This window comes from Meles meles, chromosome 4, assembly GCF_922984935.1.
Source record: "Meles meles chromosome 4, mMelMel3.1 paternal haplotype, whole genome shotgun sequence".
NCBI classification, from domain to species: Eukaryota; Metazoa; Chordata; class Mammalia; order Carnivora; family Mustelidae; genus Meles; species Meles meles.
The window spans coordinates 418,416-691,759 of record NC_060069.1 but is presented as its reverse complement, the minus strand read 5'-3'; positions in this window follow the sequence as shown (position 1 = coordinate 691,759).

Here is a 273,344-nt window from a genome sequence, read left to right as displayed (position 1 = left end):
CGGGCAGTTTTCCCCGAGCAGAGTGGATGGAGGCGCCGTGGCCGGGCGTCCGCCTCCGCCGTGGCGGGCGGCCGTGGTGCCCCTGGAGGGGGCTGGCCTCTGTGGGGAAACGGACTAGTCTCTCACTCCGCGGCTAGGACGAAGCCGCGAAAGGTGCCGTTGTCGCTGGGACGGTCGGGAGACTCGTGGCGCGGGACTCAGGGTTCCCCATGGGGAGGCCCCCAGGCTCAGGCCCCTGGCAACGGAAGGCTGAGCAAGCAGGCCAGGGCCCGGGCCCGGCTTTCGGGGCTGGCCCGGCCCCAGCTGCCGGCGCCAGGGAGGGGACCCCCGGAGGCTGAGGAGCGGGAGGCGTCGGCCTCCCCGGGGCACGCCTCCCGGAGCTCCTCCTGGAGGTGCCGGAACGCGACGACCCGCGATCCCGGACAGGGCCCCGGGGGGGGCCGCCCTGCCGCACTGTGGTGCCCGAAGTGTGTTCGCCGGGCGTTTTCCGGCCAATTCTCACGAGCGTTCTGCCCAAATCGGGATCGATTTGGGCAGAACGCTCGTGAGAATTGGCCGGCGTTGGGCAGCCCTGATCAGCGCCCAGTTCCGCGTGGAGCAGGGCCCTTTCTCGCTCGGGGCATGTCGCGGCTACCCGGAAAACGAGCCGCGACGATGGGGCGCGGCCGGCAGCCGCGGCGCCGGGGAGTTTTCCCCGAGCAGAGTGGATGGAGGCGCCGTGGCCGGGCGTCCGCCTCCGCCGTGGCGGGCGGCCGGGGCGCCCCTGGAGGGGGCTGGCCTCTGTGGGGAAACGGACTGGTCTCTCACTCCGCGGCTAGGACGAAGCCGAGAAAGGTGCCGTTGTGGCCGGGACGGTCGGGGGACTCGTGGCGCGGGACTCAGGGTTCCCCATGGGGAGGCCCCCAGGCTCAGGCCCCTGGCAACGGAAGGCTGAGCAAGCAGGCCCGGGCCCGGGCCCGGATTTCGGGGCTGGCCCGGCCCCAGCTGCCGGCGCCAGGGAGGGGACCCCCGGAGGCTGAGGAGCGGGAGGCGTCGGCCTCCCCGCGGCACGCCTCCCGGAGCTCCTCCTGGCGGTGCCGGAACGCGACGACACGCGATCCCGGACCGGGCCCCGGGGGGGGGCCGCCCTGCGGCCCTGTGGTGCCCGAAGTGTGTTCGCCGGCGTTTTCCGGCCAATTCTCACGAGCGTTCTGCCCAAATCGATCCCGATTTGGGCAGAACGCTCGTGAGAATTGGCCGGCGTTGGGCAGCCCTGGTCAGCGCCCAGTTCCGCGTGGAGCAGGGCCCTTTCTCGCTCGGGGCATGTCGCGGCCGCCCGGAAATCGAGCCGCGACGATGGGGCGCGGCCGGCAGCCGCGGCGCCGGGGAGTTTTCCCCGAGCAGAGTGGATGGAGGCGCCGTGGCCGGGCGTCCGCCTCCTCCGTGGCGGGCGGCCGGGGCGCCCCTGGAGGGGGCAGGCCTCTGTGGGGAAACGGACTGGTCTCTCACTCCGCGGCTAGGACGAAGCCGCGAAAGGTGCCGTTGTCGCCAGGACGGTCGGGGGACTCGTGGCGCGGGACTCAGGGTTCCCCATGGAGAGGCCCGCAGGCTCAGGCCCCTGGCAACGGAAGGCTGAGCAAGCAGGCCCGGGCCCGGGCCCGGCTTTCGGGGCTGGCCCGGCCCCTGCTGCCGGCGCCAGCGAGGGGACCCCCGGAGGCTGAGGAGCGGGAGGCGTCGGCCTCCCCGCGGCACGCCTCCCGGCGCTCCTCCTGGCGGTGCCGGAACGCGACGACACGCGATCCCGGACAGGGCCCCGGGGGGGGCCGCCCTGCGGCCCTGTGGTGCCCGAAGTGTGTTCGCCGGGCGTTTTCCGGCCAATTCTCACGAGCGTTCTGCAGAACGCTCGTGAGAATTGTCCGGCGTTGGGCAGCCCTGGTCAGCGCCCAGTTCCGCGTGGAGCAGGGCCCTTTCTCGCTCGGGGCATGTCGCGGCCACCCGGAAAATGAGCCGCGACGATGGGGCGCGGCCGGCAGCCGCGGCGCCGGGGATTTTTCCCCGAGCAGAGTGGATGGAGGCGCCGTGGCCGGGCGTCCGCCTCCGCCGTGGCTGGCGGCCGGGGCGCCCCTGGAGGGGGCTGGCCTCTGTGGGGAAACGGACTGGTCTCTCACTCCGCGGCTAGGACGAAGCCGCGAAAGGTGCCGTTGTGGCCGGGACGGTCGGGGGACTCGTGGCGCGGGACTCAGGGTTCCCCATGGGGAGGCGCCCAGGCTCAGGCCCCTGGCAACGGAAGGCTGAGCAAGCAGGCCCGGGCCCGGGCCCGGCTTTTGGGGCTGGCCCGGCCCAAGCTGCCGGCGCCAGGGAGGGGACCCCCGGAGGCTGAGGAGCGGGAGGCATCGGCCTCCCCGCGGCACGCCTCCCGGAGCTCCTCCTGGCGGTGCCGGAACGCGACGACACGCGGTCCCGGACAGGGCCCCGGGGGGGGCCGCCCTGCGGCCCTGTGGTGCCCGAAGTGTGTTCGCCGGGCGTTTTCCAGCCAATTCTCACGAGCGTTCTGCCCAAATCGATCCCGATTTGGGCAGAACGCTCGTGAGAATTGGCCGGCGTTGGGCAGCCCTGGTCAGCGCCCAGTTCCGCGTGGAGCAGGGCCCTTTCTCGCTCGGGGCATGTCGCGGCTACCCGGAAAACGAGCCGCGACGATGGGGCGCGGCCGGCAGCCGCGGCGCCGGGGAGTTTTCCCCGAGCAGAGTGGATGGAGGCGCCGTGGCCGGGCGTCCGCCTCCGCCGTGGCCGGCGGCCGGGTCGCCCCTGGAGGGGGCTGGCCTCTGTGGGGAAACGGACTGGTCTCTCACTCTGCGGCTAGGACGAAGCCGCGAAAGGTGCCGTTGTCGCCGGGACGGTCGGGGGACTCGTGGCGCGGGACTCAGTGTTCCCCATGCGGAGGCCCCCAGGCTCAGGCCCCTGGCAACGGAAGGCTGAGCAAGCAGGCCCGGGCCGGGCCCGGCTTTCGGGGCTGGCCCGGCCCCAGCTGCCGGCGCCAGGGAGGAGACCCCCGGAGGCTGAGGAGCGGGAGGCGTCGGCCTCCCCGCGGCACGCCTCCCGGAGCTCCTCCTGGCGGTGCCGGAACGCGACGACACGCGATCCCGGACAGGGCCCCGGGGGGGGCCGCCCTGCGGCCCTGTGGTGCCCGAAGTGTGTTCGCCGGGCGTTTTCCGGCCAGTTCTCACGAGCTTTCTGCCCAAATCGGGATCGATTTGGGCAGAACGCTCGTGAGAATTGGCCAGCGTTGGGCAGCCCTGGTCAGCGCCCTGTTCCGCGTGCAGCAGGGCCCTTTCTAGCTCGGGGCATGGCGCGGCCACCCGGAAAACGAGCCGCGACGATGGGGCGCGGCCAGCAGCCGCGGCGCCGGGCAGTTTTCCCCGAGCAGAGTGGATGGAGGCGCCGTGGCCGGGCGTCCGCCTCCGCCGTGGCGGGCGGCCGTGGTGCCCCTGGAGGGGGCTGGCCTCTGTGGGGAAACGGACTAGTCTCTCACTCCGCGGCTAGGACGAAGCTGCGAAAGGTGCCGTTGTCGCTGGGACGGTCGGGAGACTCGTGGCGCGGGACTCAGGGTTCCCCATGGGGAGGCCCCCAGGCTCAGGCCCCTGGCAACGGAAGGCTGAGCAAGCAGGCCAGGGCCCGGGCCCGGCTTTCGGGGCTGGCCCGGCCCCAGCTGCCGGCGCCAGGGAGGGGACCCCCGGAGGCTGAGGAGCGGGAGGCGTCGGCCTCCCCGGGGCACGCCTCCCGGAGCTCCTCCTGGAGGTGCCGGAACGCGACGACCCGCGATCCCGGACAGGGCCCCGGGGGGGGCCGCCCTGCCGCACTGTGGTGCCCGAAGTGTGTTCGCCGGGCGTTTTCCGGCCAATTCTCACGAGCGTTCTGCCCAAATCGGGATCGATTTGGGCAGAACGCTCGTGAGAATTGGCCGGCGTTGGGCAGCCCTGATCAGCGCCCAGTTCCGCGTGGAGCAGGGCCCTTTCTCGCTCGGGGCATGTCGCGGCCGCCCGGAAAACGAGCCGCGACGATGGGGCGCGGCCGGCAGCCGCGGCGCCGGGGAGTTTTCTCCGAGCAGAGTGGATGGAGGCGCCGTGGCCGGGCGTCCGCCTCCACCGTGGCGGGCGGCCGGGGCGCCCCTGGAGGGGGCTGGCCTCTGTGGGGAAACGGACTGGTCTCTCACTCCGCGGCTAGGACGAAGCCGCGAAAGATGCCGTTGTGGCCGGGACGGTCGGGGGACTCGTGGCGCGGGACTCAGGGTTCCCCATGGGGAGGCCCGCAGGCTCTGGCCCCTGGCAACGGAAGGCTGAGCAAGCAGACCCGGGCCCGGGCCCGGCTTTCGGGGCTGACCCGGCCCCAGCTGCCGGCGCCAGGGAAGGGACCCCCGGAGGCTGAGGAGCGGGAGGCGTCGGCCTCCCCGCGGCACGCCTCCCGGAGCTCCTCCTGGCGGTGCCGGAACGCGACGACACGCGATCCCGGACAGGGCCCCGGGGGGGGCCGCCCTGCGGCCCTGTGGTGCCCGAAGTGTGTTCGCCGGGCGTTTTCCGGCCAATTCTCACGAGCGTTCTGCCCAAATCGGGATCGATTTGGGCAGAACGCTCGTGAGAATTGGCCGGCGTTGGGCAGCCCTGGTCAGCGCCCAGTTCCGCGTGGAGCAGGGCCCTTTCTCGCTCGGGGCATGTCGCGGCTACCCGGAAAACGAGCCGCGACGATGGGGCGCGGCCGGCAGCCGCGGCGCCGGGGAGTTTTCCCCTAGCAGAGTGGATGGAGGCGCCGTGGCCGGGCGTCCGCCTCCGCCGTGGCGGGCGGCCGGGGCGCCCCTGGAGGGGGCTGGCCTCTGTGGGGAAACGGACTGGTCTCTCACTCCGCGGCTAGGACGAAGCCGAGAAAGGTGCCGTTGTGGCCGGGACGGTCGGGGGACTCGTGGCGCGGGACTCAGGGTTCCCCATGGGGAGGCCCCCAGGCTCAGGCCCCTGGCAACGGAAGGCTGAGCAAGCAGGCCCGGGCCCGGGCCCGGATTTCGGGGCTGGCCCGGCCCCAGCTGCCGGCGCCAGGGAGGGGACCCCCGGAGGCTGAGGAGCGGGAGGCGTCGGCCTCCCCGCGGCACGCCTCCCGGAGCTCCTCCTGGCGGTGCCGGAAAGCGACGACACGCGATCCCGGACCGGGCCCCGGGGGGGGCCGCCCTGCGGCCCTGTGGTGCCCGAAGTGTGTTCGCCGGGCGTTTTCCGGCCAATTCTCACGAGCGTTCTGCAGAACGCTCGTGAGAATTGTCCGGCGTTGGGCAGCCCTGGTCAGCGCCCAGTTCCGCGTGGAGCAGGGCCCTTTCTCGCTCGGGGCATGTCGCGGCCACCCGGAAAATGAGCCGCGACGATGGGGCGCGGCCGGCAGCCGCGGCGCCGGGGATTTTTCCCCGAGCAGAGTGGATGGAGGCGCCGTGGCCGGGCGTCCGCCTCCGCCGTGGCTGGCGGCCGGGGCGCCCCTGGAGGGGGCTGGCCTCTGTGGGGAAACGGACTGGTCTCTCACTCCGCGGCTAGGACGAAGCCGCGAAAGGTGCCGTTGTGGCCGGGACGGTCGGGGGACTCGTGGCGCGGGACTCAGGGTTCCCCATGGGGAGGCGCCCAGGCTCAGGCCCCTGGCAACGGAAGGCTGAGCAAGCAGGCCCGGGCCCGGGCCCGGCTTTTGGGGCTGGCCCGGCCCAAGCTGCCGGCGCCAGGGAGGGGACCCCCGGAGGCTGAGGAGCGGGAGGCATCGGCCTCCCCGCGGCACGCCTCCCGGAGCTCCTCCTGGCGGTGCCGGAACGCGACGACACGCGGTCCCGGACAGGGCCCCGGGGGGGGCCGCCCTGCGGCCCTGTGGTGCCCGAAGTGTGTTCGCCGGGCGTTTTCCAGCCAATTCTCACGAGCGTTCTGCCCAAATCGATCCCGATTTGGGCAGAACGCTCGTGAGAATTGGCCGGCGTTGGGCAGCCCTGGTCAGCGCCCAGTTCCGCGTGGAGCAGGGCCCTTTCTCGCTCGGGGCATGTCGCGGCTACCCGGAAAACGAGCCGCGACGATGGGGCGCGGCCGGCAGCCGCGGCGCCGGGGAGTTTTCCCCGAGCAGAGTGGATGGAGGCGCCGTGGCCGGGCGTCCGCCTCCGCCGTGGCCGGCGGCCGGGTCGCCCCTGGAGGGGGCTGGCCTCTGTGGGGAGACGGACTGGTCTCTCACTCTGCGGCTAGGACGAAGCCGCGAAAGGTGCCGTTGTCGCCGGGACGGTCGGGGGACTCGTGGCGCGGGACTCAGTGTTCCCCATGCGGAGGCCCCCAGGCTCAGGCCCCTGGCAACGGAAGGCTGAGCAAGCAGGCCCGGGCCGGGCCCGGCTTTCGGGGCTGGCCCGGCCCCAGCTGCCGGCGCCAGGGAGGAGACCCCCGGAGGCTGAGGAGCGGGAGGCGTCGGCCTCCCCGCGGCACGCCTCCCGGAGCTCCTCCTGGCGGTGCCGGAACGCGACGACACGCGATCCCGGACAGGGCCCCGGGGGGGGCCGCCCTGCGGCCCTGTGGTGCCCGAAGTGTGTTCGCCGGGCGTTTTCCGGCCAATTCTCACGAGCGTTCTGCAGAACGCTCGTGAGAATTGGCCGGCGTTGGGCAGCCCTGGTCAGCGCCCAGTTCCGCGTGGAGCAGGGCCCTTTCTCGCTCGGGGCATGTCGCGGCCACCCGGAAAATGAGCCGCGACGATGGGGCGCGGCCGGCAGCCGCGGCGCCGGGGATTTTTCCCCGAGCAGAGTGGATGGAGGCGCCGTGGCCGGGCGTCCGCCTCCGCCGTGGCTGGCGGCCGGGGCGCCCCTGGAGGGGGCTGGCCTCTGTGGGGAAACGGACTGGTCTCTCACTCCGCGGCTAGGACGAAGCCGCGAAAGGTGCCGTTGTGGCCGGGACGGTCGGGGGACTCGTGGCGCGGGACTCAGGGTTCCCCATGGGGAGGCGCCCAGGCTCAGGCCCCTGGCAACGGAAGGCTGAGCAAGCAGGCCCGGGCCCGGGCCCGGCTTTTGGGGCTGGCCCGGCCCAAGCTGCCGGCGCCAGGGAGGGGACCCCCGGAGGCTGAGGAGCGGGAGGCATCGGCCTCCCCGCGGCACGCCTCCCGGAGCTCCTCCTGGCGGTGCCGGAACGCGACGACACGCGGTCCCGGACAGGGCCCCGGGGGGGGGCCGCCCTGCGGCCCTGTGGTGCCCGAAGTGTGTTCGCCGGGCGTTTTCCAGCCAATTCTCACGAGCGTTCTGCCCAAATCGATCCCGATTTGGGCAGAACGCTCGTGAGAATTGGCCGGCGTTGGGCAGCCCTGGTCAGCGCCCAGTTCCGCGTGGAGCAGGGCCCTTTCTCGCTCGGGGCATGTCGCGGCTACCCGGAAAACGAGCCGCGACGATGGGGCGCGGCCGGCAGCCGCGGCGCCGGGGAGTTTTCCCCGAGCAGAGTGGATGGAGGCGCCGTGGCCGGGCGTCCGCCTCCGCCGTGGCCGGCGGCCGGGTCGCCCCTGGAGGGGGCTGGCCTCTGTGGGGAAACGGACTGGTCTCTCACTCTGCGGCTAGGACGAAGCCGCGAAAGGTGCCGTTGTCGCCGGGACGGTCGGGGGACTCGTGGCGCGGGACTCAGTGTTCCCCATGCGGAGGCCCCCAGGCTCAGGCCCCTGGCAACGGAAGGCTGAGCAAGCAGGCCCGGGCCGGGCCCGGCTTTCGGGGCTGGCCCGGCCCCAGCTGCCGGCGCCAGGGAGGAGACCCCCGGAGGCTGAGGAGCGGGAGGCGTCGGCCTCCCCGCGGCACGCCTCCCGGAGCTCCTCCTGGCGGTGCCGGAACGCGACGACACGCGATCCCGGACAGGGCCCCGGGGGGGGCCGCCCTGCGGCCCTGTGGTGCCCGAAGTGTGTTCGCCGGGCGTTTTCCGGCCAGTTCTCACGAGCTTTCTGCCCAAATCGGGATCGATTTGGGCAGAACGCTCGTGAGAATTGGCCAGCGTTGGGCAGCCCTGGTCAGCGCCCTGTTCCGCGTGCAGCAGGGCCCTTTCTAGCTCGGGGCATGGCGCGGCCACCCGGAAAACGAGCCGCGACGATGGGGCGCGGCCAGCAGCCGCGGCGCCGGGCAGTTTTCCCCGAGCAGAGTGGATGGAGGCGCCGTGGCCGGGCGTCCGCCTCCGCCGTGGCGGGCGGCCGTGGTGCCCCTGGAGGGGGCTGGCCTCTGTGGGGAAACGGACTAGTCTCTCACTCCGCGGCTAGGACGAAGCCGCGAAAGGTGCCGTTGTCGCTGGGACGGTCGGGAGACTCGTGGCGCGGGACTCAGGGTTCCCCATGGGGAGGCCCCCAGGCTCAGGCCCCTGGCAACGGAAGGCTGAGCAAGCAGGCCAGGGCCCGGGCCCGGCTTTCGGGGCTGGCCCGGCCCCAGCTGCCGGCGCCAGGGAGGGGACCCCCGGAGGCTGAGGAGCGGGAGGCGTCGGCCTCCCCGGGGCACGCCTCCCGGAGCTCCTCCTGGAGGTGCCGGAACGCGACGACCCGCGATCCCGGACAGGGCCCCGGGGGGGGCCGCCCTGCCGCACTGTGGTGCCCGAAGTGTGTTCGCCGGGCGTTTTCCGGCCAATTCTCACGAGCGTTCTGCCCAAATCGGGATCGATTTGGGCAGAACGCTCGTGAGAATTGGCCGGCGTTGGGCAGCCCTGATCAGCGCCCAGTTCCGCGTGGAGCAGGGCCCTTTCTCGCTCGGGGCATGTCGCGGCCGCCCGGAAAACGAGCCGCGACGATGGGGCGCGGCCGGCAGCCGCGGCGCCGGGGAGTTTTCTCCGAGCAGAGTGGATGGAGGCGCCGTGGCCGGGCGTCCGCCTCCACCGTGGCGGGCGGCCGGGGCGCCCCTGGAGGGGGCTGGCCTCTGTGGGGAAACGGACTGGTCTCTCACTCCGCGGCTAGGACGAAGCCGCGAAAGATGCCGTTGTGGCCGGGACGGTCGGGGGACTCGTGGCGCGGGACTCAGGGTTCCCCATGGGGAGGCCCGCAGGCTCTGGCCCCTGGCAACGGAAGGCTGAGCAAGCAGACCCGGGCCCGGGCCCGGCTTTCGGGGCTGGCCCGGCCCCAGCTGCCGGCGCCAGGGAAGGGACCCCCGGAGGCTGAGGAGCGGGAGGCGTCGGCCTCCCCGCGGCACGCCTCCCGGAGCTCCTCCTGGCGGTGCCGGAACGCGACGACACGCGATCCCGGACCGGGCCCCGGGGGGGGCCGCCCTGCGGCCCTGTGGTGCCCGAAGTGTGTTCGCCGGGCGTTTTCCGGCCAATTCTCACGAGCGTTCTGCAGAACGCTCGTGAGAATTGGCCGGCGTTGGGCAGCCCTGGTCAGCGCCCAGTTCCGCGTGGAGCAGGGCCCTTTCTCGCTCGGGGCATGTCGCGGCCACCCGGAAAATGAGCCGCGACGATGGGGCGCGGCCGGCAGCCGCGGCGCCGGGGATTTTTCCCCGAGCAGAGTGGATGGAGGCGCCGTGGCCGGGCGTCCGCCTCCGCCGTGGCTGGCGGCCGGGGCGCCCCTGGAGGGGGCTGGCCTCTGTGGGGAAACGGACTGGTCTCTCACTCCGCGGCTAGGACGAAGCCGCGAAAGGTGCCGTTGTGGCCGGGACGGTCGGGGGACTCGTGGCGCGGGACTCAGGGTTCCCCATGGGGAGGCGCCCAGGCTCAGGCCCCTGGCAACGGAAGGCTGAGCAAGCAGGCCCGGGCCCGGGCCCGGCTTTTGGGGCTGGCCCGGCCCAAGCTGCCGGCGCCAGGGAGGGGACCCCCGGAGGCTGAGGAGCGGGAGGCATCGGCCTCCCCGCGGCACGCCTCCCGGAGCTCCTCCTGGCGGTGCCGGAACGCGACGACACGCGGTCCCGGACAGGGCCCCGGGGGGGGCCGCCCTGCGGCCCTGTGGTGCCCGAAGTGTGTTCGCCGGGCGTTTTCCAGCCAATTCTCACGAGCGTTCTGCCCAAATCGATCCCGATTTGGGCAGAACGCTCGTGAGAATTGGCCGGCGTTGGGCAGCCCTGGTCAGCGCCCAGTTCCGCGTGGAGCAGGGCCCTTTCTCGCTCGGGGCATGTCGCGGCTACCCGGAAAACGAGCCGCGACGATGGGGCGCGGCCGGCAGCCGCGGCGCCGGGGAGTTTTCCCCGAGCAGAGTGGATGGAGGCGCCGTGGCCGGGCGTCCGCCTCCGCCGTGGCCGGCGGCCGGGTCGCCCCTGGAGGGGGCTGGCCTCTGTGGGGAAACGGACTGGTCTCTCACTCCGCGGCTAGGACGAAGCCGATAAAGGTGCCGTTGTGGCCGGGACGGTCGGGGGACTCGTGGCGCGGGACTCAGGGTTCCCCATGGGGAGGCCCCCAGGCTCAGGCCCCTGGCAACGGAAGGCTGAGCAAGCAGGCCCGGGCCCGGGCCCGGATTTCGGGGCTGGCCCGGCCCCAGCTGCCGGCGCCAGGGAGGGGACCCCCGGAGGCTGAGGAGCGGGAGGCGTCGGCCTCCCCGCGGCACGCCTCCCGGAGCTCCTCCTGGCGGTGCCGGAACGCGACGACACGCGATCCCGGACCGGGCCCCGGGGGGGGGCCGCCCTGCGGCCCTGTGGTGCCCGAAGTGTGTTCGCCGGGCGTTTTCCGGCCAATTCTCACGAGCGTTCTGCAGAACGCTCGTGAGAATTGGCCGGCGTTGGGCAGCCCTGGTCAGCGCCCAGTTCCGCGTGGAGCAGGGCCCTTTCTCGCTCGGGGCATGTCGCGGCCACCCGGAAAATGAGCCGCGACGATGGGGCGCGGCCGGCAGCCGCGGCGCCGGGGATTTTTCCCCGAGCCGAGTGGATGGAGGCGCCGTGGCCGGGCGTCCGCCTCCGCCGTGGCTGGCGGCCGGGGCGCCCCTGGAGGGGGCTGGCCTCTGTGGGGAAACGGACTGGTCTCTCACTCCGCGGCTAGGACGAAGCCGCGAAAGGTGCCGTTGTGGCCGGGACGGTCGGGGGACTCGTGGCGCGGGACTCAGGGTTCCCCATGGGGAGGCGCCCAGGCTCAGGCCCCTGGCAACGGAAGGCTGAGCAAGCAGGCCCGGGCCCGGGCCCGGCTTTTGGGGCTGGCCCGGCCCAAGCTGCCGGCGCCAGGGAGGGGACCCCCGGAGGCTGAGGAGCGGGAGGCATCGGCCTCCCCGCGGCACGCCTCCCGGAGCTCCTCCTGGCGGTGCCGGAACGCGACGACACGCGGTCCCGGACAGGGCCCCGGGGGGGGCCGCCCTGCGGCCCTGTGGTGCCCGAAGTGTGTTCGCCGGGCGTTTTCCAGCCAATTCTCACGAGCGTTCTGCCCAAATCGATCCCGATTTGGGCAGAACGCTCGTGAGAATTGGCCGGCGTTGGGCAGCCCTGGTCAGCGCCCAGTTCCGCGTGGAGCAGGGCCCTTTCTCGCTCGGGGCATGTCGCGGCTACCCGGAAAACGAGCCGCGACGATGGGGCGCGGCCGGCAGCCGCGGCGCCGGGGAGTTTTCCCCGAGCAGAGTGGATGGAGGCGCCGTGGCCGGGCGTCCGCCTCCGCCGTGGCCGGCGGCCGGGTCGCCCCTGGAGGGGGCTGGCCTCTGTGGGGAAACGGACTGGTCTCTCACTCTGCGGCTAGGACGAAGCCGCGAAAGGTGCCGTTGTCGCCGGGACGGTCGGGGGACTCGTGGCGCGGGACTCAGTGTTCCCCATGCGGAGGCCCCCAGGCTCAGGCCCCTGGCAACGGAAGGCTGAGCAAGCAGGCCCGGGCCGGGCCCGGCTTTCGGGGCTGGCCCGGCCCCAGCTGCCGGCGCCAGGGAGGAGACCCCCGGAGGCTGAGGAGCGGGAGGCGTCGGCCTCCCCGCGGCACGCCTCCCGGAGCTCCTCCTGGCGGTGCCGGAACGCGACGACACGCGATCCCGGACAGGGCCCCGGGGGGGGGCCGCCCTGCGGCCCTGTGGTGCCCGAAGTGTGTTCGCCGGGCGTTTTCCGGCCAATTCTCACGAGCGTTCTGCAGAACGCTCATGAGAATTGGCCGGCGTTGGGCAGCCCTGGTCAGCGCCCAGTTCCGCGTGGAGCAGGGCCCTTTCTCGCTCGGGGCATGTCGCGGCCACCCGGAAAATGAGCCGCGACGATGGGGCGCGGCCGGCAGCCGCGGCGCCGGGGATTTTTCCCCGAGCAGAGTGGATGGAGGCGCCGTGGCCGGGCGTCCGCCTCCGCCGTGGCTGGCGGCCGGGGCGCCCCTGGAGGGGGCTGGCCTCTGTGGGGAAACGGACTGGTCTCTCACTCCGCGGCTAGGACGAAGCCGCGAAAGGTGCCGTTGTGGCCGGGACGGTCGGGGGACTCGTGGCGCGGGACTCAGGGTTCCCCATGGGGAGGCGCCCAGGCTCAGGCCCCTGGCAACGGAAGGCTGAGCAAGCAGGCCCGGGCCCGGGCCCGGCTTTTGGGGCTGGCCCGGCCCAAGCTGCCGGCGCCAGGGAGGGGACCCCCGGAGGCTGAGGAGCGGGAGGCATCGGCCTCCCCGCGGCACGCCTCCCGGAGCTCCTCCTGGCGGTGCCGGAACGCGACGACACGCGGTCCCGGACAGGGCCCCGGGGGGGGCCGCCCTGCGGCCCTGTGGTGCCCGAAGTGTGTTCGCCGGGCGTTTTCCAGCCAATTCTCACGAGCGTTCTGCCCAAATCGATCCCGATTTGGGCAGAACGCTCGTGAGAATTGGCCGGCGTTGGGCAGCCCTGGTCAGCGCCCAGTTCCGCGTGGAGCAGGGCCCTTTCTCGCTCGGGGCATGTCGCGGCTACCCGGAAAACGAGCCGCGACGATGGGGCGCGGCCGGCAGCCGCGGCGCCGGGGAGTTTTCCCCGAGCAGAGTGGATGGAGGCGCCGTGGCCGGGCGTCCGCCTCCGCCGTGGCCGGCGGCCGGGTCGCCCCTGGAGGGGGCTGGCCTCTGTGGGGAAACGGACTGGTCTCTCACTCTGCGGCTAGGACGAAGCCGCGAAAGGTGCCGTTGTCGCCGGGACGGTCGGGGGACTCGTGGCGCGGGACTCAGTGTTCCCCATGCGGAGGCCCCCAGGCTCAGGCCCCTGGCAACGGAAGGCTGAGCAAGCAGGCCCGGGCCGGGCCCGGCTTTCGGGGCTGGCCCGGCCCCAGCTGCCGGCGCCAGGGAGGAGACCCCCGGAGGCTGAGGAGCGGGAGGCGTCGGCCTCCCCGCGGCACGCCTCCCGGAGCTCCTCCTGGCGGTGCCGGAACGCGACGACACGCGATCCCGGACAGGGCCCCGGGGGGGGCCGCCCTGCGGCCCTGTGGTGCCCGAAGTGTGTTCGCCGGGCGTTTTCCGGCCAGTTCTCACGAGCTTTCTGCCCAAATCGGGATCGATTTGGGCAGAACGCTCGTGAGAATTGGCCAGCGTTGGGCAGCCCTGGTCAGCGCCCTGTTCCGCGTGCAGCAGGGCCCTTTCTAGCTCGGGGCATGGCGCGGCCACCCGGAAAACGAGCCGCGACGATGGGGCGCGGCCAGCAGCCGCGGCGCCGGGCAGTTTTCCCCGAGCAGAGTGGATGGAGGCGCCGTGGCCGGGCGTCCGCCTCCGCCGTGGCGGCCGGCCGTGGTGCCCCTGGAGGGGGCTGGCCTCTGTGGGGAAACGGACTAGTCTCTCACTCCGCGGCTAGGACGAAGCTGCGAAAGGTGCCGTTGTCGCTGGGACGGTCGGGAGACTCGTGGCGCGGGACTCAGGGTTCCCCATGGGGAGGCCCCCAGGCTCAGGCCCCTGGCAACGGAAGGCTGAGCAAGCAGGCCAGGGCCCGGGCCCTGCTTTCGGGGCTGGCCCGGCCCCAGCTGCCGGCGCCAGGGAGGGGACCCCCGGAGGCTGAGGAGCGGGAGGCGTCGGCCTCCCCGGGGCACGCCTCCCGGAGCTCCTCCTGGAGGTGCCGGAACGCGACGACCCGCGATCCCGGACAGGGCCCCGGGGGGGGGCCGCCCTGCCGCACTGTGGTGCCCGAAGTGTGTTCGCCGGGCGTTTTCCGGCCAATTCTCACGAGCGTTCTGCCCAAATCGGGATCGATTTGGGCAGAACGCTCGTGAGAATTGGCCGGCGTTGGGCAGCCCTGATCAGCGCCCAGTTCCGCGTGGAGCAGGGCCCTTTCTCGCTCGGGGCATGTCGCGGCCGCCCGGAAAACGAGCCGCGACGATGGGGCGCGGCCGGCAGCCGCGGCGCCGGGGAGTTTTCTCCGAGCAGAGTGGATGGAGGCGCCGTGGCCGGGCGTCCGCCTCCACCGTGGCGGGCGGCCGGGGCGCCCCTGGAGGGGGCTGGCCTCTGTGGGGAAACGGACTGGTCTCTCACTCCGCGGCTAGGACGAAGCCGCGAAAGATGCCGTTGTGGCCGGGACGGTCGGGGGACTCGTGGCGCGGGACTCAGGGTTCCCCATGGGGAGGCCCGCAGGCTCTGGCCCCTGGCAACGGAAGGCTGAGCAAGCAGACCCGGGCCCGGGCCCGGCTTTCGGGGCTGGCCCGGCCCCAGCTGCCGGCGCCAGGGAAGGGACCCCCGGAGGCTGAGGAGCGGGAGGCGTCGGCCTCCCCGCGGCACGCCTCCCGGAGCTCCTCCTGGCGGTGCCGGAACGCGACGACACGCGATCCCGGACAGGGCCCCGGGGGGGGCCGCCCTGCGGCCCTGTGGTGCCCGAAGTGTGTTCGCCGGGCGTTTTCCGGCCAATTCTCACGAGCGTTCTGCCCAAATCGGGATCGATTTGGGCAGAACGCTCGTGAGAATTGGCCGGCGTTGGGCAGCCCTGGTCAGCGCCCAGTTCCGCGTGGAGCAGGGCCCTTTCTCGCTCGGGGCATGTCGCGGCTACCCGGAAAACGAGCCGCGACGATGGGGCGCGGCCGGCAGCCGCGGCGCCGGGGAGTTTTCCCCAAGCAGAGTGGATGGAGGCGCCGTGGCCGGGCGTCCGCCTCCGCCGTGGCGGGCGGCCGGGGCGCCCCTGGAGGGGGCTGGCCTCTGTGGGGAAACGGACTGGTCTCTCACTCCGCGGCTAGGACGAAGCCGAGAAAGGTGCCGTTGTGGCCGGGACGGTCGGGGGACTCGTGGCGCGGGACTCAGGGTTCCCCATGGGGAGGCCCCCAGGCTCAGGCCCCTGGCAACGGAAGGCTGAGCAAGCAGGCCCGGGCCCGGGCCCGGATTTCGGGGCTGGCCCGGCCCCAGCTGCCGGCGCCAGGGAGGGGACCCCCGGAGGCTGAGGAGCGGGAGGCGTCGGCCTCCCCGCGGCACGCCTCCCGGAGCTCCTCCTGGCGGTGCCGGAACGCGACGACACGCGATCCCGGACCGGGCCCCGGGGGGGGCCGCCCTGCGGCCCTGTGGTGCCCGAAGTGTGTTCGCCGGGCGTTTTCCGGCCAATTCTCACGAGCGTTCTGCAGAACGCTCGTGAGAATTGGCCGGCGTTGGGCAGCCCTGGTCAGCGCCCAGTTCCGCGTGGAGCAGGGCCCTTTCTCGCTCGGGGCATGTCGCGGCCACCCGGAAAATGAGCCGCGACGATGGGGCGCGGCCGGCAGCCGCGGCGCCGGGGATTTTTCCCCGAGCAGAGTGGATGGAGGCGCCGTGGCCGGGCGTCCGCCTCCGCCGTGGCTGGCGGCCGGGGCGCCCCTGGAGGGGGCTGGCCTCTGTGGGGAAACGGACTGGTCTCTCACTCCGCGGCTAGGACGAAGCCGCGAAAGGTGCCGTTGTGGCCGGGACGGTCGGGGGACTCGTGGCGCGGGACTCAGGGTTCCCCATGGGGAGGCGCCCAGGCTCAGGCCCCTGGCAACGGAAGGCTGAGCAAGCAGGCCCGGGCCCGGGCCCGGCTTTTGGGGCTGGCCCGGCCCAAGCTGCCGGCGCCAGGGAGGGGACCCCCGGAGGCTGAGGAGCGGGAGGCATCGGCCTCCCCGCGGCACGCCTCCCGGAGCTCCTCCTGGCGGTGCCGGAACGCGACGACACGCGGTCCCGGACAGGGCCCCGGGGGGGGCCGCCCTGCGGCCCTGTGGTGCCCGAAGTGTGTTCGCCGGGCGTTTTCCAGCCAATTCTCACGAGCGTTCTGCCCAAATCGATCCCGATTTGGGCAGAACGCTCGTGAGAATTGGCCGGCGTTGGGCAGCCCTGGTCAGCGCCCAGTTCCGCGTGGAGCAGGGCCCTTTCTCGCTCGGGGCATGTCGCGGCTACCCGGAAAACGAGCCGCGACGATGGGGCGCGGCCGGCAGCCGCGGCGCCGGGGAGTTTTCCCCGAGCAGAGTGGATGGAGGCGCCGTGGCCGGGCGTCCGCCTCCGCCGTGGCCGGCGGCCGGGTCGCCCCTGGAGGGGGCTGGCCTCTGTGGGGAAACGGACTGGTCTCTCACTCTGCGGCTAGGACGAAGCCGCGAAAGGTGCCGTTGTCGCCGGGACGGTCGGGGGACTCGTGGCGCGGGACTCAGTGTTCCCCATGCGGAGGCCCCCAGGCTCAGGCCCCTGGCAACGGAAGGCTGAGCAAGCAGGCCCGGGCCGGGCCCGGCTTTCGGGGCTGGCCCGGCCCCAGCTGCCGGCGCCAGGGAGGAGACCCCCGGAGGCTGAGGAGCGGGAGGCGTCGGCCTCCCCGCGGCACGCCTCCCGGAGCTCCTCCTGGCGGTGCCGGAACGCGACGACACGCGATCCCGGACAGGGCCCCGGGGGGGGCCGCCCTGCGGCCCTGTGGTGCCCGAAGTGTGTTCGCCGGGCGTTTTCCGGCCAGTTCTCACGAGCTTTCTGCCCAAATCGGGATCGATTTGGGCAGAACGCTCGTGAGAATTGGCCAGCGTTGGGCAGCCCTGGTCAGCGCCCTGTTCCGCGTGCAGCAGGGCCCTTTCTAGCTCGGGGCATGGCGCGGCCACCCGGAAAACGAGCCGCGACGATGGGGCGCGGCCAGCAGCCGCGGCGCCGGGCAGTTTTCCCCGAGCAGAGTGGATGGAGGCGCCGTGGCCGGGCGTCCGCCTCCGCCGTGGCGGGCGGCCGTGGTGCCCCTGGAGGGGGCTGGCCTCTGTGGGGAAACGGACTAGTCTCTCACTCCGCGGCTAGGACGAAGCTGCGAAAGGTGCCGTTGTCGCTGGGACGGTCGGGAGACTCGTGGCGCGGGACTCAGGGTTCCCCATGGGGAGGCCCCCAGGCTCAGGCCCCTGGCAACGGAAGGCTGAGCAAGCAGGCCAGGGCCCGGGCCCGGCTTTCGGGGCTGGCCCGGCCCCAGCTGCCGGCGCCAGGGAGGGGACCCCCGGAGGCTGAGGAGCGGGAGGCGTCGGCCTCCCCGGGGCACGCCTCCCGGAGCTCCTCCTGGAGGTGCCGGAACGCGACGACCCGCGATCCCGGACAGGGCCCCGGGGGGGGCCGCCCTGCCGCACTGTGGTGCCCGAAGTGTGTTCGCCGGGCGTTTTCCGGCCAATTCTCACGAGCGTTCTGCCCAAATCGGGATCGATTTGGGCAGAACGCTCGTGAGAATTGGCCGGCGTTGGGCAGCCCTGATCAGCGCCCAGTTCCGCGTGGAGCAGGGCCCTTTCTCGCTCGGGGCATGTCGCGGCCGCCCGGAAAACGAGCCGCGACGATGGGGCGCGGCCGGCAGCCGCGGCGCCGGGGAGTTTTCTCCGAGCAGAGTGGATGGAGGCGCCGTGGCCGGGCGTCCGCCTCCGCCGTGGCGGGCGGCCGGGGCGCCCCTGGAGGGGGCTGGCCTCTGTGGGGAAACGGACTGGTCTCTCACTCCGCGGCTAGGACGAAGCCGCGAAAGATGCCGTTGTGGCCGGGACGGTCGGGGGACTCGTGGCGCGGGACTCAGGGTTCCCCATGGGGAGGCCCGCAGGCTCTGGCCCCTGGCAACGGAAGGCTGAGCAAGCAGACCCGGGCCCGGGCCCGGCTTTCGGGGCTGGCCCGGCCCCAGCTGCCGGCGCCAGGGAAGGGACCCCCGGAGGCTGAGGAGCGGGAGGCGTCGGCCTCCCCGCGGCACGCCTCCCGGAGCTCCTCCTGGCGGTGCCGGAACGCGACGACACGCGATCCCGGACAGGGCCCCGGGGGGGGCCGCCCTGCGGCCCTGTGGTGCCCGAAGTGTGTTCGCCGGGCGTTTTCCGGCCAATTCTCACGAGCGTTCTGCCCAAATCGGGATCGATTTGGGCAGAACGCTCGTGAGAATTGGCCGGCGTTGGGCAGCCCTGGTCAGCGCCCAGTTCCGCGTGGAGCAGGGCCCTTTCTCGCTCGGGGCATGTCGCGGCTACCCGGAAAACGAGCCGCGACGATGGGGCGCGGCCGGCAGCCGCGGCGCCGGGGAGTTTTCCCCGAGCAGAGTGGATGGAGGCGCCGTGGCCGGGCGTCCGCCTCCGCCGTGGCGGGCGGCCAGGGCGCCCCTGGAGGGGGCTGGCCTCTGTGGGGAAACGGACTGGTCTCTCACTCCGCGGCTAGGACGAAGCCGAGAAAGGTGCCGTTGTGGCCGGGACGGTCGGGGGACTCGTGGCGCGGGACTCAGGGTTCCCCATGGGGAGGCCCCCAGGCTCAGGCCCCTGGCAACGGAAGGCTGAGCAAGCAGGCCCGGGCCCGGGCCCGGATTTCGGGGCTGGCCCGGCCCCAGCTGCCGGCGCCAGGGAGGGGACCCCCGGAGGCTGAGGAGCGGGAGGCGTCGGCCTCCCCGCGGCACGCCTCCCGGAGCTCCTCCTGGCGGTGCCGGAACGCGACGACACGCGATCCCGGACCGGGCCCCGGGGGGGGCCGCCCTGCGGCCCTGTGGTGCCCGAAGTGTGTTCGCCGGGCGTTTTCCGGCCAATTCTCACGAGCGTTCTGCAGAACGCTCGTGAGAATTGGCCGGCGTTGGGCAGCCCTGGTCAGCGCCCAGTTCCGCGTGGAGCAGGGCCCTTTCTCGCTCGGGGCATGTCGCGGCCACCCGGAAAATGAGCCGCGACGATGGGGCGCGGCCGGCAGCCGCGGCGCCGGGGATTTTTCCCCGAGCAGAGTGGATGGAGGCGCCGTGGCCGGGCGTCCGCCTCCGCCGTGGCTGGCGGCCGGGGCGCCCCTGGAGGGGGCTGGCCTCTGTGGGGAAACGGACTGGTCTCTCACTCCGCGGCTAGGACGAAGCCGCGAAAGGTGCCGTTGTGGCCGGGACGGTCGGGGGACTCGTGGCGCGGGACTCAGGGTTCCCCATGGGGAGGCGCCCAGGCTCAGGCCCCTGGCAACGGAAGGCTGAGCAAGCAGGCCCGGGCCCGGGCCCGGCTTTTGGGGCTGGCCCGGCCCAAGCTGCCGGCGCCAGGGAGGGGACCCCCGGAGGCTGAGGAGCGGGAGGCATCGGCCTCCCCGCGGCACGCCTCCCGGAGCTCCTCCTGGCGGTGCCGGAACGCGACGACACGCGGTCCCGGACAGGGCCCCGGGGGGGGCCGCCCTGCGGCCCTGTGGTGCCCGAAGTGTGTTCGCCGGGCGTTTTCCAGCCAATTCTCACGAGCGTTCTGCCCAAATCGATCCCGATTTGGGCAGAACGCTCGTGAGAATTGGCCGGCGTTGGGCAGCCCTGGTCAGCGCCCAGTTCCGCGTGGAGCAGGGCCCTTTCTCGCTCGGGGCATGTCGCGGCTACCCGGAAAACGAGCCGCGACGATGGGGCGCGGCCGGCAGCCGCGGCGCCGGGGAGTTTTCCCCGAGCAGAGTGGATGGAGGCGCCGTGGCCGGGCGTCCGCCTCCGCCGTGGCCGGCGGCCGGGTCGCCCCTGGAGGGGGCTGGCCTCTGTGGGGAAACGGACTGGTCTCTCACTCTGCGGCTAGGACGAAGCCGCGAAAGGTGCCGTTGTCGCCGGGACGGTCGGGGGACTCGTGGCGCGGGACTCAGTGTTCCCCATGCGGAGGCCCCCAGGCTCAGGCCCCTGGCAACGGAAGGCTGAGCAAGCAGGCCCGGGCCGGGCCCGGCTTTCGGGGCTGGCCCGGCCCCAGCTGCCGGCGCCAGGGAGGAGACCCCCGGAGGCTGAGGAGCGGGAGGCGTCGGCCTCCCCGCGGCACGCCTCCCGGAGCTCCTCCTGGCGGTGCCGGAACGCGACGACACGCGATCCCGGACAGGGCCCCGGGGGGGGCCGCCCTGCGGCCCTGTGGTGCCCGAAGTGTGTTCGCCGGGCGTTTTCCGGCCAGTTCTCACGAGCTTTCTGCCCAAATCGGGATCGATTTGGGCAGAACGCTCGTGAGAATTGGCCAGCGTTGGGCAGCCCTGGTCAGCGCCCTGTTCCGCGTGCAGCAGGGCCCTTTCTAGCTCGGGGCATGGCGCGGCCACCCGGAAAACGAGCCGCGACGATGGGGCGCGGCCAGCAGCCGCGGCGCCGGGCAGTTTTCCCCGAGCAGAGTGGATGGAGGCGCCGTGGCCGGGCGTCCGCCTCCGCCGTGGCGGGCGGCCGTGGTGCCCCTGGAGGGGGCTGGCCTCTGTGGGGAAACGGACTAGTCTCTCACTCCGCGGCTAGGACGAAGCTGCGAAAGGTGCCGTTGTCGCTGGGACGGTCGGGAGACTCGTGGCGCGGGACTCAGGGTTCCCCATGGGGAGGCCCCCAGGCTCAGGCCCCTGGCAACGGAAGGCTGAGCAAGCAGGCCAGGGCCCGGGCCCGGCTTTCGGGGCTGGCCCGGCCCCAGCTGCCGGCGCCAGGGAGGGGACCCCCGGAGGCTGAGGAGCGGGAGGCGTCGGCCTCCCCGGGGCACGCCTCCCGGAGCTCCTCCTGGAGGTGCCGGAACGCGACGACCCGCGATCCCAGACAGGGCCCCGGGGGGGGCCGCCCTGCCGCACTGTGGTGCCCGAAGTGTGTTCGCCGGGCGTTTTTCGGCCAATTCTCACGAGCGTTCTGCCCAAATCGGGATCGATTTGGGCAGAACGCTCGTGAGAATTGGCCGGCGTTGGGCAGCCCTGATCAGCGCCCAGTTCCGCGTGGAGCAGGGCCCTTTCTCGCTCGGGGCATGTCGCGGCCGCCCGGAAAACGAGCCGCGACGATGGGGCGCGGCCGGCAGCCGCGGCGCCGGGGAGTTTTCTCCGAGCAGAGTGGATGGAGGCGCCGTGGCCGGGCGTCCGCCTCCGCCGTGGCGGGCGGCCGGGGCGCCCCTGGAGGGGGCTGGCCTCTGTGGGGAAACGGACTGGTCTCTCACTCCGCGGCTAGGACGAAGCCGCGAAAGATGCCGTTGTGGTCGGGACGGTCGGGGGACTCGTGGCGCGGGACTCAGGGTTCCCCATGGGGAGGCCCGCAGGCTCTGGCCCCTGGCAACGGAAGGCTGAGCAAGCAGACCCGGGCCCGGGCCCGGCTTTCGGGGCTGGCCCGGCCCCAGCTGCCGGCGCCAGGGAAGGGACCCCCGGAGGCTGAGGAGCGGGAGGCGTCGGCCTCCCCGCGGCACGCCTCCCGGAGCTCCTCCTGGCGGTGCCGGAACGCGACGACACGCGATCCCGGACAGGGCCCCGGGGGGGGCCGCCCTGCGGCCCTGTGGTGCCCGAAGTGTGTTCGCCGGGCGTTTTCCGGCCAATTCTCACGAGCGTTCTGCCCAAATCGGGATCGATTTGGGCAGAACGCTCGTGAGAATTGGCCGGCGTTGGGCAGCCCTGGTCAGCGCCCAGTTCCGCGTGGAGCAGGGCCCTTTCTCGCTCGGGGCATGTCGCGGCTACCCGGAAAACGAGCCGCGACGATGGGGCGCGGCCGGCAGCCGCGGCGCCGGGGAGTTTTCCCCGAGCAGAGTGGATGGAGGCGCCGTGGCCGGGCGTCCGCCTCCTCCGTGGCGGGCGGCCGGGGCGCCCCTGGAGGGGGCAGGCCTCTGTGGGGAAACGGACTTGTCTCTCACTCCGCGGCTAGGACGAAGCCGCGAAAGGTGCCGTTGTCGCCAGGACGGTCGGGGGACTCGTGGCGCGGGACTCAGGGTTCCCCATGAGGAGGCCCCCAGGCTCAGGCCCCTGGCAACGGAAGGCTGAGCAAGCAGGCCCGGGCCCGGGCCCGGCTTTCGGGTATGGCCCGGCCCCAGCTCCCGGCGCCAGGGAGGGGACCCCCGGAGGCTGAGGAGCGGGAGGCGTCGGCCTCCCCGCGGCACGCCTCCCGGAGCTCCTCCTGGCGGTGCCGGAACGCGACGACACGCGATCCCGGACAGGGCCCCGGGGGGGGCCGCCCTGCGGCCCTGTGGTGCCCGAAGTGTGTTCGCCGGGCGTTTTCCGGCCAATTCTCACGAGCCTTCTGCCCAAATCGGGATCGATTTGGGCAGAACGCTCGTGAAAATTGGCCGGCGTTGGGCAGCCCTGGTCAGCGCCCAGTTCCGCGTGGAGCAGGGCCCTTTCTCGCTCGGGGCATGTAGCGGCCGCCCGGAAAACGAGCCATGACGATGGGGCGCGGCCGGCAGTCGCGGCGCCGGGGAGTTTTCCCCGAGCAGAGTGGATGGAGGCGCCGTGGCCGGGCGTCTGCTTCCGCCGTGGCGGGCGACCGGGGCGCCCCTGGAGGTGGCTGGCCTCTGTGGGGAAACGGACTGGTCTCTCACTCCGCGGCTAGGACGAAGCCGCGAAAGGTGCCGTTGTCGCCGGGACGATCGTGGGACTCGTGGCGCGGGACTCAGGGTTCCCCATGGGGAGGCCCCCAGGCTCAGGCCCCTGGCAACGGAAGGCTGAGCAAGCAGGCCCGGGCCCGGGCCCGGCTTTCGGGGCTGGCCCGGCCCCAGCTGCCGGCGCCAGGGAGGGGACCCCCGGAGGCTGAGGAGCGGGAGGCGTCGGCCTCCCCGCGGCACGCCTCCCGGAGCTCCTCCTGGCGGTGCCGGAACGCGACGACACGCGATCCCGAACCGGGCCCCGGGGGGGGGCCGCCCTGCGGCCCTGTGGTGCCCGAAGTGTGTTCGCCGGCGTTTTCCGGCCAATTCTCACGAGCGTTCTGCCCAAATCGATCCCGATTTGGGCAGAACGCTCGTGAGAATTGGCCGGCGTTGGGCAGCCCTGGTCAGCGCCCAGTTCCGCGTGGAGCAGGGCCCTTTCTCGCTCGGGGCATGTCGCGGCCGCCCGGAAAACGAGCCGCGACGATGGGGCGCGGCCGGCAGCCGCGGCGCCGGGGAGTTTTCCCCGAGCAGAGTGGATGGAGGCGCCGTGGCCGGGCGTCCGCCTCGGCCGTGGCGGGCGGCCGGGGCGCCCCTGGAGGGGGCTGGCCTCTGTGGGGAAACGGACTGGTCTCTCACTCCGCGGCTAGGACGAAGCCGCGAAAAGTGCCGTTGTCGCCGGGACGGTCGGGGGACTCGTGGCGCGGGACTCAGGGTTCCCCATGGGGAGGCCCGCAGGCTCAGGCCCCTGGCAACGGAAGGCTGAGCAAGCAGTCCCGGGCCCGGGCCCGGCTTTCGGGGCTGGCCCGGCCCCAGCTGCCGGCGCCAGGGAGGGGACCCCCGGAGGCTGAGGAGCGGGAGGCGTCGGCCTCCCCGGGGCACGCCTCCCGGAGCTCCTCCTGGAGGTGCCGGACCGCGACGACCCGCGATCCCGGACAGGGCCCCGGGGGGGGCCGCCCTGCGGCCCTGTGGTGCCCGAAGTGTGTTCGCCGGGCGTTTTCCGGCCAATTCTCACGAGCGTTCTGCCCAAATCGGGATCGATTTGGGCAGAACGCTCGTGAGAATTGGCCAGCGTTGGGCAGCCCTGGTCAGCGCCCAGTTCCGCGTGCAGCAGGGCCCTTTCTAGCTCGGGGCATGGCGCGGCCACCCGGAAAACGAGCCGCGACGATGGGGCGCGGCCGGCAGCAGCGGCGCCGGTGATTTTTCCCCGAGCAGAGTGGATGGAGGCGCCTTGGCCTGGCGTCCGCCTCCGCCGTGGCGGGCGGCCGGGGCGCCCCTGGAGGGGGCTGGCCTCTGTGGGGAAACGGACTGGTCTCTCACTCCGCGGCTAGGACGAAGCCGCGAAAGGTGCCGTTGTCGCCGGGACGGTCGGGGGACTCGTGGCGCGGGACTCAGGGTTCCCCATGGGGAGGCCCCCAGGCTCAGGCCCCTGGCAACGGAAGGCTGAGCAAGCAGGCCCGGGCCCGGGCCCGGCTTTCGGGGCTGGCCCGGCCCCAGCTGCCGGCGCCAGGGAGGGGACCCCCGGAGGCTGAGGAGCGGGAGGCGTCGGCCTCCCCGGGGCACGCCTCCCGGAGCTCCTCCTGGAGGTGCCGGAACGCGACGACCCGCGATCCCGGACAGGGCCCCGGGGGGGGCCGCCCTGCGGCCCTGTGGTGCCCAAAGTCTGTTCGCCGGGCGTTTTCCGGCCAATTCTCACGAGCGTTCTGCCCAAATCGGGATCGATTTGGGCAGAACGCTCGTGAGAATTGGCCGGCGTTGGGCAGCCCTGGTCAGCGCCCAGTTCCGCGTGCAGCAGGGCCCTTTCTCGCTCGGGGCATGGCGCGGCCACCCAGAAAACGAGCCGCGATGATGGGGCGCGGCCGGCAGCCGCGGCGCCAGGCAGTTTTCCCCGAGCAGAGTGGATGGAGGCGCCGTGGCCGGGCGTCCGCCTCCGCCGTGGCGGGCGGCCGTGGTGCCCCTGGAGGGGGCTGGCCTCTGTGGGGAAACGGACTAGTCTCTCACTCCGCGGCTAGGACGAAGCCGCGAAAGGTGCCGTTGTCGCTGGACGGTCGGGAGACTCGTGGCGCGGGACTCAGGGTTCCCCATGGGGAGGTCCCCAGGCTCAGGCCCCTGGCAACGGAAGGCTGAGCAAGCAGGCCCGGGCCCGGGCCCGGCTTTCGGGGCTGGCCCGGCCCCAGCTGCCGGCGCCAGGGAGGGGACCCCCGGAGGCTGAGGAGCGGGAGGCGTCGGCCTCCCCGGGGCACGCCTCCCGGAGCTCTTCCTGGAGGTGCCGGAACGCGACGACCCGCGATCCCGGCCAGGGCCCCGGGGGGGGCCGCCCTGCCGCCCTGTGGTGCCCGAAGTGTGTTCGCCGGGCGTTTTCCGGCCAATTCTCACGAGCGTTCTGCCCAAATCGGGATCGATTTGGGCAGAACGCTCGTGAGAATTGGCCGGCGTTGGGCAGCCCTGGTCAGCGCCCAGTTCCGCGTGCAGCAGGGCCCTTTCTCGCTCGGGGCATGGCGCGGCCACCCAGAAAACGAGCCGCGACGATGGGGCGCGGCCGGCAGCCGCGAGGCCGGGTAGTTTTCCCCGAGCAGAGTGGATGGAGGCGCCGTGGCCGGGCGTCCGCCTCCGCCGTGGCGGGCGGCCGGGGCGCCCCTGGAGGGGGCTGGCCTCTGTGGGGAAACGGACTGGTCTCTCACTCCGCGGCTAGGACGAAGCCGCGAAAGGTGCCGTTGTCGCCGGGACGGTCGGGGGACTCGTGGCGCGGGACTCAGGGTTCCCCATGGGGAGGCCCCCAGGCTCAGGCCCCTGGCAACGGAAGGCTGAGCAAGCAGGCCCGGGCCCGGGCCCGGCTTTCGGCCTGGCCCGGCCCCAGCTGCCGGCGCCAGGGAGGGGACCCCCGGAGGCTGAGGAGCGGGAGGCGTCGGCCTCCCCGGGGCACGCGTCCCGGAGCTCCTCCTGGCGGTGCCGGAACGCGACGACCCGCGATCCCGGACAGGGCCCCGGGGGGGGCCGCACTGCGGCCCAGTGGTGCCCGAAGTGTGTTCGCCGGGCGTTTTCCGGCCAATTCTCACGAGCGTTCTGCCCAAATCGGGATCGATTTGGGCAGAACGCTCGTGAGAATTGGCCGGCGTTGGGCAGCCCTGGTCAGCGCCCAGTTCCGCGTGCAGCAGGGCCCTTCTCGCTCGGGGCATGGCGCGGCCACCCGGAAAACGAGCCGCGACGATGGGGCGTGGCCGGCAGCCGCAGCACCGGGGAGTATTCCCCGAGCAGAGTGGATGAGGCGCCGTGGCCTGGCGTCCGCCTCCGCCGTGGTTGGCGGCCGGGGCGCCCCTGGAGGGGGCTGGCCTCTGTGGGGAAACGGACTGGTCTCTCACTGCGCGGCTAGGACGAAGCCGCGAAAGGTGCCGTTGTCGCCGGGACGGTCGGGGGACTCGTGGCTCGGGACTCAGGGTTCCCCATGGGGAGGCCCCCAGGCTCAGGCCCCTGGCAACGGAAGGCTGAGCAAACAGGCCCGGGCCAGGGCCCGGCTTTCGGGGCTGGCCCGGCCCCAGCTGCCGGCGCCAGGGAGGGGACCCCCGGAGGCTGAGGACCGGGAGGCGTCGGCCTCCTCGGGGCACGCCTCCCGGAGCTCCTACTGGAGGTTGCGGACCGCGACGACCCGCGATCCCGGACAGGGCCCCGGGGGGGGGGCCGCCCTGCGGCCCTGTGGTGCCCGAAGTGTGTTCGCCGGGCGTTTTCCGGCCAATTCTCACGAGCGTTCTGCCCAAATCGGGATCGATTTGGGCAGAACGCTCGTGAGAATTGGCCGGCGTTGGGCAGCCCTGGTCAACGCCCAGTTCCGCGTGCAGCAGAGCCCTACTCGCTCGGGGCATGGCGCGGCCACCCAGAAAACGAGCCGCGACGATGGGAAGCGGCCGGCAGCCGCGGCGCCGGGCAGTTTTCCCCAAGCAAAGTGGATGGAGGCGCCGTGGCTGGGCGTCCGCCTCCGCCGTGGTGGGCGGCCGGGGTGCCCCTGGAGGGGGCTGGACTCTGTGGGGAAACGGACTGGTCTCTCACTCCGCGGCAAGGACGAAGCCACGAAAGGTGCCGTTGTCGCCGGGACGGTCGGGGGACTCGTGGCGCGGGACTCAGGGTTCCCCATGGGGATGCCCGTAAGGTCAGGCCCCTGGCAACGGAAGGCTGAGCAAGCAGGACCGGGCCCGGACCCGGCTTTCGGGGCTGGCCCGGCCCCAGCTGCCGGCGCCAGGGAGGGGACCCCCGGAGGCTGAGGAGCGGGAGGCATCGGCCTCCCCGCGGCACGCCTCCCGGAGCTCCTCCTGGCGGTGCCGGAACGCGACGACACGCGGTCCCGGACAGGGCCCCGGGGGGGGCCGCCCTGCGGCCCTGTGGTGCCCGAAGTGTGTTCGCCGGGCGTTTTCCAGCCAATTCTCACGAGCGTTCTGCCCAAATCGATCCCGATTTGGGCAGAACGCTCGTGAGAATTGGCCGGCGTTGGGCAGCCCTGGTCAGCGCCCAGTTCCGCGTGGAGCAGGGCCCTTTCTCGCTCGGGGCATGTCGCGGCTACCCGGAAAACGAGCCGCGACGATGGGGCGCGGCCGGCAGCCGCGGCGCCGGGGAGTTTTCCCCGAGCAGAGTGGATGGAGGCGCCGTGGCCGGGCGTCCGCCTCCGCCGTGGCCGGCGGCCGGGTCGCCCCTGGAGGGGGCTGGCCTCTGTGGGGAAACGGACTGGTCTCTCACTCTGCGGCTAGGACGAAGCTGCGAAAGGTGCCGTTGTCGCTGGGACGGTCGGGAGACTCGTGGCGCGGGACTCAGGGTTCCCCATGGGGAGGCCCCCAGGCTCAGGCCCCTGGCAACGGAAGGCTGAGCAAGCAGGCCAGGGCCCGGGCCCGGCTTTCGGGGCTGGCCCGGCCCCAGCTGCCGGCGCCAGGGAGGGGACCCCCGGAGGCTGAGGAGCGGGAGGCGTCGGCCTCCCCGGGGCACGCCTCCCGGAGCTCCTCCTGGAGGTGCCGGAACGCGACGACCCGCGATCCAGGACAGGGCCCCGGGGGGGGCCGCCCTGCCGCACTGTGGTGCCCGAAGTGTGTTCGCCGGGCGTTTTCCGGCCAATTCTCACGAGCGTTCTGCCCAAATCGGGATCGATTTGGGCAGAACGCTCGTGAGAATTGGCCGGCGTTGGGCAGCCCTGATCAGCGCCCAGTTCCGCGTGGAGTTTTCTCCGAGCAGAGTGGATGGAGGCGCCGTGGCCGGGCGTCCGCCTCCGCCGTGGCGGGCGGCCGGGGCGCCCCTGGAGGGGCCTGGCCTCTGTGGGGAAACGGACTGGTCTCTCACTCCGCGGCTAGGACGAAGCCGCGAAAGATGCCGTTGTGGCCGGGACGGTCGGGGGACTCGTGGCGCGGGACTCAGGGTTCCCCATGGGGAGGCCCGCAGTCTCTGGCCCCTGGCAACGGAAGGCTGAGCAAGCAGACCCGGGCCCGGGCCCGGCTTTTGGGGCTGGCCCGGCCCCAGCTGCCGGCGCCAGGGAAGGGACCCCCGGAGGCTGAGGAGCGGGAGGCGTCGGCCTCCCCGCGGCACGCCTCCCGGAGCTCCTCCTGGCGCTGCCGGAACGCGACGACACGCGATCCCGGACAGGGCCCCGGGGGGGGCCGCCCTGCGGCCCTGTGGTGCCCGAAGTGTGTTCGCCGGGCGTTTTCCGGCCAATTCTCACGAGCGTTCTGCCCAAATCGGGATCGATTTGGGCAGAACGCTCGTGAGAATTGGCCGGCGTTGGGCAGCCCTGGTCAGCGCCCAGTTCCGCGTGGAGCAGGGCCCTTTCTCGCTCGGGGCATGTCGCGGCTACCCGGAAAACGAGCCGCGACGATGGGGCGCGGCCGGCAGCCGCGGCGCCGGGGAGTTTTCCCCGAGCAGAGTGGATGGAGGCGCCGTGGCCGGGCGTCCGCCTCCGCCGTGGCGGGCGGCCGGGGCGCCCCTGGAGGGGGCTGGCCTCTGTGGGGAAACGGACTGGTCTCTCACTCCGCGGCTAGGACGAAGCCGAGAAAGGTGCCGTTGTGGCCGGGACGGTCGGGGGACTCGTGGCGCGGGACTCAGGGTTCCCCATGGGGAGGCCCCCAGGCTCAGGCCCCTGGCAACGGAAGGCTGAGCAAGCAGGCCCGGGCCCGGGCCCGGATTTCGGGGCTGGCCCGGCCCCAGCTGCCGGCGCCAGGGAGGGGACCCCCGGAGGCTGAGGAGCGGGAGGCGTCGGCCTCCCCGCGGCACGCCTCCCGGAGCTCCTCCTGGCGGTGCCGGAACGCGACGACACCCGATCCCGGACCGGGCCCCGGGGGGGGCCGCCCTGCGGCCCTGTGGTGCCCGAAGTGTGTTCGCCGGGCGTTTTCCGGCCAATTCTCACGAGCGTTCTGCAGAACGCTCGTGAGAATTGGCCGGCGTTGGGCAGCCCTGGTCAGCGCCCAGTTCCGCGTGGAGCAGGGCCTTTTCTCGCTCGGGGCATGTCGCGGCCACCCGGAAAATGAGCCGCGACGATGGGGCGCGGCCGGCAGCCGCGGCGCCGAGGATTTTTCCCCGAGCAGAGTGGATGGAGGCGCCGTGGCCGGGCGTCCGCCTCCGCCGTGGCTGGCGGCCGGGGCGCCCCTGGAGGGGGCTGGCCTCTGTGGGGAAACGGACTGGTCTCTCACTCCGCGGCTAGGACGAAGCCGCGAAAGGTGCCGTTGTGGCCGGGACGGTCGGGGGACTCGTGGCGCGGGACTCAGGGTTCCCCATGGGGAGGCGCCCAGGCTCAGGCCCCTGGCAACGGAAGGCTGAGCAAGCAGGCCCGGGCCCGGGCCCGGCTTTTGGGGCTGGCCCGGCCCAAGCTGCCGGCGCCAGGGAGGGGACCCCCGGAGGCTGAGGAGCGGGAGGCATCGGCCTCCCCGCGGCACGCCTCCCGGAGCTCCTCCTGGCGGTGCCGGAACGCGACGACACGCGGTCCCGGACAGGGCCCCGGGGGGGGCCGCCCTGCGGCCCTGTGGTGCCCGAAGTGTGTTCGCCGGGCGTTTTCCAGCCAATTCTCACGAGCGTTCTGCCCAAATCGATCCCGATTTGGGCAGAACGCTCGTGAGAATTGGCCGGCGTTGGGCAGCCCTGGTCAGCGCCCAGTTCCGCGTGGAGCAGGGCCCTTTCTCGCTCGGGGCATGTCGCGGCTACCCGGAAAACGAGCCGCGACGATGGGGCGCGGCCGGCAGCCGCGGCGCCGGGGAGTTTTCCCCGAGCAGAGTGGATGGAGGCGCCGTGGCCGGGCGTCCGCCTCCGCCGTGGCCGGCGGCCGGGTCGCCCCTGGAGGGGGCTGGCCTCTGTGGGGAAACGGACTGGTCTCTCACTCTGCGGCTAGGACGAAGCCGCGAAAGGTGCCGTTGTCGCCGGGACGGTCGGGGGACTCGTGGCGCGGTACTCAGTGTTCCCCATGCGGAGGCCCCCAGGCTCAGGCCCCTGGCAACGGAAGGCTGAGCAAGCAGGCCCGGGCCGGGCCCGGCTTTCGGGGCTGGCCCGGCCCCAGCTGCCGGCGCCAGGGAGGAGACCCCCGGAGGCTGAGGAGCGGGAGGCGTCGGCCTCCCCGCGGCACGCCTCCCGGAGCTCCTCCTGGCGGTGCCGGAACGCGACGACACGCGATCCCGGACAGGGCCCCGGGGGGGGCCGCCCTGCGGCCCTGTGGTGCCCGAAGTGTGTTCGCCGGGCGTTTTCCGGCCAGTTCTCACGAGCTTTCTGCCCAAATCGGGATCGATTTGGGCAGAACGCTCGTGAGAATTGGCCAGCGTTGGGCAGCCCTGGTCAGCGCCCTGTTCCGCGTGCAGCAGGGCCCTTTCTAGCTCGGGGCATGGCGCGGCCACCCGGAAAACGAACCGCGACGATGGGGCGCGGCCAGCAGCCGCGGCGCCGGGCAGTTTTCCCCGAGCAGAGTGGATGGAGGCGCCGTGGCCGGGCGTCCGCCTCCGCCGTGGCGGGCGGCCGGGGCGCCCCTGGAGGGGGCTGGCCTCTGTGGGGAAACGGACTGGTCTCTCACTCCGCGGCTAGGACGAAGCCGAGAAAGGTGCCGTTGTGGCCGGGACGGTCGGGGGACTCGTGGCGCGGGACTCAGGGTTCCCCATGGGGAGGCCCCCAGGCTCAGGCCCCTGGCAACGGAAGGCTGAGCAAGGAGGCCCGGGCCCGGGCCCGGATTTCGGGGCTGGCCCGGCCCCAGCTGCCGGCGCCAGGGAGGGGACCCCCGGAGGCTGAGGAGCGGGAGGCGTCGGCCTCCCCGCGGCACGCCTCCCGGAGCTCCTCCTGGCGGTGCCGGAACGCGACGACACGCGATCCCGGACCGGGCCCCGGGGGGGGGCCGCCCTGCGGCCCTGTGGTGCCCTAAGTGTGTTCGCCGGCGTTTTCCGGCCAATTCTCACGAGCGTTCTGCCCAAATCGATCCCGATTTGGGCAGAACGCTCGTGAGAATTGGCCGGCGTTGGGCAGCCCTGGTCAGCGCCCAGTTCCGCGTGGAGCAGGGCCCTTTCTCGCTCGGGGCATGTCGCGGCCGCCCGGAAAACGAGCCGCGACGATGGGGCGCGGCCGGCAGCCGCGGCGCCGGGGAGTTTTCCCCGAGCAGAGTGGATGGAGGCGCCGTGGCCGGGCGTCCGCCTCCTCCGTGGCGGGCGGCCGGGGCGCCCCTGGAGGGGGCAGGCCTCTGTGGGGAAACGGACTGGTCTCTCACTCCGCGTCTAGGACGAAGCCGCGAAAGGTGCCGTTGTCGCCAGGACGGTCGGGGGACTCGTGGCGCGGGACTCAGGGTTCCCCATGGAGAGGCCCGCAGGCTCAGGCCCCTGGCAACGGAAGGCTGAGCAAGCAGGCCCGGGCCCGGGCCCGGCTTTCGGGGCTGTCCCGGCCCCTGCTGCCGGCGCCAGCGAGGGGACCCCCGGAGGCTGAGGAGCGGGAGGCGTCGGCCTCCCCGCGGCACGCCTCCCGGAGCTCCTCCTGGCGGTGCCGGAACGCGACGACACGCGATCCCGGACAGGGCCCCGGGGGTGGCCGCCCTGCGGCCCTGTGGTGCCCGAAGTGTGTTCGCCGGGCGTTTTCCGGCCAATTCTCACGAGCGTTCTGCAGAACGCTCGTGAGAATTGGCCGGCGTTGGGCAGCCCTGGTCAGCGCCCAGTTCCGCGTGGAGCAGGGCCCTTTCTCGCTCGGGGCATGTCGCGGCCACCCGGAAAATGAGCCGCGACGATGGGGCGCGGCCGGCAGCCGTGGCGCCGGGGATTTTTCCCCGAGCAGAGTGGATGGAGGCGCCGTGGCCGGGCGTCCGCCTCCGCCGTGGCTGGCGGCCGGGGCGCCCCTGGAGGGGGCTGGCCTCTGTGGGGAAACGGACTGGTCTCTCACTCCGCGGCTAGGACGAAGCCGCGAAAGGTGCCGTTGTGGCCGGGACGGTCGGGGGACTCGTGGCGCGGGACTCAGGGTTCCCCATGGGGAGGCGCCCAGGCTCAGGCCCCTGGCAACGGAAGGCTGAGCAAGCAGGCCCGGGCCCGGGCCCGGCTTTTGGGGCTGGCCCGGCCCAAGCTGCCGGCGCCAGGGAGGGGACCCCCGGAGGCTGAGGAGCGGGAGGCATCGGCCTCCCCGCGGCACGCCTCCCGGAGCTCCTCCTGGCGGTGCCGGAACGCGACGACACGCGGTCCCGGACAGGGCCCCGGGGGGGGCCGCCCTGCGGCCCTGTGGTGCCCGAAGTGTGTTCGCCGGGCGTTTTCCAGCCAATTCTCACGAGCGTTCTGCCCAAATCGATCCCGATTTGGGCAGAACGCTCGTGAGAATTGGCCGGCGTTGGGCAGCCCTGGTCAGCGCCCAGTTCCGCGTGGAGCAGGGCCCTTTCTCGCTCGGGGCATGTCGCGGCTACCCGGAAAACGAGCCGCGACGATGGGGCGCGGCCGGCAGCCGCGGCGCCGGGGAGTTTTCCCCGAGCAGAGTGGATGGAGGCGCCGTGGCCGGGCGTCCGCCTCCGCCGTGGCCGGCGGCCGGGTCGCCCCTGGAGGGGGCTGGCCTCTGTGGGGAAACGGACTGGTCTCTCACTCTGCGGCTAGGACGAAGCCGCGAAAGGTGCCGTTGTCGCCGGGACGGTCGGGGGACTCGTGGCGCGGGACTCAGTGTTCCCCATGCGGAGGCCCCCAGGCTCAGGCCCCTGGCAACGGAAGGCTGAGCAAGCAGGCCCGGGCCGGGCCCGGCTTTCGGGGCTGGCCCGGCCCCAGCTGCCGGCGCCAGGGAGGAGACCCCCGGAGGCTGAGGAGCGGGAGGCGTCGGCCTCCCCGCGGCACGCCTCCCGGAGCTCCTCCTGGCGGTGCCTGAACGCGACGACACGCGATCCCGGACAGGGCCCCGGGGGGGGCCGCCCTGCGGCCCTGTGGTGCCCGAAGTGTGTTCGCCGGGCGTTTTCCGGCCAGTTCTCACGAGCTTTCTGCCCAAATCGGGATCGATTTGGGCAGAACGCTCGTGAGAATTGGCCAGCGTTGGGCAGCCCTGGTCAGCGCCCTGTTCCGCGTGCAGCAGGGCCCTTTCTAGCTCGGGGCATGGCGCGGCCACCCGGAAAACGAGCCGCGACGATGGGGCGCGGCCAGCAGCCGCGGCGCCGGGCAGTTTTCCCCGAGCAGAGTGGATGGAGGCGCCGTGGCCGGGCGTCCGCCTCCGCCGTGGCGGGCGGCCGTGGTGCCCCTGGAGGGGGCTGGCCTCTGTGGGGAAACGGACTAGTCTCTCACTCCGCGGCTAGGACGAAGCTGCGAAAGGTGCCGTTGTCGCTGGGACGGTCGGGAGACTCGTGGCGCGGGACTCAGGGTTCCCCATGGGGAGGCCCCCAGGCTCAGGCCCCTGGCAACGGAAGGCTGAGCAAGCAGGCCAGGGCCCGGGCCCGGCTTTCGGGGCTGGCCCGGCCCCAGCTGCCGGCGCCAGGGAGGGGACCCCCGGAGGCTGAGGAGCGGGAGGCGTCGGCCTCCCCGGGGCACGCCTCCCGGAGCTCCTCCTGGAGGTGCCGGAACGCGACGACCCGCGATCCCGGACAGGGCCCCGGGGGGGGCCGCCCTGCCGCACTGTGGTGCCCGAAGTGTGTTCGCCGGGCGTTTTCCGGCCAATTCTCACGAGCGTTCTGCCCAAATCGGGATCGATTTGGGCAGAACGCTCGTGAGAATTGGCCGGCGTTGGGCAGCCCTGATCAGCGCCCAGTTCCGCGTGGAGCAGGGCCCTTTCTCGCTCGGGGCATGTCGCGGCCGCCCGGAAAATGAGCCGCGACGATGGGGCGCGGCCGGCAGCCGCGGCGCCGGGGAGTTTTCTCCGAGCAGAGTGGATGGAGGCGCCGTGGCCGGGCGTCCGCCTCCGCCGTGGCGGGCGGCCGGGGCGCCCCTGGAGGGGGCTGGCCTCTGTGGGGAAACGGACTGGTCTCTCACTCCGCGGCTAGGACGAAGCCGCGAAAGATGCCGTTGTGGCCGGGACGGTCGGGGGACTCGTGGCGCGGGACTCAGTGTTCCCCATGGGGAGGCCCGCAGGCTCTGGCCCCTGGCAACGGAAGGCTGAGCAAGCAGACCCGGGCCCGGGCCCGGCTTTCGGGGCTGGCCCGGCCCCAGCTGCCGGCGCCAGGGAAGGGACCCCCGGAGGCTGAGGCGCGGGAGGCGTCGGCCTCCCCGCGGCACGCCTCCCGGAGCTCCTCCTGGCGGTGCCGGAACGCGACGACACGCGATCCCGGACAGGGCCCCGGGGGGGGCCGCCCTGCGGCCCTGTGGTGCCCGAAGTGTGTTCGCCGGGCGTTTTCCGGCCAATTCTCACGAGCGTTCTGCCCAAATCGGGATCGATTTGGGCAGAACGCTCGTGAGAATTGGCCGGCGTTGGGCAGCCCTGGTCAGCGCCCAGTTCCGCGTGGAGCAGGGCCCTTTCTCGCTCGGGGCATGTCGCGGCTACCCGGAAAACGAGCCGCGACGATGGGGCGCGGCCGGCAGCCGCGGCGCCGGGGAGTTTTCCCCGAGCAGAGTGGATGGAGGCGCCGTGGCCGGGCGTCCGCCTCCGCCGTGGCGGGCGGCCGGGGCGCCCCTGGAGGGGGCTGGCCTCTGTGGGGAAACGGACTGGTCTCTCACTCCGCGGCTAGGACGAAGCCGAGAAAGGTGCCGTTGTGGCCGGGACGGTCGGGGGACTCGTGGCGCGGGACTCAGGGTTCCCCATGGGGAGGCCCCCAGGCTCAGGCCCCTGGCAACGGAAGGCTGAGCAAGCAGGCCCGGGCCCGGGCCCGGATTTCGGGGCTGGCCCGGCCCCAGCTGCCGGCGCCAGGGAGGGGACCCCCGGAGGCTGAGGAGCGGGAGGCGTCGGCCTCCCCGCGGCACGCCTCCCGGAGCTCCTCCTGGCGGTGCCGGAACGCGACGACACGCGATCCCGGACCAGGCCCCGGGGGGGGGCCGCCCTGCGGCCCTGTGGTGCCCGAAGTGTGTTCGCCGGCGTTTTCCGGCCAATTCTCACGAGCGTTCTGCCCAAATCGATCCCGATTTGGGCAGAACGCTCGTGAGAATTGGCCGGCGTTGGGCAGCCCTGGTCAGCGCCCAGTTCCGCGTGGAGCAGGGCCCTTTCTCGCTCGGGGCATGTCGCGGCCGCCCGGAAAACGAGCCGCGACGATGGGGCGCGGCCGGCAGCTGCGGCGCCGGGGAGTTTTCCCCGAGCAGAGTGGATGGAGGCGCCGTGGCCGGGCGTCCGCCTCCTCCGTGGCGGGCGGCCGGGGCGCCCCTGTAGGGGGCAGGCCTCTGTGGGGAAACGGACTGGTCTCTCACTCCGCGGCTAGGACGAAGCCGCGAAAGGTGCCGTTGTCGCCAGGACGGTCGGGGGACTCGTGGCGCGGGACTCAGGGTTCCCCATGGAGAGGCCCGCAGGCTCAGGCCCCTGGCAACGGAAGGCTGAGCAAGCAGGACCGGGCCCGGGCCCGGCTTTCGGGGCTGGCCCGGCCCCTGCTGCCGGCGCCAGCGAGGGGACCCCCGGAGGCTGAGGAGCGGGAGGCGTCGGCCTCCCCGCGGCACGCCTCCCGGCGCTCCTCCTGGCGGTGCCGGAACGCGACGACACGCGATCCCGGACAGGGCCCCGGGGGGGGCCGCCCTGCGGCCCTGTGGTGCCCGAAGTGTGTTCGCCGGGCGTTTTCCGGCCAATTCTCACGAGCGTTCTGCAGAACGCTCGTGAGAATTGGCCGGCGTTGGGCAGCCCTGGTCAGCGCCCAGTTCCGCGTGGAGCAGGGCCCTTTCTCGCTCGGGGCATGTCGCGGCCACCCGGAAAATGAGCCGCGACGATGGGGCGCGGCCGGCAGCCGCGGCGCCGGGGATTTTTCCCCGAGCAGAGTGGATGGAGGCGCCGTGGCCGGGCGTCCGCCTCCGCCGTGGCTGGCGGCCGGGGCGCCCCTGGAGGGGGCTGGCCTCTGTGGGGAAACGGACTGGTCTCTCACTCCGCGGCTAGGACGAAGCCGCGAAAGGTGCCGTTGTGGCCGGGACGGTCGGGGGACTCGTGGCGCGGGACTCAGGGTTCCCCATGGGGAGGCGCCCAGGCTCAGGCCCCTGGCAACGGAAGGCTGAGCAAGCAGGCCCGGGCCCGGGCCCGGCTTTTGGGGCTGGCCCGGCCCAAGCTGCCGGCGCCAGGGAGGGGACCCCCGGAGGCTGAGGAGCGGGAGGCATCGGCCTCCCCGCGGCACGCCTCCCGGAGCTCCTCCTGGCGGTGCCGGAACGCGACGACACGCGGTCCCGGACAGGGCCCCGGGGGGGGCCGCCCTGCGGCCCTGTGGTGCCCGAAGTGTGTTCGCCGGGCGTTTTCCAGCCAATTCTCACGAGCGTTCTGCCCAAATCGATCCCGATTTGGGCAGAACGCTCGTGAGAATTGGCCGGCGTTGGGCAGCCCTGGTCAGCGCCCAGTTCCGCGTGGAGCAGGGCCCTTTCTCGCTCGGGGCATGTCGCGGCTACCCGCAAAACGAGCCGCGACGATGGGGCGCGGCCGGCAGCCGCGGCGCCGGGGAGTTTTCCCCGAGCAGAGTGGATGGAGGCGCCGTGGCCGGGCGTCCGCCTCCGACGTGGCCGGCGGCCGGGTCGCCCCTGGAGGGGGCTGGCCTCTGTGGGGAAACGGACTGGTCTCTCACTCTGCGGCTAGGACGAAGCCGCGAAAGGTGCCGTTGTCGCCGGGACGGTCGGGGGACTCGTGGCGCGGGACTCAGTGTTCCCCATGCGGAGGCCCCCAGGCTCAGGCCCCTGGCAACGGAAGGCTGAGCAAGCAGGCCCGGGCCGGGCCCGGCTTTCGGGGCTGGCCCGGCCCCAGCTGCCGGCGCCAGGGAGGAGACCCCCGGAGGCTGAGGAGCGGGAGGCGTCGGCCTCCCCGCGGCACGCCTCCCGGAGCTCCTCCTGGCGGTGCCGGAACGCGACGACACGCGATCCCGGACAGGGCCCCGGGGGGGGCCGCCCTGCGGCCCTGTGGTGCCCGAAGTGTGTTCGCCGGGCGTTTTCCGGCCAGTTCTCACGAGCTTTCTGCCCAAATCGGGATCGATTTGGGCAGAACGCTCGTGAGAATTGGCCAGCGTTGGGCAGCCCTGGTCAGCGCCCTGTTCCGCGTGCAGCAGGGCCCTTTCTAGCTCGGGGCATGGCGCGGCCACCCGGAAAACGAGCCGCGACGATGGGGCGCGGCCAGCAGCCGCGGCGCCGGGCAGTTTTCCCCGAGCAGAGTGGATGGAGGCGCCGTGGCCGGGCGTCCGCCTCCGCCGTGGCGGGCGGCCGTGGTGCCCCTGGAGGGGGCTGGCCTCTGTGGGGAAACGGACTAGTCTCTCACTCCGCGGCTAGGACGAAGCTGCGAAAGGTGCCGTTGTCGCTGGGACGGTCGGGAGACTCGTGGCGCGGGACTCAGGGTTCCCCATGGGGAGGCCCCCAGGCTCAGGCCCCTGGCAACGGAAGGCTGAGCAAGCAGGCCAGGGCCCGGGCCCGGCTTTCGGGGCTGGCCCGGCCCCAGCTGCCGGCGCCAGGGAGGGGACCCCCGGAGGCTGAGGAGCGGGAGGCGTCGGCCTCCCCGGGGCACGCCTCCCGGAGCTCCTCCTGGAGGTGCCGGAACGCGACGACCCGCGATCCCGGACAGGGCCCCGGGGGGGGCCGCCCTGCCGCACTGTGGTGCCCGAAGTGTGTTCGCCGGGCGTTTTCCGGCCAATTCTCACGAGCGTTCTGCCCAAATCGGGATCGATTTGGGCAGAACGCTCGTGAGAATTGGCCGGCGTTGGGCAGCCCTGATCAGCGCCCAGTTCCGCGTGGAGCAGGGCCCTTTCTCGCTCGGGGCATGTCGCGGCCGCCCGGAAAACGAGCCGCGACGATGGGGCGCGGCCGGCAGCCGCGGCGCCGGGGAGTTTTCTCCGAGCAGAGTGGATGGAGGCGCCGTGGCCGGGCGTCCGCCTCCACCGTGGCGGGCGGCCGGGGCGCCCCTGGAGGGGGCTGGCCTCTGTGGGGAAACGGACTGGTCTCTCACTCCGCGGCTAGGACGAAGCCGCGAAAGATGCCGTTGTGGCCGGGACGGTCGGGGGACTCGTGGCGCGGGACTCAGGGTTCCCCATGGGGAGGCCCGCAGGCTCTGGCCCCTGGCAACGGAAGGCTGAGCAAGCAGACCCGGGCCCGGGCCCGGCTTTCGGGGCTGGCCCGGCCCCAGCTGCCGGCGCCAGGGAAGGGACCCCCGGAGGCTGAGGAGCGGGAGGCGTCGGCCTCCCCGCGGCACGCCTCCCGGAGCTCCTCCTGGCGGTGCCGGAACGCGACGACACGCGATCCCGGACAGGGCCCCGGGGGGGGCCGCCCTGCGGCCCTGTGGTGCCCGAAGTGTGTTCGCCGGGCGTTTTCCGGCCAATTCTCACGAGCGTTCTGCCCAAATCGGGATCGATTTGGGCAGAACGCTCGTGAGAATTGGCCGGCGTTGGGCAGCCCTGGTCAGCGCCCAGTTCCGCGTGGAGCAGGGCCCTTTCTCGCTCGGGGCATGTCGCGGCTACCCGGAAAACGAGCCGCGACGATGGGGCGCGGCCGGCAGCCGCGGCGCCGGGGAGTTTTCCCCGAGCAGAGTGGATGGAGGCGCCGTGGCCGGGCGTCCGCCTCCGCCGTGGCGGGCGGCCGGGGCGCCCCTGGAGGGGGCTGGCCTCTGTGGGGAAACGGACTGGTCTCTCACTCCGCGGCTAGGACGAAGCCGAGAAAGGTGCCGTTGTGGCCGGGACGGTCGGGGGACTCGTGGCGCGGGACTCAGGGTTCCCCATGGGGAGGCCCCCAGGCTCAGGCCCCTGGCAACGGAAGGCTGAGCAAGCAGGCCCGGGCCCGGGCCCGGATTTCGGGGCTGGCCCGGCCCCAGCTGCCGGCGCCAGGGAGGGGACCCCCGGAGGCTGAGGAGCGGGAGGCGTCGGCCTCCCCGCGGCACGCCTCCCGGAGCTCCTCCTGGCGGTGCCGGAACGCGACGACACGCGATCCCGGACCGGGCCCCGGGGGGGCCGCCCTGCGGCCCTGTGGTGCCCGAAGTGTGTTCGCCGGGCGTTTTCCGGCCAATTCTCACGAGCGTTCTGCAGAACGCTCGTGAGAATTGGCCGGCGTTGGGCAGCCCTGGTCAGCGCCCAGTTCCGCGTGGAGCAGGGCCCTTTCTCGCTCGGGGCATGTCGCGGCCACCCGGAAAATGAGCCGCGACGATGGGGCGCGGCCGGCAGCCGCGGCGCCGGGGATTTTTCCCCGAGCAGAGTGGATGGAGGCGCCGTGGCCGGGCGTCCGCCTCCGCCGTGGCTGGCGGCCGGGGCGCCCCTGGAGGGGGCTGGCCTCTGTGGGGAAACGGACTGGTCTCTCACTCCGCGGCTAGGACGAAGCCGCGAAAGGTGCCGTTGTGGCCGGGACGGTCGGGGGACTCGTGGCGCGGGACTCAGGGTTCCCCATGGGGAGGCGCCCAGGCTCAGGCCCCTGGCAACGGAAGGCTGAGCAAGCAGGCCCGGGCCCGGGCCCGGCTTTTGGGGCTGGCCCGGCCCAAGCTGCCGGCGCCAGGGAGGGGACCCCCGGAGGCTGAGGAGCGGGAGGCATCGGCCTCCCCGCGGCACGCCTCCCGGAGCTCCTCCTGGCGGTGCCGGAACGCGACGACACGCGGTCCCGGACAGGGCCCCGGGGGGGGCCGCCCTGCGGCCCTGTGGTGCCCGAAGTGTGTTCGCCGGGCGTTTTCCAGCCAATTCTCACGAGCGTTCTGCCCAAATCGATCCCGATTTGGGCAGAACGCTCGTGAGAATTGGCCGGCGTTGGGCAGCCCTGGTCAGCGCCCAGTTCCGCGTGGAGCAGGGCCCTTTCTCGCTCGGGGCATGTCGCGGCTACCCGGAAAACGAGCCGCGATGATGGGGCGCGGCCGGCAGCCGCGGCGCCGGGGAGTTTTCCCCGAGCAGAGTGGATGGAGGCGCCGTGGCCGGGCGTCCGCCTCCGCCGTGGCCGGCGGCCGGGTCGCCCCTGGAGGGGGCTGGCCTCTGTGGGGAAACGGACTGGTCTCTCACTCTGCGGCTAGGACGAAGCCGCGAAAGGTGCCGTTGTCGCCGGGACGGTCGGGGGACTCGTGGCGCGGGACTCAGTGTTCCCCATGCGGAGGCCCCCAGGCTCAGGCCCCTGGCAACGGAAGGCTGAGCAAGCAGGCCCGGGCCGGGCCCGGCTTTCGGGGCTGGCCCGGCCCCAGCTGCCGGCGCCAGGGAGGAGACCCCCGGAGGCTGAGGAGCGGGAGGCGTCGGCCTCCCCGCGGCACGCCTCCCGGAGCTCCTCCTGGCGGTGCCGGAACGCGACGACACGCGATCCCGGACAGGGCCCCGGGGGGGGCCGCCCTGCGGCCCTGTGGTGCCCGAAGTGTGTTCGCCGGGCGTTTTCCGGCCAATTCTCACGAGCGTTCTGCAGAACGCTCGTGAGAATTGGCCGGCGTTGGGCAGCCCTGGTCAGCGCCCAGTTCCGCGTGGAGCAGGGCCCTTTCTCGCTCGGGGCATGTCGCGGCCACCCGGAAAATGAGCCGCGACGATGGGGCGCGGCCGGCAGCCGCGGCGCCGGGGATTTTTCCCCGAGCAGAGTGGATGGAGGCGCCGTGGCCGGGCGTCCGCCTCCGCCGTGGCTGGCGGCCGGGGCGCCCCTGGAGGGGGCTGGCCTCTGTGGGGAAACGGACTGGTCTCTCACTCCGCGGCTAGGACGAAGCCGCGAAAGGTGCCGTTGTGGCCGGGACGGTCGGGGGACTCGTGGCGCGGGACTCAGGGTTCCCCATGGGGAGGCGCCCAGGCTCAGGCCCCTGGCAACGGAAGGCTGAGCAAGCAGGCCCGGGCCCGGGCCCGGCTTTTGGGGCTGGCCCGGCCCAAGCTGCCGGCGCCAGGGAGGGGACCCCCGGAGGCTGAGGAGCGGGAGGCATCGGCCTCCCCGCGGCACGCCTCCCGGAGCTCCTCCTGGCGGTGCCGGAACGCGACGACACGCGGTCCCGGACAGGGCCCCGGGGGGGGCCGCCCTGCGGCCCTGTGGTGCCCGAAGTGTGTTCGCCGGGCGTTTTCCAGCCAATTCTCACGAGCGTTCTGCCCAAATCGATCCCGATTTGGGCAGAACGCTCGTGAGAATTGGCCGGCGTTGGGCAGCCCTGGTCAGCGCCCAGTTCCGCGTGGAGCAGGGCCCTTTCTCGCTCGGGGCATGTCGCGGCTACCCGGAAAACGAGCCGCGACGATGGGGCGCGGCCGGCAGCCGCGGCGCCGGGGAGTTTTCCCCGAGCAGAGTGGATGGAGGCGCCGTGGCCGGGCGTCCGCCTCCGCCGTGGCCGGCGGCCGGGTCGCCCCTGGAGGGGGCTGGCCTCTGTGGGGAAACGGACTGGTCTCTCACTCTGCGGCTAGGACGAAGCCGCGAAAGGTGCCGTTGTCGCCGGGACGGTCGGGGGACTCGTGGCGCGGGACTCAGTGTTCCCCATGCGGAGGCCCCCAGGCTCAGGCCCCTGGCAACGGAAGGCTGAGCAAGCAGGCCCGGGCCGGGCCCGGCTTTCGGGGCTGGCCCGGCCCCAGCTGCCGGCGCCAGGGAGGAGACCCCCGGAGGCTGAGGAGCGGGAGGCGTCGGCCTCCCCGCGGCACGCCTCCCGGAGCTCCTCCTGGCGGTGCCGGAACGCGACGACACGCGATCCCGGACAGGGCCCCGGGGGGGGCCGCCCTGCGGCCCTGTGGTGCCCGAAGTGTGTTCGCCGGGCGTTTTCCGGCCAGTTCTCACGAGCTTTCTGCCCAAATCGGGATCGATTTGGGCAGAACGCTCGTGAGAATTGGCCAGCGTTGGGCAGCCCTGGTCAGCGCCCTGTTCCGCGTGCAGCAGGGCCCTTTCTAGCTCGGGGCATGGCGCGGCCACCCGGAAAACGAGCCGCGACGATGGGGCGCGGCCAGCAGCCGCGGCGCCGGGCAGTTTTCCCCGAGCAGAGTGGATGGAGGCGCCGTGGCCGGGCGTCCGCCTCCGCCGTGGCGGGCGGCCGTGGTGCCCCTGGAGGGGGCTGGCCTCTGTGGGGAAACGGACTAGTCTCTCACTCCGCGGCTAGGACGAAGCTGCGAAAGGTGCCGTTGTCGCTGGGACGGTCGGGAGACTCGTGGCGCGGGACTCAGGGTTCCCCATGGGGAGGCCCCCAGGCTCAGGCCCCTGGCAACGGAAGGCTGAGCAAGCAGGCCAGGGCCCGGGCCCGGCTTTCGGGGCTGGCCCGGCCCCAGCTGCCGGCGCCAGGGAGGGGACCCCCGGAGGCTGAGGAGCGGGAGGCGTCGGCCTCCCCGCGGCACGCCTCCCGGAGCTCCTCCTGGCGGTGCCGGAACGCGACGACACGCGATCCCGGACCGGGCCCCGGGGGGGGCCGCCCTGCGGCCCTGTGGTGCCCGAAGTGTGTTCGCCGGGCGTTTTCCGGCCAATTCTCACGAGCGTTCTGCAGAACGCTCGTGAGAATTGGCCGGCGTTGGGCAGCCCTGGTCAGCGCCCAGTTCCGCGTGGAGCAGGGCCCTTTCTCGCTCGGGGCATGTCGAGGCCACCCGGAAAATGAGCCGCGACGATGGGGCGCGGCCGGCAGCCGCGGCGCCGGGGATTTTTCCCCGAGCAGAGTGGATGGAGGCGCCGTGGCCGGGCGTCCGCCTCCGCCGTGGCTGGCGGCCGGGGCGCCCCTGGAGGGGGCTGGCCTCTGTGGGGAAACGGACTGGTCTCTCACTCCGCGGCTAGGACGAAGCCGCGAAAGGTGCCGTTGTGGCCGGGACGGTCGGGGGACTCGTGGCGCGGGACTCAGGGTTCCCCATGGGGAGGCGCCCAGGCTCAGGCCCCTGGCAACGGAAGGCTGAGCAAGCAGGCCCGGGCCCGGGCCCGGCTTTTGGGGCTGGCCCGGCCCAAGCTGCCGGCGCCAGGGAGGGGACCCCCGGAGGCTGAGGAGCGGGAGGCATCGGCCTCCCCGCGGCACGCCTCCCGGAGCTCCTCCTGGCGGTGCCGGAACGCGACGACACGCGGTCCCGGACAGGGCCCCGGGGGGGGCCGCCCTGCGGCCCTGTGGTGCCCGAAGTGTGTTCGCCGGGCGTTTTCCGGCCAATTCTCACGAGCGTTCTGCCCAAATCGATCCCGATTTGGGCAGAACGCTCGTGAGAATTGGCCGGCGTTGGGCAGCCCTGGTCAGCGCCCAGTTACGCGTGGAGCAGGGCCCTTTCTCGCTCGGGGCATGTCGCGGCTACCCGGAAAACGAGCCGCGACGATGGGGCGCGGCCGGCAGCCGCGGCGCCGGGGAGTTTTCCCCGAGCAGAGTGGATGGAGGCGCCGTGGCCGGGCGTCGGCCTCCGCCGTGGCCGGCGGCCGGGTCGCCCCTGGAGGGGGCTGGCCTCTGTGGGGAAACGGACTGGTCTCTCACTCTGCGGCTAGGACGAAGCCGCGAAAGGTGCCGTTGTCGCCGGGACGGTCGGGGGACTCGTGGCGCGGGACTCAGTGTTCCCCATGCGGAGGCCCCCAGGCTCAGGCCCCTGGCAATGGAAGGCTGAGCAAGCAGGCCCGGGCCGGGCCCGGCTTTCGGGTCTGGCCCGGCCCCAGCTGCCGACACCAGGGAGGAGACCCCCGGAGGCTGAGGAGCGGGAGGCGTCGGCCTCCCCGCGGCACGCCTCCCGGAGCTCCTCCTGGCGGTGCCGGAACGCGACGACACGCGATCCCGGACAGGGCCCCGGGGGGGGCCGCCCTGCGGCCCTGTGGTGCCCGAAGTGTGTTCGCCGGGCGTTTTCCGGCCAGTTCTCACGAGCTTTCTGCCCAAATCGGGATCGATTTGGGCAGAACGCTCGTGAGAATTGGCCAGCGTTGGGCAGCCCTGGTCAGCGCCCTGTTCCGCGTGCAGCAGGGCCCTTTCTAGCTCGGGGCATGGCGCGGCCACCCGGAAAACGAGCCGCGACGATGGGGCGCGGCCAGCAGCCGCGGCGCCGGGCAGTTTTCCCCGAGCAGAGTGGATGGAGGCGCCGTGGCCGGGCGTCCGCCTCCGCCGTGGCGGGCGGCCGTGGTGCCCCTGGAGGGGGCTGGCCTCTGTGGGGAAACGGACTAGTCTCTCACTCCGCGGCTAGGACGAAGCTGCGAAAGGTTCCGTTGTCGCTGGGACGGTCGGGAGACTCGTGGCGCGGGACTCAGGGTTCCCCATGGGGAGGCCCACAGGCTCAGGCCCCTGGCAACGGAAGGCTGAGCAAGCAGGCCAGGGCCCGGGCCCGGCTTTCGGGGCTGGCCCGGCCCCAGCTGCCGGCGCCAGGGAGGGGACCCCCGGAGGCTGAGGAGCGGGAGGCGTCGGCCTCCCCGGGGCACGCCTCCCGGAGCTCCTCCTGGAGGTGCCGGAACGCGACGACCCGCGATCCCGGACAGGGCCCCGGGGGGGGCCGCCCTGCCGCACTGTGGTGCCCGAAGTGTGTTCGCCGGGCGTTTTCCGGCCAATTCTCACGAGCGTTCTGCCCAAATCGGGATCGATTTGGGCAGAACGCTCGTGAGAATTGGCCGGCGTTGGGCAGCCCTGATCAGCGCCCAGTTCCGCGTGGAGCAGGGCCCTTTCTCGCTCGGGGCATGTCGCGGCCGCCCGGAAAACGAGCCGCGACGATGGGGCGCGGCCGGCAGCCGCGGCGCCGGGGAGTTTTCTCCGAGCAGAGTGGATGGAGGCGCCGTGGCCGGGCGTCCGCCTCCGCCGTGGCGGGCGGCCGGGGCGCCCCTGGAGGGGGCTGGCCTCTGTGGGGAAACGGACTGGTCTCTCACTCCGCGGCTAGGACGAAGCCGCGAAAGATGCCGTTGTGGCCGGGACGGTCGGGGGACTCGTGGCGCGGGACTCAGGGTTCCCCATGGGGAGGCCCGCAGGCTCTGGCCCCTGGCAACGGAAGGCTGAGCAAGCAGACCCGGGCCCGGGCCCGGCTTTCGGGGCTGGCCCGGCCCCAGCTGCCGGCGCCAGGGAAGGGACCCCCGGAGGCTGAGGAGCGGGAGGCGTCGGCCTCCCCGCGGCACGCCTCCCGGAGCTCCTCCTGGCGGTGCCGGAACGCGACGACACGCGATCCCGGACAGGGCCCCGGGGGGGGCCGCTCTGCGGCCCTGTGGTGCCCGAAGTGTGTTCGCCGGGCGTTTTCCGGCCAATTCTCACGAGCGTTCTGCCCAAATCGGGATCGATTTGGGCAGAACGCTCGTGAGAATTGGCCGGCGTTGGGCAGCCCTGGTCAGCGCCCAGTTCCGCGTGGAGCAGGGCCCTTTCTCGCTCGGGGCATGTCGCGGCTACCCGGAAAACGAGCCGCGACGATGGGGCGCGGCCGGCAGCCGCGGCGCCGGGAGTTTTCCCCGAGCAGAGTGGATGGAGGCGCCGTGGCCGGGCGTCCGCCTCCGCCGTGGCGGGCGGCCGGGGCGCCCCTGGAGGGGGCTGGCCTCTGTGGGGAAACGGACTGGTCTCTCACTCCGCGGCTAGGACGAAGCCGAGAAAGGTGCCGTTGTGGCCGGGACGGTCGGGGGACTCGTGGCGCGGGACTCAGGGTTCCCCATGGGGAGGCCCCCAGGCTCAGGCCCCTGGCAACGGAAGGCTGAGCAAGCAGGCCCGGGCCCGGGCCCGGATTTCGGGGCTGGCCCGGCCCCAGCTGCCGGCGCCAGGGAAGGGACCCCCGGAGGCTGAGGAGCGGGAGGCGTCGGCCTCCCCACGGCACGCCTCCCGGAGCTCCTCCTGGCGGTGCCGGAACGCGACGACACGCGATCCCGGACCGGGCCCCGGGGGGGGGCCGCCCTGCGGCCCTGTGGTGCCCGAAGTGTGTTCGCCGGCGTTTTCCGGCCAATTCTCACGAGCGTTCTGCCCAAATCGATCCCGATTTGGGCAGAACGCTCGTGAGAATTGGCCGGCGTTGGGCAGCCCTGGTCAGCGCCCAGTTCCGCGTGGAGCAGGGCCCTTTCTCGCTCGGGGCATGTCGCGGCCGCCCGGAAAACGAGCCGCGACGATGGGGCGCGGCCGGCAGCCGCGGCGCCGGGGAGTTTTCCCCGAGCAGAGTGGATGGAGGCGCCGTGGCCGGGCGTCCGCCTCCTCCGTGGCGGGCGGCCGGGGCGCCCCTGGAGGGGGCAGGCCTCTGTGGGGAAACGGACTTGTCTCTCACTCCGCGGCTAGGACGAAGCCGCGAAAGGTGCCGTTGTCGCCAGGACGGTCGGGGGACTCGTGGCGCGGGACTCAGGGTTCCCCATGGAGAGGCCCGCAGGCTCAGGCCCCTGGCAACGGAAGGCTGAGCAAGCAGGCCCGGGCCCGGGCCCGGCTTTCGGGGCTGGCCCGGCCCCTGCTGCCGGCGCCAGCGAGGGGACCCCCGGAGGCTGAGGAGCGGGAGGCTTCGGCCTCCCCGCGGCACGCCTCCCGGAGCTCCTCCTGGCGGTGCCGGAACGCGACGACACGCGATCCCGGACAGGGCCCCGGGGGGGGCCGCCCTGCGGCCCTGTGGTGCCCGAAGTGTGTTCGCCGGGCGTTTTCCGGCCAATTCTCACGAGCGTTCTGCAGAACGCTCGTGAGAATTGGCCGGCGTTGGGCAGCCCTGGTCAGCGCCCAGTTCCGCGTGGAGCAGGGCCCTTTCTCGCTCGGGGCATGTCGCGGCCACCCGGAAAATGAGCCGCGACGATGGGGCGCGGCCGGCAGCCGCGGCGCTGGGGATTTTTCCCCGAGCAGAGTGGATGGAGGCGCCGTGGCCGGGCGTCCGCCTCCGCCGTGGCTGGCGGCCGGGGCGCCCCTGGAGGGGGCTGGCCTCTGTGGGGAAACGGACTGGTCTCTCACTCCGCGGCTAGGACGAAGCCGCGAAAGGTGCCGTTGTGGCCGGGACGGTCGGGGGACTCGTGGCGCGGGACTCAGGGTTCCCCATGGGGAGGCGCCCAGGCTCAGGCCCCTGGCAACGGAAGGCTGAGCAAGCAGGCCCGGGCCCGGGCCCGGCTTTTGGGGCTGGCCCGGCCCAAGCTGCCGGCGCCAGGGAGGGGACCCCCGGAGGCTGAGGAGCGGGAGGCATCGGCCTCCCCGCGGCACGCCTCCCGGAGCTCCTCCTGGCGGTGCCGGAACGCGACGACACGCGGTCCCGGACAGGGCCCCGGGGGGGGCCGCCCTGCGGCCCTGTGGTGCCCGAAGTGTGTTCGCCGGGCGTTTTCCAGCCAATTCTCACGAGCGTTCTGCCCAAATCGATCCCGATTTGGGCAGAACGCTCGTGAGAATTGGCCGGCGTTGGGCAGCCCTGGTCAGCGCCCAGTTCCGCGTGGAGCAGGGCCCTTTCTCGCTCGGGGCATGTCGCGGCTACCCGGAAAACGAGCCGCGACGATGGGGCGCGGCCGGCAGCCGCGGCGCCGGGGAGTTTTCCCCGAGCAGAGTGGATGGAGGCGCCGTGGCCGGGCGTCCGCCTCCGCCGTGGCCGGCGGCCGGGTCGCCCCTGGAGGGGGCTGGCCTCTGTGGGGAAACGGACTGGTCTCTCACTCTGCGGCTAGGACGAAGCCGCGAAAGGTGCCGTTGTCGCCGGGACGGTCGGGGGACTCGTGGCGCGGGACTCAGTGTTCCCCATGCGGAGGCCCCCAGGCTCAGGCCCCTGGCAACGGAAGGCTGAGCAAGCAGGCCCGGGCCGGGCCCGGCTTTCGGGGCTGGCCCGGCCCCAGCTGCCGGCGCCAGGGAGGAGACCCCCGGAGGCTGAGGAGCGGGAGGCGTCGGCCTCCCCGCGGCACGCCTCCCGGAGCTCCTCCTGGCGGTGCCGGAACGCGACGACACGCGATCCCGGACAGGGCCCCGGGGGGGGCCGCCCTGCGGCCCTGTGGTGCCCGAAGTGTGTTCGCCGGGCGTTTTCCGGCCAGTTCTCACGAGCTTTCTGCCCAAATCGGGATCGATTTGGGCAGAACGCTCGTGAGAATTGGCCAGCGTTGGGCAGCCCTGGTCAGCGCCCTGTTCCGCGTGCAGCAGGGCCCTTTCTAGCTCGGGGCATGGCGCGGCCACCCGGAAAACGAGCCGCGACGATGGGGCGCGGCCAGCAGCCGCGGCGCCGGGCAGTTTTCCCCCGAGCAGAGTGGATGGAGGCGCCGTGGCCGGGCGTCCGCCTCCGCCGTGGCGGGCGGCCGTGGTGCCCCTGGAGGGGGCTGGCCTCTGTGGGGAAACGGACTAGTCTCTCACTCCGCGGCTAGGACGAAGCTGCGAAAGGTGCCGTTGTCGCTGGGACGGTCGGGAGACTCGTGGCGCGGGACTCAGGGTTCCCCATGGGGAGGCCCCCAGGCTCAGGCCCCTGGCAACGGAAGGCTGAGCAAGCAGGCCAGGGCCCGGGCCCGGCTTTCGGGGCTGGCCCGGCCCCAGCTGCCGGCGCCAGGGAGGGGACCCCCGGAGGCTGAGGAGCGGGAGGCGTCGGCCTCCCCGGGGCACGCCTCCCGGAGCTCCTCCTGGAGGTGCCGGAACGCGACGACCCGCGATCCCGGACAGGGCCCCGGGGGGGGCCGCCCTGCCGCACTGTGGTGCCCGAAGTGTGTTCGCCGGGCGTTTTCCGGCCAATTCTCACGAGCGTTCTGCCCAAATCGGGATCGATTTGGGCAGAACGCTCGTGAGAATTGGCCGGCGTTGGGCAGCCCTGATCAGCGCCCAGTTCCGCGTGGAGCAGGGCCCTTTCTCGCTCGGGGCATGTCGCGGCCGCCCGGAAAACGAGCCGCGACGATGGGGCGCGGCCGGCAGCCGCGGCGCCGGGGAGTTTTCTCCGAGCAGAGTGGATGGAGGCGCCGTGGCCGGGCGTCCGCCTCCGCCGTGGCGGGCGGCCGGGGCGCCCCTGGAGGGGGCTGGCCTCTGTGGGGAAACGGACTGGTCTCTCACTCCGCGGCTAGGACGAAGCCGCGAAAGATGCCGTTGTGGCCGGGACGGTCGGGGGACTCGTGGCGCGGGACTCAGGGTTCCCCATGGGGAGGCCCGCAGGCTCTGGCCCCTGGCAACGGAAGGCTGAGCAAGCAGACCCGGGCCCGGGCCCGGCTTTCGGGGCTGGCCCGGCCCCAGCTGCCGGCGCCAGGGAAGGGACCCCCGGAGGCTGAGGAGCGGGAGGCGTCGGCCTCCCCGCGGCACGCCTCCCGGAGCTCCTCCTGGCGGTGCCGGAACGCGACGACACGCGATCCCGGACAGGGCCCCGGGGGGGGCCGCCCTGCGGCCCTGTGGTGCCCGAAGTGTGTTCGCCGGGCGTTTTCCGGCCAATTCTCACGAGCGTTCTGCCCAAATCGGGATCGATTTGGGCAGAACGCTCGTGAGAATTGGCCGGCGTTGGGCAGCCCTGGTCAGCGCCCAGTTCCGCGTGGAGCAGGGCCCTTTCTCGCTCGGGGCATGTCGCGGCTACCCGGAAAACGAGCCGCGACGATGGGGCGCGGCCGGCAGCCGCGGCGCCGGGGAGTTTTCCCCGAGCAGAGTGGATGGAGGCGCCGTGGCCGGGCGTCCGCCTCCGCCGTGGCGGGCGGCCGGGGCGCCCCTGGAGGGGGCTGGCCTCTGTGGGGAAACGGACTGGTCTCTCACTCCGCGGTTAGGACGAAGCCGAGAAAGGTGCCGTTGTGGCCGGGACGGTCGGGGGACTCGTGGCGCGGGACTCAGGGTTCCCCATGGGGAGGCCCCCAGGCTCAGGCCCCTGGCAACGGAAGGCTGAGCAAGCAGGCCCGGGCCCGGGCCCGGATTTCGGGGCTGGCCCGGCCCCAGCTGCCGGCGCCAGGGAGGGGACCCCCGGAGGCTGAGGAGCGGGAGGCGTCGGCCTCCCCGCGGCACGCCTCCCGGAGCTCCTCCTGGCGGTGCCGGAACGCGACGACACGCCATCCCGGACCGGGCCCCGGGGGGGGCCGCCCTGCGGCCCTGTGGTGCCCGAAGTGTGTTCGCCGGGCGTTTTCCGGCCAATTCTCACGAGCGTTCTGCAGAACGCTCGTGAGAATTGGCCGGCGTTGGGCAGCCCTGGTCAGCGCCCAGTTCCGCGTGGAGCAGGGCCCTTTCTCGCTCGGGGCATGTCGCGGCCACCCGGAAAATGAGCCGCGACGATGGGGCGCGGCCGGCAGCCGCGGCGCCGGGGATTTTTCCCCGAGCAGAGTGGATGGAGGCGCCGTGGCCGGGCGTCCGCCTCCGCCGTGGCTGGCGGCCGGGGCGCCCCTGGAGGGGGCTGGCCTCTGTGGGGAAACGGACTGGTCTCTCACTCCGCGGCTAGGACGAAGCCGCGAAAGGTGCCGTTGTGGCCGGGACGGTCGGGGGACTCGTGGCGCGGGACTCAGGGTTCCCCATGGGGAGGCGCCCAGGCTCAGGCCCCTGGCAACGGAAGGCTGAGCAAGCAGGCCCGGGCCCGGGCCCGGCTTTTGGGGCTGGCCCGGCCCAAGCTGCCGGCGCCAGGGAGGGGACCCCCGGAGGCTGAGGAGCGGGAGGCATCGGCCTCCCCGCGGCACGCCTCCCGGAGCTCCTCCTGGCGGTGCCGGAACGCGACGACACGCGGTCCCGGACAGGGCCCCGGGGGGGGCCGCCCTGCGGCCCTGTGGTGCCCGAAGTGTGTTCGCCGGGCGTTTTCCAGCCAATTCTCACGAGCGTTCTGCCCAAATCGATCCCGATTTGGGCAGAACGCTCGTGAGAATTGGCCGGCGTTGGGCAGCCCTGGTCAGCGCCCAGTTCCGCGTGGAGCAGGGCCCTTTCTCGCTCGGGGCATGTCGCGGCTACCCGGAAAACGAGCCGCGACGATGGGGCGCGGCCGGCAGCCGCGGCGCCGGGGAGTTTTCCCCGAGCAGAGTGGATGGAGGCGCCGTGGCCGGGCGTCCGCCTCCGCCGTGGCCGGCGGCCGGGTCGCCCCTGGAGGGGGCTGGCCTCTGTGGGGAAACGGACTGGTCTCTCACTCTGCGGCTAGGACGAAGCCGCGAAAGGTGCCGTTGTCGCCGGGACGGTCGGGGGACTCGTGGCGCGGGACTCAGTGTTCCCCATGCGGAGGCCCCCAGGCTCAGGCCCCTGGCAACGGAAGGCTGAGCAAGCAGGCCCGGGCCGGGCCCGGCTTTCGGGGCTGGCCCGGCCCCAGCTGCCGGCGCCAGGGAGGAGACCCCCGGAGGCTGAGGAGCGGGAGGCGTCGGCCTCCCCGCGGCACGCCTCCCGGAGCTCCTCCTGGCGGTGCCGGAACGCGACGACACGCGATCCCGGACAGGGCCCCGGGGGGGGCCGCCCTGCGGCCCTGTGGTGCCCGAAGTGTGTTCGCCGGGCGTTTTCCGGCCAGTTCTCACGAGCTTTCTGCCCAAATCGGGATCGATTTGGGCAGAACGCTCGTGAGAATTGGCCAGCGTTGGGCAGCCCTGGTCAGCGCCCTGTTCCGCGTGCAGCAGGGCCCTTTCTAGCTCGGGGCATGGCGCGGCCACCCGGAAAACGAGCCGCGACGATGGGGCGCGGCCAGCAGCCGCGGCGCCGGGCAGTTTTCCCCGAGCAGAGTGGATGGAGGCGCCGTGGCCGGGCGTCCGCCTCCGCCGTGGCGGGCGGCCGTGGTGCCCCTGGAGGGGGCTGGCCTCTGTGGGGAAACGGACTAGTCTCTCACTCCGCGGCTAGGACGAAGCTGCGAAAGGTGCCGTTGTCGCTGGGACGGTCGGGAGACTCGTGGCGCGGGACTCAGGGTTCCCCATGGGGAGGCCCCCAGGCTCAGGCCCCTGGCAACGGAAGGCTGAGCAAGCAGGCCAGGGCCCGGGCCCGGCTTTCGGGGCTGGCCCGGCCCCAGCTGCCGGCGCCAGGGAGGGGACCCCCGGAGGCTGAGGAGCGGGAGGCGTCGGCCTCCCCGGGGCACGCCTCCCGGAGCTCCTCCTGGAGGTGCCGGAACGCGACGACCCGCGATCCCGGACAGGGCCCCGGGGGGGGCCGCCCTGCCGCACTGTGGTGCCCGAAGTGTGTTCGCCGGGCGTTTTCCGGCCAATTCTCACGAGCGTTCTGCCCAAATCGGGATCGATTTGGGCAGAACGCTCGTGAGAATTGGCCGGCGTTGGGCAGCCCTGATCAGCGCCCAGTTCCGCGTGGAGCAGGGCCCTTTCTCGCTCGGGGCATGTCACGGCCGCCCGGAAAACGATCCGCGACGATGGGGCGCGGCCGGCAGCCGCGGCGCCGGGGAGTTTTCTCCGAGCAGAGTGGATGGAGGCGCCGTGGCCGGGCGTCCGCCTCCGCCGTGGCGGGCGGCCGGGGCGCCCCTGGAGGGGGCTGGCCTCTGTGGGGAAACGGACTGGTCTCTCACTCCGCGGCTAGGACGAAGCCGCGAAAGATGCCGTTGTGGCCGGGATGGTCGGGGGACTCGTGGCGCGGGACTCAGGGTTCCCCATGGGGAGGCCCGCAGGCTCTGGCCCCTGGCAACGGAAGGCTGAGCAAGCAGACCCGGGCCCGGGCCCGGCTTTCGGGGCTGGCCCGGCCCCAGCTGCCGGCGCCAGGGAAGGGACCCCCGGAGGCTGAGGAGCGGGAGGCGTCGGCCTCCCCGCGGCACGCCTCCCGGAGCTCCTCCTGGCGGTGCCGGAACGCGACGACACGCGATCCCGGACAGGGCCCCGGGGGGGGCCGCCCTGCGGCCCTGTGGTGCCCGAAGTGTGTTCGCCGGGCGTTTTCCGGCCAATTCTCACGAGCGTTCTGCAGAACGCTCGTGAGAATTGGCCGGCGTTGGGCAGCCCTGGTCAGCGCCCAGTTCCGCGTGGAGCAGGGCCCTTTCTCGCTCGGGGCATGTCGCGGCCACCCGGAAAATGAGCCGCGACGATGGGGCGCGGCCGGCAGCCGCGGCGCCGGGGATTTTTCCCCGAGCAGAGTGGATGGAGGTTCCGTGGCCGGGCGTCCGCCTCCGCCGTGGCTGGCGGCCGGGGCGCCCCTGGAGGGGGCTGGCCTCTGTGGGGAAACGGACTGGTCTCTCACTCCGCGGCTAGGACGAAGCCGCGAAAGGTGCCGTTGTGGCCGGGACGGTCGGGGGACTCGTGGCGCGGGACTCAGGGTTCCCCATGGGGAGGCGCCCAGGCTCAGGCCCCTGGCAACGGAAGGCTGAGCAAGCAGGCCCGGGCCCGGGCCCGGCTTTTGGGGCTGGCCCGGCCCAAGCTGCCGGCGCCAGGGAGGGGACCCCCGGAGGCTGAGGAGCGGGAGGCGTCGGCCTCCCCGCGGCACGCCTCCCGGAGCTCCTCCTGGCGGTGCCGGAACGCGACGACACGCGGTCCCGGACAGGGCCCCGGGGGGGGCCGCCCTGCGGCCCTGTGGTGCCCGAAGTGTGTTCGCCGGGCGTTTTCCAGCCAATTCTCACGAGCGTTCTGCCCAAATCGATCCCGATTTGGGCAGAACGCTCGTGAGAATTGGCCGGCGTTGGGCAGCCCTGGTCAGCGCCCAGTTCCGCGTGGAGCAGGGCCCTTTCTCGCTCGGGGCATGTCGCGGCTACCCGGAAAACGAGCCGCGACGATGGGGCGCGGCCGGCAGCCGCGGCGCCGGGGTGTTTTCCCCGAGCAGAGTGGATGGAGGCGCCGTGGCCGGGCGTCCGCCTCCGCCGTGGCCGGCGGCCGGGTCGCCCCTGGAGGGGGCTGGCCTCTGTGGGGAAACGGACTGGTCTCTCACTCTGCGGCTAGGACGAAGCCGCGAAAGGTGCCGTTGTCGCCGGGACGGTCGGGGGACTCGTGGCGCGGGACTCAGTGTTCCCCATGCGGAGGCCCCCAGGCTCAGGCCCCTGGCAACGGAAGGCTGAGCAAGCAGGCCCGGGCCGGGCCCGGCTTTCGGGGCTGGCCCGGCCCCAGCTGCCGGCGCCAGGGAGGAGACCCCCGGAGGCTGAGGAGCGGGAGGCGTCGGCCTCCCCGCGGCACGCCTCCCGGAGCTCCTCCTGGCGGTGCCGGAACGCGACGACACGCGATCCCGGACAGGGCCCCGGGGGGGGCCGCCCTGCGGCCCTGTGGTGCCCGAAGTGTGTTCGCCGGGCGTTTTCCGGCCAATTCTCACGAGCGTTCTGCACAAATCGGGATCGATTTGGGCAGAACGCTCGTGAGAATTGGCCGGCGTTGGGCAGCCCTGGTCAGCGCCCAGTTCCGCGTGGAACAGGGCCCTTTCTCCCTCGGGGCATGTCGCGGCCACCCGGAAAACGAGCCGCGACGATGGGGCGCGGCCGGCAGCCGCGGCGCCGGGGAGTTTTCCCCGAGCAGAGTGGATGGAGGCGCCGTGGCCGGGCGTCCGCCTCCGCCGTGGCTGGCGGCCGGGGCGCCTCTGGAGGGGGCTGGCCTCTGTGGGGAAACGGACTGGTCTCTCACTCCGCGGCTAGGACGAAGCCGTGAATGGTGCCGTTGTGGCCGGGACGGTCGGGGGACTCGTGGCGCGGGACTCAGGGTTCCCCATGGGGAGGCCCCCAGGCTCAGGCCCCTGGCAACGGAAGGCTGAGCAAGCAGGCCCGGGCCCGGGCCCGGCTTTCGGGGCTGGCCCGGCCCCAGCTGCCGGCGCCAGGGAGGGGACCCCCGGAGGCTGAGGAGCGGGAGGCGTCGGCCTCCCCGCGGCAAGCCTCCCGGAGCTCCTCCTGGCGGTGCCGGAACGCGACGACACGCGATCCCGGACCGGGCCCCGGGGGGGGGCCGCCCTGCGGCCCTGTGGTGCCCGAAGTGTGTTCGCCGGCGTTTTCCGGCCAATTCTCACGAGCGTTCTGCCCAAATCGATCCCGATTTGGGCAGAACGCTCGTGAGAATTGGCCGGCGTTGGGCAGCCCTGGTCAGCGCCCAGTTCCGCGTGGAGCAGGGCCCTTTCTCGCTCGGGGCATGTCGCGGCCGCCCGGAAAACGAGCCGCGACGATGGGGCGCGGCCGGCAGCCGCGGCGCCGGGGAGTTTTCCCCGAGCAGAGTGGATGGAGGCGCCGTGGCCGGGCGTCCGCCTCCGCCGTGGCCGGCGGCCGGGTCGCCCCTGGAGGGGGCTGGCCTCTGTGGGGAAACGGACTGGTCTCTCACTCTGCGGCTAGGACGAAGCCGCGAAAGGTGCCGTTGTCGCCGGGACGGTCGGGGGACTCGTGGCGCGGGACTCAGTGTTCCCCATGCGGAGGCCCCCAGGCTCAGGCCCCTGGCAACGGAAGGCTGAGCAAGCAGGCCCGGGCCGGGCCCGGCTTTCGGGGCTGGCCCGGCCCCAGCTGCCGGCGCCAGGGAGGAGACCCCCGGAGGCTGAGGAGCGGGAGGCGTCGGCCTCCCCACGGCACGCCTCCCGGAGCTCCTCCTGGCGGTGCCGGAACGCGACGACACGCGATCCCGGACAGGGCCCCGGGGGGGGCCGCCCTGCGGCCCTGTGGTGCCCGAAGTGTGTTCGCCGGGCGTTTTCCGGCCAGTTCTCACGAGCTTTCTGCCCAAATCGGGATCGATTTGGGCAGAACGCTCGTGAGAATTGGCCAGCGTTGGGCAGCCCTGGTCAGCGCCCTGTTCCGCGTGCAGCAGGGCCCTTTCTAGCTCGGGGCATGGCGCGGCCACCCGGAAAACGAGCCGCGACGATGGGGCGCGGCCAGCAGCCGCGGCGCCGGGCAGTTTTCCCCGAGCAGAGTGGATGGAGGCGCCGTGGCCGGGCGTCCGCCTCCGCCGTGGCGGGCGGCCGTGGTGCCCCTGGAGGGGGCTGGCCTCTGTGGGGAAACGGACTAGTCTCTCACTCCGCGGCTAGGACGAAGCTGCGAAAGGTGCCGTTGTCGCTGGGACGGTCGGGAGACTCGTGGCGCGGGACTCAGGGTTCCCCATGGGGAGGCCCCCAGGCTCAGGCCCCTGGCAACGGAAGGCTGAGCAAGCAGGCCAGGGCCCGGGCCCGGCTTTCGGGGCTGGCCCGGCCCCAGCTGCCGGCGCCAGGGAGGGGACCCCCGGAGGCTGAGGAGCGGGAGGCGTCGGCCTCCCCGGGGCACGCCTCCCGGAGCTCCTCCTGGAGGTGCCGGAACGCGACGACCCGCGATCCCGGACAGGGCCCCGGGGGGGGCCGCCCTGCCGCACTGTGGTGCCCGAAGTGTGTTCGCCGGGCGTTTTCCGGCCAATTCTCACGAGCGTTCTGCCCAAATCGGGATCGATTTGGGCAGAACGCTCGTGAGAATTGGCCGGCGTTGGGCAGCCCTGATCAGCGCCCAGTTCCGCGTGGAGCAGGGCCCTTTCTCGCTCGGGGCATGTCGCGGCCGCCCGGAAAACGAGCCGCGACGATGGGGCGCGGCCGGCAGCCGCGGCGCCGGGGAATTTTCTCCGAGCAGAGTGGATGGAGGCGCCGTGGCCGGGCGTCCGCCTCCGCCGTGGCGGGCGGCCGGGGCGCCCCTGGAGGGGGCTGGCCTCTGTGGGGAAACGGACTGGTCTCTCACTCCGCGGCTAGGACGAAGCCGCGAAAGATGCCGTTGTGGCCGGGACGGTCGGGGGACTCGTGGCGCGGGACTCAGGGTTCCCCATGGGGAGGCCCGCAGGCTCTGGCCCCTGGCAACGGAAGGCTGAGCAAGCAGACCCGGGCCCGGGCCCGGCTTTCGGGGCTGGCCCGGCCCCAGCTGCCGGCGCCAGGGAAGGGACCCCCGGAGGCTGAGGAGCGGGAGGCGTCGGCCTCCCCGCGGCACGCCTCCCGGAGCTCCTCCTGGCGGTGCCGGAACGCGACGACACGCGATCCCGGACAGGGCCCCGGGGGGGGCCGCCCTGCGGCCCTGTGGTGCCCGAAGTGTGTTCGCCGGGCGTTTTCCGGCCAATTCTCACGAGCGTTCTGCCCAAATCGGGATCGATTTGGGCAGAACGCTCGTGAGAATTGGCCGGCGTTGGGCAGCCCTGGTCAGCGCCCAGTTCCGCGTGGAGCAGGGCCCTTTCTCGCTCGGGGCATGTCGCGGCTACCCGGAAAACGAGCCGCGACGATGGGGCGCGGCCGGCAGCCGCGGCGCCGGGGAGTTTTCCCCGAGCAGAGTGGATGGAGGCGCCGTGGCCGGGCGTCCGCCTCCGCCGTGGCTGGCGGCCGGGGCGCCCCTGGAGGGGGCTGGCCTCTGTGGGGAAACGGACTGGTCTCTCACTCCGCGGCTAGGACGAAGCCGCGAAAGGTGCCGTTGTGGCCGGGACGGTCGGGGGACTCGTGGCGCGGGACTCAGGGTTCCCCATGGGGAGGCGCCCAGGCTCAGGCCCCTGGCAACGGAAGGCTGAGCAAGCAGGCCCGGGCCCGGGCCCGGCTTTTGGGGCTGGCCCGGCCCAAGCTGCCGGCGCCAGGGAGGGGACCCCCGGAGGCTGAGGAGCGGGAGGCATCGGCCTCCCCGCGGCACGCCTCCCGGAGCTCCTCCTGGCGGTGCCGGAACGCGACGACACGCGGTCCCGGACAGGGCCCCGGGGGGGGCCGCCCTGCGGCCCTGTGGTGCCCGAAGTGTGTTCGCCGGGCGTTTTCCAGCCAATTCTCACGAGCGTTCTGCCCAAATCGATCCCGATTTGGGCAGAACGCTCGTGAGAATTGGCCGGCGTTGGGCAGCCCTGGTCAGCGCCCAGTTCCGCGTGGAGCAGGGCCCTTTCTCGCTCGGGGCATGTCGCGGCTACCCGGAAAACGAGCCGCGACGATGGGGCGCGGCCGGCAGCCGCGGCGCCGGGGAGTTTTCCCCGAGCAGAGTGGATGGAGGCGCCGTGGCCGGGCGTCCGCCTCCGCCGTGGCCGGCGGCCGGGTCGCCCCTGGAGGGGGCTGGCCTCTGTGGGGAAACGGACTGGTCTCTCACTCTGCGGCTAGGACGAAGCCGCGAAAGGTGCCGTTGTCGCCGGGACGGTCGGGGGACTCGTGGCGCGGGACTCAGTGTTCCCCATGCGGAGGCCCCCAGGCTCAGGCCCCTGGCAACGGAAGGCTGAGCAAGCAGGCCCGGGCCGGGCCCGGCTTTCGGGGCTGGCCCGGCCCCAGCTGCCGGCGCCAGGGAGGAGACCCCCGGAGGCTGAGGAGCGGGAGGCGTCGGCCTCCCCGCGGCACGCCTCCCGGAGCTCCTCCTGGCGGTGCCGGAACGCGACGACACGCGATCCCGGACAGGGCCCCGGGGGGGGCCGCCCTGCGGCCCTGTGGTGCCCGAAGTGTGTTCGCCGGGCGTTTTCCGGCCAGTTCTCACGAGCTTTCTGCCCAAATCGGGATCGATTTGGGCAGAACGCTCGTGAGAATTGGCCAGCGTTGGGCAGCCCTGGTCAGCGCCCTGTTCCGCGTGCAGCAGGGCCCTTTCTAGCTCGGGGCATGGCGCGGCCACCCGGAAAACGAGCCGCGACGATGGGGCGCGGCCAGCAGCCGCGGCGCCGGGCAGTTTTCCCCGAGCAGAGTGGATGGAGGCGCCGTGGCCGGGCGTCCGCCTCCGCCGTGGCGGGCGGCCGTGGTGCCCCTGGAGGGGGCTGGCCTCTGTGGGGAAACGGACTAGTCTCTCACTCCGCGGCTAGGACGAAGCTGCGAAAGGTGCCGTTGTCGCTGGGACGGTCGGGAGACTCGTGGCGCTGACTCAGGGTTCCCCATGGGGAGGCCCCCAGGCTCAGGCCCCTGGCAACGGAAGGCTGAGCAAGCAGGCCAGGGCCCGGGCCCGGCTTTCGGGGCTGGCCCGGCCCCAGCTGCCGGCGCCAGGGAGGGGACCCCCGGAGGCTGAGGAGCGGGAGGCGTCGGCCTCCCCGGGGCACGCCTCCCGGAGCTCCTCCTGGAGGTGCCGGAACGCGACGACCCGCGATCCCGGACAGGGCCCCGGGGGGGGCCGCCCTGCCGCACTGTGGTGCCCGAAGTGTGTTCGCCGGGCGTTTTCCGGCCAATTCTCACGAGCGTTCTGCCCAAATCGGGATCGATTTGGGCAGAACGCTCGTGAGAATTGGCCGGCGTTGGGCAGCCCTGATCAGCGCCCAGTTCCGCGTGGAGCAGGGCCCTTTCTCGCTCGGGGCATGTCGCGGCCGCCCGGAAAACGAGCCGCGACGATGGGGCGCGGCCGGCAGCCGCGGCGCCGGGGAGTTTTCTCCGAGCAGAGTGGATGGAGGCGCCGTGGCCGGGCGTCCGCCTCCGCCGTGGCGGGCGGCCGGGGCGCCCCTGGAGGGGGCTGGCCTCTGTGGGGAAACGGACTGGTCTCTCACTCCGCGGCTAGGACGAAGCCGCGAAAGATGCCGTTGTGGCCGGGACGGTCGGGGGACTCGTGGCGCGGGACTCAGGGTTCCCCATGGGGAGGCCCGCAGGCTCTGGCCCCTGGCAACGGAAGGCTGAGCAAGCAGACCCGGGCCCGGGCCCGGCTTTCGGGGCTGGCCCGGCCCCAGCTGCCGGCGCCAGGGAAGGGACCCCCGGAGGCTGAGGAGCGGGAGGCGTCGGCCTCCCCACGGCACGCCTCCCGGAGCTCCTCCTGGCGGTGCCGGAACGCGACGACACGCGATCCCGGACAGGGCCCCGGGGGGGGCCGCCCTGCGGCCCTGTGGTGCCCGAAGTGTGTTCGCCGGGCGTTTTCCGGCCAATTCTCACGAGCGTTCTGCCCAAATCGGGATCGATTTGGGCAGAACGCTCGTGAGAATTGGCCGGCGTTGGGCAGCCCTGGTCAGCGCCCAGTTCCGCGTGGAGCAGGGCCCTTTCTCGCTCGGGGCATGTCGCGGCCGCCCGGAAAACGAGCCGCGACGATGGGGCGCGGCCGGCAGCCGCGGCGCCGGGGAGTTTTCCCCGAGCAGAGTGGATGGAGGCGCCGTGGCCGGGCGTCCGCCTCCTCCGTGGCGGGCGGCCGGGGCGCCCCTGGAGGGGGCAGGCCTCTGTGGGGAAACGGACTGGTCTCTCACTCCGCGGCTAGGACGAAGCCGCGAAAGGTGCCGTTGTCGCCAGGACGGTCGGGGGACTCGTGGCGCGGGACTCAGTGTTCCCCATGGAGAGGCCCGCAGGCTCAGGCCCCTGGCAACGGAAGGCTGAGCAAGCAGGCCCGGGCCCGGGCCCGGCTTTCGGGGCTGGCCCGGCCCCTGCTGCCGGCGCCAGCGAGGGGACCCCCGGAGGCTGAGGAGCGGGAGGCGTCGGCCTCCCCGCGGCACGCCTCCCGGAGCTCCTCCTGGCGGTGCCGGAACGCGACGACACGCGATCCCGGACAGGGCCCCGGGGGGGGCCGCCCTGCGGCCCTGTGGTGCCCGAAGTGTGTTCGCCGGGCGTTTTCCGGCCAATTCTCACGAGCGTTCTGCAGAACGCTCGTGAGAATTGGCCGGCGTTGGGCAGCCCTGGTCAGCGCCCAGTTCCGCGTGGAGCAGGGCCCTTTCTCGCTCGGGGCATGTCGCGGCCACCCGGAAAATGAGCCGCGACGATGGGGCGCGGCCGGCAGCCGCGGCGCCGGGGATTTTTCCCCGAGCAGAGTGGATGGAGGTTCCGTGGCCGGGCGTCCGCCTCCGCCGTGGCTGGCGGCCGGGGCGCCCCTGGAGGGGGCTGGCCTCTGTGGGGAAACGGACTGGTCTCTCACTCCGCGGCTAGGACGAAGCCGCGAAAGGTGCCGTTGTGGCCGGGACGGTCGGGGGACTCGTGGCGCGGGACTCAGGGTTCCCCATGGGGAGGCGCCCAGGCTCAGGCCCCTGGCAACGGAAGGCTGAGCAAGCAGGCCCGGGCCCGGGCCCGGCTTTTGGGGCTGGCCCGGCCCAAGCTGCCGGCGCCAGGGAGGGGACCCCCGGAGGCTGAGGAGCGGGAGGCATCGGCCTCCCCGCGGCACGCCTCCCGGAGCTCCTCCTGGCGGTGCCGGAACGCGACGACACGCGGTCCCGGACAGGGCCCCGGGGGGGGCCGCCCTGCGGCCCTGTGGTGCCCGAAGTGTGTTCGCCGGGCGTTTTCCAGCCAATTCTCACGAGCGTTCTGCCCAAATCGATCCCGAATTGGGCAGAACGCTCGTGAGAATTGGCCGGCGTTGGGCAGCCCTGGTCAGCGCCCAGTTCCGCGTGGAGCAGGGCCCTTTCTCGCTCGGGGCATGTCGCGGCTACCCGGAAAACGAGCCGCGACGATGGGGCGCGGCCGGCAGCCGCGGCGCCGGGGTGTTTTCCCCGAGCAGAGTGGATGGAGGCGCCGTGGCCGGGCGTCCGCCTCCGCCGTGGCCGGCGGCCGGGTCGCCCCTGGAGGGGGCTGGCCTCTGTGGGGAAACGGACTGGTCTCTCACTCTGCGGCTAGGACGAAGCCGCGAAAGGTGCCGTTGTCGCCGGGACGGTCGGGGGACTCGTGGCGCGGGACTCAGTGTTCCCCATGCGGAGGCCCCCAGGCTCAGGCCCCTGGCAACGGAAGGCTGAGCAAGCAGGCCCGGGCCGGGCCCGGCTTTCGGGGCTGGCCCGGCCCCAGCTGCCGGCGCCAGGGAGGAGACCCCCGGAGGCTGAGGAGCGGGAGGCGTCGGCCTCCCCGCGGCACGCCTCCCGGAGCTCCTCCTGGCGGTGCCGGAACGCGACGACACGCGATCCCGGACAGGGCCCCGGGGGGGGCCGCCCTGCGGCCCTGTGGTGCCCGAAGTGTGTTCGCCGGGCGTTTTCCGGCCAATTCTCACGAGCGTTCTGCACAAATCGGGATCGATTTGGGCAGAACGCTCGTGAGAATTGGCCGGCGTTGGGCAGCCCTGGTCAGCGCCCAGTTCCGCGTGGAACAGGGCCCTTTCTCCCTCGGGGCATGTCGCGGCCACCCGGAAAAAGAGCCGCGACGATGGGGCGCGGCCGGCAGCCGCGGCGCCGGGGAGTTTTCCCCGAGCAGAGTGGATGGAGGCGCCGTGGCCGGGCGTCCGCCTCCGCCGTGGCTGGCGGCCGGGGCGCCTCTGGAGGGGGCTGGCCTCTGTGGGGAAACGGACTGGTCTCTCACTCCGCGGCTAGGACGAAGCCGCGAAAGGTGCCGTTGTGGCCGGGACGGTCGGGGGACTCGTGGCGCGGGACTCAGGGTTCCCCATGGGGAGGCCCCCAGGCTCAGGCCCCTGGCAACGGAAGGCTGAGCAAGCAGGCCCGGGCCCGGGCCCGGCTTTCGGGGCTGGCCCGGCCCCAGCTGCCGGCGCCAGGGAGGGGACCCCCGGAGGCTGAGGAGCGGGAGGCGTCGGCCTCCCCGCGGCAAGCCTCCCGGAGCTCCTCCTGGCGGTGCCGGAACGCGACGACACGCGGTCCCGGACAGGGCCCCGAGCGGGGCCGCCCTGCGGCCCTGTGGTGCCCGAAGTGTGTTCGCCGGGCGTTTTCCGGCCAATTCTCACGAGCGTTCTGCCCAAATCGGGATCGATTTGGGCAGAACGCTCGTGAGAATTGGCCGGCGTTGGGCAGCCCTGATCAGCGCCCAGTTCCGCGTGGAGCAGGGCCCTTTCTCGCTCGGGGCATGTCGCGGCCGCCCGGAAAACGAGCCGCGACGATGGGGCGCGGCCGGCAGCCGCGGCGCCGGGGAGTTTTCTCCGAGCAGAGTGGATGGAGGCGCCGTGGCCGGGCGTCCGCCTCCGCCGTGGCGGGCGGCCGGGGCGCCCCTTGAGGGGGCTGGCCTCTGTGGGGAAACGGACTGGTCTCTCACTTCGCGGCTAGGACGAAGCCGTGAAAGATGCCGTTGTGGCCGGGACAGTCGGGGGACTCGTGGCGTGGGACACAGGGTTCCCCATGAGGAGGCCCCCAGGCTCAGGCCCCTGGCAACGGAAGGCTGAGCAAGCAGGCCCGGGCCGGGGCCCGGCTTTCGGGGATGGCGCGGCCCCAGCTGCCGGCGCCAGGGATGGGACCCCCGGAGGCTGAGGAGCGGGAGGCGTCGGCCTCCCCGCGGCACGCCTCCCGGAGCTCCTCCTGGCGGTGCCGGAACGCGACGACACGCGATCCCGGACAGGGCCCCGGGGGGGGCCGCCCTGCGGCCCTGTGGTGCCCGAAGTGTGTTCGCCGGGCGTTTTCCGGCCAATTCTCACGAGCGTTCTGCCCAAATCGTGCAGAACGCTCGTGAGAATTGGCCTGCGTTGGGCAGCCCTGGTCAGCGCCCAGTTCCGCATGGGGCAGGGCCCTTTCTCTCTCGGGGTATGTCGCGGCCACCCGGAAAATGAGCCGCGACGATGGGGCGCGGCCGGCAGCCGCGGCGCCGGGGAGTTTTCCCCGAGCAGAGTGGATGGAGGCGCCGTGGCCGGGCGTCCGCCTCCGCCGTGGCGGGCGGCCGGGGCGCCCCTGGAGGGGGCTGGCCTCTGTGGGGAAACGGACTGGTCTCTCACTCCGCGGCTAGGACGAAGCCGCGAAAGATGCCGTTGTGGCCGGGACGGTCGGAGGACTCGTGGGGCGGGACTCAGGGTTCCCCATGAGGAGGCCCCCAGGCTCAGGCCCCTGGCAACGGAAGGCTGAGCAAGCAGGCCCGGGCCCGGGCCCGGCTTTCGGGGATGGCCCGGCCCCAGCTCCCGGCGCCAGGGAGGGGACCCCCGGAGGCTGAGGAGCGGGAGGCGTCGGCCTCCCCGCGGCACGCCTCCCGGAGCTCCTCCTGGCGGTGCCGGAACGCGACGACACGCGATCCCGGACAGGGCCCCGGGGGGGGCCGCCCTGCGGCCCTGTGGTGCCCGATGTGTGTTCGCCGGGCGTTTTCCGGCCAATTCTCACGAGCCTTCTGCCCAAATCGGGATCGATTTGGGCAGAACGCTCGTGAAAATTGGCCGGCGTTGGGCAGCCCTGGTCAGCGCCCAGTTCCGCGTGGAGCAGGGCCCTTTCTCGCTCGGGGCATGTCGCGGCCGCCCGGAAAACGAGCCGCGACGATGGGGCGCGGCCGGCAGCCGCGGCGCCGGGGAGTTTTCTCCGAGCAGAGTGGATGGAGGCGCCGTGGCCGGGCGTCCGCCTCCGCCGTGGCGGGCGGCCGGGGCGCCCCTGGAGGGGGCTGGCCTCTGTGGGGAAACGGACTGGTCTCTCACTCCGCGGCTAGGACGAAGCCGCGAAAGGTGCCGTTGTCGCCGGGACGATCGTGGGACTCGTGGCGCGGGACTCAGGGTTCCCCATGGGGAGGCCCCCAGGCTCAGGCCCCTGGCAACGGAAGGCTGAGCAAGCAGGCCCGGGCCCGGGCCCGGCTTTCGGGGCTGGCCCGGCCCCAGCTGCCGGCGCCAGGGAGGGGACCCCCGGAGGCTGAGGAGCGGGAGGCGTCGGCCTCCCCGCGGCAAGCCTCCCGGAGCTCCTCCTGGCGGTGCCGGAACGCGACGACACGCGGTCCCGGACAGGGCCCCGAGGGGGGCCGCCCTGCGGCCCTGTGGTGCCCGAAGTGTGTTCGCCGGGCGTTTTCCGGCCAATTCTCACGAGCGTTCTGCCCAAATCGGGATCGATTTGGGCAGAACGCTCGTGAGAATTGGCCGGCTTTGGGCAGCCCTGATCAGCGCCCAGTTCCGCGTGGAGCAGGGCCCTTTCTCGCTCGGGGCATGTCGCGGCCGCCCGGAAAACGAGCCGCGACGATGGGGCGCGGCCGGCAGCCGCGGCGCCGGGGAGTTTTCTCCGAGCAGAGTGGATGGAGGCGCCGTGGCCGGGCGTCCGCCTCCGCCGTGGCGGGCGGCCGGGGCGCCCCTGGAGGGGGCTGGCCTCTGTGGGGAAACGGACTGGTCTCTCACTCCGCGGCTAGGACGAAGCCGCGAAAGATGCCGTTGTGGCCGGGACGGTCGGGGGACTCGTGGCGCGGGACTCAGGGTTCCCCATGGGGAGGCCCGCAGGCTCAGGCCCCTGGCAACGGTAGGCTGAGCAAGCAGACCCGGGCCCGGGCCCGGCTTTCGGGGCTGGCCCGGCCCCAGCTGCCGGCGCCAGGGAAGGGACCCCCGGAGGCTGAGGAGCGGGAGGCGTCGGCCTCCCCGCGGCACGCCTCCCGGAGTTCCTCCTGGCGGTGCCGGAACGCGACGACACGCGATCCCGGACAGGGCCCCGGGGGGGGCCGCCCTGCGGCCCTGTGGTGCCCGAAGTGTGTTCGCCGGGCGTTTTCCGGCCAATTCTCACGAGCGTTCTGCAGAACGCTCGTGAGAATTGGCCGGCGTTGGGCAGCCCTGGTCAGCGCCCAGTTCCGCGTGGAGCAGGGCCCTTTCTCGCTCGGGGCATGTCGCGGCCACCCGGAAAATGAGCCGCGACGATGGGGCGCGGCCGGCAGCCGCGGCGCCGGGGATTTTTCCCCGAGCAGAGTGGATGGAGGCGCCGTGGCCGGGCGTCCGCCTCCGCCGTGGCCGGCGGCCGGGTCGCCCCTGGAGGGGGCTGGCCTCTGTGGGGAAACGGACTGGTCTCTCACTCTGCGGCTAGGACGAAGCCGCGAAAGGTGCCGTTGTCGCCGGGACGGTCGGGGGACTCGTGGCGCGGGACTCAGTGTTCCCCATGCGGAGGCCCCCAGGCTCAGGCCCCTGGCAACGGAAGGCTGAGCAAGCAGGCCCGGGCCCGGGCCCGGCTTTCGGGGCTGGCCCGGCCCCAGCTGCCGGCGCCAGGGAGGAGACCCCCGGAGGCTGAGGAGCGGGAGGCGTCGGCCTCCCCGCGGCACGCCTCCCGGAGCTCCTCCTGGCGGTGCCGGAACGCGACGACACGCGATCCCGGACAGGGCCCCGGGGGGGGCCGCCCTGCGGCCCTGTGGTGCCCGAAGTGTGTTCGCCGGCCGTTTTCCGGCCAATTCTCACGAGCGTTCTGCCCAAATCGGGATCGATTTGGGCAGAACGCTCGTGAGAATTGGCCGGCGTTGGGCAGCCCTGGTCAGCGCCCAGTTCCGCGTGGAGCAGGGCCCTTTCTCGCTCGGGGCATGTCGCGGCCGCCCGGAAAACGAGCCGCGACGATGGGGCGCGGCCGGCAGCCGCGGCGCCGGGGAGTTTTCCCCGAGCAGAGTGGATGGAGGCGCCGTGGCCGGGCGTCCGCCTCGGCCGTGGCGGGCGGCCGGGGCGCCCCTGGAGGGGGCTGGCCTCTGTGGGGAAACGGACTGGTCTCTCACTCCGCGGCTAGGACGAAGCCGCGAAAGGTGCCGTTGTCGCCGGGACGGTCGGGGGACTCGTGGCGCGGGACTCAGGGTTCCCCATGGGGAGGCCCGCAGGCTCAGGCCCCTGGCAACGGAAGGCTGAGCAAGCAGTCCCGGGCCCGGGCCCGACTTTCGGGGCTGGCCCGGCCCCAGCTGCCGGCGCCAGGGAGGGGACCCCCGGAGGCTGAGGAGCGGGAGGCGTCGGCCTCCCCGGGGCACGCCTCCCGGAGCTCCTCCTGGAGGTGCCGGACCGCGACGACCCGCGATCCCGGACAGGGCCCCGGGGGGGGCCGCCCTGCGGCCCTGTGGTGCCCGAAGTGTGTTCGCCGGGCGTTTTCCGGCCAATTCTCACGAGCTTTCTGCCCAAATCGGGATCGATTTGGGCAGAACGCTCGTGAGAATTGGCCAGCGTTGGGCAGCCCTGGTCAGCGCCCAGTTCCGCGTGCAGCAGGGCCCTTTCTAGCTCGGGGCATGGCGCGGCCACCCGGAAAACGAGCCGCGACGATGGGGCGCGGCCGGCAGCAGCGGCGCCGGTGAGTTTTCCCCGAGCAGAGTGGATGGAGGCGCCTTGGCCTGGCGTCCGCCTCCGCCGTGGCGGGCGGCCGGGGCGCCCCTGGAGGGGACTGGCCTCTGTGGGGAAACGGACTGGTCTCTCTCTCCGCGGCTAGGACGAAGCCGCGAAAGGTGCCGTTGTCGCCGGGACGGTCGGGGGACTCGTGGCGCGGGACTCAGGGTTCCCCATGGGGAGGCCCCCAGGCTCAGGCCCCTGGCAACGGAAGGCTGAGCAAGCAGGCCCGGGCCCGGGCCCGGCTTTCGGGGCTGGCCCGGCCCCAGCTGCCGGCGCCAGGGAGGGGACCCCCGGAGGCTGAGGAGCGGGAGGCGTCGGCCTCCCCGGGGCACGCCTCCCGGAGCTCTTCCTGGAGGTGCCGGAACGCGACGACCCGCGATCCCGGACAGGGCCCCGGGGGGGGCCGCCCTGCGGCCCTGTGGTGCCCAAAGTCTGTTCGCCGGGCGTTTTCCGGCCAATTCTCACGAGCGTTCTGCCCAAATCGGGATCGATTTGGGCAGAACGCTCGTGAGAATTGGCCGGCGTTGGGCAGCCCTGGTCAGCGCCCAGTTCCGCGTGCAGCAGGGCCCTTTCTCGCTCGGGGCATGGCGCGGCCACCCAGAAAACGAGCCGCGACGATGGGGCGCGGCCGGCAGCCGCGGCGCCGGGCAGTTTTCCCCGAGCAGAGTGGATGGAGGCGCCGTGGCCGGGCGTCCGCCTCCGCCGTGGCGGGCGGCCGTGGTGCCCCTGGAGGGGGCTGGCCTCTGTGGGGAAACGGACTAGTCTCTCACTCCGCGGCTAGGACGAAGCCGCGAAAGGTGCCGTTGTCGCTGGGACGGTCGGGAGACTCGTGGCGCGGGACTCAGGGTTCCCCATGGGGAGGCCCCCAGGCTCAGGCCCCTGGCAACGGAAGGCTGAGCAAGCAGGCCCGGGCCCGGGCCCGGCTTTCGGGCTGGCCCGGCCCCAGCTGCCGGCGCCAGGGAGGGGACCCCCGGAGGCTGAGGAGCGGGAGGCGTCGGCCTCCCCGGGGCACGCCTCCCGGAGCTCTTCCTGGAGGTGCCGGAACGCGACGACCCGCGATCCCGGACAGGGCCCCGGGGGGGGCCGCCCTGCCGCCCTGTGGTGCCCGAAGTGTGTTCGCCGGGCGTTTTCCGGCCAATTCTCACGAGCGTTCTGCCCAAATCGGGATCGATTTGGGCAGAACGCTCGTGAGAATTGGCCGGCGTTGGGCAGCCCTGGTCAGCGCCCAGTTCCGCGTGCAGCAGGGCCCTTTCTCGCTCGGGGCATGGCGCGGCCACCCAGAAAACGAGCCGCGACGATGGGGCGCGGCCGGCAGCCGCGGCGCCGGGCAGTTTTCCCCGAGCAGAGTGGATGGAGGCGCCGTGGCCGGGCGTCCGCCTCCGCCGTGGCGGGCGGCCGGGGCGCCCCTGGAGGGGGCTGGCCTCTGTGGGGAAACGGACTGGTCTCTCACTCCGCGGCTATGACGAAGCCGCGAAAGGTGCCGTTGTCGCCGGGACGGTCGGGGGACTCGTGGCGCGGGACTAAGGGTTCCCCATGGTGAGGCCCCCAGGCTCAGGCCCCTGGCAACGGAAGGCTGAGCAAGCAGGCCCGGGCCCGGGCCCGGCTTTCGGCCTGGCCCGGCCCCAGCTGCCGGCGCCAGGGAGGGGACCCCCGGAGGCTGAGGAGCGGGAGGCGTCGGCCTCCCCGGGGCACGCGTCCCGGAGCTCCTCCTGGCGGTGCCGGAACGCGACGACCCGCGATCCCGGACAGGGCCCCGGGGGGGGCCGCACTGCGGCCCAGTGGTGCCCGAAGTGTGTTCGCCGGGCGTTTTCCGGCCAATTCTCACGAGCGTTCTGCCCAAATCGGGATCGATTTGGGCAGAACGCTCGTGAGAATTGGCCGGCGTTGGGCAGCCCTGGTCAGCGCCCAGTTCCGCGTGCAGCAGGGCCCTTCTCGCTCGGGGCATGGCGCGGCCACCGGGAAAACGAGCCGCGACGATGGGGCGTGGCCGGCAGCCGCAGCGCCGGGGAGTATTCCCCGAGCAGAGTGGATGAGGCGCCGTGGCCTGGCGTCCGCCTCCGCCGTGGTTGGCGGCCGGGGCGCCCCTGGAGGGGGCTGGCCTCTGTGGGGAAACGGACTGGTCTCTCACTGCGCGGCTAGGACGAAGCCGCGAAAGGTGCCGTTGTCGCCGGGACGGTCGGGGGACTTGTGGCTCGGGACTCAGGGTTCCCCATGGGGAGGCCCCCAGGCTCAGGCCCCTGGCAACGGAAGGCTGAGCAAGCAGGCCCGGGCCAGGGCCCGGCTTTCGGGGCTGGCCCGGCCCCAGCTGCCGGCGCCAGGGAGGGGACCCCCGGAGGCTGAGGACCGGGAGGCGTCGGCCTCCTCGGGGCACGCCTCCCGGAGCTCCTACTGGAGGTGCCGGACCGTGACGACCCGCGAATCCGGACAGGGCCCCGGGGGGGGCGCCCTGCGGCCCTGTGGTGCCCGAAGTGTGTTCGCCGGGCGTTTTCCGGCCAATTCTCACGAGCGTTCTGCCCAAATCGGGATCGATTTGGGCAGAACGCTCGTGAGAATTGGCCGGCGTTGGGCAGCCCTGGTCAGCGCCCAGTTCCGCGTGCAGCAGAGCCCTACTCGCTCGGGGCATGGCGCGGCCACCCAGAAAACGAGCCGCGACGATGGGAAGCGGCCGGCAGCCGCGGCGCCGGGCAGTTTTCCCCAAGCAAAGTGGATGGAGGCGCCGTGGCCGGGCGTCCGCCTCCGCCGTGGTGGGCGGCCGGGGTGCCCCTCGAGGGGGCTGGACTCTGTGGGGAAACGGACTGGTCTCTCACTCCGCGGCAAGGACGAAGCCACGAAAGGTGCCGTTGTCGCCGGGACGGTCGGGGGACTCGTGGCGCGGGACTCAGGGTTCCCCATGGGGATGCCCGTAAGGTCAGGCCCCTGGCAACGGAAGGCTGAGCAAGCAGGCCCGGGCCCGGACCCGGCTTTCGGGGCTGGCCCGGCCCCAGCTGCCGGTGCCAGGGAGGGGACCCCCGGAGGCTGAGGAGCGGGAGGCGTCGGCCTCCCCGGGGCACGCCTCCCGGAGCTCCTCCTGGCGGTGCCGGTACGCGACGACAGGCGATCCCGGACAGGGCCCCTGGGGGGGCCGCCCTGCGGCCCTGTGGTGCCCGAAGTGTGTTCGCCGGGCGTTTTCCAGCCAATTCTCACGAGCGTTCTGCCCAAATCGGGATCGATTTGGGCAGAACGCTCGTGAGAATTGGCCGGCGTTGGGCAGCCCTGGTCAGCGCCCAGTTCCGCGTGCAGCAGGGCCCTTCTCGCTCGGGGCATGGCGCGGCCACCCGGAAAACGAGCCGCGACGATGGGGCGCGGCCGGCAGCCGCGGCGCCGGGGAGTTTTCCCCCGAGCAGAGTGGATGGAGGCGCCGTGGCCGGGCGTCCGCCTCCGCCGTGGCGGGCGGCCGGGGCGCCCCTGGAGGGGGCTGGCGTCTGTGGGGAAACGGACTGGTCTCTCACTCCGCGGCTAGGACGAAGCCGCGAAAGGTGCCGTTGTCGCCGGGACGGACGGGGGACTCGTGGCGCGGGACTCAGGTTTCCCCATGGGGAGGCCCCCAGGCTCAGGCCCCTGGCAACGGAAGGCTGAGCAAGCAGGCCCGGGCCCGGGCCCAGGTTTCGGGGCTGGCCCGGCCCCAGCTGCCGGCGCCAGGGAGGGGACACCCGGAGGCTGAGGAGCGGGAGGCGTCGGCCTCCCCGGGGCACGTCTCCCGGAGCTCCTCCTGGAGGTGCCGGAACGCGACGACCCGCGATCCCGGACAGGGCCACGGGGGGGGCCGCCCTGCGGCCCTGTGGTGCCCGAAGTGTGTTCGCCGGGCGTTTTCCGGCCAGTTCTCACGAGCTTTCTGCCCAAATCGGGATCGATTTGGGCAGAACGCTCGTGAGAATTGGCCAGCGTTGGGCAGCCCTGGTCAGCGCCCTGTTCCGCGTGCAGCAGGGCCCTTTCTAGCTCGGGGCATGGCGCGGCCACCCGGAAAACGAGCCGCGACGATGGGGCGCGGCCGGCAGCCGCGGCGCCGGGGAGTTTTCCCCGAGCAGAGTGGATGGAGGCGCCGTGGCCGGGCGTCCGCCTCCGCCGTGGCGGGCGGCCGGGGCGCCCCTGGAGGGGGCTGGCCTCTGTGGGGAAACGGACTGGTCTCTCACTCCGCGGCTAGGACGAAGCCGCGAAAGATGCCGTTGTGGCCGGGACGGTCGGGGGACTCGTGGCGCGGGACTCAGGGTTCCCCATGAGGAGGCCCCCAGGCTCAGGCCCCTGGCAACGGAAGGCTGAGCAAGCAGGCCCGGGCCCGGGCCCGGCTTTCGGGGATGGCCCGGCCCCAGCTCCCGGCGCCAGGGAGGGGACCCCCGGAGGCTGAGGAGCGGGAGGCGTCGGACTCCCCGCGGCACGCCTCCCGGAGCTCCTCCTGGCGGTGCCGGAACGCGACGACACGCGATCCCGGACAGGGCCCCGGGGGGGGCCGCCCTGCGGCCCTGTGGTGCCCGAAGTGTGTTCGCCGGGCGTTTTCCGGCCAATTCTCACGAGCCTTCTGCCCAAATCGGGATCGATTTGGGCAGAACGCTCGTGAAAATTGGCCGGCGTTGGGCAGCCCTGGTCAGCGCCCAGTTCCGCGTGGAGCAGGGCCCTTTCTCGCTCGGGGCATGTCGCGGCCGCCCGGAAAACGAGCCATGACGATGGGGCGCGGCCGGCAGTCGCGGCGCCGGGGAGTTTTCCCCGAGCAGAGTGGATGGAGGCGCCGTGGCCGGGCGTCTGCTTCCGCCGTGGCGGGCGACCGGGGCGCCCCTGGAGGTGGCTGGCCTCTGTGGGGAAACGGACTGGTCTCTCACTCTGCGGCTAGGACGAAGCCGCGAAAGGTGCCGTTGTCGCCGGGACGATCGTGGGACTCGTGGCGCGGGACTCAGGGTTCCCCATGGGGAGGCCCCCAGGCTCAGGCCCCTGGCAACGGAAGGCTGAGCAAGCAGGCCCGGGCCCGGGCCCGGCTTTCGGGGCTGGCCCGGCCCCAGCTGCCGGCGCCAGGGAGGGGACCCCCGGAGGCTGAGGAGCGGGAGGCGTCGGCCTCCCCGCGGCAAGCCTCCCGGAGCTCCTCCTGGCGGTGCCGGAACGCGACGACACGCGGTCCCGGACAGGGCCCCGAGGGGGGCCGCCCTGCGGCCCTGTGGTGCCCGAAGTGTGTTCGCCGGGCGTTTTCCGGCCAATTCTCACGAGCGTTCTGCCCTAATCGGGATCGATTTGGGCAGAACGCTCGTGAGAATTGGCCGGCGTTGGGCAGCCCTGATCAGCGCCCAGTTCCGCGTGGAGCAGGGCCCTTTCTCGCTCGGGGCATGTCGCGGCCGCCCGGAAAACGAGCCGCGACGATGGGGCGCGGCCGGCAGCCGCGGCGCCGGGGAGTTTTCTCCGAGCAGAGTGGATGGAGGCGCCGTGGCCGGGCGTCCTCCTCCGCCGTGGCGGGCGGCCGGGGCGCCCCTGGAGGGGGCTGGCCTCTGTGGGGAAACGGACTGGTCTCTCACTCCGCGGCTAGGACGAAGCCGCGAAAGATGCCGTTGTGGCCGGGACGGTCGGGGGACTCGTGGCCCGGGACTCAGGGTTCCCCATGGGGAGGCCCGCAGGCTCAGGCCCCTGGCAACGGAAGGCTGAGCAAGCAGACCCGGGCCCGGGCCCGGCTTTCGGGGCTGGCCCGGCCCCAGCTGCCGGCGCCAGGGAAGGGACCCCCGGAGGCTGAGGAGCGGGAGGCGTCGGCCTCCCCGCGGCACGCCTCCCGGAGCTCCTCCTAGCGGTGCCGGAACGCGACGACACGCGATCCCGGACAGGGCCCCGGGGGGGGCCGCCCTGCGGCCCTGTGGTGCCCGAAGTGTGTTCGCCGGGCGTTTTCCGGCCAATTCTCACGAGCGTTCTGCCCAAATCGGGATCGATTTGGGCAGAACGCTCGTGAGAATTGGCCGGCGTTGGGCAGCCCTGGTCAGCGCCCAGTTCCGCGTGGAGCAGGGCCCTTTCTCGCTCGGGGCATGTCGCGGCTACCCGGAAAACGAGCCGCGACGATGGGGCGCGGCCGGCAGCCGCGGCGCCGGGGAGTTTTCCCCGAGCAGAGTGGATGGAGGCGCCGTGGCCGGGCGTCCGCCTCCGCCGTGGCGGGCGGCCGGGGCGCCCCTGGAGGGGGCTGGCCTCTGTGGGGAAACGGACTGGTCTCTCACTCCGCGGCTAGGACGAAGCCGAGAAAGGTGCCGTTGTGGCCGGGACGGTCGGGGGACTCGTGGCGCGGGACTCAGGGTTCCCCATGGGGAGGCCCCCAGGCTCAGGCCCCTGGCAACGGAAGGCTGAGCAAGCAGGCCCGGGCCCGGGCCCGGATTTCGGGGCTGGCCCGGCCCCAGCTGCCGGCGCCAGGGAGGGGACCCCCGGAGGCTGAGGAGCGGGAGGCGTCGGCCTCCCCGCGGCACGCCTCCCGGAGCTCCTCCTGGCGGTGCCGGAACGCGACGACACGCGATCCCGGACCGGGCCCCGGGGGGGGGCCGCCCTGCGGCCCTGTGGTGCCCGAAGTGTGTTCGCCGGCGTTTTCCGGCCAATTCTCACGAGCGTTCTGCCCAAATCGATCCCGATTTGGGCAGAACGCTCGTGAGAATTGGCCGGCGTTGGGCAGCCCTGGTCAGCGCCCAGTTCCGCGTGGAGCAGGGCCCTTTCTCGCTCGGGGCATGTCGCGGCCGCCCGGAAAACGAGCCGCGACGATGGGGCGCGGCCGGCAGCCGCGGCGCCGGGGAGTTTTCCCCGAGCAGAGTGGATGGAGGCGCCCTGGCCGGGCGTCCGCCTCCTCCGTGGCGGGCGGCCGGGGCGCCCCTGGAGGGGGCAGGCCTCTGTGGGGAAACGGACTGGTCTCTCACTCCGCGGCTAGGACGAAGCCGCGAAAGGTGCCGTTGTCGCCAGGACGGTCGGGGGACTCGTGGCGCGGGACTCAGGGTTCCCCATGGAGAGGCGCGCAGGCTCAGGCCCCTGGCAACGGAAGGCTGAGCAAGCAGGCCCGGGCCCGGGCCCGGCTTTCGGGGCTGGCCCGGCCCCTGCTGCCGGCGCCAGCGAGGGGACCCCCGGAGGCTGAGGAGCGGGAGGCGTCGGCCTCCCCGCGGCACGCCTCCCGGAGCTCCTCCTGGCGGTGCCGGAACGCGACGACACGCGATCCCGGACAGGGCCCCGGGGGGGGCCGCCCTGCGGCCCTGTGGTGCCCGAAGTGTGTTCGCCGGGCGTTTTCCGGCCAATTCTCACGAGCGTTCTGCAGAACGCTCGTGAGAATTGGCCGGCGTTGGGCAGCCCTGGTCAGCGCCCAGTTCCGCGTGGAGCAGGGCCCTTTCTCGCTCGGGGCATGTCGCGGCTACCCGGAAAACGAGCCGCGACGATGGGGTGCGGCCGGCAGCCGCGGCGCCGGGGAGTTTTCCCCGAGCAGAGTGGATGGAGGCGCCGTGGCCGGGCGTCCGCCTCCGCCGTGGCCGGCGGCCGGGTCGCCCCTGGAGGGGGCTGGCCTCTGTGGGGAAACGGACTGGTCTCTCACTCTGCGGCTAGGACGAAGCCGCGAAAGGTGCCGTTGTCGCCGGGACGGTCGGGGGACTCGTGGCGCGGGACTCAGTGTTCCCCATGCGGAGGCCCCCAGGCTCAGGCCCCTGGCAACGGAAGGCTGAGCAAGCAGGCCCGGGCCCGGGCCCGGCTTTCGGGGCTGGCCCGGCCCCAGCTGCCGGCGCCAGGGAGGAGACCCCCGGAGGCTGAGGAGCGGGAGGCGTCGGCCTCCCCGCGGCACGCCTCCCGGAGCTCCTCCTGGCGGTGCCGGAACGCGACGACACGCGATCCCGGACAGGGCCCCGGGGGTGCCGCCCTGCGGCCCTGTGGTGCCCGAAGTGTGTTCGCCGGGCGTTTTCCGGCCAATTCTCACGAGCGTTCTGCCCAAATCGGGATCGATTTGGGCAGAACGCTCGTGAGAATTGGCCGGCGTTGGGCAGCCCTGGTCAGCGCCCAGTTCCGCGTGGAGCAGGGCCCTTTCTCGCTCGGGGCATATCGCGGCCACACGGAAAACGAGCCGCGACGATGGGGCGCGGCCGGCAGCCGCGGCGCCGGGGAGTTTTCCCCGAGCAGAGTGGATGGAGGCGCCGTGGCCGGGCGTCCGCCTCTGCCGTGGCGGGCGGCCGGGGCGTCCCTGGAGGGGGCTGGCCTCTGTGGGGAAACGGACTGGTCTCTCGCTCCGCGGCTAGGACGAAGCCGCGAAAGGTGCCGTTGTCGCCGGGACGGTCGGGGGACTCGTGGCGCGGGACTCAGGGTTCCCCATGGGGAGGCCCCCAGGCTCAGGCCCCTGGCAACGGAAGGCTGAGCAAGCAGGCCCGGGCCCGGGCCCGGCTTTCGGGGCTGGCCCGGCCCCAGCTCCCGGCGCCAGGGAGGGGACCCCCAGAGGCTGAGGAGTGGGAGGCGTCGGCCTCCCAGCGGCACGCCTCCCGGAGCTCCTCCTGGCGGTGCTGGAACGCGACGACACGCGATCCCGGACAGGGCCCCGGGGGGGGCCGCCCTGCGGCCCTGTGGTGCCCGAAGTGTGTTCGCCGGGCGTTTTCCGGCCAATTCTCACGAGCGTTCTGCCCAAATCGGGATCGATTTGGGCAGAACGCTCGTGAGAATTGGCCGGCGTTGGGCAGCCCTGGTCAGCGCCCAGTTCCGCGTGGAGCAGGGCCCTTTCTCGCTCGGGGCATGTCGCGGCCACCCGGAAAACGAGCCGCGACGATGGGGCGCGGCCGGCAGCCGCGGCGCCGGGGAGTTTTCCCCGAGCAGAGTGGATGGAGGCGCCGTGGCCGGGCGTCCGCCTCGGCCGTGGCGGGCGGCCGGGGCGCCCCTGGAGGGGGCTGGCCTCTGTGGGGAAACGGACTGGTCTCTCACTCCGCGGCTAGGACGAAGCCTCGAAAGGTGCCCTTGTCGCCGGGACGGTCGGGGGACTCGTGGCGCGGGACTCAGGGTTCCCCATGGGGAGGCCCGCAGGCTCAGGCCCCTGGCAACGGAAGGCTGAGCAAGCAGGCCCGGGCCCGGGCCCGGCTTTCGGGGCTGGCCCGGCCCCAGCTGCCGGCGCCAGGGAGGGGACCCCCGGAGGCTGAGGAGCGGGAGGCGTCGGCCTCCCCGGGGCACGCCTCCCGGAGCTCCTCCTGGAGGTGCCGGACCGCGACGACCCGCGATCCCGGACAGGGCCCCGGGGGGGGCCGCCCTGCGGCCCTGTGGTGCCCGAAGTGTGTTCGCCGGGCGTTTTCCGGCCAATTCTCACGAGCTTTCTGCCCAAATCGGGATCGATTTGGGCAGAACGCTCGTGAGAATTGGCCAGCGTTGGGCAGCCCTGGTCAGCGCCCAGTTCCGCGTGCAGCAGGGCCCTTTCTAGCTCGGGGCATGGCGCGGCCACCCGGAAAACGAGCCGCGACGATGGGGCGCGGCCGGCAGCAGCGGCGCCGGTGAGTTTTCCCCGAGCAGAGTGGATGGAGGCGCCTTGGCCTGGCGTCCGCCTCCGCCGTGGCGGGCGGCCGGGGCGCCCCTGGAGGGGGCTGGCCTCTGTGGGGAAACGGACTGGTCTCTCACTCCGCGGCTAGGACGAAGCCGCGAAAGGTGCCGTTGTCGCCGGGATGGTCGGGGGACTCGTGGCGCGGGACTCAGGGTTCCCCATGGGGAGGCCCCCAGGCTCAGGCCCCTGGCAACGGAAGGCTGAGCAAGCAGGCCCGGGCCCGGGCCCGGCTTTCGGGGCTGGCCCGGCCCCAGCTGCCGGCGCCAGGGAGGGGACCCCCGGAGGCTGAGGAGCGGGAGGCGTCGGCCTCCCCGGGGCACGCCTCCCGGAGCTCCTCCTGGAGGTGCCGGAACGCGACGACCCGCGATCCCGGACAGGGCCCCGGGGGGGGCCGCCCTGCGGCCCTGTGGTGCCCAAAGTCTGTTCGCCGGGCGTTTTCCGGCCAATTCTCACGAGCGTTCTGCCCAAATCGGGATCGATTTGGGCAGAACGCTCGTGAGAATTGGCCGGCGTTGGGCAGCCCTGGTCAGCGCCCAGTTCCGCGTGCAGCAGGGCCCTTTCTCGCTCGGGGCATGGCGCGGCCACCCAGAAAACGAGCCGCGACGATGGGGCGCGGCCGGCAGCCGCGGCGCCGGGCAGTTTTCCCCGAGCAGAGTGGATGGAGGCGCCGTGGCCGGGCGTCCGCCTCCGCCGTGGCGGGCGGCCGTGGTGCCCCTGGAGGGGGCTGGCCTCTGTGGGGAAACGGACTAGTCTCTCACTCCGCGGCTAGGACGAAGCCGCGAAAGGTGCCGTTGTCGCTGGGACGGTCGGGAGACTCGTGGCGCGGGACTCAGGGTTCCCCATGGGGAGGCCCCCAGGCTCAGGCCCCTGGCAACGGAAGGCTGAGCAAGCAGGCCCGGGCCCGGGCCCGGCTTTCGGGGCTGGCCCGGCCCCAGCTGCCGGCGCCAGGGAGGGGACCCCCGGAGGCTGAGGAGCGGGAGGCGTCGGCCTCCACGGGGCACGCCTCCCGGAGCTCTTCCTGGAGGTGCCGGAACGCGACGACCCGCGATCCCGGACAGGGCCCCGGGGGGGGCCGCCCTGCCGCCCTGTGGTGCCCGAAGTGTGTTCGCCGGGCGTTTTCCGGCCAATTCTCACGAGCGTTCTGCCCAAATCGGGATCGATTTGGGCAGAACGCTCGTGAGAATTGGCCGGCGTTGGGCAGCCCTGGTCAGCGCCCAGTTCCGCGTGCAGCAGGGCCCTTTCTCGCTCGGGGCATGGCGCGGCCACCCAGAAAACGAGCCGCGACGATGGGGCGCGGCCGGCAGCCGCGAGGCCGGGCAGTTTTCCCCGAGCAGAGTGGATGGAGGCGCCGTGGCCGGGCGTCCGCCTCCGCCGTGGCGGGCGGCCGGGGCGCCCCTGGAGGGGGCTGGCCTCTGTGGGGAAACGGACTGGTCTCTCGCTCCGCGGCTAGGACGAAGCCGCGAAAGGTGCCGTTGTCGCCGGGACGGTCGGGGGACTCGTGGTGCGGGACTCAGGGTTCCCCATGGGCAGGCCCCCAGGCTCAGGCCCCTGGCAACGGAAGGCTGAGCAAGCAGGCCCGGGCCCGGGCCCGGCTTTCGGGGCTGGCCCGGCCCCAGCTGCCGGCGCCAGGGAGGGGACCCCCGGAGGCTGAGGAGCGGGAGGCGTCGGCCTCCCCGCGGCACGCCTCCCGGAGCTCCTCCTGGCGGTGCCGGAACGCGACGACACGCGATCCCGGACAGGGCCCCGTGGGGGGCCGCCCTGCGGCCCTGTGGTGCCCGAAGTGTTTTCGCCGGGCCTTTTCCGGCCAATTCTCACGAGCCTTCTGCCCAAATCGGGATCGATTTGGGCAGAACGCTCGTGAGAATTGGCCGGCGTTGGGCAGCCCTGGTCAGCGCCCAGTAACGCGTGGAGCAGGGCCCTTTCTCGCTCGGGGCATGTCGCGGCCACCCGGAAAACGAGCCGCGACGATGGGGCGCGGCCGGCAGCCGCGGCGCCGGGGAGTTTTCCCCGAGCAGAGTGGATGGAGGCGCCGTGGCCGGGCGTCCGCCTCCGCCGTGGCGGGCGGCCGGGGCGCCCCTGGAGGGGGCTGGCCTCTGTGGGGAAACGGACTGGTCTCTCGCTCCGCGGCTAGGACGAAGCCGCGAAAGGTGCCATTGTCGCCGGGACGGTCGGGGGACTCGTGGCGCGGGACTCAGGGTTCCCCATGGGGAGGCCCCCAGGCTCAGGCCCCTGGCAACGGAAGGCTGAGCAAACAGGCCCGGGCCCGGGCCCGGCTTTCGGGGCTAGCCCGGCCCCAGCTGCCGGCGCCAGGGAGGGGACCCCCGGAGGCTGAGGAGCGGGAGGCGTCGGCCTCCCCGCGGCACGCCTCCCGGAGCTCTTCCTGGCGGTGCCGGAACGCGACGACACGCGATCCCGGACAGGGCCCCGGGGGGGGGCCGCCCTGCGGCCCTGTGGTGCCCGAAGTGTGTTCGCCGGGCGTTTTCCGGCCAATTCTCACGAGCGTTCTGCCCAAATCGGGATCGATGTGGGCAAACGCTCGTGAGAATTGGCCGGCGTTGGGCAGCCCTGGTCAGCGCCCAGTTCCGCGTGGAGCAGGGCCCTTTCTCGCTCGGGGCATGTCGCGGCCACCCGGAAAACGAGCCGCGACGATGGGGCGCGGCCGGCAGCCGCGGCGCCGGGGAGTTTTCCCCGAGCAGAGTGGATGGAGGCGCCATGGCCGGGCGTCAGCCTCTGCCGTGGCGGGCGGCCGGGGCGACCCTGGAGGGGGATGGCCTCTGTGGGGAAACGGACTGGTCTCTCGCTCCGCGGCTAGGACGAAGCCGCGAAAGGTGCCGTTGTCGCCGGGACGTTCTGGGGACTCGTGGCGCGTGGCTCAGGGTTCCCCATGGGGAGGCCCCCAGGCTCAGGCCCCTGGCCACGGAAGGCTGAGCAAGCAGGCCCGGGCCCGGGCCCGGCTTTCGGGGCTGGCCCTGCCCCAGCTCCCGGCGCCAGGGAGGGGACCCCCGTAGGCTGAGTAGCGGGAGGCGTCGGCCTCCCCGCGGCACGCCTCCCGGAGCTCCTCCTGGCGGTGCCGGAACGCGACGACACGCGATCCCGGACAGGGCCCCGGGGGGGGCCGCCCTGCGGCCCTGTGGTGCCCGAAGTGTGTTCGCCGGGCGTTTTCCGGCCACTTCTCACGAGCGTTCTGCCCAAATCGGGATCGAATTGGGGAGAACGCTCGTGAGAATTGGCCGGCGTTGGGCAGCCCTGGTCAGCGCCCAGTTCCGCGTGGAGCAGGGCGTTTTCTCGCTCGGGGCATGTCGCGGCCACCCGGAAAACGAGCCACGAAGATGGGGCACGGCCGGCAGCCGCGGCGCCGGGGAGTTTTCCCCGAGCAGAGTGGATGGAGGTGCCGTGGCCGGGCGTCCGCCTCCGCCGTTGCGGGGGGCCGGGGCGCCCCTGGAGGGGGCTGGCCTCTGTGGGGAAACGGACTGGTCTCTCACTCCGCGGCTAGGACGAAGCCGCGAAAGGTGCCGTTGTGGCCGGGACGGTCGGGGGACTCGTGGCGCGGGACTCAGGGTTCCCCATGGGGAGGCCCCCAGGCTCAGGCCCCTGGCAACGGAAGGCTGAGCAAGCAGGCCCGGGCCCGGGCCCGGCTTTCGGGTCTGGCCCGGCCCCAGCTGCCGGCGCCAGGGAGGGGACCCCCGGAGGCTGAGGAGCGGGAGGCGTCGGCCTCCCCGCGGCACGCCTCCCGGAGCTCCTCCTGGCGGTGCCGGAACGCGACGACACGCGATCCCGGACAGGGCCCCGGGGGGGGCCGCCCTGCGGCCCTGTGGTGCCCGAAGTGTGTTCGCCGGGCGTTTTCCGGCCAATTCTCACGAGCGTTCTGCACAAATCGATCCCGATTTGGGCAGAACGCTCGTGAGAATTGGCCGGCGTTGGGCAGCCCTAGTCAGCGCCCAGTTCCGCGTGGAGCAGGGCCCTTTCTCGCTCGGGGTATGTCGCGGCCGCCCGGAAAACGAGCCGCGACGATGGGGCGCGGCCGGCAGCCGAGGCGCCGGGGAGTTTTCCCAGAGCAGAGGGGATGGAGGCGCCGTGGCCGGGCGTCCGCCTCGGCCGTGGCGGGCGGCCGGGGCGCCCCTGGAGGGGGCTGGCCTCTGTGGGGAAACGGACTGGTCTCTCACTCCGCGGCTAGGACGAAGCCGAGAAAGGTGCCGTTGTCGCCGGGACGGTCGGGGGACTCGTGGCGCGGGACTCAGGGTTCCCCATGGGGAGGCCCGCAGGCTCAGGCCCCTGGAAACGGAAGGCTGAGCAAGCAGGCCCGGGCCCGGACCCGGCTTTCGGGGCTGGCCAGGCCCCAGCTGCCGGCGCCAGGGAGGGGACCCCCGGAGGCTGAGGAGCGGGAGGCGTCGGCCTCCCCGCGGCACGCCTCCCGGAGCTCCTCCTGGCGGTGCCGGAACGCGACGACACGCGATCCCGGACAGGGCTCCGGGGGGGGGGCCGCCCTGTGGCCCTGTGGTGCCCGGAGTGTGTTCGCCGGGCGTTTTCCGGCCAATTCTCACGAGCATTCTCGCTCGTGAGAATTGGCCGGCGTTGGGCTGCCCTGGTCAGCGCCCAGTTCCGCGTGGAGCAGGGCCCTTTCTCGCTCGGGGCATGTCGCGGCCGCCCGGAAAACTAGCCGCGACGATGGGGCGCGGCCGGCAGCCGCGGCGCCGGGGAGTTTTCCCCGAGCAGAGTGGATGGAGGCGCCGTGGCCGGGCGTCCGCCTCCGCCGTGGCGGGCGGCCGGGGCGCCCCTGGAGGGGGCTGGCCTCTGTGGGGAAACGGACTGGTCTCTCACTCCGCGGCTAGGACGAAGCCGCGAAAGGTGCCGTTGTCGCTGGGACGGTCGGGGGACTCGTGGCGCGGGACTCAGGGTTCCCCATGCGGAGGCCCCCAGGCTCAGGCCCCTGGCAACGGAAGGCTGAGCAAGCAGACCCGGGCCCAGGCCCGGCTTTGGGGGCTGGCCCGGCCCCAGCTGCCGGCGCCAGGGAGGGGACCCCCGGAGGCTGAGGAGCGGGAGGCGTCGGCCTCCCCGCGGCATGCCTCTCGGATCTCCTCCTGGCGGTGCCGGAACGCGACGACACGCGATCCCGGACAGGGCCCCGGGGGGGGCCGCCCTGCGGCCCTGTGGTGCCCGAAGTGTGTTCGCCGGGCGTTTTCCGGCCAATTCTCACGAGCGTTCTGCCCAAATCGGGATCGATTTGGGCAGAACGCTCGTGAGAATTGGCCGGCGTTGGGCAGCCCTGGTCAGCGCCCAGTTCCGCGTGGAGCAGGGCCCTTTCTCGCTCGGGGCATGTCGCGGCCGCCCGGAAAACGAGCCGCGACGATGGGGCGTGGCCGGTAGCCGCGGCGCTGGGGAGTTTTCCCCTAGCAGAGTGGATGGAGGCGCCGTGGCCGGGCGTCCGACTCCGCCGTGGCGGGCGTCCGGGGCGCCCCTGGAGGGGGCTGGCCTCTGTGGGGAAACGGACTGGTCTCTCACTCCGCGGCTAGGACGAAGCCGCGAAAGGTGCCGTTGTTGCCGGGGCGGTCGGGGGACTCGTGGCGCGGGACTCAGGGTTCCCCATGGGGAGGCCCGCAGGCTCAGGCTCCTGGCAACGGAAGGCTGAGCAAGCAGTCCCGGGCCCGGGCCCGGCTTTCGGGGCTGGCCCGGCCCCAACTGCCGGCGCCAGGGATGGGACCCCCAGAGGCTGAGGAGCGGGAGGCGTCGGCCTCCCCGCGGCACGCCTCCCGGAGCTCCTCCTGGCGGTGCCGGAACGCGACGACACGCGATCCCGGACAGGGCCCCGGGGGGGCCGCCCTGCGGCCCTGTGGTGCCCGAAGTGTGTTCGCCGGGCGTTTTCCGGCCAATTCTCACGAGCGTTCTGCCCAAATCGGGATCGATTTGGGCAGAACGCTCGTGAGAATTGGCCGGCGTTGGGCAGCCCTGGTCAGCGCCCAGTTCCGCGTGGAGCAGGGCCCTTTCTCGCTCGGGGCATGTCGCGGCCACCCGGAAAACGAGCCGCGACGATGGGGCGCGGCCGGCAGCCGCGGCGCCGGGGAGTTTTCCCCGAGCAGAGTGGATGGAGGCGCCGTGGCCGGGCGTCCGCCTCCGCCGTGGCGGGCGGACGGGGCGCCCCTGGAGGGGGCTGGCCTCTGTGGGGAAACGGACTGGTCTCTCACTCCGCGGCTAGGACGAAGCCGCGAAAGGTGCCGTTGTCGCCGGGACGGTCGGGGGACTCGTGGCGCGGGACTCAGAGTTCCCCATGCGGAGGCCCCCAGGCTCAGGCCCCTGGCAACGTAAGGCTGAGCAAGCAGACCCGGGCCCGGGCCCGGCTTTCGGGGCTGGCCCGGCCCCAGCTGCCGGCGCCAGGGAGGGGACCCCCGGAGGCTGAGGAGCGGGAGGCGTCGGCCTCCCCGCGGCATGCCTCTCGGATCTCCTCCTGGCGGTGCCGGAACGCGACGACACGCGATCCCGGACAGGGCCCCGGGGGGGGCCGCCCTGCGGCCCTGTGGTGCCCGAAGTGTGTTCGCCGGGCGTTTTCCGGCCAATTCTCACGAGCGTTCTGCCCAAATCGGGCAGAACGCTCGTGAGAATTGGCCGGCGTTGGGCAGCCCTGGTCAGTGCCCAGTTCCGCGTGGGGCAGGGCCCTTTCGCGCTCGGGGCATGTCGCGGCCACCCGGAAAACGAGCCGCGACGATGGGGCGGGGCCGGCAGCCGCGGCGCCGGGGAGTTTTCCCCGAGCAGAGTGGATGGAGGCGCCGTGGCCGGGCGTCTGCTTCCGCCGTGGCGGGCGGCCGGGGCGCCCCTGGAAGGGGCTGGCCTCTGTGGGGAAACGGACTGGTCTCTCACTCCGCGGATAGGACGAAGCCGCAAAAGGTGCCGTTGTGGCCGGGACGGTCGGGGGACTCGTGGCGCGGGACTCAGGGTTCCCCATGGGGAGGCCCCCAGGCTCAGGCCCCTGGCAACGGAAGGCTGAGCAAGCAGGCCCGGGCCCGGGCCCGGCTTTCGGGGATGGCCCGGCCCCAGCTGCCGGCGCCAGGGAGGGGACCCCCGGAGGCTGAGGAGCGGGAGGCGTCGGCCTCCCCGCGGCATGCCTCCCGGAGCTCCTCCTGGCGGTGCCGGAACGCGACGACACGCGATCCCGGACAGGGCCCCGAGGGGGGCCGCCCTGCGGCCCTGTGGTGCCCGAAGTGTGTTCGCCGGGCGTTTTCCGGCCAATTCTCACGAGCCTTCTGCCCAAATCGGGATCGATTTGGGCAGAACGCTCGTGAAAATTGCCCGGCGTTTGGCAGCCCTGGTCAGCGTCCAGTTCCGCGTGGAGCAGGGCCCTTTCTCGCTCGGGGCATGTCGCGGCCGCCCGGAAATCGTGCCATGACGATGGGGCGCGGCCGGCAGCCGCGGCGCCGGGGAGTTTTCCCCGAGCAGAGTGGATGGAGGCGCCGTGGCCGGGCGTCCGCCTCCGCCGTGGCGGGCGGCCGGGGCGCCCCTGGAGGGGGCTGGCCTCTGTGGGGAAACGGACTGGTCTCTCAATCCGCGGCTAGGACGAAGCCGCGAAAGGTGCCGCTGTTGCCGGGACGGTCGGGGGACTCGTGGCGCGGGACTCAGGGTTCCCCATGGGGAGGCCCCCAGGCTCAGGCCCCTGGCAACGGAAGGCTGAGCAAGCAGGCCCGGGCCCGGGCCCGGTTTTCGGGGCTGGCCCGGCCCCAGCTGCCGGCGCCAGGGAGGGGACCCCCCGGAGGCTGAGGAGCGGGAGGCGTCGGCCTCCCCGCGGCACGCCTCCCGGAGCTCCTCCTGGCGGTGCCGGAACGCGACGACACGCGATCCCGGACACGGCCCCGGGGAGGGCCGCCCTGCGGTCCTGTGGTGCCCGAAGTGTGTTCGCCGGGCGTTTTCCGGCAAATTCTCACGAGCGTTCTGCCTAAATCGATCCCGATTTGGGCAGAAATCTCGTGAGAATTGGCCGGCGTTGGGCAGCCCTGGTCAGCGCCCAGTTCCGCGTGGAGCAGGGCCCTTTCTCGCTCGGGGCATGTCGCGGCTACCCGGAAAACGAGCCGCGACGATGGGGCGCGGCCGGCAGCCGCGGCGCCGGGGAGTTTTCCCCGAGCAGAGTGGATGGAGGCGCCGTGGCCGGGCGTCCGCCTCCGCCGTGGCGGGCGGCCGGGTCGCCCCTGGAGGGGGCTGGCCTCTGTGGGGAAACGGACTGGTCTCTCACTCTGCGGCTAGGACGAAGCCGCGAATGGTGCCGTTGTCGCCGGGACGGTCGGGGGACTCGTGGCGCGGGACTCAGTGTTCCCCATGCGGAGGCCCCCAGGCTCAGGCCCCTGGCAACGGAAGGCTGAGCAAGCAGGCCCGGGCCCGGGCCCGGCTTTCGGGGCTGGCCCGGCCCCAGCTGCCGGCGCCAGGGAGGAGACCCCCGGAGGCTGAGGAGCGGGAGGCGTCGGCCTCCCCGCGGCACGTCTCCCGGAGCTCCTCCTGGCGGTGCCGGAACGCGACAACACGCGATCCCGGACAGGGCCCCGGGGGGGGCCGCCCTGCGGCCCTGTGGTGCCCGAAGTGTGTTCGCCGGGCGTTTTCCGGCCAATTCTCACGAGCGTTCTGCCCAAATCGGGATCGATTTGGGCAGAACGCTCTTGAGAATTGGCCAGCGTTGGGCAGCCCTGGTCAGCGCCCAGTTCCGCGTGGAGCAGGGCCCTTTCTCGCTCGGGGCATGTCGCGGCCGCCCGGAAAACGAGCCGCGACGATGGGGCGCGGCCGGCAGCCGCGGCGCCGGGGAGTTTTCTCCGAGCAGAGTGGATGGAGGCGCCGTGGCCGGGCGTCCGCCTCCGCCGTGGCGGGCGGCCGGGGCGCCCCTTGAGGGGGCTGGCCTCTGTGGGGAAACGGACTGGTCTCTCACTTCGCGGCTAGGACGAAGCCGTGAAAGATGCCGTTGTGGCCGGGACGGTCGGGGGACTCGTGGCGCGGGACTCAGGGTTCCCCATGAGGAGGCCCCCAGGCTCAGGCCCCTGGCAACGGAAGGCTGAGCAAGCAGGCCCGGGCCCGGGCCCGGCTTTCGGGGATGGCGCGGCCCCAGCTGCCGGCGCCAGGGATGGGACCCCCGGAGGCTGAGGAGCGGGAGGCGTCGGCCTCCCCGCGGCACGCCTCCCGGAGCTCCTCCTGGCGGTGCCGGAACGCGACGACACGCGATCCAGGACAGGGCCCCGGGGGGGGCCGCCCTGCGGCCCTGTGGTGCCCGAAGTGTGTTCGCCGGGCGTTTTCCGGCCAATTCTCACGAGCGTTCTGCCCAAATCGGGCAGAACGCTCGTGAGAATTGGCCGGCGTTGGGCAGCCCTGGTCAGCGCCCAGTTCCGCATGGGGCAGGGCCCTTTCTCTCTCGGGGTATGTCGCGGCCACCCGGAAAACGAGCCGCGACGATGGGGCGCGGCCGGCAGCCGCGGCGCCGGGGAGTTTTCCCCGAGCAGAGTGGATGGAGGCGCCGTGGCCGGGCGTCCGCCTCCGCCGTGGCGGGCGGCCGGGGCGCCCCTGGAGGGGGCTGGCCTCTGTGGGGAAACGGACTGGTCTCTCACTCCGCGGCTAGGACGAAGCCGCGAAAGGTGCCGTTGTCGCCGGGACGGTCGGGGGACTCGTGGCGCGGGACTCAGGGTTCCCCATGGGGAGGCCCCCAGGCTCAGGCCCCTGGCAACGGAAGGCTGAGCAAGCAGGCCCGGGCCCGGGCCCGGCTTTCGGGGCTGGCCCGGCCCCAGCTGCCGGCGCCAGGGAGGGGACCCCCGGAGGCTGAGGAGCGGGAGGCGTCGGCCTCCCCGGGGCACGCCTCCCGGAGCTCCTCCTGGAGGTGCCGGAACGCGACGACCCGCGATCCCGGACAGGGCCCCGGGGGAGGCCGCCCTGCGGCCCTGTGGTGCCCAAAGTCTGTTCGCCGGGCGTTTTCCGGCCAATTCTCACGAGCGTTCTGCCCAAATCGGGATCGATTTGGGCAGAACGCTCGTGAGAATTGGCCGGCGTTGGGCAGCCCTGGTCAGCGCCCAGTTCCGCGTGCAGCAGGGCCCTTTCTCGCTCGGGGCATGGCGCGGCCACCCAGAAAACGAGCCGCGACGATGGGGCGCGGCCGGCAGCCGCGGCGCCGGGCAGTTTTCCCCGAGCAGAGTGGATGGAGGCGCCGTGGCCGGGCGTCCGCCTCCGCCGTGGCGGGCGGCCGTGGTGCCCCTGGAGGGGGCTGGCCTCTGTGGGGAAACGGACTAGTCTCTCACTCCGCGGCTAGGACGAAGCCGCGAAAGGTGCCGTTGTCGCTGGGACGGTCGGGAGACTCGTGGCGCGGGACTCAGGGTTCCCCATGGGGAGGCCCCCAGGCTCAGGCCCCTGGCAACGGAAGGCTGAGCAAGCAGGCCCGGGCCCGGGCCCGGATTTCGGGGCTGGCCCGGCCCCAGCTGCCGGCGCCAGGGAGGGGACCCCCGGAGGCTGAGGAGCGGGAGGCGTCGGCCTCCCCGGGGCACGCCTCCCGGAGCTCCTCCTGGAGGTGCCGGAACGCGACGACCCGCGATCCCGGACAGGGCCCCGGGGGGGGCCGCCCTGCCGCCCTGTGGTGCCCGAAGTGTGTTCGCCGGGCGTTTTCCGGCCAATTCTCACGAGCGTTCTGCCCAAATCGGGATCGATTTGGGCAGAACGCTCGTGAGAATTGGCCGGCGTTGGGCAGCCCTGGTCAGCGCCCAGTTCCGCGTGCAGCAGGGCCCTTTCTCGCTCGGGGCATGGCGCGGCCACCCAGAAAACGAGCCGCGACGATGGGGCGCGGCCGGCAGCCGCGAGGCCGGGCAGTTTTCCCCGAGCAGAGTGGATGGAGGCGCCGTGGCCGGGCGTCCGCCTCCGCCGTGGCGGGCGGCCGGGGCGCCCCTGGAGGGGGCTGGCCTCTGTGGGGAAACGGACTGGTCTCTCATTCCGCGGCTAGGACGAAGCCGCGAAAGGTGCCGTTGTCGCCGGGACGGTCGGGGGACTCGTGGCGCGGGACTCAGGGTTCCCCATGGGGAGGCCCCCAGGCTCAGGCCCCTGGCAACGGAAGGCTGAGCAAGCAGGCCCGGGCCCGGGCCCGGCTTTCGGCCTGGCCCGGCCCCAGCTGCCGGCGCCAGGGAGGGGACCCCCGGAGGCTGAGGAGCGGGAGGCGTCGGCCTCCCCGGGGCACGCGTCCCGGAGCTCCTCCTGGCGGTGCCGGAACGCGACGACCCGCGATCCCGGACAGGGCCCCGGGGGGGGCCGCACTGCGGCCCAGTGGTGCCCGAAGTGTGTTCGCCGGGCGTTTTCCGGCCAATTCTCACGAGCGTTCTGCCCAAATCGGGATAGATTTGGGCAGAACGCTCGTGAGAATTGGCCGGCGTTCGGCAGCCCTGGTCAGCGCCCAGTTCCGCGTGCAGCAGGGCCCTTCTCGCTCGGGGCATGGCGCGGCCACCCGGAAAACGAGCCGCGACGATGGGGCGTGGCCGGCAGCCGCAGCGCCGGGGAGTATTCCCCGAGCAGAGTGGATGAGGCGCCGTGGCCTGGCGTCCGCCTCCGCCGTGGTTGGCGGCCGGGGCGCCCCTGGAGGGGGCTGGCCTCTGTGGGGAAACGGACTGGTCTCTCACTCCGCGGCTAGGACGAAGCCGCGAAAGGTGCCGTTGTCGCCGGGACGGTCGGGGGACTCGTGGCGCGGGACTCAGGGTTCCCCATGGGGAGGCCCCCAGGCTCAGGCCCCTGGCAACGGAAGGCTGAGCAAGCAGGCCCGGGCCAGGGCCCGGCTTTCGGGGCTGGCCCGGCCCCAGCTGCCGGCGCCAGGGAGGGGACCCCCGGAGGCTGAGGAGCGGGAGGCGTCGGCCTCCTCGGGGCACGCCTCCCGGAGCTCCTACTGGAGGTGCCGGACCGCGACGACCCGCGATCCCGGACAGGGCCCCGGGGGGGGCCGCCCTGCGGCCCTGTGGTGCCGAAGTGTGTTCGCCGGGCGTTTTCCGGCCAATTCTCACGAGCGTTCTGCCCAAATCGGGATCGATTTGGGCAGAACGCTCGTGAGAATTGGCCGGCGTTGGGCAGCCCTGGTCAGCGCCCAGTTCCGCGTGCAGCAGAGCCCTTTCTCGCTCGGGGCATGGCGCGGCCACCCAGAAAACGAGCCGCGACGATGGGAAGCGGCCGGCAGCCGCGGCGCCGGGCAGTTTTCCCCAAGCAAAGTGGATGGAGGCGCCGTGGCCGGGCGTCTGCCTCCGCCGTGGTGGGCGGCCGGGGTGCCCCTGGAGGGGGCTGGACTCTGTGGGGAAACGGACTGGTCTCTCACTCCGCGGCAAGGACGAAGCCACGAAAGGTGCCGTTGTCGCCGGGACGGTCGGGGGACTCGTGGCGCGGGACTCAGGGTTCCCCATGGGGATGCCCGTAAGGTCAGGCCCCTGGCAACGGAAGGCTGAGCAAGCAGGCCCGGGCCCGGACCCGGCTTTCGGGGCTGGCCCGGCCCCAGCTGCCGGCGCCAGGGAGGGGACCCCCGGAGGCTGAGGAGCGGGAGGCGTCGGCCTCCCCGGGGCACGCCTCCCGGAGCTCCTCCTGGCGGTGCCGGAACGCGACGACAGGCGATCCCGGACAGGGCCCCTGGGGGGGCCGCCCTGCGGCCCTGTGGTGCCCGAAGTGTGTTCGCCGGGCGTTTTCCCGCCAATTCTCACGAGCGTTCTGCCCAAATCGGGATCGATTTGGGCAGAACGCTCGTGAGAATTGGCCGGCGTTGGGCAGCCCTGGTCAGCGCCCAGTTCCCCGTGCAGCAGGGCCCTTCTCGCTCGGGGCATGGCGCGGCCACCCGGAAAACGAGCCGCGACGATGGGGCGCGGTCGGCAGCCGCGGCGCCGGGGAGTTTTCCCCGAGCAGAGTGGATGGAGGCGCCGTGGCCGGGCGTCCGCCTCCGCCGTGGCTGGCGGCCGGGGCGCCCCTGGAGGGGGCTGGCGTCTGTGGGGAAACGGACTGGTCTCTCACTCCGCGGCTAGGACGAAGCCGCGAAAGGTGCCGTTGTCGCCGGGACGGACGGGGGACTCGTGGCGCGGGACTCAGGTTTCCCCATGGGGAGGCCCCCATGCTCAGGCCCCTGGCAACGGAAGGCTGAGCAAGCAGGCCCGGGCCCGGGCCCGGCTTTCGGGGCTGGCCCGGCCCCAGCTGCCGGCGCCAGGGAGGGGACCCCCGGAGGCTGAGGAGCGGGAGGCGTCGGCCTCCCCGGGGCACGTCTCCCGGAGCTCCTCCTGGAGGTGCCGGAACGCAACGACCCGCGATCCCGGACAGGGCCCCGGGGGGGGCCGCCCTGCGGCCCTGTGGTGCCCGAAGTGTGTTCGCCGGGCGTTTTCCGGCCAGTTCTCACGAGCTTTCTGCCCAAATCGGGATCGATTTGGGCAGAACGCTCGTGAGAATTGGCCAGCGTTGGGCAGCCCTGGTCAGCGCCCTGTTCCGCGTGCAGCAGGGCCCTTTCTAGCTCGGGGCATGGCGCGGCCACCCGGAAAACGAGCCGCGACGATGGGGCGCGGCCGGCAGCAGCGGCGCCGGGGAGTTTTCCCCGAGCAGAGTGGATGGAGGCGCCTTGGCCTGGCGTCCGCCTCCGCCGTGGCGGGCGGCCGGGGCGCCCCTGGAGGGGGCTGGCCTCTGTGGGGAAACGGACTGGTCTCTCACTCCGCGGCTAGGACGAAGCCGCGAAAGGTGCCGTTGTCGCCGGGACGGTCGGGGGACTCGTGGCGCGGGACTCAGTGTTCCCCATGGGGAGGCCCCCAGGCTCAGGCCCCTGGCAACGGAAGGCTGAGCAAGCAGGCCCGGGCCCGGGCCCGGCTTTCGGGGCTGGCCCGGCCCCAGATGCCGGCGCCAGGGAGGGGACCCCCGGCGGCTGAGGAGCGGGAGGCGTCGGCCTCCCCGGGGCACGCCTCCCGGAGCTCCTCCTGGAGGTGCCGGAACGCGACGACCCGCGATCCCGGAGAGGGCCCCGGGGGGGGCCGCCCTGCCGCCCTGTGGTGCCCGAAGTGTGTTCGCCGGGCGTTTTCCGGCCAATTCTCACGAGCGTTCTGCCAAAATCGGGATCGATTTGGGCAGAACGCTCGTGAGAATTGGCCGGCGTTGGGCAGCCCTGGTCAGCGCCCAGTTCCGCGTGCAGCAGGGCCCTTTCTCGCTCGGGGCATGGCGCGGCCACCCAGAAAACGAGCCGCGACGATGGGGCGCGGCCGGCAGCCACGAGGCCGGGCAGTTTTCCCCGAGCAGAGTGGATGGAGGCGCCGTGGCCGGGCGTCCGCCTCCGCCGTGGCGGGCGGCCGGGGCGCCCCTGGAGGGGGCTGGCCTTTGTGGGGAAACGGACTGGTCTCTCACCGCGGCAAGGACGAAGCCGCGAAAGGTGCCGTTGTCGCCGGGACGGTCGGGGGACTCGTGGCGCGGGACTCAGGGTTCCCCATGGGGAGGCCCCCAGGCTCAGGCCCCTGGCAATGGAAGGCTGAGCAAGCAGGCCCGGGCCAGGGCCCGGCTTTCGGGGCTGGCCCGGCCCCAGCTGCCGGCGCCAGGGAGGGGACCCCCGGAGGCTGAGGAGCGGGAGGCGTCGGCCTCCTCGGGGCACGCCTCCCGGAGCTCCTCCTGGAGGTGCCGGACCGCGACGGCTCGCGATCCCGGACAGGGCCCCGGGGGGGGCCGTCCTGCGGCCCTGTGGTGCCCGAAGTGTGTTCGCCGAGCGTTTTCCGGCCAATTGTCACGAGCGTTCTGCCCAAATCGGGATCGATTTGGGCAGAACGCTCGTGAGAATTGGCCGGCGTTGGGCAGCCCTGGTCAGCGCCCAGTTCCGCGTGCAGCAGAGCCCTTTCTCGCTCGGGGCATGGCGCGGCCACCCAGAAAACGAGCCGCGACGATGGGAAGCGGCCGGCAGCCGCGGCGCCGGGTAGTTTTCCCCAAGCAAAGTGGATGGAGGCGCCGTGGCCGGGCGCCAGCCTCCGCCGTGGCGGGCGGCCTGGGCGCCCTTGGAGGGGGCTGGCCTCTGTGGGGAAACGGACTGGTCTCTCACTCCGCGGCAAGGACAAAGCCGCGAAAGGTGCCGTTGTCGCCGGGACGGTCGGGAGACTCGTGGCGCGGGACTCAGGGTTCCCCATGGGGATGCCCGTAAGGTCAGGCCCCTGGCAACGGAAGGCTGAGCAAGCAGGCCCGGGCCCGGGCCCGGCTTTCGGGGCTGGCCCGGCCCCAGCTGCCGGTGCCAGGGAGGGGACCCCCGGAGGCTGAGGAGCGGGAGGCGTCGGCCTCCCCGGGGCACGCCTCCCGGAGCTCCTCCTGGCGGTGCCGGAACGCGACGACAGGCGAACCCGGACAGGGCCCCGGGGGGGGCCGCCCTGCGGCCCTGTGGTGCCCGAAGTTTGTTCGCCGGGCGTTTTCCGGCCAATTCTCACGAGCGTTCTGCCAACGCTCGTGAGAATTGGCCGGCGTTGGGCAGCCCTGGTCAGCGCCCAGTTCCGCGTGCAGCAGGGCCCTTCTCGCTCGGGGCATGGCGCGGTCACCCGGAAAACGAGCCGCGACGATGGGGCGCGGCCGGCCGCCGCGGCGCCGGGGAGTTTTCCCCGAGCAGAGTGGATGGAGGCGCCGTGGCCGGGCATCAGCCTCCGCCGTGGCGGGCGGCCGGGGCGCCCCTGGAGGGGGCTGGCCTCTGTGGGGAAACGGACTGGTCTCTCACTCCGCGGCTAGGACGAAGCCGCGAAAGGTGCCGTTGTCGCCGGGACGGTCGGGGGACTCGTGGCGCGGGACTCAGGGTTCCCCATGGGGAGGCCCACAGGCTCAGGCCCCTGGCAACGGAAGGCGGAGCAAGCAGGCCCGGGCCCGGGCCCGGCTTTCGGGGCTGGCCCGGCCCCAGATGCCGGCGCCAGGGAGGGGACCCCCGGAGGCTGAGGAGCGGGAGGCGTCGGCCTCCCCGGGGCACGCCTCCCGGAGCTCCTCCTGGCGGTGCCGGAACGCGACGACCCGCGATCCCGGACAGGGCCCCGGGGGGGGCCGCCCTGCGGCCCTGTGGTGCCCGAAGTGTGTTCGCCGGGCGTTTTCCGGCCAATTCTCACGAGCGTTCTGCCCAAATCGGGATCGATTTGGGCAGAACGCTCGTGAGAATTGGCCGGCGTTGGGCAGCCCTGGTCAGCGCCCAGTTCCGCGTGCAGCAGGGCCCTTCTCGCTCGGGGCATGGCGCGGCCACCCGGAAAACGAGCCGGGACGATGGGGCGTGGCCGGCAGCCGCGGCGCCGGGGAGTATTCCCCGAGCAGAGTGGATGAGGCGCCGTGGCCTGGCGTCCGCCTCCGCCGTGGGTGGCGGCCGGGGCGCCCCTGGAGGGGGCTGGCCTCCGTGGGGAAACGGACTGGTCTCTCACTCCGCGGCTAGGACGAAGCCGCGAAAGGTGCCGTTGTCGCCGGGACGGTCGGGGGACTCGTGGCGCGGGACTCAGGGTTCCCCATGGGGAGGCCCCCAGGCTCAGGCCCCTGGCAACGGAAGGCTGAGCAAGCAGGCCCGGGCCAGGGCCCGGCTTTCGGGGCTGGCCCGGCCCCAGCTGCCGGCGCCAGGGAGGGGACCCCCGGAGGCTGAGGAGCGGGAGGCGTCGGCCTCCTCGGGGCACGCCTCCCGGAGCTCCTCCTGGAGGTGCCGGACCGCGACGACCCGCGATCCCGGACAGGGCCCCGGGGGGGGCCGCCCTGCGGCCCTGTGGTGCCCGAAGTGTGTTCGCCGAGCGTTTTCCGGCCAATTGTCACGAGCGTTCTGCCCAAATCGGGATCGATTTGGGCAGAACGCTCGTGAGAATTGGCCGGCGTTGGGCAGCCCTGGTCAGCGCCCAGTTCCGCGTGCAGCAGGGCCCTTCTCGCTCGGGGCATGGCGCGGCCACCCGGAAAACGAGCCACGACGATGGGGCGCGGCCGGCAGCCGCGGCGCCGGGGAGTTTTCCCCAAGCAGAATGGATGGAGGCGCCGTGGCCGGGCGTCCGCCTCCGCCGTGGCGGGCGGCCGGGGTGCCCCTGGAGGGGGCTGGACTCTGTGGGGAAACGGACTGGTCTCTCACTCCGCGGCTAGGACGAAGCCGCGAAGGTGCCGTTGTCGCCGGGACGGTCGGGGGACTCGTGGCGCGGGACTCAGGGTTCCCCATGGGGAGGCCCCCAGGCTCAGGACCCTGGCAACGGAAGGCTGAGCAAGCAGGCCAGGGCCCGGGCCCGGCTTTCGGGGCTGGCCCGGCCGCAGCTGCCGGCTCCAGGGACGGGACCCCCGGAGGCTGAGGAGCGGGAGGCGTCGGCCTCCCCGGGGCACGCCTCCCGGAGCTCCTCCTGGAGGTGCCGGACCGCGACGACCCGCGATCCCGGACAGGGCCCCGGGGGGGGCCGCCCTGCGGCCCTGTGGTGCCCGAAGTGTGTTCGCTGAGCGTTTTCCGGCCAATTGTCACGAGCGTTCTGCCCAAATCGGGATCGAGTTGGGCAGAACGCTCGTGAGAATTGGCCGGCGTTGGGCAGCCCTGGTCAGCGCCCAGTTCCGCGTGCAGCAGAGCCCTTTCTCGCTCGGGGCATGGCGCGGCCAACCAGAAAACGAGCCGCGACGATGGGAAGCGGCCGGCAGCCGCGGCGCCGGGTAGTTTTCCCCAAGCAAAGTGGATGGAGGCGCCGTGGCCGGGCGTCCGCCTCCGCCGTGGCGGGCGGCCTGGGCGCCCTTGGAGGGGGCTGGCCTCTGTGGGGAAACGGACTGGTCTCTCACTCCGCGGCAAGGACAAAGCCGCGAAAGGTGCCGTTGTCGCCGGGACGGTCGGGGGACTCGTGGCGCGGGACTCAGGATTCCCCATGGGGATGCCCGTAAGGTCAGGCCCCTGGCAACGGAAGGCTGAGCAAGCAGGCCCGGGCCCGGGCCCGGCTTTCGGGGCTGGCTCGGCCCCAGCTGCCGGCGCCAGGGAGGGGACCCCCGGAGGCTGAGGAGCGGGAGGCGTCGGCCTCCCCCGGGCACGCCTCCCGGAGCTCCTCCTGGCGGTGCCGGAACGCGACGACAGGCGAACCCGGACAGGGCCCCGGGGGGGGCCGCCCTGCGGCCCTGTGGTGCCCGAAGTTTGTTCGCCGGGCGTTTTCCGGCCAATTCTCACGAGCGTTCTGCCAACGCTCGTGAGAATTGGCCGGCGTTGGGCAGCCCTGGTCAGCGCCCAGTTCCGCGTGCAGCAGGGCCCTTCTCGCTCGGGGCATGGCGCGGCCACCCGGAAAACGAGCCGCGACGATGGGGCGCGGCCGGCCGCCGCGGCGCCGGGGAGTTTTCCCCGAGCAGAGTGGATGGAGGCGCCGTGGCCGGGCATCAGCCTCCGCCGTGGCGGGCGGCCGGGGCGCCCCTGGAGGGGGCTGGCCTCTGTGGGGAAACGGACTGTTCTCTCACTCCGCGGCTAGGACGAAGCCGCGAAAGGTGCCGTTGTCGCCGGGAAGGTCGGGGGACTCGTGGCGCGGGACTCAGGGTTCCCCATGGGGAGGCCCCCAGGCTCAGGCCCCTGGCAACGGAAGGCGGAGCAAGCAGGCCCGGGCCCGGGCCCGGCTTTCGGGGCTGGCCCGGCCCCAGATGCCGGCGCCAGGGAGGGGACCCCCGGAGGCTGAGGAGCGGGAGGTTTCGGCCTCCCCGGGGCACGCCTCCCGGAGCTCCTCCTGGCGGTGCCGGAACGCGACGACCCGCGATCCCGGACAGGGCTCCCGGGGGGGCCGCCCTGCGGCCCTGTGGTGCCCGAAGTGTGTTCGCCGGGCGTTTTCCGGCCAATTCTCACGAGCGTTCTGCCCAAATCGGGATCGATTTGGGCAGAACGCTCGTGAGAATTTGCCGGCGTTGGGTAGCCCTGGTCAGCGCCCAGTTCCGCGTGCAGCAGGGCCCTTTCTCGCTCGGGGCATGGCGCGGCCACCCGGAAAACGAGCCGCGACGATGGGGCGCGGCCGGCAGCAGCGGCGCCGGGGAGTTTTCCCCGAGCAGAGTGGATGGAGGCGCCGTGGCCGGGCGTCCGCCTCCGCCGTGGCGGGCGGCCGGGGCGCCCCTGGAGGGGGCTGGCCTCTGTGGGGAAACGGACTGGTCTCTCACTCCGCGGCTAGGACGAAGCCACGAAAGGTGCCGTTGTCGCCGGGACGGTCGGGGGACTCGTGGCGCGGGACTCAGGGTTCCCCATGGGGAGGCCCCCAGGCTCAGGCCCCTGGCAACGGAAGGCTGAGCAAGCAGGCCAGGGCCCGGGCCCGGCTTTCGGGGCTGGCCCGGCCCCAGCTGCCGGCGCCAGGGAGGGGACCCCCGGAGGCTGAGGAGCGGGAGGCGTCGGCCTCCCTGGGGCACGCCTCCCAGAGCTCCTCCTGGAGGTGCCGGACCGCGACGACCCGCGATCCCGGAGAGGGCCACGGGGGGGCCGCCCTGCGGCCCTGTGGTGCCCGAAGTGTGTTCGCCGGGCGTTTTCCGGCCAATTCTCACGAGCGTTCTGCCCAAATCGGGATCGATTTGGGCAGAACGCTCGTGAGAATTGGCCGGCGTTGGGCAGCCCTGGTCAGCGCCCAGTTCCGCGTGCAGCAGGGCCCTTCTCGCTCGGGGCATGGCGCGGCCACCCGGAAAACGAGCCGCGACGATGGGGCGCGGCCGGCAGCCGCGGCGCCGGGGAGATTTCCCCGAGCAGAATGGATGGAGGCGCCGTGGCCGGGCGTCCGCCTCCGCCGTGGCGGGCGGCCGGGGCGCCCCTGGAGGGGGCTGGCCTCTGTGGGGAAACGGACTGGTCTCTCACTCCGCGGCTAGGACGAAGCCGCGAAAGGTGCCGTTGTCGCCGGGACGGTCGGGGGACTCGTGGCGCGGGACTCAGGGTTCCCCATGGGGAGGCCCCCAGGCTAAGGCCCATGGCAACGGAAGGCGGAGCAAGCAGGCCCGGGCCCGGGCCCGGCTTTCGGGGCTGGCCCGGCCCCAGATGCCGGCGCCAGGGAGGGGACCCCCGGAGGCTGAGGAGCGGAGGCGTCGGCCTCCCCGGGGCACGCCTCCCGGAGCTCCTCCTGGCGGTGCCGGAACGCGACGACCCGCCATCCCGGACAGGGCTCCGGGGGGGGCCGCCCTGCGGCCCTGTGGTACCCGAAGTGTGTTCGCCGGGCGTTTTCCGGCCAATTCTCACGAGCGTTCTGCCCAAATTGGGATCGATTTGGGCAGAACGCTCGTGAGAATTGGCCGGCGTTGGGCAGCCCTGGTCAGCGCCCAGTTCCGCGTGCAGCAGGGCCATTTCTCGCTCGGGGCATGGCGCGGCCACCCGGAAAACGAGCCGCGACGATGGGGCGCGGCCGGCAGCAGCGGCGCCGGGGAGTTTTCCCCGAGCAGAGTGGATGGAGGCGCCGTGGCCGGGCGTCCGCCTCCGCCGTGGCGGGAGGCCGAGGCGCCCCTGGAGGGGGCTGGCCTCTGTGGGGAAACGGACTGGTCTCTCAATCCGCGGCTAGGACGAAGCCACGAAAGGTGCCGTTGTAGCTGGGACGGTCGGGGGACTCGTGGCGCGGGACTCAGGGTTCCCCATGGGGAGGCCCCCAGGCTCAGGCCCCTGGCAACAGAAGGCTGAGCAAGTAGGCCCGGGCCCGGGCCCGGCTTTCGGGGCTGGTCCGGCCCCAGCTGCCGGCGCCAGGGAGGGGACCCCCGGAGGCTGAGGTGCGGGAGCCGTCAGCCTCCCCGGGGCACGCCTCCCGGAGCTCCTCCTGGCGGTGCCGGAACGCGACGACCCGCGATCCCGGACAGGGCCCCGGGGGGGGCCGCCCTGCGGCCCTGTGGTGCCCGAAGTGTATTCGCCGGGCGTTTTTCGGCCAATTCTCACGAGCGTTCTGCCCAAATCGGGATCGATTTGGGCAGAACGCTCGTGAGAATTGGCCGGCGTTGGGCAGCCCTGGTCAGCGCCCAGTTCCGCGTGCAGCAGGGCCCTTTCTCGCTCGGGGCATGGCGCGGTCACCCGGAAAACGAGCCGCGACGATGGGGCGCGGCCGGCCGCCGCGGCGCCGGGGAGTTTTCCCCGAGCAGAGTGGATGGAGGCGCCGTGGCGGGGCGTCCGCCTCCGCCGCGGCGGGCGGCCGGGGCGCCCCTGGAGGGGGCTGGCCTCTGTGGGGAAACGGATTGGTCTCTCAATCCGCGGCTAGGACGAAGCCGCGAAAGGTGCCGTTGTCGCCGGGACGGTCGGGGGACTCGTGGCGCGGGACTCAGGGTTCCCCATGGGGAGGCCCCCAGGCTCAGGCCCCTGGCAACGGAAGGCTGAGCAAGCAGGCCCGGGCCCGGGCCCGGCTTTCCGGGCTGGTCCGGCCCCAGCTGCCGGCGCCAGGGAGGGGACCCCCGGAGGCTGAGGAGCGGGAGGCGTCGGCCTCCCCGTGGCACGCCTCCCGGAGCTCCTCCTGGCGGTGCCGGAACGCGACGACCCACGATCCCGGACAGGGCCCCGGGGGGGCCGCCCTGCGGCCCTGTGGTGCCCGAAGTGTGTTCGCCGGGCGTTTTCCGGCCAATTCTCACGAGCGTTCTGCCCAAATCGGGATCGATTTGGGCAGAACGCTCGTGAGAATTGGCCGGCGTTGGGCAGCCCTGGTCAGCGCCCAGTTACGCGTGCAGCAGGGCCCTTCTCGCTCGGGGCATGGCGCGGCCACCCGGAAAACGAGCCACGACGATGGGGCGCGGCCGGCAGCCGCGGCGCCGGGGAGTTTTCCCCAAGCAGAATGGATGGAGGCGCCGTGGCTGGGCGTCCGCCTCCGCCGTGGCGGGCGGCCGGGGCGCCCCTGGAGGGGGCTGGCCTCTGTGGGGAAACGGACTGGTCTCTCACTCCGCGGCTAGGACGAAGCCGCGAAGGTGCCGTTGTCGCCGGGACGGTCGGGGGACTCGTGGCGCGGGACTCAGGGTTCCCCATGGGGATGCCCGTAAGGTCAGGCCCCTGGCAACGGAAGGCTGAGCAAGCAGGCCAGGGCCCGGGCCCGGCTTTCGGGGCTGGCCCGGCCCCCGCTGCCGGCGCCAGGGAGGGGACCCCCGGAGGCTGAGGATCGGGAGGCGTCGGCCTTCCCGGGGCACGCCTCCTGGAGCTCCTCCTGGCGGTGCCGGAACGCGACGACCCGCGATCCCGGACAGGGCCCCGGGGGGGGCCGCCCTGCGGCCCTGTGGTGCCCGAAGTGTGTTCGCCGGGCATTTTCCAGCCAATTCTCACGAGCGTTCTGCCCATCGATTTGGGCAGAACGCTCGTGAGAATTGGCCGGGGTTGGGCAGCCCTGGTCAGCGCCCAGTTCCGCGTGGAGCAGGGCCCTTTCTCGCTCGGGGCATGGCGCGGCCACCCGGAAAACGAGCCGCGACGATGTGGCGCGGCCGGCAGCCGCGGCGCCGGGGAGTTTTCTCCAAGCAGAGTGGATGGAGGCGCCGTGGCCGGGCGTCCGCCTCCGCCGTGGCGGGCGGCCGGGGTGCCCCTGGAGGGGGCTGGCCTCTGTGGGGAAACGGACTAGTCTCTCACTCCGCGGCTAGGACGAAGCCGCGAAAGGTGCCGTTGTCGCCGGGACGGTCGGGGGACTCGTGGCGCGGAACTCACGGTTCCCCATGGGGAGGCCCCCAGGCTCAGGCCCCTGGCAACGGAAGGCTGAGCAAGCAGGCCAGGGCCCGGGCCCGGCTTTCGGGGCTGGCCCGGCCCCAGCTGCCGGCGCCAGGGATGGGACCCCCGGAGGCTGAGGAGCGGGAGGCGTCGGCCTCCCCGGGGCACGCCTCCCGGAGCTCCTCCTGGAGGTGCCGGAACGCGACGACCCGCGATCCCGGACAGGGCCCCGGGGGGGGCCGCCCTGCGGCCCTGTGGTGCCCGAAGTGTGCTCGCCGGGCGTTTTCGTCCAATTCTCACGAGCGATCTGCCCAAATCGGGATCGATTTGGGCAGAACGCTCTTGAGAATTGGCCGGCGTTGGGCAGCCCTGGTCAGCGCCCAGTTCCGCGTGCAGCAGGGCCCTTTCTCGCTCGGGGCATGGCGCGGTCACCCGGAAAACGAGCCGCGACGATGGGGCGCGGCCCGCAGCCGCGGCGCAGGGGAGTTTTCCCCGAGCAGAGTGGATGGAGGCGCCGTGGCGGGGCGTCCGCCTCCGCCGTGGCGGGCGGCCGGGGCGCCCCTTGAGGGGGCTGGCCTCTGTGGGGAAACGGACTGGTCTCTCAATCCGCGGCTAGGACGAAGCCGCGAAAGGTGCCGTTGTCGCCGGGACGGTCGGGGGACTCGTGGCGCGGGACTCAGGGCTCCCCATGCGGAGGCCACCAGGCTCAGGCCCCTGGCAACGGAAGGCTGAGCAAGCAGGCCAGGGCCAGGGCCCGGCTTTCGGGGCTGGCCCGGCCCCGGCTGCCGGCGCCAGGGAGGGGACCCCCGGAGGCTGAGGAGCGGGAGGCGTCGGCCTCCCCGGGGCACGCCTCCCGGAGCTCCTCCTGGCGGTGCCGGAACGCGACGACCCACGATCCCGGACAGGGCCCCGGGGGGGGCCGCCCTGCGGCCCTGTGGTGCCCGAAGTGTGTTCGCCGGGCGTTTTCCGGCCAATTCTCACGAGCGTTCTGCCCAAATCGGGATCGATTTGGGCAGAACGCTCGTGAGAATTGGCCGGCGTTGGGCAGCCCTGGTCAGCGCCCAGTTCCGCGTGCAGCAGGGCCCTTCTCGCTCGGGGCATGGCGCGGCCTCCCGGAAAACGAGCCGTGACGATGGGTCGCGGCCGGCAGCCGCGGCGCCGGGGAGTTTTCCCCGAGCAGAATGGATGGAGGCGCCGTGGCCGGGCGTCCGCCTCCGCCGTGGCGGGCGGCCGGGGCGCCCCTGGAGGGGGCTGGCCTCTGTGGGGAAACGGACTAGTCTCTCACTCCGCGGCTAGGACGAAGCCAAGAAAGGTGCCGTTGTCGCCGGGACGGTCGGGGGACTCGTGGCCTGGGACTCAGGGTTCCCCATGGGGAGGCCCCCAGGCTCAGGCCCCTGGCAACGGAAGGCTGAGCAAGCAGGTCAGGGCCCGGGCCCGGCTTTCGGTGCTGGCCCGGCCCCCCTGCCGGCGCCAGGGAAGGGACCCCCAGAGGCTGAGGAGCGGGAGGCGACGGCCTCCCCGGGGCACGCCTCCCGGAGCTCCTCCTGGAGGTGCCGGAACGGGACGACCCGCGATCCCGGACAGGGCCCCGGGGGGGGCCGCCCTGCGGCCCTGTGGTGCCCGAAGTGTGTTCGCCGGGCGTTTTCCGGCCTATGTTCACGAGCGTTCGGCCCAAATCGGGATTGATTTGGGCAGAACGCTCGTGAGAATTGGCCGGCGTTGGGCAGCCCTGGTCAGCGCCCAGTTCCGCGTGCAGCAGGGCCCTTCTCGCTCGGGGCATGGCGCGGCCACCCGGAAAACGAGCCGCGACGATGGGGCGCGGCCGGCAGCCGCGGCGCCGGGGAGTTTTCCCCGAGCAGAATGGATGGAGGCGCCGTGGCCGGGCGTCCGCCTCCGCCGTGGCGGGCGGCCGGTGCGCCCCTGGAGGGGGCTGGCCTCTGTGGGGAAACGGACTGGTCTCTCACTCCGCGGCTAGGACGAAGCCGCGAAAGGTGCCGTTGTCGCCGGGACGGTCGGGGGACTCGTGGCGCGGGACTCAGGGTTCCCCATGGGGAGGCCCCCAGGCTCAGGCCCATGGCAACGGAAGGCGGAGCAAGCAGGCCCGGGCCCGGGCCCGGCTTTCGGGGCTGGCCCGGCCCCAGATGCCGGCGCCAGGGAGGGGACCCCCGGAGGCTGAGGAGCGGAGGCGTCGGCCTCCCCGGGGCACGCCTCCCGGATCTCCTCCTGGCGGTGCCGGAACGCGACGACCCGCCATCCCGGACAGGGCTCCGGGGGGGGCCGCCCTGCGGCCCTGTGGTACCCGAAGTGTGTTCGCCGGGCGTTTTCCGGCCAATTCTCACGAGCGTTCTGCCCAAATTGGGATCGATTTGGGCAGAACGCTCGTGAGAATTGGCCGGCGTTGGGCAGCCCTGGTCAGCGCCCAGTTCCGCGTGCAGCAGGGCCATTTCTCGCTAGGGGCATGGCGCGGCCACCCGGAAAACGAGCCGCGACGATGGGGCGCGGCCGGCAGCAGCGGCGCCGGGGAGTTTTCCCCGAGCAGAGTGGATGGAGGCGCCGTGGCGGGGCGTCCGCCTCCGCCGCGGCGGGCGGCCGGGGCGCCCCTGGAGGGGGCTGGCCTCTGTGGGGAAACGGATTGGTCTCTCAATCCGCGGCTAGGACGAAGCCGCGAAAGGTGCCGTTGTCGCCGGGACGGTCGGGGGACTCGTGGCGCGGGACTCAGGGTTCCCCATGGGGAGGCCCCCAGGCTCAGGCCCCTGGCAACGGAAGGCTGAGCAGGCAGGCCCGGGCCCGGGCCCGGCTTTCCGGGCTGGTCCGGCCCCAGCTGCCGGCGCCAGGGAGGGGACCCCCGGAGGCTGAGGAGCGGGAGGCGTCGGCCTCCCCGTGGCACGCCTCCCGGAGCTCCTCCTGGCGGTGCCGGAACGCGACGACCCACGATCCCGGACAGGGCCCCGGGGGGGGCCGCCCTGCGGCCCTGTGGTGCCCGAAGTGTGTTCGCCGGGCGTTTTCCGGCCAATTCTCACGAGCGTTCTGCCCAAATCGGGATCGATTTGGGCAGAACGCTCGTGAGAATTGGCCGGCGTTGGGCAGCCCTGGTCAGCGCCCAGTTCCGCGTGCAGCAGGGCCCTTCTCGCTCGGGGCATGGCGCGGCCACCCGGAAAACGAGCCACGACGATGGGGCGCGGCCGGCAGCCGCGGCGCCGGGGAGTTTTCCCCAAGCAGAATGGATGGAGGCGCCGTGGCCGGGCGTCCGCCTCCGCCGTGGCGGGCGGCCGGGGCGCCCCTGGAGGGGGCTGGCCTCTGTGGGGAAACGGACTGGTCTCTCACTCCGCGGCTAGGACGAAGCCGCGAAGGTGCCGTTGTCGCCGGGACGGTCGGGGGACTCGTGGCGCGGGACTCAGGGTTCCCCATGGGGATGCCCGTAAGGTCAGGCCCCTGGCAACGGAAGGCTGAGCAAGCAGGCCAGGGCCCGGGCCCGGCTTTCGGGGCTGGCCCGGCCCCCGCTGCCGGCGCCAGGGAGGGGACCCCCGGAGGCTGAGGATCGGGAGGCGTCGGCCTTCCCGGGGCACGCCTCCTGGAGCTCCTCCTGGCGGTGCCGGAACGCGACGACCCGCGATCCCGGACAGGGCCCCGGGGGGGGCCGCCCTGCGGCCCTGTGGTGCCCGAAGTGTGTTCGCCGGGCATTTTCCGGCCAATTCTCACGAGCGTTCTGCCCATCGATTTGGGCAGAACGCTCGTGAGAATTGGCCGTGGTTGGGCAGCCCTGGTCAGCGCCCAGTTCCGCGTGGAGCAGGGCCCTTTCTCGCTCGGGGCATGGCGCGGCCACCCGGAAAACGAGCCGCGACGATGTGGCGCGGCCGGCAGCCGCGGCGCCGGGGAGTTTTCTCCAAGCAGAGTGGATGGAGGCGCCGTGGCCGGGCGTCCGCCTCCGCCGTGGCGGGCGGCCGGGGTGCCCCTGGAGGGGGCTGGCCTCTGTGGGGAAACGGACTAGTCTCTCACTCCGCGGCTAGGACGAAGCCGCGAAAGGTGCCGTTGTCGCCGGGACGGTCGGGGGACTCGTGGCGCGGAACTCACGGTTCCCCATGGGGAGGCCCCCAGGCTCAGGCCCCTGGCAACGGAAGGCTGAGCAAGCAGGCCAGGGCCCGGGCCCGGCTTTCGGGGCTGGCCCGGCCCCAGCTGCCGGCGCCAGGGATGGGACCCCCGGAGGCTGAGGAGCGGGAGGCGTCGGCCTCCCCGGGGCACGCCTCCCGGAGCTCCTCCTGGAGGTGCCGGAACGCGACGACCCGCGATCCCGGACAGGGCCCCGGGGGGGGCCGCCCTGCGGCCCTGTGGTGCCCGAAGTGTGCTCGCCGGGCGTTTTCGGCCAATTCTCACGAGCGTTCTGCCCAAATCGGGATCGATTTGGGCAGAACGCTCGTGAGAATTGGCCGGCGTTGGGCAGCCCTGGTCAGCGCCCAGTTCCGCGTGCAGCAGGGCCCTTTCTCGCTCGGGGCATGGCGCGGTCACCCGGAAAACGAGCCGCGACGATGGGGCGCGGCCGGCAGCCGCGGCGCCGGGGAGTTTTCCCCGAGCAGAGTGGATGGAGGCGCCGTGGCGGGGCGTCCGCCTCCGCCGTGGCGGGCGGCCGGGGCGCCCCTTGAGGGGGCTGGCCTCTGTGGGGAAACGGACTGGTCTCTCAATCCGCGGCTAGGACGAAGCCGCGAAAGGTGCCGTTGTCGCCGGGACGGTCGGGGGACTCGTGGCGCGGGACTCAGGGTTCCCCATGGGGAGGCCCCCAGGCTCAGGCCCCTGGCAACGGAAGGCTGAGCAAGCAGGCCCGGGCCCGGGCCCGGGTTTCGGGGCTGGTCCGGCCCCAGCTGCCTGCGCCAGGGAGGGGACCCCCGGAGGCTGAGGAGCGGGAGGCGTCGGCCTCCCCGTGGCATGCCTCCCGGAGCTCCTCCTGGCGGTGCCGGAACGCGACGACCCACGATCCCGGACAGGGCCCCGGGGGGGGCCGCCCTGCGGCCCTGTGGTGCCCGAAGTGTGTTCGCCGGGTGTTTTCCGGCCAATTCTCACGAGGGTTCTGCCCAAATCGGGATCGATTTGGGCAGAACGCTCGTGAGAATTGGCCGGCGTTGGGCAGCCCTGGTCAGCGCCCAGTTCCGGGTGCAGCAGGGCCCTTTTCGCTCGGGGCATGGCGCGGCCACCCGGAAAACGAGCCGTGACGATGGGTCGCGGCCGGCAGCCGCGGCACCGGGGGGTTTTCCCCGAGCAGACTGGAAGGAGGCGCCGTGGCCGGGCGTCCGCCTCCGCCGTGGCGGGCGGTCGGGGTGCCCCTGGAGGGGGCTGGCCTCTGTGGGGAAACGGACTAGTCTCTCACTCCGCGGCTAGGACGAAGCCGCGAAAGGTGCCGTTGTCGCTGGGACGGTCGGGGGACTCGTGGCGCGGGACTCAGGGCTCCCCATGCGGAGGCCACCAGGCTCAGGCCCCTGGCAACGGAAGGCTGAGCAAGCAGGCCAGGGCCCGGGCCCGGCTTTCGGGGCTGGCCCGGCCCCGGCTGTCGGCGCCAGGGAGGGGACCCCCGGAGGCTGAGGAGCGGGAGGCGTCGGCCTCCCCGGGGCACGCCTCCCGGAGCTCCTCCTGGCGGTGCCGGAACGCGACGACCCACGATCCCGGACAGGGCCCCGGGGGGGGGCCGCCCTGCGGCCCTGTGGTGCCCGAAGTGTGTTCGCCGGGCGTTTTCCGGCCAATTCTCACGAGCGTTCTGCCCAAATCGGGATCGATTTGGGCAGAACGCTCGTGAGAATTGGCCGGCGTTGGGCAGCCCTGGTCAGCGCCCAGTTCCGCGTGCAGCAGGGCCCTTCTCGCTCGGGGCATGTCGCGGCCTCCCGGAAAACGAGCCGTGACGATGGGTCGCGGCCGGCAGCCGCGGCGCCGGGGAGTTTTCCCCGAGCAGAATGGATGGAGGCGCCGTGGCCGGGCGTCCGCCTCCGCCGTGGCGGGCGGCCGGGGCGCCCCTGGAGGGGGCTGGCCTCTGTGGGGAAACGGACTAGTCTCTCACTCCGCGGCTAGGACGAAGCCAAGAAAGGTGCCGTTGTCGCCGGGACGGTCGGGGGACTCGTGGCCTGGGACTCAGGGTTCCCCATGGGGAGGCCCCCAGGCTCAGGCCCCTGGCAACCGAAGGCTGAGCAAGCAGGTCAGGGCCCGGGCCCGGCTTTCGGTGCTGGCCCGGCCCCCCTGCCGGCGCCAGGGAGGGGACCCCCAGAGGCTGAGGAGCGGGAGGCGTCGGCCTCCCCGGGGCACGCCTCCCGGAGCTCCTCCTGGAGGTGCCGGAACGCGACGACCCGCGATCCCGGACAGGGCCCCGGGGGGGGCCGGCCTGCGGGCCTGTGGTGCCCGAAGTGTGCTAGCCGGGCGTTTTCGGCCAATTCTCACGAGCGTTCTGCCCAAATCGGGATCGATTTGGGCAGAACGCTCGTGAGAATTGGCCGGCGTTGGGCAGCCCTGGTCAGCGCCCAGTTCCGCGTGCAGCAGGGCCCTTTCTCGCTCGGGGCATGGCGGGGCCACCCAGAAAACGAGCCGCGACGATGGGGCGCGGCCGGCAGCCGCGGCGCCGGGGAGTTTTCCCCGAGCAGAGTGGATGGAGGCGCCGTGGCCGGGCGTCCGCCTCCGCCGTGGCGGGCGGCCGGGGCGCCCCTGGAGGGGGCTGGCCTCTGTGGGGAAACGGACTGGTCTCTCACTCCGCGGCTAGGACGAAGCCGCGAAAGGTGCCGTTGTCGCCGGGACGGTCGGGGGACTCGTGGCGCGGGACTCAGTTTCCCCATGGGGAGGCCCCCAGGCTCAGGCCCCTGGCAACGGAAGGCGGAGCAAGCAGGCCCGGGCCCGGGCCCGGCTTTCGGGGCTGGCCCGGCCCCAGATGCCGGCGCCAGGGAGGGGACCCTCGGAGGCTGAGGAGCGGGAGGCGTCGGCCTCCCCGTGGCATGCCTCCCGGTGCTCCTCCTGGCGGTGCCGGAACGCGACGACCCACGATCCCGGACAGGGCCCCGGGGGGGGCCGCCCTGCGGCCCTGTGGTGCCCGAAGTGTGTTCGCCGGGAGTTTTCCGGCCAATTCTCACGAGGGTTCTGCCCAAATCGGGATCGATTTGGGCAGAACGCTCGTGAGAATTGGCCGGCGTTGGGCAGCCCTGGTCAGCGCCCAGTTCCGCGTGCAGCAGGGCCCTTTTCGCTCGGGGCATGGCGCGACCACCCGGAAAACGAGCCGTGACGATGGGTCGCGGCCGGCAGCCGCGGCACCGGGGGGTTTTCCCCGAGCAGAGTGGAAGGAGGCGCCGTGGCCGGGCGTCCGCCTCCGCCGTGGCGGGCGGTCGGGGTGCCCCTGGAGGGGGCTGGCCTCTGTGGGGAAACGGACTAGTCTCTCACTCCGCGGCTAGGACGAAGCCGCGAAAGGTGCCGTTGTCGCTGGGACGGTCGGGGGACTCGTGGCGCGGGACTCAGGGCTCCCCATGCGGAGGCCACCAGGCTCAGGCCCCTGGCAACGGAAGGCTGAGCAAGCAGGCCAGGGCCCGGGCCCGGCTTTCGGGGCTGGCCCGGCCCCGGCTGCCGGCGCCAGGGAGGGGACCCCCGGAGGCTGAGGAGCGGGAGGCGTCGGCCTCCCCGGGGCACGCCTCCCGGAGCTCCTCCTGGTGGTGCCGGAACGCGACGACCCACGATCCCGGACAGGGCCCCGGGGGGGGCCGCCCTGCGGCCCTGTGGTGCCCGAAGTGTGTTCGCCGGGCGTTTTCCGGCCAATTCTCACGAGCGTTCTGCCCAAATCGGGATCGATTTGGGCAGAACGCTCGTGAGAATTGGCCGGCGTTGGGCAGCCCTGGTCAGCGCCCAGTTCCGCGTGCAGCAGGGCCCTTCTCGCTCGGGGCATGTCGCGGCCTCCCGGAAAACGAGCCGTGACGATGGGTCGCGGCCGGCAGCCGCGGCGCCGGGGAGTTTTCCCTGAGCAGAATGGATGGAGGCGCCGTGGCCGGGCGTCCGCCTCCGCCGTGGCGGGCGGCCGGGGCGCCCTTGGAGGGGGCTGGCCTCTGTGGGGAAACGGACTGGTCTCTCACTCCGCGGCTAGGACGAAGCCGCGAAAGGTGCCGTTGTCGCCGGGACGGTCGGGGGACTCGTGGCCTGGGACTCAGGGTTTCCCATGGGGAGGCCCCCAGGCTCAGGCCCCTGGCAACCGAAGGCTGAGCAAGCAGGTCAGGGCCCGGGCCCGGCTTTCGGTGCTGGCCCGGCCCCCCTGCCGGCGCCAGGGAGGGGACCCCCAGAGGCTGAGGAGCGGGAGGCGTCGGCCTCCCCGGGGCACGCCTCCCGGAGCTCCTCCTGGAGGTGCCGGAACGCGACGACCCGCGATCCCGGACAGGGCCCCGGGGGGGGCCGGCCTGCGGGCCTGTGGTGCCCGAAGTGTGCTAGCCGGGCGTTTTCGGCCAATTCTCACGAGCGTTCTGCCCAAATCGGGATCGATTTGGGCAGAACGCTCGTGAGAATTGGCCGGCGTTGGGCAGCCCTGGTCAGCGCCCAGTTCCGCGTGCAGCAGGGCCCTTTCTCGCTCGGGGCATGGCGGGGCCACCCAGAAAACGAGCCGCGACGATGGGGCGCGGCCGGCAGCCGCGGCGCCGGGGAGTTTTCCCCGAGCAGAGTGGATGGAGGCGCCGTGGCCGGGCGTCCGCCTCCGCCGTGGCGGGCGGCCGGGGCGCCCCTGGAGGGGGCTGGCCTCTGTGGGGAAACGGACTGGTCTCTCACTCCGCGGCTAGGACGAAGCCGCGAAAGGTGCCGTTGTCGCCGGGACGGTCGGGGGACTCGTGGCGCGGGACTCAGTTTCCCCATGGGGAGGCCCCCAGGCTCAGGCCCCTGGCAACGGAAGGCGGAGCAAGCAGGCCCGGGCCCGGGCCCGGCTTTCGGGGCTGGCCCGGCCCCAGATGCCGGCGCCAGGGAGGGGACCCCCGGAGGCTGAGGAGCGGAGGCGTCGGCCTCCCCGGGGCACGCCTCCCGGATCTCCTCCTGGCGGTGCCGGAACGCGACGACCCGCCATCCCGGACAGGGCTCCGGGGGGGGCCGCCCTGCGGCCCTGTGGTACCCGAAGTGTGTTCGCCGGGCGTTTTCCGGCCAATTCTCACGAGCGTTCTGCCCAAATTGGGATCGATTTGGGCAGAACGCTCGTGAGAATTGGCCGGCGTTGGGCAGCCCTGGTCAGCGCCCAGTTCCGCGTGCAGCAGGGCCATTTCTCGCTCGGGGCATGGCGCGGCCACCCGGAAAACGAGCCGCGACGATGGGGCGCGGCCGGCAGCAGCGGCGCCGGGGAGTTTTCCCCCGAGCAGAGTGGATGGAGGCGCCGTGGCGGGGCGTCCGCCTCCGCCGCGGCGGGCGGCCGGGGCGCCCCTGGAGGGGGCTGGCCTCTGTGGGGAAACGGATTGGTCTCTCAATCCGCGGCTAGGACGAAGCCGCGAAAGGTGCCGTTGTCGCCGGGACGGTCGGGGGACTCGTGGCGCGGGACTCAGGGTTCCCCATGGGGAGGCCCCCAGGCTCAGGCCCCTGGCAACGGAAGGCTGAGCAGGCAGGCCCGGGCCCGGGCCCGGCTTTCCGGGCTGGTCCGGCCCCAGCTGCCGGCGCCAGGGAGGGGACCCCCGGAGGCTGAGGAGCGGGAGGCGTCGGCCTCCCCGTGGCACGCCTCCCGGAGCTCCTCCTGGCGGTGCCGGAACGCGACGACCCACGATCCCGGACAGGGCCCCGGGGGGGGCCGCCCTGCGGCCCTGTGGTGCCCGAAGTGTGTTCGCCGGGCGTTTTCCGGCCAATTCTCACGAGCGTTCTGCCCAAATCGGGATCGATTTGGGCAGAACGCTCGTGAGAATTGGCCGGCGTTGGGCAGCCCTGGTCAGCGCCCAGTTCCGCGTGCAGCAGGGCCCTTCTCGCTCGGGGCATGGCGCGGCCACCCGGAAAACGAGCCACGACGATGGGGCGCGGCCGGCAGCCGCGGCGCCGGGGAGTTTTCCCCAAGCAGAATGGATGGAGGCGCCGTGGCCGGGCGTCCGCCTCCGCCGTGGCGGGCGGCCGGGGCGCCCCTGGAGGGGGCTGGCCTCTGTGGGGAAACGGACTGGTCTCTCACTCCGCGGCTAGGACGAAGCCGCGAAGGTGCCGTTGTCGCCGGGACGGTCGGGGGACTCGTGGCGCGGGACTCAGGGTTCCCCATGGGGATGCCCGTAAGGTCAGGCCCCTGGCAACGGAAGGCTGAGCAAGCAGGCCAGGGCCCGGGCCCGGCTTTCGGGGCTGGCCCGGCCCCCGCTGCCGGCGCCAGGGAGGGGACCCCCGGAGGCTGAGGATCGGGAGGCGTCGGCCTTCCCGGGGCACGCCTCCTGGAGCTCCTCCTGGCGGTGCCGGAACGCGACGACCCGCGATCCCGGACAGGGCCCCGGGGGGGGGCCGCCCTGCGGCCCTGTGGTGCCCGAAGTGTGTTCGCCGGGCATTTTCCGGCCAATTCTCACGAGCGTTCTGCCCATCGATTTGGGCAGAACGCTCGTGAGAATTGGCCGTGGTTGGGCAGCCCTGGTCAGCGCCCAGTTCCGCGTGGAGCAGGGCCCTTTCTCGCTCGGGGCATGGCGCGGCCACCCGGAAAACGAGCCGCGACGATGTGGCGCGGCCGGCAGCCGCGGCGCCGGGGAGTTTTCTCCAAGCAGAGTGGATGGAGGCGCCGTGGCCGGGCGTCCGCCTCCGCCGTGGCGGGCGGCCGGGGTGCCACTGGAGGGGGCTGGCCTCTGTGGGGAAACGGACTAGTCTCTCACTCCGCGGCTAGGACGAAGCCGCGAAAGGTGCCGTTGTCGCCGGGACGGTCGGGGGACTCGTGGCGCGGAACTCACGGTTCCCCATGGGGAGGCCCCCAGGCTCAGGCCCCTGGCAACGGAAGGCTGAGCAAGCAGGCCAGGGCCCGGGCCCGGCTTTCGGGGCTGGCCCGGCCCCAGCTGCCGGCGCCAGGGATGGGACCCCCGGAGGCTGAGGAGCGGGAGGCGTCGGCCTCCCCGGGGCACGCCTCCCGGAGCTCCTCCTGGAGGTGCCGGAACGCGACGACCCGCGATCCCGGACAGGGCCCCGGGGGGGGCCGCCCTGCGGCCCTGTGGTGCCCGAAGTGTGCTCGCCGGGCGTTTTCGGCCAATTCTCACGAGCGTTCTGCCCAAATCGGGATCGATTTGGGCAGAACGCTCGTGAGAATTGGCCGGCGTTGGGCAGCCCTGGTCAGCGCCCAGTTCCGCGTGCAGCAGGGCCCTTTCTCGCTCGGGGCATGGCGCGGTCACCCGGAAAACGAGCCGCGACGATGGGGCGCGGCCGGCAGCCGCGGCGCCGGGGAGTTTTCCCCGAGCAGAGTGGATGGAGGCGCCGTGGCGGGGCGTCCGCCTCCGCCGTGGCGGGCGGCCGGGGCGCCCCTTGAGGGGGCTGGCCTCTGTGGGGAAACGGACTGGTCTCTCAATCCGCGGCTAGGACGAAGCCGCGAAAGGTGCCGTTGTCGCCGGGACGGTCGGGGGACTCGTGGCGCGGGACTCAGGGTTCCCCATGGGGAGGCCCCCAGGCTCAGGCCCCTGGCAACGGAAGGCTGAGCAAGCAGGCCCGGGCCCGGGCCCGGCTTTCCGGGCTGGTCCGGCCCCAGCTGCCTGCGCCAGGGAGGGGACCCCCGGAGGCTGAGGAGCGGGAGGCGTCGGCCTCCCCGTGGCATGCCTCCCGGAGCTCCTCCTGGCGGTGCCGGAACGCGACGACCCACGATCCCGGACAGGGCCCCGGGGGGGGCCGCCCTGCGGCCCTGTGGTGCCCGAAGTGTGTTCGCCGGGTGTTTTCCGGCCAATTCTCACGAGGGTTCTGCCCAAATCGGGATCGATTTGGGCAGAACGCTCGTGAGAATTGGCCGGCGTTGGGCAGCCCTGGTCAGCGCCCAGTTCCGCGTGCAGCAGGGCCCTTTTCGCTCGGGGCATGGCGCGACCACCCGGAAAACGAGCCGTGACGATGGGTCGCGGCCGGCAGCCGCGGCACCGGGGGGTTTTCCCCGAGCAGAGTGGAAGGAGGCGCCGTGGCCGGGCGTCCGCCTCCGCCGTGGCGGGCGGTCGGGGTGCCCCTGGAGGGGGCTGGCCTCTGTGGGGAAACGGACTAGTCTCTCACTCCGCGGCTAGGACGAAGCCGCGAAAGGTGCCGTTGTCGCTGGGACGGTCGGGGGACTCGTGGCGCGGGACTCAGGGCTCCCCATGCGGAGGCCACCAGGCTCAGGCCCCTGGCAACGGAAGGCTGAGCAAGCAGGCCAGGGCCCGGGCCCGGCTTTCGGGGCTGGCCCGGCCCCGGCTGCCGGCGCCAGGGAGGGGACCCCCGGAGGCTGAGGAGCGGGAGGCGTCGGCCTTCCCGGGGCACGCCTCCCGGAGCTCCTCCTGGCGGTGCCGGAACGCGACGACCCACGATCCCGGACAGGGCCCCGGGGGGGGCCGCCCTGCGGCCCTGTGGTGCCCGAAGTGTGTTCGCCGGGCGTTTTCCGGCCAATTCTCACGAGCGTTCTGCCCAAATCGGGATCGATTTGGGCAGAACGCTCGTGAGAATTGGCCGGCGTTGGGCAGCCCTGGTCAGCGCCCAGTTCCGCGTGCAGCAGGGCCCTTCTCGCTCGGGGCATGTCGCGGCCTCCCGGAAAACGAGCCGTGACGATGGGTCGCGGCCGGCAGCCGCGGCGCCGGGGAGTTTTCCCCGAGCAGAATGGATGGAGGCGCCGTGGCCGGGCGTCCGCCTCCGCCGTGGCGGGCGGCCGGGGCGCCCCTGGAGGGGGCTGGCCTCTGTGGGGAAACGGACTAGTCTCTCACTCCGCGGCTAGGACGAAGCCAAGAAAGGTGCCGTTGTCGCCGGGACGGTCGGGGGACTCGTGGCCTGGGACTCAGGGTTCCCCATGGGGAGGCCCCCAGGCTCAGGCCCCTGGCAACCGAAGGCTGAGCAAGCAGGTCAGGGCCCGGGCCCGGCTTTCGGTGCTGGCCCGGCCCCCCTGCCGGCGCCAGGGAGGGGACCCCCAGAGGCTGAGGAGCGGGAGGCGTCGGCCTCCCCGGGGCACGCCTCCCGGAGCTCCTCCTGGAGGTGCCGGAACGCGACGACCCGCGATCCCGGACAGGGCCCCGGGGGGGGCCGGCCTGCGGGCCTGTGGTGCCCGAAGTGTGCTCGCCGGGCGTTTTCGGCCAATTCTCACGAGCGTTCTGCCCAAATCGGGATCGATTTGGGCAGAACGCTCGTGAGAATTGGCCGGCGTTGGGCAGCCCTGGTCAGCGCCCAGTTCCGCGTGCAGCAGGGCCCTTTCTCGCTCGGGGCATGGCTGGGCCACCCAGAAAACGAGCCGCGAGGATGGGGCGCGGCCGGCAGCCGCGGCGCCGGGGAGTTTTCCCCGAGCAGAGTGGATGGAGGCGCCGTGGCCGGGCGTCAGCCTCCGCCGTGGCGGGCGGCCGGGGCGCCCCTGGAGGGGGCTGGCCTCTGTGGGGAAACGGACTGGTCTCTCACTCCGCGGCTAGGACGAAGCCGCGAAAGGTGCCGTTGTCGCCGGGACGGTCGGGGGACTCGTGGCGCGGGACTCAGTTTCCCCATGGGGAGGCCCCCAGGCTCAGGCCCCTGGCAACGGAAGGCGGAGCAAGCAGGCCCGGGCCCGGGCCCGGCTTTCGGGGCTGGCCCGGCCCCAGATGCCGGCGCCAGGGAGGGGACCCTCGGAGGCTGAGGAGCGGGAGGCGTCGGCCTCCCTGGGGCACGCCTCCCGGAGCTCCTCCTGGAAGTGCCGGACCGCGACGACCCGCGATCCCGGACAGGGCCCCGGGGGGGGCCGCCCTGCGGCCCTGTGGTGACCGAGGTGTGTTCGCCGGGCGTTTTCCGGCCAATTCTCACGAGCGTTCTGCCCAAATCGGGATCGATTTGGGCAGAACGCTCGTGAGAATTGGCCGGCGTTGGGCAGCCCTGGTCAGCGCCCAGTTCCGCGTGCAGCAGGGCCCTTCTCGCTCGGGGCATGGCGCGGCCACCCGGAAAACGAGCCGCGACGATGGGGCGCGGCCGGCAGTCGCGGCGCCGGGGAGTTTTCCCCGAGCAGAATGGATGGAGGCGCCGTGGCCGGGCGTCCGCCTCCGCCGTGGCGGGCGGCCGGGGCGCCCTTGGAGGGGGCTGGCCTCTGTGGGGAAACGGACTGGTCTCTCACTCCGCGGCTAGGACGAAGCCGCGAAAGGTGCCGTTGTCGCCGGGACGGTCGGGGGACTCGTGGCGCGGGACTCATGGTTCCCCATGGGGAGGCCCCCAGGCTCAGGCCCCTGGCAACGGAAGGCGGAGCAAGCAGGCCCGGGCCCGGGCCCGGCTTTCGGGGCTGGCCCGGCCCCAGCTGCCGGCGCCAGGGAGGGGACCCCCGGAGGCTGAGGAGCGGGAGGCGTCGGCCTCCCCGGGGCACGCCTCCCGGAGCTCCTCCTGGCGGTGCCGGAACGCGACGACCCGCGATCCCGGACAGGGCTCCGGGGGGGGCCGCCCTGCGGCCCTGTGGTGCCCGAAGTGTGTTCGCCGGGCGTTTTCCGGCCAATTCTCACGAGCGTTCTGCCCAAATCGGGATCGATTTGGGCAGAACGCTCGTGAGAATTGGCCGGCGTTGGGCAGCCCTGGTCAGCGCCCAGTTCCGCATGCAGCAGGGCCATTTCTCGCTCGGGGCATGGCGCGGCCACCCGGAAAACGAGCCGCGACGATGGGGCGCGGCCGGCAGCAGCGGCGCCGGGGAGTTTTCCCCGAGCAGAGTGGATGGAGGCGCCGTGGCGGGGCGTCCGCCTCCGCCGTGGCGGGCGGCCGGGGCGCCCCTGGAGGGGGCTGGCCTCTGTGGGGAAACGGACTGGTCTCTCAATCCGCGGCTAGGACGAAGCCGCGAAAGGTGCCGTTGTCGCCGGGACGGTCGGGGGACTCGTGGCGCGGGACTCAGGGTTCCCCATGGGGAGGCCCCCAGGCTCAGGCCCCTGGCAACCGAAGGCTGAGCAAGCAGGCCCGGGCCCGGGCCCGGCTTTCCGGGCTGGTCCGGCCCCAGCTGCCGGCGCCAGGGAGGGGACCCCCGGAGGCTGAGGTGCGGGAGGCGTCGGCCTCCCCGTGGCACGCCTCCCGGAGCTCCTCCTGGCGGTGCCGGAACGCGACGACCCACGATCCCGGACAGGGCCCCGGGGGGGGCCGCCCTGCGGCCCTGTGGTGCCCGAAGTGTGTTCGCCGGGCGTTTTCCGGCCAATTCTCACGAGCGTTCTGCCCAAATCGGGATCGATTTGGGCAGAACGCTCGTGAGAATTGGCCGGCGTTGGGCAGCCCTGGTCAGCGCCCAGTACCGCGTGCAGCAGGGCCCTTCTCGCTCGGGGCATGGCGCGGCCACCCAGAAAACGAGCCACGACGATGGGGCGCGGCCGGCAGCCGCGGCGCCGGGGAGTTTTCCCCAAGCAGAATGGATGGAGGCGCCGTGGCCGGGCGTCCGCCTCCGCCGTGGCGGGCGGCCGGGGTGCCCCTGGAGGGGGCTGGCCTCTGTGGGGAAACGGACTGGTCTCTCACTCCGCGGCTAGGACGAAGCCGCGAAGGTGCCGTTGTCGCCGGGACGGTCGGGGGACTCGTGGCGCGGGACTCAGGGTTCCCCATGGGGAGGCCCCCAGGCTCAGGCCCCTGGCAACGGAAGGCTGAGCAAGCAGGCCAGGGCCCGGGCCCGGCTTTTGGGGCTGGCCCGGCCCCAGCTGCCGGCGCCAGGGACGGGACCCCCGGAGGCTGAGGAGCGGGAGGCGTCGGCCTCCCCGGGGCACGCCTCCCGGAGCTCCTCCTGGCGGTGCCGGACCGCGACGACCCACGATCCCGGACAGGGCGCCGGGGGGGGCCGCCCTGCGGCCCTGTGGTGCCCGAAGTGTGTTCGCCGGGCGTTTTCCGGCCAATTCTCACGAGCGTTCTGCCCAAATCGGGATCGATTTGGGCAGAACGCTCGTGAGAATTGGCCGGCGTTGGGCAGCCCTGGTCAGCGCCCAGTTCCGCGTGCAGCAGAGCCCTTTCTCGCTCGGGGCATGGCGCGGCAACCCAGAAAACGAGCCGCGACGATGGGAAGCGGCCGGCAGCCGCGGCGCCGGGTAGTTTTCCCCAAGCAAAGTGGATGGAGGCGACGTGGCCGGGCGTCCGCCTCCGCCGTGGCGGGCGGCCTGGGCGCCCTTGGAGGGGGCTGGCCTCTGTGGGGAAACGGACTGGTCTCTCACTCCGCGGCAAGGACAAAGCCGCGAAAGGTGCCGTTGTCGCCGGGACTGTCGGGGGACTCGTGGCGCGGGACTCAGGGTTCCCCATGGGGATGCCCGTAAGGTCAGGCCCCTGGCAACGGAAGGCTGAGCAAGCAGGCCCGGGCCCGGGCCCGGCTTTCGGGGCTGGCCCGGCCCCAGCTGCCGGCGCCAGGGAGGGGACCCCCGGAGGCTGAGGAGCGGGAGGCGTCGGCCTCCCCGGGGCACGCCTCCCGGAGCTCCTCCTGGCGGTGCCGGAACGCGACGACAGGCGAACCCGGACAGGGCCCCGGGGGGGCCGCCCTGCGGCCCTGTGGTGCCCGAAGTGTGTTCGCCGGGCGTTTTCCGGCGAATTCTCACGAGCGTTCTGCCAACGCTCGTGAGAATTGGCCGGCGTTGGGCAGCCCTGGTCAGCGCCCAGTTCCGCGAGCAGCAGGGCCCTTCTCGCTCGGGGCATGGCGCGGCCACCCGGAAAACGAGCCGCGACGATGGGGCGCCGCCGGCAGCCGCGGCGCCGGGGAGTTTTCCCCGAGCAGAGTGGATGGAGGCGCCGTGGCCGGGCGTCCGCCTCCGCCGTGGCGGGCGGCCGGGGCGCCCCTGGAGGGGGCTGGCCTCTGTGGGGAAACGGACTGGTCTCTCACTCCGCGGCTAGGACGAAGCCGCGAAAGGTGCCGTTGTCGCCGGGACGGTCGGGGGACTCGTGGCGCGGGACTCAGGCTTCCCCATGGGGATGCCCCCGGCTCAGGCCCCTGGCAACGGAAGGCTGAACAAGCAGGCCCGGGCCCGGGCCCGTCTTTCGGGGCTGGCCCGGCCCCAGCTGCCGGCGCCAGGGAGGGGACCCCCGGAGGCTGAGGAGCGGGAGGCGTCGGCCTCCCCGGGGCACACCTCCCGGAGCTCCTCCTGGCGGTGCCGGAACGCGACGACCCGCGATCCCGGACAGGGCCCCGGGGGGGGCCGCCCTGCGGCCCTGTGATGCCCGAAGTGTGTTCGCCGGGCGATTTCCGGCCAATTCTCACGAGCGTTCTGCCGAAATCGGGATCGATTTGGGCAGAACGCTCGTGAGAATTGGCCGGCGTTGGGCAGCCCTGGTCAGCGCCCAGTTCCGCGTGCAGCAGGGCCCTTCTCGCTCGGGGCATGGCGCGGCCACGCGGAAAACGAGCCGTGACGATGGGTCGCGGCCGGCAGCCGCGGCGCCGGGGGGTTTTCCCCGAGCAGAGTGGATGGAGGCGCCGTGGCCGGGCGTCCGCCTCCGCCGTGGCGGGCGGCCTGGGCGCCCTTGGAGGGGGCTGGCCTCTGTGGGGAAACGGACTGGTCTCTCACTCCGCGGCAAGGACAAAGCCGCGAAAGGTGCCGTTGTCGCCGGGACGGTCGGGGGACTCGTGGCGCGGGACTCAGAGTTCCCCATGGGGATGCCCGTAAGGTCAGGCCCCTGGCAATGGAAGGCTGAGCAAGCAGGCCCGGGCCCGGGCCCGGCTTTCGGGGCTGGCCCGGCCCCAGCTGCCGGCGCCAGGGAGGGGACCCCCGGAGGCTGAGGAGCGGGAGGCGTCGGCCTCCCCGGGGCACGCCTCCCGGAGCTCCTCCTGGCGGTGCCGGAACGCGACGACAGGCGAACCCGGACATGGCCCCGGGGGGGGCCGCCCTGCGGCCCTGTGGTGCCCGAAGTTTGTTCGCCGGGCGTTTTCCGGCGAATTCTCACGAGCGTTCTGCCAACGCTCGTGAGAATTGGCCGGCGTTGGGCAGCCCTGGTCAGCGCCCAGTTCCGCGTGCAGCAGGGCCCTTCTCGCTCGGGGCATGGCGCGGCCACCCGGAAAACGAGCCGCGACGATGGGGCGCCGCCGGCAGCCGCGGCGCCGGGGAGTTTTCCCCGAGCAGAGTGGATGGAGGCGCCGTGGCCGGGCGTCCGCCTCCGCCGTGGCGGGCGGCCGGGTCGCCCCTGGAGGGGGCTGGCCTCTGTGGGGAAACGGACTGGTCTCTCACTCCGCGGCTAGGACGAAGCCGCGAAACGTGCCGTTGTCGCAGGGAAGGTCGGGGGACTCGTGGCGCGGGACTCAGGGTTCCCCATGGGGAGGCCCCCAGGCTCAGGCCCCTGGCAACGGAAGGCGGAGCAAGCAGGCCCGGGCCCGGGCCCGGCTTTCGGGGCTGGCCCGGCCCCAGATGCCGGCGCCAGGGAGGGGACCCCCGGAGGCTGAGGAGCGGGAGGTTTCGGCCTCCCCGGGGCACGCCTCCCGGAGCTCCTCCTGGCGGTGCCGGAACGCGACGACCCGCGATCCCGGACAGGGCTCCCGGGGGGGCCGCCCTGCGGCCCTGTGGTGCCCGAAGTGTGTTCGCCGGGCGTTTTCCGGCCAATTCTCACGAGCGTTCTGCCCAAATCGGGATCGATTTGGGCAGAACGCTCGTGAGAATTGGCCGGCGTTGGGTAGCCCTGGTCAGCGCCCAGTTCCGCGTGCAGCAGGGCCCTTTCTCGCTCGGGGCATGGCGCGGCCACCCGGAAAACGAGCCGCGACGATGGGGCGCGGCCGGCAGCAGCGGCGCCGGGGAGTTTTCCCCGAGCAGAGTGGATGGAGGCGCCGTGGCCGGGCGTCCGCCTCCGCCGTGGCGGGCGGCCGGGGCGCCCCTGGAGGGGGCTGGCCTCTGTGGGGAAACGGACTGGTCTCTCACTCCGCGGCTAGGACGAAGCCACGAAAGGTGCCGTTGTCGCCGGGACGGTCGGGGGACTCGTGGCGCGGTACTCAGTGTTCCCCATGGGGAGGCCCCCAGGCTCAGGCCCCTGGCAACGGAAGGCTGAGCAAGCAGGCCAGGGCCCGGGCCCGGCTTTCGGGGCTGGCCCGGCCCCAGCTGCCGGCGCCAGGGAGGGGACCCCCGGAGGCTGAGGAGCGGGAGGCGTCGGCCTCCCTGGGGCACGCCTCCCAGAGCTCCTCCTGGAGGTGCCGGACCGCGACGACCCGCGATCCCGGACAGGGCCCCGGGGGGGCCGCCCTGCGGCCCTGTGGTGCCCGAAGTGTGTTCGCCGGGCGTTTTCCGGCCAATTCTCACGAGCGTTCTGCCCAAATCGGGATCGATTTGGGCAGAACGCTCGTGAGAATTGGCCGGCGTTGGGCAGCCCTGGTCAGCGCCCAGTTCCGCGTGCAGCAGGGCCCTTCTCGCTCGGGGCATGGCGCGGCCACCCGGAAAACGAGCCGCGACGATGGGGCGCGGCCGGCAGCCGCGGCGCCGGGGAGTTTTCCCCGAGCAGAATGGATGGAGGCGCCGTGGCAGGGCGTCCGCCTCCGCCGTGGCGGGCGGCCGGGGCGCCCCTGGAGGGGGCTGGCCTCTGTGGGGAAACGGACTGGTCTCTCACTCCGCGGCTAGGACGAAGCCGCGAAAGGTGCCGTTGTCGCCGGGACGGTCGGGGGACTCGTGGCGCGGGACTCAGGGTTCCCCATGGGGAGGCCCCCAGGCTCAGGCCCCTGGCAACAGAAGGCTGAGCAAGTAGGCCCGGGCCCGGGCCCGGCTTTCGGGGCCGGTCCGGCCCCAGCTGCCGGCGCCAGGGAGGGGACCCCCGGAGGCTGAGGTGCGGGAGGCGTCAGCCTCCCCGGGGCACGCCTCCCGGAGCTCCTCCTGGCGGTGCCGGAACGCGACGACCCGCGATCCCGGACAGGGCCCCGGGGGGGGCCGCCCTGCGGCCCTGTGGTGCCCGAAGTGTGTTCGCCGGGCGTTTTTTGGCCAATTCTCACGAGCGTTCTGCCCAAATCGGGATCGATTTGGGCAGAACGCTCGTGAGAATTGGCCGGCGTTGGGCAGCCCTGGTCAGCGCCCAGTTCCGCGTGCAGCAGGGCCCTTTCTCGCTCGGGGCATGGCGCGGTCACCCGGAAAACGAGCCGTGACGATGGGGCGCGGCCGGCAGCCGCGGCGCCGGGGAGTTTTCCCCGAGCAGAGTGGATGGAGGCGCCGTGGCGGGGCGTCCGCCTCCGCCGCGGCGGGCGGCCGGGGCGCCCCTGGAGGGGGCTGGCCTCTGTGGGGAAACGGATTGGTCTCTCAATCCGCGGCTAGGACGAAGCCGCGAAAGGTGCCGTTGTCGCCGGGACGGTCGGGGGACTCGTGGCGCGGGACTCAGGGTTCCCCATGGGGAGGCCCCCAGGCTCAGGCCCCTGGCAACGGAAGGCTGAGCAAGCAGGCCCGGGCCCGGGCCCGGCTTTCCGGGCTGGTCCGGCCCCAGCTGCCGGCGCCAGGGAGGGGACCCCCGGAGGCTGAGGAGCGGGAGGCGTCGGCCTCCCCGTGGCACGCCTCCCGGAGCTCCTCCTGTCAGTGCCGGAACGCGACGACACGCGATCCCGGACAGGGCGCCGGGGGGGGCCGACCTGCGGCCCTGTGGTGCCCGAAGTGTGTTCGCCGGGCGTTTTCCGGCCAATTCTCACGAGCGTTCTGCCCAAATCGGGATCGATTTGGGCAGAACGCTCGTGAGAATTGGCCGGCGTTGGGCAGCCCTGGTCAGCGCCCAGTTCCGCGTGCAGCAGGGCCCTTCTCGCTCGGGGCATGGCGCGGCCACCCGGAAAACGAGCCACGACGATGGGGCGCGGCCGGCAGCCGCGGCGCCGGGGAGTTTTCCCCAAGCAGAATGGATGGAGGTGCCGTGGCCGGGCGTCCGCCTCCGCCGTGGCGGGCGGCCGGGGCGCCCCTGGAGGGGGCTGGCCTCTGTGGGGAAACGGACTGGTCTCTCACTCCGCGGCTAGGACGAAGCCGCGAAGGTGCCGTTGTCGCCGGGACGGTCGGGGGACTCGTGGCGCGGGACTCAGGGTTCCCCATGGGGATGCCCGTAAGGTCAGGCCCCTGGCAACGGAAGGCTGAGCAAGCAGGCCAGGGCCCGGGCCCGGCTTTCGGGGCTGGCCCGGCCCCCGCTGCCGGCGCCAGGGAGGGGACCCCCGGAGGCTGAGGATCGGGAGGCGTCGGTCTTCCCGGGGCACGCCTCCTGGAGCTCCTCCTGGCGGTGCCGGAACGCGACGACCCGCGATCCCGGACAGGGCCCCGGGGGGGGCCGCCCTGCGGCCCTGTGGTGCCCGAAGTGTGTTCGCCGGGCATTTTCCGGCCAATTCTCACGAGCGTTCTGCCCATCGATTTGGGCAGAACGCTCGTGAGAATTGGCCGGGGTTGGGCAGCCCTGGTCAGCGCCCAGTTCCGCGTGGAGCAGGGCCCTTTCTCGCTCGGGGCATGGCGCGGCCACCCGGAAAACGAGCCGCGACGATGTGGCGCGGCCGGCAGCCGCGGCGCCGGGGAGTTTTCTCCAAGCAGAGTGGATGGAGGCGCCGTGGCCGGGCGTCCGCCTCCGCCGTGGCGGGCGGCCGGGGCGCCCCTGGAGGGGGCTGGCCTCTGTGGGGAAACGGACTGGTCTCTCACTCCGCGGCTAGGACGAAGCCGCGAAAGGTGCCGTTGTCGCCGGGACGGTTGGGGGACTCGTGGCGCGGGACTCAGGGTTCCCCATGGGGAGGCCCCCAGGCTCAGGCCCATGGCAACGGAAGGCGGAGCAAGCAGGCCCGGGCCCGGGCCCGGCTTTCGGGGCTGGCCCGGCCCCAGATGCCGGCGCCAGGGAGGGGACCCCCGGAGGCTGAGGAGCGGAGGCGTCGGCCTCCCCGGGGCACGCCTCCCGGAGCTCCTCCTGGCGGTGCCGGAACGCGACGACCCGCCATCCCGGACAGGGCTCCGGGGGGGGCCGCCCTGCGGCCCTGTGGTACCCGAAGTGTGTTCGCCGGGCGTTTTCCGGCCAATTATCACGAGCGTTCTGCCCAAATTGGGATCGATTTGGGCAGAACGCTCGTGAGAATTGGCCGGCGTTGGGCAGCCCTGGTCAGCGCCCAGTTCCGCGTGCAGCAGGGCCATTTCTCGCTCGGGGCATGGCGCGGCCACCCGGAAAACGAGCCGCGACGATGGGGCGCGGCCGGCAGCAGCGGCGCCGGGGAGTTTTCCCCGAGCAGAGTGGATGGAGGCGCCGAGGCCGGGCGTCCGCCTCTGCCGTGGCGGGAGGCCGAGGCGCCCCTGGAGGGGGCTGGCCTCTGTGGGGAAACGGACTGGTCTCTCAATCCGCGGCTAGGACGAAGCCGCGAAAGGTGCCGTTGTCGCCGGGACGGTCGGGGGACTCGTGGCGCGGGACTCAGGGTTCCCCATGGGGAGGCCCCCAGGCTCAGGCCCCTGGCAACGGAAGGCTGAGCAAGCAGGCCCGGGCCCGGGCCCGGCTTTCGGGGCTGGCCCGGCCCCAGCTGCCGGCGCCAGGGAGGGGACCCCCGGAGGCTGAGGAGCGGGAGGCGTCGGCCTCCCCGGGGCACGCCTCCCGGAGCTCCTCCTGGCGGTGCCGGAACGCGACGACAGGCGAACCCGGACATGGCCCCGGGGGGGGCCGCCCTGCGGCCCTGTGGTGCCCGAAGTTTGTTCGCCGGGCGTTTTCCGACGAATTCTCACGAGCGTTCTGCCAACGCTCGTGAGAATTGGCCGGCGTTGGGCAGCCCTGGTCAGCGCCCAGTTCCGCGTGCAGCAGGGCCCTTCTCGCTCGGGGCATGGCGCGGCCACCCGGAAAACGAGCCGCGACGATGGGGCGCCGCCGGCAGCCGCGGCGCCGGGGAGTTTTCCCCGAGCAGAGTGGATGGAGGCGCCGTGGCCGGGCGTCCGCCTCCGCCGTGGCGGGCGGCCTGGGCGCCCTTGGAGGGGGCTGGCCTCTGTGGGGAAACGGACTGGTCTCTCACTCCGCGGCAAGGACAAAGCCGCGAAAGGTGCCGTTGTCGCCGGGACGGTCGGGGGACTCGTGGCGCGGGACTCAGAGTTCCCCATGGGGATGCCCGTAAGGTCAGGCCCCTGGCAATGGAAGGCTGAGCAAGCAGGCCCGGGCCCGGGCCCGGCTTTCGGGGCTGGCCCGGCCCCAGCTGCCGGCGCCAGGGAGGGGACCCCCGGAGGCTGAGGAGCGGGAGGCGTCGGCCTCCCCGGGGCACGCCTCCCGGAGCTCCTCCTGGCGGTGCCGGAACGCGACGACAGGCGAACCCGGACATGGCCCCGGGGGGGGCCGCCCTGCGGCCCTGTGGTGCCCGAAGTTTGTTCGCCGGGCGTTTTCCGGCGAATTCTCACGAGCGTTCTGCCAACGCTCGTGAGAATTGGCCGGCGTTGGGCAGCCCTGGTCAGCGCCCAGTTCCGCGTGCAGCAGGGCCCTTCTCGCTCGGGGCATGGCGCGGCCACCCGGAAAACGAGCCGCGACGATGGGGCGCCGCCGGCAGCCGCGGCGCCGGGGAGTTTTCCCCGAGCAGAGTGGATGGAGGCGCCGTGGCCGGGCGTCCGCCTCCGCCGTGGCGGGCGGCCGGGTCGCCCCTGGAGGGGGCTGGCCTCTGTGGGGAAACGGACTGGTCTCTCACTCCGCGGCTAGGACGAAGCCGCGAAACGTGCCGTTGTCGCCGGGAAGGTCGGGGGACTCGTGGCGCGGGACTCAGGGTTCCCCATGGGGAGGCCCCCAGGCTCAGGCCCCTGGCAACGGAAGGCGGAGCAAGCAGGCCCGGGCCCGGGCCCGGCTTTCGGGGCTGGCCCGGCCCCAGATGCCGGCGCCAGGGAGGGGACCCCCGGAGGCTGAGGAGCGGGAGGTTTCGGCCTCCCCGGGGCACGCCTCCCGGAGCTCCTCCTGGCGGTGCCGGAACGCGACGACACGCGGTCCCGGACAGGGCCCCGGGGGGGGCCGCCCTGCGGCCCTGTGGTGCCCGAAGTGTGTTCGCCGGGCGTTTTCCGGCCAATTCTCACGAGCGTTCTGCCCAAATCGGGATCGATTTGGGCAGAACGCTCGTGAGAATTGGCCGGCGTTGGGCAGCCCTGGTCAGCGCCCAGTTCCGCGTGCAGCAGGGCCCTTCTCGCTCGGGGCATGGCGCGGCCACCCGGAAAACGAGCCGCGACGATGGGGCGCGGCCGGCAGCCGCGGCGCCGGGGAGTTTTCCCCGAGCAGAATGGATGGAGGCGCCGTGGCAGGGCGTCAGCCTCCGCCGTGGCGGGCGGCCGGGGCGCCCCTGGAGGGGGCTGGCCTCTGTGGGGAAACGGACTGGTCTCTCACTCCGCGGCTAGGACGAAGCCGCGAAAGGTGCCGTTGTCGCCGGGACGGTCGGGGGACTCGTGGCGCGGGACTCAGGGTTCCCCATGGGGAGGCCCCCAGGCTCAGGCCCCTGGCAACAGAAGGCTGAGCAAGTAGGCCCGGGCCCGGGCCCGGCTTTCGGGGCCGGTCCGGCCCCAGCTGCCGGCGCCAGGGAGGGGACCCCCGGAGGCTGAGGTGCGGGAGGCGTCAGCCTCCCCGGGGCACGCCTCCCGGAGCTCCTCCTGGCGGTGCCGGAACGCGACGACCCGCGATCCCGGACAGGGCCCCGGGGGGGGCCGCCCTGCGGCCCTGTGGTGCCCGAAGTGTGTTCGCCGGGCGTTTTTTGGCCAATTCTCACGAGCGTTCTGCCCAAATCGGGATCGATTTGGGCAGAACGCTCGTGAGAATTGGCCGGCGTTGGGCAGCCCTGGTCAGCGCCCAGTTCCGCGTGCAGCAGGGCCCTTTCTCGCTCGGGGCATGGCGCGGTCACCCGGAAAACGAGCCGTGACGATGGGGCGCGGCCGGCAGCCGCGGCGCCGGGGAGTTTTCCCCGAGCAGAGTGGATGGAGGCGCCGTGGCGGGGCGTCCGCCTCCGCCGCGGCGGGCGGCCGGGGCGCCCCTGGAGGGGGCTGGCCTCTGTGGGGAAACGGATTGGTCTCTCAATCCGCGGCTAGGACGAAGCCGCGAAAGGTGCCGTTGTCGCCGGGACGGTCGGGGGACTCGTGGCGCGGGACTCAGGGTTCCCCATGGGGAGGCCCCCAGGCTCAGGCCCCTGGCAACGGAAGGCTGAGCAAGCAGGCCCGGGCCCGGGCCCGGCTTTCCGGGCTGGTCCGGCCCCAGCTGCCGGCGCCAGGGAGGGGACCCCCGGAGGCTGAGGAGCGGGAGGCGTCGGCCTCCCCGTGGCACGCCTCCCGGAGCTCCTCCTGTCAGTGCCGGAACGCGACGACACGCGATCCCGGACAGGGCGCCGGGGGGGGCCGACCTGCGGCCCTGTGGTGCCCGAAGTGTGTTCGCCGGGCGTTTTCCGGCCAATTCTCACGAGCGTTCTGCCCAAATCGGGATCGATTTGGGCAGAACGCTCGTGAGAATTGGCCGGCGTTGGGCAGCCCTGGTCAGCGCCCAGTTCCGCGTGCAGCAGGGCCCTTCTCGCTCGGGGCATGGCGCGGCCACCCGGAAAACGAGCCACGACGATGGGGCGCGGCCGGCAGCCGCGGCGCCGGGGAGTTTTCCCCAAGCAGAATGGATGGAGGTGCCGTGGCCGGGCGTCCGCCTCCGCCGTGGCGGGCGGCCGGGGCGCCCCTGGAGGGGGCTGGCCTCTGTGGGGAAACGGACTGGTCTCTCACTCCGCGGCTAGGACGAAGCCGCGAAGGTGCCGTTGTCGCCGGGACGGTCGGGGGACTCGTGGCGCGGGACTCAGGGTTCCCCATGGGGATGCCCGTAAGGTCAGGCCCCTGGCAACGGAAGGCTGAGCAAGCAGGCCAGGGCCCGGGCCCGGCTTTCGGGGCTGGCCCGGCCCCCGCTGCCGGCGCCAGGGAGGGGACCCCCGGAGGCTGAGGATCGGGAGGCGTCGGTCTTCCCGGGGCACGCCTCCTGGAGCTCCTCCTGGCGGTGCCGGAACGCGACGACCCGCGATCCCGGACAGGGCCCCGGGGGGGGCCGCCCTGCGGCCCTGTGGTGCCCGAAGTGTGTTCGCCGGGCATTTTCCGGCCAATTCTCACGAGCGTTCTGCCCATCGATTTGGGCAGAACGCTCGTGAGAATTGGCCGGGGTTGGGCAGCCCTGGTCAGCGCCCAGTTCCGCGTGGAGCAGGGCCCTTTCTCGCTCGGGGCATGGCGCGGCCACCCGGAAAACGAGCCGCGACGATGTGGCGCGGCCGGCAGCCGCGGCGCCGGGGAGTTTTCTCCAAGCAGAGTGGATGGAGGCGCCGTGGCCGGGCGTCCGCCTCCGCCGTGGCGGGCGGCCGGGGCGCCCCTGGAGGGGGCTGGCCTCTGTGGGGAAACGGACTGGTCTCTCACTCCGCGGCTAGGACGAAGCCGCGAAAGGTGCCGTTGTCGCCGGGACGGTTGGGGGACTCGTGGCGCGGGACTCAGGGTTCCCCATGGGGAGGCCCCCAGGCTCAGGCCCATGGCAACGGAAGGCGGAGCAAGCAGGCCTGGGCCCGGGCCCGGCTTTCGGGGCTGGCCCGGCCCCAGATGCCGGCGCCAGGGAGGGGACCCCCGGAGGCTGAGGAGCGGAGGCGTCGGCCTCCCCGGGGCACGCCTCCCGGAGCTCCTCCTGGCGGTGCCGGAACGCGACGACCCGCCATCCCGGACAGGGCTCCGGGGGGGGCCGCCCTGCGGCCCTGTGGTACCCGAAGTGTGTTCGCCGGGCGTTTTCCGGCCAATTATCACGAGCGTTCTGCCCAAATTGGGATCGATTTGGGCAGAACGCTCGTGAGAATTGGCCGGCGTTGGGCAGCCCTGGTCAGCGCCCAGTTCCGCGTGCAGCAGGGCCATTTCTCGCTCGGGGCATGGCGCGGCCACCCGGAAAACGAGCCGCGACGATGGGGCGCGGCCGGCAGCAGCGGCGCCGGGGAGTTTTCCCCGAGCAGAGTGGATGGAGGCGCCGTGGCCGGGCGTCCGCCTCTGCCGTGGCGGGAGGCCGAGGCGCCCCTGGAGGGGGCTGGCCTCTGTGGGGAAACGGACTGGTCTCTCAATCCGCGGCTAGGACGAAGCCGCGAAAGGTGCCGTTGTCGCCGGGACGGTCGGGGGACTCGTGGCGCGGGACTCAGGGTTCCCCATGGGGAGGCCCCCAGGCTCAGGCCCCTGGCAACGGAAGGCTGAGCAAGCAGGCCCGGGCCCGGGCCCGGCTTTCGGGGCTGGCCCGGCCCCAGCTGCCGGCGCCAGGGAGGGGACCCCCGGAGGCTGAGGAGCGGGAGGCGTCGGCCTCCCCGGGGCACGCCTCCCGGAGCTCCTCCTGGCGGTGCCGGAACGCGACGACAGGCGAACCCGGACATGGCCCCGGGGGGGGCCGCCCTGCGGCCCTGTGGTGCCCGAAGTTTGTTCGCCGGGCGTTTTCCGACGAATTCTCACGAGCGTTCTGCCAACGCTCGTGAGAATTGGCCGGCGTTGGGCAGCCCTGGTCAGCGCCCAGTTCCGCGTGCAGCAGGGCCCTTCTCGCTCGGGGCATGGCGCGGCCACCCGGAAAACGAGCCGCGACGATGGGGCGCCGCCGGCAGCCGCGGCGCCGGGGAGTTTTCCCCGAGCAGAGTGGATGGAGGCGCCGTGGCCGGGCGTCCACCTCCGCCGTGGCGGGCGGCCGGGGCGCCCCTGGAGGGGGCTGGCCTCTGTGGGGAAACGGACTGGTCTCTCACTCCGCGGCTAGGACAAAGCTGCGAAAGGTGCCGTTGTCGCCGGGACGGTCGGGGGACTCGTGGCGCGGGACTCAGGGTTCCCCATGGGGAGGCCCCCAGGCTCAGGCCCCTGGCAACGGAAGGCTGAGCAAGCAGGCCCGGGCCCGGGCCCGGCTTTCGGGGCTGGCCCGGCCCCAGCTGCCGGCGCCAGGGACGGGACCCCAGGAGCCTGAGGAGCGGGAGGCGTCGGCCTCCCCGGGGCACGCCTCCCGGAGCTCCTCCTGGCGGTGCCGGAACGCGACGACAGGCGAACCCGGACAGGGCCCCGGGGGGGGCCGCCCTGCGGCCCTGTGGTGCCCGAAGTGTGTTCGCCGGGCGTTTTCCGGCCAATTCTCACGAGCGTTCTGCCCAAATCGGGATCGATTTGGGCAGAACGCTCGTGAGAATTGGCCGGCGTTGGGCAGCCCTGGTCAGCGCCCAGTTCCGCGTGCAGCAGGGCCCTTCTCGCTCGGGGCATGGCGCGGCCACCCGGAAAACGAGCCGCGACGATGGGGCGCGGCCGGCAGCCGCGGCGCCGGGGAGTTTTCCCCGAGCAGAGTGGATGGAGGCGCCGTGGCCGGGCGTCCGCCTCCGCCGTGGCGGGCGGCCGGGGCGCCCATGGAGGGGGCTGGCCTCAGTGGGGAAACGGACTGGTCTCTCACCGCGGCAAGGACGAAGCCGCAAAAGGTGCCGTTGTCGCCGGGACGGTCGGGGGACTCGTGGCGCGGGACTCAGGCTTCCCCATGGGGATGCCCCCAGGCTCAGGCCCCTGGCAACGGAAGGCTGAACAAGCAGGCCCGGGCCCGGGCCCGTCTTTCGGGGCTGGCCCGGCCGCAGCTGCCGGCGCCAGGGAGGGGACCCCCGGAGGCTGAGGAGCGGGAGGCGTCGGCCTCCCCGGGGCACACCTCCCGGAGCTCCTCCTGGCGGTGCCAGAACGAGACGACCCGCGATCCCGGACAGGGCCCCGGGGGGGGCCGCCCTGCGGCCCTGTGGTGCCCGAAGTGTGTTCGCCGGGCGATTTCCGGCCAATTCTCACGAGCGTTCTGCCGAAATCGGGATCGATTTGGGCAGAACGCTCGTGAGAATTGGCCGGCGTTGGGCAGCCCTGGTCAGCGCCCAGTTCCGCGTGCAGCAGGGCCCTTCTCGCTCGGGGCATGGCGCGGCCACGCGGAAAACGATCCGTGACGATGGGTCGCGGCCGGCAGCCGCGGCGCCGGGGGGTTTTCCCCGAGCAGAGTGGATGGAGGCGCCGTGGCCGGGCGTCCGCCTCCGCCGTGGCGGGCGGTCGGGGTGCCCCTGGAGGGGGCTGGCCTCTGTGGGGAAACGGACTAGTCTCTCACTCCGCGGCTAGGACGAAGCCGCGAAAGGTGCCGTTGTCGCTGGGACGGTCGGGGGACTCGTGGCGCGGGACTCAGGGCTCCCCATGGGGAGGCCACCAGGCTCAGGCCCCTGGCAACGGAAGGCTGAGCAAGCAGGCCAGGGCCCGGGCCCGGCTTTCGGGGCTGGCCCGGCCCCGGCTGCCGGCGCCAGGGAGGGGACCCCCGGAGGCTGAGGAGCGGGAGGCGTCGGCCTCCCCGGGGCATGCCTCCCGGAGCTCCTCCTGGAGGTGCCGGAACGCGACGACCCGCGATCCCGGACAGGGCCCCGGGGGGGGCCGCCCTGCCGCCCTGTGGTGCCCGAAGTGTGTTCGCCGGGCTTTTTCCGGCCAATTATCACGAGCGTTCTGCCCAAATCGGGATCGATTTGGGCAGAACGCTCGTGAGAATTGGCCGGCGTTGGGCAGCCCTGGTCAGCGCCCAGTTCCGCGTGCAGCAGAGCCCTTTCTCGCTCGGGGCATGGCGCGGCCACCCGGAAAACGAGCCGCGACGATGGGGCGCGGCCGGTAGCCGCGGCGCCGGGGGGTTTTCCCCGAGCAGAGTGGATGGAGGCGCCGTGGCCGGGCGTCCGCCTCCGCCGTGGCGGGCGGCCGGGGCGCCCCTGGAGGGGGCTGGCCTCTGTGGGGAAACGGACTGGTCTCTCACTCCGCGGCTAGGATGAAGCCGCGAAAGGTGCCGTTGTCGCCGGGACGGTCGGGGGACTCGTGGCGCGGGACTCAGGGTTCCCCATGGGGAGGCCCCCAGGCTCAGGCCCCTGGCAACGGAAGGCTGAGCAAGCAGGCCAGGGCCCGGGCCCGGCTTTCGGGGCTGGCCCGGCCCCAGCTGCCGGCGCCAGGGACGGGACCCCCGGAGGCTGAGGAGCGGGAGGCGTCGGCCTCCCCGGGGCACGCCTCCCGGAGCTCCTCCTGGCGGTGCCGGAACGCGACGACAGGCGAACCCGGACAGGGCCCCGGGGGGGGCCGCCCTGCGGCCCTGTGGTGCCCGAAGTGTGTTCGCCGGGCGTTTTCCGGCCAATTCTCACGAGCGTTCTGCCCAGATCGGGATCGATTTGGGCAGAACGCTCGTGAGAATTGGCCGGCGTTGGGCAGCCCTGGTCAGCGCCCAGTTCCGCGTGCAGCAGGGCCCTTCTCGCTCGGGGCATGGCGCGGCCACCCGGAAAACGAGCCGCGACGATGGGGCGCCGCCGGCAGCCGCGGCGCAGGGGAGTTTTCCCCGAGCAGAGTGGATGGAGGCGCCGTGGCCGGGCGTCCGCCTCCGCCGTGGCGGGCGGCCGGGGCGCCCCTGGAGGGGGCTGGTCTCTGTGGGGAAACGGACTGGTCTCTCACTCCGCGGCTAGGACGAAGCCGCGAAAGGTGCCGTTGTCGCCGGGACGGTCGGGGGACTCGTGGCGCGGGACTCAGGGTTCCCCATGGGGATGCCCCCAGGCTCAGGCCCCTGGCAACGGAAGGCTGAGCAAGCAGGCCCGGACCCGGGCCCGTCTTTCGGGGCTGGCCCGGCCCCAGCTGCCGGCACCAGGGCGGGGACCCCCGAAGGCTGAGGAGCGGGAGGCGTCGGCCTCCCCGGGGCACGCCTCCCGGAGCTCCTCCTGGCGGTGCCGGAACGCGACGACCCGCGATCCCGGACAGGGCCCCGGGGGGGGCCGCCCTGCGGCCCTGTGGTGCCCGAAGTGTGTTCGCCGGGCGTTTTCCGGCCAATTCTCACGAGCGTTCTGCCCAAATCGGGATCGATTTGGGCAGAACGCTCGTGAGAATTGGCCGGCGTTGGGCAGCCCTGGTCAGCGCCCAGTTCCGCGTGCAGCAGGGCCCTTCTCGCTCGGGGCATGGCGCGGCCACCCGGAAAACGAGCCGCGACGATGGGGCGCGGCCGGCAGCCGCTGCGCCGGGGAGTTTTCCCCGAGCAGAGTGGATGGAGGCGCCGTGGCCGGGCGTCCGCCTCCGCCGTGGCGGGCGGCCGGGGCGCCCCTGGAGGGGGCTGGCCTCTGTGGGGAAACGGACTGGTCTCTCACTCCGCGGCTAGGACGAAGCCGCGAAAGGTGCCGTTGTCGCCGGGACGGTCGGGGGACTCGTGGCGCGGGACTCAGGGTTCCCCATGGGGAGGACCCCAGGCTCAGGCCCCTGGCAACGGAAGGCTGAGCAAGCAGGCCCGGGCCCGGGCCCGGCTTTCCGGGCTGGTCCGGCCCCAGCTGCCGGCGCCAGGGAGGGGACCCCCGGAGGCTGAGGAGCGGGAGGCGTCGGCCTCCCCAGGGCACGCCTCCCGGAGCTCCTCCTGGAGGTGCCGGAACGCGACGACCCGCGATCCCGGACAGGGCCCCGGGGGGGGCCGCCCTGCGGCCCTGTGGTGCCCGAAGTGTGTTCGCCGGGCGTTTTCCGGCCAAGTCTCACGAGCGTTCTGCCCAAATCGGGATCGATTTGGGCAGAACGCTCGTGAGACTTGGCCGGCGTTGGGCAGCCCTGGTCAGCGCCCAGTTCCGCGTGCAGCAGGGCCCTTCTCGCTCGGGGCATGGCGCGGCCACCGGAAAAGGAGCCACGACGATGGGGCGCGACCGGCAGCCTCGGCGCCGGGGAGTTTTCCCCGAGCAGAGTGGATGGAGGCGCCGTGGCCGGGCGTCCGCCTCCGCCGTGGCGGGCGGCCGGGGCGCCCCTGGAGGGGGCTGGCCTCTGTGGGGAAACGGACTAGTCTCTCACTCCGTGGCTAGAACGAAGCCGCGAAAGGTGCCGTTGTCGCCGGGACGGTCGGGGTATTCGTGGCGCGGGACTCAGGGTTCCCCATGGGGAGGCCCCCAGGCGCAGGCCCCTGGCAACGGAAGGCTGAGCAAGCAGGCCCGTGCCCGGCTTTCGGGGCTGGCCCGACCCCAGCTCCCAGCGCCAGGGAGGGGACCCCCGGAGGCTGAGGAGCGGGAGGCGTCGGCCTCCCCGCGGCACGCCTCCCGGAGCTCCTCCTGGCGGTGCCGGAACGCGACGACACGCGATCCCGGACAGGGCCCCGTGGGGGGCCGCCCTGCGGCCCTGTGGTGCCCGAAGTGTTTTCGCCGGGCCTTTTCCGGCCAATTCTCACGAGCGTTCTGCCCAAATCGGGATCGATTTGGGCAGAACGCTCGTGAGAATTGGCCGGCGTTGGGCAGCCCTGGTCAGCGCCCAGTAACGCGTGGAGCAGGGCCCTTTCTCGCTCGGGGCATGTCGCGGCCACCCGGAAAACGAGCCGCGACGATGGGGCGCGGCCGGCAGCCGCGGCGCCGGGGAGTTTTCCCCGAGCAGAGTGGATGGAGGCGCCGTGGCCGGGCGTCCGCCTCCGCCGTGGCGGGCGGCCGGGGCGCCCCTGGAGGGGGCTGGCCTCTGTGGGGAAACGGACTGGTCTCTCGCTCCGCTGTTAGGACGAAGCCGCGAAAGGTGCCGTTGTCGCCGGGACGGTCGGGGGACTCGTGGCGCGGGACTCAGGGTTCCCCATGGGCAGGCCCCCAGGCTCAGGCCCCTGGCAACGGAAGGCTGAGCAAGCAGGCCCGGGCCCGGGCCCGGCTTTCGAGGCTGGCCCGGCCCCAGCTCCCGGCACCAGGGAGGGGACCCCCGGAGGCTGAGGAGCGGGAGACGTCAGCCTCCCCGCGGCACGCCTCCCGGAGCTCCTCCTGGCGGTGCCGGAACGCGACGACACGCGATCCCGGACAGGTCCCCGGGGGGGGCCGCCCTGCGGCCCTGTGGTGCCCGAAGTGTGTTCGCCGGGCGTTTTCCGGCCAATTCTCACGAGCGTTCTGCCCAAATCGGGATCGATTTGGGCAGAACGCTCGTGAGAATTGGCCGGCGTTGGGCAGCCCTGGTCAGCGCCCAGTTCCGCGTGGAGCAGGGCGTTTTCTCGCTCGGGGCATGTCGCGGCCACCCGGAAAACGAGCCACGATGATGGGGCACGGCCGGCAGCCGCGGCGCCGGGGAGTTTTCCCCGAGCAGAGTGGATGGAGGCGCCGTGGCCGGGCGTCCGCCTCGGCCGTGGCGGGCGGCCGGGGCGCCTCTGGAGGGGGCTGGCCTCTGTGGGGAAACGGACTGGTCTCTCACTCCGCGGCTAGGACGAAGCCGAGAAAGGTGCCGTTGTCGCCGGTACGGCCGGGGGACTCGTGGCGCGGGACTCAGGTTTCCCCATGGGGAGGCCCGCAGGCTCAGGCCCCTGGCAACGGAAGGCTGAGCAAGCATGCCCGGGCCCGGACCCGGCTTTCGGGGCTGGCCCGGCCCCAGCTGCCGGCGCCAGGGAGGGGAACCCCGGAGGCTGAGGAGCGGGAGGCGTCGGCCTCCCCGCGGCACGCCTCCCGGAGCTCCTCCTGGCGGTGCCGGAACGCGACGACACGCGATCCCGGACAGGGCCCCGGGGGGGCCGCTCTGCGGCCCTGTGGTGCCCGAAGTGTGTTTGCCGGGCGTTTTCCGGCCAATTCTCACGAGCGTTCTGCCCAAATCGGGATCGATTTGGGCAGAACGCTCGTGAGAATTGGCCGGCGTTGGGCAGCCCTGGTCAGCGCCCAGTTCCGCGTGGAGCAGGGCCCTTTCTCGCTCGGGGCATGTCGCGGCCACCCGGAAAACGAGCCGCGACAATGGGGCGCGGCCGGCAGCCGCGGCGCCGGGGAGTTTTCCCCGAGCAGAGTGGATGGAGGCGCCGTGGCCGGGCGTCCGCCTCCGCCGTTGCGGGGGGCCGGGGCGCCCCTGGAGGGGGCTGGCCTCTGTGGGGAAACGGACTGGTCTCTCACTCCGCGGCTAGGACGAAGCCGCGAAAGGTGCCGTTGTGGCCGGGACGGTCGGGGGACTCGTGGCGCGGGACTCAGGGTTCCCCATGGGGAGGCCCCCAGGCTCAGGCCCCTGGCAACGGAAGGCTGAGCAAGCAGGCCCGGGCCCGGGCCCGGCTTTCGGGGCTGGCCCGGCCCCAGCTGCCGGCGCCAGGGAGGGGACCCCCGGAGGCTGAGGAGCGGGAGGCGTCGGCCTCCCCGCGGCACGCCTCCCGGAGCTCCTCCTGGCGGTGCCGGAACGCGACGACACGCGATCCCGGACAGGGCCCCGGGGGGGTCCGCCCTGCGGCCCTGTGGTGCCCGAAGTGTGTTCGCCGGGCGTTTTCCGGCCAATTCTCACGAGCGTTCTGCACAAATCGATCCCGATTTGGGCAGAACGCTCGTGAGAATTGGCCGGCGTTGGGCAGCCCTAGTCAGCGCCCAGTTCCGCGTGGAGCAGGGCCCTTTCTCGCTCGGGGTATGTCGCGGCCGCCCGGAAAACGAGCCGCGACGATGGGGCGCGGCCGGCAGCCGAGGCGCCGGGGAGTTTTCCCCGAGCAGAGTGGATGGAGGCGCCGTGGCCGGGCGTCCGCCTCTGCCGTGGCGGGCGGCCGGGGCGCCCCTGGAGGGGGCTGGCCTCTGTGGGGAAACGGACTGGTCTCTCGCTCCGCGGCTAGGACGAAGCCGCGAAAGGTGCCGTTGTCGCCGGGACGGTCGGGGGACTCGTGGTGCGGGACTCAGGGTTCCCCATGGGCAGGCCCCCAGGCTCAGGCCCCTGGCAACGGAAGGCTGAGCAAGCAGGCCCGGGCCCGGGCCCGGCTTTCGGGGCTGGCCCGGCCCCAGCTGCCGGCGCCAGGGAGGGGACCCCCGGAGGCTGAGGAGCGGGAGGCGTCGGCCTCCCCGCGGCACGCCTCCCGGAGCTCCTCCTGGCGGTGCCGGAACGCGACGACACGCGATCCCGGACAGGGCCCCGTGGGGGGCCGCCCTGCGGCCCTGTGGTGCCCGAAGTGTTTTCGCCGGGCCTTTTCCGGCCAATTCTCACGAGCGTTCTGCCCAAATCGGGATCGATTTGGGCAGAACGCTCGTGAGAATTGGCCGGCGTTGGGCAGCCCTGGTCAGCGCCCAGTAACGCGTGGAGCAGGGCCCTTTCTCGCTCGGGGCATGTCGCGGCCACCCGGAAAACGAGCCGCGACGATGGGGCGCGGCCGGCAGCCGCGGCGCCGGGGAGTTTTCCCCGAGCAGAGTGGATGGAGGCGCCGTGGCCGGGCGTCCGCCTCCGCCGTGGCGGGCGGCCGGGGCGCCCCTGGAGGGGGCTGGCCTCTGTGGGGAAACGGACTGGTCTCTCGCTCCGCTGTTAGGACGAAGCCGCGAAAGGTGCCGTTGTCGCCGGGACGGTCGGGGGACTCGTGGCGCGGGACTCAGGGTTCCCCATGGGCAGGCCCCCAGGCTCAGGCCCCTGGCAACGGAAGGCTGAGCAAGCAGGCCCGGGCCCGGGCCCGGCTTTCGAGGCTGGCCCGGCCCCAGCTCCCGGCACCAGGGAGGGGACCCCCGGAGGCTGAGGAGCGGGAGACGTCAGCCTCCCCGCGGCACGCCTCCCGGAGCTCCTCCTGGCGGTGCCGGAACGCGACGACACGCGATCCCGGACAGGTCCCCGGGGGGGGCCGCCCTGCGGCCCTGTGGTGCCCGAAGTGTGTTCGCCGGGCGTTTTCCGGCCAATTCTCACGAGCGTTCTGCCCAAATCGGGATCGATTTGGGCAGAACGCTCGTGAGAATTGGCCGGCGTTGGGCAGCCCTGGTCAGCGCCCAGTTCCGCGTGGAGCAGGGCGTTTTCTCGCTCGGGGCATGTCGCGGCCACCCGGAAAACGAGCCACGATGATGGGGCACGGCCGGCAGCCGCGGCGCCGGGGAGTTTTCCCCGAGCAGAGTGGATGGAGGCGCCGTGGCCGGGCGTCCGCCTCGGCCGTGGCGGGCGGCCGGGGCGCCTCTGGAGGGGGCTGGCCTCTGTGGGGAAACGGACTGGTCTCTCACTCCGCGGCTAGGACGAAGCCGAGAAAGGTGCCGTTGTCGCCGGTACGGCCGGGGGACTCGTGGCGCGGGACTCAGGTTTCCCCATGGGGAGGCCCGCAGGCTCAGGCCCCTGGCAACGGAAGGCTGAGCAAGCATGCCCGGGCCCGGACCCGGCTTTCGGGGCTGGCCCGGCCCCAGCTGCCGGCGCCAGGGAGGGGAACCCCGGAGGCTGAGGAGCGGGAGGCGTCGGCCTCCCCGCGGCACGCCTCCCGGAGCTCCTCCTGGCGGTGCCGGAACGCGACGACACGCGATCCCGGACAGGGCCCCGGGGGGGCCGCTCTGCGGCCCTGTGGTGCCCGAAGTGTGTTTGCCGGGCGTTTTCCGGCCAATTCTCACGAGCGTTCTGCCCAAATCGGGATCGATTTGGGCAGAACGCTCGTGAGAATTGGCCGGCGTTGGGCAGCCCTGGTCAGCGCCCAGTTCCGCGTGGAGCAGGGCCCTTTCTCGCTCGGGGCATGTCGCGGCCACCCGGAAAACGAGCCGCGACAATGGGGCGCGGCCGGCAGCCGCGGCGCCGGGGAGTTTTCCCCGAGCAGAGTGGATGGAGGCGCCGTGGCCGGGCGTCCGCCTCCGCCGTTGCGGGGGGCCGGGGCGCCCCTGGAGGGGGCTGGCCTCTGTGGGGAAACGGACTGGTCTCTCACTCCGCGGCTAGGACGAAGCCGCGAAAGGTGCCGTTGTGGCCGGGACGGTCGGGGGACTCGTGGCGCGGGACTCAGGGTTCCCCATGGGGAGGCCCCCAGGCTCAGGCCCCTGGCAACGGAAGGCTGAGCAAGCAGGCCCGGGCCCGGGCCCGGCTTTCGGGGCTGGCCCGGCCCCAGCTGCCGGCGCCAGGGAGGGGACCCCCGGAGGCTGAGGAGCGGGAGGCGTCGGCCTCCCCGCGGCACGCCTCCCGGAGCTCCTCCTGGCGGTGCCGGAACGCGACGACACGCGATCCCGGACAGGGCCCCGGGGGGGTCCGCCCTGCGGCCCTGTGGTGCCCGAAGTGTGTTCGCCGGGCGTTTTCCGGCCAATTCTCACGAGCGTTCTGCACAAATCGATCCCGATTTGGGCAGAAATCTCGTGAGAATTGGCCGGCGTTGGGCAGCCCTAGTCAGCGCCCAGTTCCGCGTGGAGCAGGGCCCTTTCTCGCTCGGGGTATGTCGCGGCCGCCCGGAAAACGAGCCGCGACGATGGGGCGCGGCCGGCAGCCGAGGCGCCGGGGAGTTTTCCCCGAGCAGAGTGGATGGAGGCGCCGTGGCCGGGCGTCCGCCTCGGCCGTGGCGGGCGGCCGGGGCGCCCCTGGAGGGGGCTGGCCTCTGTGGGGAAACGGACTGGTCTCTCACTCCGCGGCTAGGACGAAGCCGAGAAAGGTGCCGTTGTCGCCGGGACGGTCGGGGGACTCGTGGCGCGGGACTCAGGGTTCCCCATGGGGAGGCCCGCAGGCTCAGGCCCCTGGCAACGGAAGGCTGAGCAAGCAGGCCCGGGCCCGGACCCGGCTTTCGGGGCTGGCCAGGCCCCAGCTGCCGGCGCCAGGGAGGGGACCCCCGGAAGCTGAGGAGCGGGAGGCGTCGGCCTCCCCGCGGCACGCCTCCCGGAGCTCCTCCTGGCGGTGCCGGAACGCGACGACACGCGATCCCGGACAGGGCCCCGGGGGGGGGCCGCCCTGTGGCCCTGTGGTGCCAGGAGTGTGTTCGCCGGGCGTTTTCCGGCCAATTCTCACGAGCATTCTCGCTCGTGAGAATTGGCCGGCGTTGGGCAGCCCTGGTCAGCGCCCAGTTCCGCGTGGAGCAGGGCCCTTTCTCGCTCGGGGCATGTCGCGGCCACCCGGAAAACGAGCCGCGACGATGGGGCGCGGCCGGCAGCCGCGGCGCCGGGGAGTTTTCCCCGAGCAGAGTGGATGGAGGCGCCGTGGCCGGGCGTCCGCCTCCGCCGTGGCGGGCGGCCGGGGCGCCCCTGGAGGGGGCTGGCCTCTGTGGGGAAACGGACTGGTCTCTCACTCCGCGGCTAGGACGAAGCCGCGAAAGGTGCCGTTGTCGCCGGGACGGTCGGGGGACTCGTGGCACGGGACTCAGTGTTCCCCATGCGGAGGCCCCCAGGCTCAGGCCCCTGGCAACGTAAGGCTGAGCAAGCAGACCCGGGCCCGGGCCCGGCTTTCGGGGCTGGCCCGGCCCCAGCTGCCGGCGCCAGGGAGGGGACCCCCGGAGGCTGAGGAGCGGGAGGCGTCGGCCTCCCCGCGGCATGCCTCTCGGATCTCCTCCTGGCGGTGCCGGAACGCGACGACACGCGATCCCGGACAGGGCCCCGGGGAGGGCCGCCCTGCGGCCCTGTGGTGCCTGAAGTGTGTTCGCCGGGCGTTTTCCGGCCAATTCTCACGAGCGTTCTGCCCAAATCGGGCAGAACGCTCGTGAGAATTGGCCGGCGTTGGGCAGCCCTGGTCAGTGCCCAGTTCCGCGTGGGGCAGGGCCCTTTCGCGCTCGGGGCATGTCGCGGCCACCCGGAAAACGAGCCGCGACGATGGGGCGCGGCCGGCAGCCGCGGCGCCGGGGAGTTTTCCCCGAGCAGAGTGGATGGAGGCGCCGTGGCCGGGCGTCCGCCTCCGCCGTGGCGGGCGGCCGGGGCGCCCCTGGAGGGGGCTGGCCTCTGTGGGGAAACGGACTGGTCTCTCACTCCGCGGCTAGGACGAAGCCGCAAAAGGTGCCGTTGTGGCCGGGACGGTCGGGGGACTCGTGGCGCGGGACTCAGGGTTCCCCATGGGGAGGCCCCCAGGCTCAGGCCCCTGGCAACGGAAGGCTGAGCAAGCAGGCCCGGGCCCGGGCCCGGCTTTCGGGGATGGCCCGGCCCCAGCTGCCGGCGCCAGGGAGGGGACCCCCGGAGGCTGAGGAGCGGGAGGCGTCGGCCTCCCCACGGCATGCCTCCCGGAGCTCCTCCTGGCGGTGCCGGAACGCGACGACACGCGATCCCGGACAGGGCCCCGGGGGGGGCCGCCCTGCGGCCCTGTGGTGCCCGAAGTGTGTTTGCCGGGCGTTTTCCGGCCAATTCTCACGAGCCTTCTGCCCAAATCGGGATCGATTTGGGCAGAACGCTCGTGAAAATTGCCGGCGTTTGGCAACCCTGGTCAGCGTCCAGTTCCGCGTGGAGCAGGGCCCTTTCTCGCTCGGGGCATGTCGCGGCCGCCCGGAAATCGTGCCATGACGATGGGGCGCGGCCGGCAGTCGCGGCGCCGGGGAGTTTTCCCCGAGCAGAGTGGATGGAGGCGCCGTGGCCGGGCGTCTGCTTCCGCCATGGCGGGCGGCCGGGGCGCCCCTGGAGGTGGCTGGCCTCTGTGGGGAAACGGACTGGTCTCTCACTCCGCGGCTAGGACGAAGCCGCGAAAGGTGCCGTTGTGGCCGGGACGGTCGGGGGACTCGTGGCGCGGGACTCAGGGTTCCCCATGGGGAGGCCCCCAGGCTCAGGCCCCTGGCAACGGAAGGCTGAGCAAGCAGGCCCGGGCCCGGGCCCGGCTTTCGGGGCTGGCCCGGCCCCAGCTGCCGGCGCCAGGGAGGGGACCCCCGGAGGCTGAGGAGCGGGAGGGGTCGGCCTCCCCGCGGCAAGCCTCCCTGAGCTCCTCCTGGCGGAGCCGGAACGCGACGACACGCGGTCCCGGACAGGGCCCCGAGGGGGGCCGCCCTGCGGCCCTGTGGTGACCGAAGTGTGTTCGCCGGGCGTTTTCCGGCCAATTCTCACGAGCCTTCTGCCCAAATCGGGATCGATTTGGGCAGAACGCTCGTGAGAATTGGCCGGCGTTGGGCAGCCCTGATCAGCGCCCAGTTCCGCGTGGAGCAGGGCCCTTTCTCGCTCGGGGCATGTCGCGGCCGCCCGGAAAACCAGCCGCGACGATGGGGCGCGGCCGGCAGCCGCGGCGCCGGGGAGTTTTCTCCGAGCAGAGTGGATGGAGGCGCCGTGGCCGGGCGTCCGCCTCCGCCGTGGCGGGCGGCCGGGGCGCCCCTGGACGGGGCTGGCCTCTGTGGGGAAACGGACTGGTCTCTCACTCCGCGGCTAGGACGACGCCGCGAAAGATGCCGTTGTGGCCGGGACGGTCGGGGGACTCGTGGCGCGGGACTCAGGGTTCCCCATGAGGAGGCCCCCAGGCTCAGGCCCCTGGCAACGGAAGGCTGAGCAAGCAGGCCTGGGCCCGGGCCCGGCTTTCAGGGATGGCCCGGCCCCAGCTGCCGGCGCCAGGGAGGGGACCCCCGGAGGCTGAGGAGCGGGAGGCGTCGGCCTCCCCGCGGCATGCCTCCCGGAGCTCCTCCTGGCGGTGCCGGAACGCGACGACACGCGATCCCGGACAGGGCCCCGGGGGGGCCGCCCTGCGGCCCTGTGGTGCCCGAAGTGTGTTCGCCGGGCGTTTTCCGGCCAATTCTCACGAGCGTTCTGCCCAAATCGGGCAGAACGCTCGTGAGAATTGGCCGGCGTTGGGCAGCCCTGGTCAGCGCCCAGTTCCGCGTGGGGCAGGGCCCTTTCTCGCTCGGGGCATGTCGCGGCCACCCGGAAAACGAGCCGCGACGATGGGGCGCGGCCGGCAGCCGCGGCGCCGGGGAGTTTTCCCCGAGTAGAGTGGATGGAGGCGCTGTGGCCGGGCGTCCGCCTCCGCCGTGGCGGGCGGCCGGGGCGCCCCTGGAGGGGGCTGGCCTCTGTGGGGAAAAGGACTGGTCTCTCACTCCGCGGCTAGGACGAAGCCGCAAAAGGTGCCGTTGTGGCCGGGACGGTCGGGGGACTCGTGGCGCGGGACTCAGGGTTCCCAATGGGGAGGCCCCCAGGCTCAGGCCCCTGGCAACGGAAGGCTGAGTAAGCAGGCCCGGGCCCGGGCCCGGCTTTCGGGGCTGGCCCGGCCCCAGCTGCCGGCGCCAGGGAGGGGACCCTCGGAGGCTGAGGAGCGGGAGGCGTCGGCCTCCCCGCGGCACGCCTCCCGGAGCTCCTCCTGGCGGTGCCGGAACGCGACGACACGCGATCCCGGACAGGGACCCGGGGGGGGCCGCCCTGCGGCCCTGTGGTGCCCGAAGTGTGTTCGCCGGGCGTTTTCCGGCCAATTCTCACGAGCGTTCTGCCCAAATCGATCCCGATTTGGGCAGAACGCTCGTGAGAATTGGCCGGCGTTGGGCAGCCCTGGTCAGCGCCCAGTTCCGCGTGGAGCAGGGCCCTTTCTCGCTCGGGGCATGGCGCGGCCACCCGGAAAACGAGCCGCGACGATGGGGCGCGGCCGGCAGCCGCGGCGCCGGGGAGTTTTCCCCGAGCAGAGTGGATGGAGGCGCCGTGGCCGGGCGTCCGCCTCCGCCGTGGCGGGCGGCCGGGGCGCCCCTGGAGGGCGCTGGCCTCTGTGGGGAAACGGACTGGTCTCTCACTCCGCGGCTAGGACCAAGCCGCGAAAGGTGCCGTTGTCGCCGGGACGGTCGGGGGACTCGTGGCGCGGGACTCAGGGTTCCCCATGGGGAGGCCCCCAGGCTCAGGCCCCTGGCAACGGAAGGCTGAGCAAGCAGGCCCGGGCCCGGGCCCGGCTTTCGGGGCTGGCCCGGCCCCAGCTGCCGGCGCCAGGGAGGGGACCCCCGGAGGCTGAGGAGCGGGAGGCGTCGGCCTCCCCGCGGCATGCCTCCCGGAGCTCCTCCTGGCGGTGCCGGAACGCGACGACACGCGATCCCGGACAGGGCCCCGGGGGGGGGCCGCCCTGCGGCCATGTGGTGCCCGAAGTGTGTTCGCCGGGCGTTTTCCGGCCAATTCTCACGAGCGTTCTGCCCAAATCGATCCCGATTTGGGCAGAACGCTCGTGAGAATTGGCCGGCGTTGGGCAGTCCTGATTAGCGCCCAGTTCCGCGTGGGGCAGGGCTCTTTCTCGCTCGGGGCATGTCGCGGCCACCCGGAAAACGAGCCGCGACGATGGGGCGCGTCCGGCAGCCGCGGCGCCGGGGAGTTTTCCCCGAGCAGAGTGGATGGAGGCGCCGTGGCCGGGCGTCCGCCTCCGCCGTGGCGGGCGGCCGGGGCGCCCCTGGAGGGGGCTGGCCTCTGTGGGGAAACGGACTGGTCTCTCAATCCGCGGCTAGGACGAAGCCGCGAAAGGTGCCGTTGTTGCCGGGACGGTCGGGGGACTCGTGGCGCGGGACTCAGGGTTCCCCATGGGGAGGCCACCAGGCTCAGGCCCCTGGCAACGGAAGGCTGAGCAAACAGGCCCGGGCCCGGGCCCGGCTTTCGGGGCTGGCCCGGCCCCAGCTGCCGGCGCCAGGGAGGGGACCCCCGGAGGCTGAGGAGCGGGAGGCATCGGCCTCCCCGCGGCACGCCTCCCGGAGCTCCTCCTGGCGGTGCCGGTACGCGACGACACGCGATCCCGGACAGGGCCCCGGGGGGGGCCGCCCTGCGGCCCTGTGGTGCCCGAAGTGTGTTCGCCGGGCGTTTTCCGGCCAATTCTCACGAGCGTTCTGCCCAAATCGGGATCGATTTGGGCAGAACGCTCGTGAGAATTGGCCGGCGTTGGGCAGCCCCGATCAGCGCCCAGTTCCGCGTGGAGCAGGGCCCTTTCACGCTCGGGGCATGTCGCGGCCGCCCGGAAAACGAGCCGCGACGATGGGGCGCGGCCGGCAGCCGCGGCGCCGGGGAGTTTTCCCCGAGCAGAGTGGATGGAGGCGCCGTGGCCGGGCGTCCGCCTCGGCCGTGGCGGGCGGCCGGGGCGCCCCTGGAGGGGGCGGGCCTCTGTGGGGAAACGGACTGGTCTCTCACTCCGCGGCTAGGACGACGCCACGAAAGGTGCCGTTGTCGCCGGGACGGTCGGGGGACTCGTGGCGCGGGACTCAGGGTTCCCCATGGGGAGGCCCGCAGGCTCAGGCCCCTGGCAACGGAAGGCTGAGCAAGCAGTCCCGGGCCCGGGCCCGGCTTTCGGGGCTGGCCCGGCCCCAGCTGCCGTCACCAGGGAGGGGACCCCCGGAGGCTGAGGAGCGGGAGGCGTCGGCCTCCCCGCGGCACGCCTCCCGGAGCTCCTCCTGGCGGTGCCGGAACGCGACGACACGCGATCCCGGACAGGGCCACGGGGGGGGCCGCCCTGCGGCCCTGTGGTGCCCGAAGTGTGTTCGCCGGGCGTTTTCCGGCCAATTCTCACGAGCGTTCTGCACAAATCGATCCCGATTTGGGCAGAACGCTCGTGAGAATTGGCCGGCGTTGGCCAGCCCTAGTCAGCGCCCAGTTCCGCGTGGAGCAGGGCCCTTTCTCGCTCGGGGTATGTCGCGGCCGCCCGGAAAACGAGCCGCGACGATGGGGCGCGGCCAGCAGCCGCGGCGCCGGGGAGTTTTCCCCGAGCAGAGTGGATGGAGGCGCCGTGGCCGGGCGTCGGCCTCGGCCGTGGCGGGCGGCCGGGGCGCCCCTGGAGGGGGCTGGCCTCTGTGGGCAAACGGACTGGTCTCTCACTCCGCGGCTAGGACGAAGCCGCGAAAGGTGCCGTTGTGGCCGGGACGGTCGGGGGACTCGTGGCGCGGGACTCAGGGTTCCCCATGGGGAGGCCCCCAGGCTCAGGCCCCTGGCAACGGAAGGCTGAGTAAGCAGGCCCGGGCCCGGGCCCGGTTTTCGGGGCTGGCCCGGCCCCAGCTGCCGGCGCCAGGGAGGGGACCCCCGGAGGCTGAGGAGCGGGAGGCGTCGGCCTCCCCGCGGCACGCCTCCCGGAGCTCCTCCTGGCGGTGCCGGAACGCGACGACACGCGATCCCGGACAGGGCCCCGGGGGGGGCCGCCCTGCGGCCCTGTGGTGCCCGAAGTGTGTTCGCCGGGCGTTTTCCGGCCAATTCTCACGAGCGTTCTGCAGAACGCTCGTGAGAATTGGCCGGCGTTGGGCAGCCCTGGTCAGCGCCCAGTTCCGCGTGGAGCAGGGCCCTTTCTCGCTCGGGGCATGTCGCGGCCGCCCGGAAAACGAGCCATGACGATGGGGCGCGGCCGGCAGTCGCGGCGCCGTGGAGTTTTCCCCGAGCAGAGTGGATGGAGGCGCCGTGGCCGGGCGTCGGCTTCCGCCGTGGCGGGCGGCCGGGGCGCCCCTGGAGGGGGCTGGCCTCTGTGGGGAAACGGACTGGTCTCTCACTCCGCGGCTAGGACGAAGCCGCGAAAGGTGCCGTTGTCGCCGGGACGGTCGGGGGACTCGTGGCGCGGGACTCAGGGTTCCCCATGGGGAGGCCCGCAGGCTCAGGCCCCTGGCAACGGAAGGCTGAGCAAGCAGTCCCGGGCCCGGGCCCGGCTTTCGGGGCTGGCCCGGCCCCAGCTGCCGTCGCCAGGGAGGGGACCCCCGGAGGCTGAGGAGCGGGAGGCGTCGGCCTCCCCGCGGCACGCCTCCCGGAGCTCCTCCTGGCGGTGCCGGAACGCGACGACACGCGATCCCGGACAGGGCCACGGGGGGGGCCGCCCTGCGGCCCTGTGGTGCCCGAAGTGTGTTCGCCGGGCGTTTTCCGGCCAATTCTCACGAGCGTTCTGCACAAATCGATCCCGATTTGGGCAGAACGCTCGTGAGAATTGGCCGGCGTTGGCCAGCCCTAGTCAGCGCCCAGTTCCGCGTGGAGCAGGGCCCTTTCTCGCTCGGGGTATGTCGCGGCCGCCCGGAAAACGAGCCGCGACGATGGGGCGCGGCCAGCAGCCGCGGCGCCGGGGAGTTTTCCCCGAGCAGAGTGGATGGAGGCGCCGTGGCCGGGCGTCGGCCTCGGCCGTGGCGGGCGGCCGGGGCGCCCCTGGAGGGGGCTGGCCTCTGTGGGCAAACGGACTGGTCTCTCACTCCGCGGCTAGGACGAAGCCGCGAAAGGTGCCGTTGTGGCCGGGACGGTCGGGGGACTCGTGGCGCGGGACTCAGGGTACCCCATGGGGAGGCCCCCAGGCTCAGGCCCCTGGCAACGGAAGGCTGAGTAAGCAGGCCCGGGCCCGGGCCCGGTTTTCGGGGCTGGCCCGGCCCCAGCTGCCGGCGCCAGGGAGGGGACCCCCGGAGGCTGAGGAGCGGGAGGCGTCGGCCTCCCCGCGGCACGCCTCCCGGAGCTCCTCCTGGCGGTGCCGGAACGCGACGACACGCGATCCCGGACAGGGCCCCGGGGGGGGCCGCCCTGCGGCCCTGTGGTGCCCGAAGTGTGTTCGCCGGGCGTTTTCCGGCCAATTCTCACGAGCGTTCTGCAGAACGCTCGTGAGAATTGGCCGGCGTTGGGCAGCCCTGGTCAGCGCCCAGTTCCGCGTGGAGCAGGGCCCTTTCTCGCTCGGGGCATGTCGCGGCCGCCCGGAAAACGAGCCATGACGATGGGGCGCGGCCGGCAGTCGCGGCGCCGTGGAGTTTTCCCCGAGCAGAGTGGATGGAGGCGCCGTGGCCGGGCGTCGGCTTCCGCCGTGGCGGGCGGCCGGGGCGCCCCTGGAGGGGGCTGGCCTCTGTGGGGAAACGGACTGGTCTCTCACTCCGCGGCTAGGATGAAGCCGCGAAAGGTGCCGTTGTCGCCGGGACGGTCGGGGGACTCGTGGCGCGGGACTCAGGGTTCCCCATGGGGAGGCCCCCTGGCTCAGGCCCCTGGCAACGGAAGGCTGAGCAAGCAGACCCGGGCCCGGGCCCGGCTTTCGGGGCTGGCCCGGCCCCAGCTGCCGGCGCCAGGGAGGGGACCCTCGGAGGCTGAGGAGCGGGAGGCGTCGGCCTCCCCGCGGCACGCCTCACGGAGCTCCTCCTGGCGGTGCCGGAACGCGACGACACGCGATCCCGGACAGGGCCCCGGGGGGGGCCGCCCTGCGGCCCTGTTGTGCCCGAAGTGTGTTCGCCGGGCGTTTTCCGGCCAATTATCACGAGCGTTCTGCCCAAATCGGGATCGATTTGGGCAGAACGCTCGTGAGAATTGGCCGGCGTTGGGCAGCCCTGATCAGCGCCCAGTTCCGCGTTGAGCAGGGCCCTTTCTCGCTCGGGGCATGTCGCGGCCGCCCGGAAAACGAGCCGCGACGATGGGGCGCGGCCGGCAGCCGCGGCGCCGGGGAGTTTTCCCCGATCAGAGTGGATGGAGGCGCCGTGGCCGGGCGTCCGCCTCGGCCGTGGCGGGCGGCCGGGGCGCCCCTGGAGGGGGCGGGCCTCTGTGGGGAAACGGACTGGTCTCTCACTCCGCGGCTAGGACGAAGCCGCGAAAGGTGCCGTTGTCGCCGGGACGGTCGGGGGACTCGTGGCGCGGGACTCAGGGTTCCCCATGGGGAGGCCCGCAGGCTCAGGCCCCTGGCAACGGAAGGCTGAGCAAGCAGTCCCGGGCCCGGGCCCGGCTTTCGGGGCTGGCCCGGCCCCAGCTGCCGGCGCCAGGGAGGGGACCCCCGGAGGCTGAGGAGCGGGAGGCGTCGGCCTCCCCGCGGCACGACTCCCGGAGCTCCTCCTGGCGGTGCCGGAACGCGACGACACGCGATCCCGGACAGGGCCCCGGGGGGGGCCGCCCTGCGGCCCTGTCGTGCCCGAAGTGTGTTCGCCGGGCTTTTTCCGGCCAATTCTCACGAGCGTTCTGCCCAAATCGGGATCGATTTGGGCAGAACGCTCGTGAGAATTGGCCGGCGTTGGGCAGCCCTGGTCAGCGCCCAGTTCCGCGTGGAGCAGGGCCCTTTCTCGATCGGGGCATGTCGCGGCCACCCGGAAAACGAGCCGCGACGATGGGGCGCGGCCGGCAGCCGCGGCGCCGGGGAGATTTCCCCGAGCAGAGTGTATGGAGGCGCCGTGGCCGGGCGTCCGCCTCCGCCGTGGCGGGCGGCCGGGGCGCCCCTGGAGGGGGCTGGCCTCTGTGGGGAAACGGACTGGTCTCTCACTCCGCGGCTAGGACGAAGCCGCGAAAGGTGCCGTTGTGGCCGGGACGGTCGGGGGACTCGTGGCGCGGGACTCAGGGATCCCCATGGGGAGGCCCCAGGCTCAGGCCCCTGGCAACGGAAGGCTGAGCAAGCAGGCCCGGGCCCGGGCCCGGCTTTCGGGGCTGGCCCGGCCCCAGCTGCCGGCGCCAGGGAGGGGACCCCCGGAGGCTGAGGAGCGGGAGGCGTCGGCCTCCCCGCGGCACGCCTCCCGGAGCTCCTCCTGGCGGTGCCGGAACGCGACGACACGCGATCCCGGACAGGGCCCCGGGGGGGGCCGCCCTGCGGCCCTGTGGTGCCCGAAGTGTGTTCGCCGGGCGTTTTCCGGCCAATTCTCACGAGCGTTCTGCCCAAATCGGGATCGATTTGGGCAGAAAGCTCGTGAGAATTGGCCGGCGTTGGGCAGCCCTGATCAGCGCCCAGTTCCGCGTGGAGCAGGGCCCTTTCTCGCTCGGGGCATGTCCGGCCGCCCGGAAAACGATCCGCGACGATGGGGCGCGGCCGGCAGCCGCGGCGCCGGGGAGTTTTCCCCGAGCAGAGTGGATGGAGGCGCCGTGGCCGGGCGTCCGCCTCCGCCGTGGCGGGCGGCCGGGGCGCCCCTGGAGGGGGCTGGCCTCTGTGGGGAAACGGACTGGTCTCTCACTCTGCGGCTAGGACGAAGCCGCGAAAGGTGCCGTTGTCGCCGGGACGGTCGGGGGACTCGTGGCGCGGGACTCAGTGTTCCCCATGCGGAGGCCCCCAGGCTCAGGCCCCTGGCAACGGAAGGCTGAGCAAGCAGGCCCGGGCCCGGGCCCGGCTTTCGGGGCTGGCCCGGCCCCAGCTGCCGGCGCCAGGGAGGAGACCCCCGGAGGCTGAGGAGCGGGAGGCGTCGGCCTCCCCGCGGCACGCCTCCCGGAGCTCCTCCTGGCGGTGCTGGAACGCGACGACACGCGATCCCGGACAGGGCCCCGGGGGGTGCCGCCCTGCGGCCCTGTGGTGCCCGAAGTGTGTTCGCCGGGCGTTTTCCGGCCAATTCTCACGAACGTTCTGCCCAAATCGATCCCGATTTGGGCAGAACGCTCGTGAGAATTGGCCGGCGTTGGGCAGCCCTGGTCAGCGCCCAGTTCCGCGTGGAGCAGGGCCCTTTCTCGCTCGGGGCATGTCGCGGCCGCCCGGAAAACGAGCCGCGACGATGGGGCGCGGCCGGCAGCCGCGGCGCCGGGGAGTTTTCCCCGAGCAGAGTGGATGGAGGCGCCGTGGCCGGGCGTCCGCCTCCGCCGTGGCGGGCGGCCGGGGCGCCCCTGGAGGGGGCTGGCCTTGTGGGGAAACGGACTGGTCTCTCACTCCGCGGCTAGAGCGAAGCCGCGAAAGGTGCCGTTGTCGCCGGGACGGTCGGGGGACTCGTGGCGCGGGACTCAGGGTTCCCCATGCGGAGGCCCCCAGGCTCAGGCCCCTGGCAACGGAAGGCTGAGCAAGCAGACCCGGGCCCAGGCCCGGCTTTGGGGGCTGGCCCGGCCCCAGCTGCCGGCGCCAGGGAGGGGACCCCCGGAGGCTGAGGAGCGGGAGGCGTCGGCCTCCCCGCGGCATGCCTCTCGGATCTCCTCCTGGGGGTGCCGGAACGCGACGACACGCGATCCCGGACAGGGCCCCGGGGGGGGCCGCCCTGCGGCCCTGTGGTGTCCGAAGTGTGTTCGCCGGGCGTTTTCCGGCCAATTCTCACGAGCGTTCTGCCCAAATCGGGATCGATTTGGGCAGAACGCTCGTGAGAATTGGCCGGCGTTGGGCAGCCCTGGTCAGCGCCCAGTTCCGCGTGGAGCAGGGCCCTTTCTCGCTCGGGGCATGTCGCGGCCGCCCGGAAAACGAGCCGCGACGATGGGGCGTGGCCGGTAGCCGCGGCGCTGGGGAGTTTTCCCCTAGCAGAGTGGATGGAGGCGCCGTGGCCGGGCGTCCGCCTCCGCCGTGGCGGGCGTCCGGGGCGCCCCTGGAGGGGGCTGGCCTCTGTGGGGAAACGGACTGGTCTCTCACTCCGCGGCTAGGACGAAGCCGCGAAAGGTGCCGTTGTTGCCGGGACGGTCGGGGGACTCGTGGCGCGGGACTCAGGGTTCCCCATGGGGAGGCCCGCAGGCTCAGGCTCCTGGCAACGGAAGGCTGAGCAAGCAGTCCCGGGCCCGGGCCCGGCTTTCGGGGCTGGCCCGGCCCCAACTGCCGGCGCCAGGGAGGGGACCCCCAGAGGCTGAGGAGCGGGAGGCGTCGGCCTCCCCGCGGCACGCCTCCCGGAGCTCCTCCTGGCGGTGCCGGAACGCGACGACACGCGATCCCGGACAGGGCCCCGGGGGGGGCCGCCCTGCGGCCCTGTGGTGACCGAAGTGTGTTCGCCGGGCGTTTTCCGGCCAATTCTCACGAGCGTTCTGCCCAAATCGGGATCGATTTGGGCAGAACGCTCGTGAGAATTGGCCGGCGTTGGGCAGCCCTGGTCAGCGCCCAGTTCCGCGTGGAGCAGGGCCCTTTCTCGCTCGGGGCATGTCGCGGCCACCCGGAAAACGAGCCGCGACGATGGGGCGCGGCCGGCAGCCGCGGCGCCGGGGAGTTTTCCCCGAGCAGAGTGGATGGAGGCGCCGTGGCCGGGCGTCCGCCTCCGCCGTGGCGGGCGGCCGGGGTGCCCCTGGAGGGGGCTGGCCTCTGTGGGGAAACGGACTGGTCTCTCACTCCGCGGCTAGGACGAAGCCGCGAAAGGTGCCGTTGTCGCCGGGACGGTCGGGGGACTCGTGGCACGGGACTCAGTGTTCCCCATGCGGAGGCCCCCAGGCTCAGGCCCCTGGCAACGTAAGGCTGAGCAAGCAGACCCGGGCCCGGGCCCGGCTTTCGGGGCTGGCCCGGCCCCAGCTGCCGGCGCCAGGGAGGGGACCCCCGGAGGCTGAGGAGCGGGAGGCGTCGGCCTCCCCGCGGCATGCCTCTCGGATCTCCTCCTGGCGGTGCCGGAACGCGACGACACGCGATCCCGGACAGGGCCCCGGGGAGGGCCGCCCTGCGGCCCTGTGGTGCCTGAAGTGTGTTCGCCGGGCGTTTTCCGGCCAATTCTCACGAGCGTTCTGCCCAAATCGGGCAGAACGCTCGTGAGAATTGGCCGGCGTTGGGCAGCCCTGGTCAGTGCCCAGTTCCGCGTGGGGCAGGGCCCTTTCGCGCTCGGGGCATGTCGCGGCCACCCGGAAAACGAGCCGCGACGATGGGGCGCGGCCGGCAGCCGCGGCGCCGGGGAGTTTTCCCCGAGCAGAGTGGATGGAGGCGCCGTGGCCGGGCGTCCGCCTCCGCCGTGGCGGGCGGCCGGGGCGCCCCTGGAGGGGGCTGGCCTCTGTGGGGAAACGGACTGGTCTCTCACTCCGCGGCTAGGACGAAGCCGCGAAAGATGCCGTTGTGGCCGGGACGGTCGGGGGACTCGTGGCGCGGGACTCAGGGTTCCCCATGAGGAGGCCCCCAGGCTCAGGCACCTGGCAACGGAAGGCTGAGCAAGCAGGCCCGGGCCCGGGCCCGGCTTTCGGGGATGGCCCGGCCCCAGCTGCCGGCGCCAGGGAGGGAACCCCCGGAGGCTGAGGAGCGGGAGGCGTCGGCCTCCCCGCGGCATGACTCCCGGAGCTCCTCCTGGCGGTGCCGGAACGCGACGACACGCGATCCCGGACAGGGCCCCGGGGGGGGGCCGCCCTGCGGCCCTGTGGTGCCCGAAGTGTGTTCGCCGGGCGTTTTCCGGCCAATTCTCACGAGCGTTCTGCCCAAATCGGGCAGAACGCTCGTGAGAATTGGCCGGCGTTGGGCAGCCCTGGTCAGTGCCCAGTTCCGCGTGGAGCAGGGCGCTTTCTCGCTCGGGGCATGTCGCGGCCGCCCGGAAAACGAGCCATGACGATGGGGCGCGGCCGGCAGTCGCGGCGCCGTGGAGTTTTCCCCGAGCAGAGTGGATGGAGGCGCCGTGGCCGGGCGTCTTCTTCCGCCGTGGCGGGCGGCCGGGGCGCCCCTGGAAAGGGCTGGCCTCTGTGGGGAAACGGACTGGTCTCTCACTCCGCGGCTAGGACGAAGCCGCAAAAGGTGCCGTTGTGGCCGGGACGGTCGGGGGACTCGTGGCGCGGGACTCAGGGTTCCCCATGGGGAGGCCCCCAGGCTCAGGCCCCTGGCAACGGAAGGCTGAGCAAGCAGGCCCGGGCCCGGGCCCGGCTTTCGGGGATGGCCCGGCCCCAGCTGCCGGCGCCAGGGAGGGGACCCCCGGAGGCTGAGGAGCGGGAGGCGTCGGCCTCCCCGCGGCATGCCTCCCGGAGCTCCTCCTGGCGGTGCCGGAACGCGACGACACGCGATCCCGGACAGGGCCCCGGGGGGGGCCGCCCTGCGGCCCTGTGGTGCCCGAAGTGTGTTTGCCGGGCGTTTTCCGGCCAATTCTCACGAGCCTTCTGCCCAAATCGGGATCGATTTGGGCAGAACGCTCGTGAAAATTGCCCGGCGTTTGGCAACCCTGGTCAGCGTCCAGTTCCGCGTGGAGCAGGGCCCTTTCTCGCTCGGGGCATGTCGCGGCCGCCCGGAAATCGTGCCATGACGATGGGGCGCGGCCGGCAGTCGCGGCGCCGGGGAGTTTTCCCCGAGCAGAGTGGATGGAGGCGCCGTGGCCGGGCGTCTGCTTCCGCCATGGCGGGCGGCCGGGGCGCCCCTGGAGGTGGCTGGCCTCTGTGGGGAAACGGACTGGTCTCTCACTCCGCGGCTAGGACGAAGCCGCGAAAGGTGCCGTTGTGGCCGGGACGGTCGGGGGACTCGTGGCGCGGGACTCAGGGTTCCCCATGGGGAGGCCCCCAGGCTCAGGCCCCTGGCAACGGAAGGCTGAGCAAGCAGGCCCGGGCCCGGGCCCGGCTTTCGGGGCTGGCCCGGCCCCAGCTGCCGGCGCCAGGGAGGGGACCCCCGGAGGCTGAGGAGCGGGAGGGGTCGGCCTCCCCGCGGCAAGCCTCCCGGAGCTCCTCCTGGCGTAGCCGGAACGCGACGACACGCGGTCCCGGACAGGGCCCCGAGGGGGGCCGCCCTGCGGCCCTGTGGTGCCCGAAGTGTGTTCGCCGGGCGTTTTCCGGCCAATTCTCACGAGCGTTCTGCCCAAATCGGGATCGATTTGGGCAGAACGCTCGTGAGAATTGGCCGGCGTTGGGCAGCCCTGATCAGCGCCCAGTTCCGCGTGGAGCAGGGCCCTTTCTCGCTCGGGGCATGTCGCGGCCGCCCGGAAAACCAGCCGCGACGATGGGGCGCGGCCGGCATCCGCGGCGCCGGGGAGTTTTCTCCGAGCAGAGTGGATGGAGGCGCCGTGGCCGGGCGTCCGCCTCCGCCGTGGCGGGCGGCCGGGGCGCCCCTGGACGGGGCTGGCCTCTGTGGGGAAACGGACTGGTCTCTCACTCCGCGGCTAGGACGACGCCGCGAAAGATGCCGTTGTGTCCGGGACGGTCGGGGGACTCGTGGCGCGGGACTCAGGGTTCCCCATGAGGAGGCCCCCAGGCTCAGGCCCCTGGCAACGGAAGGCTGAGCAAGCAGGCCTGGGCCCGGGCCCGGCTTTCAGGGATGGCCCGGCCCCAGCTGCCGGCGCCAGGGAGGGGACCCCCGGAGGCTGAGGAGCGGGAGGCGTCGGCCTCCCCGCGGCATGCCTCCCGGAGCTCCTCCTGGCGGTGCCGGAACGCGACGACACGCGATCCCGGACAGGGCCCCGGGGGGGCCGCCCTGCGGCCCTGTGGTGCCCGAAGTGTGTTCGCCGGGCGTTTTCCGGCCAATTCTCACGAGCGTTCTGCCCAAATCGGGCAGAACGCTCGTGAGAATTGGCCGGCGTTGGGCAGCCCTGGTCAGCGCCCAGTTCCGCGTGGGGCAGGGCCCTTTCTCGCTCGGGGCATGTCGCGGCCACCCGGAAAACGAGCCGCGACGATGGGGCGCGGCGGGCAGCCGCGGCGCCGGGGAGTTTTCCCCGAGTAGAGTGGATGGAAGCGCTGTGGCCGGGCGTCCGCCTCCGCCGTGGCGGGCGGCCGGGGCGCCCCTGGAGGGGGCTGGCCTCTGTGGGGAAAAGGACTGGTCTCTCACTCCGCGGCTAGGACGAAGCCGCAAAATGTGCCGTTGTGGCCGGGACGGTCGGGGGACTCGTGGCGCGGGACTCAGGGTTCCCCATGGGGAGGCCCCCAGGCTCAGGCCCCTGGCAACCGAAGGCTGAGTAAGCAGGCCCGGGCCCGGGCCCAGCTTTCGGGGCTGGCCTGGCCCCAGCTGCCGGCGCCAGGGAGGGGACCCTCGGAGGCTGAGGAGCGGGAGGCGTCGGCCTCCCCGCGGCACGCCTCCCGGAGCTCCTCCTGGCGGTGCCGGAACGCGACGACACGCGATCCCGGACAGGGACCCGGGGGGGGCCGCCCTGCGGCCCTGTGGTGCCCGAAGTGTGTTCGCCGGGCGTTTTCCGGCCAATTCTCACGAGCGTTCTGCCCAAATCGATCCCGATTTGGGCAGAACGCTCGTGAGAATTGGCCGGCGTTGGGCAGCCCTGGTCAGCGCCCAGTTCCGCGTGGAGCAGGGCCCTTTCTCGCTCGGGGCATGTCGCGGCCGCCCAGAAAACGAGCCGCGACGATGGGGCGCGGCCGGCAGCCGCGGCGCCGGGGAGTTTTCCCCGAGCAGAGTGGATGGAGGCGCCGTGGCCGGGCGTCCGCCTCCGCCGTGGCGGGCGGCCGGGGCGCCCCTGGAGGGCGCTGGCCTCTGTGGGGAAACGGACTGGTCTCTCACTCCGCGGCTAGGACGAAGCCGCGAAAAGTGACGTTGTCGCCGGGACGGTCGGGGTACTCGTGGCGCGGGACTCAGGGTTCCCCATGGGGAGGCCCCCAGGCTCAGGCCCCTGGCAACGGAAGGCTGAGCAAGCAGGCCCGGGCCCGGGCCCGGTTTTCGGGGCTGGCCCGGCCCCAGCTGCCGGCGCAAGGGAGGGGACCCCCGGAGGCTGAGGAGCGGGAGGCGTCGGCCTCCCCGCGGCACGCCTCCCGGAGCTCCTCCTGGCGGTGCCGGAACGCGACGACACGCGATCCCGGACAGGGACCCGGGGGGGGCCGCCCTGCGGCCCTGTGGTGCCCGAAGTGTGTTCGCCGGGCGTTTTCCGGCCAATTCTCACGAGCCTTCTGCCCAAATCGGGATCGATTTGGGCAGAACGCTCGTGAAAATTGGCCGGCGTTGGGCAGCCCTTGTCAGCGCCCAGTTCCGCGTGGAGCAGGGCCCTTTCTCGCTCGGGGCATGTCGCGGCCGCCCGGAAAACGAGCCATGACGATGGGGCGCGACCGGCAGTCGCGGCGCCGTGGAGTTTTCCCCGAGCAGAGTGGATGGAGGCGCCGTGGCCGGGCGTCTGCTTCCGCCGTGGCGGGCGGCCGGGGCGCACCTGGAGGGGGCTGGCCTCTGTGGGGAAACGGACTGGTCTCTCACTCCGCGGCTAGGACGAAGCCGCAAAAGGTGCCGTTGTGGCCGGGACGGTCGGGGGACTCGTGGCGCGGGACTCAGGGTTCCCCATGGGGAGGCCCCCAGGCTCAGGCCCCTGGCAACGGAAGGCTGAGCAAGCAGGCCCGGGCCCGGGCCCGGCTTTCGTGGCTGGCCCGGCCCCAGCTGCCGGCGCCAGGGAGGGGACCCCCGGAGGCTGAGGAGCGGGAGGCATCGGCCTCCCCGCGGCACGCCTCCCGGAGCTCCTCCTGGCGGTGCCGGAACGCGACGACACGCGGTCCCGGACAGGGCCCCGGGGGGGGCCGCCCTGCGGCCCTGTGGTGCCCGAAGTGTGTTCGCCGGGCGTTTTCCGGCCAATTCTCACGAGCGTTCTGCCCAAATCGATCCCGATTTGGGCAGAACGCTCGTGAGAATTGGCCGGCGTTGGGCAGCCCTGGTCAGCGCCCAGTTCCGCGTGGAGCAGGGCCCTTTCTCGCTCGGGGCATGTCGCGGCCGCCCGGAAAACGAGCCGCGACGATGGGGCGCGGCCGGCAGCCGCGGCGCCGGGGAGTTTTCCCCGAGCAGAGTGGATGGAGGCGCCGTGGCCGGGCGTCCCCCTCTGCCGTGGCGGGCGGCCGGGGCGCCCCTGGAGGGGGCTGGCCTCTGTGGGGAAACGGACTGGTCTCTGACTCCGCGGCTAGGACGAAGCCGCGAAAGGTGCCGTTGTCGCCGGGACGGTCGGGGGACTCGTGGCGCGGGACTCAGGGTTCCCCATGGGGAGGCCCCCAGGCTCAGGCCCCTGGCAACGGAAGGCTGAGCAAGCAGGCACGGGCCCGGGCCCGGTTTTCGGGGCTGGCCCGGCCCCAGCTGCCGGCGCCAGGGAGGGGACCCCCGGAGGCTGAGGAGCGGGAGGCGTCGGCCTCCCCGCGGCACGCCTCCCGGAGCTCCTCCTGGCGGTGCCGGAACGCGACGACACGCGATCCTGGACAGGGCCCCGGGGGGGGCCGCCCTGCGGCCCTGTGGTGCCCGAAGTGTGTTCGCCGGGCGTTTTCCGGCCAATTCTCACGAGCCTTCTCCCAAATCGGGATCGATTTGGGCAGAACGCTCGTGAAAATTGGCCGGCGTTGGGCAGCCCTGGTCAGCGCCCAGTTCCGCGTGGAGCAGGGCCCTTTCTCGCTCGGGGCATGTCGCGGCCGCCCGGAAAACGAGCCATGACGATGGGGCGCGGCCGGCAGTCGCGGCGCCGTGGAGTTTTCCCCGAGCAGAGTGGATGGAGGCGCCGTGGCCGGGCGTCTGCTTCCGCCGTGGCGGGCGGCCGGGGCGCCCCTGGAGGGGGCTGGCCTCTGTGGGGAAACGGACTGGTCTCTCACTCCGCGGCTAGGACGAAGCCGCGAAAGGTGCCGTTGTGGCCGGGACGGTCGGGGGACTCGTGGCGCGGGACTCAGGGTTCCCCATGGGGAGGCCCCCAGGCTCAGGCCCCTGGCAACGGAAGGCTGAGCAAACAGGCCCGGGCCCGGGCCCGGCTTTCGGGGCTGGCCCGGCCCCAGCTGCCGGCGCCAGAGAGGGGACCCCCGGAGGCTGAGGAGCGGGAGGCATCGGCCTCCCCGCGGCACGCCTCCCGGAGCTCCTCCTGGCGGTGCCGGTACGCGACGACACGCGATCCCGGACAGGGCCCCGGGGGGGGCCGCCCTGCGGCCCTGTGGTGCCCGAAGTGTGTTCGCCGGGCGTTTTCCGGCCAATTCTCACGAGCGTTCTGCCCAAATCGGGATCGATTTGGGCAGAACGCTCGTGAGAATTGGCCGGCGTTGGGCAGCCCCGATCAGCGCCCAGTTCCGCGTGGAGCAGGGCCCTTTCACGCTCGGGGCATGTCGCGGCCGCCCGGAAAACGAGCCGCGACGATGGGGCGCGGCCGGCAGCCGCGGCGCCGGGGAGTTTTCCCCGAGCAGAGTGGATGGAGGCGCCGTGGCCGGGCGTCCGCCTCGGCCGTGGCGGGCGGCCGGGGCGCCCCTGGAGGGGGCGGGCCTCTGTGGGGAAACGGACTGGTCTCTCACTCCGCGGCTAGGACGACGCCACGAAAGGTGCCGTTGTCGCCGGGACGGTCGGGGGACTCGTGGCGCGGGACTCAGGGTTCCCCATGGGGAGGCCCGCAGGCTCAGGCCCCTGGCAACGGAAGGCTGAGCAAGCAGTCCCGGGCCCGGGCCCGGCTTTCGGGGCTGGCCCGGCCCCAGCTGCCGTCGCCAGGGAGGGGACCCCCGGAGGCTGAGGAGCGGGAGGCGTCGGCCTCCCCGCGGCACGCCTCCCGGAGCTCCTCCTGGCGGTGCCGGAACGCGACGACACGCGATCCCGGACAGGGCCACGGGGGGGGCCGCCCTGCGGCCCTGTGGTGCCCGAAGTGTGTTCGCCGGGCGTTTTCCGGCCAATTCTCACGAGCGTTCTGCACAAATCGATCCCGATTTGGGCAGAACGCTCGTGAGAATTGGCCGGCGTTGGCCAGCCCTAGTCAGCGCCCAGTTCCGCGTGGAGCAGGGCCCTTTCTCGCTCGGGGTATGTCGCGGCCGCCCGGAAAACGAGCCGCGACGATGGGGCGCGGCCAGCAGCCGCGGCGCCGGGGAGTTTTCCCCGAGCAGAGTGGATGGAGGCGCCGTGGCCGGGCGTCGGCCTCGGCCGTGGCGGGCGGCCGGGGCGCCCCTGGAGGGGGCTGGCCTCTGTGGGCAAACGGACTGGTCTCTCACTCCGCGGCTAGGACGAAGCCGCGAAAGGTGCCGTTGTGGCCGGGACGGTCGGGGGACTCGTGGCGCGGGACTCAGGGTTCCCCATGGGGAGGCCCCCAGGCTCAGGCCCCTGGCAACGGAAGGCTGAGTAAGCAGGCCCGGGCCCGGGCCCGGTTTTCGGGGCTGGCCCGGCCCCAGCTGCCGGCGCCAGGGAGGGGACCCCCGGAGGCTGAGGAGCGGGAGGCGTCGGCCTCCCCGCGGCACGCCTCCCGGAGCTCCTCCTGGCGGTGCCGGAACGCGACGACACGCGATCCCGGACAGGGCCCCGGGGGGGGCCGCCCTGCGGCCCTGTGGTGCCCGAAGTGTGTTCGCCGGGCGTTTTCCGGCCAATTCTCACGAGCGTTCTGCAGAACGCTCGTGAGAATTGGCCGGCGTTGGGCAGCCCTGGTCAGCGCCCAGTTCCGCGTGGAGCAGGGCCCTTTCTCGCTCGGGGCATGTCGCGGCCGCCCGGAAAACGAGCCATGACGATGGGGCGCGGCCGGCAGTCGCGGCGCCGTGGAGTTTTCCCCGAGCAGAGTGGATGGAGGCGCCGTGGCCGGGCGTCGGCTTCCGCCGTGGCGGGCGGCCGGGGCGCCCCTGGAGGGGGCTGGCCTCTGTGGGGAAACGGACTGGTCTCTAACTCCGCGGCTAGGACGAAGCCGCGAAAGGTGCCGTTGTCGCCGGGACGGTCGGGGGACTCGTGGCGCGGGACTCAGGGTTCCCCATGGGGAGGCCCGCAGGCTCAGGCCCCTGGCAACGGAAGGCTGAGCAAGCAGTCCCGGGCCCGGGCCCGGCTTTCGGGGCTGGCCCGGCCCCAGCTGCCGTCGCCAGGGAGGGGACCCCCGGAGGCTGAGGAGCGGGAGGCGTCGGCCTCCCCGCGGCACGCCTCCCGGAGCTCCTCCTGGCGGTGCCGGAACGCGACGACACGCGATCCCGGACAGGGCCACGGGGGGGGCCGCCCTGCGGCCCTGTGGTGCCCGAAGTGTGTTCGCCGGGCGTTTTCCGGCCAATTCTCACGAGCGTTCTGCACAAATCGATCCCGATTTGGGCAGAACGCTCGTGAGAATTGGCCGGCGTTGGGCAGCCCTGGTCAGCGTCCAGTTCCGCGTGGAGCAGGGCCCTTTCTCGCTCGGGGCATGTCACGGCCGCCCGGAAAACGTGCCATGACGATGGGGCGCGGCCGGCAGTCGCGGCGCCGGGGAGTTTTCACCGAGCAGAGTGGATGGAGGCGCCGTGGCCGGGCGACCGCCTCCGCCGTGGCGGGCGGCCGGGGCGCCCCTGGAGGGGGCTGGCCTCTGTGGGGAAACGGACTGGTCTCTCACTCCGCGGCTAGAACGAAGCCGCGAAAGGTGCCGTTGTGGCCGGGACGGTCGGGGGACTCGTGGCGCGGGACTCAGGGTTCCCCATGGGGAGGCCCCCAGGCTCAGGCCCCTGGCAAAGGAAGGCTGAGCAAGCAGGCCCAGGCTGGCCCGGCCCCAGCTGCCGGCGCCAGGGAGGGGACCCTCGGAGGCTGAGGAACGGGAGGCGTCGGCCTCCCCGCGGCACGCCTCCCGGAGCTCCACCTGGCGGTGCCGGAACGCGACGACACGCGATCCCGGACAGGGCCCCGGGGGGGGCCGCCCTGCGGCCCTGTGGTGCCCGAATTGTGTTCGCCGGGCGTTTTCCGGCCAATTCTCACGAGCGTTCTGCCCAAATCGGGATCGATTTGGGCAGAACGCTCGTGAGAATTGGCCGGCGTTGGGCAGCCCTGGTCAGCGCCCAGTTCCGCGTGGAGCAGGGCCCTTTCTCGCTCGGGGCATGTCGCGGCCACCCGGAAAACGAGCCGCGACGATGGGGCGCGGCCGGCAGCCGCGGCGCCGGGGAGTTTTCCCCGAGCAGAGTGGATGGAGGCGCCGTGGCCGGGCGTCCGCCTCCGCCGTGGCGGGCGGCCGGGGCGCCCCTGGAGGGGGCTGGCCTCTGTGGGGAAACGGACTGGTCTCTCACTCCGCGGCTAGGACGAAGCCGCGAAAGGTGCCGTTGTCGCCGGGACGGTCGGGGGACTCGTGGCGCGGGACTCAGGGTTCCCCATGGGGAGGCCCCCAGGCTCAGGCCCCTGGCAACGGAAGGCTGAGCAAGCAGGCCCGGGCCCGGGCTCGGCTTTCGGGGCTGGCCCGGCCCCAGCTGCCGGCGCCAGGGAGGGGAACCCCGGAGGCTGAGGAGCGGGAGGCGTCGGCCTCCCCGCGGCCCGCCTCCCGGAGATCCTCCTGGCGGTGCCGGAACGCGACGACACGCGATCCCGGACAGGGCCCCGGGGGGGGCCGCCCTGCGGCCCTGTGGTGCCCGAAGTGTGTTCGCCGGGCGTTTTCCGGCCAATTCTCCCGAGCGTTCTGCACAAATCGATCCCGATTTGGGCAGAACGCTCGTGAGAATTGGCCGGCGTTGGGCAGCCCTGGTCAGCGCCCAGTTCCGCGTGGAGCAGGGCCCTTTCTCGCTCGGGGCATGGCGCGGCCGCCCGGAAAACGAGCCGCGACGATGGGGCGCGGCCGGCAGCCGCGGCGCCGGGGAGTTTTCCCCGAGCAGAGTGGATGGAGGCGCCGTGGCCGGGCGTCCCCCTCCGCCGTGGCGGGCGGCCGGGGCGCCCCTGGAGGGGCTAGCCTCTGTGGGGAAACGGACTGGTCTCTCACTCCGCGGCTAGGATGAAGCCGCGAAAGGTGCCGTTGTGGCCGGGACGGTCGGGGGACTCGTGGCGCGGGACTCAGGGTTCCCCATGGGGAGGCCCCCAGGCTCAGGCCCCTGGCAACGGAAGGCTGAGTAAGCAGGCCCGGGCCCGGGCCCGGTTTTCAGGGCTGGCCCGGCCCCAGCTGCTGGCGCCAGGGAGGGGACCCCCGGAGGCTGAGGAGCGGGAGGCGTCGGCCTCCCCGCGGCACGCCTCCCGGAGCTCCTCCTGGCGGTGCAGGAACGCGACGACACGCGATCCCGGACAGGGCCCCGGGGGGGACCGCCCTGCGGCCCTGTGGTGCCCGAAGTGTGTACGCCGGGCGTTTTCAGGCCAATTCTCACGAGCCTTCTGCCCAAATCGGGATCGATTTGGGCAGAACGCTCGTGAGAATAGGCCGGCGTTGGGCAGCCCTGGTCAGCGCCCAGTTCCGCGTGGAGCAGGGCCCTTTCTCGCTCGGGGCATGTCGCGGCCACCCGGAAAACGAGCCGCGACGATGGGGCGCGGCCGGCAGCCGCGGCGCCGGGGAGTCTTCCCCGAGCAGAGTGGATGGAGGCGCCGTGGCCGGGCGTCCCCCTCTGCCGTGGCGGGCGGCCGGGGCGCCCCTGGAGGGGCTGGCCTCTGTGGGGAAACGGACTGGTCTCTCACTCCGCGGCTAGGATGAAGCCGCGAAAGGTGCCGTTGTGGCCGGGACGGTCGGGGGACTCGTGGCGCGGGACTCAGGGTTCCCCATGGGGAGGCCCCCAGGCTCAGGCCCCTGGCAACGGAAGGCTGAGCAAGCAGGCCCGGGCCCGGGCCCGGTTTTCGGGGCTGGCCCGGCCCCAGCTGCCGGCGCCAGGGAGGGGACCCCCGGAGGCTGAGGAGCGGGAGGCGTCGGCCTCCCCGCGGCACGCCTCCCGGAGCTCCTCCTGGCGGTGCCGGAACGCGACGACACGCGATCCCGGACAGGGCCCCGGGGGGGGCCGCCCTGCGGCCCTGTGGTGCCCGAAGTGTGTTCGCCGGGCGTTTTCCGGCCAATTCTCACGAGCGTTCTGCCCAAATCGGGCAGAACGCTCGTGAGAATTGGCCGGCGTTGGGCAGCCCTGGTCAGCGCCCAGTTCCGCATGGGGCAGGGCCCTTTCTCGCTCGGGGTATGTCGCGGCCACCCGGAAAACGAGCCGCGACGATGGGGCGCGGCCGGCAGACGCGGCGCCGGGGAGTTTTCCCCGAGCAGAGTGGATGGAGGCGCCGTGGCCGGGCGTCCGCCTCCGCCGTGGCGGGCGGCCGGGGCGCCCCTGGAGGGGGCTGGCCTCTGTGGGGAAACGGACTGGTCTCTCACTCCGCGGCTAGGACGAAGCCGCGAAAGATGCCGTTGTGGCCGGGACGGTCGGGGGACTCGTGGCGCGGGACTCAGGGTTCCCCATGAGGAGGCCCCCAGGCTCAGGCCCCTGGCAACGGAAGGCTGAGCAAGCAGGCCCGGGCCCGGGCCCGGCTTTCGGGGATGGCCCGGCCCCAGCTCCCGGCGCCAGGGAGGGGACCCCCGGAGGCTGAGGAGCGGGAGGCGTCGGCCTCCCCGCGGCACGCCTCCCGGAGCTCCTCCTGGCGGTGCCGGAACGCGACGACACGCGATCCCGGACAGGGCCCCGGGGGGGGGCCGCCCTGCGGCCCTGTGGTGCCCGAAGTGTGTTCGCCGGGCGTTTTCCGGCCAATTCTCACGAGCCTTCTGCCCAAATCGGGATCGAATTGGGCAGAACGCTCGTGAAAATTGGCCGGCGTTGGGCAGCCCTGGTCAGCGCCCAGTTCCGCGTGGAGCAGGGCCCTTTCTCGCTCGGGGCATGTCGCGGCCGCCCGGAAAACGAGCCGCGACGATGGGGCGCGGCCGGCAGCCGCGGCGCCGGGGAGTTTTCCCCGAGCAGAGTGGATGGAGGCGCCGTGGCCGGGCGTCCGCCTCCTCCGTGGCGGGCGGCCGGGGCGCCCCTGGAGGGGGCAGGCCTCTGTGGAGAAACGGACTGGTCTCTCACTCCGCGGCTAGGACGAAGCCGCGAAAGGTGCCGTTGTCGCCAGGACGGTCGGGGGACTCGTGGCGCGGGACTCAGGGTTCCCCATGGAGAGGCCCGCAGGCTCAGGCCCCTGGCAACGGAAGGCTGAGCAAGCAGGCCCGGGCCCGGGCCCGGCTTTCGGGGCTGGCCCGGCCCCTGCTGCCGGCGCCAGCGAGGGGACCCCCGGATGCTGAGGAGCGGGAGGCGTCGGCCTCCCCGCGGCACGCCTCCCGGAGCTCCTCCTGGCGGTGCCGGAACGCGACGACACGCGATCCCGGACAGGGCCCCGGGGGGGGACCGCCCTGCGACCCTGTGGTGCCCGAAGTGTGTTCGCCGGGCGTTTTCCGGCCAATTCTCACGAGCGTTCTGCAGAACGCTCGTGAGAATTGGCCGGCGTTGGGCAGCCCTGGTCAGCGCCCAGTTCCGCGTGGAGCAGGGCCCTTTCTCGCTCGGGGCATGTCGCGGCCACCCGGAAAATGAGCCGCGACGATGGGGCGCGGCCGGCAGCCGCGGCGCCGGGGATTTTTCCCCGAGCAGAGTGGATGGAGGCGCCGTGGCCGGGCGTCCGCCTCCGCCGTGGCTGGCGGCCGGGGCGCCCCTGGAGGGGGCTGGCCTCTGTGGGGAAACGGACTGGTCTCTCACTCCGCGGCTAGGACGAAGCCGCGAAACGTGCCGTTGTGGCCGGGACGGTCGGGGGACTCGTGGCGCGGGACTCAGGGTTCCCCATGGGGAGGCGCCCAGGCTCAGGCCCCTGGCAACGGAAGGCTGAGCAAGCAGGCCCGGGCCCGGGCCCGGCTTTTGGGGCTGGCCCGGCCCAAGCTGCCGGCGCCAGGGAGGGGACCCCCGGAGGCTGAGAGCGGGAGGCATCGGCCTCCCCGCGGCACGCCTCCCGGAGCTCCTCCTGGCGGTGCCGGAACGCGACGACACGCGGTCCCGGACAGGGCCCCGGAGGGGGCCGCCCTGCGGCCCTGTGGTGCCCGAAGTGTGTTCGCCGGGCGTTTTCCGGCCAATTCTCACGAGCGTTCTGCCCAAATCGATCCCGATTTGGGCAGAACGCTCGTGAGAATTGGCCGGCGTTGGGCAGCCCTGGTCAGCGCCCAGTTCCGCGTGGAGCAGGGCCCTTTCTCGCTCGGGGCATGTCGCGGCCGCCCGGAAAACGAGCCGCGACGATGGGGCGCGGCCGGCAGCTGCGGCGCCGGGGAGTTTTCCCCGAGCAGAGTGGATGGACGCGCCGTGGCCGGTCGTCCGCCTCCGCCGTGGCGGGCGGCCGGGGCGCCCCTGGAGGGCGCTGGCCTCTGTGGGGAAACGGACTGGTCTCTCACTCCGCGGCTAGGACGAAGCCGCGAAACGTGCCGTTGTCGCCGGGACGGTCGGGGGACTCGTGGCGCGGGACTCAGGGTTCCCCGTGGGGAGGCCCCCAGGCTCAGGCCCCTGGCAACGGAAGGCTGAGCAAGCAGGCCCGGGCCCGGGCCCGGATTTCGGGGCTGGCTCGGCCCCAGCTGCCGGCGCCAGGGAGGGGACCCCCGGAGGCTGAGGAGCGGGAGGCGTCGGCCTCCCCGCGGCACGCCTCCCGGAGCTCCTCCTGGCGGTGCCGGAACGCGACGACACGCGATCCCGGACAGGGCCCCGGGGGGGGCCGCCCTGCTGCCCTGTGGTGCCCGAAGTGTGTTCGCCGGGCGTTTTCCGGCCAATTCTCACGAGCGTTCTGCCCAAATCGGGATCGATTTGGGCAGAACGCTCGTGAGAATTGGCCGGCGTTGGGCAGCCCTGATCAGCGCCCAGTTCCGCGTGGAGCAGGGCCCTTTCTCGCTCGGGGCATGTCGCGGCCACCCCGAAAACGAGCCGCGACGATGGGGCGCGGCCGGCAGCCGCGGCGCCGGGGAATTTTCCCCGAGCAGAGTGGATGGAGGCGCCGTGGCCGGGCGTCCGCCTCCGCCGTGGCTGGCGGCCGGGGCGCCCCTGGAGGGGGCTGGTCTCTGTGGGGAAACGGACTGGTCTCTCACTCCGCGGCTAGGACGAAGCCGCGAAAGGTGCCGTTGTGGCCGGGACGGTCGGGGGACTCGTGGCGCGGGACTCAGGGTTCCCCATGGGGAGGCCCCCAGGCTCAGGCCCCTGGCAACGGAAGGCTGAGCAAGCAGGCCCGGGCCTGGACCCGGCTTTCGGGGCTGGCCCGGCCCCAGCTGCCGGCGCCAGGGAGGGGACCCCCGGAGGCTGAGGAGCGGGAGGCATCGGCCTCCCTGCGGCACGCCTCCCGGAGCTCCTCCTGGCGGTGCCGGAACGCGACGACACGCGATCCCGGACAGGGCCCCGGGGGGGGCCGCCCTGCGGCCCTGTGGTGCCCAAAGTGTGTTCGCCGGGCGTTTTCCGGCCAATTCTCACGAGCGTTCTGCCCAAATCAGGATCGATTTGGGCAGAACGCTCGTGAGAATTGGCCGGCGTTGGGCAGCCCTGGTCAGCGCCCAGTTCCGCGTGAAGCAGGGCCCTTTCTCGCTCGGGGCATGTCGCGGCCACCCGGAAAACGAGCCGCGACGGTGGGGCGCGGCCGGAGGCCCCGGCGCCGGGGTGGTTTCCCCGAGCAGAGTGGATGGAGGCGCCGTGGCCGGGCGTCCGCCTCCGCCGTGGCGGGCGTCCGGGGCGCCCATGGAGGGGGCTGGCCTCCGTGGGGGAACGGATGGATCTCTCACTCCACGGCTGGGACGAAGCCGCGAAAGGTGCCGTTGTCGCCGGGACGCTCGGGGGACTCGTGGCGCGGGATGCAGGGTTCCCCGTGGGGAGGCCCCCAGGCTCAGGCCCCTGGCAACGGAAGGCTGAGCAAGCAGGCCTGGGCCCGGGCCCGGCTTTCGGGGCTGGCCCGGCCTCGGCTGCCAGCGCCGGGGAGGGGACCCCCGGAGGCTGAGGAGCGGGAGGCGTCGGCCTCCCCGGGGCCTGCCTCCCGGTGCTCCTCCTGGCGGTGCCGGAATGCGACGACACGCGATCCCGGACAGGGCCCCGGGAGGGCGGCCCGGCGGCCCTCTGGTGCCCGAAGCGTGTTCGCCGGGCGTTTTCCGGCCAATTCTCACGAGCGTTCAGCCCAAATCGGAATCGATTTGGGCAGAACGCTCGTGAGAATTGGCCGGCGTTGGGCAGCCCTGGTCAGCGCCCAGTTCCGGGTGGAGCAGGGCCCTTTCTCGCTCGGGCCATGTCGCGGGCACCCGGAAAACGAGATGTGACGATGGGCGGCGGCCGGCGGCCCCGTCGCTGGGGTGGTTTCCCCGAGCAGAGTGGATGGAGGCGCCGTGGCCGGTCGTCCGCCTCCGCTGTGGCGGGCGTCCGGGGCGCCCTTGGAGGGGGCTGGCCTCCGTGGGGGATCGGATGGATCTCTCACTCCACGGCTGGGACGAAGCCGCGAAAGGTGCCGTTGTCGCCGGGACGCTCGGGGGACTCGTGGCGCGGGACGCAGAGTTCCCCGTGGGGAGGCCCCAAGGCTCAGGCCCCTGGAAACGGAAGGCTGAGCAAGCAGGCCTGGGCCCGGGCCCGGCTTTCGGGTCCGGCCCGGCCCCGGCTGCCGGCGCCGGGGAGGGGACCCCCGGAGGCTGAGGAGCGGGAGGCGTCGGCCTCCCCGAGGCCTGCCTCCCGGAGCTCCTTCTGGCGGTGCCGGAACGCGACGACACGCGATCCCGGACTGGGCCCCGGGGGGGCGGCCCGGCGGCCCTGTGGTGCCCGAAGCGTGTTCGCCGGGCGTTTTCCGGCCAATTCTCACGAGCGTTCTGCTCAAATCGGGATCGATTTGGGCAGAACGCTCGTGAGAATTGGCCGGCGTTGGGCAGCCCTGGTCAGCGCCCAGTTCCGCGTGGAGCAGGGCCCTTTCTCGCTCCAGGCATGTCGCGGGCACCTGGAAAACGAGCCGTGACGATGGGGCACGGCCGGCGGCCCCGGCGCCGGGGTGGTTTCCCCGAGCAGAGTGGATGGAGGCGCCGTGGCCGGGCGTCGGCCTCCGCCGTGGCGGGCGTCCGGGGCGCCCATGGAGGGGGCTGGCCTCCGTGGGGGAACGGATGGATCTCTCACTCCACGGCTGGGACGAAGCCGCGAAAGGTGCCATTGTCGCCGGGACGCTCGGGGGACTCGTGGCGCGGGACGCAGGGTTCCCCGTGGGGAGGCCCCCAGGCTCAGGCCCTTGGCAACGGAAGGCTGAGCAAGCAGGCCTGGGCCCGGGCCCGGATTTCGGGGCTGGCCCGGCCCCGGCTGCCGGCGCCGGGGAGGGGACCCCCGGAGGCTGAGGAGCGGGAGGCGTCGGCCTCCCCGGGGCCTGCCTCCCGGAGCTCCTCCTGGCGTTACCGGAACGTACGACACGCGATCCCGGACAGGGCCCCGGGGGGGCGGCCCGGCGGCCCTGTGGTGCCCGAAGCGTGTTCGCCGGGCGTTTTCCGGCCAATTCTCACGAGCGTTCTGCCCAGATCGGGATCGATTTGAGCAGAACGCTCTTGAGAATTGGCCGGCGTTGGGCAGTCCTGGTCAGCGCCCAGTTCCGCGTGGAGCAGGGCCCTTTCTCGCTCGGGGCATGTCGCGGGCACCCGGAAAACGAGCCGTGACGAAGGGCCGCGGCCGTCGGCCCCGGCGCCGGGGTGGTTTCCCCGAGCAGAGTGGATGGAGGCGCCGTGGCCGGGCGTCCGCCTCCGCCGTGGCGGGCGTCCGGGGCGCCCATGGAGGGGGCTGGCCTCCGTGGGGGAATGGATGGATTTCTCACTCCTCGGCTGGGACGAAGCCGCGAAAGGTGGCGTTGTCGCCGGGACGGTCGGGGGACTCGTGGCGCGGGACACAGGGTTCCCCTTGGGGAGGCCCCCAGGCTCAGGCCCCTGGCAACGGAAGGCTGAGCAAGCAGGCCTGGGCCCGGGCCCGTCATTCGGGGCTGGCCCGGCCCCGGCTGCCGGCGCCGGGAGGGGACCCCCGGAGGCTGAGGAGCGGGAGGCTTCGGCCTCCCCGTGGCCTGCTTCCCGGAGCTCCTCCTGGCGGTGCCGGAACGCGACGACTCGCGATCCCGGACAGGGCCCCGGGAGGGCGGCCAGGCGGCCCTGTGGTGCCCGAAGCGTGTTCGCCGGGCGTTTTCCGGCCAATTCTCACGAGCGTTCTGCCCAAATCGGGATCGATTTGGGCAGAACGCTCGTGAGAATTGGCCGGGTTGGGCAGCCCTGGTCAGCGCCCAGTTCCGCGTGGAGCAGGGCCCTTTCTCGCTCGGGGCATGTCGCGGGAACTCGGAAAACGAGCCGTGACGATGAGGCGCAGCCGGCGGCCCCGGCGCCGGGGTGGTTTCCCCGAGCAGAGTGGATGGAGGCGCCGTGGCCGGGCGTCCGCCTCCGTCCTGGCGGGCGTCCGGGGCGCCCATGGAGGGGGCTGGCCTCCGTGGGGGAACGGATGGATCTCTCACTCCACGGCTGGGACGAAGCCGCGAAAGGTGCCGTTGTCGCCGGGACGCTCGGGGGACTCGTGGCGCGGGACGCAGGGTTCCCCGTGGGGAGGCCCCCAGGCTCAGGCCCCTGGCAACGGAAGGCTGAGCAAGCAGGCCTGGGCCCGGGCCCGGCTTTCGGGGCTGGCCCGGCCCCGGCTGCCGAGCCGGGGAGGGGACGCCCGGAGGCTGAGGAGTGGGAGGCGTCGGCCTCCCCGGGGCCTGCCTCCCGGTGCTCCTCCTGGCGGTGCCGGAACGCGACGACACGCGATCCCGGACCGGGCCCCGGGGGGGCGGCCCGGCGGCCCTGTGGTGCCTGAAGCGTGTTCGCCGGGCGTTTTCCGGCCAATTCTCACGAGCGTTCTGCCCAAATCGGGATCGATTTGGGCAGAACGCTCGTGAGAATTGGCCGGCGTTGGGCAGTCCTGGTCAGCGCCCAGTTCCGCGTGGAGCAGGGCCCTTTCTCGCTCCAGGCATGTCGCGGGCACCCGGAAAACGAGCCGTGATGATGGGGCGTGGCCGTCGGCCCCGGCGCCGGGGTGGTTTCCCCGAGCAGAGTGGATGGAGGCGCCGTGGCCGGGCGTCCGCCTCCGCCGTGGCGGGCGTACGGGGCGCCCATGGAGGGGGCTGGCCTCCGTGGGGGAACGGATGGATCTCTCACACCACGGCTGGGACGAAGCCGCGAAAGGTGCCGTTGTCGCCGGGACGCTCGGTGGACTCGTGGCGCGGGACGCAGGGTTCCCCGTGGGGAGGCCCCCAGGCTCAGGTCCCTGGCAAAGGAAGGCTGAGCAAGCAGGCCTGGGCCCGGGCCCGGCTTTCGGGGCTGGCCCGGCCCCGGCTGCCGGCGCCGGGGAGGGGACCCCCGGAGGCTGAGGAGCGGGAGGCGTCGGCCTCCCCGGAGCCTGCCTCCCGGAGCTCCTCCTGGCGGTGCCGGAACGCGACGACACGCGATCCCGGACAGGGCCCCGGGGGGGCGGCCCGGCGGCCCTGTGGTGCCCGAAGCGTGTTCGCCGGGCGTTTTCCGGCCAATTATCACGAGCGTTCTGCCCAAATTGGGATCGATTTGGGCAGAACGCTCGTGAGAATTGGCCGGCGTTGGGCAGCCCTGGTCAGCGCCCAGTTCCGCGTAGAGCAGGGCCCTTTCTCGCTCGGGGCATGTCGCGGGCACCCGGAAAACGAGCCGTGACGAGGGGGCGCGGCCGGCGGCCCTGCCGCCGGGGTGCTTTCCCCGAGCAGAGTGGATGGAGGCGCCGTGGCAGGGAGTCCGCCTCCGCCGTGGTGGGCGTCCGCGGCGCCCATGGAGTGGGCTGGCCTCCGTGGGGGAACGGATGGATCTCTCACTCCACGGCTGGGACGAAGCCGAAAAAGGTGCCGTTTTCGCCGGGACGCTCGGGGGACTCGTGGCGCGGGACGCAGCGTTCCCCATGGGGAGGCCCCCAGGCTCAGCTCCCTGGCAACGGAAGGCTGAGCAAGCAGGCCTGGGCCCGGGCCCGGCTTTCGGGGCTGGCCCGGCCCCGCCTGCCGGTGCCGGGGAGGGGACCCCCGGAGGCTGAGGAGCGGGAGGCGTCGGCCTCCCCGGGGCCTGCCTCCCGGAGCTCCTCCTGGCGGTGCCGGAATGCGACGACACGCGATCCCGGACAGGGCCCCGGGGGGGCGGCCCAGCGGCCCTGTGGTGCCCGAAGCGTGTTCGCCGGGCGTTTTCCGGCGAATTCTCACGATCGTTCTGCCCAAATCGGGATCGATTTGGGCAGAACGCTCGTGAGAATTGGCCGGCGTTTCGCAGCCCTGGTCAGCGCCCAGTTCCGCGTGGAGCAGGGCCCTTTCTCGCTCGGGGCATGTCGCGGCCACCCGGAAAACGAGCCGTGACGAAGGGGCGGCCGGAGGCCCCGGCGCCGGGGTGGTTTCCCCGAGCAGAGTGGATGGAGGCGCCGTGGCCGGGCGTCCGCCTCCGCCGTGGCGGGCGTCCTGGGCGCCCATGGAGGGGGCTGGCCTCCGTGGGGGAACGGATGGATCTCTCACTCCACGGCTGGGACGAAGCCGCGAAAGGTGCCGTTGTCGCCGGGACGCTCGGGGGACTCGTGGCGCGGGACGCAGGGTTCCCCGTGGGGAGGCCCCCAGGCTCAGGCCCCTGGCAACGGAAGGCTGAGCAAGCAGGCCTGGGCCCGGGCCCGGCTTTCGGGGCTGCCCGGCCCCGGCTGCCGGCTCCGGGGAGGGGACCCCCGGAGGCTGAGGAGCGGGAGGGGTCGGCCTCCCCGGGGCCTGCCTCCCGGAACTCCTCCTGGCGGTGCCAGACGCGACGACACGCGATCCCGGACAGGGCCCCGGGGGGGCGACACGGCGGCCCTGTGGTGCCCGAAGCGTGTTCGCCGGGCGTTTTCCGGCCAATTCTCACGAGCGTTCTGCCCAAATCGGGATCGATTTGGGCAGAACGCTCGTGAGAATTGGCCGGCGTTGGGCAGCCCTGGTCAGCGCCCAGTTCCGCGTGGAGCAGGGCCCTTTCTCGCTCGGGGCATGTCGCGGGCACCCGGAAAACGAGCCGTGACGAGGGGGCGCGGCCGGCGGCCCCGGCGCCGGGGTGGTTTCCCCGAGCAGAGTGGATGGAGGCGCCGTGGCCGGGAGTCCGCCTCCGCCGTGGCGGGCGTCCGGGGCGCCCATGGAGGGGGCTGGCCTCCGTGGGGGAATGGATGGAACTCTCACTCCACGGCTGGGACGAAGCCGCGAAAGGTGGCGTTGTCGCCGGGACGGTCGGGGGACTCGTGGCGCGGGACACAGTGTTCCCCGTGGGGAGGCCCCCAGGCTCAGGCCCCTGGCAACGGAAGGCTGAGCAAGCAGGCCTGGGCCCGGGCCCGGCTTTCGGGACTGGCCCGGCCCCGGCTGCCGGCGCCGGGGAGGGGACCCCCGGAGGCTGAGGAGCGGGAGGCTTCGGCCTCCCCGGGGCCTGCCTCCCGGAGCTCCTCCTGGCGGTGCCGGAACGCGACGACACGCGATCCCGGACAGGGCCCCGGGAGGGCGGCCCGGCGGCCCTGTGGTGCCCGAAGCGTGTTCGCCGGGCGTTTTCCGGCCAATTCTCACGAGCGTTCTGCCCAAATCGGGATCGATTTGGGCAGAACGCTAGTGAGAATTGGCCGGCGTTGGGCAGCCCTGGTCAGCGCCCAGTTCCACGTGGAGCAGGGCCCTTTCTCGCTCGGGGCATGTCGCGGGCACCCGGAAAACGAGCCGTGACGATGAGGCGCGGCCGGAGGCCCCGGCGCCGGGGTGGTTTCCCCGAGCAGATTGGATGGAGGCGCCGTGGCCGGGCGTCCGCCTCCGCCGTGGCGGGCGTCCGGGGCGCCCATGGAGGGGGCTGGCCTCCGTGGGGGAACGGATGGATCTCTCACTCCACGGCTGGGACGAAGCCGCAAAAGGTGCCGTTGTCGCCGGGAAGCTCGGGGGACTCGTGGCGCGGGACGCAGTGTTCCCCGTGGGGAGGCCCCCAGGCTCACGCCCCTGGCAACGGAAGGCAGAGCAAGCAGGCCTGGGCCCGGGCCCGGCTTTCGGGTCTGCCCGGCCCCGGCTGACGGCTCCGGGGAGGGGACCCCCGGAGGCTGAGGAGCGGGAGGCGTCGGCCTCCCCGGGGCCTGCCTCCCGTAGCTCCTCCTGGCGGTGCCGGAACGCGACGACACGCGATCCCGGAAAGGGCCCCGGGGGGGCGGCCCGGCGGCCCTGTGGTGCCCGAAGCGTGTTCGCCGGGTGTTTTCCGGCCAATTCTCACGAGTGTTCTGCCCAAATCGGGATCGATTTGGGCAGAACGCTCGTGAGAATTGGCCGGCGTTGGGCAGCCCTGGTCAGCGCCCAGTTCCGCGTGGAGCAGGGCCCTTTCTCCTCGGGGCATGTCGCGGGCACCCGGAAAACGAGCCGTGACGATGGGGCGCGGCCGGCGTCCCCGGCGCCGGGGTGGTTTCCCCGAGCAGAGTGGATGGAGGCGCCGTGGCCAGGCGTCCTCCTCTGCCGTGGCGGGCGTCCGGGGCGCCATGGAGGGGGCTGGCCTCCGTGGGGGAACGGATGGATCTCTCACTCCACGGCTGGGACGAAGCCGCGAAAGGTGCCGTTGTCGCCGGGACGCTCGGGGGACTCGTGGCGCGGGACGAAGGGTTCCCCGTGGGGAGGCCCCCAGGCTCAGGTCCCTGGCAAAGGAAGGCTGAGCAAGCAGGCCTGGGCCCGGGCCCGGCTTTCGGGGCTGGCCCGGCCCCGGCTGTCAGCGCCGGGGAGGGGACCCCCGGAGGCTGAGGAGCGGGAGGCGTCGGCCTCCCCGGGGCCTGCCTCCCGGAGCTCCTCCTGGCGGTGCCGGAACGCGACGACACGCGATCCCGGACAGGGCCCCGGGGGGGCGGCCCGGCCGCCCTGTGTTGCCCGAAGCGTGTTCGCCGGGCGTTTTCCGGCCAATTCTCACGAGCGTTCTGCCCAAATCGGGATCGATTTGGGCAGAACGCTCGTGAGAATTGGCCGGCGTTGGGCAGTCCTGGTCAGCGCCCAGTTCCGCGTGGAGCAGGGCCCTTTCTCGCTCCAGGCATGTCGCGGGCACCCGGAAAACGAGCCGTGACGATGGGGCGTGGCCGGCGGCCCCGGCGCCGGGGTGGTTTCCCCGAGCAGAGTGGATGGAGGCGCCGTATCCGGGCGTCCGCCTCCGCCGTGGCGGGCGTACGGGGCGCCCATGGAGGGGGCTGGCCTCCGTGGGGGAATGGATGGATCTCTCACTCCACGGCTGGGACGAAGCCGAGAAAGGTGCCGTTGTCGCCGGGACGCTCAGGAGACTCGTGGCACGGGATGCCGGGTTCCCCGTGGGGAGGCCCCCAGGCTCAGGCCCCTGGCAACGGAAGGCTGAGCAAGCAGGCCTGGGCCCGGGCCCGGCTTTCGGGGCTGGCCCGGCCTCGGCTGCCAGCGCCGGGGAGGGGACCCCCGGAGGCTGAGGAGCGGGAGGCGTCGGCCTCCCCGGGGCCTGCCTCCCGGAGCTCCTCCTGGCGGTGCCGGAATGCGACGACACGCGATCCCGGACAGGGCCCCGGGAGGGCGGCCCGGCGGCCCTCTGGTGCCCGAAGCGTGTTCGCCGGGCGTTTTCCGGCCAATTCTCACGAGCGTTCAGTCCAAATCGGAATCGATTTGGGCAGAACGCTCGTGAGAATTGGCCGGCGTTGGGCAGCCCTGGTCAGCGCCCAGTTCCGGGTGGAGCAGGGCCCTTTCTCGCTCGGGCCATGTCGCGGGCACCCGGAAAACGAGATGTGACGATGGGCGGCGGCCGGCGGCCCCGTCGCTGGGGTGGTTTCCCCGAGCAGAGTGGATGGAGGCGCCGTGGCCGGTCGTCCGCCTCCGCCGTGGCGGGCGTCCGGGGCGCCCATGGAGGGGGCTGGCCTCCGTGGGGGAACGGATGGATCTCTCACTCCACGGCTGGGACGAAGCCGCGAAAGGTGCCGTTGTTGCCGGGACGCTCGGGGGACTCGTGGCGCGGGACGCAGGGTTCCCCGTGGGGAGGCCCCCAGGCTCAGGCCCCTGGAAACGGAAGGCTGAGCAAGCAGGCCTGGGCCCGGGCCCGGCTTTCGGGTCCGGCCCGGCCCCGGCTGCCGGCGCCGGGGAGGGGACCCCCGGAGGCTGAGGAGCGGGAGGCGTCGGCCTCCCCGAGGCCTGCCTCCCGGAGCTCCTCCTGGCGGTGCCGGAACGCGACGACACGCGATCCCGGACAGGGCCCCGGGGCGGTAGCCCGGCGGCCCTGTGGTGCCCGAAGCGTGTTCGCCGGGCGTTTTCCGGCCAATTCTCACGAGCGTTCTGCTCAAATCGGGATCGATTTGGGCAGAACGCTCGTGAGAATTGGCCGGCGTTGGGCAGCCCTGGTCAGCGCCCAGTTCCGCGTGGAGCAGGGCCCTTTCTCGCTCGGGGCATGTCGCGGGCACCCGGAAAATGAGCCGTGACGAGGGGGCGCGGCCGGTGGCCCCGGCGCCGGGGTGGTTTCCCCGAGCAGAGTGGATGGAGGCGCCGTGGCCGGGCGTCCGCCTCCGCCGTGGCGGGCGTCCGGGGCGCCCATGGAGGGGGCTGGCCTCCGTGGGGGAATGGATGGATCTCTCACACCACGGCTGGGACGAAGCCGCGAAAGGTGGCGTTGTCGCCCTGACGGTCGGGGGACTTGTGGCGCGGGACACAGGGTTCCCCGTGGGGAGGCCCCCAGGCTCAGGCCCCTGGCAACAGAAGGCTGAGCAAGCAGGCCTGGGCCCGGGCCCGGCATTCGGGGCTGGCCCGGCCCCGGCTGCCGGCGCCGGGGAGGGGACCCCCGGAGGCTGAGGAGCTGGAGGCTTCGGCCTCCCTGGGGCCTGCCTCCCGGAGCTCCTCCTGGCGGTGCCGGAACGCGACGACTCGCGATCCCGGACAGGGCCCCGGGAGGGCGGCCCGGCGGCCCTGTGGTGCCCGAAGCGTGTTCGCCGGGCGTTTTCCGGCCAATTCTCACGAGCGTTCTGCCCAAATCGGGATCGATTTGGGCTGAACGCTCGTGAGAATTGGCCGGCGTTGGGCAGCCCTGTTCAGCGCCCAGTTCCGCGTGGAGCAGGGCCCTTTCTCGCTCGGGGCATGTCGCGGCCACCCGGAAAACGAGCCGCGACGATGGGGCGCGGCCGGCAGCCGCGGCGCGGGGGAGTTTTCCCCGAGCAGAGTGGATGGAGACGCCGTGGCCGGGCGTCCGCCTCCGCCGTGGCGGGCGTCCGGGGCGCCCATGGAGGGGGCTGGCCTCCGTGGGGGAATGGATGGATCTCTCACTCCACGGCTGGGACGAAGCCGAGAAAGGTGCCGTAGTCGCCGGGACGCTCGGGGGACTCGTGGCGCGGGACGCAGGGTTCCCCGTGGGGAGGCCCCCAGGCTCAGGCCCCTGGCAACGAAAGGCTGAGCAAGCAGGCCTGTGCCCGGGCCCGGCATTCGGGGCTGGCCCAGCCCCGGCTGCCGGCGCCGGGGAGGGGACCCCCGGAGGCTGAGGAGCGGGAGGCTTCGGCCTCCCCGGGGCCTGCCTCCCGGAGCTCCTCCTGGCGTTACCGGAACGCGACGACACGCGATCCCGGACAGAGCCCCGGGGGGGCGGCCCGGCGGCCCTGTGGTGCCCGAAGCGTGTTCGCCGGGCGTTTTCCGGCCAATTCTCACGAGCGTTCTGCCCAAATCGGGATCGATTTGGGCAGAACGCTCGTGAGAATTGGCCGGCGTTGGGCAGCCCTGGTCAGCGCCCAGTTCCGCGTGGAGCAGGGCCCTTTCTCGCTCGGGGCATGTCGCGGGCACCCGGAAAACGAGCCGTGACGAGGGGGCGCGGCCGGCGGCCCCGGCGCCGGGGTTGTTTCCCCGAACAGAGTGGATGGAGGCGCCGTGGCCGGGCGTCCGCCTCCGCCGTGGCGGGCGTACGGGGCGCCCATGGAGGGGGCTGGCCTCCGTGGGGGAATGGATTGATCTCTCACTCCACGGCTGGGACGAAGCCGCGAAAGATGGCGTTGTCGCCGGGACGGTCGGGGCACTCGTGTCGCGGGACACAGGGTTCCCCGTGGGGAGGCCCCCAGGCTCAGGCCCCTGGCAAAGGAAGGCTGAGCAAGCAGGCCTGGGCCCGGGCCCGGCTTTCGGGGCTGGCCCGGCCCCGGCTGCCGGCGCCGGGGAGGGGACCCCCGGAGGCTGAGGAGCGGGAGGCGTCGGCTTCCCCGGGGCCTGCCTCCCAGAGCTTCTCCTGGCGGTGCCGGAACGCGACGACACGCGATTCCGGACAGGGCCCCGGGGGGGCGGCCCGGCGGCCCTGTGGTGCCCGAAGCGTGTTCGCCGGGCGTTTTCCGGCCAATTCTCACGAGCGTTCTGCCCAAATCGGGATCGATTTGGGCAGAACGCTCGTGAGAATTGGCCGGCGTTGGGCAGCCCTGGTCAGCGCCCAGTTCCGCGTGGAGCAGGGCCCTTTCTCGCTCGGGGCATGTCGCGGGCACCCGGAAAACGAGCCGCGACGATGTGGCGCGGCCGGCAGCCGCGGCGCTGGGGAGTTTTCCCCAAGCAGAGTGGATGGAGGCGCCGTGGCCGGGCGTCCGCCTCCGCCGTGGCGGGCGTCCGGGGCGCCCATGGAGGGGGCTGGCCTCCGTGGGGGAATGGATGGATCTCTCACTCCACGGCTGGGACGAAGCCGAGAAAGGTGCCGTTGTCGCCGGGACGCTCAGGAGACTCGTGGCACGGGATGCCGGGTTCCCCGTGGGGAGGCCCCCAGGCTCAGGCCCCTGGCAACGGAAGGCTGAGCAAGCAGGCCTGGGCCCGGGCCCGGCTTTCGGGGCTGGCCCGGCCTCGGCTGCCAGCGCCGGGGAGGGGACCCCCGGAGGCTGAGGAGCGGGAGGCGTCGGCCTCCCCGGGGCCTGCCTCCCGGAGCTCCTCCTGGCGGTGCCGGAATGCGACGACACGCGATCCCGGACAGGGCCCCGGGAGGGCGGCCCGGCGGCCCTCTGGTGCCCGAAGCGTGTTCGCCGGGCGTTTTCCGGCCAATTCTCACGAGCGTTCTGCCCAAATCGGAATCGATTTGGGCAGAACGCTCGTGAGAATTGGCCGGCGTTGGGCAGCCCTGGTCAGCGCCCAGTTCCGGGTGGAGCAGGGCCCTTTCTCGCTCGGGCCATGTCGCGGGCACCCGGAAAACGAGATGTGACGATGGGCGGCGGCCGGCGGCCCCGTCGCTGGGGTGGTTTCCCCGAGCAGAGTGGATGGAGGCGCCGTGGCCGGTCGTCCGCCTCCGCCGTGGCGGGCGTCCGGGGCGCCCATGGAGGGGGCTGGCCTCCGTGGGGGAACGGATGGATCTCTCACTCCACGGCTGGGACGAAGCCGCGAAAGGTGCCGTTGTCGCCGGGACGCTCGGGGGACTCGTGGCGCGGGACGCAGGGTTCCCCGTGGGTAGGCCCCCAGGCTCAGGCCCCTGGAAACGGAAGGCTGAGCAAGCAGGCCTGGGCCCGGGCCCGGCTTTCGGGTCCGGCCCGGCCCCGGCTGCCGGTTCCGGGGAGGGGACCCCCGGAGGCTGAGGAGCGGGAGGCGTCGGCCTCCCCGGGGCCTGCCTCCCGGAGCTCCTCCTGGCGGTGCCGGAACGCGACGACACGCGATCCCGGACAGGGCCCCGGGAGGGCGGCCCGGCGGCCCTGTGGTGCCCGAAGCGTGTTCGCCGGGCGTTTTCCGGCCAATTCTCACGAGCGTTCTGCCCAAATCGGAATCGATTTGGGCAGAACGCTCGTGAGAATTGGCCGGCGTTGGGCAGCCCTGCTCAGCGCCCAGTTCCGGGTGGAGCAGGGCCCTTTCTCGCTCGGGGCATGTCGCGGGAACCCGGAAAACGAGACGTGACGATGGGGCGCGGCCTGAGGCCCCGGCGCCGGGGTGGTTTCCCCGAGCAGAGTGGATGGAGGCGCCGGGGCCGGGCGTCCGCCTCCGCCGTGGCGGCCGTCCGGGGCGCCCATGGAAGGGGCTGGCCTCCATGGGGGAACGGATGGATCTCTCACTCCACGGCTGGGACGAAGCCGTGAAAGGTGGCGTTGTCGCCGGGACGGTCGGGGGACTCGTGGCGCGGGACGCAGGTTTCCCCGTGGGGAGGCCCCCAGGCTCAGGCCCCTGGCAACGGAAGGATGAGCAAGCAGGCCTGGGCCCGGGCCCAGCTTTCGGGGCTGGCCCGGCCCCGGCTGCCGGCGCCGGGGAGGGGACCCCCGGAGGCTGAGGAGCGGGAGGCGTCGGCCTCCCCGGGGCCTGCCTCCCGGAGCTCCTCCTGGCGTTACCGGAACGTACGACACGCGATCCCGGACAGGGCCCCGGGGGGGCGGCCCGGCGGCCCTGTGGTGCCCGAAGCGTGTTCGCTGGGCGTTTTCCGGCCAATTCTCACGAGCGTTCTGCCCAAATCGGATCGATTTGGGCAGAACGCTGGTGAGAATTGGCCGACGTTGGGCAGCCCTGGTCAGCGCCCAGTTCCGCGTGGATCAGGGCCCTTTCTCGCTCGGGGCATGTCGCGGGCACCCGGAAAACGAGCCGTGACGAGGGGGCGCGGCCGGCGGCCCCGGCGCCGGGGTGGTTTCCCCGAGCAGAGTGGATGGAGGCGCCGTGGCCGGGCGTCCGCCTCCGCCGTGGCTGGCGTCCGGGGCGCCCATGGAGGGGGCTGGCCTCCGTGGGGGAACGGATGGATCTCTCACTCCACGGCTGGGACGAAGCCGCGAAAGGTGCCGTTGTCGCCGGGACGCTCGGGGGACTCGTGGCGCGGGACGCAGGGTTCCCCGTGGGGAGGCCCCCAGGCTCAGGCCCCTGGCAACGGAAGGCTGAGCAAGCAGGCCTGGGCCCGGGCCCGGCTTTCGGGGCGGGCCCGGCCCCGGCTGCCGGCGCCGGGGAGGGGACGCCCGGAGGCTGAGGAGTGGGAGGCGTCGGCCTCCCCGGGGCCTGCCTCCCGGAGCTCCTCCTGGCGGTGCCGGAACGCGACGACACGCGATCCCGGACAGGGCCCCGGGGGGGCGGCCCGGCGGCCCTGTGGTGCCCGAAGCGTGTTCGCCGGGCGTTTTCCGGCCAATTCTCACGAGCGTTCTGCCCAAATCGGGATCGATTTGGGCAGAACGCTCGTGAGAATTGGCCGGCGTTGGGCAGCCCTGGTCAGCGCACAGTTCCGCGTGGAGCAGGGCCCTTTCTCGCTCGGGGCATGTCGCGGGCACCCGGAAAATGAGCCGTGACGAGGGGGCGCGGCCGGCGGCCCCGGCGCCGGGGTGGTTTCCCCGAGCAGAGTGGATGGAGGCGCCGTGGCCGGGCGTCCGCCTCCGCCGTGGCGGGCGTCCGGGGCGCCCATGGAGGGGGCTGGCCTCCGTGGGGGAATGGATGGATCTCTCACTCCACGGCTGGGACGAAGCCGCGAAAGGTGGCGTTGTCGCCGGGACGGTCGGGGGATTCGTGGCGCGGGACACAGGGTTCCCCGTGGGGAGGCCCCCAGGCTCAGGCCCCTGGCAACGGAAGGCTGAGCAAGCAGGCCTGGGCCCGGGCCCGTCATTCGGGGCTGGCCCGGCCCCGGCTGCCGGCGCCGGGAGGGGACCCCCGGAGGCTGAGGTGCGGGAGGCTTCGGCCTCCCCGGGGCCTGCCTCCCGGAGCTCCTCCTGGCGGTGCCGGAACGCGACGACTCGCGATCCCAGACAGGGCCCCGGGAGGGCGGCCAGGCGGCCCTGTGGTGCCCAAAGCGTGTTCGCCGGGCGTTTTCCGGCCAATTCTCACGAGCGTTCTCCCCAAATCGGGATCGATTTGGGCAGAACGCTCGTGAGAATTGGCCGGCGTTGGGCAGTCCTGGTCAGCGCCCAGTTCCGCGTGGAGCAGGGCCCTTTCTCGCTCGGGGCATGTCGCAGGCACCCGGAAAACGAGCCGTGACGAAGGGCCGCGGCCGACGGCCCCGGCGCCGGGGTGGTTTCCCCGAGCAGAGTGGATGGAGGCGCCGTGGCCGGGCGTCCGCCTCCGCCGTGGCGGGCGTCCGGGGCGCCCATGGAGGGGGCTGGCCTCCGTGGGGGAACGGATGGATCTCTCACTCCACGGCTGGGACGAAGCTGCGAAAGGTGCCGTTGTCGCCGGGACGCTCGGGGGACTCGTGGCGCGGGATGCAGGGTTCCCCGTGGGGAGGCCCCCAGGCTCAGGCCCCTGGCAACGGAAGGCTGAGCAAGCAGGACTGGGCCCGGGCCCGGGTTTCGGGGCTGGCCCGGCCCCGGCTGCCGGCGCCGGGGAGGGGACGCCCGGAGGCTGAGGAGTGGGAGGCGTCGGCCTCCCCGGGGCCTGCCTCCCGGAGCTCCTCCTGGCGGTGCCGGAACGCGACGACACGCGATCCCGGACAGGGCCCCGGGGGGGCGGCCCGGCGGCCCTGTGGTGCCCGAAGCGTGTTCGCCGGGCGTTTTCCGGCCAATTCTCACGAGCGTTCTGCCCAAATCGGGATCGATTTGGGCAGAACGCTCGTGAGAATTGGCCGGCGTTGGGCAGCCCTGGTCAGCGCACAGTTCCGCGTGGAGCAGGGCCCTTTCTCGCTCGGGGCATGTCGCGGGCACCCGGAAAACGAGCCGTGACGAGGGGGCGCGGCCGTCGGCCCCGGCGCCGGGGTGGTTTCCCCGAGCAGAGTGGATGGAGGCGCCGTGGCCGGGCGTCCGCCTCCGCCGTGGCGGGCGTCCGGGGCGCCCATGGAGGGGGCTGGCCTCCGTTGGGGAATGGATGGATCTCTCACTCCACGGCTGGGACGAAGCCGCGAAAGGTGGCGTTGTCGCCGGGACGGTCGGGGGACTCGTGGCGCGGGACCCAGGGTTCCCCGTGGGGAGGCCCCCAGGCTCAGGCCCCTGGCAACGGAAGGCTGAGCAAGTAGGCCTGGGCCCGGGCCCGTCATTCGGGGCTGGCCCGGCCCCGGCTGCCGGCGCCGGGAGGGGACCCCCGGAGGCTGAGGTGTGGGAAGCTTCGGCCTCCCCGGGGCCTGCCTCCCGGAGCTCCTCCTGGCGGTGCCGGAACGCGACGACTCGCGATCCCAGACAGGGCCCCGGGAGGGCGGCCAGGCGGCCCTGTGGTGCCCGAAGCGTGTTCGCCGGGCGTTTTCCGGCCAATTCTCACGAGCGTTCTGCCCAAATCGGGATCGATTTGAGCAGAACGCTCGTGAGAATTGGCCGGCGTTGGGCAGTCCTGGTCAGCGCCCAGTTCCGCGTGGAGCAGGGCCCTTTCTCGCTCGGGGCATGTCGCGGGCACCCGGAAAACGAGCCGTGACGAAGGGCCGCGGCCGTCGGCCCCGGCGCCGGGGTGGTTTCCCCGAGCAGAGTGGATGGAGGCGCCGTGGCCGGGCGTCCGCCTCCGCCGTGGCGGGCGTCCGGGGCGCCCATGGAGGGGGCTGGCCTCCGTGGGGGAATGGATGGATTTCTCACTCCACGGCTGGGACGAAGCCGCGAAAGGTGGCGTTGTCGCCGGGACGGTCGGGGGACTCGTGGCGCGGGACACAGGGTTCCCCTTGGGGAGGCCCCCAGGCTCAGGCCCCTGGCAACGGAAGGCTGAGCAAGCAGGCCTGGGCCCGGGCCCGTCATTCGGGGCTGGCCCGGCCCCGGCTGCCGGCGCCGGGAGGGGACCCCCGGAGGCTGAGGAGCGGGAGGCTTCGGCCTCCCCGTGGCCTGCCTCCCGGAGCTCCTCCTGGCGGTGCCGGAACGCGACGACTCGCGATCCCGGACAGGGCCCCGGGAGGGCGGCCAGGCGGCCCTGTGGTGCCCGAAGCGTGTTCGCCGGGCGTTTTCCGGCCAATTCTCACGAGCGTTCTGCCCAAATCGGGATCGATTTGGGCAGAAGGCTCGTGAGAATTGGCCGGGTTGGGCAGCCCTGGTCAGCGCCCAGTTCCGCGTGGAGCAGGGCCCTTTCTCGCTCGGGGCATGTCGCGGGAACCCGGAAAACGAGCCGTGACGATGAGGCGCAGCCGGCGGCCCCGGCGCCGGGGTGGTTTCCCCGAGCAGAGTGGATGGAGTCGCCGTGGCCGGACGTCCGCCTCCATCGTGGCGGGCGTCCGGGGCGCCCATGGAGGGGGCTGGCCTCCGTGGGGGAACGGATGGATCTCTCACTCCACGGCTGGGACGAAGCCGCGAAAGGTGCCGTTGTCGCCGGGACGCTCGGGGGACTCGTGGCGCGGGACGCAGGGTTCCCCGTGGGGAGGCCCCCAGGCTCAGGCCCCTGGCAACGGAAGGCTGAGCAAGCAGGCCTGGGCCCGGGCCCGGCTTTCGGGGCTGGCCCGGCCCCGGCTGCCGAGCCGGGGAAGGGACGCCCGGAGGCTGAGGAGTGGGAGGCGTCGGCCTCCCCGGGGCCTGCCTCCCGGTGCTCCTCCTGGCGGTGCCGGAACGCGACGACACGCGATCCCGGACAGGGCCCCGGGGGGGCGGCCCGGCGGCCCTGTGGTGCCCGAAGCGTGTTCGCCGGGCGTTTTCCGGCCAATTCTCACGAGCGTTCTGCCCAAATCGGGATCGATTTGGGCAGAACGCTCGTGAGAATTGGCCGGCGTTGGGCAGTCCTGGTCAGCGCCCAGTTCCGCGTGGAGCAGGGCCCTTTCTCGCTCCAGGCATGTCGCGGGCACCCGGAAAACGAGCCGTGATGATGGGGCGTGGCCGGCGGCCCCGGCGCCGTGGTGGTTTCCCCGAGCAGAGTGGATGGAGGCGCCGTGGCCGGGTGTCCGCCTCCGCCGTGGCGGGCGTACGGGGCGCCCATGGAGGGGGCTGGCCTCCGTGGGGGAACGGATGGATCTCTCACACCACGGCTGGGACGAAGCCGCGAAAGGTGCCGTTGTCGCCGGGACGCTCGGTGGACTCGTGGCGCGGGACGCAGGGTTCCCCGTGGGGAGGCCCCCAGGCTCAGGTCCCTGGCAAAGGAAGGCTGAGCAAGCAGGCCTGGGCCCGGGCCCGGCTTTCGGGGCTGGCCCGGCCCCGGCTGCCGGCGCCGGGGAGGGGACCCCCGGAGGCTGAGGAGCGGGAGGCGTCGGCCTCCCCGGAGCCTGCCTCCCGGAGCTCCTCCTGGCGGTGCCGGAACGCGACGACACGCGATCCCGGACAGGGCCCCGGGGGGGCGGCCCGGCGGCCCTGTGGTGCCCGAAGCGTGTTCGCCGGGCGTTTTCCGGCCAATTATCACGAGCGTTCTGCCCAAATTGGGATCGATTTGGGCAGAACGCTCGTGAGAATTGGCCGGCGTTGGGCAGCCCTGGTCAGCGCCCAGTTCCGCGTGGAGCAGGGCCCTTTCTCGCTCGGGGCATGTCGCGGCCACCCGGAAAACGAGCTGCGACGATGGGGCGCGGCCGGCAGCCGCGGCGCTGGGGAGTTTTCCCCGAGCAGAGTGGATGGAGGCGCCGTGGCCGGGCGTCCGCCTCCGCCGTGGCGGGCGTCCGGGGCGCCCATGGAGGCGGCTGGCCTCCGTGGGGGAATGGATGGATCTCTCACTCCACGGCTGGGACGAAGCCGAGAAAGGTGCCGTTGTCGCCGGGACGCTCAGGGGACTCGTGGCGCGGGATGCAGGGTTCCCCGTGGGGAGGCCCCCAGGCTCAGGCCCCTGGCAACGGAAGGCTGAGCAAGCAGGCCTGGGCCCGGGCCCGGCTTTCGGGGCTTGCCCGGCCCCGGCTGCCATCTCCGGGGAGGGGACCCCCGGAGGCTGAGGAGCGGGAGGCGTCGGCCTCCCCGGGGCCTGCCTCCCGGAGCTCCTCCTGGCGGTGCCGGAACGCGACGACACGCGATCCCGGACAGGGCCCCGGGGGGGCGGCCCGGCGGCCCTGTGGTGCCCGAAGCATGTTCGCCGGGCGTTTTCCGACCAATTCTCACGAGCGTTCTGCCCAAATCGGGATCGATTTGGGCAGAACGCTCGTGAGAATTGGCCGGCGTTGGGCAGCCCTGGTCAGCGCACAGTTCCGCGTGGAGCAGGGCCCTTTCTCGCTCGGGGCATGTCGCGGGCACCCGGAAAACGAGCCGTGACGAGGGGGCGCGGCCGGCGGACCCGGCGCCGGAGTGGTTTCCCCGAGCAGAGTGGATGGAGGCGCCGTGGCCGGGCGTCCGCCTCCGCCCTGGCGGGCGTCCGCGGCGCCCATGGAGGGGGCTGGCCTCCGTGGGGGAACGGATGGATCTCTCACTCCACGGCTGGGACGAAGCCGTGAAAGGTGGCGTTGTCGCCGGGACGGTCGGGGGACTCGAGGCGCGGGACGCAGGTTTCCCCGTGGGGAGGCCCCCAGGCTCAGGCCCCTGGCAACGGAAGGCTGAGCAAGCAGGCCTGGGCCCGGGCCCGGCATTCGGGGCTGGCCCGGCCCCGGCTGCCGGCGCTGGGGAGGGGACCCCCGGAGGCTGAGGAGCGGGAGGCGTCGGCCTCCCCGGGGCCTGCCTCCCGGAGCTCCTCCTGGCGGTGCCGGAACGCGACGACACGCGATCCCGGACAGGGCCCCGGGAGGGCGGCCCGGCGGTCCTCTGGTGCCCGAAGCGTGTTCGCCGGGCGTTTTCCGGCCAATTCTCACGAGCGTTCTGCCCAAATCGGAATCGATTTGGGCAGAACGCTCGTGAGAATTGGCCGGCGTTGGGCAGCCCTGGTCAGCGCCCAGTTCCGGGTGGAGCAGGGCCCTTTCTCGCTCGGGGCATGTCGCGGGAACCCGGAAAACGAGACGTGACGATGGGGCGCGGCCTGAGGCCCCGGCGCCGGGGTGGTTTCCCCGAGCAGAGTGGATGGAGGCGCCGGGGCCGGGCGTCCGCCTCCGCCGTGGCGGCCGTCCGGGGCGCCCATGGAAGGGGCTGGCCTCCATGGGGGAACGGATGGATCTCTCACTCCACGGCTGGGACGAAGCCGCGAAAGGTGCCGTTGTCGCCGGGACGCTCGGGGGACTCGTGGCGCGGGACGCAGGGTTCCCCGTGGGGAGGCCCCCAGGCTCAGGCCCCTGGCAACGGAAGGCTGAGCAAGCAGGCCTCTGCCCGGTCCCGGCTTTCGGGGCAGCCCGGCACCGGCTGCCGGCTCCGGGGAGGGGATCCCCGGAGGCTGAGGAGCGGGAGGCGTCGGCCTCCCCGGGGCCTGCCTCCCGGAGCTCCTCCTGGCGGTGCCGGACGCGACGACTCGCGATCCCGGACAGGGCCCCGGGAGGGCGGCCCGGCGGCCCTGTGGTGCCCGAAGCGTGTTCGCCGGGCGTTTTCCGGCCAATTCTCACGAGCGTTCTGCCCAAATCGGGATCGATTTGGGCAGAACGCTCGTGAGAATTGGCCGGCGTTGGGCAGCCCTGGTCAGCGCCCAGTTCTGCGTGGAGCAGGTCCCTTTCTCGCTCGGGGCATGTCGCGGGCACCCGGAAAACGAGCCGTGACGATGTGGCGCGGCCGGCGGCCCCGGCGCCGGGGTGGTTTCCCCGAGCAGAGTGGATGGAGGCGCCGTGGCCGGGCCTCCGCCTCCGCCCTGGCGGGCGTCCGCGGCGCCCATGGAGGGGGCTGGCCTCCGTGGGGGAACGGATCGATCTCTCACTCCACGGCTGGGACGAAGCCGTGAAAGGTGGCGTTGTCGCCGGGACGGTCGGGGGACTCGTGGCGCGGGACGCAGGTTTCCCCGTGGGGAGGCCCCCAGGCTCAGGCCCCTGGCAACGGAAGGCTGAGCAAGCAGGCCTGGGCCCGGGCCCGGCTTTCGGGGCTGGCCCGGCCCCGGCTGCCGGCGCCGGGGAGGGGACCCCCGGAGGCTGAGGAGCGGGAGGCGTCGGCCTCCCCGGGGCCTGCCTCCCGGAGCTCCTCCTGGCGTTACCGGAACGTACGACACGCGATCCCGGACAGGGCCCCGGGGGGGCGGCCCGGCGGCCCTGTGGTGCCCGAAGCGTGTTCGCTGGGCGTTTTCCGGCCAATTCTCACGAGCGTTCTGCCCAAATCGGATCGATTTGGGCAGAACGCTGGTGAGAATTGGCCGACGTTGGGCAGCCCTGGTCAGCGCCCAGTTCCGCGTGGATCAGGGCCCTTTCTCGCTCGGGGCATGTCGCGGGCACCCGGAAAACGAGCCGTGACGAGGGGGCGCGGCCGGCGGCCCCGGCCCCGGGGTGGTTTCCCCGAGCAGAGTGGATGGAGGCGCCGTGGCCGGGCGTCCGCCTCCGCCGTGGCTGGCGTCCGGGGCGCCCATGGAGGGGGCTGGCCTCCGTGGGGGAACGGATGGATCTCTCACTCCACGGCTGGGACGAAGCCGCGAAAGGTGCCGTTGTCGCCGGGACGCTCGGGGGACTCGTGGCGCGGGACGCAGGGTTCCCCGTGGGGAGGCCCCCAGGCTCAGGCCCCTGGCAACGGAAGGCTGAGCAAGCAGGCCTGGGCCCGGGCCCGGCTTTCGGGGCGGGCCCGGCCCCGGCTGCCGGCGCCGGGGAGGGGACGCCCGGAGGCTGAGGAGTGGGAGGCGTCGGCCTCCCCGGGGCCTGCCTCCCGGAGCTCCTCCTGGCGGTGCCGGAACGCGACGACACGCGATCCCGGACAGGGCCCCGGGGGGGCGGCCCGGCGGCCCTGTGGTGCCCGAAGCGTGTTCGCCGGGCGTTTTCCGGCCAATTCTCACGAGCGTTCTGCCCAAATCGGGATCGATTTGGGCAGAACGCTCGTGAGAATTGGCCGGCGTTGGGCAGCCCTGGTCAGCGCACAGTTCCGCGTGGAGCAGGGCCCTTTCTCGCTCGGGGCATGTCGCGGGCACCCGGAAAATGAGCCGTGACGAGGGGGCGCGGCCGGCGGCCCCGGCGCCGGGGTGGTTTCCCCGAGCAGAGTGGATGGAGGCGCCGTGGCCGGGCGTCCGCCTCCGCCGTGGCGGGCGTCCGGGGCGCCCATGGAGGGGGCTGGCCTCCGTGGGGGAATGGATGGATCTCTCACTCCACGGCTGGGACGAAGCCGCGAAAGGTGGCGTTGTCGCCGGGACGGTCGGGGGATTCGTGGCGCGGGACACAGGGTTCCCCGTGGGGAGGCCCCCAGGCTCAGGCCCCTGGCAACGGAAGGCTGAGCAAGCAGGCCTGGGCCCGGGCCCGTCATTCGGGGCTGGCCCGGCCCCGGCTGCCGGCGCCGGGAGGGGACCCCCGGAGGCTGAGGTGCGGGAGGCTTCGGCCTCCCCGGGGCCTGCCTCCCGGAGCTCCTCCTGGCGGTGCCGGAACGCGACGACTCGCGATCCCAGACAGGGCCCCGGGAGGGCGGCCAGGCGGCCCTGTGGTGCCCAAAGCGTGTTCGCCGGGCGTTTTCCGGCCAATTCTCACGAGCGTTCTGCCCAAATCGGGATCGATTTGGGCAGAACGCTCGTGAGAATTGGCCGGCGTTGGGCAGTCCTGGTCAGCACCCAGTTCCGCTTGGAGCAGGGCCCTTTCTCGCTCGGGGCATGTCGCGGGCACCCGGAAAACGAGCCGTGACGAAGGGCCGCGGCCGTCGGCCCCGGCGCCGGGGTGGTTTCCCCGAGCAGAGTGGATGGAGGCGCCGTGGCCGGGCGTCCGCCTCCGCCGTGGCGGGCGTCCGGGGCGCCCATGGAGGGGGCTGGCCTCCGTGGGGGAACGGATGGATCTCTCACTCCACGGCTGGGACGAAGCTGCGAAAGGTGCCGTTGTCGCCGGGACGCTCGGGGGACTCGTGGCGCGGGACGCAGGGTTCCCCGTGGGGAGGCCCCCAGGCTCAGGCCCCTGGCAACGGAAGGCTGAGCAAGCAGGCCTGGGCCCGGGCCCGGGTTTCGGGGCTGGCCCGGCCCCGGCTGCCGGCGCCGGGAGGGGACCCCCGGAGGCTGAGGAGTGGGAGGCGTCGGCCTCCCCGGGGCCTGCCTCCCGGAGCTCCTCCTGGCGGTGCCGGAACGCGACGACACGCGATCCCGGACAGGGCCCCGGGGGGGCGGCCCGGCGGCCCTGTGGTGCCCGAAGCGTGTTCGCCGGGCGTTTTCCGGCCAATTCTCACGAGCGTTCTGCCCAAATCGGGATCGATTTGGGCAGAACGCTCGTGAGAATTGGCCGGCGTTGGGCAGCCCTGGTCAGCGCACAGTTCCGCGTGGAGCAGGGCCCTTTCTCGCTCGGGGCATGTCGCTGGCACCCGGAAAACGAGCCGTGACGAGGGGGCGCGGCCGTCGGCCCCGGCGCCGGGGTGGTTTCCCCGAGCAGAGTGGATGGAGGCGCCGTGGCCGGGCGTCCGCCTCCGCCGTGGCGGGCGTCCGGGGCGCCCATGGAGGGGGCTGGCCTCCGTTGGGGAATGGATGGATCTCTCACTCCACGGCTGGGACGAAGCCGCGAAAGGTGGCGTTGTCGCCGGGACGGTCGGGGGACTCGTGGCGCGGGACACAGGGTTCCCCGTGGGGAGGCCCCCAGGCTCAGGCCCCTGGCAACGGAAGGCTGAGCAAGCAGGCCTGGGCCCGGGCCCGTCATTCGGGGCTGGCCCGGCCCCGGCTGCCGGCGCCGGGAGGGGACCCCCGGAGGCTGAGGTGCGGGAAGCTTCGGCCTCCCCGGGGCCTGCCTCCCGGAGCTCCTCCTGGCGGTGCCGGAACGTGACGACTCGCGATCCCGGACAGGGCCACGGGAGGGCGGCCCGGCGGCCCTCTGGTGCCCGAAGCGTGTTCGCCGGGCGTTTTCCGGCCAATTCTCACGAGCGTTCTGCCCAAATCGGAATCGATTTGGGCAGAACGCTCGTGAGAATTGGCCGGCGTTGGGCAGCCCTGGTCAGCGCCCAGTTCCGGGTGGAGCAGGGCCCTTTCTCGCTCGGGGCATGTCGCGGGAACCCGGAAAACGAGACGTGACGATGGGGCGCGGCCTGAGGCCCCGGCGCCGGGGTGGTTTCCCCGAGCAGAGTGGATGGAGGCGCCGGGGCCGGGCGTCCGCCTCCACCGTGGCGGCCGTCCGGGGCGCCCATGGAAGGGGCTGGCCTCCATGGGGGAACGGATGGATCTCTCACTCCACGGCTGGGACGAAGCCGCGAAAGGTGCCGTTGTCGCCGGGACGCTCGGGGGACTCGTGGCGCGGGACGCAGGGTTCCCCGTGGGGAGGCCCCCAGGCTCAGGCCCCTGGCAACGGAAGGCTGAGCAAGCAGGCCTGGGCCCGGGCCCGGCTTTCGGGCGGGCCCGGCCCCGGCTGCCGGCGCCGGGGAGGGGACGCCCGGAGGCTGAGGAGTGGGAGGCGTCGGCCTCCCCGGGGCCTGCCTCCCGGAGCTCCTCCTGGCGGTGCCGGAACGCGACGACACGCGATCCCGGACAGGGCCCCGGGGGGGCGGCCCGGCGGCCCTGTGGTGCCCGAAGCGTGTTCGCCGGGCGTTTTCCGGCCAATTCTCACGAGCGTTCTGCCCAAATCGGGATCGATTTGGGCAGAACGCTCGTGAGAATTGGCCGGCGTTGGGCAGCCCTGGTCAGCGCACAGTTCCGCGTGGAGCAGGGCCCTTTCTCGCTCGGGGCATGTCGCGGGCACCCGGAAAACGAGCCGTGACGAGGGGGCGCGGCCGGCGGCCCCGGCGCCGGGGTGGTTTCCCCGAGCAGAGTGGATGGAGGCGCCGTGGCCGGGCGTCCGCCTCCGCCGTGGCGGGCGTCCGGGGCGCCCATGGAGTGGGCTGGCCTCCGTGGGGGATCGGATGGATCTCTCACTCCACGGCTGGGACGAAGCCGCGAAAGGTGCCGTTGTCGCCGGGACGCTCGGGGGACTCGTGGCGCGGGACGCAGGGTTCCCCGTGGGGAGGCCCCAAGGCTCAGGCCCCTGGAAACGGAAGGCTGAGCAAGCAGGCCTGGGCCCGGGCCCGGCTTTCGGGTCCGGCCCGGCCCCGGCTGCCGGCGCCGGGGAGGGGACCCCCGGAGGCTGAGGAGCGGGAGGCGTCGGCCTCCCCGAGGGCTGCCTCCCGGAGCTCCTCCTGGCGGTGCCGGAACGCGACGACACGCGATCCCGGACAGGGCCCCGGGGGGGCGGCCCGGCGGCCCTGTGGTGCCCGAAGCGTGTTCGCCGGGCGTTTTCCGGCCAATTCTCACGAGCGTTCTGCTCAAATCGGGATCGATTTGGGCAGAACGCTCGTGAGAATTGGCCGGCGTTGGGCAGCCCTGGTCAGCGCCCAGTTCCGCGTGGAGCAGGGCCCTTTCTCGCTCCAGGCATGTCGCGTGCACCTGGAAAACGAGCCGTGACGATGGGGCACGGCCGGCGGCCCCGGCGCCGGGGTGGTTTCCCCGAGCAGAGTGGATGGAGGCGCCGTGGCCGGGCGTCCGCCTCCGCCGTGGCGGGCGTCCGGGGCGCCCATGGAGGGGGCTGGCCTCCGTGGGGGAACGGATGGATCTCTCACTCCACGGCTGGGACGAAGCCGCGAAAGGTGCCATTGTCGCCGGGACGCTCGGGGGACTCGTGGCGCGGGACGCAGGGTTCCCCGTGGGGAGGCCCCCAGGCTCATGCCCTTGGCAACGGAAGGCTGAGCAAGCAGGCCTGGCCCCGGGCCCGGCTTTCGGGGCTGGCCCGGCCCCGGCTGCCGGCGCCGGGGAGGGGACCCCCGGAGGCTGAGGAGCGGGAGGCGTCGGCCTCCCCGGGGCCTGCCTCCCGGAGCTCCTCCTGGCGTTACCGGAACGTACGACACGCGATCCCGGACAGGGCCCCGGGGGGGCGGCCCGGCGGCCCTGTGGTGCCCGAAGCGTGTTCGCTGGGCGTTTTCCGGCCAATTCTCACGAGCGTTCTGCCCAAATCGGATCGATTTGGGCAGAACGCTCGTGAGAATTGGCCGGCGTTGGGCAGCCCTGGTCAGCGCACAGTTCCGCGTGGAGCAGGGCCCTTTCTCGCTCGGGGCATGTCGCGGGCACCCGGAAAACGAGCCGTGACGAGGGGGCGCGGCCGGCGGCCCCGGCGCCGGGGTGGTGTCCCCGAGCAGAGTGGATGGAGGCGCCGTGGCCGGGCGTCCGCCTCCGCCGTGGCTGGCGTCCGGGGCGCCCATGGAGGGGGCTGGCCTCCGTGGGGGAACGGATGGATCTCTCACTCCACGGCTGGGACGAAGCCGCGAAAGGTGCCGTTGTCGCCGGGACGCTCGGGGGACTCGTGGCGCGGGACGCAGGGTTCCCCGTGGGGAGGCCCCCAGGCTCAGGCCCCTGGCAACGGAAGGCTGAGCAAGCAGGCCTGGGCCCGGGCCCGGCTTTCGGGCGGGCCCGGCCCCGGCTGCCGGCGCCGGGGAGGGGACGCCCGGAGGCTGAGGAGTGGGAGGCGTCGGCCTCCCCGGGGCCTGCCTCCCGGAGCTCCTCCTGGCGGTGCCGGAACGCGACGACACGCGATCCCGGACAGGGCCCCGGGGGGGCGGCCCGGCGGCCCTGTGGTGCCCGAAGCGTGTTCGCCGGGCGTTTTCCGGCCAATTCTCACGAGCGTTCTGCCCAAATCGGGATCGATTTGGGCAGAACGCTCGTGAGAATTGGCCGGCGTTGGGCAGCCCTGGTCAGCGCACAGTTCCGCGTGGAGCAGGGCCCTTTCTCGCTCGGGGCATGTCGCGGGCACCCGGAAAACGAGCCGTGACGAGGGGGCGCGGCCGGCGGCCCCGGCGCCGGGGTGGTTTCCCCGAGCAGAGTTGATGGAGGCGCCGTGGCCGGGCGTCCGCCTCCGCCGTGGCGGGCGTCCGGGGCGCCCATGGAGGGGGCTGGCCTCCGTGGGGGAATGGATGGATCTCTCACTCCACGGCTGGGACGAAGCCGCGAAAGGTGGCGTTGTCGCCGGGACGGTCGGGGGATTCGTGGCGCGGGACACAGGGTTCCCCGTGGGGAGGCCCCCAGGCTCAGGCCCCTGGCTACGGAAGGCTGAGCAAGCAGGCCTGGGCCCGGGCCCGTCATTCGGGGCTGGCCCGGCCCCGGCTGCCGGCGCCGGGAGGGGACCCCCGGAGGCTGAGGTGCGGGAAGCTTCGGCCTCCCCGGGGCCTGCCTCCCGGAGCTCCTCCTGGCGGTGCCGGAACGCGACGACTCGCGATCACAGACAGGGCCCCGGGAGGGCGGCCAGGCGGCCCTGTGGTGCCCGAAGCGTGTTCGCCGGGCGTTTTCCGGCCAATTCTCACGAGCATTCTGCCCAGATCGGGATCGATTTGAGCAGAACGCTCTTGAGAATTGGCCGGCGTTGGGCAGTCCTGGTCAGCGCCCAGTTCCGCGTGGAGCAGGGCCCTTTCTCGCTCGGGGCATGTCGCGGGCACCCGGAAAACGAGCCGTGACGAAGGGCCGCGGCCGTCGGCCCCGGCGCCGGGGTGGTTTACCCGAGCAGAGTGGATGGAGGCGCCGTGGCCGGGCGTCCGCCTCCGCCGTGGCGGGCGTCCGGGGCGCCCATGGAGGGGGCTGGCCTCCGTGGGGGAATGGATGGATTTCTCACTCCTCGGCTGGGACGAAGCCGCGAAAGGTGGCGTTGTCGCCGGGACGGTCGGGGGACTCGTGGCGCGGGACACAGGGTTCCCCTTGGGGAGGCCCCCAGGCTCAGGCCCCTGGCAACGGAAGGCTGAGCAAGCAGGCCTGGGCCCGGGCCCGTCATTCGGGGCTGGCCCGGCCCCGGCTGCCGGCGCCGGGAGGGGACCCCCGGAGGCTGAGGAGCGGGAGGCTTCGGCCTCCCCGTGGCCTGCCTCCCGGAGCTCCTCCTGGCGGTGCCGGAACGCGACGACTCGCGATCCCGGACAGGGCCCCGGGAGGGCGGCCAGGCGGCCCTGTGGTGCCCGAAGCGTGTTCGCCGGGCGTTTTCCGGCCAATTCTCACGAGCGTTCTGCCCAAATCGGGATCGATTTGGGCAGAACGCTCGTGAGAATTGGCCGGGTTGGGCAGCCCTGGTCAGCGCCCAGTTCCGCGTGGAGCAGGGCCCTTTCTCGCTCGGGGCATGTCGCGGGAACTCGGAAAACGAGCCGTGACGATGAGGCGCAGCCGGCGGCCCCGGCGCCGGGGTGGTTTCCCCGAGCAGAGTGGATGGAGGCGCCGTGGCCGGGCGTCCGCCTCCGTCGTGGCGGGCGTCCGGGGCGCCCATGGAGGGGGCTGGCCTCCGTGGGGGAACGGATGGATCTCTCACTCCACGGCTGGGACGAAGCCGCGAAAGGTGCCGTTGTCGCCGGGACGCTCGGGGGACTCGTGGCGCGGGACGCAGGGTTCCCCGTGGGGAGGCCCCCAGGCTCAGGCCCCTGGCAACGGAAGGCTGAGCAAGCAGGCCTGGGCCCGGGCCCGGCTTTCGGGGCTGGCCCGGCCCCGGCTGCCGAGCCGGGGAGGGGACGCCCGGAGGCTGAGGAGTGGGAGGCGTCGGCCTCCCCGGGGCCTGCCTCCCGGTGCTCCTCCTGGCGGTGCCGGAACGCGACGACACGCGATCCCGGACAGGGCCCCGGGGGGGCGGCCCGGCGGCCCTGTGGTGCCTGAAGCGTGTTCGCCGGGCGTTTTCCGGCCAATTCTCACGAGCGTTCTGCCCAAATCGGGATCGATTTGGGCAGAACGCTCGTGAGAATTGGCCGGCGTTTGGCAGTCCTGGTCAGCGCCCAGTTCCGCGTGGAGCAGGGCCCTTTCTCGCTCCAGGCATGTCGCGGGCACCCGGAAAACGAGCCGTGATGATGGGGCGTGGCCGGCGGCCCCGGCGCCGGGGTGGTTTCCCCGAGCAGAGTGGATGGAGGCGCCGTGGCCGGGCGTCCGCCTCCGCCGTGGCGGGCGTACGGGGCGCCCATGGAGGGGGCTGGCCTCCGTGGGGGAACGGAAGGATCTCTCACACCACGGCTGGGACGAAGCCGCGAAAGGTGCCGTTGTCGCCGGGACGCTCGGTGGACTCGTGGCGCGGGACGAAGGGTTCCCCGTGGGGAGGCCCCCAGGCTCAGGTCCCTGGCAAAGGAAGGCTGAGCAAGCAGGCCTGGGCCCGGGCCCGGCTTTCGGGGCTGGCCCGGCCCCGGCTGCCGGCGCCGGGGAGGGGACCCCCGGAGGCTGAGGAGCGGGAGGCGTCGGCCTCCCCGGAGCCTGCCTCCCGGAGCTCCTCCTGGCGGTGCCGGAACGCGACGACACGCGATCCCGGACAGGGCCCCGGGGGGGCGGCCCGGCGGCCCTGTGGTGCCCGAAGCGTGTTCGCCGGGCGTTTTCCGGCCAATTATCACGAGCGTTCTGCCCAAATTGGGATCGATTTGGGCAGAACGCTCGTGAGAATTGGCCGGCGTTGGGCAGCCCTGGTCAGCGCCCAGTTCCGCGTAGAGCAGGGCCCTTTCTCGCTCGGGGCATGTCGCGGGCACCCGGAAAACGAGCCGTGACGAGGGGGCGTGGCCGGCGGCCCCGCCGCCGGGGTGCTTTCCCCGAGCAGAGTGGATGGAGGCGCCGTGGCAGGGCGTCCGCCTCCGCCGTGGTGGGCGTCCGCGGCGCCCATGGAGTGGGCTGGCCTCCGTGGGGGAACGGATGGATCTCATACTCCACGGCTGGGATGAAGCCGAAAAAGGTGCCGTTTTCGCCGGGACGCTCGGGGGACTCGTGGCGCGGGACGCAGCGTTCCCCATGGGGAGGCCCCCAGGCTCAGCTCCCTGGCAACGGAAGGCTGAGCAAGCAGGCCTGGGCCCGGGCCCGGCTTTCGGGGCTGGCCCGGCCCCGGCTGCCGGCGCCGGGGAGGGGACCCCCGGAGGCTGAGGAGCGGGAGGCGTCGGCCTCCCCGGGGCCTGCCTACCGGAGCTCCTCCTGGCGGTGCCGGAACGCGACGACACGCGATCCTGGACAGGGCCCCGGGTGGGCGGCCCGGCGGCCCTGTGGTGCCCGAAGCGTGTTCGCCGGGCGTTTTCCGGCCAATTCTCACGAGCGTTCTGCCCAAATCGGGATCGATTTGGGCAGAACGCTCGTGAGAATTGGCCGGCGTTGGGCAGTCCTGGTCAGCGCCCAGTTCCGCGTGGAGCAGGGCCCTTTCTCGCTCCAGGCATGTCGCGGGCACCCGGAAAACGAGCCGTGACGATGGGGCGTGGCCGGCGGCCCCGGCGCCGGGGTGGTTTCCCCGAGCAGAGTGGATGGAGGCGCCGTGGCTGGGCGTCCGCCTCCGCCGTGGCGGGCGTACGGGGCGCCCATGGAGGGGGCTGGCCTCCGTGGGGGAACGGATGGATCTCTCACTCCACGGCTGGGACGAAGCCGCGAAAGGTGCCGTTGTCGCCGGGACGCTCGGGGGACTCGTGGCGCGGGACGCAGAGTTCCCCGTGGGGAGGCCCCCAGGCTCAGCTCCCTGGCAACGGAAGGCTGAGCAAGCAGGCCTGGGCCCGGGCCCGGCTTTCGGGGCTGGCCCGGCCCCGGCTGCCGGCGCCGGGGAGGGGACCCCCGGAGGCTGAGGAGTGGGAGGCGTCGGCCTCCCCGGGGCCTGCCTCCCGGAGCTCCTCCTGGCGGTGCCGGAATGCGACGACACGCGATCCCGGACAGGGCCCCGGGGGGGCGGCCCGGCGGCCCTGTGGTGCCCGAAGCGTGTTCGCCGGGCGTTTTCCGGCCAATTCTCACGATCGTTCTGCCCAAATCGGGATCGATTTGGGCAGAACGCTCGTGAGAATTGGCCGGCGTTGGGCAGCCCTGGTCAGCGCCCAGTTCCGCGTGGAGCAGGGCCCTTTCTCGCTCGGGGCATGTCGCGGGCACCCGGAAAACGAGTCGTGACGAAGGGGCGCGGCCGGAGGCCCCGGCGCCGGGGTGGTTTCCCCGAGCAGAGTGGATGGAGGCGCCGTGGCCGGGCGTCCGCCTCCGCCGTGGCGGGCGTCCGGGGCGCCCATGGAGGGGGCTGGCCTCCGTGGGGGAACGGATGGATCTCTCACTCCACGGCTGGGACGAAGCCGCGAAAGGTGCCGTTGTCGCCGGGACGCTCGGGGGACTCGTGGCGCGGGACGCAGGTTTCCCCGTGGGGAGGCCCCCAGGCTCAGGCCCCTGGCAACGGAAGGCTGAGCAAGCAGGCCTGGGCCCGGGCCCGGCTTTCGGGGCTGCCCGGCCCCGGCTGCCGGCTCCGGGGAGGGGACCCCCGGAGGCTGAGGAGCGGGAGGGGTCGGCCTCCCCGGGGCCTGCCTCCCGGAACTCCTCCTGGCGGTGCCAGACTCGACGACACGCGATCCCGGACAGGGCCCCGGGGGGGCGACACGGCGGCCCTGTGGTGCCCGAAGCGTGTTCGCCGGGCGTTTTCCGGCCAATTCTCACGAGCGTTCTGCCCAAATCGGGATCGATTTGGGCAGAACGCTCGTGAGAATTGGCCGGCGTTGGGCAGCCCTGGTCAGCGCCCAGTTCCGCGTGGAGCAGGGCCCTTTCTCGCTCGGGGCATGTCGCGGGCACCCGGAAAACGAGCCGTGACGAGGGGGCGCGGCCGGCGGCCCCGGCGCCGGGGTGGTTTCCCCGAGCAGAGTGGATGAAGGCGCCGTGGCCGGGAGTCCGCCTCCGCCGTGGCGGGCGTCCGGGGCGCCCATGGAGGGGGCTGGCCTCCGTGGGGGAATGGATGGAACTCTCACTCCACGGCTGGGACGAAGCCGCGAAAGGTGGCGTTGTCGCCGGGACGGTCGGGGGACTCGTGGCGCGGGACACAGGGTTCCCCGTGGGGAGGCCCCCAGGCTCAGGCCCCTGGCAACGGAAGGCTGAGCAAGCAGGCCTGGGCCCGGGCCCGGCTTTCGGGGCTGGCCCGGCCCCGGCTGCCGGCGTCGGGGAGGGGACCCCCGGAGGCTGAGGAGCGGGAGGCTTCGGCCTCCCCGGGGCCTGCCTCCCGGAGCTCCTCCTGGCGGTGCCGGAACGCGACGACACGCGATCCCGGACAGGGCCCCGGGAGGGCGGCCCGGCGGCCCTGTGGTGCCCGAAGCGTGTTCGCCTGGCGTTTTCCGGCCAATTCTCACGAGCGTTCTGCCCAAATCGGGATCGATTTGGGCAGAACGCTCGTGAGAATTGGCCGGCGTTCGGCAGCCCTGGTCAGCGCCCAGTTCCACGTGGAGCAGGGCCCTTTCTCGCTCGGGGCATGTCGCGGGCACCCGGAAAACGAGCCGTGACGATGAGGCGTGGCCGGAGGCCCCGGCGCCGGGGTGGTTTCCCCGAGCAGATTGGATGGAGGGGCCGTGGCCGGGCGTCCGCCTCCGCCGTGGCGGGCGTCCGGGGCGCCCATGGAGGGGGCTGGCCTCCGTGGGGGAACGGATGGATCTCTCACTCCACGGCTGGGACGAAGCCGCGAAAGGTGCCGTTGTCGCCGGGAAGCTCGGGGGACTCGTGGCGCGGGACGCAGTGTTCCCCGTGGGGAGGCCCCCAGGCTCACGCCCCTGGCAACGGAAGGCAGAGCAAGCAGGCCTGGGCCCGGGCCCGGCTTTCGGGTCTGCCCGGCCCCGGCTGACGGCTCCGGGGAGGGGACCCCCGGAGGCTGAGGAGCGGGAGGCGTCGGCCTCCCCGGGGCCTGCCTCCCGTAGCTCCTCCTGGCGGTGCCGGAACGCGACGACACGCGATCCCGGAAAGGGCCCCGGGGGGGCGGCCCGGCGGCCCTGTGGTGCCCGAAGCGTGTTCGCCGGGTGTTTTCCGGCCAATTCTCACGAGTGTTCTGCCCAAATCGGGATCGATTTGGGCAGAACGCTCGTGAGAATTGGCCGGCGTTGGGCAGCCCTGGTCAGCGCCCAGTTCCGCGTGGAGCAGGGCCCTTACTCGCTCGGGGCATGTCGCGGGCACCCGGAAAACGAGCCGTGACGATGGGGCGCGGCCGGCGGCCCCGGCGCCGGGGTGGTTTCCCCGAGCAGAGTGGATGGAGGCACCGTGGCCGGGCGTCCGCCTCCGCCGTGGCGGGCGTCCGGGGCGCCATGGAGGGGGCTGGCCTCCGTGGGGGAACGGATGGATCTCTCACTCCACGGCTGGGACGAAGCCGCGAAAGGTGCCGTTGTCGCCGGGACGCTCGGGGGACTCGTGGCGCGGGACGAAGGGTTCCCCGTGGGGAGGCCCCCAGGCTCAGGTCCCTGGCAAAGGAAGGCTGAGCAAGCAGGCCTGGGCCCGGGCCCGGCTTTCGGGGCTGGCCCGGCCCCGGCTGCCAGCGCCGGGGAGGGGACCCCCGGAGGCTGAGGAGCGGGAGGCGTCGGCCTCCCCGGGGCCTGCCTCCCGGAGCTCCTCCTGGCGGTGCCGGAACGCGACGACACGCGATCCCGGACAGGGCCCCGGGGGGGCGGCCCGGCGGCCCTGTGTTGCCCGAAGCGTGTTCGCCGGGCGTTTTCCGGCCAATTCTCACGAGCGTTCTGCCCAAATCGGGATCGATTTGGGCAGAACCCTCGTGAGAATTGGCCGGCGTTGGGCAGTCCTGGTCAGCGCCCAGTTCCGCGTGGAGCAGGGCCCTTTCTCTCTCCAGGCATGTCGCGGGCACCCGGAAAACGAGCCGTGACGATGGGGCGTGGCCGGCGGCCCCGGCGCCGGGGTGGTTTCCCCGAGCAGAGTGGATGGAGGCGCCGTGTCCGGGCGTCCGCCTCCGCCGTGGCGGGCGTACGGGGCGCCCATGGAGGTTGCTGGCCTCCGTGGGGGAACGGATGGATCTCTCAATCCACGGCTGGGACGAAGCCGCGAAAGGTGCCGTTGTCGCCGGGACGCTCGGGGGACTCGTGGCGCGGATCGCAGAGTTCCCCGTGGGGAGGCCCCCAGGCTCAGCTCCCTGGCAACGGAAGGCTGAGCAAGCAGGCCTGGGCCCGGGCCCGGCTTTCGGGGCTGGCCCGGCCCCGGCTGCCGGCGCCGGGGAGGGGACCCCCGGAGGCTGAGGAGCGGGAGGCGTCGGCCTCCCCGGGGCCTGCCTCCCGGAGCTCCTCCTGGCGGTGCCGGAACGCGACGACACGCGATCCCGGACAGGGCCACGGGGGGGGCGGCCCGGCGGCCCTGTGTTGCCCGAAGCGTGTTCGCCGGGCGTTTTCCGGCCAATTCTCACGAGCGTTCTGCCCAAATCGGGATCGATTTGGGCAGAACGCTCGTGAGAATTGGCCGGCGTTGGGCAGCCCTGGTCAGCACCCAGTTCCGCGTGGAGCAGGGCCCTTTCTCGCTCGGGGCATGTCGCGGGCACCCGGAAAACGAGCCGTGACGAAGGGGCGCGGCCGGAGGCCCCGGCGCCGGGGTGGTTTCCCCGAGCAGAGTGGATGGAGGCGCCGTGGCCGGGCGTCCGCCTCCGCCGTGGCGGGCGTCCGGGGCGCCCATGGAGGGGGCTGGCCTCCGTGGGGGAACGGATGGATCTCTCACTCCACGGCTGGGACGAAGCCGCGAAAGGTGCCGTTGTCGCCGGGACGCTCGGGGGACTCGTTCGCGGGACGCAGTGTTCCCCGTGGGGAAGCACCCAGGCTCAGGCCCCTGGCAACGGAAGGCTGAGCAAGCAGGCCTGGGCCCGGGCCCGGCTTTCGGGGCTGCCCGGCCCCGGCTGCCGGCTCCAGGGAGGGGACCCCCGGAGGCTGAGGAGCGGGAGGCTTCGGCCTCCCCGGGGCCTGCCTCCCGGAGCTCCTCCTGGCGGTGCCAGAGGCGACGACACGCGATCCCGGACAGGGCCCCGGGGGGGCGACACGGCGGCCCTGTGGTGCCTGAAGCGTGTTCGCCGGGCGTTTTCCGGCCAATTCTCACGAGCGTTCTGCCCAAATCGGGATCGATTTGGGCAGAACGCTCGTGAGAATTAGCCGGCGTTGGGCAGCCCTGGTCAGCGCCCAGTTCCGCGTGGAGCAGGGCCCTTTCTCGCTCCAGGCATGTCGCGGGCACCCGGAAAACGAGCCGTGACGATGGGGAGTGGCCGGCGGCCCCGGCGCCGGGGTGGTTTCCCCGAGCAGAGTGGATGGAGGCGCCGTGGACTGGCGTCCGCCTCCGCCGTGGCGGGCGTACGGGGCGCCCATGGAGGGGGCTGGCCTCCGTGGGGGAACGGATGGATCTCTCACTCCACGGCTGGGACGAAGCCGCGAAAGGTGCCGTTGTCGCCGGGACGCTCGGTGGACTCGTGGCGCGGGACGCAGGGTTCCCCGTGGGGAGGCCCCCAGGCTCAGGTCCCTGGCAAAGGAAGGCTGAGCTAGCAGGCCTGGGCCCGGGCCCGGCTTTCGGGGCTGGCCCGGCCCCGGCTGCCGGCGCCGGGGAGGGGACCCCCGGAGGCTGAGGAGCGGGAGGCGTCGGCCTCCCCGGGGCCTGCCTCCCGGAGCTCCTCCTGGCGGTGCCGGAACGCGACGACACGCGATCCCGGACAGGGCCCCGGGGGGGCGGCCCGGCGGCCCTGTGGTGCCCGAAGCGTGTTCGACGGGCGTTTTCCGGCCAATTCTCACGAGCGTTCTGCCCAAATTGGGATCGATTTGGGCAGAACGCTCGTGAGAATTGGCCGGCGTTGGGCAGCCCTGGTCAACGCCCAGTTCCGCGTAGAGCAGGGCCCTTTCTCGCTCGGGGCATGTCGCGGGCACCCGGAAAACGAGCCGTGACGAAGGGGCGCGGCCGGCGGCCCCGGCGCCGGGGTGCTTTCCCCGAGCAGAGTGGATGGAGGTGCCGTGGCCGGGCGTCCGCCTCCGCCGTGGCGGGCGTCCGGGGCGCCCATGGAGGGTGCTGGCCTCCGTGGGGGAACGGATGGATCTCTCACTCCACGGCTGGGACGAAGCCGCGAAAGGTGCCGTTGTCGCCGGGACGCTCGGGGGACTCGTGGCGCGGGACGCAGGGTTCCCCGTGGGGAGGCCCCAGGCTCAGGCCCCTGGCAACGGAAGGCTGAGCAAGCAGGCCTGGGCCCGGGCCCGGCTTTCGGGGCTGGCCCGGCCCCGGCTGCCGGCGCCGGGGAGGGGACGCCCGGAGGCTGAGGAGTGGGAGGCGTCGGCCTCCCCGGGGCCTGCCTCCCGGAGCTCCTCCTGGCCGTGCCGGAACGCGACGACACGCGATCCCGGACAGGGCCCCGAGGGGGCGGCCCGGCGGCCCTGTGGTGCCCGAAGCGTGTTCGCCGGGCGTTTTCCGGCCAATTCTCACGAGCGTTCTGCCCAAATCGGGATCGATTTGGGCAGAAGACTCGTGAGAATTGGCCAGCGTTGAGCAGCCCTGGTCAGCGCCCAGTTCCGCGTGGAGCAGGGCACTTTCTCGCTCGGGGCATGTCGCGGGCACCTGGAAAACGAGCCGTGACGATGGGTCGCGGCCGGAGGCACCGGCGCCGTGGTGGTTTCCCCAACAGAGTGGATGGAGGCGCCGGGGCCGGGCGTCCACCTCCGCTGTGGCGGGCGTCCGGGGCGCCCATGGAGGGGGCTGGCCTCCGTGGTTGAACGGATGGATCTCTCACTCCACGGCTGGGACGAAGCCGCGAAAGGTGCCGTTGTCGCCGGGACGCTCGGGGGACTCGTGGCGCGGGACGCAGGGTTCCCCTTGGGGAGGCCCCCAGGCTCAGGCCCCTGGCAAAGGAAGGCTGAGCAAGCAGGCCTGGGCCCGGTCCCGGCTTTCGGGGCTGGCCCGGCCCCGGCTGCCGGCGCCGGGGAGGGGACCCCCGGAGGCTGAGGAGCGGGAGGCGTCGGCCTCCCCGGGGCCTGACTCCCGGAGCTCCTCCTGGCGGTGCCGGAACGCGACGACACGCGATCCCGGACAGGGCCACGGGGGGGCGGCCCGGCGGCCCTGTGGTGCCCGAAGCGTGTTCTCCGGGCGTTTTCCGGCCAATTATCACGAGCGTTCTGCCCAAATTGGGATCGATTTGGGCAGAACGCTCGTGAGAATTGGCCGGCGTTGGGCAGCCCTTGTCAGCGCCCAGTTCCGCGTAGAGCAGGGCCCTTTCTCGCTCGGGGCATGTCGCGGGCACCCGGAAAACGAGCCGTGACGAGGGGGCGCGGCCGGCGGCCCCGGCGCCGGGGTGCTTTCCCCGAGCAGAGTGGATGGAGGCGCCGTGGCAGGGCGTCCGCCTCCGCCGTGGCGGGCGTCCGGGGCGCCCATGGAGGGTGCTGGCCTCCGTGGGGGAACGGATGGATCTCTCACTCCACGGCTGGGACGAAGCCGCGAAAGGTGCCGTTGTCGCCGGGACGCTCGGGGGACTCGTGGCGCGGGACGCAGGGTTCCCCGTGGGGAGGCCCCAGGCTCAGGCCCCTGGCAACGGAAGGCTGAGCAAGCAGGCCTGGGCCCGGGCCCGGCTTTCGGGGCTGGCCCGGCCCCGGCTGCCGGCGCCGGGGAGGGGACGCCCGGAGGCTGAGGAGTGGGAGGCGTCGGCCTCCCCGGGGCCTGCCTCCCGGAGCTCCTCCTGGCCGTGCCGGAACGCGACGACACGCGATCCCGGACAGGGCCCCGAGGGGGCGGCCCGGCGGCCCTGTGGTGCCCGAAGCGTGTTCGCCGGGCGTTTTCCGGCCAATTCTCACGAGCGTTCTGCCCAAATCGGGATCGATTTGGGCAGAAGACTCGTGAGAATTGGCCAGCGTTGAGCAGCCCTGGTCAGCGCCCAGTTCCGCGTGGAGCAGGGCACTTTCTCGCTCGGGGCATGTCGCGGGCACCTGGAAAACGAGCCGTGACGATGGGTCGCGGCCGGAGGCACCGGCGCCGTGGTGGTTTCCCCAACAGAGTGGATGGAGGCGCCGGGGCCGGGCGTCCACCTCCGCTGTGGCGGGCGTCCGGGGCGCCCATGGAGGGGGCTGGCCTCCGTGGTTGAACGGATGGATCTCTCACTCCACGGCTGGGACGAAGCCGCGAAAGGTGCCGTTGTCGCCGGGACGCTCGGGGGACTCGTGGCGCGGGACGCAGGGTTCCCCTTGGGGAGGCCCCCAGGCTCAGGCCCCTGGCAAAGGAAGGCTGAGCAAGCAGGCCTGGGCCCGGTCCCGGCTTTCGGGGCTGGCCCGGCCCCGGCTGCCGGCGCCGGGGAGGGGACCCCCGGAGGCTGAGGAGCGGGAGGCGTCGGCCTCCCCGGGGCCTGACTCCCGGAGCTCCTCCTGGCGGTGCCGGAACGCGACGACACGCGATCCCGGACAGGGCCACGGGGGGGGCGGCCCGGCGGCCCTGTGGTGCCCGAAGCGTGTTCTCCGGGCGTTTTCCGGCCAATTATCACGAGCGTTCTGCCCAAATTGGGATCGATTTGGGCAGAACGCTCGTGAGAATTGGCCGGCGTTGGGCAGCCCTTGTCAGCGCCCAGTTCCGCGTAGAGCAGGGCCCTTTCTCGCTCGGGGCATGTCGCGGGCACCCGGAAAACGAGCCGTGACGAGGGGGCGCGGCCGGCGGCCCCGGCGCCGGGGTGCTTTCCCCGAGCAGAGTGGATGGAGGCGCCGTGGCAGGGCGTCCGCCTCCGCCGTGGCGGGCGTCCGCGGCGCCCATGGAGTGGGCTGGCCTCCGTGGGGGAACGGATGGATCTCTCACTCCACGGCTGGGACGAAGCCGCGAAAGGTGCCGTTTTCGCCGGGACGCTCGGGGGACTCGTGGCGCGGGACGCAGCGTTCCCCGTGGGGAGGCCCCCAGGCTCAGCTCCCTGGCAACGGAAGGCTGAGCAAGCAGGCCTGGGCCCGGGCCCGGCTTTCGGGGCTGGCCCGGCCCCGGTTGCCGGCGCCGGGGAGGGGACCCCCGGAGGCTGAGGAGCGGGAGGCGTCGGCCTCCCCGGGGCCTGCCTACCGGAGCTCCTCCTGGCGGTGCCGGAACGCGACGACACGCGATCCTGGACAGGGACCCGGGGGGGCGGCCCAGCGGCCCTGTGGTGCCCGAAGCGTGTTCGCCGGGCGTTTTCCGGCCAATTCTCACGAGCGTTCTTCCCAAATCGGGATCGATTTGGGCAGAACGCTCGTGAGAATTGGCCGGCGTTGGGCAGTCCTGGTCAGCGCCCAGTTCCGCGTGGAGCAGGGCCCTTTCTCGCTCCAGGCATGTCGCGGGCACCCGGAAAACGAGCCGTGACGATGGGGCGTGGCCGGCGGCCCCGGCGCCGGGGTGGTTTCCCCGAGCAGAGTGGATGGAGGCGCCGTGGCCGGGCGTCCGCCTCCGCCGTGGCGGGCGTACGGGGCGCCCATGGAGGGGGCTGGCCTCCGTGGGGGAACGGATGGATCTCTCACTCCACGGCTGGGACGAAGCCGCGAAAGGTGCCGTTGTCGCCGGGACTCTCGGGGGACTCGTGGCGCGGGACGCAGAGGTCCCCGTGGGGAGGCCCCCAGGCTCAGCTCCCTGGCAACGGAAGGCTGAGCAAGCAGGCCTGGGCCCGGGCCCGGCTTTCGGGGCTGGCCCGGCCCTGCTGCCGGCGCCGGGGAGGGGACCCCCGGAGGCTGAGGAGCGGGAGGCTTCGGCCTCCCCGGGGCCTGCCTCCCGGAGCTCCTCCTGGCGGTGCCGGAACGCGACGACACGCGATCCCGGACAGGGCCCCGGGGGGGGCGGCCCGGCGGCCCTGTGGTGCCCGAAGCGTGTTCGCCGGGCGTTTTCCGGCCAATTCTCACGAGCGTTCTGCCCAAATCGGGATCGATTTGGGCAGAACGCTCGTGAGAATTGGCCGGCGTTGGGCAGCCCTGGTCAGCGCCCAGTTCCGCGTGGAGCAGGGCCCTTTCTCGCTCGGGGCATGTCGCGGGCACCCGGAAAACGAGCCGTGACGAAGGGGCGCGGCCGGAGGCCTCGGCGCCGGGGTGGTTTCCCCGAGCAGAGTGGATGGAGGCGCCGTGGCCGGGCGTCCGCCTCCGCCGTGGCGGGCGTCCGGGGCGCCCATGGAGGGGGCTGGCCTCCGTGGGGGAACGGATGGATCTCTCACTCCACGGCTGGGACGAAGCCGCGAAAGGTGCCGTTGTCGCCGGGACGCTCGGGGGACTCGTGGCGCGGGACGCAGGGTTCCCCGTGGGGAGGCCCCCAGGCTCAGGCCCCTGGCAACGGAAGGCTGAGCAAGCAGGCCTGGGCCCGTGCCCGGCTTTCGGGTCCGGCCCGGCCCCGGCTGCCGGCGCCGGGGAGGGGACCCCCGGAGGCTGAGGAGCGGGAGGCGTCGGCCTCCCCGGGGCCTGCCTCCCGGAGCTCCTCCTGGCGGTGCCGGAACGCGACGACACGCGATCCCGGACAGGGCCCCAGGGGGGCGGCCCGGCGGCCCTGTGGTGCCCGAAGCGTGTTCGCCGGGCGTTTTCCGGCCAATTCTCACGAGCGTTCTGCCCAAATCGGGATCGATTTGGGCAGAACACTCGTGAGAATTGGCCGGCGTTGAGCAGCCCTGGTCAGCGCCCAGTTCCGCGTGGAGCAGGGCCCTTTCTCACTCGGGGCATGTCGCGGGCACCCGGAAAACGAGCCGTGACGATGGGGCGCGGCCGGAGGCACCGGCGCCGTGGTGGTTTCCCCAAGCAGAGTGGATGGAGGCGCCGGGGCCGGGCGTCCGCCTCCGCCGTGGCGGGCGTCCGGGGCGCCCATGGAGGGGGCTGGCCTCCGTGGGGGAACGGATGGATCTCTCACTGCACGGCTGGGACGAAGCCGCGAAAGGTGCCGTTGTCGCCGGGACGCTCGGGGGACTCGTGGCGCGGGACGCAGGGTTCCCCTTGGGGAGGCCCCCAGGCTCAGGCCCCTGGCAAAGGAAGGCTGAGCAAGCAGGCCTGGGCCCGGGCCCGGCTTTCGGGGCTGGCCCGGCCCCGGCTGCCGGCGCCGGGGAGGGGACCCCCGGAGGCTGAGGAGCGGGAGGCGTCTGCCTCCCCGGGGCCTGCCTCCCGGAGCTCCTCCTGGCGGTGCCGGAACGCGACGACACGCGATCCCGGACAGGGCCCCGGGGGGGGCGGCCCGGCGGCCCTGTGGTGCCCGAAGCGTGTTCGCCGGGCGTTTTCCGACCAATTATCACGAGCGTTCTGCCCAAATTGGGATCGATTTGGGCAGAACGCTCGTGAGAATTGGCCGGCGTTGGGCAGCCCTTGTCAGCGCCCAGTTCCGCGTAGAGCAGGGCCCTTTCTCGCTCGGGGCATGTCGCGGGCACCCGGAAAACGAGCCGTGACGAGGGGGCGCGGCCGGCGGCCCCGGCGCCGGGGTGCTTTCCCCGAGCAGAGTGGATGGAGGCGCCGTGGCAGGGCGTCCGCCTCCGCCCTGGCGGGCTTCCGCGGCGCCCATGGAGTGGGCTGGCCTCCGTGGGGGAACGGATGGATCTCTCACACCACGGCTGGGACGAAGCCGCGAAAGGTGCCGTTTTCGCCGGGACGCTCGGGGGACTCGTGGCGCGGGACGCAGCGTTCCCCGTGGGGAGGCCCCCAGGCTCAGCTCCCTGGCAACGGAAGGCTGAGCAAGCAGGCCTGGGCCCGGGCCCGGCTTTCGGGGCTGGCCCGGCCCCGGCTGCCGGCGCCGGGGAGGGGACCCCCGGAGGCTGAGGAGCGGGAGGCGTCGGCCTCCCCGCGGCACGCCTCCCGGAGCTCCTCCTGGCGGTGCCGGAACGCGACGACACGCGATCCCGGACAGGGCCCCGGGGGGGGGGCGGCCCTGCGGCCCTGTGGTGCCCGAAGTGTGTTCGCTGGGCGTTTTCCGGCCAATTCTCACGAGCGTTCTGCTCAAATCGGGATCGATTTGGGCAGAACGCTCGTGAGAATTGGCCGGCGTTGGGCAGCCCTGGTCAGCGCCCAGTTCCGCGTGGAATAGGGCCCTTTCTCGCTCGGGGCATGTCGCGGCCACCCGGAAAACGAGCCGCGACAATGGGGCGCGGCCGGCAGCCATGGCGCAGGGGAGTTTTCCCCTAGCAGAGTGGATGGAGGCACCGTGGCCGGGCGTCCGCCTCTGCCGTGGCGTGCGGCCGGGGCGCCCCTCGAGGGGGCTGGCCTCTGTGGGGAAACGGACTGGACTCTCACTCCGCGGCTAGGACGAAGCCGCGAAAGGTGCCGTTGTCGCCGGGACGGTCGGGGGACTCGTGGCGTGGGACTCAGGGTTCCCCATGGGGAGGCCCCCAGGCTCAGGCCCCTGGCAACGGAAGGCTCAGCAAGCAGGCCCGGGCCCGGGCCCGGCTTTCGGGGCTGGCCCGGCCCCAGCTGCCGGCGCCAGAGAGGGGACCCCCAGAGGCTGAGGAGCGGGAGGCGTCGGATTCCCCGCGGCACGCCTCCCTGAGCTCCTCCTGGCGTTGCCGGAACGCGACGACACGCGATCCCGGACAGGGCCCCGGAGGGGGCCGTCTGCGACCCGGTGGTGCCCGAAGTGTGTTCGCCGGGCGTTTTCCGGCCAATTATCACGAGCGTTCTGCCCAAATCGGGATCGATTTGGGCAGAACGCTCGTGAGAATTGGCCGGCGTTGGGCAGCCCTGGTCAGCGCCAAGTTCCGCGTGCAGCAGGACCCTTTCTCGCTCGGGGCATGTTGCGGCCACCCGGAAAACTAGCCGCGACGATGGGGCGCGGCCGGCAGCCGCGGCGCCGGGGAGTTTTCCCCGAGCAGAGTGGATGGAGGCGCCGTGGCCGGGCGTCCGCCTCCGCCGTGGCGGGCGCCGTGGCGCACCTGGAGGTGGCTGGCCTCTGTGGGGAAACGGACTGGTCTCTCACTCCGCGGCTAGGACGAAGCCGCGAAAGGTGCCGTTGTCGCCGGGACGGTCGGGGGACTCGTGGCGCGGGACTCAAGGTTCCCCATGGGGAGACCCCCAGGCTCAGGCCCCTGGCAAAGGAAGGCTGAGCAAGCAGGCCCTGGCCCGGGCCCGGCTTTCGGGGCTGGCCCGGCCCCAGCGGCCGGCGCCAGGCAGGGGACCCCCGGAGGCTGAGGAGCGGGAGGCGTCGGCCTCCCCGGGGCACGCCTCCCGGAGCTCCTCCCGGCGGTGCCGGTACGCGACTACACGCGATCCCGGACAGGGTGCCGGGGGGGCCGCCCTGCGGCCCTGTGGTGCCCGAAGTGTGTTCGCCGGGCGTTTTCCGGCCAATTCTCACGAGCGTTCTGCCCAAATCGGGATCGATTTGGGCAGAACGCTCGTGAGAATTGGCCGGGGTTGGGCAGCCCTGGTCAGCGCCCAGTTCCGCGTGGAGCAGGGCCCTTTCTCGCTCGGGGCATGTCGCGGCCACCCGGAAAACGAGCCGCGATGATGGGGCGCGGCCGGCAGCCGCGGCACCGGGGAGTTTTCCCCGAGCAGAGTGCATGGACGCGCCGTGGCCGGGCGTCCGCCTCCGCCGTGGCGGGCGGCCGGGGCGCCCCGGGAGGGGGCTGGCCTCTGTGTGGAAACGGACTGGACTCTCACTCCGCGGCTAGGACGTACCCGGGAAAGGTGCCGTTGTCGCCGGGACGGTTGGGGGACTCGTGGCGCCGGACTCAGGGTTCCCCATGGGGAGGCCCCCAGGCTCAGGCCCCTGGCAACGGAAGGCTGAGCAAGCAGGCCCGGGCCCGGACCCGGCTTTCGGGGCTGGCCCGGCCCCAGCTGCCGACGCCAGGGAGGGGACCCCCAGAGCCTGAGGAGCGGGAGGCTTCGGCCTCCCCGGGGCCCGCCTCCCGGAGCTCCTCCCGGCGGTGCCGGAACGCGACGACACGCGATCCCGGACAGGGACACGGGGGGGCCACCCTGCGGCCCTGTGGTGCCCGAAGTGTGTTCGCCGGGCGTTTTCCGGCCAATTCTCACGAGCGTTCTGCCCAAATCGGGATCGATTTGGGCAGAACGCTCGTGAGAATTGCCCGGCGTTGGGCAGCCCTGGTCAGCGCCCAGTTCCGCGTGGAACAGGGCCCTTTCTCGCTCGGGGCATGTCGCGGCCACCCGGAAAACGAGCCGCGACGATGGGGCGCGGCCGGCAGCCATGGCGCAGGGGAGTTTTCCCCTAGCAGAGTGGATGGAGGCGCCGTGGCCGGGCGTCCGCCACCGCCGTGGCATGCGGCCGGGGCGCCCCTGGAGGGGGCTGGCCTCTGTGGGGAAACGGACTGGACTCTCACTCCGCGGCTAGGACGAAGCCGCGAAAGGTGCCGTTGTCGCTGGGACGATCGGGGGACTCGTGGCGCGGGACTCAGGGTTCCCCATGGGGAGGCCCCCAGGCTCAGGCCCCTGGCAACGGAAGGCTGAGCAAGCAGGCCCGGTCCCGGGCCCGGCTCTCGGGGCTGGCCCGGCCCCAGCTGCCGGCGCCAGGGAGGGGACCCCGGAGGCTGAGGAGCGGGAGGCGTCGGCCTCCCCGCGGCACGCCTCCCGGAGCTCCTCCTGGCGGTGCTGGAAGGCGAAGACACGCGATCCCGGACAGGGCCCCGGGGGGGCCGCCGTGCGGCCCTGTGGTGCCCGAAGTGTATTCGCCGGGCGTTTTCCGGCCAATTCTCACGAGCGTTCTGCCCAAATCGGGATCGATTTGGGCAGAACGCTCGTGAGAATTGGCCGGCGTTGGGCAGCCCTGGTCAGCGCCCAGTTCCGCGTGGAGCAGGGCCCTTTCTCGCTCGGGGCATGTCGCGGCCACCCGGAAAACAAGCCGCGACGATGGGGCGCGGCCGGCAGCCGCGGCGCCGGGAAGTTTTCCCCGAGCAGAGTGGATGGAGGCGCCGTGGCCGGGCGTCCGCCTCCGCCGTGGCGGGCGGCCGGGGCGCCCCTGGAGGGGGCTGGCCTCTGTGGGGGAACGGACTGGTCTCTCACTCCGCGGCTAGGACGAAGCCGCGAAAGGTGCCGTTGTCGCCGGGACGGTCGGGGGACTCGTGGCGCGGGACTCAGGGTTCCCCATGGGGAGGCCCCCAGGCTCAGGCCCCTGGCAACGGAAGGCTGAGCAAGCAGGCCCGGGGCCGGGCCCGGATTTCGGGGCTGGCCCGGCCCCAGCTGCCGGCGCCAGGCAGGGGACCCCCGGAGGCTGAGGAGCGGGAGGCGTCGCCCTCCCCGCGGCACGCCTCCCGGAGCTCCTCCTGGTGGTGCCGGATCGCGACGACACGCGATCCCGGACAGGGCCCCTGCGGGGGCCGCCCTGCGGCCCTGTGGGGCCCGAAGTGTGTTCGCCGGGCGTTTTCCGGCCAATTCTCACGAGCGTTCTGCACAAATCGGGATCGATTTGGGCAGAACGCTCGTGAGAATTGGCCGGCGTTGGGCAGCCCTGGTCAGCTCCCAGTTCCGCGTGGAGCAGGGCCCTTTCTCGCTCGGGGCATGTCGCGGCCACCCGGAAAACGAGCCGCCACGATGGGGCGCGGCCGGCAGCCGCGGCGCCGGGGAGTTTTCCCCGAGCAGAGTGGATGGAGGCGCCGTGGCCGGGCGTCCGCCTCCGCCGTGGCGGGCGGCCGGGGCGCCCCTTGAGGGGGCTGGCCCCTAGGGGAAACGGACTGGTCTCTCACTCCGCGGCCAGGACGAAGCCGCGAAAGGTGCCGTTGTCACCGGGACGGTCGGGGGACTCGTGGCGCGGGACTCAGTGTTCCCCATGGGGAGGCCCCCAGCCTCAGGCCCCGGCAACGGAAGGCTGAGCAAGCAGGCCCGGGCCCGGGCCCGGCTTTCGGGGCTGGCCCGGCCCCAGCTGCCGGCGCCAGGGAGGGGACCCCCGGAGGCTGAGGAGCGGGAGGCGTCGGCCTCCCAGCGGCACGCCTCCCGGAGCTCCTCCTGGCGGTGCCGGAACGCGACGACACCCGATCCCGGACAGGGCCACGGGGGGGGGCCGCCCTGCGGCCCTGTGGTGCCCGAAGTGTGTTCGCCGGGCGTTTTCCGGCCAATTCTCACGAGCGTTCTGCCCAAATCGGGATCGATTTGGGCAGAACGCTCCTGAGAATTGGCCGGCGTTGGGCAGCCCTGGTCAGCGCCCAGTTCCGCGTGGAGCAGGGCCCTTTCTCGCTCGGGGCATGTCGCGGCCACCCGGAAAACGAGCCGCGACGATGGGGCGCGGCCGGCAGCCGCGGCGCCGGGGAGGTTTCCCCGAGCAGAGTGGATGGAGGCGCCGTGGCCGGGCGTCCGCCTCCGCCGTGGCGGGCGGCCGGGGCGCCCCTTGAGGGGGCTGGCCTCTGTGGGGAAACGGACTAGTCTCTCACTCCGCGGCTAGGACGAAGCCGCGAAAGGTGCCGTTGTCGCCGGGACGGTCGGGGGACTCGTGGCGCGGGACTCAGGGTTCCCCATGGGGAGGCCCCCAGGCTCAGGCCCCTGGCAATTGAAGGCTGAGCAAGCAGGCCCAGGCCCGGGCCCGGGTTTCGGGGCTGGCTCGGCCCCAGCGGCCGGCGCCAGGGAGGGGACCCCCGGAGGCTGAGGAGCAGTAGGCGTCGGCCTCCCCGCGGCCCGCCTCCCGGAGCTCCTCCTGGCGGTGCCCGAACGCGACGACACGCGATCCCGGACAGGGCCCCGGTGGGGCGGCCCTGCAGCCCTGTGTTGCCCGAAGTGTGTTCGCCGGGCGTTTTCCGGCCAATTCTCACGAGCGTTCTGCCCAAATTGATCCCGATTTGGGCAGAACGCTCGTGAGAATTGGTTGGCTTTCGGCAGCCATAGTGACCGCCCAGTTCCGTGTGGACCAGGGCCCTTTCTCTCTTGGGGCATGTCGCGGCCACCCGGAAAACGAGCCGTGGCGTTGGGGCGCGGTCGGCGGTCCCGGCGCCGGGGAATTTCCCGAGCAGAGTTAATGGAGGGGCTGTGGCCGGGCGTCCGCCTTCGCCGTATTACGCCCCCGGGGCGCCCTTGTAGGGGTCTGGCCTCTGTGGGGGAACGAATTGATCTCTCACTCCTCGGCTGGGATGCAGCCGTGAAAGGCACCATTGTCTCTGGGACTGTGGCGGACTTGTGGCCCGGGACTCAGGATTCCCGGGGTGAGGCCCTAGGTACAGGCCCCTGGCAATGGAAGGCTGAACAAGCAGGCCTGGGTCCGGGCCGGGATTTCATGGCAGGCCCGGCCCCAGCTACCACCGCCAAGGTGAGACCCCCAGAATCTGTGGAGAGGGAGGCGTCTGCCTCGCCATCAGGGAGATTCTAATTAAAACTACATTGAGATACCACCTGACACCAGTTAGAATGTCCAAAATTAGGAAGACAGGAAATAACGTTTTTTGGAGAGGATGTCGAGAAAGTGGAACCCTGTTACACTGTTGGTGAGACTGCCATTTAGTGCAGCCACTTTGGAGAACAGTGTGCAGATGACTCAAGAAATTAAAAATAGAGCTTCCCTATGACCCTGCAATTACACTGATGGGTTTTTACCCCAAAGATACAGATGGAGTGAAAAGAAGAGCCATCTGTACCCCAATGTTTATTGCAGCAATGGCCACGGTCGCCAAACTGTGGAAAGAACCAAGATGCCCTTCAACGGATGAATGGATAAGGAAGATGTGGTCCATATACACAATGGAGTATTATGCCTCCATCAGAAAGGATGAATACCCAACTTTTGTAGCAACATGGACGGGAGTGGAAGAGATTATGCTGAGTGAAATAAGTCAAGCAGAGAGAGTCAAATATCATATGGTCTCCCTTATTTGTGGTGCATAACAAAGAACACGGAGGACATGGGGAGATGGAGAGGAGAGGGAGTTGAGGGAACCTGGAAGTGGAGATGAACCATGAGAGACTATGGACTCTGAAAAACAACCTGAGTGTTTTGGAAGGGCGGGGGTTGGGAGGTTGGGGAACCAGGTGGTGGGTAATAGGGAGGGCACGTACTGCATGGAGCACTGGGTGTGGTGCAAAAACAGTGAACACTGTTATGCTGAAAATAAACAAATAAAAAAAAAAGAATATTTTACTCTTAGACCCCGTCATCTATATCACTCATCCCTCCATCCACTTCCACTCTGGTAACCACAGAGTCGGTTTTTGTTTTGTATCTTCTTTCTCCTTTATTTATGTATGTTTGTTTCCTAAATTCCATGGAAGAGTGACATCCAAAGGCCTTTGTCTTTCTCTGACTGACTGATTTCACTTAGGATAGTATTCTCTAGCTCCATCCATGTGTCTGCAAATGGCAAGATTTCATTTTTTATGGCTGAGTAATTTCCCACTGTGTGTGTGTGTGTGTGTGTACATTTATCATCTCATTTATCATGTTTTCAAGAAATACTTGGATTGTTTCCATATTGTAATATTTTAATTAATGTTGCATGAAACATAGGGGCACATGTATCCTTTTGAGTTACTGTTCTCATATTCGTCGGGTAATCACCCGGTAGTGTGATTGCTGGATTATAAGGTAGTTCTAATATTTAACGTTTTGAGGAACAGTGATACTGTTTTCCACAGGGACTGCAGCAGCTAGCATTCCCACCACAGTGCAAGAGGGTTCCCTTTTACCCACATCCTCCCAACATTTGTTTTCTTGTGCTGGTGCTGTTAGCCATTCTGATAGTATGAGGTAATATCTCACGGACCTTTACATTTGGATTTTCCTGTTGATGGCTGATGTGAACATCTTCTCACGTGACTGTTGGCCATCTGTATGTCTTCTTTGGAGCAATGTCTGTTCATGTCTTCTGTCTATTTTTTAATTGGATTTTTTGTTTTTTGGTTGTTGCGTTGTATCAGTTCTACATATTTTGGACACTACCCCTTTATTGCACATGATATTTGCAAACATCTTCTCCTCTTAAGTACGTTGTATTCTATTTATTACATTTTCATTGCTGTTCTGCTGTGCGGTAAGTTTTTATATTGATGGAGCTCTAGTAGTTTATTTTTGCTTTTGTTTCCTTTGCCTTAGGAGGCATGTCTATTAAATGTATGGTTCATGTCAGAGAAGTTACTGTCTGTGCCCTCTTGTAGGATTTTTATGATTTAAGGTCTCACATTGAGGTCTTGAAACTGTTTTGAGTTTATGTGTCCATATGGTGTAAGAAAGCAGTCTAATTTCATTGTTTTGTGCATAGCTGTTCAGTTTTCCCAACACCATTTGTTGTAGAAACTGTCCTTTTCCCTTTTAATAGTTTTGCCTGTTTTGCAGAAGATTAATTGGGCACGTGATTGTGGGCTGATGTCTGAGCTTCTATTCCGTTTCCTTGGTCACTGTGTGTATTTTTTTTTTTTTTTGCCAGTCCCATACTGTGAGGATGAATGCAGCTTTGTAGTATAATTTGAAATATGGAATTGTGACGCCTCCAGCTTTGTTTTTCTTCATAACATTGTGCTGGTTGTTCAGTATCTTTTGTGATTCCATACAAAGTGTTAGGGTAGTTTATTTGAGTTCTTTCATTTTTTATTTGAATTCAATGAGCCAACTTATCATACATCATTATTTTCAGATGTAGTGTTAAATAATATATCAGATGTGTATTGCATCACGTGCCCTCCTTAATGCCCATCACCCCAGTTACCCCCCCACCCCCCATCCAGCAACCCTCAGTTGGTTGCTATAGTTAAGAGTCTATGGAAGGCCCGGCAGTGCCAGTTCACGCCACTGGAGGGAGTGGTGAGCAGTGGTGTGAGATACCCTGGAAGGCATGGCGATGCTGCTTGCCACCACTGGAGGCAGCGGCGAGCTGCCATGGGAAACACACCTGAAGAGGAGTCAGTGCAGCTTGCTGGCTCTGAAGGCAGGGCGGAGGTGCCCGGTGAGAGACCCTGAAACGTGAGGCACTACAGCTTGTTTTTACAGGACGGAGTGGTGAGCTGTATAGTCTCTGTTTCTCCAGGCTCAAGGGTGGTGGTAAGAATTGATGGAGCCTGTCCCCCACTCAGCATTGTGCCCTCTTTCCCCAGGTTTGCTGGTAATGTGCTGTCAGGATGGTTCAGGAGGGTCCTCCCAGTTGGGCTCTGCAGCCAGGGGAACCAAACCCGACTCATGGTGCATTTGGAACCGAGGAGCTGAGTGTTTGTTTGGAAAAGCATGTTTGTTTCTCCAAAAAGGACAAGGGCATTGACCAGCTTGAGAGGGAAGTGAATGACCAGTTAAGAAACAAGCCTGTGTCTCTCCTTCTCCCAGGAATCAGAGCAGGTGTGCAGGCTTTAGGTGGGAGACGCCTGCTTATCTGCACCTGACAACCCTTCTTCACTCTGGCTCCATGAGACCTGAAGTTTGGAAGTCAGCGTCTGAGTCAGTCATGCAGCTTGTCCCAGGACGTCAGTGTTCAGAGAAAACAGCAGGCCTGTGGGTCACAATGTCACATCCATGCCAGGATGGCAGGTAAAAATTCCCTTTCACCCCAAATTTCCTGGGCTTTTCTCTTGTCTCCAGTGGAGCTCACAAATGGCACACTGAACCAGCTGTAAGCAATCTCGTGTGGGTGCCAGAGCTCCTGAGTTTCTCTGCAGGGAGCACCTGGCAGGGATCTCATTTTCTGTTTATTTCTGGCTTACAAAGGTATTTGGAACATCTCTTTCCTAGGAAATCCCTTGGATTCGAAAGGGAAGGTGAGATTGACTTGGTGTGCCTTTTGAACATAGAAAGTATTCCTTCACCGAACAGTGTTTACTCCACTGGGCCTAGACTCTGGTGGAACGGCTGGCATCTAGAGTGAGGTGGCTGTTTGTGGTCAGATAGAGACTTGGATGATGGCTTCTTCTTTGTCCAAGGTGATGTATCCTAATGGATTCGTCTTTGAATCCAAAGAGTTCCAATGAGGGCAGAGGGAAAATTCAAAATGATTCCAAGGAGTCTTGGACAATTTAAAAGGGATGCTTGTCTTCCTAGGTTCACTCAAACGGCTATATATGGTTGGACATGCTGTATTTTCTCTGCAGTTTCATGGGTAGTGAAGTCAGAAGGAGAGTCTTTGGGAATTTCCCTGGATAAAGGCACTCTGTTGGCTTCAAGGGACTTGGTGTCAGGAACCCTGGGCTGAATTTCTGTGGCTGCTTTCCTGATGCTCAGTGAGTCAGGTTTTCCCACAGGTTTTATATTTCCTCCTTAGGAAATTGCTGGCAGGGAATGTTCTGTTTAAAGTGGAACCCTCGGGGGCACCTGTGTGGCTCAGTGGGTTAAGCCACTGCCTTCGGCTCAGGTCATGGTCTCAGGGTCCTGAGATTGAGCCCCGCATTGGGCTCTCTGCTCAGCGGGGAGTCTGCTTCGCCCTCTCTCTCTGCCTGCCTCTCTGCCTACTTGTGTCCTCTGTCAAATAAATAAATAAAATCTAAAAAAAAAAAAAACCCAAAACCGGAACCCTCCTACATTGTTGGTGGGCATGCGTGTTGTTGCAGCCACTCTTGGAAAGAATACAGTCTGTCCTCCAAAAGCTAAGAACTGAACAACAGTAGGATCCAGCAATTGCCCTCCTAGTTATTTCCCTAAAGGGCACAAAAATGCACATTCAGTGGGGTATAAGCACCGTGATATTTACAGCAGCATTTTCAACCATTGTAAAACAATGGAGGGAGACCAAATGTCCATTCACTGATGAGTGATATATATATATATCACTTGTATATATCATATGTGTGTGTGTGTGTGTGTGTGTGTGTGTGTATGTATATTCATTCTCCCACATCTTCTTAATGGAATAGGATCCAGGTTCAAAAAGGATGAAATCTTACCATCTGCAAGGATGTGGATGGATCTACAGTGGATTTAGCTAAGTAAAATCAGTAAGGAAAGACCAATAGCCTATATCTTGACCTCTATGGAATTTCAGAAAGAAAACAGATGAACATAGTGAGGAGAGAAAGGCCAATGAGGAAACAGACTCTAACCTAGAGCAAAATCGAGGGTTGCTAGGGGGCAGGGGTGTGGGGCGAAGGGTTAAGTGGGTGACAGCTATTAGGGAGAGTACTTGTTGTGATGAGCTCTGGGTGTTCTATGCAGGTGAGGAATCACAAAATCCTACCCCTGAAGGAGAGGAATGAACATTGCATGGAAACGAATTGGAATTGAAGTCAATGAAGAAAAGAAGACCATGTTCTACTTCATGAAGACTGAGGTAAAACTGGAATGACTTTTGCTCTCCTGTTCTGTAGCTGTTCATTATGAAACACTCTGTGGCAGGATACACTAGTTTCCTATTGCATAAGGAGCCCTCAGAAAGTTGCCATGAAAGATTTAGATCTCAGAGCATGTACATGTTCCATTGATATGTTACTTTCAGTTTGCCCAGGTGCAAAGGTAAGTGGAGAGAAATAGGGCTGAAGAGGAAAGGAGGTATTAAGCATTCAAGAGGTAGCCTTCCCCTTTCTCATGAATGCCTGGGCCAGTGTAAATTGGGACGAAGGAGGGGGGATCCCAGAGCTTTGCCGCAGACAGGGGAGTTCTAGGTCTGCCTAGAGCTGGTGGTGTCCATGAGCAGAGCTGCGCTAGTGGCGTGGCAGGCCCGAACTGCTGGTGTTGAGGTGAGTTCCCCAAGGAGCTGAGTTGAGAATGGGGGTCAGGTGGTGAATCAGGCTCTGGGTTTGTGGCCAGGGGCTGCAGAATGTGGGGGAGTCCTAATGGGGTCATGCAGGTATCTCTGGCTCTGAGGGTTCTGCACAGCTCCAAAGGGACAAGTTTCCTGCTGGGTGGCATGGGGACTCCTACAGTGTGGCTCCAAGTTTACCAATCTAGAGGGCTTGGTGGATAGGCCCCTGGGGAAGGAAGCCTGAAAATGCAACATAGGGTTAAGGGTAATGGGCTGGGCAGGACAGGCCTGATCAGCCGACACAGAGGTGAGATACCCTCAGAACTGAGTTGAGGAAATGCATCCTGCAATGCAGAAGAGTCAGGGTTTCTGGCCAGAGGGACGGCTGATCGTGGGGGTGGCTTTAGAGGGGCATGCTGGTTTCTCCCTCTCTGAGGAAACTTTGGAGCTCCAAATGTCATGGCTTCCCCCTGCATGGCATTCAGGTTTCTGCCTTGTTACAGGGGGGTCCTGAATCTGGGGAGTTTGGGGGCCAGGCCTCTTGGGATGGAAGCCCGAAATCAGAAACTAGAGCTACGGTAAGGGCGTAGGGGCATGGCATGCTCAATCTGCTACTGCTGAGGTCGGCTCCCTGGTGGGCTGACTTCAGGGTGGGTATCAGGTGGCATGTCAGACTCAGAGTTTGTGTCCAGGGATGCCACAGAAGCTGGGCTTGACCTCAGGGTTGCATGCAGGTTTCTCCTACCCTGAGGGTTCTGCAGAGCTCCAAATGGCAAGGTTTCCTCCTGTGTGGCAGACGCAGTCCTGGGGTGTCACTGAGGAATCCTTAATCTCTACTGGCATGAATCTCGGAGGTGCCCAATCTGGCGGGATTGGGGGACAGGCCTCTGTTCATGAAAGCCTGTACACCCCACCTAGGTTTATGGTTAGGGCCGAAGGGCATGGCAGGTCCAATGTGCCGGTGCTGATGCGGGCTCCCTAAGGGTCGAGTTGAGGGCATAGATCTGGCATCGCAGGAGAATCTGGTTTTATGGCCATGGGGGTGACTCATGGTGGGGTGGCATTACGGGGGTTTGCAGGTTTCTCCCCGTCTGAGTGTTCAGTGCAGCTCTAAACCACAAGTTTTCCTCATGAGTGCCAGGTGGAGTCCCGTGGTGGCGCTCAGTAGACCTTAATCTGGGGGGACATGGGAGGCAGGCCCCCTGGGATGGAAGCCTGAAAACCTAAAGAGGGGTTCTGGTAAGGGCCTAGGGGCATGGTGGCCCGATCTGCTTATGTTGAGGTGGGGCGCCCTAGGGTCTGAATTTATGGCATGCGTCCGGCAGCTCAGCAGAATCTGGTTTATGGCCGGGGGGACGGGTGCAGATGATGGGAGTGCCTTTAGAGGGGCAAGTTTCTCCCCCTCTGAGGGTTCAGCACAACTCCAAGGCACAGGTTCCTACTGTGTGGCAAGCGGAGTCCTGAGGTGTATGTCAAGATTCCTTAATCCAGGGGATTTTGTTGCCTGGACCCTCAGCATGGAAGACTGAACACCCAAACTTGTGTTAGGGTTAGGGCCTAGGGGCAATGGCAGGCCGGATCTGCCAGTGCTGAGGCGGGATCCCGTATGGGCTGAGTTGAGGGTATGCATTTGGTGGCGGGATGGAATCCAGCTCTATGGCCAGAGTGGCTGTTGATTATTGGGGTGGCTTTAGGGTGGCATGAAAGTTTCTCCCCATCTGAGGGTTCATTGCAGCTCCAAACCACAAGGTTTCCACTTGTGTGACAGGCTGTGTCCTGTGGTGTTGCTCAGAAGTCCTTAATCTGGGGGGCGTGGGGGCCAGGCCTCTTGGGATGGAAGCCTGAAAATCCAAACTAGGGTTAGGGTTAAGGCTTAGGGACATGGCAGGCCCGATCTGCTGCAATTGAGGTGGTCTCCTGGATAGGCCGAATGGAGGGTGGGAATCAGGCAGGACTTGAGGTCTGTGTTTGTGTTTGTGGGGGCAAAGAAGCTAGTGGTGTTCTTGGGGGGCATGCAGCTTTCTCCTGCTCTGAGGTTCCTGCACAGTTCCAAATGGCACCATTTTGCCCTAGGAGGCTGGAGGAGTGCTGGCGGGAGTCTCAGTCATCCCCAGTCTGATGGGCTTGGGGTACAGGCCTCTGGGCACAGAAGGCTGTATACCCCACCTAGGGTTAGGGTTAGGGTCTAGGGTCATGGCAGGCCCAATCTGCCGGCGCTGAGATGGGCTCCCCTCAGGGCTGAGTTGAGGGCATATGTCCGGTAGCTTCATAGAAAACAGCTTTCTGGCCTGGGGTGCCGCAAATTGTGCGGATAGCTTTACGGGGGCTTGAAGGTTTCTCACCCTCTGAGTATTCAGCAGCTCCAAACTGCAAGGTTTCATCCTGCGTGGCTGTTGGAGTGCTGCAATGTCACTCAGGGGTCCTTATTCCAGGGGGCCTCAGGCTAGGCATCTTGGGATGGAAGCCTGGAAACTCAAACTAAGGTTGAGGTCTTGGGGCGCGACAGGCCCAATCTGCCAGTGCTGAGGCGGACTCCCCGGTGGCCTGAGTTGAGGGTCGGTGATAGGTGGCTAGTGTGAATCTGGGTTTGTGTTCAGGAGGGGCTCGGATGCTGGGGCTTGCCTTGGGGGGCATGAAGTTATCTTTTGCTCTGAAGTCTAAGTAGCTCCAAATGGCACTGTAACAGCATAGGCAGCCTCCAGACTGCTAGAGTGAGTCTCATGCATCCACAATCTGGCGGGTTTGGGGGCTAGGTCTCTGGGTACGGAAGCCTGTACACCCAACCTAGGGTTAGGGTTAAGGCCTAGGGGCATGGCAGCTCTGATATGCTGTTGATATGCTGTGTTGAGGCGGGCTCCCTCAGGGCTGAGTGGATGACATGCATCTGGCGTTGTGGCAGAATCTGGCATTATGTCTGGGGCATTGCCAATGGCGGGTGTGTTTAGGTGCTCATGCACCTTTCTTTCTGGAGGGCAGGCAGAGTCCTGTGTTGTGACTTTGGAATCCCCAGTCTGGAGGGTTAGGGTTAGGGATAGAGGTTCGGAGAGTGTTAGGGTTAGTTGTTAGGGGTTAGGGTTAGGGTTAGGGTTAGGAGTTAGGGGATAGGGTTAGAGGTAAGGTTTAGGGTTAGGCTTAGGGTTAGGCGTATGTCTTAGGGACAAGGCATGTCAGATCTGCCCACACAGATATGGACTCACCCAAGGGCTGTGTTGAGGGCGGGACTCAGGAGTCTCCTCAGGCCCTGGATTTTTGGACTGGAGGGGCAAAGAAGGTGGGAATCGCCTCTGGGGAGCATGATCGTTTCTACTGCTCCGAGGTTGTTATGTTAGGTTTAGAGGTTAGGGTTAGGTTTTGTGGTTAGGGTTAGTGTTAAGATTAGTGTTAAGGTGGGGTGCCTGGGTGGCTCAGTTGGTTAAAGCCTCTGCCTTCCGCTCAGGTCATGATCTCAGGGTCCTGGGATCGAGCCCCACATCAGGCTCTCTTCTCCGCAGGGAGCGTGCTTTGTCCTCTCTGTGCCTTCTTCTGATCTGTCTCTGTCAAAGAAATGAATAAAATCTTAAAAAAAATAAAAAGATTAGGGTTAGGGTTATGTCTTAGGGACAAGGCATGTTGGATCTGGTAACACTTATATGGGCTCACCCAAGGGCTGAGTTGAAGGCGGGACTCAGGAGGCTCCTTAGGCCCTGGGTATTTTTCCTAGAAGGTAAAGATGGTGGGAATGGCCTCAGGGGAGCATGCTGGTTTCTAGGGCTCTGAGAGTGTTAGATAGCACTAAATGAAATGGTTTATTTCATTTATTCTCCTGGCTGAGAGGCTGAGTCCTGCCATCAGTCTGATGATCCTATCCACTGGGATGGAATTGGGTATCAGGCCTCTGGGGTCCAGAGCCTGACCACCTGAGCTAGGGTATTAGGGTTTGGTCCTGGGAGCATGGCAGGCCTGAGGTGCCAGTGCGGACTCAGGCTCTCCGGAGGGCTGAGTTGAGGGTATTGCTCTGGTGGCCCATCAGGCACTGGGCGGTGGTGTGTGGGTCCTCGGAAGGTGTGGGTGTCTTTAGGGGGCATGGAGGTTTCTCCGGCCAGGAGCGTACTGCACAGGGCCATGTGGGCCATTTTCCTTGTGGGTGGCAGCCGGAGTCCAGCATTGCAAATACAGGGTCCCCAGTCTGGACGGCTAGGGAGCCAGGCCTCTGTGGATCGAAGCATAAACACCCATCCTAGCATTATGGTTAAGTCTTTGGGGCATGGTAACCCCGATCTGCCGGTGCTGTGGTGACCCATCCTGATGCCTGAGTTGAGGCTATGTCTGCAGGACATTGAGACTCTGGTTCCCGGTCCTTGGGAGGGTCCAGAAGTGCTTTGGCCTCAGGGAGACTTGCAGGCTTCTCCTGCTCTGTGGCTTCAGCCCATTTCTAAACGGCACGGTTCATGCTGGGATCATGTGCAATTATGGGGTGCAACTCAGGGTTCCCCTATCTGGGGTTTTGAGGACCAGTTGTGGGAGGATGATGCCTGAGCACGAACCTGGGCTAGGGTTAGTATTAGGATTAGGGTTAAGGTTATGTCTTAGGGACAAGGCATGTCGGATATGCAAGCACAGATATCAGCTCACCCAAGGGCTGAGTTGAGGGCGGGACTCAGGAGGCTCCTCGGGCACTGGGGTTTTGGGCTGTACGGGCAAAGATGTTGGAAATCGCCTCAGGGGAGCATGCCAGTTTCTACAATTCTCAGGGCATTAGATAGCACGAAATGAAAGGTCACCTTCTGGCTGAGAGGGTGAGTCCTGCTGTGAGGGTTAGGTTGTAGGGGCATTGCAGCCCCAATCTGCTGGCGCTGTGGTGACCCATCCAAATGCCTGAGTTCAGAGGGTGTGTCTGCAGGACCATGAGACTCCTGGTTCTTGGTCCTTGGGGGCGCTGGAAGTGGGGTGGCCTCAGGGAGACATTCAAATTTATCCCGCTCTGTGGGTTCAGCACAATTCTAAACAGCATGGTTTCCTCCTGGTGTCAGGTTCAATGATGGGGTATCGCTCACGGGTCCCCCATCTGGGGCCTTGGGGACCAGGAGTCAGAGTATGGACGCCTGAACACACAACCTGGGCTAGGTTTAGTATTATGGTTAGTGTTAGGCTTAGGGACAGGGCATGTCGGATCTGCTAGCACAGATACGGGCTCACCCAAGGGCTGAGTTGAGGGCAGGACTCAGGAGGCTCCTCAGGCCCTGGGTTCTTGGCCTGGAGGAGCAAAGCTGGTGGGAATGGCCTCAAGGGAGAATGGCTGGTTGCTACTGCTCTGAGGGTGTGAGAGAACACCAAATGAAAAGGTCTCCTCCTGGCTGAGAACTGAGTCCTGCCGACAGTCTGATGCTCAACCCATGGGAGGAATTGGGTGTCAGGCCTCTGGGTCCAATGCCTGAACACCCAACCTAGTGTTAGGGTTTCGTCCTGGGAGAATGGCAGGCCTGCCAGTGCGGCTCAGGTTCTCCGGAGGGCTGAGTTGAGGGCATTGCTCTGGTGGCCTGTCAGGCTCTGGGTTTGTGGTGTGGCATTTCTTGGAAGGCGTGGGTGGCTTTAGGGGGCATGGGGGATTCTGTGGCCAGGAGCATACTGCACAGGGCCATATGGTCCAGTTTCATCGTGGGTGGCAGCCAGAGTCCTGCATTGGGAATCCAGGGTCCCCAGTCTGGAGGGCTAGGGGTCCAGTCCTCAGGGGACAGAAGCCTGACACCCAACCTAGGGTTAGGGTAGGGTTGTAAGGGCATGGCAGCCCCGATCTGATGGCGCTGTGGTGATGCTTCCCAATGCCTGAGTTGAGTGCGCGAGTCTGTAGCACTGTGAGAGTCCTGGTTCCTGGTCCTTGGGTGTGCCCGAAGTGGCAGTGGCCTCTGGGAGGCATGCAGGTTTCTCCCGCTCTGCGGGCTCAACACATTTCTAAAGGGCAGGGTTTCCTCCTGGGATCAGGCGCAATTATGGGGTGCAGCTCAGGGGTCCCCCATCTGGCCGTTTGGGGGACCAGGCTATGGAGGAGGGATGCCTGAACACACAACCTGGGCTAGAGTTAGTATTAGGGTTAGGCTTAGCGTTAAGGTTATGTCTTAGGGAGAAGGCATGTGGGATCTGCCAGCACAGATATTGGCTCACTCAAGGGCTGAGTTGAGGGCAGGGCTCCGGAGGCTTCTCAGGCCCTGGGTTTTTGGCCTGGAGGTGCAAAGATGGCGGGAATGGCCTCAGGGCAGCTTGGCCGGTTCCTAGGGCTCTGAGGGTGTTGGAGAGCACCAAATGGAATCTCCTGCTGGTTGAGAAGCTGAGTCATGCCATCAGTTTGATGCTCCCACCCATGGGTGGAATTGGGTGTCAGGGTTCTAGAACCTGAACACCCAACCTAGGCTTAGGGTTTGGTCCTGGGAGAATGGCAGGCCTGATGTGCCAGCACGGACTCAGGCTCTCTGGAGGGCTGGGCTGAGGGCATTGTTCTGGCGGCCTGTAAGGCTAAGGAATTGTGGTGTGGGGGTGCTCAGAAGGTGTGGTTGGCTTTAGGGGTCATGGAGGTTTCTCCGGCAAGGAGCGTTCTGCAAAGGTCCATGTGGTCAAGTTTCATCATGGGTGGCAGCCAGAGTCCTACGTTGGGAATATGGGGTCCCCAGTCTGGAGGGCTAGGGAGCCAGTCCTCTGGGGACTGAAGCCTGAACACCCAACCGAGGGTTAGGTTTAGGTCACAGGGGCATGGCGGCCCGGATCTGCCGGCACAGTGATGACCAATCCCGATGCCTGAGTTGAGGACGTGAGTCTGCAGGACCGTGAGACTCCTCATTCCTGCTCCTCAGAGGCGCCGGTATTGGGGGTGGCGTCAGGGAGGCATTCTGGTTTCTTCTGCTCTGTAGGTTCGGCACATTCCTTTTTTTTTTCACTTTCAATATCTATCTATCTATCTATCTATCTATCTATCTATCTATCTATTATCTATATTATTTCTTTTCAGCGTAACAGTATTCCTTATTTTTGCACCACACCCAGTGCTCCATGCAACACGTGCCCTCCCTAATACCCACCACCTCGTTCTCCCAACCTCTCACTCCCCACCCATTCAAGACCCTCAGGTTCTTTTTCAGAGTCCATAGTCTCTCATGGTTCTCCTCCCCTTCCCATTTCCCACAACTTCCTTCTCCTCTCCATCTCCCCATGTCCTCCTTGTTCTTTGTTATGCTCCACAAATAAGTGAAACCATATGATAATTTGACACCAGTTAGAAAGGCCACAATTAGCAAGACAGGAAACAACGTGTGTTGGAGAGGATGTGGAGAAAGTGGAACCCTCTTACACTGTTGGTGGGAATGCAAGTTGGTGCAGCCACTTTGGAGAACAGTGTGGAGATTCCTCCAGAAATTAAAAATAGAGCTTCCCTATGACCCTGCAATTACACTGATGGGTATTTACCCCAAAGATACAGATGGAGTGAAAAGAAGAGCCATCTGTACCCCAATGTTTATTGCAGCAATGGCCACGGTCGCCAAACTGTGGAAAGAACCAAGATGCCCTTCAACGGATGAATGGATAAGGAAGATGTGGTACATATACACCATGGAGTATTATGGCTCCATCAGAAAGGATGAATACCCAACTTTTGTAGCAACATGGAAGGGACTCGAAGAGATTATGCTGAGTGAAATAAGTCAAGCAGAGAGAGTCAAATATCATATGGTCTCCCTTATTTGTGGAGCATAACAAAGAACACGGAGGACATGGGGAGATGGAGAGGAGAGGGAGTTGAGGGAACCTGGAAGGGGAGATGAACCATGAGAGACTATGGACTCTGAAAAACAACCTGAGTGTTTTGGAAGGGCGGGGGTTGGGAGGTTGGGGAACCAGGTGGTGGGTAATAGGGAGGGCACGTACTGCATGGAGCACTGGGTGTGGTGCAAAAACAGTGAACACTGTTATGCTGAAAATAAACAAATAAAAAAAAGAAAATTGTACTCTTAGTCCCCGTCATCTATATCACTCATCCCTCCATCCACTTCCACTCTGGTAACCACAGAGTCGGTTTTTGTTTTGTATCTTCTTTCTCCTTTATTTATGTATGTTTGTTTCCTAAATTCCATGGAAGAGTGACATCCAAAGGCCTTTGTCTTTCTCTGACTGACTGATTTCACTTAGGATAGTATTCTCTAGCTCCATCCATGTGTCTGCAAATGGCAAGATTTTTTATGGCTGAGTAATTTCGCACTGTGTGTGTGTGTGTGTGTGTGTGTGTGTGTGTATACATTTATCATCTCATTTATCAAGTTATCAAGAAATACTTGGATTGTTTCCATATTGTAATATTGTAATTAATGTTGCAAGAAACATAGGGGCACATGTATCCTTTTGAGTTACTGTTCTCATATTCGTCGGGTAATCACCCGGTAGTGTGATTGCTGGATTATAAGGTAGTTCTAATATTTAACGGTTTGAGGAACAGTGATACTGTTTTCCACAGGGACTGCAGCAGCTAGCATTCCCACCACAGTGCAAGAGGGTTCCCTTTTACCCACATCCTCCCAACATTTGTTTTCTTGTGCTGGTGCTGTTAGCCATTCTGATAGTATGAGGTAATATCTCATGGACCTTTTCATTTGGATTTTCCTGTTGATGGCTGATGTGAACATCTTCTCACGTGACTGTTGGCCATCTGTATGTCTTCTTTGGAGCAATGTCTGTTCATGTCTTCTGTCTATTTTTTAATTGGATTTTTTGTTTTTTGGTTGTTGCGTTGTATCAGTTCTACATATTTTGGACACTACCCCTTTATTGCACATGATATTTGCAAACATCTTCTCCTCTTAAGTACGTTGTATTCTATTTATTACATTTTCATTGCTGTTCTGCTGTGCGGTAAGTTTTTATATTGATGGAGCTCTAGTAGTTTATTTTTGCTTTTGTTTCCTTTGCCTTAGGAGGCATGTCTATTAAATGTATGGTTCATGTCAGAGAAGTTACTGTCTGTGCCCTCTTGTAGGATTTTTATGATTTAAGGTCTCACATTGAGGTCTTGAAACTGTTTTGAGTTTATGTGTCCATATGGTGTAAGAAAGCAGTCTAATTTCATTGTTTTGTGCATAGCTGTTCAGTTTTCCCAACACCATTTGTTGTAGAAACTGTCCTTTTCCCTTTTAATAGTTTTGCCTGTTTTGCAGAAGATTAATTGGGCACGTGATTGTGGGCTGATGTCTGAGCTTCTATTCCGTTTCCTTGGTCACTGTGTGTATTTTTTTTTTTTTTTGCCAGTCCCATACTGTGAGGATGAATGCAGCTTTGTAGTATAATTTGAAATATGGAATTGTGACGCCTCCAGCTTTGTTTTTCTTCATAACATTGTGCTGGTTGTTCAGTATCTTTTGTGATTCCATACAAAGTGTTAGGGTAGTTTATTTGAGTTCTTTCATTTTTTATTTGAATTCAATGAGCCAACTTATCATACATCATTATTTTCAGATGTAGTGTTAAATAATATATCAGATGTGTATTGCATCACGTGCCCTCCTTAATGCCCATCACCCCAGTTACCCCCCCACCCCCCATCCAGCAACCCTCAGTTGGTTGCTATAGTTAAGAGTCTATCATGGTTTTTTCCCCATCTCTGATGACTTCCCATTCTGTTTCCCCTTCCTTTGCCTACGGTTCTCTGCCCTGTTTCTGATATTTCACATATGAGTGAAACCCTATGATAATTGTGTTTCTTTCATGGACATATTTTACTCAGCATAATATCTTCCAGACCCATCCAGGTTGATGTGATGGTAAGTATTCATCCTTTCTGATGGCTGAGGAATATTCCTTTGAATATATGAACCACATCTTCTTTATCCATTCCTCTGTCCATAGATATCTGGGTTCTTTCCATAGTTTATCTAGAGTGGATATTGTTGCGATGAACACTGGGGTGCAGGTGCCAGTTCTTTCCCCTACATCTCTATTTTTGTGGTAAAAGCCCTGTAGTGAAATTGCTGTGTTTTAGGGTAACTTTACTTTTAACTTCTTGAGGAAACCCCGTACTGTTTTCCAGAGTGGATATAACAGTCTGCATTCCAACCAGGAGTGTAGGAGGGTTCTCCATTCTCTGCATCCTCACCAATATTTGTGGTTTCATGTCCTGTTAACTTTAGACATTCTGCCTGGTGTGATAGGACACCTCAATGTGGTTTAGATTTGCATTTCCCAGAAGCCATGTGATATAGAACATTTATGTATATATCTGTGGGTCACATGCGTGTCATCATTGGAGAAATATCTGTTCATATTTTCGCCCATGTCTAGACCTTCCGTTGGATTAAGGCCCAGAAGCCTAGAAGATACAATCAGCCAGAACTTTGGAGATTTTCACAAGGTCTGAGATACAATGGAGATTTAGGGTGTGTATCAAGCTCAGGGATTGTCTTCAGAGGGTGGATGGAAGTGTAGGTTCACTGACATTGTCTCAGGTTTGCATTCAGATGTCTCATGCTCTGAATCCAGTCTGGAGTAAAAAAAGGAGTTTCCTTTTGTGTGGCGGGCTGATCCTCTGGTTTTGCTAAAGTGTTCCCAATACCCGGGGCTTGGGATCCAGGCCTCTACAGATGGACCTCTCAGAACTCCAAATAGGGTTAGGGTTAGGACCTAGGAAAATGGAAGGTCTGAATTGCCAACCGTGTGGTGAGCGTCCTGGAGGGCTGAGTTGAGGACATGGGTCAGGGTGAGTGTCCGGCTCAGGGTTTCAATCCATGAGCCCTTGAATGTGGGAGTTCACTGGGATGGAAACAGATGGGCCTTCATATTTATACTGACCTATATACTTACTGGAGTCCATTATGGAAAGATTTCCATCTGGGTGTGAGGCTGAGTCCTGTGGTATTGCTCAGGCATCCCCAAATCCTAGGGCTTTGGAGCCCACCCTTAGGGGACGGAGACATGAGAACCCAAGCTAGGGATAGAGTTAGGGCCAAAGGACATTGCAGGCCCAAACAGCTGACAGTGTGTGTGGTTCCTAGAGGCTGGAATGAAGGATGAGTGTTCTGGTTCTGGTCAGGCACAGGGTTTGTGACCTAGAGGCCACTGAAATTGGGGGTTTGCTGGTATGGGCTCAGATGGGCAGGCATTTTATCCTGCTTTGAATACTTTCTAGAGGTCTACATGGCACGCTTTCCTCCTGTGGTATGGCTAAGGTGACCCCAGTCCGTGGGGTAGGGAGCCAGACCCCTAGGAATTGAATGCTCAGAACACAAACTAAGCTTCAGTTAGGGGTTAGGAGCATGGCAGGCCCAATCTGATGGTGGTGTGGCAAGCTATCCAGAGGGCTGAGTACAGAGGGATGGATAGAGTAAGTGTCAGGTTCAGGTTTGTGTCCAGCTGCTGACTCTGGGTGAACTCAGTGGTGCGTGGCAGATTTCTCCTGCTCAGAATCCTTTGCAGAGTCCCAAATGGTATGGTTTCCTTCTGGGTGGCAGGCAGAGATCTCAAATCTTGCTAGGGGTCCCCATCCGTGGGACTTGGGTGCCAGTCCTCTGGGGACAGAGCATGAAACCCCAACCTAGGGTTGGGGCTAGGTCCCAGCAACATGACAGGCCTGATTTGCTGGTGCTGTGCAGAGCTCTCACGGGGACTGAGTAGAGAACATGGGTCAGTCTGAGTCAGGCTCCGGGTTGGTGGCCATGGGGGGAAAGGCAGATTTCTCCTGCTCTCAGTCCTTGGCAGAGTTCCAATTCTACTGTTTCCTTCTGGGTTGAAGACAGAGTCCTCTGGCATTTCTCAGGGGTCCCACATATGTGGGGCTTTGGTACCTGTATTCTTGGGACACAAGACAGAAAATGTACCTAAGTTTTGGTTAGGGCTGAGGGTCATGTCAGTCTCAATAGGCCACCCTGAGAGGAGTGACCTGGGGAGCAGAGTTGAGGACGTGGGTCAGTGTGAGTGTTAAGATCCAGGTGTGAACGGGGGGGTGCTGAAAGTGGGATAGCCTCAGGGGGCCAAGAAATATTCTGGTATAGTTCAGGTGTAACCCATCAGCGGAGCTTTGGTGTCAATCATCAGAGGACAGAAGACTGAAAACACAACCTAGGGCTTGGAAAAGAGCACAGGGGCATGGCTGGCCGGATCTGCTGGTGCCGAGGCTAGATGTCTGGGGTACTGAGTTGAGGGCCATGGTCAGGTGGTGCATTACGATCTGGGTTTGTGCCTGGGGGGTGGCCGAAGGTGGAGGTGGCTTCAGGGAGCATGAAGATTTCTCCCATTCCGATGGTTCTGTGCAGCTCCAAACAGAACGGTTTCCTCCCGGGTGGCAGACAGAGCACTGGGTTGTGGCTCAGGGGTCCAAATATGGAGGAATTGGGGGACCAGCCTCTGGGGATGAAGACTGAAAATGCAACCTAGGCTTAAGGTTAGGGTCAGGGGCATGGCAGGCCCAATTTGCTGGCACTGAGAAGGGATCCCAGGGGGATGAATTGAGGGCAGAGGTCCGGTGGCATGAGAGGGTCCAGGTTTGTGGTCAGGGGACCGCTGAAGGAGGGGGTTGTGCTCAGGGAGGCATGCAGTTTCTCCCACTCTGAGTGTTCTACTCAGTTTCAAATGGCACGGTTTCCTCCTGGGTGGTAGGCAGGCTGAGTGCCAGCCTCCACATTTGTGGCCCAATAGTGCGCAGAGGGTGGGGGATAGCCTCGGGTGAACCGTGCAGGTTTCTCCCGCTCTGAGGATTCGACACAGCTCCAAACAGCATGGTTTCCTCCTGCATGGTGGACAGAGTCCTGAGGTGTCACTCAGGATTCTTTAATCTTGGGGTCTTGGGGTCAGGACTCTTGGGGATGATACCTGAAAACCAAAATTAGGGATAGGGTTAAGGCCTAGGGCCATGGTAGACCTGATATGCCAGTGCAGAGGCAGGTGCCCTGGTGCGCTGAGTTGAGCTCGGGTGTCAGACGGGGCCTTAGCCTCTAGGTGTGTGTCCAGACGTTCGCATAACCTGGGGGTGACTTCAGGGGTGCATGGAAGTTTCTCCAGCTCTGAGGGTTCAGCGCAGCTCCAAACAGCACAGCGGTGCCCTGCGTGGCAGGCAGATTCCCAGCATGAGTATCAGGCATCCTCAATCCTTGTGACGCAGTATGTGGTCTATTCTGGAGAAGGTTCCATGTGCACTTGAGAAGAATGTGTATTCTGTTGTTTTAGGGTGGAATGTTCTGTATATGTCTATGAGGTCCATCTGGTCCAATGTTTCATTCAATGCTCTTATTTCTTTTTTAATTTTCTGCTTCGATGATCTGTCTATTTTTGAGAGAGGCGTATGAAGATCTCCTACTATTATTGTATTCATATCAATATGACTCTTTATCTTGATTAATAGTTTTCTTATGGAATTGGGAGCTCCCATATTGGGGGCATAGATATTCACAATTGTTAGATCATCTTGGCGGATAGTCCCTTTAAGAATTATGGAGTGTCCTTCTGTATCTCTGACTACAGTCTTTAGTTTAAAATCTAATTTATCTGATATGAGAATCGCTACCCCGGCCTTCTTTTGAGGCCCATTGGCATGAAAGATGCTTCTCCATCCGTTCACTTTCAGTCTGGGTGTATCCTTAGGTTCAAAATGGGTCTCTTGTAGACAACATATGGATGGGTCCTGTCGTTTTATCCAATCTGCAACCCTGTGTCGTTTTATGGGCGCATTTAGGCCATTCACATTGAGAGTGATTATTGAGAGATAGGTTTTGATTCATGTCATGTTGCCTTTGAAGTCTTTCTGTCTGTAGATTGTTTCTATATTTCTGTTCAATGATATTCTTGGGATTTTTTCTCTTTTATAGGACCCCCCTTAATATTTCCTGCAGTGTCGGCTTGGTGGTTGCATAGTCTTTTAAGCCTTGCCGGTCTTGGAAACTCTTTATCTCTCCATCCATTTTAAATGTCAGTCTTGCCGGATAGAGTATTCTTGGTTGCATGTTCTTCTCATTTAGTACTCTGAATATATTTTGCCAGCCCTTCCTGGCTTGCCAGGTCTCTGTGAAAAGGTCTGACGTTATTCTAATGGGCTTGGATGCCCACTCTCACCACTCTTGTTCAACATAGTATTAGAAGTGCTAGCAACGGCAATCAGACAACAAAGAGAAATAAAAGGTATCCAAATTGGCAAGGAAGAAGTCAAACTCTCTCTCTTCGCAGATGACATGATTTTTTATATGGAAAACCCCAAGGACTCCACCCCCAAACTACTAGACTCATACAGCAATTCAGTAACGTGGCAGGATACAAAGTCAATGTACAGAAATCAGTGGCTTTCTTATACACTAACAATGAAAATACAGAAAGGGAAATTAGAGAATCGATTCCAATTACTATAGCACCAAGAACCATAAGATACCTGGGAATAAACCTAACCAAAGAGGTAAAGGACCTGTACTCGAGGAACTACAGAACACTCATGAAAGAAATTGAAGAAGACCCAAAAAGATGGAAGACAATTCCATGCTCTTGGATTGGAAGAATAAACATTGTTAAAATGTTTATACTGCCTAGAGCAATCTATGCTTTTAATGCCATTCCGATCAAAATTCCACCGGTAGTTTTCAAAGAGCTGGAGCAAATAATCCTAAAATTTGTATGGAATCAGAAGAGACCCCGAATTGCTAAGGAAATGTTGAAAAACAAAAACAAAACTGGCGGCATCACGTTACCCGATTTCAAGCTTTACTACAAAGCTGCGATCACCAAGACAGCGTGGCCCTGGCATAAAAACAGACACATAGACCAGTGGAACAGAGTGGAGAGCCCAGATATGGACCCTCAACTCCACGGTGAAATAATCTTCGACAAAACAGGAAAAAATATTCAATGGAAAAAAAGACAGTCTCTTCAATCAATGGTGCTGGGAAAACTGGACAGCTATATGTAGAATAATGAAACTCAACCATTCTCTTACACTCGAAATGGATAAAAGACCTCATCATGAGACAGGAATCCATCAGAATCCTAGAGGAGAACATAGGCAGTAACCTCTTCGAGATCAGCCACAGCAACTTCTTTCAAGATATGTCTCCAAAGGAAAGGAAACAAAAGCGAAAATAAACTTTTGGCACTTCATCAAGATCAAAAGCTTCTGCACAGCAAAGGAAACAGTCCACTAAACAAAAAGGCAACCCACGGAATGGGAGAAGATATTTGCAAATGACAGTACAGACAAAAGGTTGATATCCAGGATCTAGAAAGAACTTCTCAAACTCAACACACACAAAACAGATAATCATATCCAAAAATGGGCAGAAGATATGAACAGACACTTCTCCAACGAAGACATACAAATGGCTATCAGACACATGAAAAAATGTTCATCATCACTAGCCATCAGGGAGATTCAAATTAAAACCACATTGAGATACCACCTGACACCAGTTAGAATGGCCAAAATGAGCAAGACAGGAAACAACGATTGTTGGAGAGGATGTGGAGAAAGGGGAACCCTCTTACACTGTTGGTGGGAATGCAAGTTGGTGCAGCCACTTTGGAGAACAGTGTGGAGATTCCTCAAGAAATTAAAAATAGAGCTTCCCTATGACCCTGCAATTGCACTGCTGGGTATTTACCCCAAAGATACAGATGTAGTGAAAAGAAGGGCCATTTGTACCCCAATGTTTATTGTAGCAATGGCTATGCTCACCAAACTGTGGAAAGAACCAAGATGCCCTTCAACGGATGAATGGATAAGGAAGATGTGGTACATATACGCAATGGAGTATTATGCCTCCATCAGAAAGGATGAATACCCAACTTTTGTAGCAACATGGACGGGACTGGAAGAAATTATGCTGAGCGAAATAAGTCAAGCAGAGAGAGAGTCATGTATCATATGGTCTCACTTATTTGTGGAGCATAGCAAATAACACGGAGGACATAGGGAGATGGAGAGGAGAGGGAGTTGAGAGAAACTGGAAGGGGAGATGAACCATGAGAGACTATGGACTCTGAAAAACAACCGGAGGGTTTTGGAGGGGCAGGGTGGGGTGGGAGTTTGAGGAATCAGGTGGTGGTTAATAGGGAGGGCACGTACTGCATGGAGCACTGGGTGTGATGCCAAAACAATGAACACTGTTATGCTGTAAATAAACAAATAAAAAAAAAATGAGTCTATGGAAGGCCCGGCAGTGCCAGTTCACGCCACTGGAGGGAGTGGTGAGCCGTGGTGTGAGATACCCTGGAAGGCATGGCGATGCTGCTTGCCACCACTGGAGGCAGCGGCGAGCTGCCATGGGAAACACACCTGAAGAGGAGTCAGTGCAGCTTGCTGGCTCTGAAGGCAGGGCGGAGGTGCCCGGTGAGAGACCCTGAAACGTGAGGCACTACAGCTTCTTTTTACAGGACGGAGTGGTGAGCTGTATAGTCTCTGTTTCTCCAGGCTCAAGGGTGGTGGTAAGAATTGATGGAGCCTGTCCCCCACTCAGCATTGTGCCCTCTTTCCCCAGGTTTGCTGGTAATGTGCTGTCAGGATGGTTCAGGAGGGTCCTCCCAGTTGGGCTCTGGAGCCAGGAGAACCAAACCCGACTCATGGTGCATTTGGAACCGAGGAGCTGAGTGTTTGTTTGGAAAAGTATGTTTGTTTCTCCAGAAAGGACAAGGGCATTGACCAGCTTGAGAGGGAAGTGAATGACCAGTTAAGAAACAAGCCTGTGTCTCTCCTTCTCCCAGGAATCAGAGCAGGTGTGCAGGCTTTAGGTGGGAGACGCCTGCTTATCTGCACCTGACAACCCTTCTTCACTCTGGCTCCATGAGACCTGAAGTTTGGAAGTCAGCGTCTGAGTCAGTCATGCAGCTTGTCCCAGGACGTCAGTGTTCAGAGAAAACAGCAGGCCTGTGGGTCACAATGTCACATCCATGCCAGGATGGCAGGTAAAAATTCCCTTTCACCCCAAATTTCCTGGGCTTTTCTCTTGTCTCCAGTGGAGCTCACACATGGCACACTGAACCAGCTGTAAGCAATCTCGTGCGGGTGCCAGAGCTCCTGAGTTTCTCTGCAGGGAGCACCTGGCAGGGATCTCATTTTCTCTGTTTATTTCTGGCTTACAAAGGTATTTGGAACATCTCTTTCCTAGGAAATCCCTTGGATTCGAAAGGGAATGTGAGATTGACTTGGTGTGCCTTTTGAACATAGAAAGTATTCCTTCATCGAACAGTGTTTACTCCACTGGGCCTAGGCTCTGGTGGAACGGCTGGCATCTAGAGTGAGGTGGCTGTTTGTGGTCAGATAGAGACTTGGATGATGGCTTCTTCTTTGTCCAAGGTGATGTATCCTAATGGATTCGTCTTTGAATCCAAAGAGTTCCAATGAGGGCAGAGGGAAAATTCAAAATGATTCCAAGGAGTCTTGGACAATTTAAAAGGGATGCTTGTCTTCCTAGGTTCACTCAAACGGCTATATATGGTTATACATGGTGTATTTTCTCTACAGTTTCATGGGTAGTGAAGTCAGAAGGAGAGTCTTTGGGAATTTCCCTGGATAAAGGCACTCTGTTGGCTTCAAGGGACTTGGTGTCAGGAACCCTGGGCTGAATTTCTGTGGCTGCTTTCCTGATGCTCAGTGAGTCAGTTTTTCCCACAGGTTTTATATTTCCTCCTTAGGAAATTGCTGGCAGGGAATGTTCTGTTTAAAGTGGAACCCTCGGGGGCACCTGTGTGGCTCAGTGGGTTAAGCCACTGCCTTCGGTTCAGGTCATGGTCTCAGGGTCCTGAGATTGAGCCCCGCATTGGGCTCTCTGCTCAGCGGGGAGTCTGCTTCGTCCTCTCTCTCTGCCTGCCTCTCTGCCTACTTGTGACCTCTGTCAAATAAATAAATAAAATCTAAAAAAAAAAAAAAAAAACAACCCAAAACCGGGACCCTCCTACATTGTTGGTGGGCCTGCGTGTTGTTGCAGCCACTCTTGGAAAGAATACAGTCTGTCCTCCAAAAGCTAAGAACTGAACAACAGTAGGATCCAGCAATTGCCCTCCTAGTTATTTCCCTAAAGGGCACAAAAATGCACATTCAGTGGGGTATAAGCACCGTGATATTTACAGCAGCATTTTCAACCATTGTAAAACAATGGAGGGAGACCAAATGTCCATTCACTGATGAGTGATATATATATATATCACTCGTATATATCATATGTGTGTGTGTGTGTGTATGTGTATTCATTCTCCCACATCTTCTTAATGGAATAGGATCCAGGTTCAAAAAGGATGAAATCTTACCATCTGCAAGGATGTGGATGGATCTACAATGGATTTAGCTAAGTAAAATCAGTAAGAAAAGACCAATAGCCTATATCTTGACCTCTATGGAATTTCAGAAAGAAAACAGATGAACATAGTGAGGAGAGAAAGGCCAATGAGGAAACAGACTCTAACCTAGAGCAAAATCGAGGGTTGCTAGGGGGCAGGGGTGTGGGGCGAAGGGTTAAGTGGGTGACAGCTATTAGGGAGAGTACTTGTTGTGATGAGCTCTGGGTGTTCTATGCAGGTGAGGAATCACAAAATCCTACCCCTGAAGGAGAGGAATGAACATTGCATGGAAACGAATTGGAATTGAAGTCAATGAAGAAAAGAAGACCATGTTCTACTTCATGAAGACTGAGGTAAAACTGGAATGACTTTTGCTCTCCTGTTCTGTAGCTGTTCATTATGAAACACTCTCTGGCAGGATACACCAGTTTCCTATTGCATAAGGAGCCCTCAGAAAGTTGCCATGAAAGATTTAGATCTCAGAGCATGTACATGTTCCATTGATATGTCACTTTCAGTTTGCCCAGGTGCAAAGGTAAGTGGAGAGAAATAGGGCTGAAGAGGAAAGGAGGTATTAAGCATTCAAGAGGTAGCCTTCCCCTTTCTCATGAATGCCTGGGCCAGTGTAAATTGGGAAGAAGGAGGGGGGATCCCAGAGCTGTGCCGCAGACAGGGGAGTTCTAGGTCTGCCTAGAGCTGGTGGTGTCCATGAGCAGAGCTGCGCTAGTGGCGTGGCAGGCCCGAACTGCTGGTGTTGAGGTGAGTTCCCCAAGGAGCTGAGTTGAGAATGGGGGTCAGGTGGTGAATCAGGCTCTGGGTTTGTGGCCAGGGGGCTGCAGAATGTGGGGGAGTCCTAATGGGGTCATGCAGGTTTCTCTGGCTCTGAGGGTTCTGCACAGCTCCAAAGGGACAAGTTTCCTGCTGGGTGGCAGGGGGACTCCTACAGTGTGGCTCCAAGTTTACCAATCTAGAGGGCTTGGTGGATAGGCCCCTGGGGAAGGAAGCCTGAAAATGCAACATAGGGTTAAGGGTAATGGGCTGGGCAGGACAGGCCTGATCAGCCGACACAGAGGTGAGATACCCTCAGAATTGAGTTGAGGAAATGCATCCTGCAATGCAGAAGAGTCAGGGTTTCTGGCCAGAGGGACGGCTGATCGTGGGGGTGGCTTTAGAGGGGCATGCTGGTTTCTCCCTCTCTGAGGAAACTTTGGAGCTCCAAATGTCATGGCTTCCCCCTGCATGGCATTCAGGTTTCTGCCTTGTTACAGGGGGGTCCTGAATCTGGGGAGTTTGGGGGCCAGGCCTCTTGGGATGGAAGCCCGAAATCAGAAACTAGAGCTACGGTAAGGGCGTAGGGGCATGGCATGCTCAATCTGCTACTGCTGAGGTGGGCTCCCTGGTGGGCTGACTTCAGGGTGGGTATCAGGTGGCATGTCAGACTCAGAGTTTGTGTCCAGGGATGCCACAGAAGCTGGGCGTGACCTCAGGGTTGCATGCAGGTTTCTCCTACCCTGAGGGTTCTGCAGAGCTCCAAATGGCATGGTTTCCTCCTGTGTGGCAGACGCAGTCCTGGGGTGTCACTGAGGAATCCTTAATCTCTACTGGCATGAATCTCGGAGGTGCCCAATCTGGCAGGCTTGGGGGACAGGCCTCTGTTCATGAAAGCCTGTACACCCCACCTCGGTTTATGGTTAGGGCCGAAGGGCATGGCAGGTCCAATGTGCCGGTGCTGATGCGGGCTCCCCTAAGGGTCGAGTTGAGGGCATAGATCTGGCATCGCAGGAGAATCTGGTTTTATGGCCATGGGGGTGACTCATGGTGGGGTGGCATTACGGGGGTTTGCAGGTTTCTCCCCGTCTGAGTGTTCAGTGCAGCTCTAAACCACAAGTTTTCCTCATGAGTGCCAGGTGGAGTCCCGTGGTGGCGCTCAGTAGACCTTAATCTGGGGGGACATGGGAGGCAGGCCCCCTGGGATGGAAGCCTGAAAACCTAAAGAGGGGTTCTGGTAAGGGCCTAGGGGCATGGTGGCCCGATTTGCTTATGTTGAGGTGGGGCGCCCTAGGGTCTGAATTTATGGCATGCGTCCGGCAGCTCAGCAGAATCTGGTTTATGGCCGGGGGGACGGGTGCAGATGATGGGAGTGCCTTTAGAGGGGCAAGTTTCTCCCCCTCTGAGGGTTCAGCACAACTCCAAGGCACAGGTTCCTACTGTGTGGCAAGCGGAGTCCTGAGGTGTATGTCAAGATTCCTTAATCCAGGGGATTTTGTTGCCTGGACCCTCAGCATGGAAGACTGAACACCCAAACTTGTGTTAGGGTTAGGGCCTAGGGGCAATGGCAGGCCCGATCTGCCAGTGCTGAGGCGGGATCCCGTATGGGCTGAGTTGAGGGTATGCATTTGGTGGCGGGATGGAATCCAGCTCTATGGCCAGAGTGGCTGTTGATTATTGGGGTGGCTTTAGGGTGGCATGAAAGTTTCTCCCCATCTGAGGGTTCATTGCAGCTCCAAACCACAAGGTTTCCACTTGTGTGACAGGCTGTGTCCTGTGGTGTTGCTCAGAAGTCCTTAATCTGGGGGGCGTGGGGGCCAGGCCTCTTGGGATGGAAGCCTGAAAATCCAAACTAGGGTTAGGGTTAAGGCTTAGGGACATGGCAGGCCCGATCTGCTGCAATTGAGGTGGTCTCCTGGATAGGCCGAATGGAGGGTGGGAATCAGGCAGGACTTGAGGTCTGTGTTTGTGTTTGTGGGGGCAAAGAAGCTAGTGGTGTTCTTGGGGGGCATGCAGCTTTCTCCTGCTCTGAGGTTCCTGCACAGTTCCAAATGGCACCATTTTGCCCTAGGAGGCTGGAGGAGTGCTGGCGGGAGTCTCAGTCATCCCCAGTCTGATGGGCTTGGGGTACAGGCCTCTGGGCACAGAAGGCTGTATACCCCACCTAGGGTTAGGGTTAGGGTCTAGGGTCATGGCAGGCCCAATCTGCCGGCGCTGAGATGGGCTCCCCTCAGGGCTGAGTTGAGGGCATATGTCCGGTAGCTTCATAGAAAACAGCTTTCTGGCCTGGGGTGCCGCAAATTGTGCGGATAGCTTTACGGGGGCTTGAAGGTTTCTCACCCTCTGAGTATTCAGCAGCTCCAAACTGCAAGGTTTCATCCTGCATGGCTGTTGGAGTCCTGCAATGTCACTCAGGGGTCCTTATTCCAGGGGGCCTCAGGCTAGGCATCTTGGGATGGAAGCCTGGAAACTCAAACTAAGGTTGAGGTCTTGGGGCGCGACAGGCCCAATCTGCCAGTGCTGAGGCGGACTCCCCGGTGGCCTGAGTTGAGGGTCGGTGATAGGTGGCTAGTGTGAATCTGGGTTTGTGTTCAGGAGGGGCTCGGATGCTGGGGCTTGCCTTGGGGGGCATGAAGTTATCTTTTGCTCTGAAGTCTAAGTAGCTCCAAATGGCACTGTAACAGCATAGGCAGCCTCCAGACTGCTAGAGTGAGTCTCATGCATCCACAATCTGGCGGGTTTGGGGGCTAGGCCTCTGGGTACGGAAGACTGTACACCCAACCTAGGGTTAGGGTTAAGGCCTAGGGGCATGGCAGTTCTGATATGCTGCTGATATGCTGTGTTGAGGCGGGCTCCCTCAGGGCTGAGTGGATGACATGCATCTGGCGTTGTGGCAGAATCTGGCATTATGTCTGGGGCATTTCCAATGGCGGGTGTGTTTAGGTGCTCATGCACCTTTCTTTCTGGAGGGCAGGCAGAGTCCTGTGTTGTGACTTTGGAATCCCCAGTCTGGAGGGTTAGGGTTAGGGATAGAGGTTCGGAGAGTGTTAGGGTTAGTTGTTAGGGGTTAGGGTTAGGGTTAGGGTTAGGTGTTAGGGGATAGGGTTAGAGGTAAGGTTTAGGGTTAGGCTTAGGGTTAGGCGTATGTCTTAGGGACAAGGCATGTCGGATCTGCCAACACAGATATGGACTCACCCAAGGGCTGTGTTGAGGGCGGGACTCAGGAGTCTCCTCAGGCCCTGGATTTTTGGACTGGAGGGGCAAAGAAGGTGGGAATCGCCTCTGGGGAGCATGATGGTTTCTACTGCTCCGAGGTTGTTATGTTAGGTTTAGAGGTTAGGGTTAGGTTTTGTGGTTAGGGTTAGTGTTAAGATTAGTGTTAAGGTGGGGCGCCTGGGTGGCTCAGTTGGTTAAAGCCTCTGCCTTCCGCTCAGGTCATGATCTCAGGGTCCTGGGATCGAGCCCCACATCAGGCTCTCTGCTGAGCGGGGAGCGTGCTTCGTCCTCTCTGTGCCTTCTTCTGATCTTTCTCTGTCAAAGAAATGAATAAAATCTTAAAAAAAAATAAAAAGTTTAGGGTTAGGGTTATGTATTAGGGACAAGGCATGTTGGATCTGGTAACACTTATATGGGCTCACCCAAGGGCTGAGTTGAAGGCGGGACTCAGGAGGATCCTTAGGCCCTGGGTTTTTATCCTAGGAGGTAAAGATGGTGGGAATGGCCTCAGGGGAGCATGCTGGTTTCTAGGTCTCTGAGAGTGTTAGATAGCACTAAATGAAATGGTTTATTTCATTTATTGTCCTGGCTGAGAGGCTGAGTCCTGCCATCAGTCTGATGATCCTATCCACTGGGATGGAATTGGGTATCAGGCCTCTGGGGTCCAGAGCCTGACCACCTGAGCTAGGGTATTAGGGTTTGGTCCTGGGAGCATGGCAGGCCTGAGGTGCCAGTGCAGACTCAGGCTCTCCGGAGGGCTGAGTTGAGGGTATTGCTCTGGTGGCCCATCAGGCACTGGGCGGTGGTGTGTGGGTCCTCGGAAGGTGTGGGTGTCTTTAGGGGGCATGGAGGTTTCTCCGGCCAGGAGCGTACTGCACAGGGCCATGTGGGCCATTTTCCTTGTGGGTGGCAGCCGGAGTCCAGCATTGCAAATACAGGGTCCCCAGTCTGGACGGCTAGGGAGCCAGGCCTCTGTGGATCGAAGCATAAACACCCATCCTAGCATTATGGTTAAGTCTTTGGGGCATGGTAACCCCGATCTGCCGGTGCTGTGGTGACCCATCCTGATGCCTGAGTTGAGGCTATGTCTGCAGGACCTTGAGACTCTGGTTCCCGGTCCTTGGGAGGGTCCAGAAGTGCTTTGGCCTCAGGGAGACTTGCAGGCTTCTCCTGCTCTGTGGCTTCAGCCCATTTCTAAATGGCACGGTTCATGCTGGGATCATGTGCAATTATGGGGTGCAACTCAGGGGTCCCCTATCTGGGGTTTTGAGGACGAGTTGTGGGAGGATGATGCCTGAGCACGAACCTGGGCTAGGGTTAGTATTAGGATTAGGGTTAAGGTTATGTCTTAGGGACAAGGCATGTCGGATATGCAAGCACAGATATCAGCTCACCCAAGGGCTGAGTTGAGGGCGGGACTCAGGAGACTCCTCGGGCACTGGGGTTTTGGGCTGTACGGGCAAAGATGTTGGAAATCGCCTCAGGGGAGCATGCCAGTTTCTACAATTCTCAGGGCATTAGATAGCATGAAATGAAAGGTCACCTTCTGGCTGAGAGGGTGAGTCCTGCTGAGAGGGTTAGGTTGTAGGGGCACTGCAGCCCCAATCTGCTGGCGCTGTGGTGACCCATCCCAATGCCTGAGTTCAGAGCGTGTGTCTGCAGGACCATGAGACTCCTGGTTCTTGGTCCTTGGGGGCGCTGCAAGTGGGGTGGCCTCAGGGAGACATTCAAATTTATCCCGCTCTGTGGGTTCAGCACAATTCTAAACAGCATGGTTTCCTCCTGGTGTCAGGTTCAATGATGGGGTATCGCTCACAGGTCCCCCATCTGGGGCCTTGGGGACCAGGAGTCAGAGTATGGTCGCCTGAACACACAACCTGGGCTAGGTTTAGTATTATGGTTAGTGTTAGGCTTAGGGACAGGGCATGTCGGATCTGCTAGCACAGATACGGGCTCACCCAAGGGCTGAGTTGAGGGCAGGACTCAGGAGGCTCCTCAGGCCCTGGGTTCTTGGCCTGGAGGAGCAAAGCTGGTGGGAATGGCCTCAAGGGAGAATGGCTGGTTGCTACTGCTCTGAGGGTGTGAGAGAACACCAAATGAAAAGGTCTCCTCCTGGCTGAGAACTGAGTCCTGCCGACAGTCTGATGCTCAACCCATGGGAGGAATTGGGTGTCAGGCCTCTGGGTCCAATGCCTGAACACCCAACCTAGTGTTAGGGTTTCGTCCTGGGAGAATGGCAGGCCTGATGTGCCAGCACGGACTCAGGCTCTCTGGAGGGCTGGGCTGAGGGCATTGTTCTGGCGGCCTGTAAGGCTAAGGAATTGTGGTGTGGGGGTGCTCAGAAGATGTGGTTGGCTTTAGGGGTCATGGAGGTTTCTCCGGCAAGGAGCGTTCTGCAAAGGTCCATGTGGTCAAGTTTCATCATGGGTGGCAGCCAGAGTCCTACGTTGGGAATATAGGGCCCCCAGTCTGGAGGGCTAGGGAGCCAGTCCTCTGGGGACTGAAGCCTGAACACCCAACCGAGGGTTAGGTTTAGGTCACAGGGGCATGGTGGCCCGGATCTGCCGGCACAGTGATGACCAATCCCGATGCCTGAGTTGAGGACGTGAGTCTTCAGGACCGTGAGACTCCTCATTCCTGCTCCTCAGGGGCGCCGGTATTGGGGGTGGCGTCAGGGAGGCATTCTGGTTTCTTCTGCTCTGTAGGTTCAGCACATTCCTTTTTTTTTCACTTTCAATATCTATCTATCTATCTATATTATTTCTTTTCAGCGTAACAGTATTCCTTATTTTTGCACCACACCCAGTGCTCCATGCAACACGTGCCCTCCCTAATACCCACCACCTTGTTCTCCCAACCTCCCACTCCCCACCCATTCAAGACCCTCAGGTTCTTTTTCAGAGTCCGTAGTCTCTCATGGTTCACCTCCCCTTCCAATTTCCCACAACTTCCTTCTCCTCTCCATCTCCCCATGTCCTCCTTGTTCTTTGTTATGCTCCACAAATAAGTGAAACCATATGATAATTGACTCTCTCTGCTTGACTTATTTCACTCAGCATAATCTCTTCCACTCCCGTCCATATTGCTACAAAAGTTGGGTATTCATCCTTTCTGATGGAGGCATAATACTCCATCTTGTATATGGACCACATCTTCCTTATCCATTCGTCCATTGAAGGGCATCTTGGTTCTTTCCACAGTTTGGCGACCGAGGCCTTTGCTGCTATAAACATTGGGGTACAGAAGGCCCTTCTTTTCACTCCATCTGTATCTTTGTGGTAAATACCCAGCAATGCAATTGCAGGGTCATAGGGAAGCTCTATTTTTAATTTCTGGAGGAATCTCCACACTGTTCACCAAAGTGGCTGCACCAACTTGCATTCCCACCAACAGTGTAAGAGGGTTCCCCTTTCTCCACATCCTCTCCAACACACGTTGTTTCCTGTCTTGCTAATTGTGGCCTTTCTAACTGGTGTCAGGTGGTATCTCAATGTCGTTTTAATTTGAATCTCCCTGATGGCTAGTGATGATGAACATTTTGTCATGTGTCTGATAGCCATTTGTATGTCTTCATTGGAGGAGTGTCTGTTCATATCTTCTGCCCATTTTTGGATATGATTATCTGTTTTGTGTGTGTTGAGTTTGAGAAGTTCTTTCTAGATCCTGGATATCAATCTTTTGTCTGTACTGTCATTTGCAAATATCTTCTCCCATTCCGTGGGTTGCCTTTTTGTTTAGTGGACTGTTTCCTTTGCTGTGCAGAAGCTTTTGATCTTGATGAAGTCCCAAAAGTTCATTTTCGCTTTTGTTTCCTTGGCCTTTGGAGACATATCTTGAAAGAAGTTGCTGTGGCTGATCTCGAAGAGGTTACTGCCTATGTTCTCCTCTAGGATTCTGATGGAATCCTGTCTCATGATGAGGTCTTTTATCCATTTCGAGTGTAAGAGAATGGTTGAGTTTCATTATTCTACATATAGCTGTCCTGTTTTCCCAGCACCGTTTATTGAAGAGACTGTCTTTTTTCCATTGAATATTTTTTCCTGTTTTGTCGAAGATTATTTGACCATAGGGTTGAGGGTCCATATCTGGGCTCTCCACTCTGTTCCACTGGTCTATGCGTCTGTTTTTATGCCAGGACCACGCTGTCTTGGTGATCACAGCTTTGTAGTAAAGCTTGAAATCAGGTAATGTGATGCTGCCAGGTTTTTTTGTTTGTTTGTTTGTTTGCTTGTTTTTCAACATTTCCTTAGCAATTCGGGGTCTCTTCTGATTCCATAAAATTTTTGGATTATTTGCTCCAGCTCTTTGAAAAATACGGTAGGAATATTGATCAGAATGACATTAAAAGTATAGATTGCCCTAAACAGTATAGACATTTTAACAATGTTATTCTCTGATCCAAGAGCATGGAATTGTCTTCCATCTTTTTGTGTCTTCTTCAATTTCTTTCATGAGTGTTCTGTAGTTCTGCGAGTACAGATGCTTTACTTCTTTGGTTAGGTTTATTCCCAGGTATCTGATGGTTCTTTGTGCTATAGTAAATGGAATCGATTTTCTAATTTCCCTTTCTGTATTTTCATTGTTAGTGTATAAGAAAGCCACTGATTTCTGTACATTGACTTTGTATCCTGCCACGTTACTGAATTGCTGTATGAGTTCTAGCAGTTTGGTGGTGGAATATTTCGGGTTTTCCAAATAAAGAATCATGTCATCTGTGAAGAGAGAGAGTTTGACTTCTTCCTTGCCAATTTAGATACCTTTTATTTCTCTTTGTTGTCTGATTGCCGTTGCTAGGACTTCTAATACTATGTTGAACCAGAGTGGTGACAATGGGCATCCTTGTTGTGTTCCTGATCTCAACAGGAAAGCTACAAGCTTTTTCCCATTGAGGACGATTTTTGCTGTGGGTCTTTCATAGAGAGATTTTATGAAGTTCAGGAATGTTCCCTCCATCCCTATACTTTGAAGTGTTTTCATCAGGAATGGATGCTGGATTTTGTCAAATGCTTTTTCTGCATCAATTGAGAGGACCATGTGGTTCTTCTCTCTTCTCTTATTGATTTGTTCTATCACATCAATTGGTTTGCGAATGTTGAACCATCCTTGCAACCCAGGGATGAATCCCACCTGGTCATGGTGGATAATCTTTCTAATGTACTTTTGGATTTTGTTTGCTAGGATCTTGTTGAGAATCTTTGCATCCATATTCATCAGTGATATTGGCCTGAAATTCTCCTTTTTGGTAGGGTCTTTGCCTGGTTTGGGGATCAGGGTAATCCCGGCTTCATAAAATGAGTCTTTCTTCCTGCTTCAATTTTTTGAAACAGTTTCAGGAGAATAGGTGTTATTTCTTCTTTGAAAGTTTGATAGAATTCCCCAGGGAATTCGTCAGATCCTGGGCTCTTGTTTTTTGGGAGGTTTTTGATGACAACTTCGATCTTGTTACTAGATATCCATCTATTCAGGTTGTCAAGTTCTTCCTGGTTCAATTTTGGGAGTTTATAGTTTTCCAAGAATGCACCCATTTCATCTAGTTTGCTTAGCTTATTGGCATATAACTGTTGATAATAACTTCTGATGATTGTTTCTACTTCCCGGTGTTAGTTATGATCTCTCCCTTTTCATTCATAATTTTATTAATATGGGCTTTCTCTCGTTTCTTTTGGATTGGTGTGGCCAATTGTTTATTGATCTTATTGATTCAAAAAACCAGCTTCTAGTTTCATTGATATGTTCTACTGTGTCTTTGGTTTCTACCTCATTGATCTCTGCTCTAATCTTGATTATTTCCCTTCTTATGTGTGGAGTTGGTTTTATTTGTTGTTGCTTCTCCAGCTCTTTAAGGTGTAGAGATAGCTGGTGTACTCTGGATTTTTCAGTTTTTTTTAAATAAACTTATTTTTTTTTTCAGCGTAACTATTCATTGTTTTTGCACAACACCCAGTGCTGCATGCAATATGTGCCCTCCCTATTACTCACTACCTGGTTCCCCAAACCTCCCACCCCCACCCCTTCAAAACCCTCAGGTTGTTTTTCAGAGTCCATAGTCTCTTATGGTTCGCCTCCCCTTCCAATTTTTTTTTATAAACATATAATATATTTTTATCCCCAGGGGTACAGGTCTGTGAATCGCCAGGTTTACATACTTCACAGCACTCACGTAGCCCTCCCCAATGTCCATAACCCCCTCCCCTTCTCCCAACCCCACCTCCCCCCAGAAAACCCCAGTTTGTTTTGTGAGATTAAGAGTCATTTATGGTTTGTCTCCCTCCCAATCTCATCTTGTTTCATTTATTCTTCTCCTATCCGCCTAACCCCCCATGTTGCATCTCCATATCCTCATATCAGGGAGATCATATGATAGTTGTATTTCTCCGATTGACTTATTTCACTAAGCATGATACCCTCTACTTCCATCCACGTCGTTGCAAATGGCAAGATTTCATTTCTTTGGATGGCTGCATAGTATTCCATTGTGTATATATACCATATCTTCTTTATCCATTCTTCTGTTGATGGACATCTAGGTTTTTTCCATAGTTTGGCTATTGTAGACGTTGCTGCTATAAAAATTCGGGTACACGTGCCCCTTCGGATCACTGCATTTGTATCTTTAGGGTAAATACCCAGTAGTGTAATTGCTGGGTCATAGGGTAGTTCTATTTTCAACATTTTGAGGAACCTCCATGCTGTTTTCCAGAGTGGTTGCACCAGCTTGCATTCCCACCAACAGTGAAGGAGGGTTCCCCTTTCTCCGCGTCCTCGCCAGCATCTGTCATTTCCTGACTTGTTAATTTTAGCCATTCTGACTGGTGTGAGGTGATATCTCATTGTGGTTTTGCTTTGTATTTCCCTGATGCCGAGTGACGTGGAGCACTTTTTCATGTGTCTGTTGGCCATCTGGATGTCTTCTTTGCAGAAATGTCTGTTCATGTCCTCTGCGCATTTCTTGATTCGATTGTTTGTTCTTTGGGTGTTGAGTTTGCTAAGTTCCTTACAGATTTTTGGATACTAGCCCTTGATCTGATATGTCATTTGCAAATATCTTCTCCCATTCTGTCAGTTGTCTTTTGGTTTTGTTAACTGTTTCCTTTGCTGTGCAAAAGCTTTAGATCTTGACGAAATCCCAATAGTTCATCTTTGCCCTTTGCTTCCCTTGCCTTTGCCGATGTTCCTAGGAATATGTTGCTGCGGCTGAGGTCAAAGAGGTTGCTGCCTGCATTCTCCTCAAGGATTTTGATGGATTCCTTTCTCACATTGAGGTCCTTCATCCATTTGGTGTCTATTTTCGTGTGTGGTGTAAGAAAGGGGTCCAATTTCATTTTTCTGCATGTGGCTGTCCAATTTCCCCAGCACCATTTATTGAAGAGGCTGTCTTTTTTCCATTGGACATTCTTTCCTGCTTTGTCGAAGATGAGTTGACCATAGAGTTGAGGGTCTATTTCTGGGCTCTCTATTCTGTTCCATTGATGTATGTGTCTGTTTTTGTGCCAGTACCATGCTGTCTTGATGATGACAGCTTTGTAATAGAGCTTGACGTCCGGAATTGTGATGCCACCAACTTTGGCTTTGTTTTTCAATATTCCTTTGGCTATTCGAGGTCTTTTCTGGTTCCATATAAATTTTAGGATTATTTGCTCCATTTCTTTGAAAAAAATGGATGGAATTTTGATAGGGATTGCATTAAATGTGTAGATTGCTTTAGGTAGCATAGACATTTTCACAATATTTATTCTTCCAATCCAGGAGCATGGAACTTTTTCCCATTTCTTTGTGTCTTCCTCAATTTCTTTCATGAGTACTTTAGAGTTTTCTGCATATAGATTCTTAGCCTCTTTGGTTAGGTTTATTCCTATGTATCTTATAGTTTTGGGTGCAATTGTAAATGGGATTGACTCCTTTAATTTCTCTTTTTCTGTCTTGTTGTTGGTGTACAGAAATGTAACTGATTTTTGTGCATTGATGTTATATCCTGAAACATTACTGAATTCCTGTACAAGTCCTAGCAGTTTTGGAGTGGAGTCTTTTGGGTTTTCCACATATAGTATCATATCATCTGCGAAGAGTGATAGTTTGACTTCTTCTTTGCCGATTTGGATGCCTTTAGTTTCTTTTTGTTGTCTGATTGCTGAGGCTAGGACTTCTAGTAGTATGTTGAATAGCAGTGGTGATAGTGGACATCCCTGCCATGTTCCTGACCTTAGCGGAAAAGCTTTTAGTTTTTCTCCATTGAGAATGATAATTGCGGTGGGTTTTTCATAGATGGCTTTGATAATATTAAGGTATGTGCCCTCTATTCATACACTTTGAAGAGTTTTGATCAGGAAGGGATGCTGTACTTTGTCAAATGCTTTTTCAGCATCTATGGAGAGTATCATATGGTTCTTGTTCTTTCTTTTATTAATGTGTTCTATCACATTGATTGATTTGTGGATGTTGAACCAACCTTGCAGCCCTGGAATAAATCCCACTTGGTCGTGGTGAATAATCCTTTTAATGTACTGTTGAATCCTATTGGCTAGTATTTTGGTGAGAATTTTTGCATCTGTGTTCATCAAGGATATTGGTCTGTAGTTCTCTTTTTTGGTGGGATCCTTGTCTGGTTTTGGGATCAAGGTGATTCTGGCCTCATAAAATGAGTTTGGAAGTTTTCCTTCCATTTCTATTTTTTGGAACCGTTTCAGGAGAATAGGAATTAGTTCTTCTTTAAATGTTTGGTAGAATGCCCCTGGGAAGCCGTCTGGCCCTGGGCTTTTGTTTGTTTGGAGATTTTGGATGACTGTTTCAATCTCCTTACTGGTTATGGGCCTGTTCAGGTTTTCTATTTCTTCCTGGTTCAGTTGTGGTAGTTTATATGTCTCTAGGAATGCATCCATTTCTTCCAGATTGTCTAATTTGTTGGCATAGAGTTGTTCATAGTATGTTCTTATAATTGTCTGTATTTCTTTGGTGGTAGTTGTGATCTCTCCTCTTTCATTCATGATTTTATTTATTTGGGTTCTTTCTCTTTTCTTTTTGATGAGTCTGGCCAGGGGTTTATCAATCTTATTGATTCTTTCAAAGAACCAGCTCCTAGTTTCATTGATTTGTTCTATTTTTTTTTTTTTTTTTGGTTTCTATTTCATTGATTTCTTCTCTGATCTTTATGATTTCTCTTCTCCTTCTGGGTTTAGGGTTTCTTTCTTGTTCTTTCTCCAGCTCCTTTAGGTGTAGGGTTAGGTTGTGTACTTGAGACCTTTCTTGTTTCTTGAGAAAGGCTTGTACCGCTATATATTTTCCTCTCAGGACTGCCTTTGCTGTGTCCCACAAATTTTGAATCGTTGTGTTTTCATTATCATTTGTTTCCATGAATTTTTTCAATTCTTCTTTAATTTCCTGGTTGACCCATTCATTCTTTAGAAGGATGCTGTTTATTCTCCATGTATTTGGGTTCTTTCCAGCTTTCCTCTTGTGATTGAGTTCTACCTTCAGAGCATTGTGGTCTGAAAATATGCAGGGAATGATCCTAATCTTTTGATACCGGTTGAGACCTGATTTGTGACCCAGGATGTGATCTATTCTGGAGAATGTTCCATGTGCACTAGAGAAGAATGTGTATTCTGTTGCTTTGAGATGAAATGTTCTGAATATATCTGTGATATCCATCTGGTGAAGTGTGTCATTTAAGGCCTTGATTTCCTTGTTGATCTTTTGCTTGGGTGATATGTCCATTTCAGTGAGGGGAGTGTTAAAGTCCCCTACTATTATTGTATTATTATTGATGTGTTTCTTTGATTTTGTTATTAATTGGTTGATAGAGTTGGCTGCTCCCACGTTAAGGGCATAGATATTTAAAATTGTTAGATCTTCTTGTTGGACAGACTCTTTGAGTAGGATATAGTGTCCTTCCTCATCTCTTATTATAGTCTTTGGCTTAAAATCTAATTGATCTGATATAAGGATTGCCACCCCAGCTTTCTTCTGATGCCCAGTAGCATGGTAAATTGTTTTCCACCCCCTCACTTTAAATCTGGAGGTGTCTTCGAGCCTAAAATGATTTTCTTGTAGGCAACATACTGATTGGTTTTGTTTTTTTAATCCATTCTGAAACCCTGTGTCTTTTAATTGGGGCATTTAGCCCATTAACATTCAGGGTAACTATTGAGAGATATGAATTTATTGCCATTATTAGTCTGTAAGGTGACTGTGACTGTATATTGTCTCTGTACCTTTCTGATCTACTACTTTTAGACTCTCTCTTTGCTAAGAGGACCCCTTTCAATATTTCCTGTAGAGCTGGTTTGGTGTTTGCAAATTCTTTCAGTTTTTGTTTGTCCTGGAAGCTTTTGATCTCTCCTTCTATTTTCAATGATAGCCTAGCTGGATAGAGTATTCTTGGCTGCATGTTTTTCTCGTTGAGTGCTCTGAATATATCATGCCAGCTCTTCCTGGCCTGCCAGGTCTCTGTGGATAAGTCTGCTGCCAATCTAATATTTTTACCATGGTATGTTACAGACTTCTTTTCTCGGGCTGCTTTCAGGACTTTCTCTTTGTCACTAAGACTTGTAAATTTTACTATTAGGTGACGGGGTGTGGACCTATTCTTGTTGACTTTGAGGGGGGTTCTCTGCATCTCCTGGATTTTGATGCTTGCTCCCTTTGCCATATTAGGGAAATTCTGTCCAATAATTCTCTCCAATAGAACTTCTGCTCCCCTCTCTGTTTCTTCTTCTGGAATCCCAATTATTCTAATGTTGTTTCATCTTATGGTGTCACTTATCTCTCGAATTCTCCCCTCATGGTCCAGTAGCTGTTTGTCCCTCTTTTGTTCGGCTTCTTTATTCTCTGTCATTTGGTCTTCTATAGGATAGAGTATTCTTTTTTTTTTTTTTTTTTTTTTAATTTATTTGACAGAGAGAGATCACAAGCAGACAGAGAGGCAGGCAGAGAGAGAGAGAGAGGGAAGCAGGCTCCCTGCCGAGCAGAGAGCCCGACGCGGGACTCGATCCCAGGACCCCGAGATCATGACCCGAGCCGAAGGCAGCGGCTCAACCCACTGAGCCACCCAGGCGCCCAGGATAGAGTATTCTTGGCTGCATGTTTTTCTCATTTAGTGCTCTGAATATATCATGCCAGCACTTTCTGGCCTGCCAGGTCTCTGTGGATAAGTTTGCTGCCAATCTAATAATTTTACCATGGTATGTTACAGACTTCTTTTCCAGGGCTGCTTTCAGGATTTTCTCTTTGTCACTAAGACTTGTCAATTTTACTATTAGGTAACGGGGTGTGGACCTATTCTTGTTGACTTTGAGGGGGATTCTCTGCATCTCCTGGATTTTGATGCTTGCTCCCTTTGCCATATTAGGGAAATTCTCTCCAATAATTCTCTCCAATAGACCTTCTGCTCCCCTCTCTGTTTCTTCTTCTTCTGGAATCCCAATTATTCTAATGTTGTTTCATCTTATGGTGTCACTTATCTCTCGAATTCTCCCCTCGTGGTCCAGTAGCTGTTTGTCCCTCTTTTGCTCAGCTTCTTTATTCTCTGTCATTTGGTCTTCTATATCACTATTCTTTCTTCTGCCTCATTGATCCTAGCAGTGAGAGCCTCCATTTTTTATTGCACCTCATTAATAGCTTTTTTGATTTCAACTTGGTTAGATTTTAGTTCTTTCATTTCTCCAGAAAGGGCTTTTATATCTCCAGAGAGGGTTTCTCTAATATCTTCCATGCCTTTTTCGAGCCCGGCTAGAATGTTCAGAATCATCATTCTGAACTCTTGATCTGACATATTACCAATGTCTGTGTTGATTAGGTCCCTAGCCTTCGGTACTGCCTCTTGTTCTTTTGTTTGTGGTGTTTTTTTCCGCCTTGTCATTTTGTCCAGATAAGAGGATATGAAGGAGCAAATAAACTACTAAAAGGGTGGCAAAGACCCCAGAAAAATGCGCTGTAACCAAGTCAGAAGAGACCCCAAATTGTGGGGGGGGAGGAGAAAGGGGATAAAAAGAGGTTCAGAAAGAAAAAGAAAAAAATTTAAAAGATAAAACAAATAAAGAAAAAATATAAAAAAGAAAGAAAAAATATATATATTTCGATAAACTAGTCAAAAACGTTAAAAAAGAAAAGGGTAAAAGTTTTAAAAAATTTAGCAGAGGAAGAAAAAAGAAAGAAAAAAAATTGAAAAAAGAAAAAAAATTGAATTAACCGCAAGACTAAAGAATCATGGGGAGAAAACCACGAGTTCCGTGCTTTGCTTTCTCCTCCTCTGGAATTCTGCGGCTGTCTTAGGAATTGAACCTGCTTACCATGATAGATGAACTTCGTCCTGGCTGGATATTTTGTTGATCTTCTGGGGGATGGGCCTGTTGTAGTGACTCTCAAGTGTCTTTGACCGAGGCGTAATTGCACCGCCTACGGGGCGCCGGATTAAGTAATCAGCTCGGGTTCGCTTTGGGAGCTTCTGTTCCCTGAATGCTTTCCATAGAGTTCCGGAGGATGGGAATGAAAATGGCGGCCTCCTAGTCTCCGGCCCGGAGGAGCCGAGAGCCCGGGGCCCCACTCCTCAGTGTGCTCCCAGAGGACAGCACCCAATCACTCCCGTATCCCCAGCCTCTAGCCGCGCTCCGAGCTCACCCAGCCCGCGACCATTTCAAGGTAACCCCGAGCTGAGAGTTCAGTCCTGGGCTCTGCTCTGTAGCTGGCTTCTCCATTCTAATACCTGCGAGCTCAGTGACACTCCGACACCCCCGATTCTTCTGTGACCCTGCGGGACCTGGGGCCATGCAGACCCCGCGTGGGCTTCACCCCAGCTTAGCCTCTGGATCAATGTCCCTCAGTGGAACAGACTTTGAAAAGTCCTGATTTAGACCTCCGTTGCTCTGCCGCTTGCCGGGAGCCGGCCCCTCCCCCGCGGTCTATCTTCCCGTCGTTTTAGATTCACTTCTCTGCCAGTTCTACCTTTCAGAAAGTGGTTGATTTTTTGTTTCTAGAATTGCTGTTCTTCTTCTCTTCGATCTCCTGTTGGATTTGTAGGTGTTTGTTTAGATAAGATATAGAGCTGATCTCCTGCTACCTGATGTAGTCTCAGCCTGCTACTTCTCCGCCATCTTGACTCCACCTCCTGGATTTTTCCATTTTTTTGAGGGAGGCTTGTATGGCTCTGTATTTCCCCCTTAGGACTGCCTTTGCTCTATCCCATAGGTTTTAGACTGAAGTGTCTTCGTTCTCGTTGGTTTCCATGAATTGTTTAAGTTCTTCTTTGATCTCCTGGTTGATCCAAGCATTCTTAAGCAAGGTGGTCTTTAGCTTCCAGGTGTTTGAGTTCCTTCTGAACTTTTCCTTGTGATTGAGCTCCAGTTTCAAAGCATTGTGATCTGAGAATATGCAGGGAATAATCTTAGTCTTTTGGTATCAGTTGAGTCCTGATTTGTGACCGAGTATGTGGTCTATTCTGGAGAAGGTTCCATGTGCACTTGAGAAGAATGAGTCTTCTGTTGTTTTAGAGTGGAATGTTCTGTATATACCTATGAGGTCCATCTGGTCCAATGTGTCATTCAATTGATTTTCTGCTTTGATGATCTGTCTATTACTGAGAGAGGTGTGTTAAGATCTCCTAGTATTAATGTATTCATATCAATATGACTCTTTATCTTGATTAATAGTTTTCTTATGGAATTGGGTGCTCCCATATTGGGGGCGTAGATATTTACAATTGTTAGATCAACTTGGGGATAGTCCCTTTAAGAATTATGTAGTGTCCTTCTGCATCTCTGACTACAGTCTTTAGTTTAAAATCTAATTTATCTGATATGAGAATCGCTACCCCGGCCTTCTTTTGAATCCCATTGGCATGAAAGATGCTTCTCCATCCCTTCACTTTCAGTCTGGGTGTATCTTTAGGTCAAAATGGGTCTCTTGTAGACAACATATGGATGGCTCCTGTCGTTTTATCCAATCTGCAATCTCGTGTCATTTTATGGGTGCTTTTAGGCCATTCACATTGAGAGTGATTATTGATAGATACGTTTTTACTGACATCGTGTTACCGTTGAAGTCTTTCTTTCTGTAGATTGTCTCTATATTTCTGTTCAATGACATTTTTAGTATTTGTTTTCTTTTATAGACACCCCCCCCCTTAATATTTCTTGCAGTGTAGGCTTGGTGTTTACATAATCTTTTAAGCCTTGCCGGTCTTGGAAACTCTTTATTTCTCCATCCATTTTGAATGTCAGTCTTGCTGGATAAAGTATTCTTGGCTGCATGTTCTTCTCATTTGGTACCCTGAATATACCTTGCCAACCCTTTCTGGCTTTCTGGGTCTCTGTGGACAGGTCTGACGTTATTCTGATGGACTTTCCTCTGTAGGTAAGGAGACTCTTTCTCCTAGTGGCTTTCAAGAGATTGTATCTACAATTATGATTTCTCAGTTTTGCTATCAGGTGCCTTGTTGTTTTTTTAGAATCTATAATCTTGGGGGTAGACTGTTCTGTCTCTAGTATATGAACGCTGGTTCCATTCGCACGTTTGGGAAAATTTCCATGTAGAACTTGTTCCACTATATCTTCTAGACTTCTTTCTTTCTCCTCCCCTTCCGGGATTCCAATAAGTCTGACGCTGGAATGTTTCATGGCATCATTTATTTCCCTGATTCTGTTTTCATGGCTTTCATACTGTTTGTTCCAGGCTTCCTCCTGATCCTTTCTCTCTATCTGTTTGTCCTCCAGATCACTAATTCTATCTTCTGTCTCAGTTGCCCTAGCTTTTAGAGAATTTAGATTCGATTGGAACTCATTGAGAGCTTTGTGAACATCATCCCTGGTGGCTTTCAGTTCTTTCCTAACATTGTGTACATCATCCCTGGTGGCTTTCAGTTCTGCCCTAATCAAATCCGTTTGGTCATCCATGGCTTTCTCCAACCTAGCTATTGCCTGGATAATTGTTAGCCTGAATTCCTTTTCCGACATCTTGTCTATGTTGATAGCCATTAGCTCTGTTGTAGAAGACCCATCCTCTGTGTTTTTCTTCTGTTGGGCATTCCTCCTCCTAGTCATTTTGGTGAGAGATGACTGAACAGATGTAGCTGGATGTATCGATTGTGGTGCAGTCAAGGTGTACCCTGGAACGCTTCTTCTTCTTCTTTTTTTTTTAAAGATTTTATTTATTTATTTGACAGAGAGAGATCACAAGTAGACAGAGAGGCAGGCAGATAGAGAGAGAGAGGGAAGCAGGCTCGCTGCTGAGCAGAGAGCCCGATGTGGGACTCGATCCCAGGACCCTGAGATCATGACCTGAGCCGAAGGCAGCAGCTTAACACACTGAGCCACCCAGGCGCCCCCCCTGGAACGCTTCTGAGCAATCAGGATTCCCCACGCAAATGAGAGAAAAAAGAAAAGAAAAAGAGAAAGAGAGAGAGAGAGAGAGAGAGAGAGTGAGAGAGAGAGAGAGAATTGAGAAAAAGGGAAGATAAAAGAGAAGGCTCAGCCAAAATGGGCCCCAAGGTAAGATTTATGAAGTATACAAACAAAAACAGACAAACGAAAAGACTGATAAAGTATATGACAAGAGAGAAGTATATATATTTATATATAAATCAAAAAAAGGAAGAACCTCATCAAAAAGAACCCCAAGTATAAGATTTATATACTATCAGAACAAACACAAATACACAGAAACAGTGGCAGAAGAAAAAGTTTGGAGAGTGGTTATAAATTCTCAGTGTGAGCGAGAAAGTTTATTTTGATTCTTCCTGGATGTATCTTGATATCTTTGTTAAAGTACTCAACTTTCCTATGATAAAGGGGGATTACAAATTGGTTTACCTATAGGGGTAGCATTCATTGGGCAAAGGGGTTTACCTTGAATTTAACCCCATATGAATATTAGAAAATAAAAATTAAAATAGAATAAACTAGAGTAAACTAAACTAAAATTTAAAAAAAAATAGAAAAGCAAAAGCAAAACACTGGTGTGTGTATCAAAAATTTCAGGTCAGAAGGTTATTTTGGAATTTGATGTACTGGACATCTCACTGTGATGGAAAAAGAGTTAAAAATTATCTATATATATAAAAAACGAACCAGAATAGTGGGAACGAGTTAAAAATAAAAGTTGTATCTATGAAGTAGTGGTGGTTGTTCTCTTGTCGTCTTTTTTTTCCTTTCCAGGTTGGTTCTCTGGGGGGAGGGACCTGCCACGTGGGTTTTCAGAAAATGATGTTCTCTGAGTTAAGTCCTCCTGCCCCCCTCAAGGGGGTGGGCTCTGAGGGAACCGGTTTTTCAGTCTTTTGTTCTCTGGAGGTTTTTATGTTTGTTTGTTCATTTTGTTGTTGTTTTTTTTTTTCTCTCGCCTTGACAGCTTAAACTCCCTCTCAGAGAGAAGCCTCAGAATGCTCCCCTGGGGGTGTTGCAGAGGTGCTGGCAGAGTAGGTTCTGAATCGCCGTCCCTAGCGATGCAGGATCTCCTCTTGTACCCAAAACCACGGAGGTGGCGGCTGTCTGGACAGTTCCAGATCACCAGAGAGGTTCCAAGCAGTGATCGCACACTGAGATTTTCCCGCTGGCCTGGGCTTGGAGTGCCTGGTCTTTCCAGGTGGAGAGTGCAGAGTGGCAGGCACCTCTCCCAGGGGAGGGTGTGAGGTGCACACGTCTCAGGCTCTGAAAGTGAGGCACGGCATTCTGCCATCTGGCGAGGCTCCCAGCCCCTCACGGGAGCTAGACCCCACAAGTTCTCAAGCGCGGGCGGCTCAGGGACCAAGACCTGGTTTCTCTGCCGCACTCTCTCTGGATCAGTGCCAGAGGAGGCTGTCCTGGTCTGGGGACTTAAGCCCCTGTCCCTAACCACCCCAATTCATACAATTTCCCCCCCCCCACGATCTTTTGCTTTTTTTGAGTGCTTTCAACCAGACTCCAAGTTAATGCTGGTCCCCAGTTGCAGGGCACTCTCGTATTGGGGTATTACTTTCTAATCGGTTCACCTCTGGTGTCCCCCTTCCCCTTTTGTTTATCTTCCGATATCAGCCCAACATTCCCACTCCACTTTACCTGCCCACTGGCGTCTTCTGCCCCCGTAGAGATCCAGACGTGTATAATTCTGATCTCAGGCTGATTTCATGGGTGATCGGAGTTCTTTGGTAGGTAATCAGCTCACTTCAGTGTACAGACTGAGACGGCGCCTCCTACTTCCTGCCATCTGGTCCCTCTCCATTCAGCACATTTCTAAATGGCAGGATTTCCTCCTGGGTTCAGGCACAATTATGGGGTGCAGCTCAAGGGTCCTCCATCTGACGGTTTTGGTCACCAGACATCGGAAGATGGATGCCTGAACACACAACCTGGGCTAGGGTTGGTATTAGGTTAGGGTTAGCCTTAGCTTAATATTGTATCTTAGGGACAAGGCATGTCCAATCAGTCAGCACAGGTCTCTGCTCACCCAAGGGATGAGTTGAGGGCGGGGCTCTGGAGGCTAGTTATGCCCAGGGTTTTTGGCCTGGAGGGCAAAGATTGTGTTAATGGCCTCAGGGGAGCATGGCCAGTTCCTAGGGCTCTGAGGGTGTGAGAGAACACCAAAGAAACAGTCTCTTCCTGTCTGAAAGGCTGAGTCCTATAGTCAGTCTGATGCTCCCGCCCATGGGAGGAATTGGGTGTCAGGCCTCTGGGGTCCACTGCCAGAACACAAAACCTAGGGTTAGGGTTTGGTCCTGGGAGAATGGCAGGCCTATGTGACAATGCGAACTTAGGCTCTCCGGAGGACTGAGTTAAGGGCATTGCTCCTGCGGCCCATCAGGCTCCGGAATTTGGGTGTGGCGGTCCTCGGAAGGTGTGGGTGACTTTAGGGAGCATGGAGGTTTCTTCCCCTAGGAGGGTTCTTCACAGGGCCACGTGGTCCAGTTTCCTTGTGGGTGGCATCCAGAGTCCTGCGTTGGGAATACAGGGATCCCAGTCTGGAGGGCTAGGGAGCCAGGCCTCTGGGGATGGAATCCTGACACCCAACTTAGGGTTAGGGTTAGGTGGTAGGCGCATGGCAGCCCCGATATGCTGGCGCTGTGGTGACACATCCTGATGCCTGAGTTGAGGGCGCATGTCTGCAGGATCGTGAGACTCCTGGTTCTTGGTCCTTGGGGGTGCTGGAAGTGGGGTGGCCTCAGGGAGGCATGCAGGTTTCTCCCGCTCTGCTGGTTCAACACATTTCCAAACAGCAGGGTTTCCTCCTGTGATCAGGTGCAATTATGGGGTCCAACTCAGGGGTCTCCATCTGTAGGTTTGGGGGACCAGGCTATGGAGGAGGGATGCCTGAACACACAACCTTGGCTAGGGTTAGTATTAGTGTTACAGTCAGACTGTAACTAACTAACAGCGTTAGTGTTATGTTTTAGGGAGAAGGCATGTCGGATCTGCCAGGACACCTATTGGTTCCTCCAAGGGCTGAGTTGAGGGCGGGAATCCAGAGGCACCTCTGGCCTGAGTTTTTGGCCTGGAGGGGCAAAGATGGCGGGAATGGCCACACGAGAGCATGGCCATTTCCTATGGCTCTGAGGATGTTAGAGTACACCAAATGAAACGATCTCCTCATTGAGAGGCTGAGTCCTGCCATCAGTTTGATGCTCCCATTCATGGGAGGAATTGGGTGTCAGGCCTGTGGGTCCAGAGCCTAAAGGCCCAACCTAGGGTTAGGGATTTTCCTGGGATGATGGCAGGCCTGATGTGCAAGTGTGGACTCAGACTGAGTCTGAGTGGCTGAGTTGAAGGCATCACTCTGTGGGGGAACGAATATATCTCTCGCTCAAAGGCTGGTGCACAGATGCAAAAGGCACCATTGGCGCCGGGATGGTCGGGGGACTCATGGCGCGGGATTCAGGGTTCCCCAGTTGGAGGCCCCAAGGGACAGAACCCTGGAAACGGAAGGCTGAGCAAACAGGCGAGGGTCCGTGCCTGGTTTTCGGGCCCATCTGCCAGCTCCAGGGAGAGAAACCCCGGAGGCTGAGGAGCAGGAGGCATCGGCATCGCCAGTGCGTGACTCACGGAGGTCTTTCTGGTGGTGTTCGGAACTAAACACTCCCGATCCCGGGCGAGGCCCAGGGGGCTACCTGTGGACTTGGACACCCGAAGCGAACCCGTCTGGCATTTTCCGGCCAATTCTCATGAGCATTCTGCCCAAATCCGAATATATTTGGGCTGATCTGCAGATGCTGAGGCTAGCTCCCCAGGATCTGAAGGTAGGGCAAGTTTCAGGCACTCACTCAGTCTTGAGTTTGTGTCCCTGATGGCCAGGGATTGTGGGGGCAGTCTCAAGGGGCCATGGAGGTCTCTATCTCTCGGGAGTTTTTGCACAGCTCCAAATAGCAATGTTTTCTTCTGTGGGACAGGAGGAGTCTTGTTCTATGGCTCCAGGGTCCCCAGTATGGAGGGATTCAAGGCCAGGCCTATGGGTATGGATGCTTGAAAACCCAGTATAGGGTTAGTCTTAGGGCCAGTGGGATTGGCACGCCCGATCTGCTGTCTCTCAGGAGAGCTACCCGGGAGCTGAGTTGAAAAAAGGGCTCAGGATGAGTGTCTGATGGACATTAGTGTCCAGGGTGGAACTCTGAAACTGGGGGTGGCATTGGGGGATATGCCGGTTTCTGCTATTCCAGGGGATCTGCGCGCTCCATAGGGCACAGTTTCCTTCTGAAGGGGTGGCAGAGACCTGTGGTGTGGCTACAGAGTCGCCAGTTTGGAGGGCTTTTGGGCCAGGATTCTGTGCATTGAAGTCTGAAAACCCAAGTTAGGACTGTCGTTAGGGCATAGGGCATGGCATTCCCACTCTGGTGGCTCTTAGGATAGGTACCCAGCGGGCTGAGTTTAGAGTTGAGCTCAAGCTGAGGGTCAGAATGCATATTAGAGTCCAGGACAAGCCTCTGAATTTGGGTTGGCTCGGGAGGCCGCAGGTTTCTCCTAATCTGCGGGATTTGTGCCACTCCATAGGGCATGGTTTCCTTGGGAAGGCAGGCAGAGTCCTTTGGTGTGGCTCTGGAGTCCCCAATCCAGAGGGGTTGTGGGCCAGGAATCTGGGGAAGGAAATCTGATAACCCAAGCTAGGGTGAGGGTTAGGGCCTAGGGCTTGGCATACCTGATCTGCAGATGCGGAGGGAAGCTCCCCAGGATCTGAAGGTAGGGCAAGTTTCAGGCACTCACTCAGTCTTCAGTTTGTGTCCACGATGGCCAGGGATTGTGGGGGCAGTCTCAAGGGGCCATGGAGGTCTCTATCTCTCGGGAGTTTTTGCACAGCTCCAAATAGCAATGTTTTCTTCTGCGGGACAGGAGGAGTCTTTTTTTATGGCTCAGGGGTCCCCAGTATGGAGGGATTCAAGGCCAGGCCTATGGGTATGGATTCTTGAAAACCCAATATAGGGTTAGTCTCAGGGCCTACGGTATTGGCAAGCCCGATCTGCCGTCTCTCGGGAGAGCTACTCGGGAGCTGAGTTGAAAAAAGTGCTCAGGATGAGTGTCTGATGGACATTAGTGTCCAGGGTGGAACTCTGAAACTGGGGCTGGCATTGGGTTTATGCCGGTTTCTGCTATTCCAGGGGTTTTGTGCGCTCCATAGAGCACAGTTTCCTTCTGAAGGGGTGGCAGAGACCTGTGATGTGGATCCAGATTCGCCAGTTTGGAGGGCTTTAGGGCCAGGATTCTGTGCATTGAAGTCTGAAAACACAAGTTAGGCCAGAGTTAGGGCATAGGGCATGGCAGTCCCACTCTGGTGGCTCTGGGGTGAGATACCCAGCGGACTGAGTTTAGAGCTGAGCTCAGGCCGAGGGTCAGAATGCATATTATTATCCAGGACAAGCCTCTGAATTTGGGTTGGGCTCGGGAGGGCGCAGTTTTCTCCTAAGCTGCGGGATTTATGTAACTCCATAGGGCATGGAAGGCCTTAGGAAGGCAGGCAGAGTCCTGTGGTGTGGTTCTGGAGTCCCCAGTCCAGAGGGCTTGTGGGTCAGGACTCTGGGAATGGAAGTCTGAAAACCCAAGCTAGGGTTAGGGTTAGGGCCTAGGGCATGGCTGGCCTGACCTGTAGACACCGAGGCAAGCTCCCAGGGTTATGAAATTAGGGAAGTTTCAGTCTGTGCCTCAGGCTGGAGTTTGTGTTCATGGGGGCCGCTGAATGTGGATGTGGCGTCAGGGGGAGATCGACATTTCTCCAGCTCTGAAGCTTTTATGCAGTTTCAAATAGCAAGGTTTCATTCCGGGGGATGGGAAGAGGCCTGTTTTATGGCTCAGGGATTCCCCATATGTAGGGATTCGAGAGTAGGCCTTTGGGTATGGATGTCTGAAAACCCATTTAGGGTTCGGAATATGGCCAAGGGGTATGGCAGGCCTGATCTGATGGCTTTGGGGCGAGCTACCCATGGGGCTGAGTTGAAAACAGGGCTCAGGCTGAGGTCACGATGCAGGTTTGTGTGCAGGACAGCCTCTCAAAGTCATGGTGGACGCATGGACCATTCAGGATTCTCCTACACTGAAGGTTTTACACAGCCTCAAATGGCAAGGTTTCCTTCTGGGGATATTGGAGTAGTTCTGTTTTGTGGCTCAGGGGTCCGCCCTTATTGAGGGATATGAGGCCATGCCTCGGGATGGATGTCTAAAAACCCAAGGTTTAGAATTGGGACCTAGATTGCAGGCCGTATCTGGTGGCTGTGGGGCAAGGTACCAGGGTTTGCTGAGTGGAGGGCAGGTCTCAGACTGAGTGTCTAATGGGCATTAGTATCCAGGGTGGAACTCTGAACCTGGGTTGACATTGGGAAACATGCAGGTTTCTGCTATTCCAGAGGTTTTTTGTTCTTCATAGGGCACGGTTTCCTTCTGAAGGGGTGGCAGAGTCCTATGGTGTGGCTCTAGAGTCCCCAGTCTGGAGGGCTTTTGGGCCAGGATTCTGTGCATTGAAGTCTGAAAACCCTAGTTGGGCCTATGGTTAGGGCACAGGGCATGGCAGTCCGACTCTGGTGGCTCCGGAGTGAGGTACTCAGTGGGCTGAGTTTAGAGCTGAGCTCAAGCTGAGGGTCAGAATGCAAATTAGTGTCCAGGGCCATCCTCCGAAATTGGGTTGGCCTCGGGAGACCGCAGGTTTCTCCTCATCTGCGGGTTTTGTGCAGCTCCGTAGGGAATGTTTCCTCGGGAACGCAGGGAGAGTCCTGTGGTGTGGTTCTGGAGTCCCCAGTCTGGAGCGCTACTGTGCCAGGAATCTGGGGAAGTCTGAAAACCCAAGCTAGGGTGAGGGTTTGGGCCTATGGCTTGGCATACCTGATCTGCAGATGCGGAGGCAAGCTCCCCAGGATCTGAAGGTAGGGCAAGCTGCAGGCACTCACTCAGTCTTGAGTTTGTGTCCATGATGGCCAGTGATTGTGGGGGCAGTCTCAAGGGGCCATGGAGGTCTCTACCTCTCTGGAGGTTTTTGTTTGTTTGGTTGGTTGTTTATTTACAGCATAGCATTGTTCATAGTTTTGGCCTCACACCGAGTGCTCCATGCAGTACGTGCCCTCCCTGTTTCCCACCACCTGGTTCCTCAACCTCCCACCTCCTCCGGCCCCTTCAAAACACTCTGGTTGTTTTTCAGAGTCCATAGTCTCTCATGGTTCATCTCCCCTTCCAGTTTCCCTCAACTCCCTCTCTTCTCCATCTCCCCATGTCCTCCTTGTTCTTTGTTATGCTCCACAAATAAGTGAGACCTTATGATATTTGACTCTCTCTGCTTGACTTATTTCGCTCAGCATAATCTCTTCCAGTCCCGTCCATGTTTTTACAAAAGTTGGGTATTCTTCCTTTCTGATGGAGGCATAATACTCCATTGCGTATATGTACCACATCTTCCTTATCCATTCATCCGTTGAAGGGCATCTTGGTTCTTTCCACAGTTTGGCGACCGTAGCCATTGCTGCAATAAACATTGGGTACAGATGGCCCTTGTTTTCACTCCATCTGTATCTTTGGGGTAAATACCCAGCAATGCAATTGCAGGGTCATAGGGAAGCTCTATTCTTAATTTCTGGAGGAATCTCCACACTGTTCTCCAAAGTGGCTGCACCAACTTGCATTCCCACCAACAGTGTAAAAGGGTTGACCTTTCTCCACATCCTCTCCAACACACGTTGTTTCCTGTCTTGCTAATTTTGGCCATTCTAACTGGTGTCAGGTGGTATCTCAATGTGGTTTTAATTTGAATCTCCCTGATGGCTAGTGATGATGAACATTTTTTCATGTGTCTGATAGCCATTTGTATGTCTTCGTTGGAGAAGTGTCTGTTCATATCTTCTGCCCATTTTTCGCTATGATTATCTGTTTTGTGTGTGTTGAGTTTGAGAAGTTCTTTCTAGATCCTGGATATCAACCTTTTGTCTGAACTGTCATTTACAAATATCTTCTCCCATTCCGTGGGTTGCCTTTTGATTGGTGGACTGTTCCCTTTGCTGTGCAGAAGCTTTTGATCTTGATGAAGTGCCAAAAGTTCATTTTCGCTTTTGTTTCCTTGGCCTTTGGAGACATATCTTGAAAGAAGTTGCTGTGGCTGCTATCGAAGAGGTTACTGCCTATGTACTCCTCTAGGATTCTGAGAGAATCCTGTCTCACGTTGAGCTCCTTTATCGAGTTCGAGTTTATCATTGTGTATGGTGTAAGAGAATGGTCGAGTTTCATTCTTCTACATATCGCTGGCAGTTTTCCCAGCACCATTGATTGAGGAGAATGTCTTTTGTTACATTGAATATTTTTTCCTGATTTCTCGATGATTATATCACAATAGAGTTGAGGGTCCATATCTAATCGGGATCGATTTGGGCAGAGCGCTCATGAAAATTGGCTGGCTTTGGACAACCATGGGGACCGCCTTGTTCCGCATGGCCCAGGACACTTTCTCGCTCGAGGTATGTCGCAGCCACCCAGAAACGCGCCGAGACGACGGGGCCCGGCCGGGGGCCTCAGCGCCGGGGAGCTTGCTCCGAGCAGAGTTGATGGAGGGGCTGTGGTCGGGCGTCCGCCTCCGCCGTGGAGGGAGGCCGGGGCGCCCGGGATGGGCTTGGCCTCTCTGGGGGAACAAATGGATCTGTCGCTCCACAGCTGTGTCGCAGCCACGAAAGGGGCCGTTGGCGCCGGGACGGTCGGGGGACTCGTGGCGCTGGACTCAGGGTTCCCTATGGGGAGGACAGCAGGCTCAGGCCCCTGGCAACGGAAGGCTGAGCAAGCAGGCCTGGACCGGGCCCGGCTTTCCGGGCTGGCCCAGCCCCAGCTGCCAGCGCAGGGAGGGAACCCCCGGAGGCTGAGGAGCGGGAGGCGTCGGCCTCCCCGGGGCACGCCTCCCGGAGCTCCTCCTGGCGGTGCCGGAACGCGACGACACGCGATCCCGGACAGGGCCCCGGGGGGGCGGCCCTGCGGCCCTGTGGTGCCCGAAGTGTGTTCGCCGGGCGTTTTCCGGCCAATTCTCACGAGCGTTCTGCCCAAATCGGGAACGATTTGGGCAGAACGCTCGTGAGAATTGGCCGGCGTTGGGCAGCCCTGGTCAGCGCCCAGTTCCGCGTGGAGCAGGGCCCTTTCTCGCTCGGGGCATGTCGCGGCCACCCGGAAAACGAGCCGCGACGATGGGGCGTGGCCGGCAGCCGCGGCGCCGGGGAGTTTTCCCCGAGCAGAGTGGATGGAGGCGCCGTGGCCGGGCGTCCGCCTCCGCCGTGGCGGGCGGCCGGGGAGCCCCTGGAGGGGGCTGGCCTCTGTGGGGAAACGGACTGGTCTCTCACTCCGCGGCTAGGACGAAGCCGCGAAAGGTGCCGTTGTCGCCGGGACGGTCGGGGGACTCGTGGCGCGGGACTCAGGATTCCCCATGGGGAGGCCCCCAGGCTCAGGCCCCTGGCAACGGAAGGCTGAGCAAGCAGGCCCGGGCCCGGGCCCGGCTTTCGGGGCCGGCCCGGCCCCAGCTGCCGGCGCCAGGGAGGGGACCCCCGGAGGCTTAAGAGCGGGAGGCGTCGGCCTCCATGCGGCACGCCTCCCGGAGCTCCTCCTGGCGGTGCCGGAACGCGACGACACGCGATCCCGGACAGGGCCCCGGGGGGGGGGGGCGTCCCTGCGGCCCTGTGGTGCCCGAAGTGTGTTCGCTGGGCGTTTTCCGGCCAGATCGATTTGGGCAGAACGCTCGTGAGAATTGGCCGGCGTTGGGCAGCCCTGGTCAGCGCCCAGTTCCGCGTGGAACATGGCCCTTTCTCGCTCGGGGGATGTCGCGGCCACCCGGAAAACGAGCCGCGACGATGGGGCGCGGCCGAGAGCCATGGCGCAGGGGAGTTTTCCCCTAGCAGAGTGGGTGGAGGCGCCGTGGCCGGGCGTCCGCCACCGCCGTGGCGTGCGGCCGGGGCGCCCCTGGAGGGGGCTGGCCTCTGTGGGGAAACGGACTGGACTCTCACTCCGCGGCTAGGACGAAGCCGCGAAAGGTGCCGTTGTCGCCGGGACGGTCGGGGGACTCGTGGCGCGGGACTCAGGGTTCCCCATGGGGAGGCCCCCAGGCTCAGGCCCCTGGCAACGGAAGGCTGAGCAAGCAGGCCCGGTCCCGGGCCCGGCTCTCGGGGCTGGCCCGGCCCCAGCTGCCGGCGCCAGGGAGGGGACCCCTGAGGCTGAGGAGCGGGAGGCGTCGGCCTCCCCGCGGCACGCCTCCCGGAGCTCCTCCTGGCGGTGCTGGAAGGCGAAGACACGCGATCCCGGACAGGGCCCCGGGGGGGCCGCCGTGCGGCCCTGTGGTGCCCGAAGTGTATTCGCCGGGCGTTTTCCGGCCAATTCTCACGAGCGTTCTGCCCAAATCGGGATCGATTTGGGCAGAACGCTCGTGAGAATTGGCCGGCGTTGGGCAGCCCTGGTCAGCGCCCAGTTCCGCGTGGAGCAGGGCACTTTCTCGCTCGGGGCATGTCGCGGCCACCCGGAAAACAAGCCGCGACGATGGGGCGCGGCCGGCAGCCGCGGCGCCGGGAAGTTTTCCCCGAGCAGAGTGGATGGAGGCGCCGTGGCCGGGCGTCCGCCTCCGCCGTGGCGGGCGGCCGGGGCGCCCCTGGAGGGGGCTGGCCTCTGTGGGGGAACGGACTGGTCTCTCACTCCGCGGCTAGGACGAAGCCGCGAAAGGTGCCGTTGTCGCCGGGACGGTCGGGGGACTCGTGGCGCGGGACTCAGGGTTCCCCATGGGGAGGCCCCCAGGCTCAGGCCCCTGGCAACGGAAGGCTGAGCAAGCAGGCCCGGGGCCGGGCCCGGATTTCGGGGCTGGCCCGGCCCCAGCTGCCGGCGCCAGGCAGGGGACCCCCGGAGGCTGAGGAGCGGGAGGCGTCGCCCTCCCCGCGGCACGCCTCCCGGAGCTCCTCCTGGCGGTGCCGGATCGCGACGACACGCGATCCCGGACAGGGCCCCTGCGGGGGCCGCCCTGCGGCCCTGTGGGGCCCGAAGTGTGTTCCCCGGGCGTTTTCCGGCCAATTCTCACGAGCGTTCTGCCCAAATCGGGATCGATTTGGGCAGAACGCTCGTGAGAATTGGCCGGCGTTGGGCAGCCCTGGTCAGCGCCCAGTTCCGCGTGGAGCAGGGCCCTTTCTCGCTCGGGGAATGTCACGGCCACCCGGAAAACGAGCCGCGACGATGGGGCGCGGCCGGCAGCCGCGGCGCCGGGGAGTTTTCCCCAAGCAGAGTTGATGGAGGTGTCGTGGCCGGGCGTCCGCCTCCGCCGTGTCGGGCGGCCGGGGCGCCCCTGGAGGGGGCTGGCCTCTGTGGGGAAACGGACTGGTCTCTCACTCCGCGGCTAGGAAGAAGCCGCGAAAGGTGCCGTTGTCGCCGGGACGGTCGGGGGACTCGTGGCGCGGGACTCAGGGTTCCCCATGGGGAGACCCCCAGGCTCAGGACTCTGGCAACGGAAGGCTGAGCAAGCATGCCCGGGCCCGGGCCCGGCTTTCGGGGTTGGCCCGGCCCCAGCTGCCGGCGCCAGAGAGGGGACCCCCGGAGGCTGAGGAGCGGGAGGCGTCGGCCTCCCCGCGGCACGCCTCCCGGAGCTCCTCCTGGCGGTGCCGGAACGCGACGACACGCGATCCCGGACAGGGCCCCGGAGGGGGCCGCCCTGCGGCCCTGTGGTGCCCGAAGTGTGTTCGCCGGGCGTTTTCCGGCCAATTCTCACGAGCGTTCTGCCCAAATCGGGATCGATTTGGGCAGAACGCTCGTGAGAATTGGCCGGCGTTGGGCAGCCCTGGTCAGCGCCCAGTTCCGCGTGGAGCTGGACCCTTTCTCTCTCGGGGCATGTCGCGGCCACCCGGAAAACGAGCCGCGACGATGGGGCGTGGCCGGCAGCCGCGGCGCCGGGGAGTTTTCCCCGAGGAGAGTGGATGGAGGCGCCGAGGCGGGCGGCGGGGGCGCCCCTGGAGGGGGCTGGCCTCTGTTGGGGAACGGATTGATCTCTCACTCCCCGGCTGGGATAAAGCCGCGAAAGGTGCCGTTGTTGCCGGGACGGTCGGGGGGACTCGTGGCGCGGGACTCAGGGTTCCCCATGCGGAGACTCCCAGGCTCAGGACCCTGGCAACGGAAGGCTGAGCAAGCAGGCCCGGGCCCGGTCCCGGCTTTCGGGGCTGGTCCAGCCCAAGCTGACGGCGCCAGGGAGGGGACCCCCGGAGGCTGAGGAGCGGGAGGCGTCGGCCTCCCCGGGGCACGCCTCCCGGAGCTCCTCCTGGCGGTGCCGGAACGCGACGATCCGCGATCCCGGACAGGGCCCCGGGGGGGGCCGCCCTGCGGTCCTGTGGTGAAGTGTGTTCGCCGGGCGTTTTCCGGCCAATTCTCACGAGCGTTCTGCCCAAATCGGGATCGGTTTGGGCAGAACGCTCGTGAGAATTGGCCGGCGTTGGGCAGCCCTGGTCAGCGCCCAGTTCCGCGTGGAGCAGGGCCCTTTCTCGCTCGGGGAATGTCGCGGCCACCCGGAAAACGAGCCGCAACGATGGGTCGCGGCCGGCAGCCGCGGCGCCGGGGTGTTTTCCCCGAGCAGAGCGGATGGAGGCGCCGTGGCCGGGCGTCCGCCTCCGCCATGGCCGGCGGCCGGGGCGCCCCTGGAGGGGGCTGGCCTCTGTGGGGAAACGGACTGGTCTCTCACTCCGCGGCTAGGACGAAGCCGCGAAAGGTGCCGTTGTCGCCGGGACGGTCGGGGGACTCGTGGCGCGGGACTCAGGGTTCCTCATGCGGAGGCCCCCAGGCTCAGGCCCCTGGCAACAGAAGGCTGAGCAAGCAGGCCCGGGTCCGGGCCCGGCTTTCGGGGTTGGCCCGGCCCCAGCGGCCGGCGCCAGGGAGGGGACCCCCGGAGGCTGAGGAGCGGGAGGCGTCGGCCTCCCCGGGGCCCGCCTCCCGGAGCTCCTCCCGGCGGTGCCGGAACGCGACGACACGCGATCCCGGACAGGGCCCCGGGGGGGCGGCCCTGCGGCCCTGTGGTGCCCGAAGTGTGTTCGCCGGGCGTTTTCCGGCCCATTCTCATGAGCGTTCTGCCCAAATAGGGATCGATTTGGGCAGAACGCTCGTGAGAATTGACCGGCGTTGGGCAGCCCTGGTCAGCGCCCAGTTCCGCGTGGAGCAGGGCCCTTTCCAGCTCGGGGCATGGCGCGGCCACCCGGAAAACGAGCCGCAACGATGGGGCGCGGCCGGCAGCCGCGGCGCCGGGGAGCTTTCCCCGAGCAGAGTGGATGGAGGCGCCTTGGCCGGGCGTCCGCCTCCGCCGTGGCGGGCGTCCCGGGCGCCCTTGGAGGGGGCTGGCCTCTGTGGGGAAACGGACTGGTCTCTCACTCCGCGGCTAGGACGAAGCCGCGAAAGGTGCCGTTGTCGCCGGGACGGTCGGGGGACTCGAGGCGCGGGACTCAGGGTTCCCCATGGGGAGGCCCCCAGGCTCAGGCCCCTGGCAACGGAAGGCTGAGCAAGCAGGCTCGGGCCCGGGCCCGGCTTTCGGGGCTGGCCCGGCCCCAGCTGCCGGCGCCAGGGAGGTGACCCCCGGAGGCTGAGGAGCGGGAGGCGTCGGCCTCCACGGGGCACGCCTCCCGGAGCTCCTCCTGGCGGTGCCGGAACGCGACGACACGCGTTCCTGGACAGGGCCCGGGCGGGCGGCCCTGCGGCCATGTGGTACCCGAAGTGTGTTCGCCGGGCGTTTTCCGGCCAATTCTCACGAGCGTTCTGCCCAAATCGGGATCGATTTGGGCAGAACGCTCGTGAGAATTGGCCGGCGTTGGGCAGCCCTGGTCAGCGCCCAATTCCGCGTGGAGCAGGGCCCTTTCTCGCTCGGGGCATGTCGCAGGCACCCGGAAAACGAGCCGTGACGATGGGGCGCGGCCGGCGGCCCCGGCGCCGGGGTGGTTTCCCCAAGCAGAGTGGATGGAGGCGCCGTGGCCGGGCGTCCGCCTCCGCCGTGGCGGGTGACCGGGGCGCCCTTGGAGGGGGCTGGCCTCCGTGGGGGAACGGATGGATCTCTCACTCCACGGCTGGGACGAAGCCGCGAAAGGTGCCGTTGTCGCCGGGACGCTCGGGGGACTCGTGGCGCGGGACGCAGGGTTCCCCGTGGGGAGGCCCCCAGGCTCAGGCCCCTGGCAACGGAAGGCTGAGCAAGCAGGCCTGGGCCCGGGCCCGGCTTTCGGGGCTGGCCCGGCCCCGGCTGCCGGCGCCGGGTTGGGGACCCCAGGAGGCTGAGGAGCGGGAGGCATCGCCCTCCCCGGGGCCTGCCTCCCGGAGCTCCTCCTGGCGGTGCCGGAACGCGACGACACGCGATCCCGGACAGGGCCCCGGGGGGGCGTCCCGGCGGCCCTGTGGTGCCCGAAGCGTGTTCGCCGGGCGTTTTCCGGCCAATTCTCACGAGCGTTCTGCCCAAATCGGGATCGGTTTGGGCAGAACGCTCGTGAGAATTGGCCGGCGTTGGGCAGCCCTGGTCAGCGCCCAGTTCCGCGTGGAGCAGGGCCCTTTCTCGCTCGGGGAATGTCGCGGCCACCCGGAAAACGAGCCGCAACGATGGGTCGCGGCCGGCAGCCGCGGCGCCGGGGTGTTTTCCCCGAGCAGAGCGGATGGAGGCGCCGTGGCCGGGCGTCCGCCTCCGCCATGGCCGGCGGCCGGGGCGCCCCTGGAGGGGGCTGGCCTCTGTGGGGAAACGGACTGGTCTCTCACTCCGCGGCTAGGACGAAGCCGCGAAAGGTGCCGTTGTCGCCGGGACGGTCGGGGGACTCGTGGCGCGGGACTCAGGGTTCCTCATGCGGAGGCCCCCAGGCTCAGGCCCCTGGCAACAGAAGGCTGAGCAAGCAGGCCCGGGTCCGGGCCCGGCTTTCGGGGTTGGCCCGGCCCCAGCGGCCGGCGCCAGGGAGGGGACCCCCGGAGGCTGAGGAGCGGGAGGCGTCGGCCTCCCCGGGGCCCGCCTCCCGGAGCTCCTCCCGGCGGTGCCGGAACGCGACGACACGCGATCCCGGACAGGGCCCCGGGGGGGCGGCCCTGCGGCCCTGTGGTGCCCGAAGTGTGTTCGCCGGGCGTTTTCCGGCCCATTCTCATGAGCGTTCTGCCCAAATAGGGATCGATTTGGGCAGAACGCTCGTGAGAATTGACCGGCGTTGGGCAGCCCTGGTCAGCGCCCAGTTCCGCGTGGAGCAGGGCCCTTTCCAGCTCGGGGCATGGCGCGGCCACCCGGAAAACGAGCCGCAACGATGGGGCGCGGCCGGCAGCCGCGGCGCCGGGGAGCTTTCCCCGAGCAGAGTGGATGGAGGCGCCTTGGCCGGGCGTCCGCCTCCGCCGTGGCGGGCGTCCCGGGCGCCCTTGGAGGGGGCTGGCCTCTGTGGGGAAACGGACTGGTCTCTCACTCCGCGGCTAGGACGAAGCCGCGAAAGGTGCCGTTGTCGCCGGGACGGTCGGGGGACTCGAGGCGCGGGACTCAGGGTTCCCCATGGGGAGGCCCCCAGGCTCAGGCCCCTGGCAACGGAAGGCTGAGCAAGCAGGCTCGGGCCCGGGCCCGGCTTTCGGGGCTGGCCCGGCCCCAGCTGCCGGCGCCAGGGAGGTGACCCCCGGAGGCTGAGGAGCGGGAGGCGTCGGCCTCCACGGGGCACGCCTCCCGGAGCTCCTCCTGGCGGTGCCGGAACGCGACGACACGCGTTCCTGGACAGGGCCCGGGCGGGCGGCCCTGCGGCCATGTGGTACCCGAAGTGTGTTCGCCGGGCGTTTTCCGGCCAATTCTCACGAGCGTTCTGCCCAAATCGGGATCGATTTGGGCAGAACGCTCGTGAGAATTGGCCGGCGTTGGGCAGCCCTGGTCAGCGCCCAATTCCGCGTGGAGCAGGGCCCTTTCTCGCTCGGGGCATGTCGCGGGCACCCGGAAAACGAGCCGTGACGATGGGGCGCGGCCGGCGGCCCCGGCGCCGGGGTGGTTTCCCCAAGCAGAGTGGATGGAGGCGCCGTGGCCGGGCGTCCGCCTCCGCCGTGGCGGGTGACCAGGGCGCCCATGGAGGGGGCTGGCCTCCGTGGGGGAACGGATGGATCTCTCACTCCACGGCTGGGACGAAGCCGCGAAAGGTGCCGTTGTCGCCGGGACGCTCGGGGGACTCGTGGCGCGGGACGCAGGGTTCCCCGTGGGGAGGCCCCCAGGCTCAGGCCCCTGGCAACGGAAGGCTGAGCAAGCAGGCCTGGGCCCGGGCCCGGCTTTCGGGGCTGGCCCGGCCCCGGCTGCCGGCGCCGGGTTGGGGACCCCAGGAGGCTGAGGAGCGGGAGGCATCGCCCTCCCCGGGGCCTGCCTCCCGGAGCTCCTCCTGGCGGTGCCGGAACGCGACGACACGCGATCCCGGACAGGGCCCCGGGGGGGCGTCCCGGCGGCCCTGTGGTGCCCGAAGCGTGTTCGCCGGGCGTTTTCCGGCCAATTCTCACGAGCGTTCTGCCCAAATCGGGATCGATTTGGGCAGAACGCTCGTGAGAATTGGCCGGCGTTGAGCAGCCCTGGTCAGCGCCCAGTTCCGCGTGGAGCAGGGCCCTTTCTCGCTCGGGGAATGTCGCGGGCACCCGGAAAACGAGCCGTGACGATGGGTCGCGGCCGGCGGCCCCGGCGCCGGGGTGGTTTCCCCGAGCAGAGTGGATGGAGGCGCCGTGGCCGGGCGTCCGCCTCCGCCGTGGCGGGCGTCCGGGGCGCCCTTGGAGGGGGCTGGCCTCCGTGGGGGAACGGATGGATCTCTCACTCCACGGCTGGGACGACGCCGCGAAAGGTGCCGTTGTCGCCGTGATGCTCGGGGGACTCGTGGCGGGGGACGCAGGGTTCCCCGTGGGGAGGCCCCCAGGCTCAGGCCCCTGGCAATGGAAGGCTGAGCAAGCAGGTCTGGGCTCGGGTCCGGCTTTCGGGGCTGGCCCGGCCCCGGCTGCCGGCGCCGGGGCGGGGACCCCCGGAGGCTGAGGAGCGGGAGGCGTCGGCCTCCCCGGGCCTGGCTCCCAGAGCTCCTCCTGGCGGTGCCGGAACGCGACGACACGCGATCCCGGACAGGGCCCCGGGGGGGCGGCCCGGCGGCCCTGTGGTGCCCGAAGCGTGTTCGCCGGGCGTTTTCCGGCCAATTCTCACGAGCGTTCTGCCCAAATCGGGATCGATTTGGGCAGAACGCTCGTGAGAATTGGCCGGCGTTGGGCAGCCCTGGTCAGCGCCCAGTTCCGCGTGGAGCAGGGCCCTTTCTCGCTCCAGGCATGTTGCGGGCACCTGGAAAACGAGCCGTGACGATGGGGCGTGGCCGGAGGCCCCGGCGCCGGGGTGGTTTCCCCGAGCAGAGTGGATGGAGGCGCCGTGGCCGGGCGTCCGCCTCCGCCGTGGCGGGCGTCCGGGGCGCCCATGGAGGGGGCTGGCCTCCGTGGGGGAACGGATGGATCTCTCACTCCACGGCTGGGACGAAGCCGCGAAAGGTGCCTTTGTCGCCGGGACGCTCGGTGGACTCGTGGCGCGGGACGCAGGGTTTCCCGTTGGGAGGCCCCCAGGCTCAGGTCCCTGGCAAAGGAAGGCTGAGCAAGCAGGCCTGGGCCCGGGCCCGGCTTTCGGGGCTGGCCCGGCCCCGGCTGCCGGCGCCGGGGAGGGGACCCCCGGAGGCTGAGGAGCGGGAGGCGTCGGCCTCCCCGGGGCCTGCCTCCCGGAGCTCCTCCTGGCGGTGCCGGAACGCGACGACACGCGATCCCGGACAGGGCCCCGGGGGGGCGGCCCGGCGGCCCTGTGGTGCCCGAAGCGTGTTCGCCGGGCGTTTTCTGGCCAATTCTCACGAGCGTTCTGCCCAAATCGGGATCGATTTGGGCAGAACGCTCGTGAGAATTGGCCGGCGTTGGGCAGCCCTGCTCAGCGCCCAGTTCCGCGTGGAACAGGGCCCTTTCTCGCTCGGGGCATGTCGCGGACACCAGGAAAACGAGCCGCGATGATGGGGCGCGGCCGGCAGCCATGGCGCAGGGGAGTTTTCCCCTAGCAGAGTGGATGGAGGCGCCGTGGCCGGGCGTCCGCCTCCGCCGTGGCGTGCGGCCGGGGCGCCCCTGGAGGGGGCTGGCCTCTGTGGGGAAACGGACTGGACTCTCACTCCGCGGCTAGGACGAAGCCGCGAAAGGTGCCGTTGTCGCCGGGACGGTCGGGGGACTCGTGGCGCGGGACACTGGGTTCCCCATGGGGAGGCCCCCAGGCTCAGGCCCCTGCCAACGGAAGGCTGAGCAAGCAGGCCCGGGCCCGGGCCCGGATCTCGGGGCTGGCCCGGCCCCAGCTGCCGGTGCAAAGGAGGGGACCCCCGGAGGCTGAGGAGCGGGAGGCCTCGCCCTCCCAGCGGCACGCCTCGCGGAGATCCTCCTGGCGGTGCCGGAACGCGAAGATACGCGATCCCAGACAGGGCCCCGGGGGGGCGGCCCGGCGGCCCTGTGGTGCCCGAAGCGTGTTCGCCGGGCGTTTTCCGGCCAATTCTCAGGAGCGTTCTGTCCAAATCGGGATCGATTTGGGCAGAACGCTCGTGAGAATTGGCCGGCGTTGGGCAGTCCTGGTCAGCGCCCAGTTCCGCGTGGAGCAGGGCCCTTTCTCGCTCCAGGCATGTCGCGGGCACCCGGAAAACGAGCCGCGACGATGGGGCGTGGCCGGCGGCCCCGGCGCCGTGGTGGTTTCCCCGAGCAGAGTGGATGGAGGCGCCGTGGCCGGGCGTCCGCCTCCGCCGTGGCGGGCGTCCGGGGCGCCCAAGGAGGGGGCTGGCCTCCGTGGGGGAACGGATGGATCTCTCACTCCACGGCTGGGACGAAGCCGCGAAAGGATCCGTTGTCGCCGGGACGCTCGGGGGACTCGTGGCGCGGGACGCAGAGTTCCCCGTGGGGAGGCCCCCAGGCTCAGCTCCCTGGCAACGGAAGGATGAGCGAGCAGGCCTGGCCCGGGCCCGGCTTTCGGGGCTGGCCCGGCCCCGGATGCCGGCGCCGGGGAGGGGACCCCCGGAGGCTGAGGAGCGGGAGGCGTCGGCCTCCCCGGGGCCTGCCTCCCGGAGCTCCTCCTGGCGGTGCCGGAACGCGACGACACGCGATCCCGGACAGGGCCACGGGGGGGGCCGCCCTGCGGCCCTGTGGTACCAGAAGTGTGTTCGCTGGGCGTTTTCCGGCCAATTCTCACGAGCGTTCTGCCCAAATCGGGATCGATTTGGGCAGAACGCTCGTGAGAATTGGCCGGCGTTGGGCAGCCCTGGTCAGCGCCCAGTTCCGCGTGGAGCAGGGCCCTTTCTCGCTCGGGGCATGTCGCGGCCACCCGGAAAACGATCCGCGACGATGGGGCGCGGAGGGCAGCCATGGCGCAGGGGAGTTTTCCCCGAGCAGAGTGGATGGAGGCGCCGTGGCCGGGCGTCCACCACCGCGGTGGCGTGCGGCCGGGGCGCCCCTGGAGGGGGCTGGCCTCTGTGGGGAAACGGAATGGACTCTCACTCCGCGGCTAGGACGAAGCCGCGAAAGTTGCCGTTGTCGCCGGGACGGTCGGGGGACTGGTGGCGCGGGACTCAGGGTTCCCCATGGGGAGGCCCCCAGGCTCAGGCCCCTGTCAACGGAAGGCTGAGCAAGCAGGCCTGGGCCCGGGCCCGGCTTTCGGGGCTGGCCCGGCCCCGGCTGCCGGCGCCGGGGAGGGGACGCCCGGAGGCTGAGGAGCGGGAGGCGTCGGCCTCCCCGGGGCCTGCCTCCCGGAGCTCCTTCTGGCGGTGCCGGAACGCGACGACACGCGATCCCGGACAGGGCCCCGGTGGGGCGGCCCGGCGGCCCTGTGGTGCCCGAAGCGTGTTCGCCGGGCGTTCTCCGGCCAATTCTCACGAGCGTTCTGCCCAAATTGGGATCGATTTGGGCAGAACGCTCGTGAGAATTGGCCGGCGTTGGGCAGTCCTGGTCAGCGCCCAGTTCCGCGTGGAGCAGGGCCCTTTCTCGCTCCACTCATGTCGCGGGCACCCGGAAAACGAGCCGTGACGATGGGCGGAGGCCGGCGGCCCCGGCGCCGGGGTGGTTTCCCCGAGCAGAGTGGATGGAGGCGCCGTGGCCAGGCGTCCGCCTCTGCCGTGGCGGTCGGCTGGGGCGCCCGTGGCGGGGGCTGGCCTCTGTGGGGGAACGGAGTGATCTCTCACTCCACGGCTGGGACGAAGCCGCGAAAGGTGCCGTTGTCGCCGGGACGGTCGGGGGGACTCGTGGCGCGGGACTCAGGGTTCCCCATACGGAGGCCCCCAGGCTCAGGCGCCTGGCAACGGAAGGCTGAGCAAGCAGGCCCGGGCCCGGGCCCGGCTTTCGGGGCTGGCCCGGCCCCAGCGGCCGGCGCCAGGGAGGGGACCCCCGGAGGCTGATGAGCGGGAGGCGTCGGCCTCCGCGGGGCCCGCCTCCCGGAGCTCCTCCTGGCGGTGCCAGAACGCGACGACACGCATTCCCGGACAGGGCCCCGGGGTGGCGGCCCTGCGGCCCTCTGGTGCCCGAAGTGTGTTCGCCGGGCGTTTTCCGGCCAATTCTCAGGAGCGTTCTGCCCAAATCGGGATCGATTTGGGCAGAACGCTCGTGAGAATTGGCCAGCGTTGGGCAGCCCTGGTCAGCGCCCAGTGCCGCGTGGAGCAGGGCCCTTTCTCGCTCGGGGCATGGCGCGGCCACCCGGAAAACGAGCCGCGACGATGGGGCGCGGCCGGCGGCCCCGGCGCCGTGGAGTTTTCCCCCAGCAGAGTGGATGGAGGCGCCGTGGCCGGGCGTCCGCCTCCGCCGTGGCGGGCGGCCGGGGCGCCCGTGAGGGGGCTGGCCTCTGTGGGGGAACGGAGTGATCTACCACTCCACGGCTGGGACGAAGCCGCGAAAGGTGCCGTTGTCGCCGGGACGGTCGGGGGGACTAGTGGCGCGGGACTAAGGGTTCCCCATGCGGAGGCCCCCAGGCTCAGGCCCCTGGAAACGGAAGGCTGAGCAAGCAGGCCCGGGCCCGGGCCCGGCTTTCGGGGCTGGCCCGGCCCCAACGGCCGGCGCCACGGAGGGGACCCCCGGAGGCTGAGGAGCGGGAGGCGTCGGCCTCCCCGCGGCCCGCCTCCCGGAGCTCCTCCTGGCGGTGCCGGAACGCGACGAAACGCGATTCCGAACAGGGCCCCGGGGGGGCGGCCCTGCGGCCCTGGGGTGCCCGAAGTGTTTTCGCCGGGCGTTTTCCGGCCAATTCTCAGGAGCGTTCTGCCCAAATCGGGATCGATTTGGGCAGAACGCTCGTGAGAATTGGCCGGCGTTGGGCAGCCCTGGTCAGCGCCCAGGGCCGCGTGGAGCAGGGCCCTTTCCCGCTCGGGGCATGGCGCGGCCACCCGGAAAACGAGGCGCGACGATGGGGCGTGGCCGGCGGCCCCGGCGCCGGGGAGTTTTCCCCGAGCAGAGTGGATGGAGGCGCCGTGGCCGGGCGTCCGCCTCCGCCGGGGCGCCCGTGGAGAGGGCTGGCCTCTGTGGGGGAACGGAGTGATCTCTCACTCCACGGCTGGGACGAAGCCGCGAAAGGTGCCGTTGTCGCCGGGACGGGCAGGGGGAATCGTTGCGCGGGACTCAGGGTTCCCCATGTGGAGGCCCCCAGGCTCAGGCCCCTGGCAACGGAAGGCTGAGCAATCAGGCCCGGGCCCAGGCCCGTCTTTCGGGGCTGGCCCGGCCCCAGCGGCCGGCACCAGGGAGGGGACCCCCGGAGGCTGAGGAGCGGGAGGCGTCGGCCTCCCCGTGGCCCGCCTCCCGGAGCTCCGCCTGGCGGTGCCGGAACGCGACGACACGCGATCCCGGACAGGGCCCCGGGGGGGCGGCCCTGCGGCCCTGTGGCGCCCGAAGTGTGTTCGCCGGGCGTTTTCCGGCCAATTCTCACGAGCGTACTGCCCAAATCGGGATCGATTTGGGCAGAACGCTCGTGAGAATTGGCCGGGGTTGGGCAGCCCTGGTCAGTGCCCAGGGCCGCGTGGAGCAGGGCCCTTTCTTGCTCGGGACATGGCGCGGCCACCCGGAAAACGAGCCGCGACGATGGGGCGCGGCCGGCGGGCCCAGCGCCGGGGAGGTTTCCCCGAGCAGAGTGGATGGAGGCGCCGTGGCCGGGCTTCCGCCTCCGCCGTGGCGGGCGGTCGGGGCGCCCGTGGAGGGGGCTGGCCTCTGTCGGGGAACGGAGTGATCTCTCACTCCACGGCTGGGACGAA